This window comes from Chlorocebus sabaeus, chromosome 2, assembly GCF_047675955.1.
Source record: "Chlorocebus sabaeus isolate Y175 chromosome 2, mChlSab1.0.hap1, whole genome shotgun sequence".
Classification (NCBI taxonomy): domain Eukaryota; kingdom Metazoa; phylum Chordata; class Mammalia; order Primates; family Cercopithecidae; genus Chlorocebus; species Chlorocebus sabaeus.
In genome coordinates, this window is record NC_132905.1 from 37,060,660 (window position 1) to 37,349,017 (window position 288,358).

Below are 288,358 nucleotides of genomic sequence, written 5' to 3' on the forward strand. Positions count from 1 at the left end.
GGCACCCCAATCAGACGTAGATTTGGTCTTTTTACATAATCCCATACTTCTTGCAGGCTTTGTTCATTTCTTTTTCTTCTTTTTTCTTTTGGTTTCTCTTCTCACTTCATTTCATTCATTTGATCCTCAATCGCTGATACTCTTTCTTCCAGTTGATCGAGTCAGTTACTGAAGCTTGTGCATTTGTCACGTATTTCTCGTGTCATGGTTTTCATCTCTGTCCATTTGTTTATGACCTTCTCTGCATTAATTACTCTAGCTATCAATTCTTCCACTCTTTTTTCAAGATTTTTAGTTTCTTTGCGCTGGGTACGTAATTCCTCCTTTAGCTCTGAGAAGTTTGATGGACTGAAGCCTTCTTCTCTCATCTCGTCAAAGTCATTCTCTGTCCAGCTTTGATCTGTTGCTGGCGAGCTGTGCTCCTTTGCAGGGGGAGATACGCTCTTATTTTTTGAATTTCCAGCTTTTCTGCCCTGCTTTTTCCCCATCTTTGTGGTTTTATCTGTGTCTGGTCTTTGATGATGGTGATGTACTGATGGGGTTTTGGTGTAGGTGTCCTTCCTGTTTGATAGTTTTCCTTCTAACAGTCAGGACCCTCAGCTGTAGGTCTGTTGGAGATTGCTGGAGGTCCACTCCAGACCCTGTTTGCCTGGGTATCAGCAGCAGAGGCTGCAGAAGATAGAATATTGCTGAACAGCGAGTGTACCTGTCTGATTCTTACTTTGGAAGCTTCCTTTCAGGGGTGTACTCCACCCTGTGAGGTGTGGGGTGTCAGACTGCCCCTAGTGGGGGATGTCTCCCAGTTAGGGTACTCAGGGGTCAGGGACCCACTTGAGCAGGCAGTCTGTCCCTTCTCAGATCTCAACCTCCGTGTTGGGAGATCCACCGCTCTCTTCAAAGCTGTCAGACAGAGTCGTTTGCGTCTGCAGAGGTTTCTGCTGCTTTTTGTTGTTGTTGTTTAGCTGTGCCCTGTCCCCAGAGGTGAAGTCTACAGAGACAGGCAGGTTTCCTTGAGCTGCTGTGAGCTCTAGCCAGTTGGAGCTTCCTAGGGACTTTGTTTACCTACTTAAGCCTCAGCAATGGTGGGCACCCCTCCCCCAGCCTCGCTGCTGCCTTGCGGTTAGATCTCAGACTGCTGTGCTAGCAATGAGGGAGGCTCCGTGGGCGTGGGACCCTCCCGGCCAGGTGTGGGATATAATATCCTGGTGTGCCCGTTTGCTTAAAGCGCAGTATTGGGGTGGGAGTTACCCAATTTTCCAGGTGTTGTGTGTCTCAGTTCCCCTGGCTAGGAAAAGGGATTCCCTTCCCCCTTGCGCTTCCCAGGTGAGGCGATGCCTTGCCCTGCTTCAGCTCTCGCTGGTCGGGCTGCAGCAGCTGACCAGCACAGATTGTCTGGCACTCCCTAGTGAGATGAACCCAGTACCTCAGTTGAAAATGCAGAAGTCACGTGTCTTCTGTGTCGCTGGCGCTGGAAGTTGGAGACTGGAGCTGTTCCTATTCAGCCATCTTGCTCCGCCCCCCTCGAAAGCCTGAAATTTTAAATAGCCTATAGAGGTCAGCATTGCTTTCTCTTCTGGAATTAACAAGCCAAGACAGGAATAAAAGTTAATCTGTTGAATCATAAAATACTTCTCTTTCTACACCACATTGTAGAAAAGCCACATCCACATATGCAACTAAACAAAAGAGACCACTTACTAGTAATGCAAGGATTTTAGCCCACATCTAATATCTGTATAACTCTCTTCTCCAATCATCTATGCAAATGCCCACAACCACTGCACTCCCAAAAATAACAGTGAAAACATTATCTATTGATACTAACCACATGGTCAGTTCCAAACTATCTACAAGATTAGGAACAAGGACAGAAGGAAAGCTGTGAGAAACATTCCCGCGAGCATCATTTTGGGTATATATCAGGTCTTTCAAATAGAACACCAAGAAAGTCAACTCCATATCAGCTACTACAGGAGTTGAAGAGATTTCTCATTGTCGGTAAAGGGAAATAAAAAATCTCTCTGGGATATTGTTTGAATCTCTTTGTCAGTGGCCCTGAAGCACTCATCAAATGTTTCATGCTTGTTATGGCTTTTTTGCATGTATTATACGAACTGATGTCATCTTAAAAAGTTTCCTTCCAATTTGTGGCCACATTAAATAAAATTCTGTATGTAATCCTCTATCTCTTATTACATGTTTCTGCTAGACGCTTTACCTGTTCTGATGGCTTCAACTATCAGCCCATATCAGATGAATCATAACTGATCTCCAGTCCTATCCCTTCTCTGATAAAGCAATTTTACATAGCAACTGGTTGCTGAGCATCTACTTCTGTGCATGACATACACTAAATAACGAACACATTCCAAACAATATACATTATTTTTACTCTGTTTTCTTGCTGTGTGCTTTATTTCAGCTAATAGTGTCACTATCTTTACTAAAACTCAAATCTCTAGTATCTATTTTTTCTTTTATTTTTGAAGATGGAGTCTCACTCTGCTGCCCAGGCTGGAGTGCAGTGGTGTGATCTCAGCTCACTGAAACCTCCACCTCCCGGGTTCAAGCGATTCTCCTGCCTCAGCCTCCTGAGTAGCTGGGATTACAGGAACACACCACCACAACTGGCTAATTTTGTGTTTTTAGTAGACAGAGTTTCACCATGTGGGTCAGGCTGGTCTGGAACTCCTGACCTCATCATCCACCTGCCTCAGCCTCCCAAAGTGCTGAGATAACAGGTGTGAGCCTATCTTTTTATTAATCATATATGTAGTGCCATATAGCAAAGCAATTTATCAACACAATTTTCAAATAGCTCCTTATTTTGTCCTCTGTCTAGTTATCCATTTCCGTCAGATTATTTGTAATTTCATGGCCCTGGCTTCCCATGGAGTTTGTAGAATTAGTGTTTTCACTGGTCTGTCTGTCTCAGATTTCTATCATCTCTGATCTCCTTAAAAGGTGCACTTGATTTAGCTTCTTAAAATTATTAACACCTGCTACCAAAATTCTGTCTTTTTAAAAAATCAGAAACACATATATCTAGGGCCAAAGTCTAGACCAGTATAAATAATGTAACGTTTCTCTAGATAAGTGCCATTTTTGCTTACATATTCTATACCTATTTGCAGTAAACAATATTACATAACCATCTACTTTTTAAAATGAAACAAGATGTTGTCATTTTCTTGTATTAACATTCCCTTACCCTTAACTCAGAGCAGATATGATCAGAAAATATCTGTGAAAGAACATTATTTTGCAAGAATGTAAAGAATGTTATGAGAGAAAAACACTGACTTTCTGAGAGGCACACTGACAGACCTACCTTAAAATGATAGATAAAGAAAATTTATTCCTTGGGTGATCACATTTTCTCCATCTGCTGCATTATATTACAAATCTGCGTAATTTGCTTTTCAAAGGCTAGCTAACAGCTGGTCTAAAGGTTTTCGTATTTCCTTTTTGTGGTCCGAAATTTGTATGTTGCCTTTTAAATGGAATTATCTGTTTGAAATAATAAAAATAAAATCACACAATGCTAAGCTATATTAATAATTATGTACATTATATTGTAAATAGTTGTTAATTTTATATGATTTATCTAGATGAATAAAATTTAAAAATGAGCATATTGTTGTACTTCCATGCAGGCTTTAAATAAACCAGACCAAAAAATATGTAATTGCCATATCACGTGTGTAAATATTTTAAATGTGCCATGATCAAAGTTAATATTATTAATATGTCAAACTTCATAAAGATTTGATAAAAACTTTGTATGAATTCAGAACTTTTTAAGGATTTTTTTCTTCGACAAGAAGATATACAATAAAATAATTCAATGTGTTTTAAAATATGTCTTTGCCTTTTAAAAAACTCTGATCTTAGGCAAAAATGTTAGAAGTGTTTTTCAGATTATATATACAATGTTCATGTGTTATGAATTATAGACAGTTTTTAGAAATGCCTCTTTCAGAAATCCCTTTCCTAGATTTTCTAACATATATAAAGATAATAATTTCATGAAGTATGCTAGTGATTTGTAAGCTGAGCAGATGTTACGATTCTAGGACCTTTCAAAGCTACTTCAGTGAGACATACAGTAGTCAAATATCCCCAATATTAATAATTGCTATAACAGACACTCATATTATGTACCAATAATTTTTATAGCATTTTATAGTAGTTATCATATTTTCTTAAAAATAGTAAGTTTGAATATACATTTGTTAAATACAAAAATAGATGATATAAATTTCACTTCCTGGAAGTTCTAAAAACATCTGTGGTATTGGAAGCCAAATTTGCTTGAATGTTGACTTTTGAACAATTCACTTACTGAATCACTGGCCCTGAAAATGGACTTCTAGGTTCACACCATGTGATGCCAGAAGCTATTGCCCCAGCCCTGGGGACTTTCTAGACTTGAGAAAGAGGATCTGCCATACAGAGGCAATAAAGGTTCAGTTGACATACAGACTAAGGTGGAGTACAGAAACCTCCTCTTGGACATGCTTAGATAAGGTTAAACACAGTTTCTCTATTCGTTTCTCATATAGTATAGATATCTCATTTTCATCCTGAAGTTTCAGCTGCCCTGCATTATTCTTGTTCACAAAGCTGAGCTGGGGTGGTCGCTCTCTTCTAGCAATGCCATTGTGATTAAATGAACAGTATTCTGTTTTTCAAAGTTGAGACTTCACATGTAGAGATTCAACAATTTAAATAAAATTGTTTTTCTCCAATGCTTTCTGTGTAAGGGCTTCTACCAGTTACTTATGAATTCAGGAATAGATTTTTGTATCTCCCTGGGCTACAGTTTTAACCGGCATTTGTGGAGTTTTTTAATCAAATGTTTCTCTCTGCTCCCTTTTGCATTTCCCAGTTCTAGCATTTCAGAGAAGAGATTTAGCCTCAGTTGACAAGCTGTAGAAGTCACTATCTGTAAGTCTTAGATTGACACAAGATCTTAGCTCACCTTTCATAGAATTCTTTTCCACTCAATTGTTATGACAGATAAGGATAGCAATTGGAAGCCTTGCTAAGAAGCTAGGACCGATACAGAGCTGCTATGTAGGCATTTAAAGCATCTAGGTCATCAGGGCATCTGAATTGCATGAATAGGTCACAGAGCTAGTGGCTTCCATTGGCAGAGAAAAAATAAAAACATATTAAGATCAGAAGCTGCATGCACACCAGGTGGAAGGAGTTATTTCTCATCACTGAGGTAACACTGATGTTAGCTTGGTCTTAGGTGAAGATAATTCTGTCTACTCCAAATTTTACTTGTCCTGTTTAGGTAGTTAATGGTCTCAAGACCTGAGATTGTAGGTGCAGGAAAATATGTCACAAGTTAAGTCACTAAAATCATATAGGAGTCAGCCCAAACATCGTATCTTTCAGAAAAAAATGATCTTGTTCTAACAGAGTAGGTTATGTTCCTTTATTATTTGCTTTCATGTCACACTGTGTGTATTATTACTATCTCAATTCTCCATTATTTATTTGTCTGGTATCTGACATTCAATAAAACACATCAGTAAACATGTGTAATATGAAGGCATAAATGATTATACTGGTATCTTAATGTCAAGGAAGGAATAGTTGAAAAAATGAAAAGAATGGATAAAAATGTTTTATGTTGCAAAAAAGCTTGTAGGTTTTGTGAATTAGGAGGCTTTTGCTAACCTTAGTGAAATAATTTTAATGAAGAAAGACACAACCTAAATTTAAATAGTAAAGAAGAGGTGATAAGCTGGAAAAATGAGCATAGACTACTGTTTCCAGAGACACAAATATAAAGAAAAGAAGAAAGTTATGTGATAATTAGGGAAGGATATTTGGTGGATCAAAGAACAAGTTCAGAGAAAGAGAAATGTTAATGAAATAAGCATACTAGGAATTTTATTAATTTTCTGTGTAATACAACAGGGACTATGACACCAAATGCAGGTGGTAGTTGTAATTAGCTTTTACCTGAGGTCAGATTCTCTGGAAGCAAGAAGCTAGGATAAGGATTTATGCACAAGTGATTCAATAAGGAAATGTTGTTAGAGAAACAGTACAGGGAGTAAAAAAAGCAAGACAGGAGAAAAGTCCAACAAGGTTGTGATTTCAAGTGAAGTTGCAGCCTCATCCTAATTCTGCAAGAAACTCAAAAATGAAAATTACACAGCAGAATATCTCTTACCTCTGGAAAGGTGACTGGACTGTCACACTCCTGTAAGTCGTTGGCTAGAGGCTACCCTGAGAAGGCATAAAATCCCAGGAGAGAGCACTTTGAGTAGTCCATGGTTTCAGGGGCCCACGTTAAGAGTAAAGCTTCTGTGGGACAAGAGCACAAAAAGGAAAGGGAATCTGAGAGGATCTTCTGTGCACAAAACTGACAGTAACAGTTACAGCTTTGGATAGAAGTGGGTTGACATTTTTTCCTTTGATATAGAAGACAAAAATAGAGTTTGACATATTAAGTTTCTTAGAATGCAAGAACTTAATGCAGTTATTTTCAGATGGCTTCTGTTTTCTCATGGAGGTAGGATGTGACTTCATCTGCTATAGCAAGGGTGGCTTAAGTATTTTAAGAAGATCGGAGGAAAGGCTCAAACCATAGTAAAATATATAAGAAGCATACCTCCTAATACATACATACATACACACACACACACACCCATAGAGAGAGAGAGAGAGAGAGAGAGAGAGAGAGAGAGAGAGAGAGAGAGAGAGATTCTTTACTAAAATTGCAAAACCCAGGGCTTGCAATAGAAAATTCCTAAACAAGACTTTATTAACACAATAAGGCTGGATCCCCTTCAGAGGGATAGCATACTGAATGCAACTAAAAGAAAAATCCATATGTATCTAGAGTTCTAAGCTGTTTACTTTTAGTAAAAAATATAACTATTACATGGATAACACATCTTTTTGTCATAATGTCTATTGCAATTTTCTCTTGCTTACATATCTTTTGAGGAGGCCAAATTATAATAAAAAAGGCTTAAAGTGGTCAGATGGTTTTGCAGATGGGTTTATAATACTTGAAGAATTTAGTTGGCTATTGCTAATGATTATGGATGAGATTTGCCTTTTGTTCTTCTTTCATGCGTAACCAACCCTTCCCAAATTTCAGGGTATCACACCTTATGACATTTATTAATACATTCAATTACGTTTCACTTAAGTTTAACCCAGCAGGTGACATTCTGCCTCTTTCAGAAGACTTTGAATAACTGTGTTTCTACTCACTAATGTTGGTTTTTGAAGTTTAATTTTCATGGCAATAATTTCAAGAAGAGACTTGTAAAGGGAAACACTAGCATAGCAAAAGAGAATTGATAAAGTAAGATTCTAGCTGCAAAAATTGGAGAAAGAACACAAAATTTGATATCTCACCACCTATTTACATTTGTAAACTATTTCGCAGAAATGATTAATAGTATTTTTAGTACAAAAATTAAAGGCAATGTCATTTGATGAGTGTAGCCAAAATTAATTCAGGGTTGGAATTGTTTTTGTGAGAAATGCAAAGAACAGACTAAAAAATGTGCATGGATAATAAACCGACCAAACTTAAAAACTTTACTCAGGAGTGTGCCTGGAGACATGATTGAGCAAGTTTTGGATGTTGGACAGGGCAAGGGAAATAAGTATGCCTGGAATAAGTCATCTAAAATGTGAAAAACTAGCCAAATAGGCAAATTCATGACTCCAGGAAAATAAAAAATTGATATTGAACAAAATAGTGTTTATGGTGCTAGAATTTGAAGTACAGGTGAAGTTTCCTTGAAACAGAAATAAATAAGAATAGAAAAAAAAACAGCAAAACAAAAAGTTGATGTTTTGAAAAGATCAACAAAATTGGTAAACATCTAGTTAGAGTGACAGCGAAAATCAGAGGACTCAAAGTGCTAAAATCAGGAGTGAAAGAGAGGATATCATACCTACCCTAGAGAAATAAAAGGGATTCTGAGGGAACTCTATGAACAACCACATGCCAGCAGACTAGACAGGAAATGGACAAATTCCTAGAAACACACAAATTACTGAAACAGAATGAAGACATCACAAATCTTAATAGAACTAAAACAAAAAAGAGATTTAATTCATAATTGAAAAATTGTCCACAATCCCAGGTCCAGATGGCTTCCCTGATGAATTTTACCAAACAGTCAAAGAAGAACTAATACCAGTTTTTCCCAAACTCTTCCAAAAATATGAATAGGAAATACTTGCCAAATCACTCTAGGAGGCCAACATTACCCTGATGCCAAAAGCAGAAAGAGATATAAGAAAACTACAGACCAATATTTCTTACAAATATAGATACAAAAAAAAAAAAAAATCCTCAACAAAATGCTGGCAAATCAAATCCAACAACATAGGAAAAAGATTACACACCATGATCAATGGGATTTATCCCAAGAATGTGAGGTTGGTTTCACATTCAAAAATCAATTGATGTAATGCAACGTATTAAGAGAACAAAGGACAAAAACCATCTGATCCTCCAATAGATACATAAAAGTATTTGACAAAATTCACCTGTTCATGATAAAAATGCACAACAAACTAGGAATACAAGGGAGCTTCCCTCACCTGATGAAAGACACAAAAATCATACAGCAAGCATGATATTTGGTGATGAAATATCAGGAACAAGACAGCGGGAGCCATTCTTGCCACTCTGTTGGACATTGTACTGGAGGCCCTAGCCAGGGCAATTAGGCAGGAAAAGAAAAATAGAAGGCATCCAGATCAGAAAAGAAGAAGTAAGAACACCCCTATTTGCCAATAACAGGATCTTGTATATAGGAAATCCTAAGGAATCCATTAAAAAAAAAAAGAAAGCTGGTAGAACTAACAAAATAGTTCAACAAGGTTACAGGATACAAGGTCAATATACAAAAACACACAAAAAAGTATTTCTATATTAGCAATGAACAATCTCAAAGGGAAGTTTTTAAAAATTCTACTTACAATATCATCAACATAATAAAATGCTTAGGAATAAATTTAATTAAAAAGTCCAAAACTTATATTCTAAAACCTAGATTTTTTTTTGAAAGAAATGAAAGAAGACCTAAATAAGTGGAAAGACATCCCATGTTCATGAAACAAAAGACTTACTATTGTTGAAATGACAATATACCCCAAATTGATCTGTAGACCTAACACAATTCCTATCAAAATTGTCAGCTGGTGTTTTTTTTTTTTTTTTTTTTTTTTTTTTTTTTTTGCAGAAATTGAATAGCCGATCCTAAAATTCATATGGAGATTCAAAGGGGCCAAGAATACTCAAAACAATATTGAAAAGGAAAAACAAAGTTGCAGAATTCACATTTCTTGATTCCAAACTTGCTGTTAAAATACTAAGCTACATAATCAAGACAGTGAGGTACTAAATAAGAAAAGACCTGTAGATCAGTGGAATAGAATTGAGAGTCCAGAAATAAGCCCTCATATTTACAGTCAATTAATTTTCAAAACAGGTGCCAAGACAATTCCACAGGGAAAGCCATCGTTTCAACAAATGGTGCGGGGCCAACAGGGTAGCCACATGCAAAAGACTGTGGCTGGATCTGACTTCACGTCATGCACAAAAACTGACTTTCATGGATCCTAGACCTAAGTGTAAAAGGAAAGACTATAAAACTCTTAGAAGAGGCCGGTGTGGTGGCTCACGCCTGTAATTCCAGCACTTTGGGAGACCGAGGCAGGCAGATCACGAGGTCAGGAGGGGAGGGTGTTAGGGGCTCTATTCCGGGGCCAACAGCGGGCGGCAGGTTAGGGGCTCTATCAGCGGCTGCCCTGCTGGTGGCGGCAGAGGTTGCAGCAACAGAATTGGCTTCCAAAGGAGACTTCCTCCTCTCCTCGGACTCCAGACTCTAGAGGGCGACCTGACCTCCTCCTGTTCCTGCTCCAGCGCAGCAAGCGCACAGCGTTTCTGCAGGAATCCTGAGCACTGCAGGACCCCAGTACCCGCCATGGTTCCCGGGGCCTGCTCCCTCTCGCTCTGTGTTGCTGAGACCGCCTGGGATCCCTAGGCACAGCAGACACGGAGTAGTGGATACTACTGGGGGACAGGGCTCTGTGGGTAGAGGCATCAGAGTCGGGAACTGGCACTTGGGTGGGAGCGCTGGCTGGGTCTGAGTTCTTGCCAAGCTGCCTCCGCCATCTGAATATGTTGCAAAGGCAGTGCTGGCCTGGCAACCGGTGACGCTCCACGCCCACCCGGATCCCCACTTCCACCCAAGTAAAGGCAACCCTAGAGACAGATGCCTGGGCGGCAGCGGCTAAGTCTGATACTTGGCCAGGCGGCCAAAGGACAGGAACTGGCAGCTCACCCCATCCCAGTTTCCACAGAGAACTGAGCCACCGTGGCCCCTGCGCTGTTGGCACAGGCCAAAAAGGAACTGACCCTCGGCTGGGCAGGCAGTGCACTTGGAGATCCTGAGGTCATCAGGTACCAGCCCCGCCAATCCCTGTCGGTGCCCAAGCTGCAGCTGCCACCTGCACGTGGGCAGCAACTGCCTGGCCACCCTCAGCATCGCGGATCCTGGGGCCAGATGCCTCAGTGGCAAAGCCAGATGACCGGCTCTGCAATCCATCAGTCAGCCCTATCCGCATCCAGGCAGAGTACTCAGTATCTGGGTCAGGCTTCAGACCAAGTGGAAAAGGAGCGGACCCTCAGGCCTGGTGGGCTGTGCTCTGTGCCCGCAACCCTGACGCCATCCAGCGGAGTTCTGCTTTCCCCCACCAGGCCTCAGCTGTTGCAGAAAACTGCAGAACTGCAAGTTGCACACGGGCAGAGAAGACGGAGCAACCCCCTGACCCTCAGTGCTCCTCACCCTATCTGCACACCTGCCACGCGGACCTGGGGCCACTGCCTGGGCGATCAAGTCAGGCAATCTGCACAGCAGCGGCACCAGGGTGGGAAATTGCTGCTTAATACCATGCCAGTTACCACGAAGAGCCCACCCGGGCAGCCCCTGTGTTGTTGGAGGAGACCAAGTCAGAGCAGACCCTCCAGTGGGCGGGTGATGCACATGACCCTGAGGACATCAGGTACCAGGCCTCCAGCCCCCGCTGGCATACGAGCCACTGCAAGTGACTGGACACCCCAGACCAGGCCCGTGCCCCCAGCAGCGCGGATCCTGAGGCCAGACGCCCAGGCAGCTAAGTCAGGCGATCGGCCCAGCCAGCAGTCGCTCAGTCTCATGCCTGTCGATACAGATTGCTTAGTGCCAGAGCCCAGGATCCGGGGAGATGTCCAAGAGGAGCGGACCCTGAGGCCAGGTAGGCTGTGCACTCGGGGACCCTGAGGCCATCCAAGGGAAGCTCCGCCATCCCGCGCCAGTGCCAGATCTGCAGCTGCAAACCGCGCAGTCGGGCACTGGCAGCGGTGAGGGCGGGTGGAGGAAGGAGCAGCCCCTGACTTTTCCACTACTGGACACTAGCCACACAGACTCCAAGGTCAGAGCCTCAGCCTGAAGCCAGGCTATCTGCGAAGCCACTCCGGTGGCCTCTGAGTGCCCTTGCCAGCACCCGATCTCGCTCCGGAGGAGGAGCGGGGCGGGCCGCAAGGCCATACAAGTCCTCCTCCTCACGCCTGGCTGGCTGCGGGCCTAGGATCCTGGGGCCGCCCGGGAATGCCCAGGAGAACCCGCGAGCCCAGTGGCACCCGCCTGGAGCTGCAGCCCCAACTGCCGGCGCGCGCAGCCAGGGAACGGCTTCCTGTAGCCGGGCGGCCACCGCGGTGCGGGCGCGCGCCCAACGGCTTTGCGAGGCTCACTGGGTCTGAGAGGTCGGAGGCTGCGAGTGTCGCTGCTGAAGGCTGTGGTGGACCCCGCTGGATCTCGGATTTTGGAATACATCAGAGATTTGGGATCGCAGACTGGGGGTTGGATCGTGGATTTGGGGTTGGATCGGGACTTGGGGTTGGATTTGGGGCTGGGTCGTCGGGGCGGGTGGGGGGTGGTGAAAAGGTGACAAGGAGCTGCCCCCACTCAAGAAGCGGTCGGTGGTTGGGGGTCTGAGAAGCCACCACCATGAAGCTGTTCCGCTTCGGGAGCCGCAGGGGCCAGACGGTCCTGGGCTCCATAGACCACCTCTACACGGGTTCCGGGTACCGAATCCGGGACTCCGAACTGCAGAAGATCCACAAGGCGGCTGTCAAGGGCGACGCCGCAAAAGTGGAGCGCTGCCTGGCACGCTGGAGCGGAGACCTGGATGCCCTGGACAAGCAGCACAGGTGATGGGGGGGGCCTCAGTACAGGGTGGGAGGGAGTCCCCAGGCCCGGCTTCCCCGCAGCCCCTGGGACTGGGCCTTGGAGGGCGCCGGGCACCCTCCTAGCGGCGAAGCCAAGCGGACCCTCAGCTGTTTTCCATCCGACATAATTCCCTGGCTGGAGCAATTGGTGGAGAATTTGAGTGATTTAACTCACGAAGTTAAGCATATACGGTGTTGTTATTTTTAAGGAACACCTTTAAAACATGGTTTGTATACATTATAGGAGGTGCCTAATGAGAGAACTAATTCCCCTATCAAAAATACCGTGAGTGATTTTCAGTAGGCGAAAAGTTCTCAGATAAAACTGTCCGTTTTACATCCCTATCCACCTGTGTAGCCAGGTTCCTTACTGAAGGTTCTTAGAGAGCAACTTGGAAGTGGGAGGTGGGTTCTGTGTTCTTGAATGGAAAGGGACATTTTTCTCAAAATGTGAGCTCTTTCTCTGTTTGTCAGTTTTACATAGACCGAATGAAAATACCAAGGTTTTAACATTTTTATATGACACCTGCTGTCTTTCACTATTGTGATGACATTTTTTAAAATTTCATAATGCAGTAAAAAAACACTTGCTCCTCTAGATAGCAAAATGTGCTATTAATTTCTACAATCAATTGTTTGCGAACAGCTGAAAAGACAGATGCATGGAACAGAATAGGAAACCCAGAATCACTGAAATTATGTAAGATATACGTAAGGATTGATGAGCAGGAAAGGATGAATTATTAATGAAAAAGTGCCTGTTGTTGGAAGAAAACTAATGAAATTTTATGTCACAAACATGAGTTCCTGATGGAATACAGACTGAAACTTTTCCATGTGCAAATGAGTAAAGTACCAGAAGAAAATACAAATGCTAATTTTACGGGTACATTTTATGTTGACAAACGCCTTCCTAAGAATGACCTGGTAAGCAGACATTGTGAAGGTTGATTTAGCAAACTAAAAATTAAAACTGTGTTTCAGAAAAAAAGTTAACAAAATAAAAGAGAGCTTACTTGAAAAATATTTAATATATTATATATATATATATTTTCAGATGAAAAGTATGTTTTCATTTTATAGGGAATTCATTATATTCTTTTATTTTTTTTTTTGAATCAGGGTCTCACTTCTTTGCCCAGGCTGGTGTCCAATGGCACAATCCTGGCTCGCTGCAACCTCCACCTCCTGGATTCAAGCAATTCTCCTCCCTCAGCCTCCCAAGTAGCTGGGATTACAGGCAGGTGCCAGCACGCCTGGCTAATTTTTGTATTTTTAGTAGAGAGGGGCTTTCACCATGTTGGCCAGGCTGGTCTCGAACTCCTGACCTCAAGTGATCTGCCTGCCTCGGCCTCCCAAAATGCTGGGATTACAGGTGTGAGCCACTGCACCCAGCCTATATTGTTCATTATATATGATAAGATTTAGATATTACTGATATGTATACCATATATATTCCAGATATAATATGTTATATAGATCAGTTATATATATACATTAGATGAAAAGTTATAATACACATGCGATGAAAAGTACATCTTCATTTTACAGGGAATTCTTTCAAATCAAATCATCAAATACTCTAAAAGTAGGCAAAGTACCTTTCCCCAGATCTACAAGTTACTTATGTATATAGGAAAAAATCCTTCTCATTTCTGGTATAAGAATTTAAAAGAGGAATGAAACAGTTTTCTATCCACAATATTTGTGAGGATGTTTTATACTGCTACTTAAAAGTTTAAGTTGCTGATTACTTTTCAAATAGATAATTTGGTGGTAAGTACTACGTTTAAAAAATGTGCCCTTTACTCATCAATTCCATTATACTAAAATGCCCTTAGGAAATAAAGATACATGCACTTTAGTTTTCACGGAACTTATTTTAAAAAGAACCCAGAGAATGGATCCTATAAATAAATTTCAGTTGCATCCATAGGATGGAATAATATGTGACCATTGAAGGTGGGAATAGGTATAGAAGTAAGTTGATGTGTCAAGATGTTGTATTTTGCTATAGCCAGTGAGGAAAAAAAAATAGTTAAATTATACATACGCAAACATACTATGGTCTTGTTTTAGCAAAAGAAAAAAAAGTACCAATTATGATAAAATTTGTAATTTCTGAGCATTTGCTTTTTTTTTTTTTTTTTTTTGAGATGGAGTCTTGCTGTGTCATCCAGGCTGGAGTGCAATGGCCCAATCTTGGCTCACTGCAAGCTCCCCCTCCCAGGTTCACGCCATTCTCCTGCCTCAGCCTCCCAAGTAGCTGGGAGTACTGACACCTGCCACCACACCCGACTAATTTTTTATATTTTTAGTAGAGACTGGGTTTCACCGTGTTAGCCAGGATCGTCTCGATCTCCTGACCTCATGATCCACCCTTCTCGGCCTCCCAAAGTGGTGGAATTACAGGCGTGAGCCACCGCACCCTGCGAGTATTTGCATTTTAAGTAAAGTTTATTTTTCCTTTTTCTTATCTGTGATTGCTGCAGTGAGCATGTACAAAACTTCTATAAAAGTTTACTATTAATGGAATCATCCTTGGGAAGAGAGAAATATGAATCTTGCACTGATAAAAATAATTTCTTGCTTTCTACTTTTTATCATTATTGTGTGTATTGTTATCTTCTTTGAATGTTTAGAGTCTTCAGAAGTAAGAAGGGAATGGTTTTAGCTGTGTTTTCAGATTTTATTATCTATATATTTTATTATGCACATGTTTTTCTTATATACTCATTCCATTTATTCAAACAATGATAGATTAATAATTTCATTTAAATTGTATTCTTTAAAAATAAAAAATAACACATAAAATAATTACTATTGCAAAAATATTGCTTTATAGGAGTTTATTTAAAAATAGTGAACTCCCCAGCTATATTTATCCATTATTTCATTCCATTTATGCATCAAGCATAACCTGAGTACCTGTTATGTAGCAGACATACTCTACTATCTCTCAGGACCCTTCCATCCTTAAAAACTTCATGTTTACCTGCCCTGCCTGCACAAGCTGAGAGATTTACAATAGGAATATTGGGACTTCATCTCCTTGAAACTTTATCTCCCACCTTTCAAACAAAAGCATTTCTGAAGTTAGAAAATGGTAGAAGATAACCTTGAACTGCCCTTTCAAAAGTTTATCAGTTTTAAATCCTATATTAATCATTGGAAAGTCTTATTTACATATATTCTGTAAGTGTAAGAATTCAATAAAATGAGCCATACAAATTCATTTGACTCATGAGTTTCCTTTGACTTCAAGTTGTTTGAAAATCAAGGAATTAATCTGTTTAAAAAATGCATGATTGTTATTTCGGTGCTCTTTCCCCATAGTCCCTTTAAGAACTGAAATGTATTTCAGTTTCAGTTACATGCCTGGAACTGCCCTAGTGCTGAGTTACCATATTCTACTTAATGTAAGGTCTCATGGATTGTGTGATGCTCCACTATTTTATATATCAATAAGATAATTTTTAAAATGCTACCAGTTAGAGTTATAATAAATCATGAATTATAAGTGGCATTCCAATGTCAGAGCTGTTAAAATGTGACCTACTCGTTAAGCCATCCTGCAAAGTAGGTATAATTGTGTCGTTCTACCTAATTAAAATGCTTTTGTTAAGTAGTAGTAATACTAACAATTATAATATCTGGCTGGGTGCAGTGACTCACACCTGTAATCCCAGAACTTTGGGAGGCTGAGGTGAGAAGATTGTTTGATGCCAGGAGTTTGAGACCAGCCTGGGCGACAAAGTGAGGTTCTTACTCTACATTTTTAAATAAATAGCTGGGCATGCTGGTGCACATCTGTTGTCCCAGCTACTCAGGAGACTGGGGATGGAGGATCACTTGAGCCCAGGAGTTCCAGGTATAGTTACATCATTGCACTCCAGCCTGGGCAAAAGAGTGAGACTTTGTCTCAAAAAACAAAAATCTTACAATTATTGAGCTGTTGTAGGAACTATTCTAAATACTTTACATAGCTTCTCATTTAAGCATCATGATGGTGTCCTATGAGATAGCTACTATTGTTATCTTTATTGATGAAGAAGTTGAGGCACAGAAAGGCTAAGCAATAATTGGTAAGTGACAACGTTTAAAGTAGGACTCAAGCCCTAGTTGAACGGAATCTACAGACTGAGCTCTTTCTATTCAAATAGGCTGCTGTTGTCATTAAGGCAGTGAGCAATAAGAGCTAGTAAGTATTGCACTTTCTTCAAAAAAATTAAGTATTTGTTTTGAAGACAGAGGAAAAACATGCTATTCAATTTTTACAATGACATGAATGATGATATGTTTTGAGATGTTGCACTACCGTTTCCTAAAAAGTCCTCTTGCTCTTGTAGAACTGCTCTACATTTGGCCTGTGCCAGTGGCCATGCAAAAGTGGTAACTCTCCTGATCGACAGAAAGTGCCAGATTGATATCTGTGACAAAGAAAACAGAACGCCCTTGATACAGGTATATTAGAGCCAACTCTTTTAGCCTGACATGGATTTGATTTACATATATAGAATTAAAATGAATTGATCTCATTTAAATATAACTAGTTGGTGAAACCTGTGGAATGTGTATTTTGAATTCTTAGAACTTACAATCTGTTTCTTGGTCTAATACGGACAGGCTATCCGTTGCCAGGAAGAGGCTTGTGCCATTATTTTGCTGAACCATGGTGCCGATCCAAACCTTAAGGATATCTACGGCAACACTGCTCTCCATTATGCTGTGTACAGTGAGAGCACCTCACTGGCAGAAAAACTACTTTCCCATGGTGCAAATATTGAAGCGCTGGACAAGGTATAGATCAATCAACTTTCTTTCAAAAATATTTGTTTTATCATTGACATAGGTAAGGGTCAATTTTTTTATATTTGGAAGCTCAACCATTCCCTGAATGCAAATGTAAATTAAGTTATTTTGAAATAACTTAATTGCATAAGATTTTGTTTTAAATATTGATACTTTTAAAGAAGCATTCAAGGGCACAGCTTTATAAAATGCACTTTGGAAAATATTTGCAAATTTGTTAAAGGGAAAACCTTTTCAACTTTTTTTGTATGCAGGGTTTTTTTTTTTTTTTTTCTTAATTAGTGTAAAACAACACAGGAAAGAAAATATGCCCTGGAAATAGGCTTTATTTTAAAACTCAAACAAAACTAAAGTAACTTACAATAAATGGACATGTTGCTGCAGCTGCTAATTTTCTGAAAAGCTGACGTATCATTTCTCAGGGAAAAATGGGAAGGGAAAAGGAGAGCAATCAGAAATATGCAGGTCACTTGGAAATCAGGTAATGAAGGAAAATGCGAGGAAGAGTTGTTGTTATTGTTGTTGTTTTTAGTTTGTTGTTCTTCTAGTTTATGTGTTGAGACAAGGTGCTCTTTAGCTTTGGGTCTAATAATTTTCGGTTTGAAAAAGAGAGTGAGTGAGTTGAAACTTGCCTAGAGATTAATTTTAGGAGGGCTCTGAGGAAACCAGATTGGCAGTGAATATGTGGTGAGGAAGTGAGAAAAACTTCAGCAGAAGCTGGAACAAATTATTAACTGACTTATTGCCCATCCTGGCAGAAACTGCCACTTAGATAAGAGTCTAAAGACTCCTCTCAAATCTAGAATGTCGTGGTGGAAAAGTGGGAGATAAGGAGCTTATAAATAGCAAAATCAAGTGGGATTTTGAGTTTACTTGTCCCTGTTCTAGCCATACCCAGGAAAATTAACTGGAGTTTTAATAAATGACTGTATCTCTTACCCTTTTATCTTTTTGGTCACATCTCTGACTGATAAACGGCATTAGCCATGTGGGTGAGAGATGTGACTGAAGTGATTGTCTGCTGCACTAATTCTCAGAATCGGGCATTACAGTGACCTGAGGACATTTTGTTAAAAATCTACAACCACAGTCTTTCCCCTGAAGATTTTGATGTAATAGACCTAATAAGGCCTGAACGTGTTTAAAAATGTTTACTTGAAGCTGGGCACAGTGGCATGTTCCTGTAGTTCCAGCTTGAGTCTAAGAGTTTGAATCCAGCTTGAGCAACATAGTGAGACTCTTGTCTCTAACAACAATTGTAGAAAAAGGAAAAAAAAAAAAAAACCCAATAAAAAAAACCTTCAAGGTTCGGATACACTCCTGATTAAGAATCCCAGAATAGATAAGTGCAATATATAAATTTCTGTATCTCAAAAATGTAAGAAATCTCTAGAAGACTTGGCATTTGATAGGTGCCACATCCTTCAAAGTTCTTCTGTTTGATGATATTACCCTGACTTATCTGTCTTTCTCTACATCTGTGACTGGGAAGTGAAAGGAAATATTATTGGCAACATCTCTCAGCTGACAGAATAACACCATTCCTTCCATCCACGAATCATTCACTACCATTCAGAGAGTCTTTAGAAATTTGCTTATGGGTAATCTTTCAATAAGTAGGGGCTGACCATGTCAGGATTTGTTGTCCCTTAGTCACCATGCAGGTGATTATGTGCCAACAAATTTTCATTACAAGTTGGGCTTTCTCAATTAGAATAGTAGCAAATCCTAAACTCTTTTTTTTTAGTTGAAGTTGTATTATGAACTATCTTAATATGTTTGTTAGTTGTATAGAGTTTTATCATAACCAAAATGGCAGTTTTAAACACTGAAATCCATGAAGTTAATAAGAATACAAATAGGAATTCTTTTAATAATTTAGTTTTAACAGTCCTATGAACCAATGATCTATTTGGTTAACAATCTGGGAAAATTATATGCAAACATATTTTAAATGAATAAATGTTAGAAAAATTCTTGAAGCAGGTATTATGAGTCTTTTTAGCAATTTTTATTATATACGAGTGCCTCATATTTTGGTAAAACATATGATACTAGAGAAAGAAAATGCTTTACATGCAAATACTTGGATTATACACAACCATTTCGTAACGCATTTATAGTAAATATAAAAACGCAAGGGCTATATTCTAATGTGGTACACAGATTTGTTTATTTGCCTCTATAAGGTTGAATCAACATGTAAAATTTAGAAGACTTGTGTAGAAATCTGGACTTCAGGCTTATCCTAAAAAGTCAAATCTGGTGTCTCCTGAGTTTCTATCACTGTTTGGTCTGCTGTGCAGAGATTGCCCCTTTATAGAAGGCATGTATTCCCCAGTTTGCTATTGTGCCCACCTCAGTACTTCCCTTACTCTGGTAACCTTCCTTTGTCCTTGTAAGTATTTGAGTTTACACCTCCTATGTTATAGTATATTTTGATAAAGATTTCAAGATTTTGAAGTCAGTGTGTAGATTTGTTTGTAATATATAGTCTATGGAGTATGTAAATCCCTCTGTTATGGAGTTGAATTTTAGAATTTAGAAGTTTTTAAAACTCCTTTTCTTTATATATACCAGAAATAATTATCTGCCCATAAGAATGCCTAGAAGCCTTTTTAGGTTATTGCTGGTTATAGTTGGATAATTTATGAATATTGCAGATATTATATCTTTGTCCTCAGCACCCTCCTTTAAAAATGCAAGTGACTTACTGGTTTTATTATGCCAGAAATAATTCATATGGATCAGTATGAGAACTTTTATTGATAAGCCATTATGCTGTTATTTCAGATTTATATTTTGCCTAAAATGAAAAATAATTTTAAATAGCCATTTAAGTGGAAGCCAATAAAAATGGATTTAAAAAGTAGAGCTGCATTAGTGTCCTGGGATTACCATTATAATTGAGAATAGTATTTCTTACTGAGCTTTGGTTTTTCAAATATTTGTTCTTAAGTTTTTTAAACCTGTCTCTCTTACACAGAACATACTGAGCTTTCTAACAGTAAAGATAAAAATCTATTCTCTTGTATTAGGAAAAAAAACCATGGACTATTTATAAGGCAAATAAGTGCATTTGAAGCCAATCTCTCTTAATTCAGAGTTCATTTCCATAGTGACCCCTTTGGAGCAGGAGTGCCTGACATTGGCGTCTGGCGTCCTGACACCACTGATAGAAGTGAATCAAGCAAGTTTGTACCACCCAGAGGAATCCTCCACCTGTATTGGGAAGCTCTGGCAACTGTTTCTCTGAAACTCTTAATTCCTTAAATGTTAATATTTGCCACAAATAGTATTGTGAAATGGGGATTAGGTAAAATTCAAGAGAATTCTTGATTATTGGATGTCAGATACAATTTTGTAATACTTCGCAAATGCAGAAGGTCATGCATGGAGTCTTTCTCTTGGGGTATTATACTTCTGCTAAAGCAAATATTCTTTGGAATATAGTTTAAGAAACACTGCTTTAGAGAGAATAATTTAGTTCATTAATTTATGTAGAAAACTTAAAATATTTGCTACTATGTCTTAGGGCTTTGGGGCTATAGAGACAAAAGATACAGCCCTTGCCCTCAAGAAGCTCTTGGTTTCAGAGGGAAACAATGAAATGATTACAATGTAGCACGCTAAGTGCTGTGATCAAAGCAAGGATTCTTGGGACTGGTAAATGTTGACAGTGAATTTTGGCAATGACCACAGTTAATCCCGGGAGACAGAGGAGGGTTGTTTGCAAGGCAAAGAGCAGCACATCAGAAAGCACAGAGGAGTGAGAAGGAGGGGACTGCTTTTCATTTACTTCCTTTCTATATTGTATGTTGAAGTTCAAAGAATCCTAGAGAAGATTTTCAGTTCAGTTCATAAATATGTAATTTTGTGAATTATTAATTTTTTCTGCTGTCTTATAGGACAATAATACCCCACATTTATTTGCGATTATTTGCAAGAAAGAGAAAATGGTGGAATTTCTATTGAGAAACAAAGCAAGTGTACATGCCGTTGATGGGCTGAGACGGTACAGTAGTTCTTTTTTTTAAAATAAAAGCCTGCGTATTCTAGAGTGGTAATAGTCTCTCAAGTCAGAAATATTAATAAGATTAGTGTAATTATTTGATTTCTTTTCCTTTCCTTTCTTTCTTTTTTTTCTTTTCTCTTCTTCTCCTTCTTCTTCTCCTCCTGCTTCTCCTTCTTCTTCTTCTTCTTCTTCTTCTTCTTCTTCTTCTTCTTCTTCTTCTTCTTCTTCTTCTTCTTCTTCTTCCTCTTCTTCTTCTCCTTCCTCCTCTTCCTCTTCTCCTTCTCCTCCTTCTCCTCCTTCTCCTCCTTCTCCTCCTTCTCCTCCTTCTCCTCCTTCTCCTCCTTCTTCTTCTTCTTCTTCTTCTTCCTTCTTCTTCTTCTTCTTCTTCTTCTTCTTTTGTAGAGACAAGGTCTCACTTTGTTGCCCTGGCTGGTCTCGAACTCCTGAGCTCAAGTAATCCTCCTGCCTCGGCCTTTCAAAATGCTAGCCACCATGCCTGGCCTGACTTTTCTAATTAGTTATTGGGTCTTGAAATGTCCAATTTAGCAGAAAATCTTGTATTGTCGCCTCGGGCTGTCTCCTGTGTCTTCCTTCTTTGAATTTTCCAAGAAGCTAAGGGGTTCCCTAAGTTCAAGGAAGACAATCTTTCTTTACAAGTCAGAAGAACGGGAAAAAAGGCCGTTCTGATCATTCTGTTGTTTCCATGGACTCGCTTGCTGTTTTGCTGCCATTGTAACCCACCCTGCAATCTGATAATGACTGACCTTTGCCACCAGGATGCCTTCACTGATACAGACCCCCTAGTTTTCATGGTGATTCATATATAGAGTTCAAAGCTATGGTGTTTATTAGTTTATGTACTTATGGTCAGTCGTTGTTCCCAGCACCCTGCTCTGCCAGCTAGGCCTCCTGGCTTTACCCACACAAATACTGAGAAAGTTGATGCTTGCCCTACACTAAAAATCTTCTTTGGAGCCCACCTCTTAGCTAGACTTAGCCTAGGCCTTCATGGTATGTTATCCTTTGAAAGCCATGTTTGTCTTTTCTTTAACCACTATTAGTTGGGATTGTTCTCCACAGTCAGAGATGTTCAAATAATGTTGCAGAGAGATCAGAGTTCCCTTTCCCTTTTGCTATCAGATCTGTACCTTGAGGCTTTTTATATCCTGAGCAGAAGCTTTGGTTAGATAGCAGAAGGTTCCATGTTATCTTTCCAGCAAGTAGTGGGATCAAACTTGCGGTTGACCCCTCTAGCAATGTGTCTCTATAGTCATGAAAATCTCTTGGGCTACTCGCAACTCTTCCTCAAGTTTTCAATATATTTTAAAATTCCACCTCACAAGAAGTCATTCAATAAAATTCTCAGAATCTAAAGTAAGTGAGTTGGATTTACCCGAGCTAAGCCTCATCCATGACTCATGAGTATTTGTGTATCAAACAGAGCTTTGTGCTTGTTTCCACAGCACATATTTTAAAATTGGATCAATACAGAGCAGATAAGCATGGCTGCTGCCTGGGGATGGCACACAGATTCAGAAAGCATTCCATATTTTGTATAGTCCCAGGAAGGTCATTTGACTGTTTGTTGAGTAGCTCCTAGGAAGCAGTGTGAGTGAAACCAAAACAGGATACCCCCCAATATTGAAATTGTGATTATCACTATGAAAATATTGATGTCCAGTGATCTCTGAAAGGAGAACAGAGCTGAGTAATAATTAGGGGATGTTACATGTTGTTAGTACATGTCTTGGAAATGAAAAAATGTCCACTTGTCTTTCCTTCATGGAACCGAAAAACAATCACAGCAGGGTTCTGTCCTGTCTGTTAGTTGGAGAGGACCATGGAGATTCAGCATCCTGGCATGGATCTGCTGGCTCAGAGTTTGAGGAGATAGAGAAGGAGTGGTAGTTGTCCAAGCCGGGTTTTGACACCTATTAGTTTTCTGCCCTTGGTGTGATGGATGAACTCAGTGATGGGAGACAATTAGGTAATCCATTTTAATGAGAATATATATATATATATATAAATTTTGCAGTAAGTTATGAATTAGGTAAGATTCCCTGAATTACAAGCCACAATGAATACAGCTAATAACCAAAATTAGCACTTAATAACATCTTCTGAAAACTGCAACATTTGAATATTAGAACTTAGAGAAAAACATACACCAAGCTTTATTTGGGATTCCAAAATGGTTTCAGGAATCAAGTTCAAGAAGAAATTATTCCATTGCTTTACTATTTTTCTGAACATTTAAACATGTAATCTCATTACATCTTCCTAAGGTAGCAGAGTCCTTATTTTTTAGAAGAAACCATGGAGCCTACAAGAAGCAACTTGTCTGAAAAGAAAATACCTATTGGTTACAGAGCGAGGACGTATTCTGAGTGCAGGACACTTTGCATGATGTCCAGCAAACTAGAGTTAATTTACTGAGCTGTTCTCCCTCCATTTATGAGTACTTCCCTTTCTTTTATTCTTTAATTATAAGCTTAATAAGCTTGTAAGGTTTAAAAATTTGAAGTGTATGGGATATTAAAATTCTGATATTAGGTCTGATATTGCCTTAAATGGTTTTAGAATTTAATATGTTTGGTAAATATTTTTTATTTCAGTGTTAAAATAACAACTTTATTTATTACTTTTGTATACATAGAATTAAACAACAAATTTTGGAACATAAAAAGAAGATACTTAAAAATGACAAACCAGGTAAGACTTCTGATAGTGAATTTCTTATTTTTCTTGGTGGTCCTGCTCTTGATAAGAAAATGAAAAGTAAGATGTAAGATTAAGGTAGTGTTAATCAAAAAAGACCAGTTTAAAAATATGTGTCAATTGAATGTGTATATATGTATATACATATGTAAACTAATTTTTAAAATTTAACTAGTTTGAAATTCAGTTTTATTTAAAAAAGATATTTGTAGCTCATTTATAATCTCAAACATTATAGTCTGAAAAAAGTCATTTATGATCCCTAAAATCCTATATAATGTTTTTGCATGAATAAGAAAAAAGATTTTTAATTTAGTATGTTGTATGTTTCCTCTGTAGTCACATTATAACCAATTGGACTTGTAATACAAATGGATCTTCTATTTCAGTTTTATAAGAAATTGTTTATATTTAGTAAAGAATTACAGTTGACCCATGAATAATGTAGGGGTGAGGGACTCTGATCCCTCTGCAGTTGAAAATCTGAGTATAACTTTTGATTACTTCAACTTAGCTACTAATAGCCCACTAGTGGCTGGAAGCCTTCCTGATAACATAAAACAGTTGATGAACGAACACCTATTTTGTTTTTGCCACATTATTATATTCTGTGTTCAGACAATAAAGTAAGCCAGATAATTGAAGCTGTTAGAAAGAAAATCATCAGGAAAGATATATTGACTTTTCATAAAGCATAAGTAGATGCTGACAACGGTCTTCATGATCTTCAGGTTGATTAGCCTGAGGTGGAAGAGGAGAGGTGGATCTTGCTGTCTCTGGGTTGCAGAGGCAGAAGAAAATCTGCATATAAGTGAATCCCCGCTGTTCAAGGGCAAACTGTATTACATATTGATGTGTGTCACTAAGAAAGTAACTATCTTTAGAACCAGGAACTCAGCAATCTCTTTCTGGTACCATAAATAAATGGCAATAAGAACTGTAGAACTGCCGGGCACGGTGGCTCAGGCCTGTAATCCCAGCACTTTGGGAGGCCGATGTGGGCGGATCACAAGGTCAGGAGATCGAGACCACGGTGAAACCCCGTCTCTACTAAAAATACAAAAAATTAGCCTGGCTAATGATAAAACAGGCGAGTGCCTGTAGTCCCAGCTACTCAGGAGGCTGAGGCAGGAGAATGGCATGAACCCTGGAGGCGGAGCTTGCAGTGAGCCAAGATCGCGCCACTGCACTCCAGCCTGGGCGACAGAGCGAGACTCCCTCTCAAAAAAAAAAAAAAAAAAAAAAGAACTATAGAACTGAACCAGCGTGCACCCATACAAATAGGAGACTATTTTTTGAAGACAGCTACTGTGCACAGAAGACAGAAAAGCAATTCCTTCATGAGAAGTACAAATTATATTACATATTCTTACACAAGCAAAATGGTTTTATCTGTCATAGTTTACACACACACAGTTTATAAGCACATACACACACACGTTCACACGTGTGCACACAAACACAAAGTTAGTCCTGCTAATTCTTAATGACCAAATCCAACTGTTCACAGGGAGCGGTGGATAACACATCCTACAGTTTGGATGCAATTCTTTTGACTTTTTGACTTGTTTTGTGATGAACTGCTTTTAATGGATGATTCATGTTTTCGGTTTTAGGAGAAACACAGAAAAAGATGAGAAGCAAGTAAACAGGAACTCTATGATCAGTAGTAGACTATTATAGTACATTCTCAATAGTACTATGTTTTTCTCCAGTTATAGAATTTACTTGAATGATGCACAATTAATCAATTATTATTATTATAGGAGATGGGGTCTCTCTATGTTACCTTGGCTAGAATACCGTGTCTATTCATTGGTGCATTCATAGCTCACTGTAGCCTTGAACTCCTGGGCTCAACAAGTCCTCCTACCTCATCCTCCTGAGTAGCTGGGACTACAGAATTTTGTGGTTACATCTGGCCTGATACACAATTATTTATTTATTTATTTATGATACACGGTCTCCCTCTGTTGCCGGTACTGGAGTGCAGTGGTGCCATCTTGGCTCACTGCAACTTCTGCTTCATGGCCTTTAGTGATCCTTTCACCTTTTACCTTAGCCTCCCAAGTAGCTGGGACTACAGGCATGTACCACCACACTTGGCTAAATTTCTTTTTAAGGTTCTTTGTTGTTGTTGTTTGTTTATTTGTTTAATAGATGAGGTCTCACTCTATTGCCCAGGCTGGTCTGGAACTTCTGGACTCAAGTGATCCTCCTGCCTCAGCCTCCCAAAATGCTGGGATTTACAAGTGTGAGCCACTGCACCTGGCCTGCACAATTATTATAAAAAGGAATTAAGCCCAGTTGAGTTGCAGAAAATTGACCACCTTTTCATTTTTTTCTAGAAACATTCATATTGTAGAACATATTGTCAATCACCTAGATTCTCTACTTTTTATTCAGTTAAAATAGGATTGCTGCTTATTTCACATTATTTTCTGACATTATCGTTTCATTTATTCCTTTTATGGCTTTATTGAATTGTATAGATATAGAAATATAAGACTTTCCAAGTCAAATATCAAGGGAAAAAAAGAAAAGGAAAACAGATTAGGGAAAGCTATTCTGTGAAATAACCACCTGATTATAGTTACATATATCCTATCAACTTCATAAAAGTCTTACACAATGCATTTGTATCAAGGTTTCCCAAGACCGCCCCCAGGTTTAGTGGTTCACTAGAAAGACTCACAGGACTCAGGAAATAGTCATACTCAGATCTTTACTTGATTACAAGAAAGGGGACAAGCAGAATTAGTAGAGGAAAAAGTTGCATGTGTCAAGTCTGGAGGAAACCAGGCACAAGCTTCCAGGAGTCCTCTCCTGTGGAGTTCCCAGGATCTGCTTAATTCTCCCAGGCTCACATTTTGACAACATTTGTGCAGTGATATCTACCAGTACCAGAGTCTCATTAGAGACTAAGTACCCAAGTGTTTCTATGGAGGTTACTCTCTGTGACATGTACCTAAATTCCAGACTCCTAGAAGGAAAGCAGCTGTTCAGAGTAACCACACTGTTTCTATAAACACTTTAGACACAGTGAGCCACTCTCCTTAGGGAATGGTGGAAACTCTCCCAATTCCAATTTCCTAAACACCAGTCAGGGGCCAGCCTTGCATGCAGGCCTTTCTAAAGATGGCAGTCTCTTGCCTGCTATATGAAATCTTTTCTGCACAACACTTATAGCCCCAACTTAACTTTTGGTGTTGTTTTACATTTTCATTTTAATAACACATAATATTATAAGATAAGGTAAACTGGTAGTAATTTCTTTTGTATGATCCATCTTAAGTTGCAATGCTGGTTACTTTTTTGACTTTTGGTGACAAACAGGTATTTGTATATAAGTTACCATAGCAGTGTTAGGTAATGATAATCTGTCCTTTTTATCTTATTAGCCTTTCAGCAAAATTGTGAAATTAAATAAGCATAAAAATTTCTGAGTTAAAATTAGAATAAAATTGTCTTCTTTCTGGATGACATGGATAATCTAGTTTTCATATTGTGCTAAATCCCTGTTTAGAAGTATGAAAGGAGATAAAATAGTCAATCATTTTAATCAATATCGTCTTGTCTAAGCATGCAATTAACTTATTTTATATACTTTATATACTTCACTTTGAGAAATAATGACCACGTGTTGTTATTTTGATCTTCAATGATCTCTAATTTTTAGGGTCACTAAGTCTTGCTTAAATATATCATAATAACAGGTTCAGTGAATATTTTTCATTTTTTATTATTGATTTATTTTTTTTTGAGACACAGGTTTGCTCTTGCTACCCAGGCTGCCGTGCAATGACACAATCTCAGCTCACTGCAACCTCGACCTCCCAAGTTCAAGCAATTCTCCTGCCTCAGCATCCTAATTACCTGGGACTACAGGCATGCACCACCATGCCTAGCTAATTTTTTGTGTTTAATAGAAATGGGATTTCACCATGTTGGTCAGGGTGGTCTTGAACTCCTGACCTCAAGTGATCCACCCACCTCGGCCTCCCAAAGTGCTGGGATTGCAGGCATGAGCCACTGACCCTGGCCATCTTTTTATTTATTTATTTATTTATTTATTTATTTTAATTTTTGTTCTGGAGATCCTGGGATGCATAGACAGTGAATATCTTTTTTATTTTATTTTTTAATTTTTTTGAGATGGAGTCTCACTCTGTCTTCCAGGCTGGAGTGCAGTGGTGTGATCTCAGTGAACTGAAACCACCGCCTTCTAGGCTCAAGCGATTCTCCTGCCTCAGCCTCCCGAGTAGCTGAAATTACAGGTGCTTGCCATCATGCCCAGCTAATTTTTATATTTTTAGTAGAGACGAGGTTTTGCCATGTTGGTCAGACTGGTCTTGAACTCATTACCTCAGGCTGATCTTGAACTCATGACCTCAGGTGATCCCCCCCACCTTTGCCACCCAAAGTGCTGAGATTACAGGCATGAGCCACTGAGCCCAGTTGTGAATATCTTTTTTAAATCAACAGCTTTATTTCTTAGAGCAGTTTTAGGTTCACAGCAAAATTGAGAGGAAGGTACAGAGATTTCTCATATATTCCTTACCTGCCACATGCATAGCCTCCCCCATGATTAGTATTTTCCACCAGAGTGGTACATTTGTTACAACTGATGAACTTACATTGACACATTATAATCACTCAAAGTTCATATTTACATCAGGCTTCACTCTTGATGCTGTACATTCTGTGAACCTGGACAACTGTATAATGATATGACATGTATCTATTACTGTAATATTATCAACAGAACAGTTTCACTACCCTAAAAATTCTCTATACTATGCCTGTTCTTCTCTCATTTTCTCCCTAGCAACTCCTGGCAACCATTGATCTTTATCTTCATAGTTTTATTATTTTCAGAAGAGTACAGTGGATATCTTTTTGAATAGTTAAAAAATTAAAGCTCCATGGTAATTGAACGTAGTCATTTAAGATGTTCCTTGTCCTTTTTGTTTTTCTTTTGCTTCTTTATCACTGTAAAGAATGATATATGCTGATGAGATGTGCTTTACATACTCAGAAAACATGATTTGTATAGCTATTTGGGACACAATAGAAAGGGTTGAGGGAAAGGACACCATGCCGTGCCACACGGCACAAACTGGAGTATCTTGCTCTATGATGTGGGTCCAAATAGACTCTCTAGCAATGGAAGGGGACAAGCGCAAGGGGTTGGACTTTATAAAAGTGGAATCACTAAGTCTGTCATATTTACATTCGGTTGGAATTAAGACCAGGCAGTGAATGCTATAGGTAAATACATGTGTTCCTCACTGCTCCTCTTCCTTTGAGGGATGAGGTTGACAACAGCCTGTAGTATGATGACATGACTCATCTACAACTAGATTCTGTCATGAGGGATGGTAAGGGAGTTTTGCTTGATGTGAGGTGAAAAAGAATTTTTTTCTCCTACTTGGGAGAAGAGCAAGCTTTGGAACATTCTAGTAGTAAAAGGGCATTGACAGTTTTCTTTCTATATATTTTTCACATCAGATAATACTGACGGGCAGCCTGCCACACCTCCCCAGTGTTTCTTAAGCTTCTCTCTGAATATGGATAAGCTCTTAAAGGAGTGATGTTTCCAGTGGTTCTTTCTGTGGGAGGTAAAATGTCAGGTGAATTTGGGCCTTGTTATACGTAGGGCAGAACAAATAGCTACAACTAAGGAAACCATCCAGCACCTTCCCCAGAAGAGTATTAGCCAGAGTAACACACCGATCTCTCTTCAGCTCTTCTCCACTGGCGGCTGGAAGGTCTTTGCAAGGATTCCTGTTTCTGGTCTGATTCCTATGTTTTGCTGGCTTCTGGTGCTATAGGGTGTTTTATTTTAAACTGAACAGTTTGAGCTGAAGAGCTAGAGAGGCTGTATTGTGCTATAACAAAATAAGTGCAGTAGTTCCCCCTTAACTGTGGGAAATACATTCCAAGACTCCCAGTGGATGCATGGAACCGCGAATAGTACTGAATCACAACTGTTTTTTCCTATGCATACCTATCTATGATAAAGTTTAATTTATAAATTAAATTAAATCTGATTGTGTCAGCAGATAGGGTGTGAGAATTGAATGGTGTCATCAGCAGGAATGATTCTTGCTCATTGGGGGGAAAATCTCTCCACACATTTGGTCATGGAAGCCTTCTTTGTTGATGATTGTTGCTGCGGTGTGAGTGCAGAGAAAACCCTGTCGAGTATGTCTTTTTGCACATATAGTGGATAAAAGGTAATACTATATATTCTGTTTTAATGGCCTCTCATATTTTGGTCCAGAAATCACGCCCTTTGACACTGTTGACTCATCACACCTGTTCTGTTAACAATACCATTTTTGCTCAATCTCATAGCGTTTGGCTAAAATGACTTGTATACTACAATTCACTTGTAGATACTACGTTTTTATAAATTTATTCTTCTTTGCATCTAATAAATACAAAGGGAAGAGTTCTTACTGCATTAATTACTTACCAATAGGTATAATTAATGTTAATTCTAGTAAGGTCCCAGACATGCTCCCAAAGGAATGCTTTGTAAGAAAGCATCAGTCTTATGCTTTAAAAAAACCAAACCAAAACAAAACAAATACAACAACAACAAAAACAGCATCTAAAGCATACACAAAAGTGTGCCCAATTTTTTTATGATGGTAGAGTCTTACTATGTTTCCTGAGTTGGTCTCAAACTTCTGGGTTCCTCAAGTGATCCTCCTGCCTCATCCTCCCAAATACTTTAGAGTACAGGCCTGCAGGCCTGTGCATTCTTATGCTTTTAATATTCTGTACATTTATTATTGATTTAAAATGCATTTTTCCTTTTTCTTTAATAGATGCTGGAAGTTCTGATGAATCTGCAGTCAGGTAGGATTTTATAGATGTAAACATTTATGTTAACTAAGGAAATAGAGATGGAAGAAACTAATATCTGTTGAGTGTTGTATTCTGGGCTAGACATCCTGCTATGTTCTATGCATTTACCATCTCATAAAGCCATCACAACATCTGTGTTCCTATAACCTACTATTTATTCAATTAACAACTATGGTTTAGTGCAGTCGATTCATTGCCTCATGATCCCATAGTTAACAAAGTAGCTGGCCCACAACTTGACCGTCAGCCTGCCTGCCTTCCAAATCCCTTCTCTTGCTCCTCAGCATAGATTGATAGACATCTATGCAGCCATTGGATCAAGGTATAGTTCTGAATCAGTTTAATCAGATTCATTAATTCAATTAATGCCTAAATTAATGAGAGTTTAAATACTTTAAACTGTCATTGAAAGTTATTGTTAGCATGTGGTTAGTCCAAGAGTTTTTCCTAATAAATTTGACAATTTCAGTGGTAACCGGTATCTTATTTTTACCATCAAAGACTTTAGGGCAGAACTTACTTAGCTTTGGCCATAGGACTGGAAGTTTTACAAAAATAAGTTTAGGCAAGTCTTAGAGAGAAATGATTTGACTTCCAAGTTTGGTTTTCTATTTAGGCCTGGAGTTCTGTTGACTTCCATAATACTTTTTTAAGTCTTGTTTCTTTTTCCATGACTTTTCTATAATCTTGTCTTGATTTTTAATGCTTTCCCCTCTCCTTTTTTTGTGTTTCTTTTGTTCTATTATTTTTTCAAATTCTGTTGGCTATGTACTCCCAGTTTTCCTATAGACAGAATCAAGAGGACATAGAATTACAGAATGTTAAGGAATCTTAGAATGAATTAAAATACCTCCCAGTATTTTTACCTGTGTTGAATATTCCGGTCAAGTGATTCTGTAGATAGAGAATGTGAGGCTCAAAGAGATTAGTATGCTTTTTTAGACATAGCAATTGGCAGAAATGAGATTTGAACTCATTTTAAAGCCCAGTACAAACAGGAGTGAGTCTGGTGCACACAGTGGATAGAATGAGAATGGAATTAGCTGGTGAACCCAATGGAAGTAGGTAATAATGGAATGAGCAGGGGAAAGCCACGTTTGAAGACAAACAACACTGGATTGTGTAAGAGTATGAAGTCTTCACTAAGAGATGAAAATATTGGGGTTTATGACAAGTTTGATAAAGATACATTATAAAGATGAAAGACACAAGAAATTTGGGAATTATGTACAAAGGCACATTACAATAGAAGGTTCAAGAGAGCTATAAAAAGTTTGCTTTTTTTTTTTTTATCAAGGACTGACAAACGACAATTTTTACTGAAATATGCTAAAACATTTTGAGACACTGGCAGGAGTGTCTGCAGCAGACAGAAATGTGGTATTATCTACTTCCATCCTGACTTACAGAGGGGTGGCTTAGAGACCCTGGAGTACAAAGAGGCTGGAGACTGCTGAACTACATAGATCTGTGGTACAGGGCAGGTGCCTCCTTACCTCTGCCTCTGTTCCCAATTCACTGATGTCCTTCCCATGTCCAAGTAGGCTGGTCAGGGGCATGATCGTCTGGTAAATCAGTCATGGAGTTCGGTTGGGTAGTTGGCAATGTGTCTGTGCTGGGGGAAGGTGACGGAGACTCCAGTTGGCTTGCTTTTTAGGACGAGGGATATAGAGATCTGTTACTCCTGGTCATTTGAGGCCATCCTTTCCGGAATCTGTGCTTTCATAGACTAAAGAGTTGAAGATTGAAGACTTCTATGGAGCCCTGCAGTAGTGGAATCTGAAAGTGGGTGCCCATAGGAAGAAAGATATTTAGATAGTAGTTAGAGAAATAGAGGTACAACTACCAGGACTCTGTATTTCCTGCAATCTCTCTCCTTGGATGTCTGAGTGCCTATGAAAATTTTTAATGGCTTATTAGCTTATGTGGACCTGAATAAGATAGTACCTATAGAGTGAAAATAATGGGATTTTATAATTATTAGTGTTTTAATCTTTCTGGGAAAAGTATTCTCAATAAGAACATACAGCTTTGTTATTTGACTTTTGTATATTTAGCTTTCATACATTTCAAATATTGCAGGGGATTCCCTATACTGATTTAGGGCAAAGGACAGCAATAGGACCTTCCTCAGTGGGTTCCATGCTGAGGAATCAAGACTGCCATTTTGAAGTGAAGCAGATTAGTCTTTTAAGGAGAGATAGATCAAGGAAAAGGGACAGTGGATCTTTCTACCTTGTTTGAAGTCATAAGCTTTCTTCCAGTTTAGGTAACAACATTTATGTCATCCATTAATTGAATTTTAAGCTCAGCTTCAGGAAAGATAATTTGTGTGTGTAAATTACTGTCAGACTCTGCCAATACATTGACTGTCACTATTTGTTATATAAAGCTCAAGGTCAGTTTTCATTGAATATTTTATAGATTTAGACAGATGGAGGCAGAAATAGGTAACTAAAATCTATTTTTAGAACAGAGGCCATATTTTAATTGTATCAAAAATCATTTAATATATGGATCACTGAACTTTCTCCAGATTATGTCTTTTGTTTGAGGGGGAAGCTGGATATAAATTGGCAGTTATAAAAATTGTAAAGAAATCAACTTGCTCTTTTCATTGTGTGTTTTTGTTCTCAAGCATTTTCCATGAACTGTGTGTGGATTCATTGCCTACATCTGGTGACAAAGACTTGAGTGTTGCTACTAAGGTAAAGTGGTCTCTTGTAAAATTAATTTTCTCACTCTGAATCTAGTTTTGCACAGTATTTACTTTTCAAGTTTAGCAGTGGTTTACCTGTCATTGTTTTATGGTGATAATGGAAAGTTGGTCAGAGAAAAACATACATGTGGCTAGTTGATTCAAAAAATTTGTTTAACTTTGGTAACTAACAAAAATTGACATGTACTGTGACCGGGTAGGAGCTGTGAACTGGAAAATAAGTAGTGACAGGAAAGTTGCATTAGTAAATGCTTTCCCCAATAGAAGAAATATGAAATTTGGTTAAGGTTTATTTGGATAAATAGTAACACTTTGACTTTTAAATCATACTATTGTGACTTTCAGACTTTCATACTATTTATGCCTCTATAAATCTTCAGTGATCAAATGATTTGAAGTAATCCTGGACCCCCTCTGGTACCTTTTAGTTGTGAAAATGTACAGTACATAGCATAGAGCTTTTTCTTCTTGGAAACTTATTATTGTGGTACCATATAGTTTCTAGGAGAGATTGTTTCTATACCTATATTATTGATTCTGTAGTGAGACTAAAATAATATTAAAAATTGTAGAAAAATAGCTGAGTGTGGTGGTGTGTACCTGTGGTCCCTGCTGCTAGGGAGTTTGAGGCAGGAAGATTGCTTGAGCCCAGGAGTTTGAGAACGGCCTGGGCAACATAACAAGAATGTATCTGATTTAAAAATATAAATTGTGTAATGTAGAAATTTAAATTTATGTTCTCAAGATTTGTATCGCAAAGGGATTTTTTTTGTGTGTTTTATGAGATATCCATGAAGAGTTTATATAAAACATTTCATCTAATTTCATCTAATTGAATAACATGTATTTTGCTGCAAATAACCAGTTCTAGAAGCAGAGACTCTTAATACCAATATAGTAAGACTTTAACATCATAATTTTATCGTCGTAGTTTTAAAAAAAATATTTACTTGGCCGGGTTCAGTGGCTCATGCCTGCAATCTCAGCACTTTGAGAGGCTGAGGTGGATAGATCACCTGAGGTCAGAAGTTTAAGATCAGCCTGGCCAAAGTGGTGAAACCTTGTCTCTAAATAAAAACACACAGAAAAATTAGCCGGGCATGATGGCACATGCCTGTGTTTCCAGCTGCTAAGGAGGCAGAGGCAGGAGAATCACTTGAACCCAGGAGACGGATGTTGCAGTGAAACAAGATCACACCATTGCACTCCAGCCTGGCTGACAGAGCTTGACTACATCTTAAAAAAATAAAATAAAATAAGATAAAATAAAATAAAATAACCACTCAAAGTCCTTATAAATAATCATTGGAAGCTTCTGCATACCATGAGCTCCTGGAGATCAATAAACATACTTGTGTGTATCCTGGAGGGCCTAAAATACAGTCTTCTATGTAAGAAGCATTTTAACTCTTGTTTTTTGAGATGGGGTTTCACTCTGTCCCCCAGGCTGGAGGGCACTGGTGAGATCTTGTCTCACTTCGATCTCTCTTTCCTGGGCTCAGGTGATCCTCACACCTCAGACATCCAAGCAGTTGAAATTATAGACCTGTGTCACCACGCTTGGCTGAGTTTTCAAAAGACAGGGTTTTGCCTTGTTGCCCAGGCTGGTCTTTAACCACTGGGCTCAAGTGTTCTGCCCACCTCAGCCTCTCATAGTGCTGATGTTACGGATATGAGACGTTCAGCCTCAATATTTGTTTAGTCTGAATAAAGAGACAAGTGAATTTTTAAATAATAGAATGTTATAAGTAATATACCTAATGTATCTAATAATTGAATATTGTATTTAAAATATTGCTTACATTTGTGTTCTTGTTAATATTTAAAGTTATATAACTTTTGATGTGTTATGTTGAGGAATTATGCCATAAATAACAAGGAAATAAATTAGAAATAGGTCATCAGTAGCAAAGAGGGTTACAATATATTTTCTAGTATTATTCAATTGGAATCTTAACATTGTGATTTTAGATTAACATTTCTTAAATGTTGTATTAGCCCCAACTCATGTTCTATTAAATATACCATTTCAAGCTATACATTACCCTTTAGAGTTCTGGTGACAAATTCTTTTTCTGGGTGGAAAGTTGATGGAAAGTTCCAGGTTTCTCTCTTTTATAATATGTTCTTTCAGGTAGTGGTAGATGACCATATTTAGCTAATTGAAAGTTTTAGAGTAATGAACTTTATCACAGAAGTACTTACTAAAAACTAATTGGTGCATAAATATTAATTAGTATTATTAGGGATATGAAAGAACAAAAGGCTCTGTTACAGATTTATTTCTCCATATACTTTATTGCACTTCATGTTGTTTCTTTTCTTTCTTGACTTAAGCTCATATTTCATTGACCAATTGGGCTTGTTTTTCACTTGTATCTCTCTTTACTCTCACATTTTAAATAGAAATTTTGGGGGAGCCAGGGTCTTGCTCTGTTTCCCAGGCTGGAGTGTAGTGGCATGATCTTGGTTCACTACAGTCTCCACCTCTCAGGCTCAAGTGATCCTCCCACATCAGCCTCCCGAGCAGCTGGGATACAGGCACAGACCATCATGCCTGACTCCTTTTTGTACTTTTGTGTAGAGATGTGTTCTCATTATGTTGCCCAGGCTGGTCCCAAACTCTTGAACTCAAGCAATCCACCCACCTTGGCCTTGCAAAGGGCTGGGATTATAGGTGTGAGCCACCATATCTGGGCAACATTGAGGTTTATTTAAAGGAACTGGTTAGGGCTGTGTGTGCTGGGGCACACTGGTTATCTCAACAGTTTGGGAGGCAGAAGTGGAAGGTTTACTTGAGCCTAGGAGGTTGAGACCAGCCTGGGCAGTATAATGAGGCCTTGTCTCTACAAAACTACCAATAAATACATTAGCCTGTCATGATGGTATGCACCTGTAGTTCCAGCTATTCAGGAAGTTGAGGTGGGAAGATTGCCTGAGGTCGGGAGGTTGAGACCACAGTGAGCCATAATGATGCCACTGCATTCTAGCCCTGGGTTGACAGAATGAGATCCAGTTTCATAAAAAGAGAATGATAAGAAACTCTTGATGCAACTCATTATAATTTTTTAAATGGAAACTAATTCTTGATATTTCCTTAGCAGTGTGTCCCTGAGACATTGTCACAGCCTTTACCTGGGCCTTCCCATGAAGGAGGCAACAGAATAGTCAATGGAAAAGGAGAAGGTGAGAAGTGTATTTTATTTAAAAAGTCATTTGATGGAATGTTCCTTTTAAAACATGAGCACTAATATAGTTTCCTAGCTAAAGAAAATGTCCTATTAACTATAATAAGTAAAGGAGAAGTCAAATGGTGATAAGTTGTATCTCTAACCAAGGGTCAGTAGTTGATTCTATTGGGAACACTACTAAAGGAGCTGAATGTGAGCTCCATTTTAAGATTCTCTAAGACCTGAGGCAACTCAGGAGAGAAGGAAGAGGAAATGAATAAAGAGAAAGAAAGAATGAAGAGGGCAGAGTGTACATGTAATACATAAAAAAAACATATGCGGGCATATGTAATGGAGGGTAGTAAAGTCAAATTGCTCTTTAGAGGAAGGAAGAACAGGGTGTTAGAAATAAGAAAGTAGATAAAGTAAGCTTCCAGTACGAAAATGTGTCAGCGAATTAGAGTAACATTTTCCTACTCTTGCTGTTATCCTCACTACTGGGGAGGCATTAAGGATTGAAGTACTTTACCACACAGACCTGTGTTTTATCTACCATAGATGAATATCACCGTAAATGGTCAGCCATGTATGGCTATAATTTAGTTTTATAGAAAATGGTGTAAATTCATGGGATAGTATCATATAGGCCAAATTAACATAGTTGAAAAGAATAGTGTTGGGTGATTTATGGAGAAGAAATTAAGTAAAGAAGGTGTTGCCTGATTAAAAGTTCTTTAGAAACATTATGACTTACAATGTAGTATTAAATTCAGGGACATAGTAGGGAAGAAATTGACACTAGGCCAAACAGGGCAATTAGGGTAAACCGATATGCAAGCACATCAGTGTGGAAAAGGGCATTCAAATTGTCATGAATTAGTTGAGGAGCTTCTGGAAAGTGCACATTGTGGTTCAGCAGGTATGGGATTCTGTATTTCTCATGAGTACTCAGGTGATGTTGGTGCTGGTCTGTGGACACAGCCCTGAATAACAAGGGAATAGCCTTCCTTTAGAGAAATCTGGAAAAAGAACCATTGAAGAGCAATTTAAAAAATAACAGAATCCAGGGAAAGCATTAATTTCCTTTTATTTCTGAGCATGATTCTAGCCACAGGGGAAGGAGAATGAGATGAAAAGAGAGATTACAGGTGTATACTACTCCTGAACACAGATGACAACAGTGGTCGCAATGATCCATAAAAAGCAGCTTGGAAGGGAAGCATCAGGATGACAGATCTAAAAATCACTTTTTCAAAGGAAGAGGGATTGTGAAAGGACAAGGAGGGAGGAAAGAAAGATATTTGCTGTGTTCTTGGGAGTTAAAGCCAAGTAAACTTGAGATGAGTCACTTCCGGTTGCTTTGGCGTATGGCCAGTCTCACAAGAGAGGTTATTGCTGTGGAGAGTACTGGAGGCAGGAGGGAGTGCTAGACTTGGGGTAAACTGCAGCAGCTCATTTCATTTCATAACTGTCAGGCCTTAGAGAGAGAAGTTTCACTGACATGAGTGAATAAGATGTGATTAAATTGCATATAGATGCTTTGGCTAATTTTTTTTGAGACAGCCAGTTATTTGATATGATAGCTGTTTTATAAATGTCCTTTACAGTGTAAGGTAATATACCAAATTTAGTTAATTTTAGATGCAATTATATTATAAAATTCATTCTGTGAATATCAAATTTCTCATTTTCAATAAATACTGCACTGATTTTGCAATATAAAATGTATTTATATCCAGCAAGTCTGTGGTATTTCAGTGTTTTCTTTTTTGATAAATATTTTGATATTGGAAACTGATTCTACATAGTTTATTTGATGTATTTTATGGACCGCCTTGTATGAGTGGATCAAGGAGCTCTAATTCAAGGCCAAATGAGGGGATAGGAGAAATGTAGGTGCTGCAATAGCCCATGTGGTCATGGGAAAAATGAATATTTTATTTAGCTGTGATTTCATAAGTGTGTATCCCAGCTGATCAATTTAAAACACTGTCTTTGATGAGAGGTGAATTGCATGTTCACCTGAACTGTCATCTGAACTGTGTATTTCCTCAGCGACAGGACATGGGGAATTTATCTGTGGTGTGCTGGCAGCAATGCCTCTGATGTGTTGAGTGAAAATACTCTGTACCTTCACCCTCAGCCTTGACATTGATACCCTCAGGTTTGATTTCCTCATCTGTTTAATGGTCTCTTTTCTCCTCATCAGCCCATGTGTTTACAGTGATAGCCATGCTTTTCTGTTTTAGGTATAGGCATTTGAAACATAATCTCACTACTGAAATGTAAACTGTGAGTTTTAGGAATCCTATATTCCTATTTTCCTCACTATATTTCTGTCATGTTGCTGTCCTACACAAGGAAAAGAAGCACCCAAGAATTACCCTCAAAACCTTAAGTAATTATTTTTATAGTCAGACCTGAGAACTCAGCTTGATAGTAACACTGCCTGAATATTTGGTTGGCCCTGTCATACTTACATATAATTGATGACATATCCCCTTTGCTTTGTAGGGCCTCCTGCACAACATCCTTCCTTGAAGGTAATTAATTATGCATATTTTTGAAGCACTAACTCCATATTGTATAAAATATATATGATTTGTGAATCATTTTCTTTTAAAACCCATTCAGCCTAGCACTAAAATGGAAGATCCTGCTGTGAAAGGGGCAGTCCAAAGAAAGAAAGTACAGACCTTGAGAGCAGGTATGTTATCAATACAAATGGAATGCTGGAAATAAGTACATTAAATGATGGAAGTGCTCACATTATTCTTACTGCTAATCCTATTTGTTCATAATTGAATGGAAGGCATTGACATAAATGTCATTGTTGGTATTCATATTTGAATAAAAACAAATTTAGAAGCCATAAAAATATTTTTAAAATGTAAAGTTTGACTCAGATGTTTCTCTTTTAATATTTTGAATAGCATAAAGTTTTCAATATAACATTTTTGTTCTTGTCAGGGATTCAAAGCAGTGAATTTTGAGACTCTAAGCTATTTCCAGTGAGTTATGTGCTAGTTGGAGTTCTGATCTTTACCTAGAGGAAGGCTTTACTTATTAACGTGTCAGTTTCTGTGTTAACTCTAGATACTTGCTGCTAGTGTTATTACACTGATGATCTGAAACCAATCAGATGTTCCAATGAGCAGACTGTGCGTGCAGGTGTATGCACAGGTGTGTGTATGTGTGAGTTTTGGTGTCTTTGATTATTAAAAATGAGGAAAGTAACGACTCATTTATAACTGGTAGACAGTCTTTTAAAACGGTTATTTTGAGACTTTTTGGTGTTAAGGTTTTTAAAACATGATTGCATAGAGGCTACCGACATCGTAAATTAGTTTTCATTTCAATGCCCTTTTGAAATCTTTGACTATATAGTGATGCTCAGAAGTAATATGCAGAATGTTTTATTTGTGTCCTAAAATGGTATATGAGTGGTTCTACACTTTACATACTTTTCTGCCACTTTCTTTGGTGTATCGTATTTTCCAAATGCATCCACATTGATATGATTATCTCTGGTTTAACTCATTTTACACTTTTCATTGTATTCCCTTTTACCACTTTACCAGTTTCAGTTAGACTCTCCTGTTGCTGATAAATGAAGAAAGAAAGAAAAATAGAAATAATGTCAGATTAAAAGGGCTTTTTAAAATCAGTTTGTGTCTATTAATATTTACTATATGAAAGTTTAAAGCTGAAAAGTTCAGAATACAAGCATGCACCACCATATTTTATACATACTCTTAGAACTATGACTCGTGAGCCTTTAGCCTATGAAGTTAGGACAATTCATTTCTCTGAGGAAGAATGCTGCACTGTTCTCAGAAAAGAAAATTGAAAATAGCAAGTGACATTGTCTTATTTGACCTCGTGGACATCCTTGAATGAATCTGAAACTCCAGGGACGCTCAGATCAAAATTCAGAAATAATGTTTTGAAAAATATATGTAGTCTGTGTAAGTTCAGTGATCATGAACCCTTGATGGCCAAGTGACCTTTCAAGTTTCACTTCTGCATTTTTTGCTCTTTTCCTTGACTTGTCTTAAAAGCTAAAATTCAACAGTTTTGTTGATACAGAAACCGGGAATATAACTTTTAAAATATATTTCTGTCCTATCTCACAGCGTTGTGTACTCTTCAGATCTCGTGTGAACATAGACTTATTTTTATAATGGAAATATTCGGTCTTTTGTTGGTGTTTTTGAGACAAAGTCTTGCTCTATCACCAAGGCTGGAGTGCAGTGGCTAAGTGTTGGCTCATTACAACCTCTGCCTCTTGGGTTCAAGCAATTCTCCTGCCTCAGCCCCTCAATTAGCTGATATTACATCCACGTGCTACCACACCCTGCTAATTTTTCTATTTTAGCAGAGATGGTGTTTCTCCATGTTGGCCAGGCTGCTCTCGAACTCCTGACCTCAGGTGATCTGCCCACCTCAGCTTTCCAATGTGCTGGGATTATAGGCGGGATCCACTGTGTTGGCTACAGATAAGATTGTTAAGGCTATTGTATTTTATATACATCTTTGGTCTATATTTAAGGCTTCACATGTGAATTCTGAAGGTATTCATGCATTGAGGGAAGATCATCTTGGTTAAATGAAGGCAGTTTTTAATTTAATGTATATTCATTATAATTTTTTTGAAGTTTTTGTCTCTAGAACACAAAAACACACAATAATATCATGTGTTTATTCTCAAACTTATTTATTCAAATATTTTCTTATCACTGAAGAATCTTAATTATTAATAAACAAATTCCTCATGGAAAACAACATATATAATAGAGATCATTGAGTGATTCAAAGTAAATTGTAGTAAATCACAGAAGCTTAAAACAAGTTAAATAAACTTGTTTGAGCTAATAGCAATTACAGGACTTGTAAAATACATTAGACCACGAAGGAGTAGTGTGTTTGTGGGGTAAATGACAACATGGTACTGCTTCAGGGAAGAAAGAATCTTTACACTTTATTACAATTTGTATTACTATTTACATTCTAATAAATAAAAACATAATTTTCAGATATTTTAGATTATGTTTCTACTAGTTGAATCATCAATAGTAAGACTTTTCAAAGATTTGGGAAGTTGTGAGTTGATGATAAATGTCTATCACCATCAGTGATGAAAAATCAGACAGCAACTACAGACTTTGGACACACGAACTTCATAGTTAAAGAAAGGATTAATCTTGGAACTGTGTTACTATCAGGGAATTATATTCTTCATTACCTGTGTGAGTCGCAGCTATTAGAGTAGGAAGAGAACAAAGAAGGGAAGGAAGCATAGAACATGTTATTCTCGATTCCCTTGGCTGGCTTCATGCTCCCACAGTTCTGACTTTTCAGAAGTCATTTTGTGGCCAAAAGTCCTTTGTGTTTCCTCCCCTTGTGCAGGCTACACCCAAACAGAATGCTTCTTAGCAAGGCATTTGTATTCTTCCTTTAAGGAAAGCAACATACAAATAACAAAGAGAATAAGGAGAAAGAGTAATTTCATTGAGTTTAGTATTTAACATAAATTTGAGAGTGGTACCATGATTATATTTAGAATTTTGGGGCTGGATTGGAAAAATTGGGGGCTGCTGCAGACGTCTACAGATTTCCTACTCAAAGACAATGTGGCTTTGATTTATTTTTACATCTCTAATTGTGCAATTATTAGTTACAACTGTATGCAATGCCACTAAAAATACCTTCCCAAACCAAATATTAAATAATGCCTATAGCTTTCTGTATTATAGTGTTGATTTCCCCAATATTAATGGGAACCATTGAGCATTTGCCTTATGGTGTCTCCTCAGCTGTACTCACACATTCCTTCACCTTGTCTTAATGGATACTCATGCACTAGGAGTATGGGTGTTCAGAAGAGCTGTATCGTTTAAAGATAACACAGGAGCATCCAATTTAATTCTGCTAGAACACCAAGTCTATTGACTAACTGCAGCTAATATGGGGTCTACTTTACATACAAGTGAAATTCAGTGCTCTTAACCAGTCATATGGTCATGTCAATAGTAATAAATTATGCAATATATTTTCACCCTTATAGTTTTAATTTCTTTTTCCCCTTATGTCTAGAATTAACATTTTGTTTTACAAAACATGATGATAGTCTTCTAGAGTAGTGATGACAAGTTATAATCCAAAGTTTCTGAACTATGCAAATGACTTGTTTGCTTCTATTTTCTCATGAGGTTGGTAAATCCAGGAAGCAGAACTTTTAAAAGAAAATTCCCAATTGTGGCTGGGCGCCGTGGCTCGTGGGTGTAATTCCAGCATTTTCAGAGTCTGAGGCAGGCAGATAACCTGAGGTTGGGAGTTTGAGACCAGCCTGACCAACATAGAGAAACCCATCTCTACTAAAAACACAAAATTAGCTGGGCATGATGGCACATGCCTGTAATTCCAGCAACTTGGGAGGCTGAGGCAGGAGAATCTCTTGAACCTGGGAGGCAGAGGTTGCAGTGAGCTGAGATAGCACCACTGCACTCCAGCCTGGACAGCAAGAGCAAAACTCCATTTCACACAACAACAACAACAACCACCACAAAACCCAAATGCATTTCCTGCACATGGTAAAACTGAAACAGAAAAAGTGTAAAGTAAATAGAAGTAACTGAAACAGTTTATGTAGATTAATTTACTTCTCATTTGATAAAGTTTGTAAAGTAATGAGCAGAGTGTATTGCTCCAGGGACCCAGATATATACATTTATTCATGCAGTAAAAATCCATTCTTATAATGACCACTGATACTTATATCCTAAATATTTCTGAAAACATCTCAGGCCTGTATCATCTTTGCAACATTGCCTTATGTTTTATTTTTGTTCATTTGTTTATGTGTCTCAAAATTTTATGCTCCTCACAGTATTTAGAGTTAATTATCTCTAATGCAAATAGATCCATGAACCACTCCTGAATACCTAATGTCCAAGCATCTTAAAGATATATAAGGATTTCAGAAACTGACTTCTGGGTTGGGCATGGTGGCTCATGTCTGTAATCCCAGCACTTTGGGAGGCTGAAGCAGGTAGATCATTTGAGGTCAGGAGTTCAAGATGATCCTGGTCAAACAGGTAAAACCCCATCTCTAATAAAAATACAAAAATTAGCAGGCGGTAGTGGCATGCACCTGCAATCTCAGCTACTTGGGAGCCTAAGGCAGGAGAACTGCTTGAACCTGGGAAGCCGGGTTGCAGTGAGCCAGGTTCATTCCACTGCACTCCAGTCTGGGAGACAGAGTAAGACCTTGTCTCAAAAAAAGAAAAGAAAAGAAAACTGATTTCTGCCCAAATCTTCATCCATAGCCCGTTCCCCATCTGCCTTTTTCTCTGGAATTACTGAGCTGCTGGCAATGGCCCCCTCACCATTCCTCTTTTGCCGAGAAATACATACACTCTTGGAGGCTTCTCTCCCTTTCTCGTTGCTTCCTGGCATGTGCTCACCCTTTCCCGCCCTCTGCCTCACTTAATCTGGCTAACCTCACTCTCTAAGTCGCAGCTCATGCATGATCTTTAGGAAAGCCATCGCTGACAGCTTTCATTTTCCTTCCTTATACCCCAGTGCTTAACACATAGCAGGAACTCAATAATTATTTAGCAAAGTTAAGACTGTTTATACAAAGATGATTCAAAAGATTGTCCTCTACAACCTAGCAGCAAAGGGGATCAATATGTAAAGACATGATGTGCAGTTTAGGTGGTAAAGTGACACTGGAAAAATTGCCAAAGTACTAAGGGAGGCCCATGAAGCAGACACATCTGTGTGGAGAAAGACAGCTAGAATGAAGGAAGACTTCACACAGGATTCTGAGCCTTTTTTCTCTTTCTTTTTCTGTTGTTGGAGACAAGTTCTTACTCTATGCCCCAGGGTGGAGTGCAATGACGTGATCGAGACTCACTGCAACCTCAAACTCCCGGGCTCAAGGGATCTTCTCACCTGAACTTCTTGAGTAGCTGGGACTGCAGGCACATATCAACATACCTGTCTAATTTTTTGTAGAGTCAAGGTTATCTATGGTTCCCAGGCTGGCCTTAAAACTCTTGGCCTTGAGCAGTTCTCCCATTGTGGCCTTCCAAAGTGCTGGGATTACAGATGTGAGCTATTATGGCCAGCCTACATTCTGAGTCTTAAAAGATGAAAATAAATTTTTCAGAATAGCAAGGGAAAACATTTGTGATGTAAAAAATGGGGTGCACACTAATTAAGGTGTAAACAATGATAATTTTGCAAATTATTAATAACTGCCAACTCAGTGTGTTATTAAAAAGATACTGTTATGAATTATAGTAAAGTGTTACATTGTATATTTTGACTGTATTTCAAAATTTGTTTTGTTTGCAACAGCTTTGTTTATTTATATTGGGTGGAACAATTTGTAAGTGACCCTGAGATTTTGTATGGCTTGAACCTGGTGATACCTAGTGTCTCCCCAAGGGGTTTGTTGAAGTTTTGGATAATGAGAAGTATTTCTTAAAGAAGTAAATATTTCAGTCAACATTAAGCTTCATTTAAACTCTCAAAATATATAATACAAAGAAATTTTATTCTCTATTTTTATAAAGATTATAGTCTTTATCTAACTGTTCTTAGTTTATTTAAACTAAACCAATGAATTTGTCAACAGAACAAGCCTTACTAGTGGCTTCAGAGGAAGAGCAAGAAAGGCGTGAAAGAAGCGAAAAGAAGCAACCACAGGTATATAAAAATTTAAGTTTCTTGTTTAACATTGTTTTCTTTTTTTTTTTTTTTTTGCTTTAGTAACAAAGCATAGACCAAATGACATGACCTTTTAGACTATACCTTTAGAATCCAATGGATCATAATTTTATATTCAATTTTTAAAACATTTTAACCTGTTACAAAACTTAAGATATTCTTACTATCTCTAGTAACTCATAGCTGTCTTTACTCTTGGAATTGAGGCAAGAAATCTTCAGAATTCTCTTGCTCTTTTATTTTTATAACCTTACTCTTGATACAGAAGGTAACATGAAATATTGAGTCTCATTACTAAGAAATCGAAATTATGAACAATTTAACCATGATGGCCACTGAGCTAAACTAGCGCTAAAGGAGTCATCATTGCCAGTGGTTCAAACGTTGCAGTTTTATATTGCTGGTCACCAGTGTCCAGTTTAAAGATTTATTCTGTTTTGTGGTCGCCAGTTGACTTCAGTGTCTGTGTTCGGGTCATAAAAGTCAACCCAGTTGCCTATTAAGAGAATCCTACCTTGCAGAATGGGACCTTTGGTGTCAGGGTACAAACAATAACTTTATTTCAACATAAATACATAGAAAATATTCTTACAATTTAAAAAATCCATCCACTATCACTAGTGGAACTTAAGATATATTAGAAGTGGATATAAGCAGAAAATCTATCTAGATACATAACACTATCATAGTATATCATTTGAATTGGAATTTAAAATTTTGCTTCTCTTTGTTAGTGGTGTTCAGTTTGGCTCTTAATAATTGAGTGTTTGCCTAGTCTCTAGTTAATCTTCAGAAATATACATGCACTGTAGGGGCTCACTCTTTCTGGTATGCTGAGGTAAAATCTTTGTAAGAGAGGAATCTTTTATAATACTACATATCTTTGAATTCATTTCTGGTAGATTTAACACATAATGAATTAAGTTGAGTCCAAACAAACACAGAGAGTTCAGCTTGCCAGTTCGTGTTTCTCTCCTATGTTAAGCCAAGGCACATTATTTTTCATATTTTAGTTACAATCCCATCATATAAAAGTAGTGACACATAGATTAAGTATCAGTTAAATTTTAATTATTTTCGAAGATTTCTTTGTTTGTACTTGATTAAAGCCAATTTTAAAACATGCACTCCAACAGAAAAGACAGTAACTGAGAAACAAAACAAGCAAATTTGTTTTCCATTTTGCACTTGCCAAAAAAAAGGTCTCAAGAACCAGAACTGGGTGAGAATTGTGATAACGGGAATCTATCTGTATATTCAGGACTTTCTTTAATATTCATTGCAAACAAGTTCAAGCTGAATATTGGTGAAAGTTTTGAAAACTCCAAAAGTATTGCTTGCCCTGAGGCAGAGCTTCTACATAGTAACTCTAAAGAGGGATGAACAAAAAAGGAGTGCCCTCTGATCTGATGAGTCATGTCCATGATTGTGAGGAGGAAGATACATCTGGAGGGTCTAACTCTGTGACATTCCAGGCAGCGCCTGAACAGAGGAAGCCCATGAAAAATGTCTTTCATTCCATTCCCACACCAGGTCCCTGAAATATACTTGCCAGTCATCTTCTAAGTTTCATTTAAATGAAAATAAATCAGACTATAAAAATGATAACAAACCAGACACATAGCTTGCTTCTAAAAAAGATGAAGAAAAAATATTTAATGATACAGAAACCAAAAAATTAAGGAACCTAGTAATTATGATTGAAATGAAAGATGATTAAGAGTTTGACATGCAAATAGCAAAAAATATAAACTCGAATACCACTATTTGGAAATTAGACATTAGGTATTGGCCTCAATCTAGAGATCCTGAGAGTCTTTTTGATTTGTGGTTTACCCACCCCAAAGAAATGAAGCTTATGATTCAGATAGAAAGCTATAGTATTTCTGCTGCTACAGATACTTCTAAAAACAGAAAACCAATACAGTGCTTGTTCCAGAAGCCACCATATGACAATCCCAGTGCTAACAACTACAAAAGCAGGAATCTTGAATTATAAAATGTGAGTTATTCTCTGCCACATAGTGAAAAAAAACACCAAAAATATAGCTAGGAGACTTACAGCAAGATATTCCAAGGTTTAAGAATGAGATAGGCATGTTACAAGTAGAGTTCCTGGCTTTAGAGAAAGAGAAAGTCCAACTTCCAAAAGACAGAGGTTCACTTGCTGCTTCTCTTTTTTCTCTTTATCAATTATTTGATTTAGTCAAATTTTCTATTCAAGAAAATCTCATGCGTACAGTTACAGTGGGGTTATCTAAATATGTAATTATGTGTCAAAGTAGATTAGTTCTGCTATCTAAATAATGGTTCTGGAGAATGTTCTCATAATGTTTGTTCATTAATCAACCTAAGTCTCACTCTCAGTCTTCCAAGTGGCATATGGGCTGGGAAACTAATTCATCCATATACCAAGAGACCTTCTGAACCAGATAAACATAAAGAAATTGGTAAAGAAATAAGCTCTAGATTCTAGATTCTTTTTTCTGTATTCATTTAGAGATGAACTACGTTTATTTATTAATAGAATGGAAATACAATGGGAGGGAAGCAATGACTGAGATGAGCCACAAAAACACATCTCACCTTGAGAGTTGCAATGAATATTCCCAGCCAAATGAGTCTGTTTAATGTGTTTTCATGCATGCAAGTTTATCTGCTTAGCTCAAACTGTTTGAACTTATAGTCCCATCATGGTTATTTCAAATACTTTTGAAAACAGATATATACTTCCACATATTTTTAAAAATCACCACTTTCCAATTTTTCTGCTGAATCAGACCTTATGTTGTTTAATAAAGTATAGTAAGTTTTGGCATGTATGATTTTGATCATATAAGAAGCATAATTTATCAGCCAAAAATTTAACCTTTGACTCTTAAGTAGGAAGTTGAGTTCTGTACATTGTGTTCTAAAGATAGAGATTTTATTCTTTCAAAGTAAAAGCACATGAGGCTTTTTGCACCCTCTGAGGCATTAAATTGCTTTGTTCAAGTTAGACTTTTAATATATCTGACTAATTTGATAAATTGATTTTTTATGTAATTCAGCAATATGGAATTGTATCATGTTATTTGGTGCCATGAAATGCTAGTGAATGCCACCTTAGGAGATGTGGATGAAACATTTAATATGTCTTGGTTGGTTTGACTCCCATTATCAGTAGATAATGGGGCTAAAGTTGGTAACTGGACCATATGCTTTCCACCTATCAACTTTTGTGGTAATCGAATGTGAAATCTGGGAAGCATCGCATTTTCCAGAATTCTGCACTAGAAACTCAGTAGTTTCACTCTGCTTCTTGTGTTGTGGCAAACTTTGGTTCCCATCCTTCAGGGAGCACGTTTACTTTTTTGATATCCCAGGATTCAAATGGAAAAAAAAAAAAAAAAGAGAGAGATAAAAGGCAGTGGGGAAAAGAATAGCTTAGTGCAGAAAAGGGAAACTTCTTTACTCTTCCTGAAGCCCCACAAGGTCACATCCTCTTCATCTGGCTATTTCATGTAAAATCCAGGTGGTAAAGACAGAAGACATATGTTACGCCTGTGTCTTTTTATTTCTCTGTTTCTGCCAGTCAGATAGTATAAAAATTTATATCAGGCAGCAAAGAGTGGATGGGAATAAAAGCACAAAATGGAGAAGAGCCTTTTTGAAATTTTGTAAAATTTTTCTGTTCACTCAAACAGAAATAAGCAGACTTGGCAAAAATTTCAATGATAAAATGATGAGTACCTTATAGTTATAATCATTATGTACAATGATAAGATTAAAGTAAACACAAAATACTTTTATGATAAAAATGGTGACATTTAACCTTAATCAAGTGAAAAAATCAGGAAAAAAGTTATTTTTATTGAATAAAATAATAACAATTATTATTCATATTACTTTTATTAAAGGTCAAAGAAGGAAATAATACAAACAAAAGTGAAAAAATACCAGTATCAGAAAATCTATGTGATCGCACAGCTGCTGCTGACAGATTACCCCAACAAAGAAAGACTGGGGAAATGGATCCTCAGCAGTTTCCCAAGAAGCTGAAGGAAGAGCGTGATAGGTAAGCCTAGGACACGGATTTTTTTTTCTTTCTCTTTTTCTTTTTTTGATGGAGTTTCTCTCTTCTTTCCCAAGCTGGAGTACAATGGTGTGATCTCGGCTCACTGCAACCTCTGCCTCCCAAGTTCAAGCAACTCTGCTGCCTCAGCCTCCCTAGTAGCTGGGATTACAGGCATGTGCCTCCATGCCTGGCTAATTTTTTATATTTTTAGTAGAACTGGGGTTTCACCCTGTTAGCCAGGCTGGTCTCGAACTCCTGACCTCAGATATTCTGCCCACCTCGGCCTCCCAGAATGCTGGGTTTACAGGAGTGAGCCACCGTGCCTGGCTGCCTATAGCAGTATTTAACAGGAGGTAATTGTCATTGTGCTATAAACTAATGCAAACTTGGACTAATATTCCTTATGATTAACAAGTTTTATATTTTTACCAGGGATATTTAGTCCTCCCTGGTAATCAGAAAAATGCAAATTAACATAAAATAAGATATATTTTTAAAAGTCATGCTGATATTTAAAAAGTAATTACCAGTGTTGGCGTATGTGAGGAAAAACGCATTCTCGTACATCGTTGGTATATGAAATTGGTAAATTATTTCCGAAGGGCAACTTAGTGCTTTGTATCAAAAATTCAAATAACCTGACATCCCTTTAACTCAACAACTCCATTTCTGGGACTAGATTTCACAGGAAAACATAACTTGTGTAAACATACACACACTTATTAAGGACATTAATTATATATTACACATAATGAACAATAGGTTAATAAATATATAAAATCTATGTAATAACAAGGTGAATTGAAAGTATTTAGAAAGTAATATAAAAAATATGGGGTAACAGATGTTAGACTCTTTAGCCTAGTTTTGGCTGACAGTCATCTGCAGATATAGTTTGTATGAGGGACAGCTGAAGGTGCCATCTTACTCTGTCAATCATTTGGAGAGGTACCTGCAATATTTCATAAAGATGAAAATTTATTTCTAGTGAACTTATACACTTGTCAATAAATAGTAACTTTAAAAATGTAGTTGATCGTAAACAATCTTTTCTGATAAGGGAGTAATTATGATCGTGTGATTTAAAAAGGTAACTTTGAACTTGTAACTTTACTGAATAATCTCCAGTATCCTTTTTTATAATATATACTAGAGTGACTAGTAACAGAAACTTTAGCGGAATATCCTTTCCTTACTACTTTTCAAGTATATGCATTCTTTTGAAGATGTTGAAGTGAGAAATTAAATATCTGAGAGCTGCAAAGGAAAAATAATCCAGAACATGGAAGTTTTATTAGGATGATAAACAACGTCTGCAGAGGTAGATAACAAGATGAGCTCTTTATTTTTTAACAAAATGCATTTTAAGAGAAATGTCTTTATCTGCAGATGCACCTTAAAACAGGAAAATGAAGAAAAAATAAATGTTAATATGCTGTACAAAAAAAATAGAGAAGAATTAGAAAGGAAAGAGAAACAACAAAAGAAAGAAGTTGAAGCAAAACAACATGAACCGACTGTTCAGTCACTAGAGATCAAACCAAAAACTGCAAGAAATACTCCAAATCAGGTAAATCAATCTTTGGTAAAAATTCTATATTTTAAACATTATGTATCAATTTTACTTGATTTAATATCCACTTGATTTAATATATACTATAATAGGTCTAAAACAAATCAGAAGTGTTATCTCACTTTTAAAAATGAATGGTGACACTTACAGGTACAATTATTAATATTTATTATAAGTCTTGGCATCCACATAGGATATTATTTTATTACCAAGTGCTTTTGCAAACAATAACATGCCATAATGTATACTTAGTGATAACCTATTGATAAAAATGTTGTTCCCAGTAAAATTGTTCCTTGTACTTCCCTATTTCATATTGATTACTGTACCTAAAATAAAATAAAGAAGAAACAGAAATTATTGCAATCACAAATAATCTCATGATATTCTAAGAAGAGCTCTATAAATTTTATCTTATTTACCGTTGGTGTTTTAAAATACAAATTTTATTTTGTATTGATATAATTATACCACAGAAGTAACTGTGATCTGTTGGAGAACTAGAAATAGACTCAGAAGGCCTGGGGAAAATCCTGTAGCTTGCTTATATTTTTAACCTTTCTTTTTCAAAATTACAGTAACTAGAGGAGTTCATCAATGAATGTATATAGGAGTGACTAGTATAATGTCTAGATTTATGATTTAGTAAATGTAATTCTTAGAACTGACTATAGAAGTGTTAAAAGAGTCAAATTGCAATAGAATATTATCTGGGAAACAGAACTGTAATAACTTTGGGAAATTTTATCTGTCCAAATACGTGTGAACTAAGGTTCTTACTATAGGGTGGTGTAAGGGTTAGATATCAAAGTGTAAATGCATTTTTTGATATATTTTAATTTAGTCAAATTTGTTAATGCTTTAATTTATGCTTTTGGGTTTGTTGTAATTCAGGCAAAGCCTTTTCCAATTCTGATATTCTTACAAATTCTCTGGTGTGCATGTGTGCGTGTGTGTGTGTTTACTTTTATAAATTCATTGACTTTAAATAAATTTCTGAACTTTTTGGAATTTATGCTCTACAAGGTTCAAAGTTTTGCTTCAACTTTTTCTCCTGTTGGATATCCACTGACAGTAAACTTTTTAGTGTACGGTTGTGCAGGTTATTCTTTAGCTTCAGAGGTAATCATGATATGTTATTATATGGAGTACTAGCTAAAACTGTCTTTTATTTTATTTAGGATTTTCATACTCATGAAGAAACGGAAGATCTGATGGATGAAAAATGCATTTTGAAGAGAGATATGGCTATACTCAGGCAGGAAATACTCACAATGAAAAATGACGACTTGGAAAAAGAAAATGAATATCTTAAGGAGATTAAAATTGTTGAAGAAAGATGTGCTGCCCTTGAAAAGCGTATAAAACTCACTGAGGAAAGAGCAAAAACAGCATTCCAGGATCCACAAGAGTTGAATGATCTCAAAGCTGAGAATAAAAGGCTCAATTCCGAACTGCTGAAGGAAAAAGAAAGCAAGGCAAGACTGGAAGCTGAAATTGAATCTTATCAGTCTGGACTGGCTGCTGTTATAAGTAAGCATAGTGAAAGTGTGAAAACAGAAAGAAACCTAAAACTTGCTTTACAGAACACACAAGACATTTCTGTGCAAGAAAAAATGAGTTCTGATATCTCCGAAGTTGAAGATAAGAATGAGTGTCTCACTGAACAACTTTCTCAAATGCGAATTAAATTCAATACCTTAAAAGATAAGTTCCGTAAGACAAGAGATACTCTCAGAACAAAGTCATTGGCTTTCGAAACTCTACAAAACGACCTAAGCCAAGCCCAGCAGCAAATAAAGGAAATGAAAGAGAGGTATCAAAATGCAGAAGCTAAAGTGAGTAATTCCACTGGAGAGTGGAACTGTGTGGAAGAAAGGAGATGTCAACTCCAGCGTGAAAATCTGGGGCTTGAACAGCTACTAGATGATGTTCATCAGAAAGAGGATCATAAAGAGATAGTAATTAAGATCCAAAGAGGTTCTATTGAGAGTGGAAAGAAAGACCTCCTGCTCGAAGAGAAAAATAAGAAGCTAATGAATGACTGTGATCATTTAAAAGAAAGTCTCTTTCGATATGAGAGAGAGAAAGCAGAAAGAGTAGTAAGTATCAAGGAAGAGAAATATTTTCAAACTTCTAGAAAGAAAATTTAAACATTTGGTTCTGGATACATGTTGAACCTAGTTGAATATAAAAATCAATAGATGAAAAGTGTGTTTACCATATTGTATAATTCCATTTACGTGAAGCATCCAAAAAAGAGAAACGTATAGGGACATAAAGTAGATTAATGTTTGCGAAGGGCTGGGGCTGGAAGCTGGTAATGACTGCTAAAGGGCGTGAGGGATCTTGTAGTGATGGAAATGCTCTAAAGTTGGATTGTAGAGATGGCTGCACAACTTAGTAAATGTACTAAAACTCGTTTAACTTAAGTTAAAACAGATATAGTATGTAAATGATATTTCAACAAAGCTGTTTTAATAAGAAAACAAAAAAGGCAAAATGTGTTTACTCCATCAGCTTAGAAATATACCTTGTTTCTAGGAAATAAAAGGTAGAGGTGAGAGATGATTTACTTTGAGAAAAGACATTGTGTCACCTGCAAAATTGTATTAGGCACAGAGTTATATTTTCAGGTAGATAGTCCTGTACTGGTTAAATAATAATTTTAATGTCTTTATGTTGCCACATGTTAAGACCATGATGAAGGTATAAATGGAAATGTTTACACCTGAAATGAGTCTTTTCAAATTACAATTTAATTAAGTGATTTTCTTTGACACTTAATTCTAGATTTCCCAGATGAACTGCAGTACATTGCTGTGTCTTGTCATACCTTGCTTTAAGTAGCTTTTAATATATTTTAGTTGGTATAGCTTTGTTATTATTCATATTAACAAATCTGAAAATACATCAAATTACATATTTTTATGACCACAAAATGTTTTAAGGGCACCTACTTGTTATAAAATTATAATTTAGGATATGTGGTAAATTTTAGCAAAACCGTATTTGGTTTAGTCTTCCCACTGGTATTTAGAGTTTACTTTGAATATTTTTATTAATAATTATCTCATAATTTTTATTTCAAAGCTCAATGACTATCATTTGAATATAACTTTGTCCAGTACAAAGATACTATAGCTGCCTGTGATTTGTGAGTTAGGCATTAGATCCCCATTTTCAAATGAAAGAGGGGTGGCAGGCTTCACATACAGTGGGAATGGAGTAATTACAGAGGGAGTTGTAGGAGCTTGAAGTCAGAGAGGGAGGTAGAGGCCTGTTTACGTAGGGCCTCAAAGGTCATTGGAATTTTACTTTTATTCTGAGATAGGAATCTGTTAGAAGGATTTGAACAGGTGATTGAATATGTTAGGAACTTTGAGGTTGAGTTGAGCTTCTAAGATGATTGAATGGTGGGATGAGTCTGTTGCGTAAGTAAGAATACGAATTAGGCAGGAAGATAACACATTCTGCATTCCTCACTGAATTCAGTAATAAATAAAAGTGTGTACATGTGATGAAAAGAAGGTGAATTAATGTGTGTGGTGATAATTTTCAAAGTAGGTACGTTAGAGTTCAATAGTATTAACATAATTTAATAATAAGGCAATTAATAAAATCAGTAACAAAAATATTTTATCAGGTGGTTGTGAGACAACTTCAACGAGAAGTAGCTGATTCCCTTAAAAAATTAACTATGTTAGAGTCTCCACTGGAAGGTACATCACGTTGTCACATTAATTTGGATGAGACACAGGCCTCAAAGAAGAAATTATTTCAAGTGGAAAGTCAAGTATGTATGAAATTTAACATGTCGACAGTTATTCTGCAGCTGATTGAATTATATAACATGTTTTAGGATACTAATTTTGGCAGAAGCTTTTGTGTTTTAATTATAATTAATTATTTCCGTTTTACTATGTTTATAATGTACTTTTCTTTTATATTGTGACTTTCATTCTACCATTTTGAAAAACCATTATATACCTTTTCTCTTGCAACACATGCCCTTGGAAAGGTTGAGAATTATACATCATTCCTCACAGAAAATTGACTTTTCTCCTGTTAAACAGTATTTGTAAGTAATTTTTGTGTTGCTCTGATGAGGCACGCCAGATTAAATCAGAGGAGAATGTTTAATGGAATGTTCCAGAAAATTATCTTATTTCTTCACTTTTGTGAATGAACACAGAATCTGTGTCTATTTATTTCACAGATTCTAGATTAACTTGTACAGAAAGGCCACTATACTATTCTTTGAAATGTACTATTTTAGGTTAATTTACAAACTATTTGAAAAGTTAGGCATTTTCTTTATCTTTTATTTAAAATATACTATAAAACTGTAGAAATATTTAGATTTGATATAGTATGTACATCAAAAATTGAGATAAAATTATCTTGGTCCTGCCATTGGATTTTAAAAACAGTTTCACTGATATAATTCACATATCAGACGGTTCAACCATTTAAAATGTGCAACTCAGTATTATTAGTATATTCACAGCATTTTCATCACCCTGAAAAGCAACCCCACATCTCCCAAGCATGACTGCAACCTTCCTCCATGTCTCTTCACCTACCCCTGTTATAGGCAACCACCATCTACTTTTGTCTCCACAGGTTGGCCTGTTCTGTGTATTTCATATATATAGAGTTATACAATCTGTAGTCCTTTGTGACTGGCTTTTTCACTTAGCATAATATTTTCAGAAGTCATGCACGTTTTGGCACACATTGGTAGTTTATTTCTTCTTATAGTTAAATGATATTCTATTGCATGACTATACTGGTTTTCCATTCATTCGTCAGTTGATGGATCTTTAGGTTCGTTTCCACTTTTTAGCGATTATGAAAAATGCTGCTGCGAACATTCACTTACAGGTTATTATGTGGACATGTGTTTTTATTTTCCTGCCATTGAACTTTATCCTCAGAGTTAACTGGGCAGATTTCAGCACTTGTCTTGCTCATGCTATCCTTTCTGCCTTTTCAGTTTCTGTTCATCTAGCCTCATTCATCAGACCTGGCAGACGATTTTTTGTTTCATGAAGCTTTCTATGACTGTTCTGACTCTCATTGACCTTATGTGTTAGCAATTGTTGTCTAGTCTGTGCAGAAAAACTTAGTCCTTAATTTTACATGGCTTTTTTATGGTAGATAATTTTGTCTCATTATAAATGTGCTTAATTGGGGAATAATATATAATATGTATGCCACCTATCCTTGCATAAATTGAAAACATTTTAGCTTAGAAGATTTTAGCATACAATGAAGTACTTTATACCATACCAATTATTTCTTCTTTGAGACTTTGACACAGTAAGGTTTATATTCTAAATGTATTTTTAGCAATTAAATATCAAATCTAAACCAATGAGTCTAATAGAGGAGAATCGTTGAAATCCATGTTTATGTTTTTCTCACTATGAAAAGGAATCTAAATTGGCCTTTTTTCACTCCGCAGCCAGAACTGTATTTCTGGACTGCTACCAGTTTGTCAGCTGACCAGTTCTGGCTGCAGCTTGTCTGAGGAACGATAGCACAGCCCCTCAATCTGAGTGCTCAGCAGACGGCTTGTGAAGGCAGCACCACAGCAACAGTTGCTCAGAGGGAACTGATTCAGGAACCTCGATTTAGCAATAGAGCCTAGGGTTTTCCAGCTCAGTGTCTTTAGCCTGTCTCTGCTGGTCATGTCAGTTACGTACTATTCATTCCAGGAGGCGCTATTTACATGGTAGTACATACATAGTCATTGCCTACTGAGTCATACAGATAGAAAAGTCAGTTATAAATTTTATGCCCCCCATTTGCTGCAGCTCTCAGTGGTGAGAAGAATGATTGAGCGCTGCTATAGGAGACTAGTTCCATTGGCATGCCGCCTGCCTAACATACACAATTTTGTTAAGATATACAGATAGAATTATTATACCAATAGCAAATATTTTATGTAGCTCACTATGTTCCACGTACTCTTCTAAGGGCTTCAAGTTAGTCCCCACTTAAACACCTGGTTGGGGGAGGTGACTCATGCCAATAATCCTAGCATTTTAGAAGGCTGAGGCAGGAGGATCGCTTGAGCCCAGGAGTTTAAGACCAGCCAGAGCAATATAGTGAGACCCTGTCTCAAAAAAAAAAAAAATTTAAACACTTACTGAGGCATGGTGGTGCATGCCTGTAGTCCCAGCTACAATGGGAGGCTGTGGTAGGAGGGTCACTTGAACTTGGAATATTGGGACTGCAGTGAGTGGTGATCAAGCCTCTGCACTCCAGCCTGGGTAACAGAGCGAGACTCTGTCTCATAAGTAAAACGTTCTGTATAGATTCCCATAGAATTGAGTTAGACATCAGGCATAGAATTATTAGCCACTTGATGTCTGCCTTGAGTGTAAAACATGTAATAAGGGGCAGCTTTAAACCATCTCCATCAATACCCTCTAACTTCTCAAGAAGGTTCATATTTCATGAATTTCTAAGTGAGAGGCTACCTGGATTAAGACATTTGGTGGATACCATTTTGAGATGAGGAATCTCAATTGGGAAGCAGGAAGACCTCTACTTGACTGGAGCTGCCAATTATATAGTTGAGTGTCCCCCTGAAAGAAACTTTAGAACAAGACTTTCATCATGCCACATCTCTATGGAAAAGGAAATTCTTTAAAAGAAAACAAAGGCAAACAATTGATAATCTGATTCTCATGGGAAAGTTTTCATTATAAAAGAAAATGAGGACTGGGTGCCATGGTTCATGTCTGTAATCCCAACACTTTGGGAGGCTAAGGTGGGTGGGTTACCTGAGGTCAAGAGTTCAAAAACAGCCTGGCCAACATGGTGAAACCCTGTCTCTACTGAAAATAAAAAAATCAGCCAGGTGTGGTGGTGTGCACCTGTAGTCCCCAGCTGCTTGGGAGGCTGAGGCAGGAGAATCACTTGGACTCAGGAGGTGGAAGTTGCAGAAAGCCAAGATGGCACCACTGCACTCCAGCCTGGATGACACAGCGTGACTTCATGTCAACAAAAAATGAAAAACAAAGAAAAACAGTGTATAGTGGTCCAAAAAAGAAGAAAGGAAGAAAAAAAGGACAAAGTATACTGGTCAGTATCGTAACAGTGAGATAGTCCCTCTTTCAGATTAGAAAATAACAGTATACTCAAAGTAGCATCAATAAGAACCAATGTAAAATAGACAAGATTCACTATCTACAAAAGTCATCTCCACCAAGTAGCAACGTATGAGTGTGTGGTTGAGAATATGGTCTATAATATGTGTACTAGAAGGAAGAGGTCTCAAGAGAAAGGTCAGAGCTGGAAATGTAGATTAGGGAATCTAGGTCAAAGTTTTGAGGTTTTTCAGAGTCCCAAGAGAATTTAAAAAGTGAAATAGCCTCCGGGTGTGGTGTCTCATGCCTGTAATCGCAGCACTTTGGGAGGCCAAGGCAGGCAGATCATGAGGTCAGGAGTTCAAGACCAGTCTAGCCAACATAGTGAAATCTCCTCTCTACTAAAAATACAAAAAATTAGCCAGGTATGGTAGCACATGCCTGTAATCCTAGCTACTAGGGAGGCTGAGGCAGGAGAATCACTTGAACCCAGGAGGTGGAGGCTGCAGTGAGCCGAGATCATGCCACTGCACTCCAGCCTGGGTGACAGTGGGAGAGTCCATCTCAAAACAAAAAACAAAAACTAAACAAAACAAAAACCAGAAAGGAGTAGAGCTGAACAACACAGGTTGCTGCATTTAGAAATGAATTGGGGTCAGAGGAGCACAGGGAGCGTTTGGTCACCGCTCGCAGTTGCTGCTGAGTAAAGCGGAGTAAAGTCCTTGACGACCCTTGGAGTTTTATTGGAATTATTAAAAATCAGATTTCAGTATAAAAAACACAATAAGTGATGAAAAATAGATTTCTGGATGAAACCATGTGTCATAGAGTCCAATGGAAGGGGAGAAACAGGGTAATAGAAAAACCACAAAAAGTAGACAAAGGTTGTGCTTTTGTTCATTATAGAAAAAATAAACTTTATTTAAAGAGAAGTGGTTAAGAGAAAGAGAAAAACTGAAATCTATGGGTGAATACTTAGAATGACAGTATTTAGCTCAGCCTGAAGACAGATGAGGATGAAAAATGTAACAGGAACTAGATAAGAGTTTTCTAAAAATCGTGTTAGTAAGACGTAATTTAAGAAAACTTGGAATATCTTAAATATTAATGACAATATTTCTAGAGTATCTTTAAAAACTAAATGTAAATATATAACTACTCTTTTTTTTTTTTTTTTTTTTTTTTACTAACCCTTAGTATTTTATGTGTAAAAACCCTCATTTGTAACAAAGACTGTTGGCAGTTTAAATTTCGGAAAAGATAACGATGAAAGTATGAATCATTTTTAGCAGTATTAAGAAAAGTGACTATTTTTGAAATCTGCCCTTCCTGGCATCAGGTTTATAAAATGCACTTTATACACCTGCCTAAATAAGTATTACTCATCCATTTATGAGAAATATATTTGAGATAAAAGAGGGTCTCTAGATTTTACAAAAATAATTTTAAACACTTTTTTTTAAGACTGAAGAAGAAAATGAAGAATTAAGAAAACTTTATGAGTTACTATCATCACTGAAATGTCATGCGAATCGAGAAAGAGAGAAAAATCATGAATTAGAACAAGAGGCAACTGGGTAAGTTTTTCATATTGTAGAACATGTTAACCATTTATTAATTGATTTAACTCTAATTTTACTTGACTAAAACCTAGATACAAATTCACGTTATGTCTGTATTTTCATAATTAAACGAATTCTATTTTGAAATCTATTTTACAAGCTCACAACACAACTTTATAGGCATCTGCGTCGTGGGGGCGGGAGTCAGCTGAGCTGCTGGGGCAAGGTGAAAGTTTTTTGGATGCCAAAATATTATACTTATTTTATTTTATTATTATTATTATTTTTTTGATGGGGGACAGAGTCTGGCTCTGTCTCCCAGGTTGGAGTGCAAAGGCCTGATCTCGGCTCACTGTAACCTATGCCTCCAAGCAATTCTCCTGCCTCAGTCTCCTGAGTTGCTGGGATTACAGGTGTGTGCCACCATGCCTGGCTGATTTTTGTATTTTTAGTAGAGACAGGGTTTTTCCAAGTTGGACAGGCTGGTCTCGAACTCCTGACCTCCCCACCGCAGCCTCCCAAAGTGACGTGAGCCACCGCCCCTGGCCACTTACTCTTTAATGATTTTGAAAACAATGACAAAGCCTTGGACATATAATGTCAACTACACTCTTCATTATCTAGCTTGAATTTTGATTTCTGAAGATATTTTTGCTGTGTGTGGTCATTTTTTCTTCCCTTTGTAGTATCCTCTGCTGCATTCAAATTCTTTAAAGACCTATTTGTGTCATTTTTTAACATCAAAATTTATCTTGATATGTAGCTTATATTTTGTTTCTGCTTCTTTCTTTTTCCTTTAGATATAAAACATATCGTGGAAGTTTACTTATTTTACACGGTACCTCCGTTGTATATATGAAGTATACATGTTATAAAACTTCTATTTTACATAAATAAATTTCCTATATATATAAAAATATATGTAAAACTTAAAGAAAAAGTAAAATGAGCATTCACGTTTTGATCACTTGTTTTTTTTTTTTTAATGGAATATGTCTTTGAAGCCCTGAACACAGCTACTTCTCTATTTATTTACTGAGCACTTAAGTTTGTTTTTGAATCTAATCGACATTTTTCTGACATTGCCTTTCTCTACATGGTTTTGTATCTCTTTCATTTTGTTGACATTATGTCAGCAAAGATCTCTAGATCTCTTCTTCAAAGTCTTTAAATCATCCCACATCTCTCTGCCCCTTTCCCTTTTTCTAAAACTGCCTGTTTCCTTTTTCTCCTCAACACAGATACTAAAGATATTTTCTTCTCTTTTTCTACATTGAATGATCCTTGATGCTTTTTGTGTGTACTTTTTTTTCTTCTTATAGACTGCAGTCAATGGGTATCAAAATGTATTTTTGTGTCTTTTTCAAACATATGTGTTTTACTTTTTTATCTTGGTTACTCACCTCTGGGTTATGGCTTATATTTAGTAATAGGTTATTTTACTTAGCATACCAACATGGATAGTTTATTTACAAGAATGGATATGAATATGAATAGTTTATTTACAAGAAGTGTAGTTAGGCCAGGTGTGGTGGCTCACACTTGTAATCCCAGCACTTTGGGAGACCAAGGTGGGTAGATCATTAGAGGTCAGGAGTTCAAGACCAGTCTGACCAGTGAAACCCCATCTCTGCTAAAAATACAAAATGAATCAGGTGTGGTAGTACACGGCTGTGATCCCAGTTACTTGGGAGGCTGAGACAGGTGAATCACTTGAATCTAGGAGGCAGAGGTTGCAGTGAGCCGAGATCACACCATTGCACATCGCCCTGGGCGACAAGAGTGAAATTCCATCTCAAAACAAAACAAAACAAAATGTATGGTTATAATATCACTTTACCTGCCATGCATGCCATACATTGTTCTTCATATTATTTATCTAAGATTGTAATTTCATATAGAATGCTTTCAAACTATGTTCAGTTGAAACTGAAAGGATCATAGTTTATAGATTTGTTTCTCTGATATGCCATAACATAACATCTTTTCAAACAATTATTAAATAGTTACTCTTAAAAATACTTGACTTTCTAACTATGTACATTTTTGCAGATATAAGAAACTCCTGGAAAGGACAATAAATATGTTACAAGTATTTGGAAATGAAGACTTTGGTTTCCATGGAGACTTAAAAACAGACAAACTGAAAATGGATATTCTGATTAAGAAGCTAAACCATAAGGTAATTTTTTTTTAAAAAATTATTTTATCTTAAGGTCTAGATTACCTGAGCAAGGCATGCAGGTTTGTTACATACGTAAACGTGTACCGTGCCATGGTGGTTTGCTGCACCTATCAATCCATCACCTAGATATTAAGCCCCGCAGGCATTAGCTATTGATCTTGATGCTCTCCCTCCTGACCCCAACAGGCCCCAGTGTTTGTTGTTTCCCTCCCCAAGTCCGTGTGTTCTCATTGTTCAGCTCCCACTTAAAAGTGAGAAGATGCAGTGTTTGGTTTTTTGTTCCTGCATTAGTTTGCAGACGATAACAGCTTCAAGTTCATCCATGTCCCTGCAAAGACCATGACCTCATTCGTTTGTATGGCTCCATAGTATTCCATGGTGTATATATACCACATTTTCTTTATCCCGTCTATCACTGATGGACATCTGGGTTGATTCCATGTCTTTACTGTTGTGAATGGTGCTGCAGTGAACATACAAATGCATGTATCTTTATAATAGAGTAATTTATATTCCAACATATGGTAATTTTAAATCGGTTTTGGGATTAAAAATCACATAATTTGGGAAAATATTAATAATGGAAAAACCCAAATTCTGCCAAAATATGTTGAGAAAATAGAGAATAAATATATCTTTTCAGATTTTAAATGCATCAGGCTCTTAGTTAATCTTCCCCAGAACTGGGAAGACCTAGAAGGGTAGAGATTGGGCTACATTAATGAGGGCCATTTCAATCTCTTGGCCCTGCAGCAGCCATTTCAAAATATGTCAAAAAATATATTTAGGGGTTAAATATTTTGATTTCCTTCAGCTGCTTCGCTCTGTGATGCTGGACCAGAATCGGGTTAGAAAGTGAGCCACATTATAAGAGTTAATAAAACCCATCTGATGAGATTTTATAGTTTGAAGCGTGTGATTCCCAGCCCCTTTGGATAGAAATTGGGGCCAAAGAAAACAAGGTCTTATTCCTCAATAGAAATCTCTCAGTGCTTTAAGCAGTGAAAGAAAGATTTTTCATTTAATTTTACTGACTTGATACTAATGAAAAGAATAGTTTTTAAAACAATCTTGGCCGGGCGCGGTGGCTCACGCCTGTAATCCCAGCACTTTGGGAGGCCGAGGCGGGCGGACCACAAGGTCAGGAGATCGAGACCATGGTGAAACACCGTCTCTACTAAAAAATAGAAAAAAAATAGCCGGGCGCAGTGGCGGGCGCCTGTAGTCCCAGCTACTCGGGAGGCTGAGGCAGGAGAATGGCGTGAACCTGGGAGGCGGAGCTTGCAGTGAGCCGAGATTGCGCCACTGCACTCCAGCCTGGGCGACAGAGCGAGACTCCGTCTCAAAAAAAAACAAAAAAAAACAAAAAAAAATCTTTTTTTCTATAAAAAGGACATGCGGTTGATTCTCTTAGGCCTTGACCTCTGGCCAGTGATCTGAAACCAAGCAACATCTGTCTCCAGATCACTAGTACCAAAATCACTAGTACTAAATTAATTTGGGGTGGAGGATAACAGGTTTGTTGAGAAATAATGAGCACACCATGCAATTCACTAATTATAATATACAATTCGTTGACTTTCATCTTTTGAGAGAGTTATGCAGTCCGCGTTACAATCAATTTTAGAAGATTTTCATCACCCTAAAAACAAACCCCACATTATTTAGCCATCTTCACTAGTTTCCCCTTCCTCCCTCAGCCCTAGGGAACCACCCACCTTCTTTGTATAGATTTGCCTATAAGCCTCTGAAATAAAAAGCAAGTGGTCTACAGTGACTGGCTTATTTCACTTAGCATAATTTTTCATGCTGCATCTGTGCTGTAGCAGGTATTGATGCAGGGTTTTTGCTCCTTAGTTTAGCTAAATCTGGGTTCTTCTGTCATGACCAGGAAAAATTAAGCATGAAGACACATTGAAGGGTGAGGAGGACAGAATTTATTAAGTGAAAGGAAAGTGCTCAGCAAAGAGAGGGGTCCTGCAAACAGGTTTCCACCTCACAATTGAATACCAGGAGCACATGAGCTGCAGTGGTCAGGCTCCTCCCCTGTATAAGGCGGGAATTCCTGGTGACTCCTCCCCATCCCCCCAGTGCTTGTAGGCCTCCAGTCCTCTGCCGGCATGTCCAGGCAAGACAAGTCCAGGTTCCCTTATCTGCACATAACATCTGGTGTAAACACTTGTGGGACTGCTTGAAGATTCTCCGGGGACCCTTCCGTAACTGCCTAGGCATTCTGCTGTCTCCTCCTAATACAGTATCAGTACTTAATTTCTTCTTATTGCTGAGTAATACTCCACTGTATGGATACATCAAACATTTTATTTATCCATTCGCCAGGTGATGAACCTTTGGGTTCTTTCCCACCCAAACGTGATGGACGCTTTGGTTGTTTCCACTTTTTGACTCCTACTAATAATGCTGCTGTAAACATTTATGTATGAGTTTTTGTGCTTGCATATGTTTTTATTTTTCTGGAGTATATACTTATGACTGGAATTTCTGGGTCATATGGTGACTTCATGCTTAACCTTTTGAGGAGCTGCCAGTTTGTTTTCCAAAGTGGTTGCACCACTTTACATTCCCAGCAGCATTGGAAAAGGGTTTAAATTTCTTTGCATTTTTTTCCTAACACTTACTTCCTCTTTTTTATTGAACAAAGATTTCATCCTGTCGTGTGAAGTGATACCACATGTGGTTTTGATTTACATTTTCCTAATGACTAATTACATTAAGCATCTATTAATGTGCTTGTTATCCATCTTTATATCTTCTTTGCAGAAATATCTATTCAAAATCTTTGCCCATTTTTAAAATTGGGTTATCTTGTTATTTATAAATTGCAGACATTCTTTATATGTCCTATATATGTAAGTCCCTTATCAGATATATGCTTCTCAAATACTTTCTTCTACGCAGTGTCTTACCTTTTCACTTCTTGATACTGTCTTCTCAGGCACAGCAGTTTTCAATTTTGAAGTCCATTGAATCCATTTTTCCTTAGGAGTCATAGCTAAGAAAACACTGCGAAATGCAGTCACAAAGATTTATGCCAGGGTTTTCTTCTGAGGGTTTTATAGTTTTAGCTGTTACAGTTGACTGTTTTGAGTTAATTTTTAAATAAGATATTTGATCCAGCTTTATTTATTTTTTGCATATGGATACCCAGTTTTCCCAGCACCATTTGTTGAAAAGACTATTCTTTTCCCATTCTGTTCTTTTGTTAACCTTGTATAAGATCAATTGACTGTAAATGTGCGGGTTTATTTTTAGATTATCAACTCTTAGCTTGTTTATTTCTATTCTTATGCCAAGGTAAAATCGAATTTAATGAGGAGTTTTTTTCCATCATATTGCATATTACCAGATGTCTTATGTCATAATAAAAATTAAATTTAGTGGAATATCTTTAACTTCACTTTTTGTGTCTCAAAGACGTCTCTGGCCAGCTTATACCTTACTTACTCTAAGACATGATGGGAAGTCAGGCTTACAAGACATACTCGATTTCTTTTTTTCTCCCTTCCAACCTTTAGTCTCTTTTCCATTGCCTCACTCTATAGTTATATTTGCGGAAAGTTTTGATCACAGGATCGGCTGACATAGTCTAATATTTAGTGCATTATGTTTTGCTAATTCATTGTATTTCATAGAATCTTCCATAGATGTCTACCATCCAGGAAGGAGAAGTTTAAGTCTGAGTCGCCAGCTTTCCTCAGTGGAAATCAAGTGAAGTCATCATCTTTCAGTTCGCAGATCCTCCTTCCACCTAGTAGCTGGTTCTCTTGGGTAACACTGTGGCTAATACTTTTCTTGGTGCCAATCTTGCATTCTCAGAAACCACAGTTCCCTGTATTGACCTCCTTTTGCTGAAACAGAGATGCACAGCTCTGCTTTCTAGCTCAGTAGATGATTCTTGGAATATAAAGTTTAATTCATTCCAAGAAAAAGTCTTAGGAGTGCAGCACTTCAAAATCAGGTAATGTTCAGGCAATTTATCAGAGACACATAGTAGATTAGTATTTTGACTTTCAGAAATTTCAGAGCCAGGTTTTGTGCTATAGAGACACATTGTGGCATAACAGAGAGATGGGATGGTCTTAAATTCTCCATACAGACAAGCTTGAAGTAAGGTGAAGGAGAAATTACATTTGATGTCTTAGCACTCAAAGCGCGCTGTTTATTTTACTTCTTTGAAGACTAAAAATCGTTCCATAATGTTCTCCTTATTTCCTCACTGAGAAAAGGAAAATGAAAATTGAACACTAGATCCATTAATAAATACTCAAAGCTTCTTCTTTTAGAATTTTAGTTCATTGAAATCAGGTAAATGTCTGATTTTGGTTATGTAACCAAGTATTTCTAGTTGTTTCTCAAATCATATGTCTTCTTGCTTCCCAGTCTGGTCTCCTAACTTGAGGGGAAATTGTAAGGAGACACCCTGGCCTTGTTATCAGAGCTCATAATTGAAGGGGGTTTTAGGAAAACTTCCTTCTCAGCAGCTTATGTCTCTCTGCTGGTTATCTGCTGCTTCTCAGGAATGTTTGCCATCAGTGAATAAATGTCAACATTTCTTAGATCCTACTTTAAAGGAGACTCTTTTCTGCTACACAAGTTATGTTTCCTGTTTTCTCTTTTAACCTTTATTTTTCTAACAATTACCCAGAGTTTTGTGACTTACAAGAAAAACATTTCGTTTTTTCATGAACCTGTGGTTTGGAAAAAGCTTGGCCAGGAGAGCTTGTCTCTGCTCCCCTCAGCTTCTCTAGGAACAGCTGATCATTTGGGGAAACGGAATCGTCTGAAGCTTTGCTCACCCACGTGTTTGATGGTTGATACTGGCTATTGGCTGGAACCTTGGTTGGGGCAGGCTGCATGAACACTGACACTGGCACTGCCAGGCTGTCTTTGTGGCCTGATCTCTCTCACAATCTGGGGGCTGCGTTCGAAGGGAACGCAGTCTGAGATAGGGAAGCCACATGGCATCCTTTTTACTGCATTCTATTCATTAGAAGGAAGTCAATAAGGTTGGCCCATATTCTGTTTTTAAATGGGATGAATATAGCCTCGCTTTTGTTTTAATTGACGTGTGTGTATATATATATACACACACATAATTATGGGCCATAGAGTGACATTTTGATACATGTACATAGTGTGTAATGATCAAGCTAACTAGCACATTTACTACTTCAGTCATTTTTCATTTCTTTGATTTATGAACATTCAAAATCTTCTGACTTTTAAAAAACATACTATAAATCATAGCCATATTCACCCCACAATACCACAAAACACCGGAACTCATTCCTCTTATCTAACTGTAATTCTCTATCCATTAACCAGCCTCCCCTCTCCTACTTCTGTGAGCTTTTTTGTTGTTGTTAAGAGACAGGACCTTGCTAGTGTAGTCTGGGCTCTGGGCAACTGTAGTCATCCAGATTGGAGACAGTGGTTTGATCATAGTTCACTCTAGCCTCAAACTCTTGGGCTCACATGATCCTCACACCTCAGCCTCCTGAGCAGCTGGGATTATGGGCATGCAGCACTGCACCTGTCTGATTTTTGACTTTGTAGAGATGTCTCCCTATGTTGTCCAGGGTGCTCTGGAACTTTTGGCCTCAAGTGATTCTCCTGTCTTGGTCTTTTAAAGTGCTAAGAAATAACAGGCATCAGCCATGTTACCCAGCCCTCAGGTTTTCTTCAGCTCCCACACATGAGTGAGAATGTGCAGTATTTATCTGCACTTAGCATAACATCCCTCAGACTGATCCACATGGCCACAAATAACAGGGTTTAATTCCTTTATATGGTGAATAGTATTCCAATGTGTATGTGTACCACAGTATTTTGTCCATTCATTTGGTGATGGACATATAGGTTGATTTGATACATTAGCTGTTGTGAATAGTGCTACAATAAACATGTGAGGACAGGTATCCTTGTGATCTATTGTTTTCTTTTCTGTTTTTCTGAATACCCAGTAGTGGGGTTGCTGGGTCCCTGGGCAGTCCCATTATTAGATTTTTGAGAAAAACTCGTGTTGTTTTCTGTAGTGGCTGCACTAATTTACCTTCCCACCAACAGCATGTAAGAGTTTCCTGTTCTCTGGAGCCTCACCAGCATTGGTTATTTTTATATCTTTTAAATGATAGCAATGTATTCAAATTGAAGCAAGATTATATCACATTGTAGATTTGATTTATATTTCCCTGAGCATTAGTGATACTGAACATTTTAAAATCTATTTATTGGCTATTTGTATTTCTTTTTTCTAAAAACAAGTATAGTTAGATATTTTGTTCAATTTTGAACTCAGATTTTTTTTTTAACGGTCAAGTTGTTTGAGTTTCTTGCACATTTTACATATTAGTCCCTTATCAGATGAATAGTTGACAATATTTTCTCCCACTCTACAGGTTTTCTCTTCACTCAGTTGTTTGCTGGCCAGAAGCTCTTTAGCTCAATGTAGTACCATTGGCCTATCATTTGTTTTTTCCTATGCTTCTGATGTCTTACCCGTAAAAATCTTTGTGCAGACTAATGTCCTCAAGCATTTTCCCTATATTTACTTACAGTAGTTTGATAATTTGGGGCCTTACATTTCAGTCTTCAATTGATTATGAGTTTCTTTTTTATATGGTGTTACAGAGGAAGCTAGTATCATTCTTCCCCATATGGATATTTAGTTTTCCCAGTGCCATTCATTTGAAGAGACTGTCCTTTCCCCAATGTATGTTCTTGGCACCTTAGTCTAAAATCAGTTGGATTTAAATATGTGGATTTATTTCTGGGTGCTGCATTCTATGGCCTTTACCCCAAGAATCATGACTTCTTAAAATGCAATTCAAATTGTCATGAAACATTTGCAGTCTAAGGAAAGGCTTATGGCATCAGAATCCTTATTTACAGGATTCATTATTTTGTGTCTTTTTGAAATATGGTCTTTGTCTGTCATCCAGGCAGAAGTGCAGTGGTGTGGTCATAATTCACTGCAGCCCTGAACTCTGGGTACAAGCCATCCTTTTGCCTCAGTCTCCCAAGTAGCTGGCTCTACATGCATGAGCCACCACACCCAGATAATTTTAAAAATATATATTATATATATATCTATCTCTACACACACACACACAAACACATACACACACGCACAGACACACACACATATATATATGTATAGAGACACGGCAGTATCACTATGTTGCTCTTGCTGATCTCAAATTCCTGGCCTCCAGTGATCTTTCTGCCACAGCCTCCTAAAGTGCTGGGATTACTGGCATGAGGCACCATCCCTAGTATAGCGTATTAAATTATTTTCAAAGTCTTATTCCCAGAGCCATTTATTGACTTTGGCCTAAATCACCCACTATGATATGTCTGACACTGTTTTGACATATTATGGGGAGTGAGGATGAGGGAGGGGGTTAGACACTTTTCACTGAGAGATCACTTAGTGCCATTGAAGGAGGAACAGAAATGTATTATCAGGAAAATAAAAGTCAGATGAAGTGCAAAAGTTCTCTGGAAAGATGATGACAGTAAAGCATATATTTTTGTGACTCATGGTAGCTTTAACTTTGCTCTTAAAATTCAGAGTAATTTAAGGCTTTACATTTGAAGAATCTACTGTGTTACAGATAACATTTTATTGCAAGTAAATACTTTTCAAATTTTGCTATTGGTTTTGTATTAGATTATTGTTAGCCTATATCAAACTATATTATTTTATTCATGCAGTTTGATGATCTTACGGCAGAGAAGGAAGCTGTATCATCAAAATGTGTCAATTTGGTGAAAGACAATCAAGTGCTTTAACAGGAGTTATTATCTATGAGAAAAGTACAACAGGAATGTGAAAAACTTGAGGAGGATAAAAAGATGTTAAAAGAACAAATATTAAATCTTAAGACCCATATGGAAAACAATATGGTAGAACTTGGCAAAGTACAAGAATATAAATCAGAGCTAGATAAAAAGGCAATGCAGACAATAGAAAAATCAGAAGAAATCCATTTACAGGTTAGTTTTGTAAATCAGGTAAGTTTATCTGTAATATGCTTTCATTTATTTCACTGCAAACTGTATTTAGGATATGTATATATTGTGTGTCTTCTGCCTCTCTTGTAGCAACTTGCTTTGTAGAGTTCTAGAAAAAAATGGCATCTACTTTTTCTTTTAAATATTTAAATTTCCATTATTATTATAATAAGATCAATCTTTCAGAGTAATGATTCTCACTATGGAGTCATTTGATGATTAAGACCAGTTGGCATAAGAAAAAATTGTGATTCAGAAATTATGTGATACTTTTGAATTGGTCTTAAGCTACATTGTTCTTTGATCACTTTTTAAAATTATGAATGGATTCTATTACTTCTTGTATGACCAGATTACATTAACAGTAACATAATTATGATTTCAAATTTGTATAAATCAGACTTAATTCTGAATTCAGTTATTAGTTTTTTTGATATTGCTGATAAATATGTTAAGCTCCAGCCTCTTTTTTTTTTAACATATTCAAAATTGCTCTTTGAATCACTGACTCAAAATGAAAGGCAAAAAGCATATGGTAATTAGGTTATAATTGTTTTAAAAATCTATTCTTTTCATTCGTTTTAGACACAAGCACAACATGAAAAACAATTGGAGCAGTTAAGCAAGGATAACATGGCTTCACTAAATAAGAAGGAACTCACACTTCAAGATGTGGAACGTAAATTCTCCGAAATGAAAACTGCTTATGAAGAGGTTACAACCGAATTGGAAGAATATAAGGAAGCCTTTGCAGCAGCATTGAAAGCTAACAATTCCATGTCAAAAAAACTAACGAAGTCAGTCAAAACATACACTCGTAGGAAATGAATTAAGCTCATTAATTTGTTTTGAAAACATAATTTTTAGTGAGATGGCTTCAGGAGATTAGTATGAAGTGAATGCTAGTTTGATAATGTAATTATGGAAAATAATGTTAGTAAATAATCTTACCTTTAAAATATTAGTCAAGGATAATGTCTGTCCCATTTCTTTTTTACTTTTTTTTTTTTTTGATTTTGTATGACTTTTTTCCTCTGAAAAATCTCATGTAGTTAATCTGATCTGTTAGTTTTTGTCACTAAGTATTTTTGAAGCTTTATAATTCATAAAACGATCTTGTTATAAAATTACTTGTCAGAGTTTCCCTGAATGGAAAGGTTAATGAGTTTAATTTATTTTTCAGTAGATCACAACCTACACCCAAAGCTTCGAGTGGTACTGCTACTCTGGGCACAATCGTTTTTAATTGTGATTTTTAGTATTATCAATAGAGGGTGTCTCAAGAAAGACTATTTGTGTAACATTTTCAAGGTGTTACAGAAAGGCATCCTTGTGAAATAGGGAATAATTATCAAGGAATTTAAAGAAGTGTAATTCACAAAGTGGTTAAAAAATAACACCTTGTTCAGCCTGAAGATTGGTGTGGAAGGCAGAAAGAACAAGCCCCCCACTCCAGTGCCTTGGTCACAGTGCTGGGGGCTAATTGCCTTCAGCGCTGCTTTAGCTCTTTTTATCCCCAACCACACCATCTAGTTCTCCCCAAGGAGCTGTTGCTCTGAGTTCTTCCTCAGTGCCAAATGTTTAATTGTTCCCAGATAATGGGTGAAATGTGCAAGGGTGAAACCTAAAATTTCTTTACTAAACACAACTATTCCTAGTTTTTTTTTTGTTCATTTTAGTTTTCTTAACCTACATCAAGGAGTACAACATGATGTTTTGATATAATTATTTCCTGTGAAGTGGTTCTTATACTCAAGCAAATCAACATATTCATTTTCCCGCATAGTTACCCTTTAAATACAAGTATTTCTAATGGAATCTTTAGAATCTCACAAGTGGAGCCATTTTAGAAAGCAGCAAGTTTCACCTGGTGAACCGTGCATCACTGACAGCCGTTTCTCTCCCCTGTCTACTTTGTTTGAACTGCTTGTTCAGTATAAATTACCTTAGAAACACAGGTGCTTCTTTAGAATGGTTTTAAAATTACAATTACTTACAACAGGTATGCTCTCACACATCTTTGGTGTGAAAACACCGTTTAGTGGGTACTTTGGATTACTCTCAGGGCAACGTTTTAAAAACTACAAGTCATTAAGAATTATTTAAGGAAAAACAAAATACTAAGCATTTGTCTTTGCTGTCTTTACAGATCGAATAAGAAAATAGCAATGATCAGCACCAAGCTCGTTATGGAGAAAGAGCGGATGAAATATTTTCTCAGCACTCTTCCTACAAGGCGAGACCCAGAGTCACCTTGTGTTGGAAATCTTACTAGTGGAGGACTCAACAGAAAATATATTCCCCAAATGCCCGTCAGAATTCCTACTTCAAACCCACAGACTTCAAATAACTGCGAGAACTACTTGACTGAGGTTAGTTATATGATCATTTCTCTTTTGGCTTTCATTTCTCTAATATAATTCTTCTTTGTAATTTGGCGAAATACTGAGTTATTCTGTTGACTTATGCATGTTAAGTGAAGATCATAATTAGCTATGTTAACACAAAAAGGAAACGGGAACTTCACATTTTTTAATTCCCTGGAGCTCTCATTTTCAAGAGATACCCATTTGCTAACTTTATTCAATACATGTGACTAAACTGACACATTTAAAATGTCTTTAAAAGCTGCATTTAAGTTAGGTTTTAGAAATTGCTTGTTATTGCCTGATAACTGATGATATACTTTGAGATGCTTTGGCTTACTCTCTAATTAATTCTAGTTTAGTTGTGGTGCATACTACCGCCTTTTTTTTTTTTTTTTTCTTTTTTTTAATACAGTGTCTCACTCTGTTGTCCAGGCTGGAGTGTCGTGGCACCATCTTGGCTCACTACAACCTCCACCTCCCAGGTTCAAGCCATTTTCCTGCCTCAGCCTCCCAAGTAGCTGAGACTACAGGCGCCCACCATTACACCCAGCTAATGGTCGTATTTTTAGTAGAGAAAGGGTTTCACCCTATTGGCCAGGCTGTTCTCAAACTCCTCAGCCTCCCAAAATGCTGGGATTACAGGCATGAGCTACTGCACCCAGCCCATGTCACTTTTAAAGTTTGTTTGCAGACACCACGGTGACTCATGCCTGTAATCCCAGCACTTTTGGAGGCTGAGGCAGGTGTATCACGAGGTCAGGAGTTCAAGACCAGCCTGGCCAAGATGATGAAACCCCATCTCTATTAAAGTACAAAAAAAAATTAGCCGGGTGGGGGGTGGGCCCCTGTATTCCCAGCTACTAGGGAGTCTGAGGCAGAGACTTGCTTAAACCCAGGAGGCAGAGGTTGCAGTGAGTCGAGATCACACCACTGCACTCCAGCCTGGGTGACAGGGCAAGACTCCATTTTGAAAATGAAAACTTTTAGGGCCGGGCGCGGTGGCTCAAGCCTGTAATCCCAGCACTTTGGGAGGTTGAGACGGGTGGATCACGAGGTCAGGAGATCGAGAGCATCCTGGCTAACACGGCGAAACCCCGTCTCTACTAAAAATACAAAAAAAAAAAAAAAACTAGCGGGGCGAAGTGGTGGGCACCTGTAGTCCCAGCTACTCGGGAGGCTGAGGCAGGACAATGGTGTAAACCCAGGAGGCGGAGCTTGCAGTGAGCCGACATCCGGCCACTGCACTCCAGCCTGGGCAACAGAGCGAGACTCTGTCTCAAAAAAAAAAAAAACAAAAAGAAAAGAAAAACTTTTAAAAAAAGTTTATTTGCACCATCTCAACTCTTCCCACCCATAATGACAACTGAATGATTGGCATCCAAACACTTTACCACATATGGATGTTTATTATTTAGTAGAATCCAATTTAATTGCATTTTATGAATTAAACAAAATCCTAAAATGTTAATTTCCTTTTCCATGTTAAAAGCTTTGTGCTTGGCCAGGCACGGTGGCTCAGACTTGTAGTCCCAAGGTCTACAAGTTTGGGAGGCTGAGACAGGTGGAACACCTGAGGTCAGGTGATTGAGACCAGCCTGGCCAACATGATGAAACCCGTCTCTACTAAAAATACAAAAATTAGCAAGGCATGTTGGCAGGCATGTGTAATCTCAGATACTCGGGAGACTGAGGCAGGAGAATCACTTGAACCCAGGAGACAGAGGTTGCAGTAAGCCAAGATCATACCACTGCACTATAGTCTGGGTGATGGAGACTATCTCAAAAAACAAAACAAAGCAAAACAAAAAAAGTTTGTGCCTTTCTTACATAAGAGTACATCCTCTGACTATAAAAATCCTGGAAGAAACCCTAGGAAATGCTCTCCTGGATATCATGCTTGTCAATTAATTTATGGCTAACTCCTCAAAAGCAACTGAAAGAATAACAAAATTGACAAGTGGGATCTAATTAAGCTAAAGGGCTTCTGCACAGCATGAGAAACTATCACTGGATTAAACAGACAGCCTAAATAATGGAAGAAAATATTCACAAACTATGGATACAGCAAATGCTTATTATCCAGAATCCATGAGATCTAAGCAAATCAACAAATGAAAAATAAGTAACACTGTTGAAACTGGGCAAAGGACATGAACAGACACTTCTCAAAATAGCACATGTAAGTGGCCAACAAACACATTAACAAATGCTTACCATTGGTAATCATCAGAGAAATGCCAAACAAAACATCAGTGAGATACCATCTCACACCAGTCAGAATGACTTTTGTTAAAAAGTAAAAACATACACACACACACACACACACACACACACACATATATATATGTTGGGGAGGCTGTGGAGGAAAGGAAACACACACTGTTGGTGGCAATATAAATTAGTTCAGCTTATATGGAGAGCAGTTTGGAAATTAAGTACTAAGAATGACCATTGGATGAAGCAACCCCATTACTACACTAGGGGTATACCTAAAGGACAATAAATCATTGTAACATAAAGATGCATGAACATGTGTGTTCATTGCAGCACTATTCAAAATAGCAAAGACATGGAGTCAATCCAGGTGCATCCAAGGTAGATTGAAAATCCAAGCTAGATTGGAGAATTCCATCTACATATACAATGGATATACAATGGAATACTCTGCAGCCATGAAAAGAACAAAATCAGGTCCTTTGCAGCAACGTGGATACGGCTGGAATCTACTACCCTAATCAAACTAACACAGAAACAGAAACCAGATATCTCCTGCTTTCACTCATGTGGGAGCTACACATTGGGTGCACATTTATCATAAACATGGGAATAATAGACACTGAGAAATAAGAACGGGGAGAGACAGAGTGGCCCAGGGTTGAAAAACTACTTATTGGGTTGTATGCTCATATGACCTGTGTGATGGGTTCAATTGTACTCCAAATCTTGGCATGCCTCAATATACCTTTGGAAAAAACCTCCACAGGTACCACCTTAATTGAGAATACAAACTAGAAAAAAAAAAAAAAAGAAAAAGAAAAAGAAAAATGTATCATAAAAAAGTTTAGTATAAGTAGAGAATAGAAATTTCTTTTTAAGATAAAATTTATTGAAGTAAAAAAATGGATTAAACTTTTATAAAGGGGAGAGTTCTGCTAAAAATTTCAAAGTAATGCATTCATTGTAAAAGATGACTTTAATTTTTTTTTTTTCTTTTTTGAGACAGGGTCTCACTCTGTTGCCAGTCTGGAGTGCAGTGGTACAATATTGGCTCACTGCAACCTCCAACCCCTGGCTTTAAGCAATTTTCCTGCCTTAGCCTCCCAAGTAGCTGGGACTACATGTGTGTGCCACCACACCCAGCTAATTTTTGTATTTTTAGTAGAGACCAGGTTTCCTCATGTTGGCCATGATGGTCTCGATCACCTGACCTCGTGATCTTCCCGCCTTGGCCTCTCCAAGTGCTGGGATTCTAGGCATGAGCCACCACACCTGGCCATTGTTTAACCTTTGTACTAATAAACACCACCTTTCTAAAATTATGTCTATGCAATAGACCAGTATTAACTGTATTTTTGTCTGATTACTCTAAGCAGCATTACACAGATACATCCTCTGTTATCTAAATTAAAATAAGTAGAAAATTTACTTTATGTATGTGATTATTTTTCTTTTGAAGCAAACTTCAAGTTATGTCTAGTCACTAAAAATACTAAAGGCCACAATTTGTAAGTGATATATTATTTTCGTGATAATGTTTCTTGTTTAACTTAAACATTATTATTATTTTCACTTATTTTAGATGGAGCCAGAACGTGTAGAACAAATAATTAGAGAAACAGAGAGAAGTATGTTGCCAAAATTTATTCCTTAAATTTAGGTTTATTTTAGAAATAAAATTTAATAAAAAATGGTATTCCTTCTCATTGCTGGGTTAGTAGATACCACGTTAAGTATTTTTCTCTTCTTACACACATCCAATGAAAGATGTGAAAACAAAAACTTCCACAGAGAAGACTGTCCTTGTGCACCATAAATTCATCACATCCCGTAACTTAAAAAATTCCCAAGAAGTCTATGCATCTCTTTTTCACTGGCTCTACACTTTCTTAAGTTTTGCCATCCTCATGGAACTGTCAGCCAGCACCCTGAAACGATTCTCAGAAAACAAAGGCATCATCAAGTTCTCAGGGTTTTGGTAGGGATTGAAGGCCAACGGACCTCAGTCTCATTCAGAAATACTTAGCTGAGCAATAACCCTTCATAGGCAGTCACTTGACAGTGACATTTTAAATCTCCTGTCATTTACTGTGTCATTGGCTTACGTCTGTTCTCAGGAAAAGTTCCAACTTTTTCACCATGAAATAAAAACACCCACGTCAATGTGATTCCTGTCAAGTTACTCAACCTTGTCTCTCACCACTTACTGCGCCCTGCCCTTTGCTCTAGTGCGAAACTGGAGGGAGCGGAACTCTGCAGGGCTCTTCCTCACCTCAGGCTCTTTGCCTGCACCTCTTGCCTCTCTCTGATGAGCTTTTCCTTGTCCTTCAGGTATCAACCTATAGTATCTCCTCCACCAGAAAGCCCATGATTTTGGCATAAAAGTGTGATAGATGACCCTTCTGTGTGTTCCAGTAGTGCCCTGCTGTATACCTCTCATGTATCCATGACTCTATATGGACATTGTCTTGTCTGTTTTTTTAGGGTATAGCATATGACTGTTGGGAGGTGGACCATACCATCTTCATCTTGAAATTCTAGTGCTGGTTCTAGAATCTTAGCACATGTCTGTTGAGTAGATGAATGAAGAATAAAAAAGCTCTGATATTTAAACACAATTAGAGTTAATGCCATGTGTAAATTATTTAATAGTGATTTTGTATTGTAAATGTACATACATATTTCTCATTCTTATTAACTCTGATAAAGTTCTCAACTCTTTAGTTTTTAAAATCACACTGAGTTAACCGAAGTGTTTTAGGTAAAGAACATAATTATTTGTTTTTCTTTCCAGCTGTTGCTGTGTTGGACACTTTCACCCGTCTACTTTCTTCTATAGAATCCACTGGTAAGCCACATCTAATCAAGAGAATATTTAACCATAAAATCTTAAGGACAAATTTTATGATTTAAAAGATTATAAAACTTTATTACTGGGCTATTTACACAACATTTTAATTGTTTTGTAGGAACCTAGTTTTTAGATTCCTTCCTGGGCAGGGGTCGTCGCGAGAGACCACTCGACACGGAAGTCACAGCGGAGAGATTTATTGCTAGCGCGCTAGGGTCCTATGTCCAAAGTTGGCCACAGGACCCCGAATGCCTAGTACAGACAGTTTATAAAGGCAAAAAACCACAAAAATTCACAAAGCTTGAGGCGCAAGATGATTGGAGCAGGTTATGGCCTGAGCAAGGTGTCTTACTCTGATTGGTTGGTTTGGACCTGGTTTGAACCCGCACGGGGTATTTCCCGGACTTGTTCTTCTGTTTGAGTTCCAGGAATTTGGGTGGGTGTTTTAGATAGCCACACGGACATCGGGCGGGTGCTTTAGATGGCCACCTGGTCATTGGGTGGGTGCTTTAGATGGCCACCTGGTCATTGGGTGGGTGCTTTTAGATGGCCACCTGGTGTGGCTTTTCTAAGCTTCTAAGTTTCTAAGTCTCTAAGTCTCTAAGTTTCTAAGTCTATAAGTTTCTAAGCTTCTAAGTTTCTAAGTCTCTAAGTCTCTAAGTTTCTAAGTCTATAAGTTTCTGAGTCTAAAAGTCTAAAGGTTTCTAAGTTTCTAAGTCTATAGGTCTCTAAGTTTCTAAAGGTTTCTAAGTTTCTAAATCTATAGGTGTCTAAGTTTCTAAAGGTTTCTAAGTTTCTAAATCTATTTTCAGTTTCTCATAAAATATACAACATCACGATCTTTACTGAAGTAGGATATTTTTGTATCATATGGATGAAGATAATGTGTAGGGTATTTTAAGTGATGTTTTTCAGTCTCCTTCAGTTTTAAGTGGATCTTGTAGATGAAAACCAGTAGTATTGAGTTTGACATACTCAAATTGCCCCGATGCCAGCTGTTTAAACAGCCAGACAACCAAGTCATCATTGATTCTTTAGTAAAGGTCATCGAAGACTTATTTGCATGTCACGGTTTTTATTACTTAGGAGACCTAAGGAGTACCTGCCAGGCTTGTCCATGCTAATGTTACGATTTTCTTTTTGTAGTTGAACCGTATTTTGTGTGGAGATGATCTGAGGCTCTGTAAATATCTGGTTACTCCTCAAAACACACTAGATTTGGCATTTCATGGATGACTTGTGTTTGAACAATTATTACTGCAATGGTTGCCAGGTGATTATTTTCTGATTCTTTTCTTTGTTCTACATGGAGAAATAAAACCAATAAATAAGGGAGAAGGGAAAGCTCATGATTCTGGTGCTCCAATTCCCCAAGATTAGGCCAGTGGTAGATATTCCAAGCTGACTTTATGTCTTTTTGATTTGCGCCCGTTACTCCTTCAGCACTTTTTTACTTTCTGGCACAGGGTGTACTAAGATAATCTTGTGTTTTCTCTGCCCCAGCCCTGAAATGAGTGATTTTTCTTAGAAGCAGAGGTGGAGCCACTGAGGAAGCACAGGCGAGCCCTCCCCAGAATGTACTCACTGGTCCCCAACAGAAGAACAGCTGCTGCATCCACTGAGGTACCAAGAAACTAGTACAGGGCCTTCTGGCTGTCTGGGGACAGTCTTCATGTGGTCCCTGGCTCAGCCTCAAGGGTTCTGGGTTAGTCTTCCTGCAGCCTCTGTGCTGTGTCTCTAGATCGGGCTCTGCGGGAAGGGCCCCGGGAGACCCAGCAGCACAGGGTGTCTTGTCTGCCAAATGTCCCTCCCTTCCTCCCACTCTGACACTCAGGAATAGGGTAGATGGGGTTTCCAGGCTGTGCCAGGGCCACCTCACTGTCTCCTTTGAGATGAACCCTGAGGGCCTTGGGGAATGAGTGTGAAGCTGGCTATCTGGAGGCTGAGGCTGACTGTCTCTCCCTGTGTCTTGGAGGAGAGGCTTTGTCCCAAGAAAACCCCCAGGGCCCGACCTCCGGGCATGCATGCAGGGAGGGAGGGTCTGTGGGCTAAGCAGGGGCATGGTAATGAGACTTTAAGCAGCGCTGCTCAGGGGCCAGGTGGGTAGACCGTGGTCAGAAATGACCTGGTCATTAGGACCTAGTCAGTTGGTACCTGATCAGCAGGGGCCTGGTTAGTGGTGTCCTCCTCAGTAAAGTTCTCATCAGTGGGGACCTGGCGACCTAGTCATTGGAACCCTGATCAGTGGGGACCTGGTCAGTGGGGGTCTTATTAGTGGGGCCTGATCGCTTGGAACATAAACAGTGAAAAACTGGTTGGTGGGGCCTATGCAGTACACCAGGGGCCTGGTCAGTGTGGGGCCTTAGTGGCTTGGAGCCTGGTCAGTGAGGGCCTGGTCAGAGGGGACTCGGTCAGCTGGGGACTGATCCATGGAGATTTGTTCAATGAGGGATGGAAGGGGTGGCCATCTGGGAAATTGTAGTCTTGTCAATGGGAACCTGGGCAGTGGGGACCATGTCAGTGGGAAATTGGTCAGTGGGGTCTGGCCCATGAGGCCTATTAAGTGTGAGCCTGGTTAGGAAGACATGGTCAGTTGGGACTTGGTCAGTGGGACCTGGTCAATGGAGAAGTGGTCATTAGGGGCCTCGTCAGTAGGGATCTGGTCAGGGGCGGCTGGTCAGTAGGAACCTGGCCAGCTGGCCACTGTGTGACCTCAGGCAGTGGGTTTGTCTGTGGAGTCTCCTTGCTTCCATCTGCAGGGAAGGTGAGTCAGGGCACCCTGGTGGGCGGCTGGTAGAAGAAGATGAGAAGATGTGTTGAATCCAGCACTGCTTGGCAGACCTACAACTTTACACAGGACCTGTGTTCCACCTAGAGAGGGTGCCAGCCCTCTCTGCTCTACCCGGTGCCCCTCCTTTGTCTGCATCCCCAGGACCCCTATGGGTGGGGAAGGCAGAGATTGGAGAGCACCTGTAGAGGCTCTAATGCTGGCCACGGTCCTTGGTGGTGACAGTGGTGAGACCTGGGTGCTCCCCTGAGTGTAGAAGCTAAGCCTGGCCAGAGAAACAAGATAAACACACACATACGCACACACACACAGGCACACACACATGCACAAACACACTGCATGCACACGTGTCAGTTCAGGGGATAGAGGACACTGACTCTGGGCCCTCTTGACCCAAGCAGGCTCCAGTTGTGCTGGGTTGTGTCACCCCACGATGTCACTGTTGCTGAGCCCCATCGCCTCTGTGTTGTGGAGCAGTTAGAGGCACACAGCAGAGTCCGTGAGTGGCTCTGCGTGAAGGACTGTTTTCTACATGAGAAGCACATCTCAGCACAGCTGACTCATCAGACTCAGGTGAGTGGGACCTGCTCTCTTCTCTTCCTCCTGGCTTGGGGACAGTTGCTATCAGGTGGGTGGTTTTGGCCTCTGGGCAGCTACTGAGGATAAACCCTAAAAACTCACCGGGTGCCTGTTCTGTGCTGACAGTCATCTCATTCATCCTCACAGCAATTCCATTCTGAGTCTCCTCTGGACACCCCCAGGACCACCAGGATAACCCCATCGGGGCCCTATCACCAGGCCCAGTCTGGCTCCATGATAACCAAGACGCAGGTCCAGAGACAAGCGCCCTGCATGGTGCCTGCCTGTGACTCCCCTTGGTGGGTAGTGACCAGCACACCGTGGAAGAAGCCAGGACAGCATGCGGCCAGCTGCCCTGCAGCCCCAGATGACTCCTGGGCCTTGAGAAGTCATTCTTAAAGGCGAAGCTGGTCACTTTGAGGTCCCTGGAAGGAAGGGTGAATGTGTCATCCTAACAGCCCTGGCAGCCAGCAGCATGCCATACATCTTCTCACTCGACCTTTGTGACAGAGGCCACCTTCTGGGGCACAAGTCCCATGCGTAAAGGGTCCTATCTCAGTTGGGCCTCATCCTGAGCCCTGGGATGGGAGAGGCACCATGCACGCCCCTGCAGCAGCCAGGATTACCACCCAGGGGACTCATCCTTCTGTGGTCCTGGCCAGACTTAGAATTTGGCCCAAGACAGGACAAGCTCAGTCAGAGCAGCTTGTCAGTACCCAGGGCCTATGTATGCCAGGTATGGCCAAACTGGCTCAAAGAGCAACCAGCCACCTCTGCAAGGGTGTGCCAGGAGCAGGTGGACCAGCCACCAACCTCACCCACTCAAGAAAACAGGGATGGCCAGGTTCCCACACCCTGAGTGACCACCACCTGACAACTGATGAAGTGGAGGCCTGAGGAAAAGCAGATGGCACTGGGGCCCTGCTTCCAGGGCAGAGTAACTGATTGACCCTGACTGGCAGTGAGTTGGGGACTGGTCCACCTGCTCCTGGCACACCCTTGCAGAGGTGGCTGGTTGCTCTTTGAGCCAGCTTGGCCTTGCCTGACATGCACAGGCCTCAGTGCAACAACTGTGCTGCAAATGGAGCCACATAGAGGATATGAGCAGCAGGCTCAGGAGCAGGCTGTGCGCTGCCTTTGGGGCTCCAGCCCATGCATCAGGGCTCCTACAGCACTGTGGGCTTCTTGGGTGCCATGAGGCAGACCACAGGCCATCCTGAGGAGGACTCTGGTAAGAGCTTCCTTGTGTATGTGGATGATGTCCAGGATGTTGGCCTGGTATCCCTGAGGCAGCACTAACAGGTCCATGACTGGGTCCAGGTCCTGCCTGGGCTGATTGGCGAAGATCTCCCTGGCAGCATTGAAGGCATCGGTGGTGAAGTGGCATCTATGTTCAAGTGCAGAAAGGGCCCAGTCTGGTGGATGAACCACATGGCCAGCTTCTGGGTGTGGGCACGGTGCCACATCCTTTGTCACTTCCTGATGTGCCCCACCAGCACTGAAGAGACAGCCTGGAGACAGGGCAAGAGGAAGGCTGAGAAGGATGAGATGGTGAGTCCCAGATTCTTCCTGTCCCTGAGCCCACCCCGAGTGACCCTCAACCTTTAGGAATGGAAGAGCAAGACTGACAGCTTCAAGTACTTCACCAAGAAGATAGACAACAGGGCACTCAGCTCAACTTCACAGCCAGTGAGTTGACATGCAAGCAGATGATGGTAACAGGCTTTAAGAAAGAGCATCAGATGGCAGGCAGCCAGTACTTCAGGCTCAGCCAGGCATTGGAGTCGGACCAGGCCATCCACTTCACCATAGAGGCCTTCCACACTATCAGTGAGCTCTTTGCCAGTCAACCCAGGCAGGACCTGGACCCAGTCATGGACCTGTTAGTGCTGTCTCAGGGACACCAGACCAACATCCTGGACATCATCCACATGCACAAGGACGCTCTTACCAAAGTCACGGAGAGCCGGCAATCTGTGACAGAAGTGAAGACAGAGGTGCAGAGGCTGTTGACGTCAGAATCACAGGAACAGAATTTCTTTGGCTACTTTGGCTGAAATTCACCACTTTCATCCAATTCGAGTGAGAGACATGGACTCACAGATGCTGCATTTCTTGCAGCGAAAGATACTGTTTTTTCAAAAAGTCACCCAGGAATTGATAGTGTTGAATGACTAGATATTCGATCGTGGACTGTTTCCAGTTCAAGGATTCATTCTACAGAGAAGAATAACACTAGAGGGAAGAGCTAGTGCCCGCTATTGGTGGTAGCACAAGGATGGTTTTGTGATCAACTGAAATCCAGCTGAATACAGAATTGTGTAGGAAACAGTTAATATGATGATACAATAGAAACAGTAGCAAACATGAATTAAATCATGCTATGAATGCCTAAACTACCATTGTAACTTTTGGAAGAATGATAATGCCACTTTACTGCTTTTTGAGGTATGAATATTTTAGTGTATGTGCTATAGGCCTCAAATCCTATAAAGATTTTCCAAGAAGCTGACTGGATAAAGCCTGCTGTGGATGTCTTTATACTCAAAGATTGATGATGTAATTTGCATGTTTGTTCCCACCAAATCTCCTGTTGAATTATATTTCCTATTGTGGAAGGTGGATCCTGGTATAAGGTGATTGAATTATGAAGGCAAATTTCTCATGAATGGTTCAGCACCATCCCCTTGTAGCATCCTCACAATCATGAGCGACTTCTCATGAGATCTAGTCACTGAAAACTCTACGTCGCCTCCCTACTCTCCGTGTTTTCCTCTTGCCATGTGAGACAACTTACTCACTCTTTCTTTGCCTTCCACAATGATTCATAGATGTCTGAGGCCTCCCAGAAGCAGAAGCCACTGTGCTTCCTGTCCACCCTGCAGAACCATGAGTCAATTAAACCTCTTTTTCAAAACAAATCATATAGAAAATGGCAAATGAGGATTGGAGCATTGCTATAAAGATACCCAAGAACGTGGAAGCAGCTTTGGAACCATGTAATGGGCAGAGGTTGGAAGAGTTTGGAGGGCTCAAAAGAAGACAGATAGATGAGAAAACTTTTGGACCATCATAGAGACTGGTTAAGTGGTTGTGACAGAAATCCTGACGGAAACATGGACAGTGAAGGCCAGGCTGAGGAGGTCTCAGAAATAAGAAGATTTCTGGAAAATGTCTTCCTTTTGGATATGGAAAGCTTATACAATGCCTGTACCATCATTGTGCCTTAGAAGCAGTGAATTCCCTTTCTATTTCTGAGGCTCATAGGCAAAAGTGACTGTTGCCTTGACTCAGATGAGACTTTGGACTTTGTAACTTTGAGTTAATGCTGAAATGAATTAATGCTGAAATGAGTTATGCCTCATGCTGGAAAGCCATGATTGTATTTTGCAACGTGAGAAGGACATGAGATTCGTGGGGTCAGGGGCTATTCTGTCCATGTGTCCCTACCAAAACTCATGCAGAATTCTATTCCCTAATGTTAGAGGTGGGGCCTAGGTGGCAAAAGATTTAGTCATAAAAGTGTGGGGGTGGATCATTCATGAATGATGAAGCACCATCCCCTTGATGCTGTCCTGAGAGTGAGTGAGTGCTCATGTGATCTGGTTGTTTACCAGGCTGTGGAACCTCTGCCCTCATTCTGTGTTCCTCCTACTCCTGCCTTAGGAGACATCTCATCTTCCCTTGGCTTTATGATATATTTAGGAGGCTTCCTGATTCCTTCCAGAAACAGAAGACACTAAGCTTCCTTCACAGCCTGCAGAATCATAAGTCAATTAATCCTCTTTTATTTACAATAATACAGAAAAGTAAAACTGCCAAGAGGAGCTGTGAGATGTCTTCAAGGCCTTTTTCCCTTTGTCTTGGCTATTAGCACAGGGCTTTTTTATATGCAAATTTCTGAAGTCTTCTTCAATTTTTCCCCTTAAATTGGGTTTTGCGTTATTACTACATAGCCAACCTGCTATACAGATACCTGAAAAAGTAGAAGCAGGCTCAGTAGTGGCTAGCAAACAAAGATTGGAAGGGTTTGGAGGGATTGGAGCATGACAGAAAGATGAGGGACTGGGAGGGAGTGATTGAATTATGGATGGGCGGGGGATGTGGAAAGAAATAGGGGTGGATAGGGTGGGAAGGAATAGGCTGGCTGTAGGGTGGTTTCGAGGATGGTGGGTAGTAGGCAGGGGTAGTAGCCTGCTGCAGAGGCAGAGCCTCATGGAAAACCCCTACTAGGGCAGTGCACCTGTGGCTTTGCAGGTTTGATCCCCCATTGCCACTGTCAAGGACTCGACTAGTGTTCAGTGCCTGTCGCTTTTCCACGCTGAGGGTGCAAGCTGTTGGTGGGACTATGATTCTGGGGGTTGGAGGGTGGTAGCCACCTGCGTGGGGGCTCCAAGTCCATATTTTCCTTCAGCACTGCCCTAGTAGAAGTTTACCAAGAACCATGCCTCTGCAGCAGGCTTCTGCCTGGAAACAGCAGAGGGTGGGGGTGGCAGGCATATCCTTCACCAATGGTTAAGCACCATCTTCTTGATGCTGTCCTCGTGTTAGTGTGTTCCCATCAGATCTGGTTATATAACAGGGTATGGCACCTCTTTCCTCTCTCAGTCTTGCTTCTACTCCTGCCCTATGTAGCATCTCCTTGCCCCTAGGCCTTCTGGTATGATTGGGAAGTTTACTGAGTCCCCCCAGAAGCAGAAGCCACTATGCTTCCTTTACAGCCTGCTGAACCATGAGCCAGTTAAACCTCTTTTCTTTATGATCATATGGAAAATTAGTGCTGTAAAGTGGAGCCATGAAATGCCTTCAAGACCCTTTCCTCTTTGTCTTGGCAACCAGCACTCAGCTTCTTTTCATGCAAATATTTGAAGCCTTTGTGAATATTCCCCCCAAAAATGGACTTTTCTTCTTTTATTACATTGCCAGGCTGTGACAAAGAGAGCTGACAATGTAGAAGCAGGTTCAGAAGTAGGTAAAAGACAGAGGTCGGGGGAGTTGGGAAAGCTAAGAAGACAGCAAGATGAGGAAAAGTTTGGACAACTGTAGAGAACTGTTAAATACTTGTGATCAGAAGGCTGACAAAAGGATAAACACTGAAGTCCAGACTTAAAAGGTCTCAGAGGAAAATGAGGAATTTCCTGTTAACAGGAGTCAAGGTTACATTTGACTGGCCTTAGCAAAGAACGTGGCTGCGCGGTGACCCTGCCCTGGAGATCTGTGAACTATGAACTTGGGGGTGGGGGGGTGGTGATTCAGGATGTAGCTGGTGGAATGAACATCTAGGGAGCATAGCATAAGAGGTGTCCTGTCTGCATTGAACAGCCTGTGTTCTTATGTGTTACCTAAGAAATGACTTCAAGATGGAACTTCTATTTAAATGAGAAGTGGAGACCTAAAGTTTGGAAAATTTTCAGCCTGGCCAAGTGTTCAAAAAGAAAAGTTGATTTTGAGTGGGAAAATTCAAGAAGCCTCAGGGTATGTGCATAAAAAGGAGCCCAGTGCAAATAGCCAAGACAATGGGAAAAAGGCCTTGAAGGCATCTCAGAGACCTCTGCAGCAGCCCTTGCCATCACAGGCCCTGGGGCCTAGGAGAGAAGAATGGTTTCCTGGAAAAGCTCCATGGCCTTGCTGCTGTGTGCAACCTCAGGACACTGCTGGCTGCATCCCTGCAGCCCCAGCTCCAGCCATGGCTGAAAGATGCACAGGTACAGCTTGGGTCACTGCTGCAGAGGTGGCCTCAAGCCTTGATGGTTTCCATATAATGTGAAGCCAGCAGATGCTTACAGCAAGAATAGAGGCTTGGGAGCCCCCATCTAGACTCTAGAAGATGTACAGAAAATCCTGGATGTCCAGGAAGAAGTTTTTCCATGAGGCAGAGCCTCATGGGAAACCTCTACTAGGGGAGCCAAGAAGGGACATATAAGGTTGAAGACCCCACACAGGGAAGCATCATTCTCCCAACCCCAGATTCATAGACCCACAAACAGCTTGCACCCTCAGTGTGGAAAAGCTACAGGCACTCAACACCAGCCCTATCCATGAGAGCAGCCACAGAGGCTGAACACTGCAAAGCCACAGGTGCAGATCTGCCCAAGGCCTTGGGAGCACAGCCCTCACACCCCTGTGCAATGGATGTGGGACAGGGATTCTAAATGGATGATTTAGGAGCTGTAGGATTGAGTGACTGGCCTGCTGGATTTTGGACATTTATTTATCCTATGAGTCCCATCTGTGTTTTGTGCTTCTTTCGAGAAATTTTGTTTTCTATCGGCTGGGAATGCTTACCCATTGCCTGTGTAATCATTGTACCTTGGAAGTAGTTAACTTGCTTTATAATTCAGTGGCTCATGGGCAGAAGGTACTGCAGACTTGTCTCAGATAAGACTTTGGGCTTTGGACATTTGAGTAAATGCTGGAATGGGTTAAGATTTGGGGGACTATACGGAAGGCATCATTGTATTTTGCAATGTGAGAAAGACATGAGATTCGGGGAACCAGGTGCAGAAAAATATGATTCATCTCTTTGTCTCTCCCAAAACTCACGTGGAATTATAATGGAAAATATTAAAGGTGGGGACTGGTGGAAGGTGATATAATCGTGGTGGAGAGTGGAGTTTGGATGGGGAAGGGTGGGGAGAATTGGGGGGTATTGGGGTGGGGAGTGTTGAGGGGAAGGTGGTGGGGTTATGGGTGAAAGGCAGGGGTGGGGTGGATCCTTCACAAATGGTTAAACACCATGTCCTTGATGCTGTCCTTCTGACAGTGAGTCCTCTTCACGATTTTGGGGCTGTGAGATTGAATGAACACTGGCCTGCTGGGTTTTGGGTGTCCATTGTGCCTGTGGTCCCATTTGTGTTATTTTTCTTGGAAATGTCTTCCCTTTGGATTGAGGAAACTTACCCAATACCTGTACCGTCATTGTACCTTGAAAGAAACGAATGCACTTTTAACTTCAGTGACTCATAGGCAGAAGAGATTGTAGCCTTGTCTCAGATGAGACTTTGAACTTTTTACATTTGAGTTAATGTGGGAATGAGTTAAGGCTTTTGGAAACTTTTGAAAAGGCATGATTGTGTTTTACTCTGTGAGAAGGACATGAGATTTGGGGGGCTCAAGTTCAGCATAATATGATTTGGCTGTGTGCCCCCAGAAATACTCATGTGGAATTGTAATCCCAAATGTTGGAAGTGGGGCCTGGTGGGAGATTATATAATCATGGATGGGAGGGGTGGGGTGGAAGGAAAAAGAGGTGGGTAAGGTGGAGCCTGGCTGTAGGGTGGTGCAAGGGTGGTGGGTGGTAGGAAGGGGAAGTAGTCTGCTGCGGAGGCAGAGGCTGATGGGAAAGCTCTACCAGGGCAGTGCACCTGTGGTTTTTCAGCGTTAGCCCCCATGGCTGCTCTCATGGGCTGGGCTGGTGTTGAGTGCCTGTAGTGTCTCCATACTGAGGGTGGGAATTGTTGGTAGGTCTATGGATCTGGGGTCTAGAGGATGGTGGCCTCCTGCATGGCAACTGAAAGCCCTTATTTTCCTTCTGCACTGCCATATTACAGGATTTCCGAGAGGCTCTGCCTCTGCAGCCAGTTTCTGTCTGGAAGCAGTAGGGGATGGAGGTGTGTTGCAGGGCAGATCCTTCACCATCTTATGGTGCCAAACAGCACCATCTTCTTGATGCAAATGTCCTGATAGTGCGTTCTCATGAGATCTGGTTTTATAACAGGGTGTGGCACCTGTATCCTCTCTCAGGCTTGCTCCTACTCCTGCTGTATGAAACATTTAATTGCTGCTTTCCTTCTGGTATGATTGGGAGGCTTCCTGAGCCCTCCCAGAAGCAGAAGCCACTATGCTTTCTTTACAGCCTGCAGAACCATGAGCCAATTGAACCCCTTTTCATTACGATCACACAGTAAACAAGTACTGCCAAGTGGATCTATGAAATATCTTCAATGACTTTTCCCCATCGTTTTGGCTATTAGCACTGGAATTCTTTTTAACGCAAACATCTGCAGCCTTCTTGAAGTTTCCCCTGAAATGGAACTTCTTTTCTTCTACATTGCCACGCTGCAACAAAGAAAGCTGAACATGTAAAGCAGGTTAAGAAGTGGGTAACAGCCAGAGGTTGGAGAGTTTGGAGAGCTTGAAAGAAGAAAGGAAGATGAGGGAAAATTTGGACCATTGTGGATACTTGTTTATCTGCATAATACCACACCTATTGGTGGGTATATGACTCTGGTGTCTGGGGGATGGTGGTGTCCTGCGTGGAGGCCCCAAGACCATGTTTTCCTTCTGTATTGCACTAGTAGAGGTTTTCCAAGAGGCTCTGCCTCTGCCTCAGGCTTCTGCTTGCAAACAGTGGGAGGTGGATATGGGGTGGTGGGTGGATCCTTCACCAGTAGTTAAGTGCCATCTTCTTGAGGCTGATCTCCTGATAGTGGGTTCTCGTGAGATCTAGTGGTATAACAGGATATAACACCTCTTTCTTCTCTCTATCTTGCTTCTACTCCTGCCATATGAAACATTTCATTGCTCCTTGGTCTTCTGATATGATTGGGAGGCTTCCTGAGTCCTCCTAGTAGCAGAAACCATTATGCTTTCTTTACAGCCTGAAGAACTGTGAGTCAATTAAACTTCTTTTCCTTATGTACATACAGAAAATTAATGCTGAGAAGTGAAGCTATGAAATGGCTTCTAGACCTTTCCCCCAATCTCTTGGTTATTTGCACTGGGCCTCATTTAATGCAAATATTGGAGACCTTCTAGATGTTCCTCCCTGATAATGGACATTTCTTCTTTTACCACATTGCCAGCCTGTGACAAAGATAGCTGACAATGTAGAAGCAGGTTCCGAATAGGGTAATATCCAGAGCTTAGAGAGTTTGGAGCGCTTGGCAGAAGACAGGAAGATGAGGGAAAGTTTGGATCATTGCAGAGACTTGTTCAATAGTTGTGATTAAAAGACTGAGAGAAGCATACACAGTGAAGGCCAGGCTTAGAAGATCTCAGATGAAAAGGAAGAACTTACTGGGAACAGGAGCCAAGATTTTTTATGTTTTGCCTTAGCAAAGTAATTGGCCACACAGTGACCCTGCCTGGGAGATCTGTGAAACTTTGAACTTGAGGGTGATGTATCTGGTGGAATGATCTTCTAAGCAGCAAAGCTCAAGAGTTGTCCTGCCTACATTGAACAGCCCATGCTCTTATGTGTGATCAAAGAAATGACCCTAAGTTGGAAATTATATTTAAATGAGAAACAGAGCTTAAACTTTTGGAAAATTTGCCAACTGGACAAGTGGTCCAAAAGTAAAGCTGATTTTCAGGGGGAAAATCAAGAGGGCTTCACATATTTGCATAAAAAGGGACCCAGTGCTAATAATTCAAGACAATGGGAAAAAGGCCTTGAAGGCATTTCAAAGACCTTTGAAGCAGCCCTTGCTGTCACTGGCCCTGGGGCTTACGTGAAAAGAATGGGTTCCTGGGCCAGCCCCATGGCCCCACTGCTGTGTGCAGCCTCAGGACACTGCTGCCTGCATCCCTGCAGCTCCAGCTCCAGCCATGGCTGAAAGATGCACAGGTACAGCCTGGTTCACTGCTTCAGGGGTGCAAGCTCCAAGCCTTGGTGGCTTCCACATAGTGTTAAGCCAGAAGGTGCACAGAGCACAAGACTAGAGGCTTCAGAGCCTTCATCTACACTACAGAGGATGTATCAGAAAGCCTGGGTGTCCAGCGAGAAGCTTTTCCAAGAGGCAGAGCCTCATGGTAAACCTCTACTTGGGCAGAATGGAAAGAGAGTATAGGGTTGGAGTCAATGCAGAGGGAGGCACCATTTTCCAGACCCCAGTTGCATAGACCCACCAACTGCTTGCACCCTTAGTGTTGAAAATCTACAGGAATTCAACACCAGCCCAGCCCATGAGGGCAGCTATAGGGAAAAGATTCTGCGGTGGCACCGCTGCAGAGCTGCCCAAGACCTTGGGATCCCAGCCATCACACCACCATGTGCTCTGGATGTGGACATAGATTCTGAAAAGATGATTTGGAACTGTAGGATGGAATGACTGGCCTTCTGGGTTTTTGACTTGCATCATGGGATCTGTAAGTTCCATCTGTGTTTTGTCCTTCTTTCTGGCCAATTTCTTCTTTCTGACTTGGAATGCTTACCCAATCCCTGTACAATCATTGTACCTTGGAAGTAATTAACTTGCTTTGTATTTCAGAGGCTGAGGTGCAGAAGGGACTGCAGCCTTGTCTCAGAAGAGACTTTGGGCTTTGGACATTTGAGTAAATGCTGGAATGAGTTAAGACATTGGGGAACTGTAGAGAAGGCATCATTGTATTTTGCAGTATGAGAAGAACATGAGACTGTGGGGCCAAGGGAAGAATAATATGATTTGGCTCTGTGTCCCTACCAAAACTCATGTGGAATTGTAATGGGGAATGTTAAATGTGGGGCTCAGTAGAAGGTGATTTAATCATGATGGACACTGTGGGTGGCAGATCCTTCACAAATGGTTAAATTCTATTTCCTTAATGCAGTCTGTGTGATATTCATGATAAATGAATGCAGTCCTGCTGGGTTTTGGACTCGCATTGGGCCCGTGTCCCAGTTGTGTCATTTTTCTGGGAAAATCTTCCCTTTGGGTTGCGAAAGCTTACCCAGTTCCTGCACTGTCATTGTAACCTGAAAGAAGAGACTTCTCTTTCACATTCCGGGACTTATAGGCAGGAGGGATTGCAGCCTTGTCTTGGATGAGACTTGAACTTATTACATTTAAGTTACTGCTGGATTGATTTAAGACTTTGGGAAACTTTTGAAAATGCATGTTTGTATTTTTCTCTGTGAGGTCATGAGATTTGGGGGTGTCAGGGTCAGAATTACATAGTTTGGCTGAGTTTCCCTAAAAAATTCATGAGGAAGTGTATTCCTGAATGTTGGAGTTGGGGTCTGGTGGGAGGTGATTTAATCATAAACAGGTTAGAAGGGGTGGAAGGAAAAACCAGTGGGTAGGGTGGGGAGGAGCAGGCTGGCAGTAGGGTGGTGAGAGGGTGGTGGGTAGCAGAAAGAGGGAGGAGCCTGCTGCAGAGGCAGAGTCACATGGGAAACCTCTACTAGGGCGGTGCACCTGCGGCTTTGCAGGCTTTAGCCCCATGGCTGCTTTCATGGGCTTTGCTGCTGTTGAGTGTCTGTAGCTCTTCCATACTGAGAGTGCAAGGTTTTGATGGGTCTGTGAATCTGTGGTCTGGAGGATAGTAACCTCCTGCGTGGAGCATCCAAGCACAAATATATATATATATATTTGTATTATATACATATATATTTGTATTATATACATATATATATATATATTTTTCTTTTCCACTGCCCTAGTAGAGGCTTTCCAAGAGACTCTGCCTCTGCCTCAGGCTTCTGCTTGGAATCAGTGAGGGGTGGGGGTGGTAGGGGCAGATCTTTCACCAATGGTTAAGCCACATCTTCTTGATGCTGACCTTATGATAAGGAGTTCTCAGGAAATCTGGTTGTATAACAGGGTGTGGCACCTTTTTCCTCTCTGTCTTGTTCCCACTTCTGCCATATACAACATCCCATTGCAGCTTGGTCTTCTGGTATGACTGGGAGGCTTCCTGAGTCCTCCTAGAAGTGGGAGCCTCTGTGATTTATTTAAAGCTTGCAGAACCATGAGCCAGTTCAACCTCTTTTTCTTCCTGATTATACAGAAAATTATTCCTGGAAAGTGGAGCTATGAAATGCCTTCAAGTCCTTTTCCCTGTTGTCTTAGCAATCAGCACTCAGCATCTTTTCAGGCAAATATCTGAAGCCTGCATTAATTTTTCTCTTGAAATGGACTTTTCTTGTTTTACCACATTGCCAGGCTGCAACAAACATAGCTGAAAATGCAGAAGCAGGTTGAGAAGTGTGTAATGGCCAGAGGTTGGAGAATTTGGAGGTCTTCAAAGAAGACAGGAAGATGTGGAAAAGTTTGGACCAGTGTAGAGACTGCACGATGCCCGTAACCTGGAGACCTGTGAAACTTTGAACTTGAGGGTGATAATTTAGAGTGTATCTGGTGGAGTGAACTTTTAGGCAGCAAAGCTCAAGAGGTTTCCTGTCTGTGTCGACCAGCCTGTGGTCTTATATGTGACCCAAGAAATGACCTAAAAGTAAAACCTATCTAAATGAGAATGAGGGCTTAAAAGTTTGGAAAATTTGCAGGCTGGCCAAGTGGTCAAAAAGAAAAGCTGATTATCAGTGGGAAAATTCAAGAAGGCTTCAGAAGTTTGCGTAAAATGGAGTTCAGTGCTAGTAGCCAATACAGTGTTAAAAAGGCCTTGAAGGCATTTCAGAGACTTTTGCAGCAACCCTTGCTCTCAGGTCACAGGCCATGAGGCCTGGGAGAAAAGAATGGTTTCCTTCTCCAGCTCCATGGCCCTGCTGCTGTGTCCATCCTCAGGACACTGCTGCCTGCATCCCTGCAGCTCCAGCTCCAGCTCCAGCCATGACTGAAAGATGCACAGGTACAGATTGGGTCACTGCTTCAGAGGGTACAAGCTGCAAGCCTTGGTGGCTTCCACATTGTGTTAAGCCAGCAGGTGCACAGAGCACAAGACTGGAGGCTGGAGATCCTTCATCTAGACTCCAGAGTATGTATGGAAAAACCTGGGTGTCCAGGTTGAAACTTTTCCAAGAGGAAGAGCCTCATGGGAATCCTTTACTAGGGCAATACAGAAGGAATATACAGGGTTGTTACCCCCACACAGGGAGGCACCATTCTACAAACACCAGATTCATAGACTCACTAACAGCTTGCACCCTCAGTGTGGAAAAGCTACAGGTACTCAACACCAGCCCAGCCCATGAGGGCAACTGTGGGGGTTAGACCCTGCAAAGCCACAGGTGCAGACCCGCCCAAGTACTTGGGAGCCCAGGCCTCACACCCTTGTGCTCTGGATGTGGGATCTGGATTCACAAAAGATGATTTGGAGCTGTTGGGTTCTATGACTGGTCTGCTGAGTTTTTGACTTGCATGCGGTCTGTAAGTCCTATCTGTGTTTTGTGCTTCTTTCTGGCAAATTTCTTCCTTTTGGCTGGGAATGCTTACCCAATACCTGTACAATCATTGTACCTTGGAAGTAGTTAGCTTGCTTTGTATTTCCGAGGCTCAGGGCCAGAAGAGACAGCAGCCTTGTCTCAGAATAGACTTTGGGCTTTGGACATTTTGGTAAATTCTGGAATGAGTTAAGATATTAGGCAACTGTAGAGAAGTCATCATTGTATTTTGCAGTGTGGGAAGTACATGAGATATGGGGCTTAGGGTCAGAATAATATGATTTGTCTCTGCATCCCTGCCAAACTCATATGCAATTGTAATGGTGAATGTTAAAGTTGGAGCCTAATGGGAGGTGATTGAATCCTGGAGAAGAGTGTGGGTTGGAGGCAGGGGTGTGGGGGGAAGAAGGTAATTTATTTTGTGGGTGGGGGTGAAAGATGAGGGTGGGGGTTGGATCCTTCACAAATGGTTAAACATTATCTCCTTAATGCTATCCACATGATACTGAGTTCTGTTGATGATTCTGGAGCTGTGAGATACAGTGAATACTGTCCTGCTGGGTTTTGGATGTACATTGGGCCTATGGGCCCATTTGTGTTATTTTTCTGGGAAATTCCTTCCCTTTGGAATGAGAAAGCTTACCCAGTTCCCGTACCATCATTGTACCATGAAAGAAAAGAACTCCATTTTAAATTCAGGGACTCATTGGCAGAAGGGACTGTAGCCTCGTCTCAGGTGAGACTGAGTTTTTTACATTTAGAATGACTTGAGACTTTTGGAAACTTTTGAAAAGTCATGATTGCATTTTGCTCTGTGATAAGGACTTGAGATTCTGGGATGTCAGTGTCAGAATGATATGGTTTGACTGTGTGTCCCTATGAATCTCATGTGGAATTGTAATCCCTAATGTTGTAGCAGGTGACTTCATTATGGGTAGGAGGTTGGGGGTGGTGGAAAGTGAAAGGGATGGGTAGAATTGGGAGGAGTGGGTTGGCAGTATGCTAGTGGGAAGGTGGGGAGTAGTAGGAAGGGGGAATAGACTGCTGCAGAGGCAAAGCCTCATGGAAAACCTCTAGTAGGGCAGTGCACCTGTGGCTTTCCAGTGTTTAGCCCCGGCAGCTGCTCTCATGGGTTGGGCTGATGTTGAGTGCCTATAGCTTTTCCACACTGAGGATGTGAGCTGTTGGTGCGTCTGTGACTCTGGGGTCTGGAGGCTGGTGGCCATCTGCATGGGGGCTCCAAGCCCATATTTTCCTTCCACACTTCCCTAGTAGAGGTTTTCCAAGAGGCTATGTCTCTGCAGCAGGCTTCTGTCTGGAAACAGTGGGAGTTGGGGGTGGGGGTGAATCCTTCACCAATGGTTAAGCACCATCTTCTTGATGCTGTCCTTGTGATAGTGAGTTCTCATGAGATCTGCTTGCACAATGGGGCATGGCAGGTTTTTTTTTCTCTCTATCTTGCTCCTACTCCTGCCACAAGAATCATCTCATTGCCCCACGACAATCTCGTGTGATCGGGAGGCTTCCTGAGTCCTCTCAGATGCAGAAGCCACTATGCTTCCTTACAGCCCACAGAATCATGAGCCAAGTCAACCTCTTTTCTTTATGATTATAGGGAAAATAAGTAGTGCAAAGTTGAACCATTAAATGTCTTCAAGGCCTTCTCTATTGTCTTGGCAATCAGCACTCAGCTTCTTTTCGTTGAAGTATCTGAAGCCTTCTTGAATTTTCCCCCTGAAAATGGACTTGTTTTCCTTTACCACGTTGCCAGGCTGCAGCAAAGATAGCTGATAATGTAGAAGCAGTTTCAGAAGAGGGTAGCAGACAGAGGTCGGGAGAGTTTGGAGGGCTTTGAAGACAGGAAGATGAGGGAAGTTTGGATCTTTGTAAAGAATTGTTAAACACTTGTGTTCAGAAGGCTCACAGGAAAATAGACAGTAAAGATCAGACTTACAAGGTGTCAGATGAAAATGAAAAATTTGCTGGGAGCAGGAACCAAGGTTCCTTTTGTTTTGATGTAGCAAAGAACGTGACTCCACAAAAGGAAAAGCTGATTTTCAGTGGAAAACTGAGGAAGGCTTCAGAAATTTGCATAAAAAGGAGCCCAGTGATAAGAGCCAAGACAATAGGGAAAAGGCCTTGAAGACATTTTAGAGACCTTTGCAGTAGCCCTTGCTACCACAGGACCTGCAGCCTAGGAGAGGAGAATGATTTCCTGGGCTAGTTCCATGACCTCCCAACCCCCATCTATGAGTAGCCTCAGGACACTGCTGCCTGCAATCCCTGCAGCTCCAGCTCCAGCTCTGGCCATGGCTGAACGATGCACAAGTACAGCTTGGGTCACTGCTTCAGAGGGTGCAGGCTAGAAGCATTGGTATTTTCCTCATAGTGTTAAGCCACTGGGTGGGTGGAGCATGAGAGTAGAGGCTTGGGAGCCTCTCTGGAGATTTTGGAAGATGTGTGGAAATGCCTGGGTGTCCAGGCAAAAGCATCTCAGAAAGGCATCCCTTCATAAGAAACCTCTACTAGGGCAATGCAGAAGGAAAATTTGGAGTTGGAACCCCCAAGCTGGAGGCCACCATCACGCAGACCCCAGATTGGCAGACCCCCCTGACAACTTGTATCCTCAGTGGGGAAAAGTTACAGGCACTCCACAGCAGCCCAGCCCATGATGGCAGCTGTGGGGCATAAACCCTGCAATGGCACAGGTGCAGAGCTGCACAAGGCCTTGGGAACCCAGCCCTCATACCCCTGTGCTCTGCATGTGGGACAAGGTTTTAAAAAGGGTGATTTTGGAGCTATAGAATTGAATGACTGGCCTTCTCTGTTTGGAGTTTCATGGGGCCCGTAAGTCCTATCTGTGTTTTGTTTTTTTCTGGCAAAATTCTTCCTTCTGGCTGGGAATGGTTACTTAATGCCTGTACAAGCCTTGTACCTTGGAAGTAGTTAACTTGCTTTATATTACAGAGGCTCACGGGCCTAAGGGACTGTAGCCTTGTGTCAGATGAGATTTTAAGCTTTCAACATTTTTATAAATGCTTCAATGATAGAAGATTTTAGGGGGCTGTAGGGAAGGCATCATATTTTGCAACGTGAGAAGGACAGGAGATTTGGGGAGTCAGGGACAGAATAATACAATTTAGCTCTGTGTCCCTACCAAAACTCATGTGGAATTGTAATCAGAATGTTAAAGGTGGGGCCTGGTGGAAGGTGATTTAATCGTGGTGGAGAGTGGGAGTTGGAAGGTTAGGGGGTAGGGAGAATGGGGGAATTGTGGTTGGGGTGAGGGGTGAAAATTGGGAGTGGGGAGCAGATCCTTCACAAATAGTTAAACACCATCTCCTTACTGCTGTGCTTGTAACAGTGAATTCTCTTCATGATTTTAGAGCTCTGAGATTGAACGAATAGTGGCCTCCTGGGTTTTGGACTTGTTTTGCACCTGTGTTCCGATTTGTGTTATTTTCCTGGGAAACTTCTTCCCTTGGGATTGAAAAAGCTTACCCAATGCCTGTACCATTATTGTACCTTGAAAGAAAAGAACATCCTTTTAAATTCAGGCAAAAGGGACTGTAGACTTGTCTCAGATGAGATGTTGAATTTTTTTACGTTTGAGTTAATTTTGGAATGCGTTAAGATTTTGGAAGCTTTTGAAAAGGCATGAATATGTTTTGCTCTGTGAGAAGGATGTGAGACTGCAGGGGATCAGGGTCCGAATAATATGATTTGGCTGTGTTTCTTTACCAGAACTCATATGAATTGTAATCCTTAATTTTGGAAGTGTGGCCTGGCGGGAGGTGATTTAATCATGGATGGGAGAGGGGCAGGAGTGGAAGGAAAAGTGGGGGAGTGGGGAGGGTGAAGAGTAGGTTGTTTAGGGTGGGTGAGAGGGTGGTGGGTAGTAGGAAGGGGGAGTAGTCTGCTGTAGAGGCAGAGGCTCATGGAAAGCCTCTACTAGGGCAGTGCACCTGTGGCTTTGCAGGGTGTAGCCCCATGGCTGCTCTCATGGGCTGGGCTAGTGTTGAGTGCCTGTAGCTTTTCCAACTGAGAGTGCAAGCTCTTGGTGGGTCTATGAATCTTGCAGTCTGGAGGTTGGTGGCCTCCTGAACTGGGGTTCCAAGCCTGTCTTTTCCTTCTGCCCTGCTCTAGTAGAGGTTCTCCAAGAGGCTCTGCCTCTGCAGGAGGCTTCTGCCTGGAAACAGGGGGCGGTGGTGTGGGTAGAAACTTCACCAATGGTTAGTCTTCTTGATGCTGATCTCCTGATAGTGAGTTCTCATGAGATCTGGTTGTATAACAGGGTATGGCACCTCTTTCCTCTCTATCCTCCTCCTACTCCTGCCATATGGAACATCTCATTGTCGCTTGGCTTTCTGGTACGATTGTGAGGCTTCCTGAGTCCTCCCAGAAGCAGAAGCCACTATGCTCCCTTTACAGCCTGCAGAGCCATGAGCCAATTAAACCTCTTTTTAAAATAATTTTACAGAAAATTTGTACTGCAGAGTGGATCTATGAAATGTCCTCTAGGTTTTTTTCCTCTTTCTTTTCTTTTCTTTTCTTTTTTTACTATTATAATTTGACTTCTTTTATATGTATATATCTGAAGCCTTCTTGAATTTTCCCCCTGAAAATGGACTTTTCTTCTTTTACCACATTGCCAGGCTGTGACAAAGATAGCTGAAAAGGTAGAAGGAGGTTCAGAGGTGGGTAACTACCAGACACTGCACAGTTTGGAGGGCTGGGAAGAAGACAGAAAGATGAGGGAAAGTTCAGACTATTGTAGACACATGTTAAATAGTTATAATTAAAAGGGTGACCATAGAGACTTTTAAAATAGTCGCAATTCAAAGGGTGACTGAAGGATGGACAAGGGAAGGCCAGGCTTAGAAGGTCTCAGATGAAAATGAGCAACTTACTGGGAACAGGAGCCAAGGTTACTTTTGTTTTGCCTTAGCAAAGAACTTGGCGGGATAGTGCCTCTGCCCTGGAGACCTGTGAAACTTTGAACTTGAGGGTGGTGATTTAGGATATGTCTGGTGAAATGAAATTTTAGGCAGCAAATCTCAAGACGTGTCCTGTCTGTATCACACAGCCTGTGGTCTTCTGTGTGACTGAATAAATGCCCTCAAATCGAAACATTTTTTAAATGAGAAGCAGAGTTTTAAAGTTTGGAAAATTTGCAGCCTGGCCAAGGGGTCAAAAAGAAAAGCTGATTTTCAGTGGGAACGTTCAAGAAGGCTTCAGAAATCTGCATAAAATGGAACCAAGTGCTGATAGCGAAGGCAATGTTAAAAAGGCCTTGAAGATATTTCAGAGAGCTTTGCAGCAGAGCTTGCTCTCACAGACCTTGAGTTCTATGACCGAAGAATGCTTTCCCGGGTCAGTCCCATGGTCACGCGGTTGTATCCATCCTCAGGACACTGCTGCCTGCATCCCTGCAGCTCCAGCTCCAGCCATGGTTGAAAGATGCACAGGTACAGCTTGGGTCACTGTTTAGGGATGCAGGCTCCAAGCCTTGATGGCTTCCACATAGTGTTAAGCCAGCAGGTGCACAGAGCACAAGACTAGAGGCTTGGGAGGCTTCTAATAGACTCCAGAGTATGTACGGAAAAACTTGGGTGTCCAGGCAGAAGCTTTTCCAAGAGGCAGAGCCTCATGGGAAACCTTTACTAGGGCAGTACAGAAGGAACATATGGGGTTGAAGCCCCCACAACCCCACTTCCCCACACTAATTAACATCAATGAAAACATTCCTACCCTATTAAACCCAATCAAACGCCTCACAACCTGCAGCCTATATGCACCACTTTCCAGACCCCAGATTCATAGTCCCACCAACTGCTTGCAGCCTCAGTGTGGAAAAGCCACAGGCACTCAACACCAGCCCCACCCATGAGGGCAGCTGTAGGAGACAGACCTGCACAGCCACAGATGCTGAGCTGCCCAAGGCCTTGGGAGCCCAGCCATCACACCCCTGTGCTCTAGATGTGGCATGTAAATTCAGAAAAGATGGTTTGGAGCTGTAGGATTCAATGACTGGCCTGCTGGGTTTTTGACTTGCATGGGATCTGTAAGTCCCATCTGTGTTTTGTGTTGTTTTCTGGCAATCATTTTTCCTTTTGCCTGGGAATGCTTCTCCAGTGCCTGTACAATCATTATACCTTGGAAGTTGTTAACTTGCTTTGTATTTCAGAAACTCAGAGGCAGAAGGGACTGCAGCCTTGTCTCAGATGAGACTTTGGGCTTTGGACATTTCAGTAAATTCTGGAATGAGTTAAGACTTTAGGGGACTGTAGAGCAGGCATCACTGTATTTTTCAGTGTGACAAGGATATGAGATTTGGGGGCACCCGGGTCAGAATAATATGATTTGGCCCTGTGTCTCTACCAATACTCTTGTGGAATTGTAATGGGGAATGTTAAAGAGGGGCCTGGTAGGAGGTGATATAATCATGGAGAAGAGTGGGGGGTGGAGGTAGGGGCATGGAGAGGATGGGGGAGGTTATTTTGTGGGCGTGAAAGACTAGGATGGGCGGCGGAATCTTCACAAATGGTTAAACGCTCTCTCCTTAATGCTGTCTGCATGATAGTGAGTTCTCTTGGTGATTATTGAACTTAAAGATTGAGTGCATAGTGTCCTGCTGGTTTTTGTTTTTGTTTTTGTTTTTTCTTGGAGACGGAGTCTCGCTCTGTCGCCCAGGCTAGAGTGCAGTGGCCGGATCTCAGCTCACTGCAAGCTCCGCCTCCCGGGTTTACACAACTCTCCTTCCTCAGCCTCCCGAGTAGCTGGGGCTACAGGCGCCCGCCACCTCGCCCGGCTAGTTTTTTGTATTTTTTAGTAGAGACGGGGTTTCACCGTGTTAGCCAGGACCTGCTGGGTTTTGCACTCACATTTGTGTTATTTTTCTGGGGAATTTCTTCCCTGTGGATTGTGAAACCTTACCCGACGCCCGTCCCATCATCGTACCTTGAAAGAAAAGAAATCCCTTTTAAATTCAGGGACTCATAGCCAGAAGGGCCTGTAGCCTTGTCTCAGATGAGACTTGGACATGTTTACATTCGGAATGAGTTAAGACTTTTGGAAACTTTTAGAAAAGGTATGATTGTGTTTTGCTCTGTGCTAATGACATGAGGTTCTGGGGTATCAGGGTCGGAATTATATGGGATGGCTGTGTGCCCCTATGACACTAATGTGGAATTGGAATCCTGAATGTTGGAGGTGGGGCCAGGTGGGAGGTGATTTAATATTGGACGAGAAGGGATTGGGGTGGAAGGAAAAGGAGGGGTAGGGTGGGAGGTGTAGGTCGTGAGTAGGGTGGTGGGAAGGTGGAGGGTAGTAGGAAGGGGGAGTAACCTACTGCAGAGGCAGAGGCTCATGGGAAACCTCTACTAGGGCAGTGCACCTGTGGCTTTGCAGGCTTCAGCCCCCATGGCTGCTCTCATGGGTTCGGCTGGTGTGGAGTGCCTGTACCTTTTCCATTACTGAGGGTGTGAGCTGTTGGTGGCTTGTGAATCTGGGTTCTGGAGGATGGTGGCCTCCTGTGTGGGGGCTCCAAGCCTATATTTTCCTTCTGCACTGCCATAGTGGAAGTTTCCTAAGAGGCTCTGCCTCTGCAGGAGGTTTCTGACTGGAAACAGTGGGCGGTGGTGTGGGTGGTTCCTTCACCAATGGTTAACCTTCTTGATGCTGATCTCCTGATGTGAGTTCTCATGAGATCTGGTTGTATAACAGGATGTGGCACCTCCTTCCTCTCTCCATCTTGCTCCTACCCCGACATATGAAACATCTCATTGCCGCTTGCCTTCTGGGGTGGTTAGAAGGGGCCTGATCAGTGTGGGCCTGCTCAGTGGAGCTAGTCAGTTAGGACTTGGTCAGTGAGGCGTACTTAGTGGGGGCGTGGTCAGCAGGGGTCTGCTTAGAGTGGGTCTCAGGGGATCTAGGAGTGGGGGTCTTGGTGAGTGGGGACCTACTGGCAGACAAATGTTTGGTGTCTGGTCAGTGCAAAGCTGGGCTGCGGGGCTTGGTCAGTGGAGACCTGGTCAGCTGGGGCTTAGTGGTGGCCTTGTCAGTGTGATCTGGGTCACTGGTGACCAGGTCAAGGGGTGCTATTCAGTGGAAGCCTGGTCACATGGGACTTAAACAGCAGAGGCTCTTGTCAGTGAGTCCCTGGTCAGGGCAGCCTGGTCAGTGGAACCTAATCAGTCGGGGCCTGGTCAGAGAGGTCTTGATCAGTGGTGACTTTTGTAGCCTCGGTCTACGGGGTGACCTGGTCAGCGGGGATCTGAGCAGTGTGTGCCTGTTCAGTGGGGCCTACCCACTGGGTTCCTGGTCAAAGACATCTGGTCACCTCAGGCCTGGTTAGTAGGGGCCTGATAACTGGCAGCCTATTCCCTGGAGGCCTGGTCAGTGGACCTTCATCTGTGGGGCCAGGCAAAGGGGTCATGATCTGTGGAACTTGATTAGTGAGGCCTCGTCAGTAAGGACCTGGTCAGTGAGCCCTTGTCAGTGAGGCCTCGTCAGTAAGGACCTGGTCAGTGAGCCCTTGTCAGTGAGGCCTCGTCAGTAAGGACCTGGTCAGTGAGCCCTTGTCAGTGAGGCCTCGTCAGTAAGGTCTTGGTCAGTGAGGCCTGGTCAGTAAGGTCCTGGTCAGTAAGGTCCTGGTCACTGAGGCCTGGTCAGTAAGGTCCTGGTCAGTAAGGTCCTGGTCAGTGAGGCCTGGTCAGTAAGGTCCTGGTCAGTGAGGCCTGGTCAGTAAGGTCCTGGTCAGTAAGGTCCTGGTCAGTGAGGCCTGGTCAGTAAGGTCCTGGTCAGTAAGGTCCTGGTCAGTGAGGCCTGGTCAGTAAGGTCCTGGTGAGTGAGGCCTTGTCACTGAGGCTTGGTCAGTAAGGTCCTGGTGAGTGAGGCCTGGTGATTATGGGTCTGGCAGCGGGAGGTTGGTTTATGGGAGCTGGTCATGGGGGTCTATTCAGGGAGGGTGTGGTCAGGGAGGAGCTGATGTGTGGGATCTGGTCAGCAGGGATCTGGTAAATGGGGGCTGCTGAGCACTGCTGGGAGAGGTCAGAGGAAATGCACGTTATCAAAGGACCTGTGGACAGCTGGGATGGCCCAGTGGTGTCCAACGGCCCAGTGAAAATGGAAAAAGCAGGTGTTTAGATGGACCTGGGAGATCTTGCTCAGAGATTCTGACAGGACAAAGGTAAAGGAAGGGCCAGAGTGGCCGGTGAGATGGTCGCAGTCTATGGGCTGCACAGGATGGATGGAGGAAGCCAGGGAACAGGCAGGGTGGGCAGCGGGGGTGCAGGGAGAGGGGGGTGCATGCTGGGGGTCAGACCCTGTGAGGACTATTGGGGGTCAGGTGGGGTGGGCTCCAGGTGCACCCTCAGTGCACTGGGCAGGTCTCAGGACAGGCTCCCTGTATCCCACCCGGGTGATGTGGTCACTCCCTGGGGGACTGTTGTCAGGCCCTGGTCACCCATCCTGGGCAGAACAATCCCATCTCCAGACTGGATTTTCTCAGATCCTGCAGAGGGTACAGCATCTGGCCCAAGAGCGGCAGCCCCATGGCGCAGCCTGAGCTCTCCTTGGGCCTGAAGCAGCCCCTGCCAGCCCTGCGCTCCCTGGTCTCCCAGGTCCCGCTTTTCCAGTGTCAGCCGGCAGGGAGGACGTGCCCTCCCTTCCCTATGTGTCTCCTGGGCTGAAATTTGTGGCGCATTGGGACAGATATGGTACTTCCTTCAGGCCCATTTAGGGAGGGGTCTGGCTCCCAGCCTGGCACAGGTCCTCAGCTCTGCCTTGGTTGCCTTAGAATGAGATGGGTCAGTCCGTGCCCTGAAGGTAAAGGTAAGAGGCTGCCCTGCTGTGTGCGAGGCTGGTCTAGGGATGGAGGACTTAACAGGTCCTCCTAGTGTGTCAGGCCTGGGCAGCACTCTCCTGTCTCAGGACTCAGGAAGTCCAGTCTGGAGATGGGATTGTTCTGCCCAGGATGGTTGACCAGGGCCTGACAACAGTCCCCCAGGGAGTGACCACATCACCCGGGTGGGGTCCAGGAAGCCTGTCCTGAGACCTGCCCAGTGCACTGAGGGTGAACCTGGAGCCCACTCCACCTGATGCCCCCACACAGCCCTCGAAGGGTCTGACCTGCCAGCATGCACCTGCCTCTCCCTGCACCCCAGCTGTCCACCCTGCCTGTTCCCTGACTTCCTCCGTCCTCTCCAGCAGGATGCCATGGGCAGAGGGACAGCCTATGTGCACATTTCGTGGCAAGTAGGCGTGACACATCATCCCTGGAAGGGGCCATGTTTCCTGCCAAAGTCAACCCCAGAACTCTGTCCCTGAGGTGTTTTTACCAAACCCAAAACCCACAACTGCAGTTGTGGCTCAAGGGTCAGCACCCGCTAGTGCCAGGACACTACTGGGAGGTTGAGACCTGACCATACCCCATGGTGTCTGTGGCCTGAGGACAGAGTGTCTTGGGGCCATAAGGACAAGCCACCAATGGCCATTGGGTCATAGGGCCTGAGTCCCAGTGTTTGCCTTTCCCTGGCTCCTTCTGGTTCAGTCCCCTCAGGGCCATGGAGCCCAAAACCCAAAGATTCCCTCCAGGAATCCTGGTGGCTCGGCTTACTTTATCGTGTTTCATCTGAGAGCAAAAATGTCAGATCAGATGCACAGAAAAATGGCTCGAAGTGTTTAGTGACTAGAGGAAATCTAGGAGCAGCAAGAAGGTAAAGTGAAGAGGGGAGGACCTCCATGACCAGTGTCTGCAGAGCCAGGGATATAGGCACCAAGTGCTGTGGCCTGGTACCACCTGCCTTTCTAGGGTGGATGGCACACTGTCCTTTGCCGGAGGACAGAAGGCCTGGTCACCAACTTTTCTACCTGGCCCTGTAAGCATCACATTGCTGGAAGAGAATCTCATGCCAGAGTTTGGACCATGGCTTGCTCAGGGGTTAGGGGTTGTCTCTTGGTGACCTAAATGAAAAACTAGTTCCAGATCAGAGTTCTTGATGCTGAGCAATCATCCACTCTTTGAATCATGGGAGGGCAGGCCTGGTACTAGGTAGACCTAACCTCTTTGAGGAACCACAGACCCCAAGGCTGGAAACCTCCAGAATCCTCCAGCCCCTGATCCTCCCCGGGGACCCCTGTGGCCTGTCTCACTGAGCAGTCTTCCATCTGTAGATGTCTCGGCTGCCCTACAAGGGAATCCCCTTTCAGGAGTGGGAACAGGTATGGTCACTGCTGCTGGATGTCTAGAAAGTAGAAACCAAGAACCTAGGGAAATACCAGGCACAGACTTTCCATTGTCATCCAGAGCAGGACAAACAGGTCAGGTGGTCAGGAGCCCAGGTCTCCAGCTGGAGGGAACGTCAACCCTACAGTGGGCGCAGGGGCCCATCGCACATCCTAGAAACAGATGGTAACATAGGCATCGCAGTTAAGCTGGGCTTGGTACACCTCCCTGGCTTCCGAAAGAAGCCAAACAAGGAGCTTTCTGCAGAATGAAACCTCTTTTCCATCCGGAAGCACTGCTGACTGGTGGTTGCTGTTGTGGCAGTGAGCTTTTTGTCCATTCTGAATGTTGGACTGGTTTCTCCTCTTGACCCTGCCCTACAGACCATAAAGGAGAACAGCAAGAGACCCCCAGCAAACATCCGCAGATGGCCCTGGACATCAGCCACATTCTGAGAAACATGTCATGTTCTGGGAGGGCTAAGGCATCAAGTAAGGTCTATGGAGCTAGAGGATCCCAGGGCAGGTAGAGCAATCCAGGGCCGTGGGGGCTTCCGTGGGAATCAGGAGGTCCCATGGTAGAGGCAGGGGCTCTACAGGAGGAGTCACACAGCTGCCAAGGGCTCTCCTGGCCCAGGGAGCAGTCAACACCATGGACTGAACACCCGCTGGGCTCCAAGCCCTGGGCCAGGCTGTGGCATATGGGGCTAGGAGGCAGCTCAGAGTGGGTAGTAGGGAGAGAAGTGTGCCCAGAGGGCACCCATTTCTGGATGTAATGTGGTCCTGAGATTCTGGCTGGGAAGTCTTTCCAGGGTTTCATATGTGTTATGGAACTGCTTCCTCTCCCCAGCCTCACCCTGCAGGAATCCCGGAAAGTATATTGCCACCATCTTGGAGCTGCATAGTGTAACGGCACCAGCAGATCTGCCTGTGCACAGACTTCCTGTATTACCCAGTCCTGAGCGGAGATGCTTCTTCAGGGCCTGTGACCTGGAGCACAACTTTACACACCATCATCCTGGAGCAGCACTGCACCCTCACTAGCCAGGGTGTTGATGACTTCCTCAAAGCCAAGGCCACATTCAAGATTTTTGACTTCAGTGATTCATTTGTGCTGAGCAAGTTGGACTTCTAGGGGTTCTTAATTCAGGAGGTAGAATGCAGCTTGAGATCAAGTGTCTGATCAAAGAATTTGAACTTAATCTGGAGGGCTCTGGGGAGCCATGGAAAGTGCCAGCTAAATGAGGGAGAGTCAGATATGTTTTAGAGATGATTGTGGAAGGCTGCCTGGAAGGGATGAACAAGAGCCAGGAGACCAGGGAGGGAGCTTGTGGGGAGGTCTGGAGATGGCAAGGGAGGGATCCTGCTTGGATAAAAGGTCTTCAGGGACTGTCTCAGGTGCTCTCAGAGCTAGTGTGTTCAGAAGTCTTGTCTCCAGGATGAAAATGGGAAGGAGTTGTCAGACAAGGAAATATAAAAGGAGGCTGGCATGTTTATGAGCACCAATCGTGGTCCCGGTGTGGACTACTGTGGGAACAGGAATCTGTCCATCCAGGGACATGGTGGATGGACCCTACATCTCTCCATGCTGCATTTCCTTTCCCTCCCATTCTCCTGAGGGCCTCAGTGCATGGGCACTGTCCAACCTCTGGTGCTGAAGCAGCCAAGAAGCCCAAGACTGGGTGGCTGCCACTTAGGATATGACAGCACAGCCAGTGGCCTCCACTGCATCCTGTACAACCTCAGAAGACACCCAGACACTGAGAGTGCTGCCACCACGTGGTGGTGCAAGAGTTCTGAGGGATCGCAATCCTGAAGACAATGAATGGAGGGTGCAGGGCCTCATGGCCTGTTCCCCAGCCCCCCTCATTGGCTCTGCTCCAGTTGGTGAAGGGGCATAACGTTTCTGCCAGTTCTGCCATGATTGCCTAGCAGGAAAAGGAGCAGAGTCCAGAAGCAGAGCCCGGTACCCAGCCTGCCTAACAAGGGAGAATTTGTAGGCTTTGTGGACAGAGAGAGCTGGGAGTCCATACCTTCACCCACTAACTTGCTGAGACATTGGTAAAATCAGTTTTCTTTTCTAAACTACATTTCTGTCATCTGTAAATTGAGGGGAATTTCTTCTACCCCATGAGGCTGCTTAGAGAATTAGTGACAGTGTGTGTAGAGCAGGTGCCACCTGCAGGCATTTGGTGTCCAGACCACTCCTCTTCCCCCTTGATTTTCTGCCTAAATGTGCATTTTGTTCTTAAGACATTCACTCCCCTTAATTTTGTTCTTCCCTCTGATTCCTGCCTTATCATCTATCCCATGAAGTCACCAGGATCTAAGTGGCCAACAGTCATGTATGCATGTATGTGTATATACATATGCACTGTGTTGGTGTTGGAGTGTGGTGTGTGAAGGTATGTGTGTGTGTGTTGGAGTCAGTGACTCACTGAAACTCTCCACACCACACTGTGTTCCTGCTCATTGCTGGAGGTGCTGTCAGGGGCACTGCGCTCAACCTCAGGTCTGACCCTTGCAGTGCAGGCAGGACATTCTGCAGGAATCATGACCTTGAAAGGATCCCTGAGGTTTGACTGGTGGGTATCAGTGGATAAATACCCCAGCTCCCTTGCTCTGGGTGAGATGACTCTGAGGCGCGTGTTCTATGCTGTCTCTCGGAGGTACCTGGCAGGGCTCAGTGCTGACTGCCACAGTGGAAACTTTCTTGATGAAGGTCCCGTTAACTGCTGCATTCCTTTCCCGTCTCTGTTCCCCATGGCTCTACCGGTGTTTCCTGAGATTCGCACCCTGAGGAAGGACTGGCAGTCGAATTACTGTCCTAGAGTCATCTCCAAATAAAGTTTTTGTATTTGAATCTTTGCCTCAGGATCTACTTCCAGGAAATTCAAACTAAGACCCACATTTTTCTGTGCACTCCTTCAATCCCCTTAGGCCTGCCATTGTGCTGTTTTTATCAAAAAGGAACATGAGGATCAGAGAGGGAAAGTCACTTGCCCAGAGTCACCCAGCTGAACAATGGTGGAGTTCAATTTTGACCATGAGTTTTCTGGCCCCAATGTGGTTGCTTGCTCCTCTCCCGTGAGACTCCTCCCTTATCAGCATCAAAAGAATGTATGCAGGACATCAAAAATGGGATCTCTGATGCCTATGCCATAGAAAGCCCAGGCTCATGGCTGGTGCCTGTGCACTCACTCTTACCTCATTAAGAGTAGTGAAGAAAAACATGCTCAGTGCTGACTGTGTGGCGGGGGGTGGGGGGTGTTGTAGGCCCTCTCCGCTTACTTTAATTCACTTAATTTTCACAATAACCTTGTTTTTACTTCTAGTCGTTAGATGGAAAAACTGGGGCAAAGAGCAATACAGAGAGTTACGAAAATGCATTCCACTGGTCCAGGTTTGAACCAAGCAGTCTGCACCTGGAGTCCTGGTTTGTAACTACGGCACCCTGGTTCCTCACACATCTCCTCATGGAGGTTCACCTTGTGTCAGGCATGGCACTGAGCAGCTTCTCTTAAGAACATAATTTGTAATTATGTAGATTACTAGTTCTGCTTCAAAATGCCACACAGCCTTGGTGTGATGAAATGAAACAATTGGTGAGTCTGAGCGTTGAGAACAAGCATTCTGTTTTCCACTCCTGACTCCATTCCAACAGCTGGGACAGTGTTTCCTCTGTGCCTGTAGAAACCTCAGCTCCTGTGCCGAGGAGCTTGGTCCCTCTGGGGAATGTGGCAGTCAGGTGCTGGCAAGGACCTTGAAGCCACTGAAGGGTCATTAAGAAAAAGCTGTTTACAAAGGTTTGGGCAGGGCCAAGGGAACAAGGTGGTATGGCACAGGGTCCTGGGGTTAGCATATTCTGGGTGCTGTCACCACTCTCCATTTTGGTGGGGCCACGGAGAAGCTGTTCCAGGAACTCGGAGAATCTACAGCTGAGAGAGGAGGCCGGAGGAGGTATCACTCCTTGTGCCCTTCAACTGTGTCCGGATACCGCCACGACCACACTACAATCTCCTTATTAGACTGGAGAGGCTGCAGGGAGGGGTTCTAAGCCTCGTCTTGTGGCTCACCTCCAACAGTGAGTCAGCACCGGCTCCCGTAACCCCACAGCCCAGGATTCACTTAGCCCCTCTATCCTGCATGGTCCCCTTTCCTGCTGGGAAGCAGATACCCAAATGAGCAGCAGAATCCTGTTTCTCCCTGCAGGCCGCTCTGCTCCATATGAGTGGAGTTTCGTGGGTCTCCTCCCTTGGTTTTGGATGAGAACACCCTTTCCCCTTCCACAGGGGTTGTTTCTGTGGACCTTACCCTAGGTTTTCCCCTGGTCGGGCACCGGGCAGGTGGGGATGGTGGGGCCAACTCTTTAGAACCAGCAATGCCATACAGATCCCGCTCTGGAAGTTCATGCTAAGTGTCATGGGTCCTCTGGAATGTTCTGATAGTTTCCTGTTTGTTTTTTCCCCCTAACCAGCTCATCTTGTCTCCTGGGATCAATACTAAGATGCTGGCACCCCGGCCAGCTGGCCTGACCCTGGACGCACCTTCAGGGGCTGGTTATGCTTCATGACCTGTGTTGTGGTGAGTGGTCAGCAGCACCTGCTTCTACCTTTACTGTTGGGCCAGATTTTATCCCCACCCCCGCTCTGCAGTGTGGCTGCTTCATGCTCCTTCCATGGACGCAGCATGGAATTGCCCCATGTTTCTGTTCTTGCACCACTGAGGAAGGAAGCATGAAGGACGCACAGCTCAGGCCATTCCATTACCCTCCTGCTGCTAAGTCTTTAATCCTGGGGTGGCTGCAGGGGCTGGTATGTCCCCATGGCCCCCTCCACATTTCTCAGGTTTCTGCTCAAAAATCACCTTTTGGAGGGGTCTCCACCTGTCACTGTGTTTGGAACAGCTCCTTCCGTTTCTTTCTAGCTCATCTCACTCTGGTAATGTCTTTCATTACCACTAACATCTGACCTGGTCTTATAACCTATTAGCTTCCTGTATCAGACATGAGCACCAGGGTGGCAGGGACCTCATCTGTCCTGTTCCTCCTGTGACCTGGGTCCTAGCACCATGTCTGGTAGAGTGTAGATGCTCAAGGGAAGTTTACTTTGTAGAACTGTCTACCTGGGAGATGTTACTGTTAGTCTAACCTGTACCATGTTGTAAACCTCCAGCCATGTTGCAGACCCTGGTCAGAGTGAAACGTTCCATGGGAACTTGGGCCATGAGAAACATCCTTCCTGTCTGCCTTACTGCAGAAACATCCGTATCACATCGTCCTGGGCAAAGGCTCCACAGTCTGTCTGCCGGAACATCCTTGCCATATCCTGCTGGGCAACAAGCTCTACCGCCCAGACCCCGCCTTCCCAGTCCCAAGATTACCCCAGCCTGTGAGCGGCAGTTGTGCCAGCACTAAGCTGGTTTAATCCTCCCCAGGGTTTTGCTGGCAATAAAGAGGTTGCTGTTGAAGCTGCCAACTGTCTCTCTGTCTTTCTTTAACCCTCGCCTTGCCTTCAAAACCTAACAATTACTATACCTCTTCTTTTTACCAAGGAGGATATGGGACTCAAGAAGAGTAAGTGATTTACCCAGAATTACACAGCCAGTGAGTCACAGAGCCTGAACTTGAACTCAGTTCAGCTGAATCCAGAACTCCTGTCTTCCTGAGAGTCCAGGGAAGGAAAAGGTGGAACTGCAGCCTGTGGGTGCCCACACACTTCTCCTAGGAGACCACAGGCGGCCTCCTGGGAATTGTGTCCTCATGGGCACAAAAGAACTGCTCACCTGTGCTGCATCAACTAACTGTCCCCATTGTCCCAAATTGTTATTTATTTTCAAAGTTTTGTTTTAATAATTAAATTTCTCACAGCTCAGTGTTGGAAACAAAGCACAGAGGCCTGTAGAAAGTCGTGTGTGTGTTTTTCTCATTTTCTTCCCAGTGACTATATAAATGAGTGTACAAAGAACACAAATATGCTCATACTTTTTATCTAGAGATGAGGCCCTCCCGCACATATTCCTCTGGTACTGTCCTTCCATTTTTCGCATGGGAGGACCACTCTTTCAATACTAGCCCATGGGATTTGGGAGGTGCTGACCCACCCTGGGCAGTCAGATCAGCAGGGTAATTCATTCAGGAGTGGGCGTGTGATCCAAACTGGGCTCATGGAAGTCATCCCTGCACTTTTGATGAAACTGCTGGGAATGAGGTGCTTTCTTTTTACTGGCATAGCATTTTCCAAGGAAGTAAGTGATATGAAATTTATGGGGCCATTTTTTGCTGCCCTCTCAAAATAGCCTGCCTGAAAAGCAGAGCTGACATGGGAAATGAAGGGACAGAATGAGCCTTGGTTGATGTTAGTTGACCCCTGATCCCACTGAGCCAGAAGCCCATCTACTTACTCATGGACATTTTTAGTAATTAGAGCAAATTAATTCAATGTTCTGCTGGATCGAGTTAGGTTTCCATCACATGCGATCAAGAGAGTCCTGCGCAATATCACTTTCTCTTATGCTTAGGTTCCACCTGACAGAGCTTTAGAGCCATAGAAGAGTAAAGTGAACCCAGGCAGTGCTGAGCTCACCAGTCTCCTGGCTAAGTGTGCAAAGGAAGCCTGGAATCACTACCACTTTGTTCTGACAAGCAACTTTGCCTGCTGCTTACTATGAAGCCATAGGGGTATTGCTTCCCTGAGCCCTTAGGCATTATACCTCTTTTTAAAAATGATGTTTATCTAGGAAAATGTTTTGTGGAGATGGTGTCTTCCTATGTTGCCCAGGTTTGTCTTGAACTCCTGGTCTAAAGTGCTAAGATTATAGGCATGAGCCACTTTGCTTGGCCAGCACTATACTTCTGTTAGTTGTCAATGCTTTCTTTGTTCTGTAGTTTCTAGTTTGTGTTTGAGCATGTGCGTGTGTATGTCTGCGTGTGTGAGTGTGTGTTTGAGTTTTTACTTTTCTCTTGCAGGATTATGGCAAGCACCAAGAGGGATCATGTAGACACAGCACTCAGCCCTGTGAATGGAACATACATGGAGTTCTCTCTGTTCTCCTCTTTTCTCCTCATGATTCGGAGAATGACTTAAGGATCTGTGATGTGGGCCAATTTTCAATGCCCTGGATAAGTAATGGGGAGATAATGTTCTATTGCCAGAAATTTGCACTAGTTTTAATTCATTGTATCGGTTTAGCATGAGATATGTTAAAGTCACTGAAAAAATTTATCTCACACGTGTGTGTGTATATATATATATACACACACATACACACACACACATATATATATACACACTCATGCACACACATACATAAGTATGTGTCTTGAGAGCTGACAGGCTTAGTTTTTGCTCCCTGATGCTGCAGTAGAAGCCACTGTGTTCTGATTTCTTGAGTGATGGCTGCAGCCCTCCAAGCATCACAGTAGGTGAGGCATCCATGGGGGTGAGAGCCAAGCATTTGTGGCCAATCAGCATCTGTAAGGCCATTTTGTCTAGTCTCTTTATTTTTGTATTTTGTTTTATTCATTTTTAGGTTTATCATTCAATTTGTTATAAATATCACTCCTAAAATGTTTCCTAGTTCTATTAAGTCTTAGTTTCATCAAACAAGTCCAGAGAGAGTCCCGGGCAGCCATGGATACCCAACATGCCTTTGGGGAGTTAGAAATCTCATATATTGAAGGTTTTGTTGTTGGGACCATCATTCCAAGGGTCTTCAAGTTGCTTAACCTGACTCTGGGCATTTCATCCTATTTCCAGAGAGCAGCGAGCAGAAAGAGCAAAGGGAACTTGGTTAAAAGAAAAGAGTAACAATAACTCTCCCATTTCCAAACAGATTTTCAGAAATCCAAACCAGTGAATTCTGCATTTCACATTGGTCAGGATTATAAGCTCTGCTCACTGCAGTTATGAGAAAAACTGGGAAACTCATTTAAAGACATTAATCAAGGCCAGGCATGGTGGCTCATGTCTGTAATTCCAGCAATTTGGGAGGCCAAGGTGGGAGAATCACTTGAGCCCAGGAATTTGAAACCAGTCCAGGCAACATAAAGGGACTCAGTCTCTACAAAAACAAACAAAAATTTGGCGTGGTGGTGCACACCTGTTATGCCTGCACTCCTACCTTTTCAGGAGTCTGAGCTGGGAGATCACAAGGGCCCAGGAGTTCAAGCCTGTAGTGAGCTCTGATCATACCACTGCACTCCAGCCTGGGAGACAGAGTGAGACCATTTTTCAAAAAAAAAAAAAAAAAGAAAGAAATTAAATTAAATAATAAAATAAGGATAACGGCATAAATAAAGGCATTTCAACAGTGCTCCTTGTAAAAAGTTCTATGTTCCCTTAGTGAAGAAGAAGAGAATAATGGGTATAGCAGGGAAATGGACAGAATTGGCCCCATTACACCAAAATGAAAGTCGTAACAGGTACACCAAATCGGAACCATTAAAACCACATAATGTGACCATAATGTAGTCAAATTGTGACCAATAAAAACAAACTGACAAAAAAAGGTATCATGGAGGAGATGGATTCTAAATCTAAAGTGAATGGAGCTCAGATAGGGCTTCACATTGAGAATGAAACCATGTGTGAGTGAATTGTAACCAAGCTACTACATAGCAACATTAACCTGGCAGAGCAGAAAGGGTGCTAAGACAGATATCTGTCATCTTATACCATTTTGTTAAGAAAGGAAAAACTAGAAACATATGAATTTGGGTTCTACTTGAAGGATAAGACAATGATAATGGCAACGCTGTTAACGTTTTTACAGTGCTTCAGTCCTACTATGCGCTCATTCATGCTCAATAAGTGAAGAGCTGGAACTGAAACTTTCTTATGTTTATTCCCATTGTAGTCTCCCTCCAGGGCATGGAATCTTGTGCAACAGGAGGGATAAGTGTTTAAAGAGGTCTTTTCCACAGTTTTTACTTTCACAAGCAGTCTCTGCAGTGTGAGTTCTTGTATGAATTATGAGTCTGAGGCAACACTGAGGCTTTTTTTCATATTCCTTACTTTCATAGCTTCTCTCCAGTGTGAGAACAAATAGGTACTCAAGATGAATAAATATCAAAGGCTTTCCATAGACTTTACGTTCGGAGGGTTTCTTTTCACGCTTCTATAAGATACGAGAGTTCAGGTAAGACGTTCTCACGCATGTTAACTCATTGAGCTCTCTTCCAGTATGTCCTCCTCTCATATTGAGTATGGTGAAAAAATTAATGATGATTTCCCCGTTTTCACCCACAGGGCTTCTTGTTATTGTAAATCTTAAGATGACTTTTAATTCTGATGACTTTGCAAAGTCTTTTCCACATTTGTCACATCAATAGGGTTTTTTTTGTTGTTGTTGTTTCCAGCGTGGCTCCTTATATGTGCATGTTTTGAGGCTTGCTGAAGACTTTCCCACATTCCTTACATCCATAGGGCTTCTCCAGAATGCTCTTTCTTAAATGTTTATTCAGGTGTAGGGAATATCTAAAGACTTTCTGACTTTTGTTACATTCATACGGTTTTTATCCAGTGTGAATTTTCATATGTCTCATAAGAAATGACTGATATGTACAGGCTTTCCCTCATTTGGGACATGTATGGCTTTTCCCTCCAGTAGTATTACTCCTGTGTGAAGCAGAATTTGGAGCGGGGCAGAGGTTTTTCCACTTTGATGACTCTTGTTCTTAGTCTCTACAGTACAGAACTGCATCTGGACAGCATGGAGTGAGCTATTTCCGAGGATGTTTTCACGTTGAGTAAAATTATATGTTTTCTCCCTAACATGAGTTATGTGTGCCCTACTGCGTACATCCTCACTGCAGGTGCAGGCTATTCCAAATGGACTCTCCTCATGAACGTTTGGCCTCCTATTAATTTTACTATGTATGTGATGGACAATGTTCTGACTGCCTGTCCACGTGTTTGATTTTAGCTGTTTTTCTCCCATATGAAACCCAGCGAATGTTGCACCTCAAGACTATCATATTCATTATTTTCATATATATTACTACATTGAAATAGTTTTGGGAAAACAAGTGGTTTTCCATTACATAGAAAAGTTATTTAGTGGTGATTTCTGAGACCTTGGTGTACCCATTACTCGAGTAGTGTACACTGTACCCAGTGTGTACCTTAACCCCTGAACCTTCTGTCCGAGTCCCCAAAGTCCATTATGTCATTCTTATGCCTTTACACCCTCTTAGCTTAGCTCCCACTTGTAAGTGAGAACATATCACATTTGTTTTTTTATTCGTGAGATACTTCACTTAGAATAATCATCTTTAACTCCATCCAGGTTGCTGCAAATGCCATCATTTGGTTCCTTTTCAGAACTAAGTAGTATTCCATGGTGTATCTATAACACATTTTCTTTGTCTATTCATCGGCTGATAGACATTTAACCTGGTTCCACATTATTGGAACTCCAAATGGTGCTGCTATAAATGTGTGTACATGTGTTTTTCATATGACTTCTTTTCCTGTAGGTAGACACCCGGGAGTGAGCTGATACAAATTTAAATACAGATAATTATAAAATTAAGTAATGACCAAGTGAAAATTACTATTTCTAGTAGTAAAACAAAATACATTTATTGAGTAAAATTTGAACATATTTCTGCTCACATAAAGAACATAAAACTTCTGTATTTTGTATAAATGACATGCTTGATCTCACTAGACTCATCCTGTGGTGAATTGGTGGGGGATGGTTGGAGAAAGTAACATATCTTTAAATTTAACTTTTGACTCACATTTTCTTCAAGTTTCAATTGTTCTTTTAGTTAAATGCCTCCAAGAAGATGTTCACATGCTTTGGGCTTTCTGTGGCCTCAAGGCAAAGGGAAAGTGAATCTGGAGTCGCTTATCGTCTTCATGCTAGTCTCTAGACCTTTGCTTTCTCTGTGGCAGAGGATCTCCCTGGTCTGATCACTGATGCCATTGCATTGCTCTTCTCTGAGATGAAGCTTGTACTCTTGAATCAGAGTACAGTGGAATTCCCTGGCTTTATTAGCCTCCTGTTGGCTTGGATAAGATCTTCAGATCTCTCTGAGTTTCAGCATCCAATTTCTTCTTCCAAAATATATCTGGAATGGTCACATGTGACATTTTGGCAGGATCATTTTGCCCCTTGCTGCAGTGGCCCCATGTTATGTATGTTAGTTTTCAACTCAGTTAAGTTGCTTATTTACCTGTATGACACTTCCACATTGCATAGATTCACAGGTCTAGCAGGAGGTATTTTATATAAATCAAGCTGCCAGGAACAGAAGAATGCTCACACAGTAAATCAGACAAACTACATTTATTACTAACAGAGGAGCAGGAAGAATCAGCAAAAGCCTAAGATCTATGATGACAAGCCTGACCCTTGAGGTCAGAAAAGTTGCCCAGGATTGACAGAGTCTCCTTTGCGCATGCCCCACTGTGTACTGCAGCTGAGGAACCCCTGAGTGCTCCACCCGAGGTTTCACACCCCATGTGCACCTTGGTTCTCGGAGTTTAAGAGTTGCAGGAATATCCTGTTCTAGGAAAAAGAAGGACAGAGTCCAGACTGTCCCAGACAGTTTCTCCCCATCTCAGGATATTGTCTTCTTGGAACATTCTAAAATCATTCTGAGGACTAGGAGGTCCTCAGAACACTGAGTTAGTCAAGGTCATTCAGGTCTTGCCCTCCTGACCACATAAACAAAGTAGACTACAAAACATTAAGCATTGGCAGAAATGATCATATTGCATTATGATAGCCATTCTTCATTATGATAAAAATAATTTACCCACCAAAAAGTTATCTGAATTCTAAATCTGAATGAACCCAAGAAAACATAGATTTGGGCTTGTTGTTCCAGTTTAATAAAAGATATACTAATCCAACAAATTTAATTAAATACAAAAACTTTAGAATAAGTATAACAATCATAAAGACTCATTCCAATAAAAGCTGGCATACAAAGTTATCAGACACATGACAATAATAGAAAATGTTGACACTGCTTAGGGCAAAGTGAATATGATTGATATTCAAATGAACAAAGAAAATAGTAAACTCAATAGAAAAATGGGCCAAAAAATCCGATACATTATTAACAATCTGACAAATGCAATGTGCACAAATAAAATGTGATCTGTATTTTCACCACTTGTTTAGAAAATTTAAGAATCCTAGATAACATTGAGTGATGAGGATTTGAGGAAAACAGCCTTTATGGACAATGGACGGGAAATTAAATGGTTTTAAACATTTCAGAAAATAATATGACAGGACCCGTTTGAAAGTGTGCATACTCTACAGCCTGTCTCAATGATGGGGACATACCCCTGATAGAGATTGGATGTGTGTCTCCTCCAAACCTCATGCTGAAATGTGATCCCCAGTGTTGGAGGTGGGACCCAGTGGGAGGTATTGGATCATGGGGTGGATCCCTTATGAATAGTTTAGCACAGGAATGTCCAACCTTTTGGCTTCCCTGGGCCACAATGGAAGAAGAATTTTCTTCGACCACACATAAAATACACTGAAAATAACTGATGAATTAAGAAAAAAAAAAAAAGAAAAGAAAAGAAAAAAGAAAAAGACACACATACACAGACATGCACACAAAATCGCTGATGATTTAAGAAAGTTGACAAATCTGTTTTGGGTCACATTCAAAGCTGTTCTGACCTGCACTCAGCCCACAAGCTGCGGGTTGGACAAGCTTAGTTTATCACAATCCACTTGAGTGAGTTCTTCACAGTGAGTTCATGAGAGATCTGATTGTTAAAAACAGCATGGGACTGCCCCCTTCTCTCTCTTACTCCCTCTCTGACCATGTGACACACTGGCTCCCCTTCACCTTCTGCCAGGATTGTAAGCTTCTTGATAGACCAGTATACCTGGTCAGGCCCTAAGGGGAGAAGGAGGGCTAAGGCTCCTTAAAACCTACTGAGGGACTGGGCGTGGTGGCTCATGCCTGTTACCCCAACACTTTGGGAGGATGAGGCAGGCAGATCACATGAGGGCAAGAGTTCCAGACCAGCCTGGCCAACATGGTGAAATCCTGTTTCTAACAAAAATACAAAAAATTAGCCAGGCGTGGTGGCACGTGCCTGTAGTCCCAGCTACTCTGGAGGCTGAGGCAGGAGAATCGCTTGAGTGTGGGAGGCTGGTGCAGTGGGGCGAGATCACTCCACTGTGCTTCAGCCTGGGTGACAGAGTGAGACTCCATCTTAAAAAAACACAAACAAACAAAACCCTAGTGAGGGCCACAGGGGTGGGGGAGCTAGGATGGAGAGGGGTTAGGCTTAACCCTGACAACTCAGAATTTCACTACCTTGTACGGGCCTCAGTTTCCTCAGCGGGCCCCAACGTAGGTCTGAGGGTCTGAGGTCTGTTGGTCTGAGGGTCCTAGGGAAATCCAGCCACTCAGAAGCCTGAGATATTTTAGCATCGTGTCTGGGCCCCCTCTCCCAGGGGACTCATTTCCCAGCACCCTCTCCACTGTCTCCGCGCCCTTCCTTGGGAAAAAACAATTTTCTTTTGTTAATACCTCCTGAAGTTTTTGTGGGTACAGAAACCACAAACTGATTGGCTGACAAAAAGGGGAAGAAGAGAGGCCACTGGCAATCTTCTGGGTCTGGTTCCCTCCATGCCCAGGTCTCTTCTCCCCAGCACAGCTCGGTGCACAGCCTGGACATGCCAGCGGGGACCCAGTGACAGAGGATCACAGACTCAGTGGCTTAAAACAACAACAATTTGTTGTCTTGGTTCTGGAAGCTGGAGGTCGAAATGAGGGTGTCTGCATCTGACACTCTGCAGAGGACCCTTCCTTGCTCTTCCAGCTGCTGGTGGCGGCCAGGAATCTTGGCCTTCCTTGGCATGCAACTGCATCACTGTAGTCTCTGTGTCACATGGCCTTATCCAGGTGTTCTTTGTCTCTCTCTTTTTTATTTGTTTATTCATTTTTGAGATGGAGTCTAACTCTGTCGCTCAGGCTGGAGTGCAATGGCACGATCTTGGCTCACTGCAACCTCCGCCTCCTGGGTCCAAGTGATTTTCTTGTCTCAGCCTCCAGAGTAGCTGGGATTACAGGCATCCACCACCATGCCCGGCTAATTTTTGTATTTTTAGTAGAGACGGGGTTTCACCAGGCTGGTCTCAAACTCCTGACCTCAGGTGATCCACCCACCTTGGCCTCCCAAAGTGCTGGGATTACAGATATGTGACACTACGCCCAGCCATGTTCTCCTCTTATAAGGACAGCAGTCAGATTAGATGAGGACCCACACTAATGACCTCACTTTAACCTGATCACACCTGCAAAGACCCCATTTCCAATTAAAATCACATTCTCAGTCCTGGAGTGAGGACTTTCACATATATTTTGTGGGGATCACAATTCAACACCTAACATCATCTCTCCAATCAGCCAACCAACAAACCCACTTCCCAGACTCCTAGGCACCTGCTGCTCACCTCCCATTAATCCAGCCACCCACTTAGTCTTCCATCCACCCATCCACCAGCCCACACATCCCTGTTTCTCCATACATCTGTTCTCCCTTCTACTCACCCACTCCCATCCTCCCATCCATCTGTCCACCTTCCCATCTGTCCATCCATCCTCCATCCACAAAGTAATTTATGCCACAGACATTTATGGAGTCTTCTCCGGTACCAGGCACAGTGCTAGGAGCCCCAGAATGAATGGAGGACATGAATCCTGTCCATAGAAACTTCTCAGCATGGTGGTGGATGGGTGGGAGCGGCCGGTGCCAAGGCATTTCAAGAACAAAGAAGCTTCCTTCTCGCAAGGATGATGGTGATGGGATGACCCACCCATGGCCAGTCCTCTCTGGTTCATTCAGCTGAAATGGCATCCCTGGGCTGAGGGGCTCTCCAAGTCACCTCTCAGTAGGGCATCCCGTCTGGGGGTTATCCAGTCTCTGTGACAAGCAGCTGCCCTTGTGAGCAGCCCTGGGGAAACTGAGGCAGCACAGACCCGGCTGGGGCCTCATTACAGATCCAGCTTTCTTCTCCCTCTCACAGGCTCCACTGTGTATACTTGCATGCTCAACCACTGTGGGGGCACCGAGAGTGGCCTGTCAGCTGCCTGGCACTCAGTCACCAGACCTCCCTGCTGGCCCCTGCCTTTGAAGTTATGGGATGCCTCTATGTGCATGGTGCTGTGACTGTGGCCTGCTCTGTGGACTGATGGTTGTGAACAGGGCGGGATGGACGGGATGGGCTGCCGATGGCAGCTCTGCCATTAGCTGTTGTGCCCACTGTGGTCAGGGCTGGGAGATTAGAGGTCTCACTTCAGGCTAACTGCAGGCTTTGTTCAGGTGGCACTGCTGGAGCTCCCAGTACTCAGTGATTGCATCTTTGCACCTGTCCACTCTGCTGCGTTTTGGAGAGGCTGCAGCGTGGGCATGCTCAGCTCGGTTGCCCAGAACAAAGCGTGCCAACGATAGGCCGTGCCTCCCACTCAGAGCAGTCAGCTCCTTTCTGCCACTGACATGCTTGCTGGAATGACTTCTCAGCCCATGTGACCCCCTAGTCTGAGACTTTGGCAGGCCCTTAGAAGATGTCCGGCTCGGGGCCCACACTGATGCCTGATTGCCCTCTGCAGTCCCTCCATGTCTGCTTCCATGCCCTCCGTGACGGGTAGCTCAGTGCCCTCCGTGATGGGTAGCTCAGTGCCCTCAGTGATGGGTAGCTCAGTACCCTCATGCCTTGTTTGCTTAGCCCCGACTGTTACACAGAGCGAGGACCTGCCTCCTGTCCCTTCGGCTCCCTGATCCTGTCCCTGGGTTCACACAGAAGCCATCTGAGCTCTCGTCCTGTAACCCATCCCCACTAGGGATGAAGAAACAGAGAGGGAAACATTCTCTCCAGGAAGGGGCATTGCCGCCTCTGGGATGGGACTTGCACAGGGGAAGGTGCTGACTGTACAGCTCTCTGTGCTGCCCCCAGGGCAGAGGCACTGTCAGGGGTGAAGGCTCAGCTCATTCAGAAAACCTGGCATCTCCTGGTTCTTGATCTGACTGTGCTGCTGGCAAATGTAGTTGTTTTCTCACTGGGACACGGTCAGTGTCAAGCCCCAGTTTGGGTACTGGGGGAAAGAGGCAAGAGGAGAAAGGGCTCATTAACGATCAGCCCATGACCCGCACCTCAGCAGCAGTCCTTGAGCACCGACTGCGTGTCAGGCTCCGTTTGAGGCAGGGAGGACCCCGCAATGAACCAAACACAGAAGGTTCTGGCCCATGTGGAGTTTATATCTCTGGTGGGAGAAAACAGGATTAAAAAAATAAAAGCAGTAGAAGGTGTAGGATGTTAGATGGGTCAAGAGGAAAAATGACCAGAGGGAGTGGGGTATTGGGGGGCCTCCGGGGTGCTGCCGAAAACAGGGAATAGTGAGGTGAGCCCTTTAGCCTCGAGGCTGGTGGCGGAGATGAGCTGTGAGCATGAGTGAGGGGTCCTGTGGGGTGTGCAGATCTCGCCTACTGCTTCCCTCCTGCCATTGGTGACGTGGAGGCTAAGAGCGCCATGGGCTGAGCCAGAGCGCGTGTGCTTCATGGATCTGTGAGCTCATTCATTCACTAATTTCCTCGACAGTCATTGTGGAGCCTGTACTGTGTGGCAGCGCCAGGGCAGCCAGAGCCGGGAGCAGTTGAAAGAGACTGGTGGGGCTTCAGGGACTCCACAGTGGGCTGTATGTGCAGATGGGTGCAGGAAGGGCCCTGTAACACCTGGAGGGGGACACAAAAGGGGATGGGAAAGAGCTATATGTTAGGGAAGGCCGTGCAATGGCGCTGAGCTTGGATGAGCAAGGCTTCCTGGAGGAGATGGCTAGCCTGAGCTTGGAAGAATGGGTAGGAGCTGCTGGCTACAAGGGTGTGGAGGTGAGAACCAGTGTGACCTGCCCATCACTGGTCCTCTCTGGGTCATTCAGCTGAAATGGCATCCCTGAGCTGAGAGGGGTGATGGCCATAAGGAGCTGGGTATCAGCCCCCAGGAGAGGGGTGGCCCAGGCACAGCCCATAGCCACAGACTTAGTGAGTCTAGCTAGGGAGACAGCAGAGGGGCCAAAATGAAGTCACAGGTCACCAAAATCCTGGCCAGGTCCTGCCACTGCCTGGCTCAGTGACCTGCCTCCCTGAGCCTCAGTTTCCCTTGGCTGGGGAATGAGGACCTTGCTCATCCCCCCTCATAAGGGAAGCTGTCGGGAAAGTGCTTTGAACACTGAGCCATCTCCCAGTGGTGCACAATTAGCTTTCCAGAGGATTCTGGTGGATTCCTAGAGCTGAGGGCTGGAGATTGGCGGTGCTGGTTGCTGGGAAGGTTTGCACTTGGTGGGTGTGGAGTTAGCACAGTGAATCACATCCCCCAGGGCTCTGCAGGTCTTGGGGACACCATTGAACAGGAGAAAACCACAATGTGGGCTACCTACCCACGCTACATCAGATCACCATGAAGTTGAGAGAATGTGATGATTTACATGTGATCAAGGTGGCATACAAAGCAGCTGTCACTCTTAAAAGTAATTTTAAATGATCTTCATTGATCTTTTTATAAGATTACAAAAGGACACATGCTCCTAGGATCCATTCCAATGATACTGAGAAGCACAAAATAAGGTGCACAGCCCACAGCTCCCCACTACCCCCAGTGCCGATGGTGCAAGCCCCCGGGCCACCCTGCCTTCTCTCTGCTCTCTGCCACATCAGCTTTGCAGGCCATGCCTGGACCTGGGCTGACTGGCCTCTGGCCTCAGGACTGGCAAATTGTTTTCAGGAAAGTTGATCATGGATGGTCAGGGACATAGGAGGCCAGGTCCATCAGCTGCCATCTCCCTGGGCACCACACAGCCTCGGTAGCTCCCATGCCCTCCTGGGAGAGGCCTGAGATGGCTGCAGACTGGTGGGGCCACCCAGGAGCCAGGGGCCTGAGAGTCACTGTGTGTGTGTATGTGCGTGTGTGTGTGTGTGTATGTCACAGTGTGTGTGTGTGTGTGTGTGTGTTGGGGGAAGTGAAGTGAGGTGGAGTGTCTGTCTGGCACTGGGCTGAGGACGCCATCCAGAAATGGCCCCAGCCTAGGAGTCAGGAAACCCCTTGAGGACTGGCTTGTCTCTTCGCCCTCATTCTCCATTGTGCTCACAGTGTCAAGAGGAGGAAGGGAGGGAGCAGCCTGGCTGGGGCCTGCCCAGGGTCCTGAGAGGTCTCTCGTCCAAGGGATGCTCCCAATAGCCCTGTGGGGTCAGATCTTGTGGGTCTGCCCCTTTTACAGAGGAGAAAATGGGGGCTCAGAGAGGTGAGAAGTGAGGCTGGTGAACCACAGAACTGCATCGGGGCCAGGCTGGCCTAGGCCTGTGTGTTCCCAAGACACTGTCCTCCCAGGGTGGGGGCATCCCTGTGAGGAGGGTGCAGAGGGGTGGGTGGTAGGGGTTGAGAAGCAGGTCCTTCTCCTAACCCCCATGGCTCAGAGGATACTCTGTGCAGGTCATGGACATGGGGGACCGAGGGAGGGACAGATATGGTCCCTGAGCACTGTGAAGACACAGGCCCCTGAGAGGGAATTTGTTTTCTCAGGCGGGAGACCCTTGGGCCACCTGCTCTGTCCCTGCCTCCCAGGCCCTGACATCCTGCTGTATGTTCAGGGGACGGTGACTACCTGGCCGTGGGCAGGGCCGTGGCCCAGCACAACTGATCTCACATCACCACCATGCTGCAGGGCCAGAAGTTCCGGTGCTGCTCATTGACAGCTCTGAGGACCTGGGTATGCTCACCATCCAGGGCCCAGCCAGGTGAGAGAGGACTAGTAGCCTGCCCCTGGGCACACCTGCTCCCTGGACCCAGGCCCTCCATCTGGCCCTTGGGCAGAACCGTCTGTCCAGAATGGGACATTCTGAAGAGTTAAGCACTGTGGTAAACCAGAGATGCCACTCTGAATAAATAATCTTCAAAGCACTGGAATGCAGATAAGCCCACAGCGTGAGTCAGACTGAACTCTATAGCTGTTCAGTCACCGAGGACCCCAGGATCCCAGAGGGGAGGGCAGTCTGCATCACCAGTGCAGTCTAAGAACTACCGTCCACCGTCCTGAAATGGGCAGAACCAGGTTGGCCCTGCTACGTAGTCAGAATAATACCCTACACCGAGGTGTCCCCAGCTCCTCCCTAAACACCCCCCATGACAAGGTCTCCCCACATGGCTTATCCATGCATTCATTCATTCTGTGAACACCTGCCAGGCTGTTTTCCCCACCCAAGAGAAGCCAGGATCCAGGGAGACCCTGGGATGCTGGCCCATGTGCACAGCCACAGAAGGGTCATATTTTGAGAAATAACATATAAAAATTAGTATACTCATTCCATAAATATCTATATATAAAATATTAATAGTCTGCATATTTTCATATAAAGTATACCTCGACTACTTCAAAGTAATTGTGAGAACCAATACTGTAAGTATAATTACTATGTCAATTTTATATGGATCAAGAAACCAAGGCCAAGAGATTAAGTAAATTATTCATGGTTATAAGTTTGAACCCATTTAATCTTTCAGGTTCATATTCTTAACCATTGAACAATTGATACTACATTTAAATATGATTATAGTATATATCTAGTAAATTATAATATGAATATACATCACTATCAATATTTAGGTATTTTTAAAGTAGTAGTAGTGTTTACTATTTCACGCACAATGTATGTAATAATTAGAGAAATCTGTGTAACTTGCAAAAGATTTATAATTATTTTCAAAATACACATTAGAAACTATAAAAGGTCATCACATAAATATGCAATGAGACCTTCCCAACAGTGCTCTTTCTTAGTTTACAAATAAAAATTAAAGCAAGTTGTATGATTTCTCTGAATCCTGTTGCTGATGTTGAACACTCAGCATTGAGGCACAGATTCATTTAGAAGACATTAATAAAAGTTAACCTTTTATCTTTCGAATTTCTTGTTACATTATCAAAAACAGTTTTAAGCCAACATTAATTTTCATAGGTTTTCTATTTATAGCTAATTGATTATCTAATATTAAGTAGTATGAACCAAGTAGGAAATTAAATCCTATTTTATGTGCCTGAAAGGTCAGTAAACAATGGAATAAATGAAAACATGTGAAAATAACAATTATTGGCTATTTTAATATATATCTTATTGTTCTTATTAAACATTTTAAAAGTTACATATTCTATGATGTATTCTAAAATGTTGTTTTAGATGGATTTCAGTCTAATCCAGTGGTAGCTTGTGCAACAGAATAAAAATTGTACATAGTAATTTAAACAATAGAAATAATCTGTCGTTGGTTATTTTGTATGCGTAGTTCCAGTCTTTTATGATTATAGTTAATATCCTAAGATATAGGACCAAAATTAAGGTATGTAAGTTTAACTTTTGACCTATAGCTTTGAATGTTATATCAAGTCATTATTGAATAAGCATGTTATTATAAGCACTATATAACATGAATTTGGTTTTATATTTAAATTTTACCATGTGAAAATTAAACTTTAGAGTTGAAGAAACTTGAATAAATTGAATGTAGATATTTTTTAAAGCCAATATGAGGCTTAAATCATATGCTAATCTTTTTATATAAAAATTAATTGAGTTTTACATTTATAATTGAAAGTCACCCTATGACCTTAGGCCCTTCAGGTCATGAAAATATTCATTGAATTTTTTTTATTAATCCATCAACAAAACTTAAGATTAATTGGGCTAGAAAATTAAAAAGGTCAGGGAAAGTTGGAAGCATGAAGCAACAATAGAAATCATTGTTATTGTATGCTCAATGCAATTTCCCAGAGTTTGAATGCAGAGAGATGGTGAAAAGTGATCAATTATAATTTAAGTACAAGAAGCATTGGAAATGACAGGCATAAAAAGACACATCTGGGTTTCTACTTTGCTTTCTACAGACAGCTATGTGTATATGAATACCATGAAATACCACTCAGCTATAAAAAGTAACATATTTCTGATGTATGCAACAACCTGGATAAATCTCTACAAAATTATACTGAGTAAAAAATGTCACTAACATAAGATTACGTACTGTATAGTTCCATTTATATGACAGTCTTGAAATGACATAATTATAGAAACAGAAAAGAGAACACTTGTTGCCAGAGGTTAAAGGCAAGAATAATGAACGGAGAGGCTGGAAAGGATGCAGACCTGGCTATAATGCAAATGAAGCATTATTGCTTGAAGATAATTAATATATATGATATTATTTATGATGTATTTCAAAAGTTGCTTTCCTTGGAATTTTGATATATTTCAAAATGATACATTTCAAAGGTTGCTTTCCTTGGAATTTTAAAATCTGTTTCTATAACTTTCCATACCTTAGGTCGGTATTATAGATTGCATAAAAATAATAGAATTGATTTTATTTTTAAGGAAAAAAATTATAACAACAACTAAAATCTTCATGATTGTTATAGCTTTATCCAATCGTGACAAGTATTCAATTAAATCCAACAATATCAGTTATTTAGAAGTTATAATACTCCTCATCTATATAATCCCGAAATAGTGGTACCTCCCGACGTATTTATAACTTCAAGGTAGAGCAGCTGTTTATTTCCTTTGAGCAAGATAAGCACATGCTTGTCTGTCATGGATAAATATATTTACAACTCTAATTACTTTTGAGAAAACCATGTTTAACAACAGAGCAACATTTGGTGGCAAATATTGTTTAGTACTTCTAAGCACAGAAAATGGCTTTTCATCCACCCCTTTAAATTGTAGGGTTTTTATGGACAAACATTTACTTGAATATCACAGAAATCATGTGAGTGAAATAGAAAAATGTGGTAACCTCAGATACTAATTTTGACAAGAGGAAAAGTGTTCCATGACTGTCATCAGAATAAGTGATTGTTTTCAGCAGTAACAGAAATTTCAAGCATCAAAAGTGACTGTAGCAGAAAGCAGAGGATATCCTTAGACTGCCTAAGTTTTTGTATCTGCACTGGACTTTCAACATGGCCAGAGGTAGCATTATATTCTGTCACTTACGGTAGCAGTAGAGGAATTGGAGGGCTCCAAAGGGATCACACTTAGGTTCCCTCTCTAGCAACCAGGAAGAAGCAAAGAGGACCGGTCCTTTGGAACCAGAAAACCACTTTGTGTAAATATTGCACATATGGTGGGGGGAGTTGTAGAGATGCATGATAGAAAAGCTGGTCTTCCTGATTTTCTTGAAGGGTAAAGCTTACCTTTTATTTTGGCACAGTAATGATTGGTTTAAAGAAAATTAAACAAGAACACTTTATGTGTGTGTACACATGTATAGATCAAGTCAGTAGTATACGTGACCATGTATAATGCATATTAACCTATACACACATGTGCATGCTTTTTATAACGTGAATTTCAGTTTAATATACCAATTATTAAAAATGTTTATTATTTTAATGTGATACAACTATTTTATCAAATTTTCCATTTTGATTACCTTATTGAAACTGACTCAAATGTATGGTAATACAGAGGACCAAGATGATGACTCATTTTTTTTTAAGGGTCAAGATACTTTATTTTAAGTACAAAGGCATTTTCATGATCTGTAAATGTGTGTATTTGTGCAGTCATATAAAAATTTCAGCCGGGTGCGGTGGCTCACGCCTGTAATCCCAGCACTTTGGGAGGCCGAGGTGGGTGGATCATGAGATCAGGAGATCGAGACCATCCTGGCTAACACAGTGAAACCCCGTCTTTTTAATTTTATTAAAAAATTAAAAAATATTAGCCAGGCATGACTGGTGCCTGTAGTCCCAACTACTCAGGAGGCTGAGGCAGGAGAATGGCGTGAACCCGGGAGGCGGAGCTTGCAGTGAGCCGAGATTGCGCCACTGCACTCCGGCCTGGGGACAGAGCGAGACTCTGTCTCAAAAAAAAAAAAAAAAGAAAAAGAAAAAAGAAAAATTTCAGAGGTATTCCCATGCCAAATCTCAAAGAGTATATGCATCCATGATAAAGAAAATAAATCTATACTTTTCATCAGATGGTCCTGTAATGTACGTATCAGTCCTCTAATTTCCTTGCAGTTTGATGACTCATTTTACATCATAAGAAACCTGTTAGTATTCTCTAATTATAACACTGTTTTTACTATAATTCTCACTTGTCTCTATCAGTCAGTTTTCTTCATCATTGCAGAGATGGAAATTTCTATGGGGACTAGGGCTGATGTAATCAGATGTCGATGAAATGCCCATAAGACTCTTTTATACAGGCAGCATCATACATCCTTCCTCTTTCACCACGTGTCATTCCCATCGTGAAATGAAACTTCCATAACTGACTTATGTCTCAAACTCTTCTCTGACGTCTGGCCCTCCTTACTTTAAAACAATTCCTTCATTTCGTCACCGACCACCATCAATTATTATTATTATTATTTTGCTGTCCTCTTGCTCTCTTAGCATAGTATGAATTTCTTTGCAGCATCCATGAGCGAAGGATGTTCCTTTATCTATATTTTTCTTATCAAGTAGTAAGACCAAGAAAGTGGTTAGTACGCTTCTAGTTGACCCATGGGTGTTGAAAACCAGTTTTTCAATTACATTTAATTATCTTCAAGCAATAACGTTTCATTTGCATTATAGCCAGGTCCACATCCTTTCCAGCCTCCCCATTCATTATTCTTGCCTTTAACCTCTGAGGGCAAGTGCTCTCTTTTCTGTTTCTATAATTATGTCGTTTCAAGACTGTCATATAAATGGAACTACACAGTATGTAATCTTATGTTAGTGACATTTTTTACTCAGTATAATTTTGTAGAGATTTATCCAGGTTGTTGCATATATCAGAAATATTTTACTTTTTATAGCTGAGTAGTATATCATGGTATTAATATATGCACAGTTTAACATCAACTTTTAAGGAAACAATCATTTTCCTCTTTAATTCATTCAGACAATTACCCGTAACACACAGGCCTAGTCCTGCTTTTAACAACTCTGAAATCTTGAGTTCTAATATCCTTCTCTCTCATCATTATTCCCTATTCATCAACCTCATCCCACCTGTTCTTTCATAAAAACTTCACCTGTACTTCAAATTCTAGCACCATAAATATTATTTTGTTCAATATCGATTTTTTATTTTCCTGGAGTCATGAATTTGCCTATTCGGCTAGTTTTTCACATTTTAGATGACTTATTCCAGGCATACTTATTTCCCTTGCCCTGTCCAACATCCAAAACTTGCTCAATCATGTCTCCAGGCACACTCCTGAGTAAAGTTTTTAAGTTTGGTCAGTTTATTATCCATGCACATTTTTTAGTCTGTTCTTTGCATTTCTCACAAAAACAATTCCAAACCTGAATTAATTTTGGCTACACTCATCAAATGACATTGCCTTTAATTTTCGTACTAAAAATACTATTAATTATTTCTGCGAAATAGTTTACAAATGTAAATAGGTGGTGAGATATCAAATTTTGTGTTCTTTCTCCAATTTTTGCTACTAGAAACTTACTTTATCAATTCTCTTTTGCTATGCTAGTGTTTCCCTTTACAAGTCTCTTCTTGAAATTATTGCCATGAAAATTAAACTTCAAAAACCAACATTAGTGAGTAGAAACACAGTTATTCAAAGTCTTCTGAAAGAGGCAGAATGTCACCTGCTGGGTTAAACTTAAGTGAAACGTAATTGAATGTATTAATAAATGGCATAAGGTGTGATACCCTGAAATTTGGGAAGGGTTGGTTACGCATGAAAGAAGAACAAAAGGCAAATCTCAGCCATAATCGTTAGCAATAGCCAACTAAATTCTTCAAGTATTATAAACCCATCTGCAAAACCATCTGACCACTTTAAGCCCTTTTGATTATAATTTGGCCTCCTCAAAAGATATGTAAGCAAGAGAAAATTGCAATAGACATTATGACAAAAAGATGTGTTATCCATGTAATAGTTATATTTTTACTAAAAGTAAACAGCTTAGAACTCTAGATACATATGGATTTTTCTTTTAGTTGCATTCAGTATGCTATCCCTCTGAAGGGGATCCAGCCTTACTGTGTTAATAAAGTCTTGTTTAGGAATTTTCTATTGCAAGCCCTGGGTTTTGCAATTTTAGTAAAGAATCTCTCTCTCTCTCTCTCTCTCTCTCTCTCTCTCTCTCTCTCTATGGGTGTGTGTGTGTGTATGTATGTATGTATGTATTAGGAGGTATGCTTCTTATATATTTTACTATGGTTTGAGCCTTTCCTCCGATCTTCTTAAAATACTTAAGCCACCCTTGCTATAGCAGATGAAGTCACATCCTACCTCCATGAGAAAACAGAAGCCATCTGAAAATAACTGCATTAAGTTCTTGCATTCTAAGAAACTTAATATGTCAAACTCTATTTTTGTCTTCTATATCAAAGGAAAAAATGTCAACCCACTTCTATCCAAAGCTGTAACTGTTACTGTCAGTTTTGTGCACAGAAGATCCTCTCAGATTCCCTTTCCTTTTTGTGCTCTTGTCCCACAGAAGCTTTACTCTTAACGTGGGCCCCTGAAGTCATGGACTACTCAAAGTGCTCTCTCCTGGGATTTTATGCCTTCTCAGGGTAGCCTCTAGCCAATGACTTACAGGAGTGTGACAGTCCAGTCACCTTTCCAGAGGTAAGAGATATTCTGCTGTGTAATTTTCATTTTTGAGTTTCTTGCAGAATTAGGATGAGGCTGCAACTTCACTTGAAATCACAACCTTGTTGGACTTTTCTCCTGTCTTGCTTTTTTTACTCCCTGTACTGTTTCTCTAACAACATTTCCTTATTGAATCACTTGTGCATAAATCCTTATCCTAGCTTCTTGCTTCCAGAGAATCTGACCTCAGGTAAAAGCTAATTACAACTACCACCTGCATTTGGTGTCATAGTCCCTGTTGTATTACACAGAAAATTAATAAAATTCCTAGTATGCTTATTTCATTAACATTTCTCTTTCTCTGAACTTGTTCTTTGATCCACCAAATATCCTTCCCTAATTATCACATAACTTTCTTCTTTTCTTTATATTTGTGTCTCTGGAAACAGTAGTCTATGCTCATTTTTCCAGCTTATCACCTCTTCTTTACTATTTAAATTTAGGTTGTGTTTTTCTTCATTAAAATTATTTCACTAAGGTTAGCAAAAGCCTCCTAATTCACAAAACCTACAAGCTTTTTTGCAACATAAAACATTTTTATCCATTCTTTTCATTTTTTCAACTATTCCTTCCTTGACATTAAGATACCAGTATAAGCATTTATGCCTTCATATTACACATGTTTACTGATGTGTTTTATTGAATGTCAGATACCAGACAAATAAATAATGGAGAATTGAGATAGTAATAATACACACAGTGTGACATGAAAGCAAGCAATAAAGGAACATAACCTACTCTGTTAGAACAAGATAATTTTTTTCTGAAAGATACAATGTTTGGGCTGACTCCTGTATGATTTTAGTGACTTAACTTGTGACATATTTTCCTACACCTACAATCTCAGGTCTTGAGACCATTAACTACCTAAACAGGACAAGTAAAATTTTGAGTAGACAGAATTATCTTCACCTAAGTCCAAGCTAACATTAGTGTTACCTCAGTGATGAGAAATAACTCCTTCCACCTGGTGTGCATGCAGCTTCTGATCTTAATATGTTTTTATTTTTTCTCTGCCAATGGAAGCCACTAGCTCTGTGACCTATTCATGCAATCCAGATGCCCTGATGACCTAGATGCTTTAAATGCTTACATAGCAGCTCTGTATCGGTCCTAGCTTCTTAGCAAGGCTTCCAATTGCTATCCTTATCTGTCATAACAATTGAGTGGAAAAGAATTCTACGAAAGGTGAGCTAAGATCTTGTGTCAGTCTAAGACTTACAGATAGTGACTTCTACAGCTTGTCAACTGAGGCTAAATCTCTTCTCTGAAATGCTAGAACTGGGAAATGCAAAAGGGAGCAGAGAGAAACATTTGATTAAAAATCTCCACAAATGCAGGTTAAATACAAAAATCTATTCCTGAATTCATAAGTAACTGGTAGAAGCCCTTACACAGAAAGCATTGGAGAAAAACAGTTTTATTTAAATTGTTGAATCTCTATATGTGAAGTCTCAACTTTGAAAAACAGAATACTGTTCATTTAATCATAATGGCATTGCTAGAAGAGAGCAACCACCCCAGCTCAGCTTTGTGAACAAGAATAATGCAGGGCAGCTGAAACTTCAGGATGAAAATGAGATATCTATGCTATATGAGAAACGAATAGAGAAACTGTGTTTAACCTTATCTAAGCATGTCCCAAGAGGAGGTTTCTGTACTCCACCTTACTCTGTATGTCAACTGAACCTTTATTGCCTCTGTATGGCAGATCCTCTTTCTCAAGTCTAGACAGACAAAGTCCCCAGGACTGGGGCAATAGCTTCTGGCATCACATGGTGTGAGCCTAGAAGTCCATTTTCAGGGCCAGTGATTCAGTAAGTGAATTGTTCAAAACTCGAGATTCAAGCAAATTTGGCTTCCAATACCACAGATGTTTTTAGAACTTCCAGGAAGTGAAATTTATATCATCTATTTTTGTATTTAACAAATGCATATTCAAACTTACTATTTTTAAGAAAATATGATAACTACTATAAAATGCTATAAAAATTATTGGTACATAATATGAGTGTCTGTTATAGCAATTATTAATATTGGGGATATTTGACTACTGTATGTCTCACTGAAGTAGCTTTGAAAGGTCCTAGAATCATAACATCTGTTCAGCTTACAAATCACTGGCATACTTCATGAAATTATTAACTTTATATATGTTAGAAAATCTAGGAAAGGGATTTCTGAAAGAGGCATTTCTAAAAACTGTCTATAATTCATAACACATGAACATTTTATATATTATCTGAAAAACACTTTTAACTTTTTTGCCTAAGAAAACACATTGAATTATTTTATTGTATATCTTCTTGTCGAAGAAAAAAATCCTTAAAAAGTTCTAAATTCATACAAAGTTTTTATCAAATGTTTATGAAGTTTGACATATTAATAATAATAACTTTGATCATGGCACATTTAAAATATTTACACACATGATATGGCAATTACATATTTTTTGGTCTGGTTTATTTAAAGCCTGCATGGAAGTACAATAATATGCTCGTTTTTTTAATTTTATTCATCTAGATAAATCATATAAAATTAACACCTATTTACAATATAATGTAAATAATTATTAATATAGCTTAGCATTGTGTGATTTTATTTTTATTATTTCAAACAGATAATTCCATTTAAAAGGCAACATACAAATTTTGGACCACAAAAAGGAAATATGAAAACCTTTAGACCAGCTATTAGCTAGCATTTGAAAAGCAAATTAAGCAGGTTTGTAATATAATGCAGCAGATGGAGAAAATGTGATCACCCAAGGAATAAATTTTCTTTATCTATCATTTTAAGTTAGGTCTTGTCAGTGTGCCTCTCAGAAAGTCAGTGTTTTTCTCTCATAACATTCTTTACATTCTTGCAAAATAATGTTCTTTCCCAGGTATTTTCTGATCATATCTGCTCTGAGTTAAGGGTAAGGGAATGTTAATACAAGAAAATGACAACATTTTGTTTCATTTTAAAAAGTAGGTGGTTACGTAATATTGTTTACTGCAAATAGGTATAGAATATGTGAGCAAAAATGGCACTTATCTAGAAAAATATTAGATTATTTATACTGGTCTAGACTTTGGCCCCAGAGATATGTGTTTCTGATTTTTACAAAAGACAGAATTTTGGTAGCAGGTGTTAATAATTTTAAGAAGCTAAATCAAGTGCACCTTTTAAGGAGATCAGAGATGATAGAAATCTGAGACTGACAGACCAGTGAAAACACTAATTCTACAAACTCCATGGGAAGCCAGGGCCATGAAATTACAAATAATCTGAAGGAAATGGATAACTAGACAGAGGACAAAATAAGGAGCTATTTGAAAATTGTGATGATAAATTGCTTTGCTATATGGCACTATATATATGATTAATAAAAAGTTAGGCTCACACCTGTTATCACAGCACTTTGGGAGGCTGAGGCAGGTGGATGATGAGGTCAGGAGTTCCAGACCAGCCTGACCCACATGGTGAAACTCTGTGTCTACTAAAAATACAAAATTAGCCGGTTGCGGTGGTGTGTTCCTGTAATCCCAGCTACTCAGGAGGCTGAGGCAGGAGAATCACTTGAACCCGGGAGGTGGAGGTTGCAGTGAGCTGAGATCACACCACTGCACTCTAGCCTGGGCAACAGAGCGAGACTCCATCTCCAAAAACAAAAAGAAAAAATAGATAATAGAGATTTGAGTTTTAGTAAAGATAGTGACACTATTAGCTGAAATAAAGCACACAGCAAGAAAACAGAGTAAAAATAATGTATATTGTTTGGAATGTGTTCGTTATTTAGTGTCTGCCATGCACAGAAGTAGATGCTCAGCAACCAGTTGCTATGTAAAATTGCTTTATCAGAGAAGGGATAGGACTGGAGATCAGTTATGATTCATCTGATATGGGCTGATAGTTGAAGCCATCAGAATAGGTAAAGCATCTAACAGAAACATGTAATAAGAGATAGAGGATTCCATACAGAATTTTATTTAACATGGCCACAAATTGGAAGGAAACTTTTTAATATGACATCAGTTCATATAATACATGCAAAAAAACCATAACAAGCATGAAACATTTGATGAGTGCTTCAGGGCCACTGACAAAGAGATTCAAACAATATCCCAGAGAGATTTTTTATTTCCCTTTACCGACAATGAGAAATCTCTTCAAATCCTGTAGTAGCTGATATGGAGTTGACTTTCTTGGTGTTCTATTTGAAAGACCTGATATATACCCAAAATGATGCTCGCGGGAATGTTTCTCACAGCTTTTCTTCTGTCCTTGTTCCTAATCTTGTAGATAGTTTGGAAGAGACCATGTGGTTAGTATCAATAGATAATGCTGTCACTGTTATTTTTGGGAGTGCAGTGGTTGTGGGCATTTGCACAGATGATTGGAGAAGAGAGTTATACAGATATTAGATGTGGGCTAAAATCCTTGCATTACTAGTAAGTGGTCTCTTTTGTTTAGTTGCATATGTGGATGTGGCTTTTCTACAATGTGGTGTAGAAAGAGAAGTATTTTCTGATTCAACAGATTAACTTTTATTCCTGTCTTGGCTTGTTAATTCCAGAAGAGAAAGCAATGTTGACCTCTATAGGCTATTTAAAATTTCAGAAACTTTAAAATATATTTTATTACCTAAAATTTTCTGATTTTCTCATTTACAAGTCTTCCTCAGCCCATTGCTATTACCATAATATTAATACTATTCCACCAATATCACAATATAAAAATATTCCTTCCAAATATCTTCACATCTCCATAATATTCCTGGAGTGACTGAAATCTTTGATATGAAAGAAAATGAATCAGAAAATGTTGAAAAACATTTCATCATAAACTATGATCATGATTTGCTGTTTATGTAATGTTCATCTGTGACTATTTCTGCATGTTCTATGACAATGTTTTTGTGTCTGAATTTTTTTCAAATAAATATTGCATACATGCTGCCAAAAACTGAAGATATAGTAAATGTATTTTGTGCTGTAAATATATGCAAATATATATAAATATAAGCATTTTCTGGGTGATTTAATAAATAAATACTATATTTGTATTAAAAAGTAAAATACACATATTAAAATAATGCAGGCAAATATGAAAACATTATACCTGCCTTTTAATGTGAAATAAAACCTGCAAAGGAAATCTAAATAATGCAAAAAGAAATCTCATTTAACTTGTTTCCCAAACCTATCTGTACCCCTCTGCAAATTGTTTGGAGCACTACAAAGAAGTTAAAAATAAATAAACAAATATAGAGGATTAAACTTGGAGGATATTGTAAACTATTGGTGTTTTTCAAAATAGTGGTATCATTTATATATATAACCAAATCCTTGCTTTTGGCTGTACAGGAAATTTTATCAGTTAAAATTTTTAAAATCATTTCACTTTTCTTATCTTACCATTACATTTTATGAGTAAAAAATACCTCATTCTCAGTTTTACAGCTAAGCTGAGAATGGAATATGCATTTTGAAATGCATTTTACTTTTAGTACCTTACCACTAATTTTTAGTTGATATTTATTTTTGCACTATTTCCAACTTTATTTGTTTACTATTTCCAAATTTTAGCACAACTTTCTGTACTTTATAAAGTGTAAAATTTGTAAGTAAACATTTAATTATATTTTATCAAAACTTCTGTGATTAAATTTTACATGCATGCCAACAAAAAATATTGAAACTCTTCTCAATTCAAAATACTTTTATTCTCAAAGTTAAAACAAAACAAAACAAAATGGCCAGGGTAAGCAATCTGCTATCAAATAAAGCATTCTGCTAGGCCCTCTGAGGATCATGAAAATAAGTAGAATATACACCTCAAGTTTCATAAAACTATATATTTTGGAACAGATATAGTTACATAAAAACACTCTGAAAGAAGATATTATCTGGTCTTTGCTAGAAGATACAAAGAACATAGAAGGTGGAATGGTCGTGTGAGGGAGGAAGAACTGATGGGGATTGCAGTGGGAACTGAAAATAGACAAGTCAAATAATGTCTTCAAAAGATCAGTATATTGTAAAATTCAATCTGTTTTTGTGAAGAAAACAAAACTGTTGAACCAGAAAATATGTCCAAAGAAATCTTGAGTATAATCTGGAGAAAAAAAATGTAATATGTAAAATAAGGTCAGAAACAGAGAGAGAGGTCTCATAGTTATTTATTAGTGTCCAGAAAACTGGAGACAGAAAATGGGACCTGAGCAATCTTTGAAGAGAGTATTGACCAGCATTTTCCAGAAGTGATGAAGAACTTAACTCATAAATATGGGAATCTCAATGTAGTCTGGAAGAATATAAATTTTACCAAATCTAAATAACAGGGACCACATTCAAAATGAAAATCTTAAGAGTAACTAAAGTGAAAGAAATACTACACTCAGAGAGCAGTAATGAAAGTCACCTATGAGTTTTCTACTGCCACAAAGATGACAGTGGAATGAGCTATTTGATATATCAAAAGAATACTCCTATGAGCATCATCATCTACATGCATTAAAAATACCCTTCAAGAATAAGGAAAAAGAAAATTATTGTATGCCAAGGAAATAGCGCTCACTACCAAGAATCAGTAATGAAGAAAATCCAAAGAAATACTTCACTGACTACATGCTTAGCACTGTGCTTGTTTCTTTTAATTCAGTCATAATTAATATTCCCCAAACCAAATCATCATACCTTTATAAATAAATGTGTAACACTTTGAAAAGAAACTATATCTCTGATTTATTTTAGCTCCAAAGTCTGTAATTGCTTGAATGAAGCATGTGTGCCTGCTGTCTACAGAATAGTCTACTCACCATCTTAGTTTTAAATTTCTTTCCTATTCTATTACCCTCCAAACTTCAAGTATGATTATCAGGATTACTTAAACTACATCTTCATCCCTAAGAATGATATTTTATATATGTTGATTTTACTTAGTTTTAATGTGAGTAATCCAGCATTATTTGCTCCATTATTTGCTCCTCTCTATTTATCTATCTAATCTACTATTTGTCTTTCATCTAATTATATTTGTACCCCATAAATCTTCAGAAAGGTGAGTTTCACCTCTGTTAAATTTAAATATTTATAATCCATCACGTTGATGCGGAACTAAATTAAGTATATCAACTGAACACAGAGAGTGGATAGTGTAGTACATAATTAGACAAATGGGTTTTAGTCCCAGACTGCTTTGTGTCTGAGTCTTGGCTCTATTTTTCATTGGCTACACAAGAATAAGCAAGTTAGTTTTACCACATGTAAGGATAACAGGAGGAAAATGGAGAACCTTAGTAATATACTGCATTTAAAATAGGTGTCAGAGTGCCTAGGACATGGAAGGATAGCAGTCAAAAGCAACATAACATAGTGATTAAGAAAACACTGCAGCCAGACTGTTTTTTGGTCTCAGCTCTGCCACTTTCTAATTCCTTGACATTGGGCAAGTTACTTAGTCTCTCATCCATAAAAGAACGATAAGATTAATACCTAATTCAGAGTCAATAGTCATATAGACTAGATCCACGCCTTGTATATATTGGTAATTAATTAAAACATGTTAGCATTGCTGTTATGATATAATCAACTGATTAACAATTTTATAGTTAATAGATTTACTTGATAATACTAACATGGTAGTTATTTCATGGGCTTGCATTGGGTGGTTAAAAGACATATCGGGCCTTGAGAATCACTCTAACTGCTGCATGACAATACAATCATTGGCACCCATGAAAATACTTTATTGCATTCCATATAAGTTATCCTGTTTTATTTTCTCCTACATACTAAATTAATAAATGAATGCATAGTAGAAATAAAGCAGTATAATATATAAACACAAACACACATACACATACGGTGTATTGAAACTATTGCACAAATCCACACACTGAAAAATTGAAGTAGATATTGCAGTTCCAACCCCTATCAATATAGATTTCTGCATTTTCTTTTCTCTATTTGTCATGTAAATTGGTGTATTATAACACACATCGGAAAGCATAACCTAAACGGATTTATGAGGCAAGATAAAACAGGCAGTAACAATAGAATCTGTATTCTCGTTCTTCATTAGTTTTATTCTTTCAATTATTAAGGAATTGTTAACTGAGTCCTTCAGAGCGCACTGTGCCAAGTGATGAACAAGTGTTCAGAGGTGTTCAAAAGAGCATTATTGTTACAATTATTATTGCTTAATAAAAACTGGCATTTTTTCTGCAAATAAATCTTTGAAACCAGTATTTTTTAATTAGTAGAAATTAAGTTAAACATAGATAAAAATAGAAATCTATGTAAAAGTATAGCTTCTCTGAAAGAAACCATTAATAATGAGAGATTTACTTCCAGAATTCTTGAGTAAATTTAGGTTGACTGGCTTTTTCTTTTTTTGAGACAGAGTCTCGCTCTGTCACCCAGGCTGGAGTGCAGTGGCCGGATCTCGGCTCACTGCAAGCTCTGCCTCCCGGGTTTACACCATTCTCTTGCCTCAGTCTCACGAGTAGCTGGGACTACAGGCGCCTGCCACCTCGCCCAGCTAATTCTTTTGTATTTTTTAGTAGAGACGGGGTTTCACCGTGTTAGCCAAGATGGTCTCGATCTCCTGACCTCGTGATCCACCCGCCTTGGCCTCCCAAAGTGCTGGGATTACAGGCTTGAGCCACCGCGCCTGGCCTAGGTTGACTGGCTTTCTAACATGGTTGTGGCTTCACTAAAATAAATCTGCACATAGTATCTATAATATGTTAAAATTACTTTTAGAATGGCGTAAACCCGGGAGGCGGAGCTTGCAGTGAGCTGAGATCCGGCCACTGCACTCCAACCTGGGCGACAGAGCGAGACTCCGTCTCAAAAAAAAAAAAAAAAAAAAAAAAAAAAAAAATTACTTTTTATTATGAAGAAAGCAGTACTCATACTTCCAAACCAAATTGTGAGAAAAAATAGATAAGCTATCCTTCCAAATAATGTATGCTATAACACATACTAAAGTAAAACACTGTTTCTAAAGCAATACTTATTTGGGATATATACTGTGGACAAACTCCTTACTGAACAAATCTAAAATGTGTGAGTGAAGGCATACACTGAAGTAAAAGTGAAAACAGTAATTGTCATAAAACTAGACAGAGTACTTAAACAAAGTTTACATCAGAGGAGAACAAAAGTTAAAATGGGGAGAACAAAATGTTCATTTATGGACTCATGAATCTACTGTAAAATGAGGATGAAAAGTGGAAACACTGAAATTCAAATTTGTAAGTCTTCTTCCTCTCAATTTTTCTTGCTGCATTTAGCAGAAAAACACGGCAGAAGAGTGAAATAGAGGACTCTCTGTAGAACAGAAGGCGTTGACCAATCTGTTGAAATGGGTGGAGGTCGCTGGAAATACCATACAATCTACAGACAGTAAAATAACTGTGTCTATAGACACAATTACTTAAGTTGCCTTTGGTTTCTAAGTTCATTTTCTTTAGGGACATATGCAAATTTATAAACACATTGTTTTGAAGGATATAAACGTATCAAGACTAGCAATTGAGGAGTTCTTTGCTGGGTACAATTAATATTCAAAGTTTTCTGTGTCCAGGCAGCCTCAGCGTCATATGAGAGTTTGTTGGAAAAGTGGAATCACAGTTCTCCACCCTAGATGTACAAATAATGCATTTTCACAAGATTCCTGGGTGATTTGTATGCAAATCACCGTTTAAAAAGGGCTGATCTAGTACATATAGGTTGTTTGACAGATGAAGATGTTCTAAATGCTTTTTATAGTTGCATTTGCAGTGACAGAAGGAAAAAGTTACCGAATGCAGAATAAGTGCAAATAAAAACTATCTTAGCATTTTATCCTCAAAATTCCTGCCATTTTACCTGGAAAAAGTAAGATTCTTATTACAAAGTGAATCACAAAAATTATGTTGTTTCTCTGGAACTTGAAACTCAGTATGAAATCATTTGAGGTTCCATTCAAAATTCTAAAACGTATGAAACGTAGGATATGTTGCATTATCTAATGAGTTTCATTAAAATTTGCATAGGCCTAAGTAAAGAAGAGGTTATGGTGTTATGATACATCTAATATAAAATTTTTCTATAAAAGATAATTTAGTAGCTCCTGAAAAAGCAATCTGATCAAGATAGGACACTGAATTAATTACTTCTTTATAGTGAATACTAAGAAATCTCCTGTTCTTTCTTCTCTACATTAAGGTATTGTGCATTTGCCATTGATGAATAGTGAAGTAGCTCAGAGCTCATGTATGTACCATATTTTGTATCTTTATATAGCGAGTACCTAAGAATTCATGTGCATGTAATTTAGAAAGAAATCATATAAAAATAGGGGACAGTCTTGAAAGTGTCAGAAGTTTACTCTTACTAAAATATTTTGCATCAAATTATCTGTTAGGAAGGCACCATTTTTTCCCAAATAAAATACATCTTGAAATAAAAGTCTAGAAATTTAATAAAACCACATAAAACCAAGAGATCAATATCAAAATGTTTGATGTTTATGGAATATATTCCTTTTTGTGAGGGGGCAAATTGTATTAACATTGCATTTTGATATAAATTAACAGAATAAACATACATAAAGAAAATAAAGCATTAAAGGAAATATGGAGAAAAGCAATAGTGGCTATTTGGGAAACAGATTACTACTATTATTTTATTTATACTTCTCTACTTTTGATAGTCTTTTCAATAGATAAAATACATATAGTACTTGTTAATGAGAAAAATACTTTTAAAATAATAATAGCTGCATTGGTTCTTGATGAAAGCTTATCATCTTAAAGCTATATTAACATTGGAAACCTCAATAAATAAGATAAAAATATAAGTATATGCTAATTTTGTGATGTAGTATGTCTTTCCTTCTCCTATTAAAAATAATTAACATTGACAAATACAATTAAAGAACATATTCTGTAAAATGATTCAAACATCCATAAGGGACATATTTTACATGAGTTGTTTAATCTTTTGATGAAAATAGATGTATTCTTTAAGGTGAAGCATTTAGATAATGTTCCAGTAAGTATGTTTATACAAGATTGTTCTATCTTTTCTGTGTAGTTTTTTTTCTAATTGTATTAGAATTCAAATTTTAGTGGAAATTTGAATACATTGCTATTTAACTGATAATTGATATTATTATATGAAATATCAATCATATTATAAAATACTTATATTTATAGGAGCATATTTGATTAAACAAAAGATATCTACTTATTCTTTATAGTTTTAAAAACCAATGAAATAATTGGATTTGGGAAAATTAATAGGATAATTCAACTTCTACTAAATTATATCAAAATGCTCTTTCCCATTTTTAAGTTGTTTAAAACCTCTCAAACCTACAATCTGGGGACTATTTCTTTCTATTATTGATATAGTGATGTTATCTTCTACCATGCCTATGAAGAAATGTGAGCTTATTTACCTAAAAATTAATATAATTCTTCACAAAATGTCTGTGCTATTACACCACTTGTACTTTTATTTTTCTCAAATCTCACCATTGACAATGTTAAGCATTAATTACAACTGGATTTAGCTATCATAAATGGCAATTGCATCCATTGGGAATCACGATTTTTTCTGATACATTTTTATTTATGAATTTTATTTCCTGAATATAACTGATTATATTGTTTATTTAAATAAAATACACAGTATTAATTTAATATCCTAACAATTACACTACATTATTTTTAAATGCATAAAATGTAGTTTCATAACACTCATCACTAAAGTGTATTTTAAGACAAAAATGGGAAATGGACCACAATAAAGAGCTTTAATAATTTTATTTAAGCAATATTATGTTTGTGGTTGCTATGTTAAAATGTCATTTTAAAATGACCACAGTGCAGTGTTAAAATAATATATCAGAATGTTGATTTTAAATGGTCTTATAAGTTTGCAAAGTGAAGGATTTTATGTAGAACTAACCTAACCAGGAAGCAAAAGTTTAACTGAAATTTACACATAGGTATAATTAGATATAGTCATTTCTAAATGACATATAAATTTTGACATCTACAATATGTATTCTACACATTTTATTGACATATACAATATGTAATCTACAAAGGAATGATTAGCAATATGTATACTGATCAACTGCAACAAAAATCCATAAAAGCGCTAACGTAGAGGATATTTCTTTTTCCACCTAAATAGGAATTATTAATTAATGAAAGATTTCATGTATTGTTCCATAAGTAATATTCTTTTATTTAAATAATTTAAAATTATACTTACAACAGAGCATTTATGCTTATTGTAGTAATAATTTACACAAATGATTATACACAATATCTTCAACCATTATTCAAAAATGGTAACTGTGACATTGCTAATTTTTTCCACAATTTTGCTTTCATTCATTGCAGGCAAGAATTTTCTTAGTCAATGATTAGTGATAAATGGTAAAAATCAACTTTATTACAAGCAAATGTTTATTTTATAACATAGATATTTAAATTAGTAAATCGCACGAGTTCTTTAATGAAAAGTGTTAACTTTATTGAGAAAAATTTAATTGCAGAATGCTTACTACTGTGAATAAGTTTTGCATATGTGTCTACCTACCTGTCTTTTATTGCATCATTAGTTTTAATTGCTTTAATCATATCAAGTTAAATCCATTTGCATATTATCATTGTGTAGAGATATATATTTTAGCACTCAAGTACTTTGAATCACAGACATCCATAATACACAGTCTGCGGGTGATTCTGAAATAGATTTACATATTTATATAGGGAGCCATATTGGGATCACTGGGATAGATTCCTGAAATAGAAGAACTAATTTCCGTGAGGATATTAAGAAGACAGCTGTCATGTAATGCTTCCCAAGTAGTTTAAGGTACATAAACAATATTCTGTAATGAACACTCAGATTAGCATATCAGATGAAAGAGTGGAAATTCATCCTGAATAACTTTTAAAGGAAAGACATTTTGAAAAAATTAAAGAAACAAAGTTTTTTTCCTCTTTGTTCCATACTATTATGTTGTTTTCAATCTAAAGCTTGGGGGTAATTTGCCAGTACAAGTACCTTCTTAAATGTTGTTGAATCCAATTAAAGTTTTCCAGTGAGTTTAGAATAAATGTGAGACCACATTATGATAGTAGATGAATAAGAGAATAAGTAAAAAAAGAATGGCACTAATCTTTTAGTCAAAGTGACCCTCCAGGCAAAAAATAAATAAGTGAAAGAAATCTAAAGGTTTAGGTAGCTGACTATGAGTTTGCTTCATTTACCCTTCTTTTTAAATACAATAAAATTCCAGATACAATTAGTAAAGTGTGTATAATAGCATATATATGTTTTGATGCAAGCCATAAGAAGAATTTTGGGATCATTGGCCATTGAGAAGTGTGATGGAAATTCACTCTCACTGATAAAGGATATCCAGGAGCAAACATCAGATACTAAGGCAATTAGGCAGCAAGACTGGAAGAAGAACAGCAAACAGCTAGGCAGTTTGTACACCATACATACAATTTCAGCAAAGGGAGAAAGAGAAGGCTGAAATTCAGTTTTCCCTCCTTTTATCAATCATTATACCCAAACCACAATTGTTTTGATGTAAAAGAGTGATGATTCATTAATTTATTTACTCAAAAGGCATACATGAATGTATGCAACGGAGTCTGCAGAGGCAAAGCACAGAAGAAGCATTTTTATTCCAATTTCACAATAAGCTAAATCACTGCCTAGAAGTTCTTCTTAGAAGCAGAAATGCCTGTGAGTACTGTAAATCCTCCAACTTAAAATATGGCAGAATTATTCTAACAGAAATTAAACATGTACTAAGAGAAATCAAGGAGAATCTGTGTCATTGTGCATGGTCCCATGCTTTGCATGTGTTGACCTCTCTAACTCTAACTCCAGTGGTTCCATCAAAACCAAACATACCACACTACAATTCTGAATTACAAAAAGACATAGAAAAACTCAAAAACATTTTACTTCAAAAATATTGCTCCACAATTGAAATACTATAATGTGAGGCAAACAAGAGAGAGCCAAATAAAAGTTAAATACTTAGTTCTTCTTTATAAGTAATCACTCAGAATATACCTAAATAACCAAGTGCATTTACATATTTCTTTTTTACTACAGTTAAAATGGAATCTAATGATAAAAACTCTTTTATTGTTTTTAAATTACTGATTTGGCGTCGTATAAATCTACCTTATTAATACTTTAAAGTTCACGATCAAAAAAAATAAGTTCACTATCTTGTAATGAAACTCTGTGCATAAAAATGACAGCTGATCATCATTAAAATTACAGCCACCAAGGCCCAAAAAGTTGTAAGGAACACGTTTCGCTGCTGGAAGTTTCCATTCCCAGGACTATCCAAGCAGAGCAGATGCCAGATGCTCCCATGGCAACAAAACTGAATGCCCTTTGTGGTCACAAATTTTTGACGTGATATTCAGTGAAGGAAAGTTATTTTTTCTTTCTTTTTCTACAATAAATAGAACCAGAAACAGTCATAGAAATAGGAGCTGACTTAACTATTTGCATTATTCAACTATTAAATTCCTAAAATCACAGACAGTTTAAAGAAGATTAGAGTGTATTTGAAAGCAAACTTTCACATTATAATACAATTTAATTTGGTATATAGATAGTGGCAGGAATTTTTTTTTTTTTTTTTTTTTTTTTTTTTTTTAGGTAGAATATAGCTCTGTTACCCAGGCTGGAGTGCAGTGGCACGATCTCAGCTCACTGCAACCTCTGCCTCCTGAGTTCAAGCTATTCTCCTGCCTCGGCTTCCTGAGTAGCTGGGACTACAGGCATGTGCCACCACGCCCAGCTAATTTTTGTATTTTTAGTAGAGACGAGGTTTCACTGTATTAGCCAGGCTGGTCTTGAACCCCTGACCTCATGACCCACCCGCCTTGGCCTCCCAAAATGCTGAGATTACACGTGCCACCACACCCAGACAGGCAAATTATTTTTTTAAATTTACTTAGATATAGGTAATAAGAATTTAGAAGTAGAAATCTGAGGGAGCATATAGGTCAAATACAAGACCTAGATGAGAACACTGTCTGTGAAATGGATCAAGTCAATCCAGGAAGTGACAAGATCAGTCATTAATGTTGCTTTCATTGATAAAAATAATTATCCAATATTCATTGGCATTTGCCAGGGACTGGGGTGAGGGGAATTTGGTGAGATGCTAAAAGGTGTAACATTCTAGTTATGCAAGATAAATAAATCCTAGAAATCTACTGTACAACATGGAGCCTATAGATAATAATACTATATTGTGCTCTTAAAAATTTAAGAGGGTTGATCTCATTTTGTGTTGTTACCACAATAAAAAATGTAATTATAGTTTTTGGATATATATACATTTATCTCACTTCGTTTTGAAGGTATTTTCACACCAAGCATAATGTCCTTCCTTCAAGAATATAAAACATTAAATGTCAATCTAATTTATATAATATTCATATGTATAAAATTATATTATGAATATATAAAACTATGTTAAAGGCCAGCTAAACTTCAGAACATATCATTGGTCAGATGCAATATTCTTAATATATTATATATCACATTCTTCAACTAGCTCATTCTGGTTTTGCTAAAGAGCATAACTTTATTTATATCTGTGCCTATAGAATACTTAGCTTTTCTTTATAAGTAAAGAAAAACTGTCTTTTAAATTATTTCCATGCTAGTGACTGTGCCTACAGATTTTCATTAATATACATCCATCTAGATGAGAGAGTAGTTTATAAGGAAGTAATCAGTTTGTGCGTAATTTAAAGGCTTATTTAAGTTTGAACCAGTGAAAATATATAATCTAATAATCTTTTTCAAATACAAAATGATCCTTAAAAGAAGAACAAGAAAAGTTGTGCACAACATTTTAGGCTAGACTGGGAAAGAAACGACAGTCATAGAACACCGTTTTCCAAAGGCGTTCCCTGAAATGCATGCAACCAGTTACTAACAGAAGAGCAGAATAAAATGCCTCAATGTCAATAGTTATGTTTGATTCCCACATAAAAATCACAAGGATCATAGTGCATATTAGAATTTTAATATTTCTGATGAGCCCTACCATAAAAAGGCTGTTTGACTTTGCTAAATTCAGATATTTTAATGGGCTTGCTTAATTACTAATATCCTTAAGAACTGTGTTCTGTGGAGTAAAGTATAAACTTGAAACATGTTCATTTGTAAAAACACCTTTATTGAGATATAATTCATATGCCATACAACCATCCATTATTTAATCAATAATTTTTAGTATATTCAGAGTTGTACAACCATCGCCATGGTTTTAGAACATTTTCATCACCCTAAAAGACAACCTGTATCCATGAACATTTTCCATTCTCCTTTTCCCCAGCTCTACACAACCATTGTCTACTTTTATTCTCTAAGGATTTGCCTATTTAAGACAATATATATCGAATAATGTTTGCCTATTCAAGAACGTACAAATGGAATCATCCAATATGTGGTTATTTATGTGTAGCTTCTTTCATTTAGCATAAGGTTTTCAAAGTTTATCCATGATTCTAGCACATATCAATTATTCATTTCTTCTTAAGGTAGAATACTTTTCCATTTTACGGGAGTACTATATTTTATTTATGCATTCACCAGTTGATAGCATTTAGGCTGCTTTGACTTTTTGTTACGAATAATACTGCGATGAACATTCATGTATATGCTTTACATTTTATCATTTCCCTTAGCTGCATACCTAAGGGAATTGGTATGCAATTCCAGTGGAGTGCTATATATATGGCAACTTTATGGTCATCTTTTTGAAGTACTGCCAGACTATTTTCTGAATGGCTGCATCATGTTATATTTCTAACAATATATGAGGGTTTTGATTTCTCTACATCCTAATGCATATTATCCTTTAAATTATTTCCATGCTAGTGACTGTGCAGTGGATTTTTATGGTTCTTTTGATTTGAAGTTCCATAATGATATGATTTGATAATGATATTACTTCCATTATTTGAAGTATAATGATATTGAGAGTTTTTTATATGTTTATCGGCCAATTGTATAAACTTTTTTGAAGAAATCTCTTTACATCCTGCCCCACTTTTTAATTGGGTAATTATTAACTTACCAATATTTGTATTGTGGTAAAATGTACATAACATAAAATTTACTCTCTTAACTATTTTTAAATGTCCAGTCCACTCTCATTAAATATATTCATACTATTAGGTAACCATTACTGATCACCTTCCATCTCCAACCTTTTTATCTTAGAAAATTAAAACTCTATGTTCCTAAAGGTTATACCATTCTGCCTTAAATGTACATTAGCTTATCTTCAATAACACACAAAAAATCCGCTCCTTCAACAACTCCATTCCTACCCCTCTTGGTTGTGGATAACATAAAAGGACTTCTTTATACATTGTATTCCCCAAAACATAAACTAGTAATTCTCTTAAATGCATTCTCTTTTAAATTATATAGAAACAAATTCTAGAGCAACAAACCAGAGTTAAAAATTACAATAGCTTTTAAGGCCAAACTTGTTGGCTCACACCTGTAACCTCAGAACTTTGGGAGGCAAAAATAGGAGAACCACTTGAGCCCAGGAGCTCAAGACCAACCTGGGTAACACAATGAGACTCCGTGTCTATAAAATGAAAATAAAACAACACTAACTTTTAGACTAATAACTGTTTTCTTAAAATGTATTTGTTTCTTAAATAATGTAGAAGACAAAAATGTACAGTTACAAGCCCTTGTTATAATATTACTAACATTTATAATTGCCCATATATTTACTTTTACTGAGATTTACATTTCTTCGTATGGATTTGAGTTACTGTCTAGTTTCTTTTCATTTTACCCTGCAGAATTTCCCAGAGCATATTTTTCAGGTCAGCTATAGTGGAACAAACTCCTTCTTTAATTAACTGAAAATGTCGTAATTTCTCACTTTTGTAAGACCTTTTTTTTTTTTTTTTTGAGATGGAGTCTCACTCTGTCGCCCAGGCTGGAGTGCTCACTGCAAGCTCTGCTCCACCTCCCAGGTTCACACCGTTCTCCTGCCTCAGCCTCCCGAGTAGCTGGGACTACAGGAGCCCGCCACCATGCCCGGCTAATTTTTTGTATTTTTGGTAGAGACAGGGTTTCACCGTGTTAGCCAGGATGGTCTCGATCTCCTGACCTCGTGATCTGCCCACTTTGACCTCCCAAAGTGCTGGGATTACAGGAGTGAGCCACTGTGCCCGGTCAAGACTTTTTTTTGGATATCAAATTTCGTTGACAGTTTTTTTTTTTTCCTTAGTATTTTGAATATGTTGGCCCACTGCCTTCTATCCTCCAAAGTTTTTGATGAGAAATCTACTGATAATCTTATTGAAGATCTCTTGTATGTGACAAGTTTCTCTCTTACTGCCTTCAAGATTCTCTCATTGTCTTTGTCTTTCAAATGTATTATAATGTGTCAAGGTGTGGATTGGTCTCTTTGAGTTCATCTTATTTGAAGTTTGTGGAGCATCTTGGATGTTTATATTTATCTTTCATAAAATTTGGAAAATTTCAGTCAGTATTTCTTCAGATAATCTGTCTGCCTCTTTCTCTCTTCTCATTCTGGTACTACCTGCATGTGTATTTCCTCTTGATGATGTCCCACATGTCCCTTAGGCTTTGTTTACTTCTTCAGTATTCTCTTTTCTTGTTGTTCTTCTATCTCAATAATTTTTATTGTAAAATCTTTGATTTTGCTGATTCTTTCCTATACCTGCTTGGATCTGTCTTTGGATCCGTCTTTTCAATTAAAAAAAAAAAAACTAGTTATTGTAACATTCAGCTCCAGAATTTTTTTCAATTATTTTCAGTTTTTTAAAATCTCTTTATTGATAGTTTCATTTTGTCCATGCATCATTTTGTCTTTTTCTACATCTTTCTTTAGTTCTATGAATATCTTTTAACAGTTATTTTAAAGTTTTTATATGATAAATTAGCCTGCAGGACATTTTCAGAAACGGTTTATGTTGATTGATTGTTTTTCTTTCAATGGTCATAATTTTCTGTCTTGTATATTTTTAATTATTTTATTTTGGATTTTTATCTATTTATTTAGACACTGGGTTATGAGACTGGCTAATTTTTGTGTTTTTGGTAAAGACAGGGTTTTGCCATGTTTGCCCAGGCTGGCTTCAAACTCCCGGGCTCAAGTGATCTTCCCACCTCAGCCTCCCAAAGTGCTAGGATTACAGGCATGAGCCAGCATGCCCGGCTCTCTCTTTTAAGTCTTGTAATTTTTTTTGTTGAAAACTGACATTTGAATCTAATAATGTGGTAAGTCTTAAATTTATCTTTCTCTTTCCCCAGAGATTGTTGCTTTCTCTTATTATCTTCATTGTTTTTATTTCTTGATTGTTGTAGGATCTGTATGTCAAATATCAGCCTGTGGTATAAATTTATGCTTCTCAGTTTTTTCTGGGTTCATAGCTTTCCCTGAGCATATGTAGTCACATTCTAATTTCCTTCGTATATTCCATTCCTTTTGAATGTCCTAGTCTTTAACATCTGTCTCTGCACCCCCCACGAGAGAGAGAGAGAGAGAGAGAGAGAGAGAGAGAGAGAGAGAGAGAGAAATGAAGGAAAGAAAAATGATGCTGGTTCTTTAAATCCTCAAGAAGTCACTTCAGCCTGGAGGGGGAGAAACTGTAACAGTGATAAAAGGGGCAATAACAGCGGCTGCCTATCTTCCTGTACCTCTGTGAGATACATACAGCAGCAGTCAAAGATCAGTGCACAGGACCTCAAGATTTGGAGGAGGGAGACAGAATCTTTTTGGTCATCCTGGCTCCTGTAAGTTGTGTGCAGGTTTCTCCAGGAACAAGTGCACAGCTGCCTGTCACAGGGCTGGGGAACTAATACTGTCTGAAGAGCTTAAATTGACCAAAATTGCGTTATTTTGAAGTTGCAAGCCTTTAATAGATTCCAGAATTCCAAAATAGTTACATCAGACAGAATGATTTTGTCCACGCTATTGTGTAGGTGGGAAGACCGATTCCTCATGCTTCCTATCTGCTATTTTCCCAGATTCCCCCTGAGGCATTTTATAACATAAAATTTCAGAACACATGAAGATGATGAGTATTGCAAAGGTATAGAGGTTATCTTTGGTAGCAGAAACCTATGAGGATACTGTATTAATTCACAAATGTAATAGTATTCAATTGAGTCGTATAAAATATTCAATGGAAAACTTTAATGTATGTAATATTTGAAGACCAATTTAGTTACTAAACCATTAAGATATAAAATAGCATCATAACATCTAGAAAAACTGAGAAAATAAGAAAATTACAATTAATAAGAGTTTGGTAAAAAAGAGTTAGTTATAGTCTAAATATATGACAGCAACTTATGTATCCAAGAATAACTAAATATCAAAAAGAATATGAAATTAATGATAGAAAAAATAGAAATACCCTTTACAATGAAATTCTAAAACCTAAGTGTCATAAAACTATAGAACTGTAATGTGAAAAGTGAGCTTTGACTAACCAAAAGCTACACAATAACACCGGTGTGGGGAAAAGGATTTAAACCATCTCCAAATTTTGCTGTTGTCAAACAATGGAATGCAAAATTTAAAGATGATTTTAAAGTTGGTAATGCAATTATAAATTTTATATACAAGATAAAAATAATACTTTTAAAAGAGAAAAAACAGGAAAATATATTTTTAACCAGATATGAAAATATATTTAAGACAAAAATAATTTATACTTAAAAATATACCATGTATTTATCTAAACATAGCAGTATAAAATCTTATGATACTATATATATTATTTAAAATAGTAAAATGAAAATCACTCTTGTGAAAAATGGAAAGATATAAGAATCAAATAGTAAAACAACTATTAAAACTCATATCTATTAGGATAATCGTAACAGCCTATGGTGAAGTGAATTCAGATCCAGTATTAAGTAAAATATAAAAGCAAACAAAACAACAAATATCAACCTAGAAACTTCATAAAATATTTGATTATATTAAATTGCTTAATGGAGTTTTACTTTCAATCACACCAACTGTAGAAATGAGAAAATTAAATATTTAGAAAATGATTTACAACAATTTTCTATTCATCAAAAGATGAAGGGATAAAGTATGGTATATTCATAAAATGGAATACCATTCAGCCACACAAAGAAATGAAGGGTTGATACACGCTACAACTTGGATCAGTCTTTAAGACATTATGCTAAACAAAAAACGCTACTTACAAAAGTTCAAAAATTGTATGAGTCCATTGATAGGAAAGTCCAGAATAGGGTAACCTATGTAGAAATAAAACATATTAGTGAGTGCTTAAACCTGGGAACAAGAGATTGGATGGGATAATAACAGAGAGGTGGAGGGTTTATTCTGAGATAATGAAAATATTCTAATAATAACTATCATGATAACTGTACATATCTGTGAGTATATAAAAGACAATTTAATTGTAGTTATTTCCAGAAAATTCAGTTTTATTTATCTTTTCATACATAATTCTTCTTTTAAATACCTTTAAAATTGACCAATAATAGTTGTGTGTATTTGCTGTGTACAAATGTTTGGAATATATTTACATTGGGGAATGGTTACTCTGAAGTTACATATGGGGTGTGTGTGTGTGTTTGTGTGTATGTGTAGTGAGAGAACTTAAAATCTACTCTCAGAAATATTTGAGAATACAATATATTGTTATTAACTATAGCACCATCTTGTACAATAGCTCTTTTAAATTTATTACTCCCACCTAACTGAAATTTTGTATATTTTGACTAACCTCTCCTCAAACTTTTCACCCCATTATCCCCAAACTCAAGCTCCTGGAAATCACCATTCCACTCTCTGCTTCTATGAGTTCAACATTTTCACATTATGCATATAAGTGAGATTATGCGATATTTGTCTTTCTATGCCTGCTTATTTCACTTAACATGATGTCCTCCCATCCACTGATGGACACTTAGTTTGCATTCATATCTTGGCTATTGTGAATAATGCTGCAATAAACATTGGAGTGCTGCTATTGCTTCTACATACTGCCCCATTTCCTTTGTATGTGTACCCAGTAGTGAGATATTTGGGTCATATTGTAGTTCTATTTTTAATTGTTTTAGGAACTTCCCTGGCTGTACTAATTTGCAATTCTACCAACAGTGTGCAAAGGTTCCCTTTTATCCATATGCTCACTGATGCTTTTTATCTTTTGTCTTTTTAATAACAGCTATTCTAACCAGTGTGAGATAAAATCTCATTTTGGCTTCAATTTCCATTTCTCTGATGATTAGCGATATTGAGCATTTTTTCATATAATAGTTCACTGTGTGTATATATATATGTGTGTAATATATGTACATATATTAATATATGTAATATTTGAAGACTATTTAATATATGTAAATATTTCAATGTTTACTTATTGAATCATGTTAACTTCTTCAAATAAACCTCTGTGTGAAAGAAAAGTCTGACCTTTCGATCTTATCAAGACACTAAACAAATGTCCCACCCCAACCTGGGCTTTCTCACCAAAGCACACTTTCCTGATGATGAACCTCCTAATTTTATCATCTTTTGCATTCTGCACAAGCTGACAATTTTCAAAATTATGAAGTTCAGTTTCCCTTTTTTTTTGTTATCTCAATGTATCTCCTTTCTTTAGTATTAACTATAAGCAGCAAAAAGAAGCAAAGCCACTCCTTCAAAACCTTGTGGGGAAATGTCCTCAGTTGTATATCCAACTTTATCCTTTCCCTTCTATAAAGATAATGGATATGTTAGGAATGGTCACATGAATTGCTGAAGTATTTAAGAAAATATTAGATCATGTTGCTGTCAGAGGACTGAGGAGATCTCCCTGAAAGGAGGCTACATTTAGTTTCTTAACAGAGTTTCCAAAAGACAAATTTCACTATTTATATTCACCATGTGGAACATTATCCCTATGAAAGAAATTATCCCATGAGAAAAGGCAGTACAAAATCTATCCCATGTTAGCTGAAACAATCAGTGACTCTACCTCAGCTGTGGAAGGCGTTCGGTTAGGCTGAATACACTGGGGAGAATACATTCTACTAGATAGTATTTTCCACATGAGGATTTTTTTCAGTCTTTAATGCAGTTTTTAAAAAAATTTTCCTAAATACCGTTAGCACACCTACATTTTTCCATATCAGATTGACTTTGCTATATGTATTACTAAATTATGCGCCATTTGAATAAGATATTGTATAGTTTATCTGTGTAATCTCAAATGTATGACATAATGCATTGTAAAATATGCTCTCAGTAAATCATTTTTAATAAATGTCAGCAAATGAAATTTTGTGTCATATTTTAATTGAAGTTTCAAAAGCTCATTTGGAGATTTTATTGAAGAAAAAGGCAATTGGGAGTCCACTGAAGACTGAGCAGAACATTTATATAGTCAGACATAAAATGTAGTAAGATTAATTTGAAAGAGGTTTTTATATTGCATTGGAGCATGAGATAATTCATTCTGTTAAAAGACTGTTTCAATAATCCAAGTGGTAGATGTGATGGAGCTAATCCTAGGGGGCTGATAGGCATTACAGAAAAGAAGTAAGGCATCACTTGGAAATGCTCCATGGAAACAACAACAAAAAATGAATGTTAAAAGTTCCATGATCATATGGTGAGAAGAAAATAAGGGCTTATTTATTTTTTTAAACTAGAGCTATTATGCCTTTTATTTCTTAAAACAAATGGTTAGTAATCATAGCATAGAAATTAAATATATGATTTAAAAATGGTTAACAATTTACCTCTGTATTAACAGAAAAGTTGTTTAAATCAGTTAATTTTTAAAATTTTTTGTGCATAGGCAACCATAAAATCTTCATTGTAGTATTCACTGAATTTCTTAAAACTAACAAAATAGTCAACAAGAAATATTCTTAATCAATACACAAATGATTTAGTTCTATGGAGTTTTAAAGAAATAGCTATCATTGTACTCTTGATATAAAAGTATAAACCTAATGATAATTTCTGTGGCACATGGCTATTTAAGCAGTATTTAAATGTTGTTTATATTCTGCTACACTTTTATTAGGATAACATTTAACTTGTTTTGTTTTTTTTGTGTTTTTTTTTTTTTTTTTTTTTTGAGATGGAGTCTCACTCTGTCACCCGGGCTGGAGTGCGGTGGCGTGATCTCGGCTCACTGTAACCTCCGCCTCCCAAGCTCAAGCGATTCTCCTTCCTCAGTATCCTGAGGAGCTGGGATTACAGGTACCCACTACCACGCCCGGTTAATTTTTGAATTTTTAGTAGAGAGGGGATTTCACCATGTTGGCCAACCTGATTAATCCATAAGTGTGGGCCGGGTGCGGTGGCTCACGCCTGTAATCCCAGCAGGTGGATTAGGACGAGGCAGGTGGATCAAGAGGTCAGGAGATTGAAACTATCCTGGCTAACACGGTGAAACCCCGTATCTACTAAAAAGACAAAAACTTAGCCGGGTGTGTGGCGGACGCCTGTAGTCCAAGCTACTCGGGAGGCTGAGGCAGGAGAAGAGCCTGAACCCAGGAGGCGGAGCTTGCAGTGAGCCGAGATCGCGCCACCGCACTCCAGCCTGGACGACAGAGCGAGACTTTGTCTCAAAGTAAAATAAAAATAAAAATAAAAAAACTATAAGTGTGATTATCCAAAGAAAATGTTATTGGAAAGACAATTCTTTTCTATATGTGGTACATTCAATGTTTTTAAAAGGTGTTCATGACTGTTACCTTGAAGTTGGCTATGAATTATCTATAAACTCATTGAAATTATATGTATAAGTTTGAGTATGTATTAATATGTTAATATTTACGCAGGTAATTTTTTAACATTCTTTTACTTTTAAACACCTACAAAATGAGAGTTAAGAATCACCATATTTCAATAATGTAGATTCAAAAATAAATATTAGAATTTTTTTTTTAATTTATTTATTATTATTAAACTTCAAGTTGTAGGGTACATGTGCACAACGTGCAGGTTTGCTACATATGTATACTTGTGCCATGTTGGTGTGCTGCACCCATCAACTCGTCATTTACATAAGGTATAACTCCCAATGCAACCCCTCCCCCTCCCCCCCTCCCCATGATAGGCCCCGGTGTGTGATGTTCCCCTTCCCGAGTCCAAGTGATCTCATTGTTCAGTTCCCGCCTATGAGTGAGAACATGCGGTGTTTGGTTTTCTGTTCTTGTGATAGTTTGCTGAGAATGATGGTTTCCAGCTGCATCCATGTCCCTACAAAGGACACAAACTCATCCTTTTTTATGGCTGCATAGTATTCCATGGTGTATATGTGCCACATTTTCTTAATCCAATCTGTCACTGATGGACATTTGGGTTGATTCCAAGTCTTTGCTATTGTGAATAGTGCTGCAATAAACATACGTGTGCACGTGTCTTTATAGCAGCATAGTTTATAATCCTTTGGGTATATACCTAGTAATGGGATGGCTGGGTCATATGGTACATCTAGTTCTAGATCCTTGAGGAATCACCATACTGTTTTCCATAATGTTTGAACTAGTTTACAATCCCACCAACAGTGTAAAAGTGTTCCTATTTCTCCACATCCTCTCCAGCACCTGTTGTTTCCTGACTTTTGAATGATCGCCATTCTAACTGGTGTGAGATGGTATCTCATTGTGGTTTTGATTTGCATTTCTCTGATGGCCAGTGATGATGAGCATTTTTTCATGTGTCTGTTGGCTGTATGAACGTCTTCTTTTGAGAACTGTCTGTTCATATCCTTTGCCCACTTTTTGATGGGGTTGTTTGTTTTTTTCTTGTAAATTTGTTTGAGTTCTTTGTAGGTTCTGGATATTAGCCCTTTGTCAGATGAGTAGATTGCAAAAATTTTCTCCCATTCTGTAGGTTGCCTGTTCACTCTGATGGTAGTTTCTTTTGCTGTGCAGAAGCTCTTTAGTTTGATGAGATCCCATTTGTCAATTTTGGCTTTTGCTGCCGTTGCTTTTGGTGTTTTAGACACGAAGTCTTTGCCCATGCCTATGTCCTGAATGGTACTACCTAGGTTTTCCTCTAGGATTTTTATGGTATTAGGTCTAACATTTAAGTCTCTAATCCATCTTGAATTAATTTTCGTATAAGGAGTAAGGAAAGGATCCAGTTTCAGCTTTCTACTTATGGCTAGCCAATTTTCCCAGCACCATTTATTAAATAGGGAATCCTTTCCCCATTTCTTGTTTCTCTCAGGTTTGTCAAAGATCAGATGGCTGTAGATGTGTGGTATTATTTCTGAGGACTCTGTTCTGTTCCATTGGTCTATAGCTCTGTTTTGGTACCAGTACCATGCTGTTTTGGTTACTGTAGCCTTGTAGTATAGTTTGAAGTCAGGTAGCGTGATGCCTCCAGCTTTGTTCTTTTGACTTAGGATTGTCTTGGAGATGCGGGCTCTTTTTTGGTTCCATATGAACTTTAAAGCAGTTTTTTCCAATTCTGTGAAGAAGCTCATTGGTAGCTTGATGGGGATGGCATTGAATCTATAAATTACCTTGGGCAGTATGGCCATTTTCACGATATTGATTCTTCCTATCCATGAGCATGGTATGTTCTTCCATTTGTTTGTGTCCTCTTTGATTTCACTGAGCAGTGGTTTGTAGTTCTCCTTGAAGAGGTCCCTTACATCCCTTGTAAGTTGGATTCCTAGGTATTTTATTCTCTTTGAAGCAATTGTGAATGGAAGTTCATTCCTGATTTGGCTCTCTGTTTGACTGTCACTGGTGTATAAGAATGCTTGTGATTTTTGCACATTAATTTTGTATCCTGAGACTTTGCTGAAGTTGCTTATCAGCTTAAGGAGATTTTGGGCTGAGACAATGGGGTTTCCTAAATATACAATCATGTCGTCTGCAAACAGGGACAATTTGACTTCTTCTTTTCCTAACTGAATCCCCTTGATTTCTTTCTCTTGCCTGATTGCCCTAGCCAGAACTTCCAACACTATGTTGAATAGGAGTGGTGAGAGAGGGCATCCCTGTCTTGTGCCAGTTTTCAAAGGGAATTTTTCCAGTTTTTGCCCATTCAGTATGATATTGGCTGTGGGTTTGTCATAAATAGCTCTTATTATTTTGAGGTACGTTCCATCAATACCGAATTTATTGAGCGTTTTTAGCATGAAGGGCTGTTGAATTTTGTCAAAAGCCTTTTCTGCATCTATTGAGATAATGATGTGGTTCTTGTCTTTGGTTCTGTTTATATGCTGGATTATGTTTATTGATTTGTGAATGTTGAACCAGCCTTGCATCCCAGGGATGAAGCCCACTTGATCATGGTGGATAAGATTTTTGATGTGCTGCTGAATCCGGTTTGCCAGTATTTTATTGAGGATTTTTGCATCGATGTTCATCAGGGATATTGGTCTAAAATTCTCTTTTTTTGTTGTGTCTCTGCCAGGCTTTGGTATCAGGATGATGTTGGCCTCATCAATGAGTTAGGGAGGATTCCCTCTTTTTCTATTGATTGGAATAGTTTCAGAAGGAATGGTACCAGCTCCTCCTTGTACCTCTGGTAGAATTCAGCTGTGAATCCATCTGGTCCTGGACTTTTTTTGGTTGGTAGGCTATTAATTATTGCCTCAATTTCAGAGCCTACTATTGGTCTATTCAGGGATTCAACTTCTTCCTGGTTTAGTCTTGGAAGAGTGTAAGTGTCCAGGAAATTATCCATTTCTTCTAGATTTTCCAGTTTATTTGCGTAGAGGTGTTTATAGTATTCTCTGATGGTAGTTTGTATTTCTGTGGGGTCGGTGGTGATATCCCCTTTATCATTTTTAATTGCGTCAATTTGATTCTTCTCTCTTTTCTTCTTTATTAGTCTTGCTAGTGGTCTGTCAATTTTGTTGATCTTTTCAAAAAACCAACTCCTGGATTCATTGATTTTTTGGAGGGTTTTTTGTGTCTCTATCTCCTTCAGTTCTGCTCTGATCTTAGTTATTTCTTGCCTTCTGCTAGCTTTCGAATGTGTTTGCTCTTGCTTCTCTAGTTCTTTTAATTGCGATGTTAGAGTGTCAATTTTAGATCTTTCCTGCTTTCTCTTGTGGGCATTTAGTGCTATAAATTTCCCTCTACACACTGCTTTAAATGTGTCCCAGAAATTCTGGTATGTTGTATCTTTGTTCTCATTGGTTTCAAAGAACATCTTTATTTCTGCCTTCATTTCGTTATGTACCCAGTAGTCATTCAGGAGCAGGTTGTTCAGTTTCCATGTAGTTGAGCGGTTTTGATGGAGTTTCTTAGTCCTGAGTTCTAATTTGATTGCACTGTGGTCTGAGAGACAGTTTGTTATAATTTCTGTTCTTGTACATTTGCTGAGGAGTGCTTTACTTCCAATTACGTGGTCAATTTTGGAGTAAGTACGATGTGGTGCTGAGAAGAATGTATATTCTGTTGATTTGGGGTGGAGAGTTCTATAGATGTCTATTAGGTCTGCTTGCTGCAGAGATGAGTTCAATTCCTGGATATCCTTGTTAACTTTCTGTCTCGTTGATCTGTCTAATGTTGACAGTGGAGTGTTGAAGTCTCCCATTATTATTGTATGGGAGTCTAAGTCTCTTTGTAAGTCTCTAAGGACTTGCTTTATGAATCTGGGTGCTCCTGTATTGGGTGCATATATATTTAGGATAGTTAGCTCTTCCTGTTGAATTGATCCCTTTACCATTATGTAATGGCCTTCTTTGTCTCTTTTGATCTTTGATGGTTTAAAGTCTGTTTTATCAGAGACTAGTATTGCAACCCCCGCTTTTTTTTGTTCTCCATTTGCTTGGTAAATCTTCCTCCATCCCTTTATTTTGAGCCTATGTATGTCTCTGCGTGTGAGATGGGACTCCTGAATACAGCAGACTGATGGATCTTGACTCTTTATCCAGTTTGCCAGTCTGTGTCTTTTAATTGGAGCATTTAGTCCATTTACATTTAAGGTTAAGATTGTTATGTGTGAACTTGATCCTGCCATTATGATATTAACTGGTTATTTTGCTCGTTAGTTGATGCAGTTTCTTCCTAGCCTCGATGGTCTTTACATTTTGGCATGTTTTTGCAATGGCTGGTACCGGTTGTTCCTTTCCATGTTTAGTGCTTCCTTCAAGGTCTCTTGTAAAGCAGGCCTAGTGGTGACAAAATCTCTAAGCATTTGCTTATCTGTAAAGGATTTTATTTCTCCTTCACTTATGAAACTTAGTTTGGCTGGATATAAAATTCTGGGTTTAAAATTCTTTTCTTTAAGAATGTTGAATATTGGCCCCCACTCTCTTCTGGCTTGAAGAGTTTCTGCCGAGAGATCTGCTGTTAGTCTGATGGGCTTCCCTTTGTGGGTAACCCGACCTTTCTCTCTGGCTGCCCTTAAGATTTTTTCCTTCATTTCAACTTTGGTGAATCTGGCAATTATGTGTCTTGGAGTTGCTCTTCTCGAGGAGTATCTTTGTGGCATTCTCTGTATTTCCTGGATTTGAATGTTGGCCTGCCCTACTAGGTTGGGGAAGTTCTCCTGGATGATATCCTGAAGAGTGTTTTCCAACTTGGTTCCATTTTCCCCCTCACTTTCAGGTACCCCAATCAGACGTAGATTTGGTCTTTTTACATAATCCCATACTTCTTGCAGGCTTTGTTCATTTCTTTTTCTTCTTTTTTCTTTTGGTTTCTCTTCTCGCTTCATTTCATTCATTTGATCCTCCATCGCTGACATTCTTTCTTCCAGTTGATCGAGTCGGTTACTGAAGGTTGTGCATTTGTCACGTATTTCTCGTGCCATGGTTTTCGTCTCTTTCATTTCGTTTGTGAGCTTCTCTGCATTAATTACTCTAGCCATCAATTCTTCCACTTTTTTTTCAAGATTTTTAGTTTCTTTGCGCTGGGTACGTAATTCCTCCTTTAGCTCTGAGAAATTTGATGGACTGAAGCCTTCTTCTCTCATGTCGTCAAAGTCATTCTCCGTCCAGCTTTGATCCGTTGCTGGCGATGAGCTGCGCTCCTTTGCCGGGGGAGATGCGCTCTTATTTTTTGAATTTCCAGCTTTTCTGCCCTGCTTTTTCCCCATCTTTGTGGTTTTATCTGCCTCTGGTCTTTGATGATGGTGATGTACTGATGGGGTTTTGGTGTAGGTGTCCTTCCTGTTTGATAGCTTTCCTTCTAACAGTCAGGATCCTCAGCTGTAGGTTGTAGCTGTAGGAGATTGCTTGAGGTCCACTCTAGACCCTGTTTGCCTGGGTATCAGCAGCAGAGGCTGCAGAAGATAGAATATTTCTGAACAGCGAGTGTACCTGTCTGATTCTTGCTTTGGAAGCTTCCTCTCAGGGGTGTACTCCACCCTGTGAGGTGTGGGGTGTCAGATTGCCCCTAGTGGGGGATGTCTCCCAGTTAGGCTACTCAGGGGTCAGGGACACACTTGAGCAGGGAGTCTGTCCCTTCTCAGATCTCAACCTCCGTGTTGGGAGATCCACTGCTCTCTTCAAAGCTGTCAGACAGAGTCGTTTGCATCTGCAGAGCTGCTGCGTTTGTTATTGTTTACTGTGCCCTGTCCCCAGAGGTGGAGTCTACAGAGACAGGCAGGTTTCCTTGAGCTGCTGTGAGCTCCACCCAATTCGAGCTTCCCAGCAGCTTTGTTTACCTACTTAAGCCTCAGCAATGGCGGGCGCCCCTCCCCCAGCCTCGCTGCTGCCTTGCCGGTAGATCAGAGACTGCTGTGCTAGCAATGAGGGAGGCTCCGTGGGTGTGGGACCCTCCCGGCCAGGTGTGGGATATGATCTCCTGGTGTGCCTGTTTGCTTAAAGCGCAGTTTTGGGGTGGGAGTTACCCGATTTTCCAGGTGTTGTGTGTCTCAGTTCCCCTGGCTAGGAAAAGGGATTCCCTTCCCCCTTGCACTTTCCAGGTGAGGCAATGCCTCGCCCTGCTTCAGCTCTCGCTGGTCGGGCTGCAGCAGCTGACCAGCACCGATTGTCTGGCACTCCCCAGTGAGATGAACCCAGTACCTCAGTTGAAAATGCAGAAATCACCGGTCTTCTGTGTCGCTCGAGCTGGGAGTTGGAGACTGGAGCTGTTCCTATTCGGCCATCTTGCTCCACCCCCTACCACCTTTTCAAGGCAAATGTAAATTTAAGAGCAGTTACCTCAGAGGTCTCAAGGATCACCTCTCTTTACCTTTGCCATCAGCTTTTATATGGCTTAAGTCTTAGTCAAGGAATTGGTTTTATTATTTACAGTCTTCCTGTGAATGCAAACTTCCCTTATAGGTGACTTGGTGGTGGAGCATCAAATAAAGACCCTAAGTCTGAGCAGTCAGGAGAAATACAAAAAGCCTTCATATTAAAGTTGTATTTCTGAAGCTGGATGTTAAATTAGTAATTATAAATATAAGGATAGGAATGGGTCCTGAGAGCAAGGACAAATTTCTAATAAAACAAACAAATAAAAATAAAATTATACTATTCATATTAGCAGAAGAAAACATGATCTATCCAACAGAAACTAAAAAAATGAGGAATAGATAAGTCACAACTGGAGGGCAGAAAAAAGTCCTTATAATAGATCAGTAGTTATAATACATTTACATAGCTTAAACTCACTGATTAGATGACAAGGTAATAAAATATCACAAAGCAAGTGGAAGCAGGGTGAGATCACAGGACCACCGGATGGGGCGAAATTAAAATTGCTAATGAAGTTTCAGCACGCATTGTTATTGATAACATCTTATCAGGAAACAGGATTTGAGAGCAGACAACCTGTCTGACCAACATTTATTAGGCGGGAATTCTTCTTGTCCTAATAAGCCTGGGAGCACTACAGGAGACTTGGGCTTATTTCATCCCTTCGGCTTCGACCATAAAAGATGGCACGCCTTGAGGGAGCCGTCTATAAACCCACCCTCAGGGCGCATTCTCTTTCTCAGGGATGTTCCTTGCTGAGAAAAAGAATTCAGCAACATGTCTCCTATTTGCTTTTGAAAGAGGAGAAATACGGCTCTGTTCCATCCAGCTCACTGGCGGTGAGAAGTCTTATCTCTGGTGTTCCCTGAACATTGCTATAATAGCAATGTTCTTTTTTCAAGATGCCCAGATTTCATGTTGTTTGAACACTCATGCTCTACAAACAATTTGTGCAGCTGACACAATCATCACAGGGTCCTGAGGTGACATTTATCCTCCTCAGCTTACGAAGAAGATGACAAGATTAAGAGATTGAAGTAAAGACAGGCATAGGAAATCACAAAGGTATTGATTGAGGAAGTGATAAGTGTCCGTGAAACCTTCACAATTTATGTTCTCCTGTGGCGGCTTCAGCTGGTCCCTCCTTTCGGGGTCCCTGACTTCCCACAACAATTTTCAATCTATTTTTCTCTGTTTTTAGGTTGGGTAATTCTATAGATCTGTCTTATCTTTCCTCTGTCATGTTCCATCTACTATTGAGCCTATACAGTGACTTTTTCTTTTTTACTTTGATTACATTTTATAAAGTTATAATTTCCATTTGATTATTTTTTCTTTTTCTTTTTCTTTTTTTTTTGAGATGAAGTCTCACTCTGTTGCCCAGGCTGGAGTGCAGTGGCGCGATCTCAGCTCACTGCAACCTCCGCCTCCCAGGTTCACGCCATCCTCCTGCCTCAGCCTCCCAAGTAGTTGGGACTACAGGCGCCTGTCACCATGCCCAGCTAATTTTTTGTATTTTTTTCAGTAGAGACGGGATTTCACCGTGTTAGCCAGGATGGTCTCGATCTCCTGACCTCGTGATCCACCCGCTTCAGCCTCCCAAAGTGCTGGAAATACAGGCGTGAGCCATCGCGCCCAGCCTGTATCTTCTATTCCTTTGCTGAGATTTTCCTAGTTTGTAGTTTGTTTCAAATGTATCCACAGTCCCACTAATATATTATTTTTGCTTTTGTTGCTTGTGGTTTTGAGGTCATATTCAAGTAACTGTTGCCTAGACCAAAGTCATGAATATATTCCCTTCTGTTTCATTTTAGGAGGTTTACGTTTGCCAGGCTCACATTTAAATCTTTAAATCCATTTTGAGTTTGTGTGTGTGCGTGTGGTGTAAGATAAGGATCCATTTCATTTGTTTTGCCTGTGGAAATCCAGTTTTCCCAACACCATCTGTTGAAGTGACTATCATTTCTGTATTACATATTCTTGGTATTATCATTGAAGATCGTTTGTCGCACAGCAAAGGAAACAGTCAACAGAGTGAGAAGGCAGTTGATGGGATGGGAGGAAAATACTTGCCCACCATATATCACATAAGGTTAATATTAAAAATATGTAAGAAACGTACACAACTCAGTAGCGAAAAACTGATAGCCCACTTGAAAATCGGGCAAAGACCTGAACAGAAATCTTTCTAAAGAAGACGTAAAAGTGGCTAACAATTGTATGGAAAGGTGCTCAACATCACTAATCATCAGGGAAATGCAAATCAAAACCACAATGAGAAATCACTTCACACTTGTTAGGATGACTATTATCACAAAGACAAGAGATCACAAGTATTGGTGAGAATGTAAAGAAAAGGGAACTTTTGCACACTGTTGGTGGAAATGTAAATTAGCACAGCAATTATGTAAAACAGTATGGAGGCTTCTCAAAAAAATAAAAACAGAACTGGTATATGACCCATCAATCCCTCAACTCGGTATATACCAAAAAGAAATGAAATCAGCACCATGTAGAGATATCTGTGCTCAGCATTATTCACAATAGCCAAGATACAAAATCAACCTAAGTTGATAGATGAAGACATTATCGTCTATCAACATCGATAGATGAATACATTAAATAAATTGTATATATACATAATGGCACGTTATTCAGCCTTGAAAAAGGAGATCTTGCCGTTCAAAACAACATGGATGAACCCAGAGGACATTATGCTAAGTGAAATAAGACAGACACAGAAAAAAAGTACAGCATGATCTCACTTATATGTGGAATTTTAAAAGTCAAATACATAGAGGAGTGTAGACCAGTGATTATCAGGGGTAGGGGGGCATAGAGGAAATGGGAAGATGCTGGTCAAAGGGTACGAAGTTGAAGTTGAATAGGATAAAGTCTAGAGAGCTAAAGGGGAGTATGGGGACTCTAGTTAATAACATGGTGTTGCATACTGGAAATTTGCTAAGAGGATGGGTTTCAGGTGCTGTCTCCTTAAAAAAAGATAACTATGTGAAGAGATGGATATGTTAATTTGATTATAGCAATAATTTTACTATGTCTATGTATATCAAAGCATCATGTTGCATATATACCTTAAATATATACAAGTTTTTATTTTAAAAATCTAGGTGGTATTCCCCACTGCAGTTCTATTCTTAAACATTTTGCATGTTAGTTCTGGCTAGTTCCGTGTGTAGTTATCTAGTTTCAGGGGTCTGCCATGCCTTCTTATTCAGTTTTTAAAATTGTGGTAAAAACAACATTATTCAGTTTTAAAGACACCTGTTTTCCTGCACCCTCCTATCCTCTATCCTCACTAACTGGAAGGAGGGCTGATGCCAGCCACGGCCCCCTGGGGATTGAAGTTGAGACCACCCCTTGCTCTTCAATGATAATGAACTGGTTGGGAAGGGAAGTCCGCCTCAGGCCTTTTATACTATTGCAAGGAAGGGCAAGTTCACTCCCCTCAGTTTTCACCGACATGGCACCAGCAGGGAAGGGATTCCTCCCCAGGCCAATTGCTACCACTGGTTGAGGGATGAGAAATCTGAATCCCAGCTAGGTCTCTACTACCACTGCACAGGCAGCGAAGGGGAATGTTGCTCTGGGCTGCTTCACATGACTGCGTGGGAGTTGGATGCTCAGCCTTTCTTCTAGGTCTCCATTACCAACAGAGGGGAGGACTGCCATCTTCACCTCTCTGCAAGCCCTATGTGGGAGGTAAGAGTTCAGACTCTCCTCTTATTTTCCACTGACACCTCAAAGAAAAGAGTGTTCATTGTGTTTAGCTAGGTTAAGGTAAGTATTACGAAAAGTGCCCAGGAATCTTACTCTCATCTCAGGAGAGAAGTCAGACTTTTGAAAGAATATCCAGTTGGGATCGAGTATCAGTGACTGGTGAAATCTAAATCTTGTTTAATTTATAAGGCAAAAATGTATTCAAAACACTAGAGTCTGGGCCAGGTGCGGTGGCTCACACTTGTAATCCTAGCACTTTGGGAGGCCAAGGCGGGCGGATCACAAGGTCAGGAGATCGAGACCATCCTGGCGAACACAGTGAAACTCGGTCTCTACTAAAAATACAAAAAAATTAGCCGGGCGTGGTGGCGGGCACCTGTAGTCCCAGCTTCTAGGGCGGCTGAGGCAGAATGGCGTGAACCTGGGAGGCGGCGGAGCTTGCAGTGAGCAGAGATCGCACCACTGCACTCCAGCCTGGGAGACAGAGCGAGACTCAGTTTCAAAACAAACAAACAAACAAACAAACAAAAAAACACTAGAGTCTGAATGCACACAGACATGCACGTGCATGGTTGACATAGCTATGTAATATGAGTAGAAGTCAGCTTTGAGAATATAGTCAGGATTAGCATGAGATGGGGTAGAGATGTGACCTTGAGAACAAGTAAAATTGCCTTCTAAATATGGTTGTTCTTGTGCAAGATCCTCTTTCTCCCTGAAACTCAGAATTTCCATATTTTATTTTTTAAACATTTCATATTTTAAACTGGAATAACCTGTGTCTTATATGCCTTTTAAAATCTACATTTCTTAGAACTTCATCAGTGCTAGGGATCATGGTGCCCTATATGCAATATCTATTTTAATTTTTAGAGTAATTCTAAGAGGTAGATGCATGGTTATACCTGCCTTGCAAATGAGAAAATTGATATAGAGACCACATGATGTGTAAAATTAGTAAGGAACAAACCTAGATGTAACCCTAGATACATTTTACTCCAGGTTCCTCAGCTTTAATCATGTTGTCATAATTATCACACAATGCTTTTGCTTAAGAAATTGTGTATTAATGTGTTTGGCACATCGCAGTTTCTCATACGATAAAGATTCCTTTTCCCTTGTCCTCCTAATGCCATTAGTCAACTCCAAAGCAGGAAAAGAATATTTGCCACCTAAGTTCCAGCACGGCATGAAGGAGGGGTGAGATACAAGGCAAGAGGAAAGCAGGACACTGTTTCAGGCTGCAGCACTGAGATTATATTCATCGTCTAGAATCAACGTGATAATAGCTCTAAGATGTCTTCAAGGTAGTGATCAAGGTGATAATTGAAAAGAAAGCACAGCAAGTTCTACTAGAAGCCTTTAAAATCTCATCTGGTTGTTCAAATAAATCCCATGACCCTCAACTTTGTTACACTATTCTCAGCCTAATAATGAGTCTTCCCTCAGGTGAAACGTAGGCTATAATCACCCATACTCATGCAAGACAGCAAAGGTCCAGTGGGCAGGGCCCTGGGGAAATGTGCTGTACTGTTTCTTATCCAGGGAACAACCTGTTACAGCTAAATCCCTATGATATGATTGACATTTTAATATATTACTCTCGCAACCCTCAAAGTACCTTGAGTGGGAGTATTTTCTCTGTTCTTCAAATTCAGCAACATAGGCTCAAAAATGGGAAATCATTTGTCTACGGTCCAAGAGTGGATATATGGTGGGATCATGAATGACCTCAGATACATCCAACTCTAAAGTTATATTTTTTTCCTACTATTCTCTTCTGCTGAAGTAACTTGCTTCTATCTTCCGACCTTCTTGTGTGAGTTCATGAGTTCTGCTTACAAAGATAAGCGTAGGTGTAAGAGGCAATGATGTCCTACCACTTGGGACAAGCCACTCCTCAAAACTCCTCTACTATGTAATGACATAGATCATAGATCTTCTAAAGGAGACAGAAGCCTGTTTCTTGGAAAAGATCTAAAATAAATAAAAATGAGATTTCAGTAACATCCAAAGATCTTTCAGGTCTTCGAGAATCCCTCTTACTTATTCAATAAGAATTAATATAGAATCTTGTTAGGGGACGGTAGAAGAAACAGAAGATAAAATGGTTCCTGTTCCTAAATAAAATTTCAAAGTCTAGAAGGGGAGAAGACATAAGCAGATATTCAGAGTGAGGCATGTGACGTGATGACTTAAAATTCTGGATAAGTCATAACAGTGGAGCACAAATGGTGGCAGTAGTGCCATTGTAAGTAGAACAGTGTGGTTATCAAAGTCCTCCAGAAGAAAATAAAGATTTTTTTCCAGGCAGTTAGAAATGGAGACAGAAAAGTATGTACAAAAACTCAAAACCAGAAGCAATCCAGTGAGTTCAAACCAATCACAAAGGGGTACGTGTGGCGGGATAGCAAGATGCCCTGTGAGAGTGCTTTGGAGGTAAAACTGGAAATGCAAGGCAGGTTCTGAACACCAAGAGTGATGAAGGCGGCACCGAAAAGTTGTCTTAGGATGCTATGGGCAAAGATGCCAGAGGGGAGTCTAAAGGTTAGATCTGTGTTTCAGAGAAGTGATTCTGGCTCTCGTTGTGGAGTATAGTTAGGTGTGTGTGTGAAAGGAATGCAGAGCAATCAATGGGAAGGCTATTGCAATGATCCTAGCAGCAGTTGGAGATAGAGGTCATGGTACATATTGGAGGTGGTAGAGTGAACATGAATCTTCACTGGAATCAAGTGAAGAAGGAAAAGGAGTCTGTGATGGCACTCATGGATTTGTGTCTATAGTGGAGAAAACCCTTCCACCAATGTTTACTCCAACTTTTATATCTCTACACTAAATCTCTAGGATCTTATGGGGTCAAAGGTGAAGTTGACCCCACAAAACATAAGCCAATCTTATATTTTCAGAATCAGAAAGATGTACTATGACAGGGGTGGGGAGAAAGATACTGAGTAAAACACTATCATTTCATAAGTGAGCAGACTGAGATGACAAAGACAAACACAGCTACTGTAAGTGTCCAGAAAGTGAAGGCATCGGCATTGCCTATTCTCCCTGTCCAACTATCAGGGAAGTGGACCTGAGGCATGGATGGACGACTATGATACACCCAGTCATATTCTCTTATTGGTGCAGACAGAGCACTAATGTAATGTAATGTAAGGGAAACATTCTATTGCTTGGGATGAGTGCCTGTCCTAACATTCAGGACACTTTATAGAGCTCTTGATCTCCCTTTCATCATATTTAAGTCAGAAGCTATGAATGAGGATTTCCAGGGTGAGAAGAAAATTGGGCAACCTCATGGTGCAGTGACAGAATGCTCTTAGTAGTTAATTTAGTCTGTCCCAGTCTTCTAATGCTTAGAAATCAAGTTTCCTATTCTCTAAAGTGAGGTTATAACACCTACATTCTCAGGTTGTTGTAGGTGGATTCTGTAGCATGATTTTGTGTTACTATCTACTCCAAAACTACATAGGAAATGCAGCCTTTAAGCTGTATGAAATCACATCCACAGTTGGCTTTCAATCCTTTCATATTATAAGCCAATTGTTCTCACAGTGTGGTCCCTGGACCAGCAGCACTAGCATCACCTGGGAACTTGTGAGCAATGCAAATTCTCAAGCTCCCCTGCAGAACTGGAAACTAAAAGTGAGCCCTAGAAATCTGTGCTTTAGCCATATCTCCAGGTGTTTCTGATGTACATGAAGTTTGATAATAATTGGTATGGCAAGCTGTGGGCCTAGAACTGTCTTCAAGGATGACATTGCTGCTATCTATCATTCCTGAGTGGGTGTTTTGGACTAACCCTCACTTGTTCCTGGGCCCTATTTTATTTGCATTTCTACTATAGACATGCTAGTGCAATGAAATTGTGGTGCCCTTCCAGATACTGTTGAATGGAGGGAAAGTGGGAAGGGGACTGTAGAGAGAAGAAGGACACCAGAATAAGCCTCTTTGCTTTAATGAGTCAGGGATCCTAGAGCAGGAGACAGAGGCTGGAATGTTCAAGTAGTGGGAGAAACAGGGGTAGCGGCCATCGTAGTCATCGAAGACATCAAACCATTAGACATCATCAAAGTTGTTGCTGTTGTTGCTGTTGCTGTTACTGTTGAAGTTTTTGTAGTCTTTGAGCGGACACAGAAAGAAGGATAAGCAGAAGGTTTGTCAGCTGGAACACAGCATGCCTTATGTTTGCCGCACATTACCCAACCATGTTCTGAACGCACCTCTTCAGGTTTGCATGTCTTCTTACAAATTCCAACATTGTTTAGACACCTTTTCACATACAAATTACCTGAATAAAGGAATTATATAGATTATTACGCCTAAGTATTTATCACAGGAGGATAAAAAATAGCAATAGTTTTTGAGCACTGTTTATTCAAGTGCCTTTCCAGTTGCTTTAGCATGTTTTTCCTAATCATAAATACCTACTTTGAGGTTTAAGTGAAATTTTATAAATATAAACACACATAGAATTCTTTAGATATGTGTATGTTAGAATACACACACACACACACACACACACACACACACAAAGTGTAGAAAAAGGAAGACATACAAGTATGTGATGTATGTCGATGTATGTCACTAATGTTCCAGAGACAGAGGGAGAAATCAGGCAATTTAAACTCATAGAATTTCAAGGATGCAATAGGTCTAAAACATTTTTCGAGACAACCATGAGAGCATTATAATTTCCTCTTATCCACTATCAATTTGAACATTTCTGCAAATTCTAGGGAATATAAACTACAATCTCTAGAGGTGGGCTATGGAGTTATTATATAACCCTCCACCCATTAGGAAATTATACTAAAGAATGTTAGTTTATTTCATTGTGTCTTATGTAAAAGGTGGGACTGAGTCCAGTGTAAAAAACAAAATCATACATGAAAAACTGTTCTCAAGATGGAGAAGGACTTTCTAAGTTAATGGAAGAATGCAAAGAAAACACCAATAGATTTGACATCATGAAAATGAAAATTAGGTGTCTCAAATAAATAATTCATTTTAGAAGCAACCAATATATTTGAAAATATTTGCAAGAAATATGAAATACAAATGTTAAAAATACAAATACTCCAATAGTAACCATTGGTAATATGTGCCAGTTAACTTAGAAGAAATAATATCCTTGGACCAAGCAATGGAACTTCTAAAATTTACCTATACAAACAGAGAATCTCACAATGATATATTAATAAGGTTGTATAATGTTGTTTACAATACTCACACATTAGAAAAAATAATCCAAATGGCACACAATTAAGGACTCTCCAAGTTAATATTGGTACAAAAATATGACAGAATTATAAGCATCTACTGCAAATTGTATTTTCAAGGAATATTCAAAACCTGTGAAAATTTTCCTGATAGAATCTTAGGTAAAAAAATAAAGCAGGTTATAAACTCATATATCAGTTGGTTACAAGTGAAAAAAAATGCAAGCAGTGATGAAATGTGGCCAATTTATTTCTAAATAACTTTCAGTGTTCTTGTCTTGGTTTTGTAAATATAAGCTACAGAATCAATTAAAAATAAATGCTTACACAAACAGAGCTGAAATCTGATACAGATTTGAAAAAGTTTCCACACAGAGTTTTTTTTTCCTTTTCCATTTTACAGTCCTATACATATATAGAAACAGCCTTCCCTGTTCTGTTAACAACGTGCAAGAACAAACAAACAAACAAAAAATCAGAGACCTTCTCTGTAAGACCAAGAACACTGGGGGAAGTAATATTATGTAATTGTTACCTCAGGAGGGAATATCGACCACAAAAAAAAAAAAAAAAAAAAAAAAAAAAAAAGGGTGAAATGAGGCAGAGCTTGACTGAACTGACCTGAAGTGACAGGATAGAAGTTTGGGATTTCAAGATGATTTCTACCTTTGGAGGCAACTTTATGGGATTTGCCTTACCCTACTCCCCAGCTCCGATCATAGATCCTGCTCTACCCTGAGAGCCTTCAAGTTTCTTAGAACAGCGGTGGTCTGAAGAAGTAGGACAAATCTCAGCCCGGCTCCCAGTGAGAAGCCAGACCCCATTTCCACAGACCACTTAGAAATAAGGACTCCATGTGCAGGACCCTGTTCTAGGCCAGTGTTTCTTCTTCCCCAAGATTCTGTTTACCTGAGACCAATTGGGCCAGGAGCATAAAAACTGCAAGGGTGAACAGTAGGGACTTCATCAGGAGGCAGTGGGTTCTATAGAGTCCAGAAGTCTCTATTCAGTATGACTCTGAACACAGATCTTTATTGTCTTTCTTAAGTGGGGTTGGGCTCAGCCAGTAGATTGGGAGGATGTAGGATATTGTGCCAACACAGCTTCAATCTATTGGCCAGCAACTCTAATGAGGCATCACTGTTCAAGAGTCCTGTGCTAGGCATGCCTTGGGAGAAGGATAAAGACTTAGAAGAGAAGTTGCAAACTCTGCTGAAGTGTATGGCAATTTGGAGAGAAAGAATTACAGGAAGAAATCATGCTGCTCTACCAAGGCTGGGTACTCCTAGCTGTTTTTTCACAGCCTCCAGTGTTAGTTCTATCAGGGTTCATCTTACTGCATGTAGCAGTCTGGTCACCTCTCTGTCTCTCCACCTAAAATACAATGTCTTTCTGATCACTTATGACATATTATTTTTTTATATATATATGTAATTCGTTTCTGTATATTATTCTTTTCAGAGAAGGATAGAAGCAATTGTTTTTTAACTCATCAAATTAATGCTTTGTTGATGATCTGGAAATTTAAAAAGGCTTTTATAAAGAAATAAATAACTGCTCAAAGATATACACACAAAGAAGTCTTGTCACTCTGTAGAGTAGCATAAAATGAAGTGCATCCATATGATTTAATTCTGTGCTTCTGTTAAAAAGAGTGCAGCAGATTTTATCTTATTAAACATGTTTTGAGTAAACAAGCAACATTTTAGAGCAACATGCATAGTAATGATTCCAATTTATGTGAAAAAGTTGTATGTATGTGAATATAAGTAAATGCATGAACTAAAAATGCAAATCACATGTCATTCTAATAAAAGTTGTTTTCTCTGGATGGGATTGAGTTTAAGGTGGCAACCAAAGAGAATTTTATTTCTGTTAAAGTTTTTTTTTTTTGAGTGCCTGACTATATTGTGACTGAAAGCTATAAGGTCCTAGAGGTTTTGTTCTTTGAGAGGAGTTTTTATCTTTTTTCATTTCAAATTACTGACATATAATTGATTAAACTGCATTATTTAGAGTGTATAATTTGATTAACTTGGCAAAAGATGCACTGGTGAAACCATTACCATAATCAACATAATGCTTCTCATTCCTCTTTGGTATCCATTCTTTCCTCTTCCCTTCCCTCCCTCTACCTCCATGATACCCAGACAACAACTGACCTGCTATTTGTTCTTGTAGCTTTCCTGGCATTCTCTTGAATATTACGTAAATGAAGTAATATAGCATGAATACTTTTCTGCTTGGCTTTTTCCATCCAAGGCAATTATTTTGAATCATATATGTTTCATGTACTAATAGTTAATTCCTTTTTATTGCTTGTATTCCTTTTTATGCATACATGATCATTTGTTTATCCATTTACCCCCTAATGAACATTATGATTGTTTTCAGATATTAGCTATTACAAATAAAACTGCCATTGAAAATTTGTGTGCAACTCTTTGTGTAGCCATATGCTTTCATTTCTCTTGGATAAACAGCTAGAATTAGAATGACAGACTCACAGGGTATGTGTATGTTTTACTTATTAAATATGCATATACTATGCTTTTTCCCTTTGAAAATTGCCCTTTCTCTCTGTCCTAAGATGTCTCAGTGTTGTTCTTATCAAACTGATAGTAAACGTTCCATGTTAATTATGGATGTAATAAACCTCTGTGTTCCATAGTTCCTGTAAATATTTTTTTCTGGCATGCAAAAAAAAAAAAAAAAAAAAAAAAAAAGAGAGAGAAAAGAAAAAAAAAAAACAAACTACCAAATTGTTTTCCAAAGTGGTACCATTTTATATTCCCACTAGCAATATTTGAGAGTTCACTTTTTCCCCCACATCTTTACCAATATTTACCATAGTTTTTTGTTTTTGCTTTTTTAGTTTTAGCTATGTGTTTTATTTATTTTTGTTAAATTTTAATTTTTTTATAGATTTAGGAATACAAGGGCAGATTTGTTACATGGATATATTGAGTAGCAGTAAAGTCTGGGCTTTTAGTGTAACCATCATCACAATAGTGTACATTGTACCAATTAGGTAATTTCTCATCCCTCTTAGGTCTAGTAGTATTTGTTTTATGAATCTGGGTGCTCTTGTGTTAGGTGCATATGTATTTAGTAGGATGGTTATATCTTCTTGTTGAATTGATCTTTTTATCATTATATAATGACCTCCTTTGTTTTATTTTACTGTTGTTGATTTAAAGTGTGCTTTATCTAAGTATAGCTACTCCTCCTCTCATTTGATTTCTGTTTGTGTAGAACATCTTTTTCCATACCTTTACCTGAATTCATGTCTTTATTAGTAAGGTGAGTTTCTTGTAAACAGCATATAGTTAGTTCATGTTTTAAAATCTATTTTGCCAATCGATATCTCTTCAGTGGGGGCATTTAATCCCTTTTTATTCAAAGTTAATATTGATATATGAGGATTTGTTCCTGTTGTAATGTTATTTTTTTTTACCTAGTTGTTCTGTAGTCTCAATTAATTGTTTTATAAAACCTGCGAGTTTTATACTTTTGTGTGTACTTATGATGGTGAGTACTGAACTTTAATTTTGACTTTTAGAATTCCTTTGAGCATTTCTTATAGGACTGGTCTAGTGATGATGAGTTATCTTAGCATTTGCTTGTCAGGAAAGACTATTTCTCCTTCATTTATGATGCTTAGTTTAACAGGATATAACATTCATGTTTGACAGGTTATTTTTCTTTAAGAAGTCCAAAAATTAGACCCAATCTCTTCTGGCTCGTAAGGTTTCTGCTGAGAAGTCCACTCTTATTCTGATGGGATTTCCTTTATAGATGACTATATACATTTCTCTTGCCGATTTTAGAATTTTTTTCCTTCATGTTGACTTTAGATGGTCTGATGACTACACATCTTGATGAAGTCTGTCTTGTAATGTATCTTCCTGGCGTTCTTTGAGCCTCTTTTATTTAGATGTCTAAATCTCTAGCAAGACTAAAGAGATTTTCCCCAATTACTTCCTCAAATAGTTTTTCCAAACTTCTCACTTTTTCTTTTTCCCCAGGAATACCTGTGACTCATAGGTTCAGTAGTTACTTTACATAATCTCAAACTTCTTGAAAGTTCTGTTCATTTTTTAAAATTCTTTTTTCTTTATTTTTGTCTGACTGGGTTAATTCAAAAGAGACTTGTCTTCAAGTTCTGAACCTCTTTCTTCTGCTTGGTTTAGTCTATTGTTAGAGCCTTCAACTATATTCTGTAATTTCTTTTTTTCTTTTTCTTTTTTTTTTTTGGAGATGGAGTCTTGCTCTGTTGCCCAGGCTGGATGAATTTTTCATTTACAGAAGTTCATTTTTAAAAAACTATTTAGGCTGGGCACAGTGGTCTCACACCTGTAATCCCAGCATTTTGGGAGGCCAAGGTGGGCAGGTCACTTGAGGTCAGGAGTTTGAAACCAGCCTGGCCAACAGGGTGAAACTTTGTCTCTACTAAAAATTTTAAAAAAATTATCTGGGTGTAGTGGCACACATCTGTAGTTCCAGTTACTCAGTAGGCTGAGGCAGGAGAATCACTTGAACCCTGGAGGCAGAGTTTGCAGTGAGCCAAGATCGCACCACTGCACTCTGGCCTGGGCAACAGAACAAGACTCCATCTCAACAACAACAACAACAACAAAAACAAACAAACAACAACAAAAAAAAACTATTTTAAAAAATCTATCTCTAGTAGATTTTTCATTCATAACCTGAATTGTATTTCTGATTTGTATTGATTTTTTACTTTCTCTTGGACCTCACTGAGATTCTTTAAAATCAATATTTTGAATTCTTCGTTTGGTATTTCAAATATTTCATTTTGGTTAGGGTTCATTGTGGAAGAGTTAGTACAATCCTTTGGGGTGTTGTAACACTGTTTTGTCATACTTCCAGAATTGTTTCTTGGGTTTCTTCTCATTTGGATCAACTATCTGTTCTTATTTTTAAATTTACTTTCATTTGGTCAGGACTTTTTCCCCCTTGAGAATGTGATTATAATATACATTGTGTAGGGTTATTTGGCTTTGGTTCTGGGTGCTTTCAGTGGCAAAGACTCTGTATGAGTTTCTTGATTATAGATAGTCTTTGTGTGGTGGCTTTCTCAAATGCTGGTTGTAGTAGTGATATGCTGGGCTAGGCCACCACCTCCTGCAGGGCCAGAGTGCAGAAGTCTCAGGAAGCTTAACTTGTTTCTCTGTGCTGAGCACTTGTGTTAGCCAGTTTTTTTATTGGGTTTTGCAGTTAGACCTCCAGGCTACTATGTGGTGCTTATGAATAAAATCTGGGCAGAAGCAGGTGGGTATATGCTTGATCTCTGTTTACTGGGAGAAGCTCTCTGTTGCCTCAGGCAAGGGGCAGGTCTATGGAATATACACTAGCCTGAGCTCACTGCTCAGCCCCTAAAGGGGAGGATAAAGCTGGGTGGAGCTAAGCTGTCAAAGCTTCCTTCAAATAGCTGATTGGCAGGCACAAACACCAGCACTTGCGGTAATGACGGGGAGAATAGCATATACTCTGTATGAATTCCTTGGGTATAAATAGCCTTCATGCGGTGACTTTCTCAAATGCCAGTTGTAGTAGCGATGCACTAGGCATGTGATGAGGCTAACAGTTTCCTGCAGATCTTGAGTGGCAAAGGTCTTGAGACGCTTATCTTTTTCTCAAGCACTTTGCACTTGTGTCAACACTTCTATTGGGTTGTGCAGTTTGACCTCCAGGCCAGTAGGTGGCTCTTGCAGTTAAGAGCCAGATGTGGTGATAGCAGGGAGTTTATATTTGATCTTTGTTTACTGGGTGAAACACTATTGTCTCAGGAAATGGTCTGTCTGTGGAATGCACACTGGCATGGGCTCCATTCTCAGCTCCAAAGTGGGGGCAAAGTTGGGCACAGCTTTGCCCTCAGGTTTCCCAGTGGCAACCGCAATCATTAGCCCTGATGGGAGTGTCGAGGAGTTATGTAGACTTTTCATGATTTCCTTGGTTGCTAATAGCTTTGCTGTAGTGGCTCTCTCAAACGCCTGCTATAGTAGTAACGTACTACTTATACTAGTAATGTACTAGTTGACTGGGCTCAGGGTCTCTTGGGTAGCTGGGGCATTGTGGGGAATGGTGGCAGCTGAGGTCATGGAAGCTCATCTCCTACCTGAACGTACTGCCATTGTCTCTTGCTCGCTTTTGGTTTCTGTGTACATGAGATGTCTTTTTCTATCCCTTTATTATCAGTCTATGTGTCTTAACAGGTGAGAGGAGTTTCTTGTAGGCATTATATTATTGGGTCACTTTTTTAAAAAATTCATTCAGACAATCTGTACGTTTTAAATGGAATATTTAGTCCACTTACAGTCAAACTTACTATTTATGTATGAGGACTTTTTCTTGTCGTTTTGGTAATTAGTTTTTGGTTGTTTTCTATAGCTTTTTTTCTTTTTTTTCCTCTCTTATTATTTATAATTATGGTTTAGTGGTTTTCTGCAGTGGTAATATTTGGGTCTTTTCCTCATTTATGCATTTGCTCTACCAGTGAGTTATACTTTGTGTGTTAAAGAAACAAAATCAGAAAAGAAAAAAGGAGACATCACAAATGATATCACAGAATACAAAAGATCATCAGAGACTATAATGAACAACTATACACTAATGGACAGGAAAATCTAGGGGAAAAGGCAAATTCCCACACATATACCAGCCACCAAGATTAAATCAGGAAGAAACAGAAATCCTGAACAGACCAATAATGTGCAATAAGATTGAATTTGTAATTAAAAATCCCTGAAGAAAAGCCCAGGATCAGATGCATTCACTGGTTTACCAAGTTCTACCAAATGTATAAATAACTAACACGAATCCTCCTCAGACTATTCCAAAAAATTGAAAAAGGAATTCTCCCTATAGCATTCTAAAGGCCAGCATTACTCAGATACCAAAACCTGACAAGAACACAACAAAACGAAAGAAGCTACAGGCCAGTATCCCTGATGAAACATAGATGCAGAACTCCTGAACAAAATACCAGTAAGTCAAATACAACAGTACATCAAAAAGGTAATATGTCGTAATCAAGTGGCATTTATCCCAGAGAAGCAAAAATTATTCAACATATGCCAGTTGATAAACATGATACATTAACAAAATGAAGGACATAAACAATATGACCATCTCAATAGTTGCAGGAAAAGGCATTTGATAAAATTCAACATCACTTCATGATAAAAACTCAAAAAATTAGGCACAGAAGGAACATACCTCAACATAATAAAGGTCATATGGCTGCGCGCAGTGGCTCACACCTGTAATCCCAGCACTTTGGGAGGCCGAGGCAGGCGGATCACGAGGTGGGGAGTTCGAGACCGGCCTGACCAACATGGTGAAACCCCGTCTCTATTAAAAATACAAAAAAAAAAAAAAAAAATTAGTTGGGTGTGGTGGTGGGCACCTGTAATCCCAGCTACTTGAGAAGCTGAGGCAGGAGACTCACTTGAAACCAGAAGGCGGAGGTTGCAGTGAGCTGAGGTTGCGCCACCGCACTACACCCTGGGCAACAAGAGTAAAACTCCATCTCAAAAAAATAAAATAAATAAAGGTCATATACAACAAACACACAGCTAACATCATATTGAATGGGGAAATGCTGAAAGCCTTTCCTTTAAGAACTGGAATAAGACAAGATGCCTGCGTTCATAATTCCCATTCAACAACCCATTCAACAGTGCTAGATAGAGCAATTAGACAAAAAAATAAACAAACAGTATCTAAATGGGAAACAGGAAGCTAACTTATCCCTCTTTGCAGATTACATAATTTTATTTAAAGAAACCTGAAGACTCTGCCAAAAAACTCTTAGAACTGATAAACAAATTCAGTAAAGTTGCAGAATGAAAAATCAACACTAAAAAATCAGTAGCATGTTTATATGCCAATAATGAACTAACTAAAAAAGAAATCAAGAAGGCAATTCCATTTACAATAGCTACAAAAAATACCTAAGAATAAATTTAACCAAGGAGGAGAAAGACGTCAACAAGGAATACTCCAAGACATTAATGAAAGAAATGGAAGAGGACACGAACAAATGGAAATGCTTCCCATGCTCATGAAAAGGAAGAATCAATTTTGTTAAAATGACCATATTCCCCAAAAGAATCTACAGATTCAATTCAATTCTTATCAAAATACCAATGACATTTTCCACATAAGTAGAAAAATTAATCCTAAAATGTGTATGAAACCAAAAAAGAGCCAAAATAGCCAAAGCAATTCTGAGACAAAAGAACAAAGCTGTGGCATCACACTACCTGCCTTCATAATACATTACAAGGCTATAGTTCTTATAGCAAAACAACATGGTGTTGGTATAAAAATGAACATATAGATCAATGGAACGGAATAGAGAATCCGGAAATAAATTCATATATTTACAGCCAAGCAATTTTCAACAAAGGCACCAAGAACATCCAGTGGGGAAAGGACACACTCTTCAATAAATGGTGCTGGGAACTGGATATTTATACGGAGAAAAATGAAACTAGACTGCTATCTATCATTATATACAAAAGTCAACTCAAAATGGATTAGAGAGTTAAACCTAAGACCCAAAATCATAAAATTACTAGGAGAAGACATAGAGGAAACACTCCAGGACTTTGGTCTAGGCAAATATTTTAAGACCTTAAAAGCACAGGCAACAAAACCAAGAACAGACAAATGGGACTGTATCAAACTAGAATAAACAAGGGACTCAACTGAAAGCAAAAAAACAGAAATAAAAACAAATGATATCCTTGAAAAATGAGCAAAGAACAAAAATAGACATTCTCAAAAGACATACAAATGGTCAACATATACATGGAAAAATGCTCAGTATCACTAGTCATCAGGGAAATGCAAATCAAAACATTGTTTGACTCTCTGTTTTTAGACACATACACATTAAGGATTGTTATGTCTTCTTGGAGAAATGACCACTTTATTATTATAATAAGGTAAGATTTTTTCCTCCATCTTCTTTCAGCATTTTTTCTTTTTATTTTGTTTCATGGAGCTTGAATATGACGCGATTAGGGTTTTTTGGGGGTTTTTTTTGTTTTTGTTTTTGTTTTTGTTTTTGTTTCATTTATCCTACTTAGTATTCTCTGAGCTTCTTGGATCTGTGGTTTGATGTTTGATATTAATTTGGGGAAAATGTTCTCTTTTTTTCATTTTAGTCTTTTAAGCTTTTTTTCTTTCATTTTACTTTAAGTTCTGGGATACATGTGCAGAACGTACAGGTTTGTTACATAGGTATACATGTGCCATGGTGGTTTGCTGCACCTATCAGCCTGTTATCTAGGTTTTAAACCCCATATGCATTAAGTATTTGTCCTAATGCTCTCCCTCTCACTTCCCCCTACCCTCCAACAGGCCACAGTGTGTTACATTCCCTTCCCTGTGTCCATGTGTTCTCATTGTTCAACTCCCACTTATGAGTGAGAACATGCAGTGTTTGGTTTTCTGTTCCTGTTAGTTTGCTGAGAATGATGGTTTCCAGCTTCATCTATGTCCCTGCAAAGGACATGAACTCATTCTTTTTTATGGCTGCACAGTATTCCATGGTGTATATGTGCCACATTTTCTTTATCCAATCTATCATTGATGGGCATTTGGGTTGGTTCCAAGTCTTTGCTATTATAAATAGTGCTGAAATAAACATATGTGTGCATGTGTCTTTATAGTAGAATTATTTATAATTCTTTGGGCACATACTCAGTAATAAGATTGCTGGGTCAAAGGTATTTCTGGTTCTAGATCCTTGAGGAATCACCACACTGTCTTCCACAATGGTTGAACTAATTATACTCCCACTGAAAATTTTCAATTGTTGTTTTAAATATTTTTTCTGTTCCTTTCTCTTTCTTCTCCTTCTGGTATTCCCATTACATGTAGGTTACAGCTTTTGCAGTTGTCCCACAGTCCTTGGATATTCTTTACCTTTTTTTTGTCTTTATATTCTTTGCTTTTCAGCGAGTAAAGATTTTTCAGGCCAAAAGTGAAAGAAATCGATACAGAGAATAAGTTGGATATACAAGCCACTTTTGATGGCTTTGCTAATTGTGGAGTGATTATATTAATATCTGATGTATTTGACTCCAAGACAAGCAGTATTTACTAGAGATAATGAAGGCCATTTCATAATGATGAAAGGGTCAATTCATTAGAAAGACTTGATGTATCTAATAATAGAACTTAAAAATACATGAAGTAAAGATGGACAAAAGTAACTTGAAAATAAACAAATCTGCAATCAGTTGGAAATTTTATCATTCACTGTTGGTTATCGGTAGCATAACTAGACCAAACATTTAGTAAGAATGTAACAAATGGCTGGACACGGTGGCTCACGCCTGTAATCCCAGCACTTTGGGAGGCCGAGGCAGGCAGATCATGAGGTCAGGAGTTCGAGACCAGCCTGGCCAACATGGTGAAATCCCATCTCTACTAAAATACAAAAAATTAGCCAGGCATGGTGGCGCACACCTGTAGTCCAAGCTACTCGGGAGGCTGAGGCAGGGAACTTGCTTGAACCCGGGAGGCAGAGGTTGCAGTGACCCAAGATCGTGCTACTGCACTCCAGCCTGGTGATAGAGCAAGACTCTGTCTCAAAAAAAAAAAAAAAAAAAAAGGAATGTAGCAAATCTGAATAACCACCTCTCTCTAATTAACATGTATAGAACACTACATCCAATAACTACAGAATACCCATTTTTTTTCACATGCACATGGAGTGCTCACTGAGATGGACAGTGTTGATTCTTTAAAGAAGTCCCTATAAATGTCAAAACACTAAAATATTGCAGAAATAATTGAAAAATAGCAAACAATTAAAAATGTGATATCTAGAAAAACATCAGTATTAAGCTGGAAACCAAAAAAAATAAGATGTTAAGAAACATACCAAATATTTTGAAATTAACTAGCATACTTGTATTATTTAAAAGTATTTAAAATTTAATTAAAAATTTAAAAAGTATTATTTAAAATTATTTAAAAGCCATGTGTTAAAGATAAAATTATAGGAATAATTAATATGTATTTTGAACTGAAAGATAGTAAAATACAACATTTTATAATGTGTAAAATACAGCTCCTGCCTCGCTTAATGGAAAATCCTTAGCTGTAGATGCATATCATCAAAGAAGAAGGGTTTACAAACAAGAATTTTTTTCTTTACCTACTAGGGTTTCTACTGGGAATGCAAGGATATTTTAAAATAAAAAAGCAAATCAATGTATAGAGTTAGTTGGCCGGGCACGGTGGCTCATGCCTGTAATCCCAGCACTTTGGGAGGCCGGGGCGAGCAGATAATGAGGTCAGGAGTTTGAGACCACCCTGGCCAATGTGGTGAAACCCCGTCTTTACTAAAAATACAAAAACTAGCTGGGCATGGTGGCCCACGCCTGTAGTTCCAGCTACTTGGGAGGCTGAGGCAGGAAAATCTCTTGAACCCAGTAGGCAGAGGTTGCAGTGAGCTGAGATTGCACCACTGCACTCCAGCCTGGGCAATAGAGGGAGACTCCGTCTTGGAAAAAAAAAAAAAAGAGTTACTGTATTCCCTTGTTATCATTTTTATTTCCATAGGGTCTTCAGTGATATTCTTTGTTTTATTCCGCATGCTGATAATTTGTGTCTTTCTTTGTCAGTCTTGCTGAAGGTTTGTCAATGTTATTGATCTTTTCAAAGAAGCAGCTTTTTATTTCACTGATTTTCTCTATTGTTTTTCTGTTTCCAATTTCATTGATTTGTGCTGTTATCTTTATTATGTTCTTTCTTCTGCTTACTTTGCATTTAATTTGCTCTTTTTCTAATTCAGGTGAGAGCTAAGATTATTGATTCGACATTTTTCTTCTTTTGTAATATAAGCATTTATTGCTCTAAATTTCTCTCTTGGCACTGCTTTAGCACAAATTATGAATATGTTATAGGTTCATTTTTATTTAATTCTATGTATATTTTATTCTTATTGAGACTTCTCTTTGACTTGGAAGTATGTTGTGTAATTTCCAGGTGTTTGGAGATATTTCTGTTTTATTTCTGGTATTGATTTCTAGTTTGATTTCACTGTGTCAATCATATAGAGAATAAACTTTGTGTGATTTAAATTATTTTTAATTGGTTGAGTATCCTTTTTTCTTTTTTTTTTTTTTTTGCCTAGGATATAGTCTATCTTAGTATACATTCTCTGAGCTCGAAAGGAATATTTATTCTGCTGTAGTTGAGTGGAAATGCTCCTTAAATGCCACGTGGATCCTGTGGTTAATGTTGTTGAGTTCTTCTATTGCTGTTGCTGATGTTCCTTCTTGTTCTATCAATGCTGAGAAGAAGTGGGTGGTGATACCCCGATTGTGTTTTGTTTATTTCTCTCTCTAACTCTCTCAGTTATTGCTTCACATATTTTGCAGCTTTGTATTTTGGAGCATACAAATTTAGGTTTGCCGTATCTTTTTGGTGGATTGGACCTTTTGTCACTTTTTTCATCGTAATTTTTTTTGATGTTCTGAAGTCTACTTTATCTGGCATGAATATGGTCACTCCTGCAAACCTTTTATTAATGTTTGTATGGTATATCTTTTTCCATTCTTTTACTTATAACCTATTTATGTCATTATATTTGATGTGAGTTTCTTAATTGTTGGGTCATCTAAAAACATACTTTGCCAATATTTATCTTTAAATTTTCACGTTTAGATCATTTAAATTTAATTAAATTATTGATATATTAATGCTTAAATCTTTCATTTTTTTGTTTCCTTTTTGCTTCTTTGTCTTGTTTTTCCTGCCATTTTGTGAGATATTTTTCCATGATTTAGAATTCCATTTTCATTTATCTACAATGTTTTCAAGTGTACCTCTTTGTATAGCTTTTGTAGTGATTGTTGTGTGTGCTACATTATATATCCATAACTTATTACAGTCTACTGGTACATCATTTAACCACATCAGATAAAATTTAGAGATTTTATCTCCCTTTATGTCTCTACGATAACTCCCCATTTCTAATATAATTGACTTAAATATTTTTTCTACCTATGCTGAAAATCACAATAGAGGGATAATTTTTGCTGTTACTGTCAAAAATAATTTAGAAAACTAAAAAGTAGGTAAAAAGTTTATTGCATTTCTGATGTTTTTGTCTTTTCTCTTCTTTTTTCCTTATGTTCCAAGATTCCTTTTTAAAAAAAAAAAAGAAACAAAAAACTTTCTTTCACTGTGGAGGACTTCCTTTAGCTATTCTTTTAGGTATATCTACTAGTGTTCCCCCCCGCCCCGCTTTTTTTTTTTTCCAGTTTTCCTTCATTTGAGAATGTGTTTATTTGGTCCTCATTCTTAAAGGATATTTTCTTGGACATAGATATCTGGATTGAGACTTACTATTCTTGACGCACTTTAAAAATATTGTGCCACTTCCTCTTGCCCTTCGAGGTTTCTTATGAGAAATCTTTGAATTGCTTTTCTTCTCTTCTGGAATTCTAATAAAGGTATTTTGGTTCATCTATTGTTAAACTGGTGTTTCCATGTGGAAATGAGATCTGGGACTTCCTATTCTACCATCTTGCTGATGTCACCCACTGTTTTTATTTTTCTGGAAATAGCTCAGCATCATTTGTGTCATTGTTCCTCCTTAGATAACATGTCCTTTTCCTCTGGCTACTTTTAAGATTTGTTCTCTGTCTTTGGTTTTCAGCAGTTTGAAATCCACTGTGTCTAGAAATTTTCTTTGAATTTGTCCTAATTAAACCTTGCTGAAGTTCTTGGATCAATTTTGCTATGTAGGAGGCTATTAGCTCTTATTTCTTCTGCTTCATTCTCTCCTTCCCTTCTTCTGGGGACCCAATTAAACCCATGTTGAATTATTCGATAATATCTCACATATCTCTGATGTTGTATTCAATTTTTCTTTACTTTTTTTCTCTTTGTGTTCATTTGAGAAACTTCTATTCAAATGTTCATTAGAGTTTCAAGTGAAGTGATTGTTTTCTTTGCTTCTCCCAGTTTGCTGTTCAGTCCATTGAATGAATTATCCATTTCTGATATTGAATTTTTAATTTGTATTGCTTTGTTTTGGCTCATGGGTAAAATTCTCTATCTTATCAGTAAACACCAGTACTATTTACTTTCCCACCATATTATTTAGCATATTTCTATCACAGTTATCTTGAGTTTCTGGTTGATAATTCCATTGACTGGGTGTTGATCATTTCCTCTCTGGACAATAAGTTATATTTTCTTTCTTTATAAAAATATGTCATAACCTTTATTGTATGCCAGACATATAAAAGTTCAGTACAGTTTTCAATAAATAATAATTACCTCCAAAAAATAATTAATATTCTGTCTAGTATTGTTCTTCTGTCAAGTTGCTAGAATAGTGAGTCACTCTGATTTGTTTCTGAGCTGGTTGTAGCTTTAGCTAAAGTCACCTTACCAGAGACTTCAAATATTTTAAGGTTGAATCAACAATATCTCTTCAGCAGAGCCCGGAACCTGGGCATTTTACCAAAGTAATTTACCTTACTAATTCTCTTGGTTCTTAAATGGGTTTATGTTTTCTTTTTAACTCCTAATCCACCTAAAACTAAATTTGAGCAAAGGTATGGGATGACTTTATGAGGAAAAAGTGTTCAAACTGAAATTGGATGACCACTTTTGTTTCACAGAGGCAATCATATATGAATTAAGAATTTTCCATTTCTTTTTTTCAGCTGCTACTTTGTTCATGAGGTTTCTGTTATTTATTATATTCTAATAGCAAAAGTGAAACTTGTTTGGTAAAGAAAAATAAAGCAGGAAAACAAGCTAAAAGAAAATCAGTAACTTCCTCCACCAAAGCAATGTTTATATTATCATGTAAAACTTCACAGATGTGTTGGTGCACATGTGTTTGTGTGTTTGTGTAAGTAATAAAGGATATATTCATTTATTATATTTATTCATTTCATAATTATTTATTGTGCATCTTCTCTCTGCCTGTTCTGATCAAGGAGCTAGGGATAAAGCAGTGAGAAAAACAATAGTCCATGGTCTTAGGAAGTTTATGCACAAGTCAACAATACTCCAAATCTGTGACTTCAGGAAATATTTTCAGGATAGACTACAGGTATATAATTTATGCTTTTGTTTGTTTTTAAAATTATAATGATATTCTTTATAGAACTATTAAGCTACTTTCCTCCTACTCAATAAGACAATGTAAACTTCCAGCTAAAAGTCTCTTAGTGTCTCTTTTCATATCCTCTGAAATGAACTGGAGGCAGTAAGAGAAGGAACAAGAGAGAATAAAACTACACATTTTAAACTTAAGAGAGTTTAATCCTAGATCACATTCTATCCATAATCCACGATGTGCCAGGTAGAAAGTATAATAGACTGTACTGTGAAACAGAAAAACATGAAAAAGGTGTTTTGTTCGTTTATTACAAATTCAGGTTTTATTTTCTTATATAACATAAAGTCCAGAAATTATATAACAGCTTCACCAGGCTAGTCAGCCTCTACTCTTCTGTTCACATACTGTTACCCAGTGTTTTTACTTCATTGTTATAGATGGCAGCATTACCTCCAGCATTATGACTATGTTCCAAACAGGAGGAAGTGGAAGGCCAAAGTCAAGTGGGTGTCTACCACTTGAATATTTGGATCACTCCACCCCTCCCTTGAGTAATTTTTTCCCAGAGACCCCACCAAAAACACATATCCTGTTTAAATATCATTGCCAATAATTGTGTCACATTCCACAACTGTGCATTTAGGAACTTTGGAACAGTTGCTTACGTGAGCATACTGTTGAACCCAAACCATCATTCTGACACAATACAGTGTAATAAGGAGCAAATAAACAGCAATGCCAAGAGCACATTCATGCCTCAGCAGATTGCATGCGGAACACCCAGTTCTCCAAGAAAGGTGGCACATTGTGCAGGGCCAAACTAATGATCCCTTTCTTGGAACATGAAGATCTGATTGTGCTGGCAGCCTGCAGGCATATCCCATGATTTGTGGAATATCATAGATATTTAGGAGAGAAACTTCATGTTCGTGCCACCATCCATTAGATGAGTAGGCTAAAAAAGTGGAGGATAGAAGAACTTTGTTGACTGGTGATAAATGCCACTACTTCTGATTTAAGTTAGCTGAAGAATTTTGACAGCTGAAGAATATCAACCTATATCTCCTGGAGCATATAGGGGCTGCTTAATAACTCTGCCATCCTAGGACACAATATATTAATAGTTTAATCCTAAATGGATTAAATATACAGGCAGGACACACTGTTAATGTTAATGAGAAAGTATTCAGAGTTAATAATATTTTCATGCAAGCTACCTATTGCTCTGATTATTCCGCTGGTCCCTGTTCCAACAAGGCTTTTTTGTTGTTGTTATTTAGCTTTGTTTTAGTAAATAAGTGACACAAATAGGCTAACTCCCTTCAAAAGTGTACAATCTGAGTATAACTATTTTAGTGTTTATGTAAGGATAATATAAGATAAATGGTAGATATATGTGTGATAAACAGAAGATGATCAAATAATGCTCCTCTAAAATAATGCCATAAAATAGAATATTAAATTATTTATTATTTAATAGTAGTATGCTGCTACATTTGTGTGCTTTAGACTTCAGCTTTTTTATACTACAATAGATGAGGTTGTATCATAACTATATTTTGTCTCTGGAACATTCATTCTTCCTTCTATAATGTGAACTGGTTGCTTCCTATGTAGGCTATAAGAGCTGTCATCTTAGAATTTTGTTTTACTATCACTTGAGTTGGCACAGATATTCCTGGAAATTATGTTTTCATTTTTTTCAGTTACTTTCTTTTTCTGCCTAGGTGATGACTTCTAAAGAAAGACTATGAGAAGTAAACTTCAGTATTATGCATTCCAGCAAACGTGTTTTTTCTATCTTCACAGTTCAAGCATTTTAAAACAAAAGTTGTGGACAAGTTTGCACACATAAAATGGCTCAGTATATATGTAAAATATGAATAAACAATCTAGGCTGGCTATCTATTTGAGAAAATCTTTAATATGACTGAAAAATAAATGAAGAAAGGCACATTAGAATAACTATTATTTAGCGGCTGGAGAGAGTTTCAAGAGTGTATTCCATCCATAAAGCAATAATATCATGCTATGTAAGGAAAAGTAGTAAACTCTTGGAAATTAGAAAAATGATCAACAGGCATATTTGAAGATAAAGTGAGAAAATCTTTGAAATCTAAAAACAGGTGGAAAGTATGAGCAAAATACGTAAGACACAGAGTGTCAATCCGGGAGAGCCAATATCTGATTAATAAGATTTTCAAAGAGAAGGAGAAAGAAAATTAAAGAAAAAGAATTACAAAAAGCTAAATAAATTTGAAAAGATAATAAATCTTCTTTTTCTCCAGAAATAATCTAAGAAACACTAGTCCAGAAAATAAGTAAGAATTGTCATCTAGATAAAATGACAAAGAGAAAAGTGGGAAACAGTCAGAGGGTAAAACAGAAACCATAATTTTGATAGAGTAATTGTTACACTGGCAGGTGATTTTTCACCACAAACAATAGAAGCCATAATCCAATGGACTGAGGTCTTCAACATATTTTTTCAAAGTAAGTGTCATCCTAGAAATCCATATCCACAAAAATATTTTAAGAAGAAAATATGAATACAACCTTTTCAGATATAGACATCAGCAGATCTCATGAAAGGAAATTCTAAAGGATGGTCTTTATTTTAAAAAAATGACCACATATGAAAAGTACTTGTGATGAAGAAGCAACAAAAAAAGGGATAAAAGCGGATTAAACTGGCGGAATTAAATAAAAATGTTTTATAAGATTAAAAACATAATTAAATATCAAATTCTGAAAATAGAATCACTTGGGAGAGTTAAATAGAATTAAAGTGGTCTATGTTCCATATATTATTCAGAGATTGGTAAATTTATGGATTAACTCTAGTTGCTAGACTGGATGAAAAATTAGATGCTATTCATAACAGATAAATGTAAAAACAAGATGCAGAGAAGATTGAAAGTGGAAATACAGGAAAAATCTTAACATGCAAATACCAACAAAAGGAAGTTATTCTACTTCTTAGTATTGAACTAAATAGTATTTAAGGCGAAAATTATCTTAGAGGAATATGGGTTACTTTATAATGATAACTTGTTGGATTCACCCGGAAAATAGAACTACCTATAATTGTCATGCATGCAATAATATTGTCTTAGTATTATAATATGTGAAAGTAAAATAAAGCAATAGAATATAAACTGGAGGCAGGTAAAATGGAGTTGTATTCCATGAATTGTCTGAGGAGAAATACATGTTTTTGGTTAATATAAGATATTGATAGGTTAAGAATGTATGTCTTCATTTCTAGAGTGATGATGAATAGAAAAGGAGAATACATTAAAAACTAGTGGGGAGGAAAATGAAATTAAAGAACATCTAGTTTATACAGAAAGGTTAAAAGAAAGGAAAAAAAGAGAAATATAGAAAACTTAGGAAAATATAAATCACGTTAAACAATGGCCAATTTAAAGCCAAACACAACAGCAATTAAGTTAAGATTAAATGGGCCTGAGAAGTTCTGTTCTTGGGGAGAAATCAGTAAATCACAGAAAAACAATGCCTTTGATACAAAACCTAGAAAAGCTTGATTTTTATTAAAATAATATTTCCAAGGCATTAGAGAACCAGAGAAATTACTGGTACTAGAAGTGTTGATATTCTACAGAGAGAACAGAACAGGCTTTCTGTTTCTGGAGTAGATCAGTAATTGCCAACCATTTCCCCACTGGTTGCCTTTGTCAGTTTGGGACAGACTGGAAATCAGGCTTGGCCCAGAAAGAAAGGCTGTCTGGGAGGTAACTGAATCAGCAGAACTAGCAGAGATTCTATGAATTACAAATTGGAATTTCAGGTGCCCCAAATTTTAGTTCCCCCAATGGAGCGTCGGAAGACTAGAGCTTTGTGAGAGGTTGGAAAGCTCAGCTGAAACTTCCGAAAGGCAGTAAGAGATTTCTTGTACTCTTGTAGTGCTTAGGAAACAGATGAGATAGTGATATGGAGCCTACCTCAAGCACACAGATAGTCTGCCCCTTAAGACATTACAGAAGTGCCTGAATTAGAAGGCTGAAGAGCAATGTTTGAAAACTATAAAGAACAGAACTAGAATTCCCTCATTGTTTTTTTTGGGCTGAAGATTTTGAGACAAAACAGATCCTGAAGAAAAAGCCTGGAGGGCTATTCCTGAGAAACAGGAACAAACTAGATGTGGTTGGAATCATTACTAATACTGAAACCCAGCCCTGAACCAGCTTAATGCCTTGTTATATTGAATAGTCATGTCCTTATCTCTTTGCTCTCTGGAGAAAGGGAGGACCTTTTATGTTTGAAGATAACATCACCTGGAGTCTCCAAAACCCATTTACCCAGTGTTTGGCATACGATAAAAATAATGTACCTTAAAATGAAACTTATAAGCAATGGGGGAAAAAAAACCCAGATAAAATTAGTGTAGTAGCCATTACATGTGAGATGGGTCTCTTGAACACAACAGAAGGATGGGTCTTATTTTATGATCCAACTTGCCACTCTGTGCTTTAAGTGGGGTGTTAAGACCATTTACATTCAAGGTTAATGTTGATATGTGAGATTTTGATCCTGTCATGAAATTGTAAGCTGGTTGCTTTATAGTTCCTCCTGTGTAATAGCTTAAAAGGGTCTATGAGCTATGTACTTAGGTATAGTTTTGTGGTGGCAGATACTATTCTTTCATCTTTATGTCTAGAACTCCAACTCCCTTAAGGATCTCTTGTAAGGCTGGATCCTTACAAGAGATCTTTAAGGGATCTGAAAAAGATCTGGATCTGAAAAAGATCTTATGTCTCCTTCACTTATAAAGCTTAGTTTGGTAGGGTATGAAATTCTTGCTTGGAGTTTCTTTTCTTTGAGAATTCTTTAAATAGGCCTCCAGTCTCTTCAGGATTGTAGGGTTTCTGCTGATAAGGCGACTGTTTGCCACACGGGCTTCCCTTTGTATCTCATCCGACACTTTTATCTAGCTGCCTTCAAGATTTTTTCTTTAGAATTGGCCTTGGACAGTCTGATGACCCTATGCCTTGATGATGTTCACTTTGTATAGCGTCTTGCAGGTGTTCTGTGAATTTATTGTATCTGGATGTCTACTTCCCTAGCAAGATAAAGGAAATTGTCTTGAATTATTCCCTCAAATATGTCTTCTAGGTTGTTTACTTTTTCTTTGTCTTTTTCTCTCTTGAGAATGCCAGTAATTCATAGGTTTGATCACTTTACATAATCCTATATTTCTTGAAGACTTGGTTCATTTTTAAAAATAACTTTTTCTTTATTTTGTCTGACTGGGTTAGTTTAAAAGACTAATCTTCAGGCTCTGAAATTCTTTCTTCTGCTACATCTACTCTATTGATAAAACTTTACATTTAATTTTGGAATGCCTTAAGTGAGTTTTCCACTTGCAGTAGCTCTGATGGATTTATTTTTAAGATGTTTACCTCTTCCTTTATTCTCTGGATTTCTTTACAGGTTTCTTTGTGTTGATTTTCAACCTTATCTTGAAAATCAAAGAATTTCCCTGCAGTCTATGCTTTGAATTCTCCATCTGTCATCTCTCAGCTTCTATTTTGGCTAGGACCATTCCTGGAGAGTGAGAGTGAAGCTTGTTGGTGTAATACATTCAGATTTTTCATGACGGCAGAATTCTTATACTAGTTCCTTCTTATCTGGAGGGGATTGTGTTGGTAGGGCTTTTGGCTTTGCTTCTACAGTCCTACACACTTCTACCAGCAGGTTTTTTGATGGGCTGTCCAGTTTGACCTAAAGACCAGTAGATGACATTTGCATGTAACAGACAGTTGTCTCACAAACAGATGGGTATAGATCTGATGTTTGTTTACTATTACGGGCTCTCAGTTGTTTCAGGTGAAGGGCTGGACAGTGGGGGTGCCTCATGTACTGAGCTTCTTTTTCTGTGGGGATGGTGGGACAGGGCTGAGAAGAGCTGGTGCCCCTGGCTTGCCCATTAGTATAACAATGGCAAGCACAGGCACCAGCTCTGATGAGGGTGGCTGGGAGGAACTCCTGGTGAAGTGCACTGAGGTCTCTGTAGGGGCTTGTGGGCAAGAAGACTGCACCAGCTCCCCACCCTGGGTAGGTAGAAATGTGATCCGTTTCCTTATCACACCCTGTTTCAGGGCTCATGACTCCTGGTTCAGATGCACACTGTAGTCTATCTCTGCACTGCAAAGTGGTTGAGGGCCACAGGGAACACTTGTTTTATGATTCTCCATGAGAGTGGTTCAAGGCATAACCTCATCACTCAACCTGATACAGATAGCTTTAAGGCTCGCTTATTCTACGATGGGGCATCACTGCTGCTTTTTGAGAAGGAAGGTCTCCACCTTTGGGCCTGTGCAGGTCAGTGTTGGTCATGGTGGTGTTGGCTGGTTGGGGAGGCCCAACCACAGGCCCTGAGGGAAGTGGTCAGGTGCCAACAGCATTGGAAGGGTATTGATAGTTTCTCAGCTGACAGGCCTCCAGACGGCCTGCTGGACAGTGTGCATGGTCCTGAAGGGGCTGGACTGGGGTTCTCTATCCGAGATTTCAGGTGCTGACTGTAATGGGGTAGGGGTGGGGTTCAGGCTGGGCCCTGGGTCAACAGCCAAACTCTCAGGCAGGGGCAGGTGGGATTCTTGAGTGGTGGGAACCCAAAGGAATATCACAGGCCTGTGGTGGCTGGGTTTGCAGAAAGGCTCTGGGTCGCAGATGAAATGTTCAAGCAGGGGCAGGACAGTTGTGCTGTGGGCCTTTAACTGGAGAGCATGCGATCCCTTAGCTGGGGCAATGGAGACTGACAGCTATGGAATGCCTCGCATGCGCGCACTTCCCTCCTACCCAATAATGTTGAACTTCACTATTAGCAACATACAAAGGTGCCAGGCATTATCTGTTACCTCTATGAGTTTTGCCCCAGAGGAATGGAAAGCTGCAACCTACTACAATGTTCAGGTAGGGACAGAGGCTCTGTGTTGGAAGCCCAAACCAGCTAGCCTTGCCTGGCTTGGAGCAGCAGGGGAATGGGAGTCACACGATCTGCCATCTGAGTGGTTCCCAGGGGAGTGCAGAGCTGTGCCCACATGCAGAGTTCAGGTGGAGGCAGGCTGGTGCACTGGAAGCCAAAGTTGAGCCTTACCTGGTGAGGAGGAGCAGGGCAGTCTGACCACTCCTCAGCACCATGACTGCAGCCCCTATCAGGACTATGGCAGCTGGCACCAGGTTGATCAGGGATCCAGGGCCTGTGGGCCTTAGCAGTTCCTCTACAAAAACTCCAGGATATTGTGTCGATCTAGAGGCCTATAGGGGCCAAGGGGTTCTCCTGTGCACAGGATTGCAAAGATCCATGTGGATCCCCTGAGGACTCTCACTTACTCACCCTTTCCCCATGTTAGGAAATTTCTCTTGCTCTGCACTGGTGCTGAGTGAGCGGCTGCCAGGCTTTGCTCTCTGCTCTCTGAGGATTCCCTCATTTCCTTGGTGAATCCTGATGTGGTCTCCCAGATGATCCACTTGAAAAGCCACTATTTACTCCCTACTTTGTTTCCTCTCCGTGAGAGTAGCACACACTAGCTGCTTCTAGTCAGCCATATTGAAACTGCCATCAAGATATTTTTAACTACACACAGATTATTCTGTAATTTATATGGAAAGGCAAAATAGCTAGAATGGATGAGTCAATCTTGAAAAAAAAGAATAAAGTGGGAGAAATTAATTCTACCCAATTATGAAAGCTACTGTATAGCTTCAGTAACCAAGATTTGTATTAACAGAGGAATGGACACATATATGAATGGAAAAGAACACAGAATCCAGAAGTAGAAGCATACTAGTATAGTCAATTGATTTTTTTACAAAGGTATAAAGCCAATTAAATGAAGGAAGAATAATCTTTTAAAATATAGGTGATAGAACAGTTGCATATCCACAGGTTAAAAAAATATTAACTTACCTAAACACCCCACATACATGAAAAAAAAGCCCTCAAAATTGGTCATAGAATCGCATGTAAGATGTAAAACCATAAAGCTTTCAAAAGAAAACATAGGAGAAAATCTATGGAGCTTAAGGCTTGGTTATGAGGTTTTAGACATGACACAAGAAGCCCAATCCATACAAAAAAAGTTGACAAATTTAACTTCATCAAAGTCTTAAAATTTGCTCCGCAAAAGACCCTGTCAAGAAAATAAAAAGACAAGCAATAACCTTACAGAATGTATTTCCAGACTACACATCTAATAAATAAAATATAAAACTCTGAAAATTAACAGTAAAAGAAAAAAAATTATCCCTGTTTATAGACAACATAATCTTGTATTTAGAAAAACCTAGACTCCACCGAAAGCTGTTAGAATTGGAGATCCTAGCCAGAGCAATCAGGCAAAACAACGAAATAAAAGTGTCTAAATAGGAAAAGAGAAAGTCAAATTATCTCTCTAAGCTGACAATGTGATTCTATGCCTAGAAAACCCTAATGATTCCACCAAAAGACTTCCAGATTTAATAAACAACTTCAGTAAAGTCTCAAAACACAATCCCATTCATGATAGCCACATGAAAAATAAAATACTTTGCAATATATTTAGCCAAGGAGGTGAAAGATTTCTACCGGGAGAACTACAAAACACTGCTAAAAGAAATAATAAATAATATAAGCAAATGAAAAAATATCCCATGCTCATGGATTGGAAGAATCAATATCATTTAAATGACCAAACTGCCTAATGCAGTCTATAGATTCAACACTATTTCTATCAAACTGCCATTGTCATTTTTCACAGAATTAGAAAATCTATTCTACAATTCATAAGAAACCAAAAAAAGAGCCCCAACAGTCAAAGCAAACTTAAGCAAAAAGGAACAAAGCTGCAGGCATCACATGACCTAACTTCAAACTATAAGCCAACAGTAACCAAAACAGCATGATACTGGTACAAAAACAGACTCATACACCAATGGAACAGAATGGAGAACCCAGAAATAAAGCCACAAACCTGCAGCGATTTGATCTTCAACACAGACAACAAAAATTATCATGGGGAAAGGACTCCCTATTCAATAATTCTATTCAATAATTCAATTCAATAATTCAATAATGGTGCTTGGATAGCTGGCTAGACATATGCAGAAGAATGAAAGGGACCCCTGCCCTTCACCATATATAAAAATTGACTCAAGTTGGATTAGAGATTTAAGTGTAAGATCCAAAACTTTAAGAATCCTAGAGGAGCTGGGCGCGGTGGCTTAAACCTGTAATCCCAGCACTTTTGGAGGCCGAGGCTGGCAGATCCCGAGGTCAGGAGTTTGAGACCAGCCTGACCAACATGGTGAAACCCCATCTCTAGTAAAAATACAAAAATTAGCCGAGCGTGGTGGCATGCACCTGTAATCCCAGCTACTCAGGAGGCTGAGGCAGGAGGACAGCTTGAACCCAGAGGGCGTAGGTTGCAGTGATCTGAGATCGTGCCACTTCACTCCAGCCTGGGCGACAGAGTGAGACTCCATCTCAAAAAAAGAAAAAGAAAAAAAGAAGAAAGAAAAAAAGAACCGTAGAAGAAAACCTAGAAAACACCACTTTCAACATCACCTTGGAAAATAATTTATGACTAAGTTCTCAAAAGCAATTGGAAAAAACAAAAAACCAAAAATTGGAAAGTGGGACTTAATTAAACTTCTACACAGCAAAACTCTCAACAGAGTGAATAGATAACCTATAAAATGGGAGAAAATATTAACAAACTATACATCAAACAAAGATCTAATATCCAGAATCTATAAGGCAATTAAACAATTCAATAAAATAACTCATAAAAAAATGGGCAAAGGACATACACAGACACTTCTCAAAGGAAGACATATAAGCTCTCAACAAACATATGAAAAAATGCTCATCATTACTAGTCATCAGAGCAATGCAAATCAAAACCATGACTGGATACCATTTCGCAACAGTCAGAATGACAATTATTCAAACGTGAAAAACAAACAAACAAAAAGCAGATGCTGGTGAGATTGCAGAGAAAAGTGAACATTTATACATTCTTGGTGGGAATGTAAATTAGTTCAGCCAGTTTGAAAGCAGTTTGGAGATTTCTTAAGGAACTTAATAATAGAGCTACCATTCAGCCCAGCAATCTCATTACTGGGTATCTGTGCAAAAGAAAACAAATCATTCCACCAAGAAGACAGATGCAGTTATATGCTCATCACAGCACTATTCACAATAGCAAAGACATGAAATCAACCTATATGCCCATCAATGGTGGACTGGATAAAGAAAATGTGTTATATATACACCATCAAATACTATGCAGCCATAATAAAGAATGAAATTATGCCCTTTGCAGCAACATGGATGCAGCTGGATGTCATAATACTAAGTGAATTAACACAGGAACAGAAAACCAAACACCATATATTCTCTTATAAGTGGAGGCTAAACATTGAGTACTGATGGACATAAAGATGAAAACAACAGACACTGGGTACTACTGGGTGGGCAGTGGACAAGGTTTGATAAACGTATTACCGGGTACTATGCTCAGACCTGTGTGACAGAATCATTCATGTCCCAAACTTCAGCATCATGCAATGCACCCGGGTAACAAACTTGCACATGTATCCTCTGAATCTAAAATGAAAGTTGAAAAAAGAGAGAAAGGCAATTAATACGTGTTGGGATTAAAGCAGTAGCCATTACATGGTGACTTGAATTCCCCTGGGGTAATGGCCCCACCCTGAGACAAAAAAGATTATGAAAGGCATTAAAACATACTAAAAACTAAATTAGATCTAGTTTGACCACAATTCATCTAACCTATATATGAAGAACCCGCATTTGGGATAAAACCCACATATCCTAACTGCACTCGGGCCATAAGTATACAATGCCAACAACATGCATGGTGAATTAAACTACATAGGTGCATAAGACAGACTTTTTAGGGGCATTAGGTGTTAGTGCAGGCATCATGGAACAAGCTGAATTCCCTTTTAGTGAAGCCTCTAGAGGAAATATTAGTGGACTAAAATGAGCAGATTGGAGAGAATTCTTTTCTAGGAGGAAGGCAAAAGATGAGGGTCATCCTGAGAAAGCGATGAGGCTTTATTAAAATGAAACAAGTAGACTCAAAAATAATGCTCGATAATGCTAAGATCCAACGTTGGGAAAAGGCTTGTACCCTGATCCACCAGTGCCTTTTGACTATTTTAATTACAGATGAAGGTCAAAGTAACCATGGGGAAATAGCACTACACTCTAGTTGCTGAGGAAAAAGGGGCACACTTATGGGAATCTCATGGGCCTTCAAACTTATGAAAGATCTCTCAGGGCATTTGTAAATGTGCGTTGATGCACTATGAACTATTCTTGCCCCATTAGAGCTTCGGAATAAGACATATTCTGCAGTACAGTTAGCAGGGATTGAAGCTATCGGAATATCACCTGTGACCTCCCACAGGAGGGTGGGGAGGTCTTACTATATAAAATCACACAATGGAAACCAGTCGCTGTCCAAGGTTTGAAAACTAAAAGCCGGTGGCTGTCTTTGTCCTCCGCTGACATGGAAGCCAGAAATAATCAAATCATTCTAACAATTATAACAATGCTTGTCCATAAGAATATGTTGTATATAAGCAAGGACTGTTTCTGTTGGAGAGGCATAGCAAAACTTATGTAAGTTTAACTAATTTGTTCTATGAATGAAACTAAATTGTTCCATGACCATATTGCTATACAGTGTGACACTATTATTGTTGGTAAGATTCAACCACCTTATTAAATAAGTCATAGGATGGTACTGATACTGATGATCAAATGTGTTGAGAGATTGCATTAAGCCTCCTCAGGATGTATTACCAATGGAAAATGACTAGCCTAAGGAAGAATTGGATTTAGTTAACCATAAACTAATTTCTAGGCTAAATAATTCTGCAGCTGTAAGATTGAAGTGGTAGATCAAGGGGAGAAACAAGTAACAAATCAGTACAAAAACATGAAAATGCATGTAATGGCTTTATGAAATAGATTAGTTGTTTTTTAAATCTTTATCCCTACCCCACACTAGGTTCTCCAAATGTGTTTGAGCATAGCACAACCATAGTATATTGGGCCTTCCACTGCTATATTTTATCTACTATAACTAGAGATCTTTCTTCATACTATTTCTAGTTCTGTTATATAAATGCTATACTAAATGTAGATGCTCAGAAATATAGAACTGTTTTGCTGAAAGACAGCCTAGGCCAAGGGGCGTGGAGTGGACTGTGTAATAGAGGGTTAACTCAGAAGATTTGGGGTTGTCCTAACCCTGCATATTTCAAAGGTCCTGGCAGATAATCTCTGAGCCCTTTAATTATCCTGCCTGATAAAATGTCTTTGTATACCTGAGAGTTGGCCCAAGCCAAATAGTTTATGCTAACAATGTGATTTATGGTGAATAAATCACATGTTTTTCTATGACTGGGGCTTCAGGCCAAGCTGTATTAGCTTGACTACTAAGGTCAGGGACTGAAGATTGAGTAGCTAAATTCATTCTTGGGGATGCTTCATGCTTATGTGATTGACTCCCACTGAAAATGACTGGCACCATTTTGCACTTATTGTCATACCTTATGGTTGGAAGAATTGAGTTCTATTCATGTGATTCTGGAGGGAGAGTACAACTGAAAGCTCATACCTGTTTTTTCCTAGACATCACCCTGTGCACTTTCTACCTTTGCTGACTTTAATCTGTATCTCCTAACTGTATTAAGCTGTAACCATGAGTATAATTGTTTTTATAGGTCTGGTGAGTTTTTCTAGTGAGTTATCAAACCTGAGAGTGATCTTGGAAACCCCTCAATACAGCTAAACGTATATAACAATGGAGTAGAATTGTGAGGCAAGAAATGAACTCTAACACTTATTTTTCTTTATAACTTCAACTTTTATTTTAGATACATGGGATATAGGTACAGGTTTGTTACATGGGTATATTGTGTGATGCTGTAATTTGGGTTATGTTTCCTGTCAGTCGGGTAGTAAGCATAGTACCCAATAGTTTATCAACCCATGCCCCCGCTTCCTCCCTCCTCCCTCTAGTAATCCACATTGTCTATTGTTTCCATCTTTATGTCCATGCCTACACAATGTTTTGCTCCTACTTTTAAGTGAGAGCATACAGCATTTGGTTTTCTGTTCTGGCATTAATTTCCTTAGAGTTGTGGTCTCCAGCTACAGAAAACATGATTTCATTCTTTTTTATGGATGCATAGTATTTCATGCTGTATATATAACACATTGTCTTTATCCAATCCACCGTTGATGATTGACGAGCACATATGTTGATTTCATGCTTTACTATTGGGAATAGCACTGCAATGAACATATAGGTGCACTTGTCTTTTTGGTAGAATGATTTGTTTTCTTTTGCATAGATACCCACTAACGAGATTGCTGGATCAAATGGTAGCTCTATTTTTAAGTTCCTTAAGAAATCTCCAAACTGCTTTCCAAACTAGCAGAACTAATTTTTGTTCCCACCAAGAGTGTATGTGTTTCATTTTCTCTACAGACTCACTAGCATCTGTTATTATTTGACTTTTGAATAATGACCATTCTGACTGGTATGAGATGGTATCTAATTGTTTTGATTTGCCTTTCTTTGATGATTAGTGATGATGAGAATTCTTCATGTTTTTTGGCCACTTGTATGTCTTTTGAGAAGTGTCTGTTTATAACTTTTGCCCATTTTTAATGGGATACTGTTTTTTGCTTATCGAATTAATTTCCTTATAGATTCTGGATATTAGACCTTTATTGGATGTATAGTTTGTGAATATTTTCTCCCATTCTGTAGGTTGTCTGTTTACTCTGTTGAGAGTTTGTTTTGTTGTGCAGAAGCTCTTTAGCTTAATTAGGTCCCACTTGCCAATTTTTGTTTTTGTTGCAATTGTTTTTGGAGACTTAGCCAAGAATTCTTTACCAATGTGGATGTCGAGAAGGGTATTTCTAGGTTTTCTTCCAGGATTCTTATAGTTTAAGATCTTACATTTAAATATTTAATCCTTGTGGGGTTAATTTTTATATTTGGTGAAGGGCAGGGTTCCACTTTCATTCTTCTACATATGGTTAGCCAGCTACCCAAGCATCATTTATTGAATAGGGGGTCTTTTCCCTGTGCTTATTTTTGTTGTCTTTGTCAAAGATCAGATGTCTGTAGGTGTGTGGCTTCATTTCTGGGTTGTCTATTCTGTTCCATTAGTGATATGTCTATTTTTGTACCAGTATCAGCTGTTTTGGTTACTGTGGGTTTATAATATAGTTTGAAGTCGGGTAATGTGATGCCTCTGGCTTTGTTCCTTTTATTTAAGATTGCTTTGGTGATTTGGGTACTCTTTGGATTCCATGTGAATTGTAGAATAGTTTTTTTATAATTCTGTGAAAAATAGTTTTTGTACTTTGATGGAAATAGCATTGAATCTGTAGATTGCTTTGGACGGTAAAGGCATTTAAATGGCATTGATCTTTTTGATACATGAGTATGGAATTGTTTATATTTATTTGTATCATCTCTGATTTCTTGCAGAATTATTTTGTAGCTCTCCTTGTGGAGACCTTTCACTTCCTTGGTTAGCTGTATTCCTAGGGATTTTCATTTTTTAATGGCTATTATAAATGGGATTGTGTTCTTGATTGGACTCTTAGGTTGAAGGTTATTGGTGCATAGAAATGTACATTGATATTGTATCCTGAGACTTTACAGAAGTTGTTTATCAGTATTATCAGCCTCTTGTCAGAGAATTTAGGGCTTTCTAGGTGTAGAATCATATCATGAGCAATGAGGGATAGTTTGACCTCTTCTTTTCCTATTTGGATGCCTTTTATTTCTTTCTCTTGCCTGATTGCTCTAGTAGCACTTCCAGTACTATGTTGAATAGGCATGGTGAGAGTGGGCATCCTTGTCTTGTTGCAGTTCTGAAAGGGAATGGTTCTGGCTTTTACCAGTTCAGAATGATCATGGCTATGGGTTTTTCATAGATGCTCATTATTTTATGGTATGTTCCTTCAGTGCCTAGTCTGTTGTGGGTTTTTATCATTAAGGTATGTTGGATTGTTTTCAAATCCTTTTCTGCATCTATTGAGATGATCATATTTTTTTGCTTTTAATTCTGATTATGTGGTGAATCACATTTATTGATTTGCATATATTGAGCCAGCCTTCCATCCCGGGAATAAAGCCTACTTGATTCTGATGTATTAATTTTGATGTGTTGCTGGGATTGATTTCCTAGTATTTTGTTGAAAATTTTTGCATCTATGTTAATCAGGCATATTGGTCTCAAGTTTTCTTTTTTTGTGTCTCTGACAGATTTTGGTATCTGGCTGATGCTGATTTCATAGACTAAGTTAGGGAAGAACCTCTCTTCCTAGATTTTTTGGGAATAGTTTCCGTAGAATCGATACCAGTTCTTTTTTTTATGTCTGGTAGAATTAGGCTGTGAATCCATCTGTTCCAGGGCTTTTTTGGGTTGGTAGGTTTTTATTATTGATTCAATTTAGAAACTTGTTATTGATGTGTTCAGGTTTTCATGCTCCTTTGGCTTTAATATTGGGAGTTTTTATGTTTCCAGGAATTTATCCATTTCCTCTAGATTTTCTAATTTGTGTGCATAGAGTTGTTCAAAATAATCTCTGAGTATCTTTTGTATTTCTGTGGGATTCACTGTAATGTCATCTTCTTCATTTTTTATTGTATTTATTTGGATCTTCTTTTTTCTTCATGGTTATGTAGCTAGCAGTCTATCAACCTTTTTATTCTTTCAAAAAACCACCTTTTGGTTTTATTGGTCCTTTCTATGGAATTTTGCATCTCAATTTTGTTCAGTTCTTTTCTAATTTTAGTAATTTTGTTTTCTCCTGCTAGCTTTGGGGTTGGTTTGTTCTTTTCCTTCTAGTTCTTCTAAGTGCAAACTTTGATAGTTAATCCGAGATCTTTCTAACTTCTTGATGACATTTAGCACTATAAATTTCCCTCTTAACACTGCTTTGGCTGTATCACAGATATTTTGGTAAATTGTGTCCCTATTTATATAAATTTCAGACAATTTTTAAATTTTTGCCTTAATTTGATGTTTACCCAGGTATCAGGAGCATTTCGATGTATTTGTGTAATTTTAAGAGATCTTGATATTCATTTCTATTTTTATTGAACTGTGGCCTGAGAATGTGCTTAGTATGACTTTTTCTAATTTATTGAAACTTGCTTTATGACTGAGCATGGAGTCAATCTCGGAATATGTTCCATGTGCCAAAGAGAAGAATGAGGTTATATTCTGTTGTTGTTGGGTGGAATATTTCGTAGGTGTCTATTAGGTCTAGTTGGTCAAATGTTGAGTTGAAGTTCAGGATTTTTTGGTTAATTTTCTGCCTCAGTGATTTGTCTAACACTCTCAGTGAGGTGTTGAAGTCTCCCACTATTATTGCATGACTATCTACATCTTTTTATAGGTTAAGAAGAACTTGTTTTATGAATCTGGGTGTCCCAATGTTAGGGACATATATGTTTAGAATATAAACATATTCAGGTGGAGCAAAGCACTCAGGCTTGGCAGTGGAGGCTGCACTGTGCACATGCTTCTGCAGGGTGGCTAGGCAGGGGCCCTTGGAGGGGCTTGAGGGTAGGAGGGCCTGTAGAACAGACGCACCCCAGTCCCATGGCAAAGGTGGCCCCAGTCTCTCCAGGCCCAGCAGTTAAGTCTTCTCACTGAATTGTATCCTTTATTATTATGTAATGCCTTTCTTTGTCCCTCTTCATAGTTGTTGATTTAAAGTCTGTTTTATATGATGTAAGAATAACAACTCATATTCCTTTTTGTTTTCCATTTGTGTGATAGATCTTTCTTTATTCCTTTACTCTGAGCCTGTGGGTGTAGTTACATGTGAGGTGAGTCTCTTAAAGACAGCAGGCAATTGGGTCTTGTCTTTTTAACAATCTTGCTACACTATATCCCTTAAGTGGGGTGTTTAGTCCATTTACATTCATGGTTAGTATTGATATGTGAGATTTTTATGCTGTCATTTTGTTGTTAGCTGGTTATTATGTAGACTTGATAGTGTAGTTGCTTTATAGTATCTTTGAGTTGTATGGGTAAGTATTTTTTTTTTTTTTTTTTTTTTTTTTGTAGCAGATGTTGTTCTTTTGATTGTAAGTTTAGAGCTTCCTTAAGAATCTCTTGTAAGGCATGTCTAGTTGTGATGAATTTCCTCAGCATTTGCTTGTCTGAGAAATATTTTATTTCCTCTTTGTTTATTAAGCTTAGTTTGATGCGATTTGAATTTCTCGGTTAGAAATTCTTTTCTTTAAGGATTCTGAAAAAGGCCCCTAATCTCTTCTGGTTTGTCAGGTTTCTGCTGAGAGGTCTGGTGTTAGCCTGATGGGATTCTCTTTATATATGAAGTGACCCTTCTTTCTAGCTGCCTTTAAGATTTTTTTCCTTCATGCTGACCTTGGCAGATCTGATGACTATGTTTCTTGGGATGGTCATGTTGTATTTTATCTAGCTGGGGTTCTCTATATTTCTTGAATTTGCATGTCAACCTCTCTAGTGAGATTAGGGAAATTTTCATGGAGCATATCCTCAAATGTATTTTCCAAGTTGTTCACTCTCTTTCCCTCCTCTCAGGAATGCCAGTGTGTCAGAAGTTTTGTTTCTGTACATAATCTCATATTTCTTCGTGGTTTTGTTCAATTTTAAAGATATTTCCTTTCTGACTTTGTTCATTTGGAGGAGTAGCCTTTGAGTTTTGAGATTCTTTCCTCAGCTTGGTCTATTCTGTTAATACTGTTATGCTGTCATATTATGAAATTATTGTAGTAAAATTTTCAGTTCTGGAAGTTTAGTTTGGTTCTTTCCTAAAGTGGCTATTTCATCTTTCAGTTATTGAATCATTTTTACTGGATTCCTTGGATTGGATTTTAACTTTCTACTGAATCTCAATGAGCTTCTTGCCATTTGGATTCTGAATTCTATGTCTGTCATTTCAGTCTGGTTAAGGACCACTGCTGGGGAGATATGTGGGCTCATTTTGGGGTAAGGGGACACTCTGGCTTTTTGAACTGCTAGGGTTCTTGCATTGATTCTTTCTCTTCTGGTGGGAGGGGGCTGGTTTTCTTTTAACTGTGGTGTAAGTTGAGTATAGTCAGTTGAGTTCATTTCTGGATGTTTTCAGAGGGCCATGGCTCTGTACAGAATCTTTATGTATGGGCAAATTCTTGCACTTGGTTTCACAGGGGTGTATATTAGCAGAATCATCTTTGGTGTTGTAGTTGGGTCTGAGATCTAGTCATTGATGCTTAAGTAGCGACTTGTACATAGGCTTTTATTCAGCTCTTCTGCATGTCCTTCCATTCGCAGGCATGTTCTATGGTAAGTGGAGCAGGAGAGATAACTCCTCACCAGGTCTGCTCTTGGGCCTTTAGGGACCCCACTCTGATCACTGGCATCATTTCTATGTTTCTTTTGTTAGGTGTTCCAGGCTGTGGGGCTTTCTTGGGCAGAGGCCATGGCAGGGAGATGGGCCACACCCTTTCCAGACCAACCCTTCAAAGGGAGGCACACCTTGCTCCCAAGCTGGCCTATGAACCCACACATCTTGCCCCCTCAATGCTCTGAGATTGGGGGCTTCTCCTTTACTTGCCTGTCAGCCACAGATCTCAGCTGCATGCTCCTAAGCTGTGTGCTGCAGCCCTGGGGCACTGGGATGATCTGTGGCTTGGGGTCAAGCTCTAGCTGCACTTCAGGGGGATCTGAAGCGCTCCCAGGAATGTATTCAGGTGGAGCAAAGCACTCAGGCTTAGCAGTGGAGGCTGCACTGTGCACATGCTCCTGCGGGGTGGCTAAGCAGGGGCCATGGGAGGGGCTGGCAGTCAGGAGAGCCTGCAGAACAGATGCACCCCAGTCCCACGGCAGAGCTGGCCCCACTCTCTCCAGGTCCAGCAGTCAGCTGGGGCTACAGCCTCTCAGAAGGAGATGGGGAGCGCTTGGGGATGGGCACCTGTGGTCATGCTCTGCAAGAGCTACCCCACGCACAAAAGCTCCTGGGCTTCACACTGGCTGAAGCCCTGTCTCTGCCTGCTCCCTGGGTAGATCCCCCTGCTAGCCTACAAATCTATGAGGGACATAGGGTCCCCTGTAGCTATGATCCCAGAGGTCCATGGCAAAAGCAGGATGTTCCTTAGTCCCCTTACTTACCCCTTCCTCAGGAGCCACTCAGGGCCAGGAACTAGCTCTAATGTTCAGGCAGCTCATGCAGAGTTTCCAGTTTCCTCTCTCTTCAGCTTTGGTGTCAGTGTTGCCTCTCCATCCACTCTTGGTGTTTTCTCTCAAAAGATCTGCCCAAATTATCACATGTATTATTAATTGATTTTCTATAAGGGTGCCTAGACAATTCAGTGGGTACATAATAGTCTTTTTATCAAATAGTGTTGGAGAAACTGGAGAACCACCTGCAAAAGAATTTGGACCCCTACCTTATATCATACAAAAAACTAAATTAAAAAGAACCATATAGCTAACTGTGAAAGCTAAAACCCTTAGAAGAAAATACAAGAATAAATCTTTATGACCTTAAATTAGGGAAAGATTTCTTAGATATGACACCAAAAAGAAAAGTGTTTTTAAAAAAGAGAACTTCATCAAAATTAAAAACTGCTCTACTTCAAAAGACACCATTGACAAAATAAAAAAAACAACCCAGAGAAAGGGGGAAATATATGTCACATGTCTAACTTATCAAATCATATACCTAATACAGGCAGCATAGATAAAGAGGTAGAGAATTTCAGACTTGAGCTGGAAACTATATAAGAATGTAGCAAAATGCAAATACTAAACACACACAACACACACACACACACACACACACACACAAAACATATAAAGTCAGTAATTTGGAGGTCAGTCCCATATAGGGAAGTGATAGATTACTGAGCCTACAGGAGATCCTAAAGGGCAATGATATAAATGAAGTAGAAGTTATGCCACAAAGCCCACATTCATGGAAAAGGAAAATGCAGGAATCATAGAAAAACAGAATGATCACAGCAGTAGAAGAATCATCATCAGTTTATACCAGATAGTGTTTGAAGCCTCTGTTCATTCTAGGAGTATGAACAGTTTAAAAATAAAATTTATAGTGGGAGTATTAGGCCGTGAGGTTTTCAAACCTCTTTGAATTTTGGAAAACGTGTTTTCATTATCCGAAGTGAATGTTTTCATTATCTGAAGTGAAATAACTCAGAAACAGAAAGTCAAATACTACATGTTCTCACAAGTGGAAACTAAGTATACATATGGAGATAAGGAGTGGGTAATAGACACTGGAAACTTGGAAGGGTAGAAGGGGGCTAAGAAATGAGAAATTACTTAATGGGTACAATGTACACTATTTGGGTGATGGCTAAACTAAAAGCCCAGACTTCACCACTATGTAACATATGCATATAAGAAAACAACACCTGTACCTTCTAAATCGATCTATAAAAGTATACATATTATACAATTACATGTGTGTATGTATGTGTGTGTGTGTGTGTGTGTGTATATGTATATATAAAACCAGTGCAAAGTGAGAGTAGATACCCTCTTCTGAGAGTCAACTGTTAAGTTATTCTATTCATTTTATCTTTGATTTATGGTAACTTTCTCATTCATCAGAAATAATCCTAACCACAGTCTTCAGGAGACAGAGACCAAGCAATTCTGAATGACTATAAAGCGAATAGCTCATGTCAAAGATGATTTCTTTGATTTAAAACACATTTGCAGGACAGATTTTGAAACTGTACTCACTTGTTTATTTTCTCTTTTATAATTTCCCTTTTCTTTTGTAGGTTGGCAATCAAAACCAACATCCAGACAGCACCAACGTTGATGCTTGATGAAGTGGTTAAGAGCATTCCTGGGCCGGGCGCGGTGGCTCACGCCTGTAATCCCAGAATTTTGGGAGGCCGAGGCGGGCGGATCACGAAGTCAGGAGATCGAGACCATCCTGGCTAACACGGTAAAACCCCGTCTCTACTTTAAAAAATACAAAAATATCAGCGTGGCGTGGTGGTGGGCGCCTGTAGTCCCAGCTGCTGGTGAGGCTGAGGCAGGAGAATGGCGTGAACCCGGGAGGCGGAGCTTGCAGTGAGCCAAGATCGCGCCACTGCACTGCTGCCTGGGAGACAGAGACTCCGTCTCAAAAAAAAAAAAAAAAAAAATCCTAAAAGTCACACATATACTAATTGCAAATTGCAAAGCTCTCTTCCAATTAGAAGGAACAAAAAGTCTATGCTCGGCATAAAAATAAAGTGTGTATTTTCACAATACAATTTAAAATTGGGAAATAAGCTATTTCATCTTAAATTTTAATCATAAAAAGACAATTAATAGCATATTACAAATATTGACATGTAACAACTAAATACCAAATACATCCAATGGAATATGAATGCATGACAATTTGCTAATCACAATAATTCATTTAATAAATATGCAAAGAAGCTCTTTTTTAGCAATTGGGAATATTATATCTTTTTTTCTTTTTAAACCTTTAGTTTTTATTCAACCTTCTCTACAAAATTTGATCCTAATGTACTATATTTCTGTGTTTGCAAGTCTTTTATTAATCTTTCTATCACATTTCTCTATGACAAAACATAGACATACATTGTAGCTTATTATTGTGAAATCTCTTTGAACATAAGACTCTAATGTTTACACAGTTCTTTTAACCTCTTCCAAGTTATATGCTAACAATTTCATAGTAGGCTATTATTAAAGTTTATCTTTAAGGATCTATTTAATATTAACCATCAACTTGATTGACACCCCCATCATTGCTTTTGTAAATAAAAAAATTTTAAAACACTTTTATTTCCAAAGGATTTGTTATGCAAAGTCTATGATTATTCACTTTCTGAATACCAGTACCAGTATTTCAGTTGTCCACTGGAGGTTTGTTCACTCAGGGCAATCCATGATTGTCCGATAAAGGGTGGGTGAGAGGTAAGTTTTCTTTTCAGAGTGGGAGAAGGAAAATTGAGAACTTGGAGTTATAAAAGAAGAGCCTGTTAAGAATGCTCCAAAACATCATAAGAAATTTGGAAGTTGAGGGTCTGAAATTTTATTCCTTTAAATGATCAATATGTATAGCTTGAAAAATCTTTTTGCAACCAGTATTGCAGTTTGAAGACTACTGTTTTATATTCTATAACCTTCTCATATATATTAAGATAACTGCCTGAATAATTTGTTCGCAAACTTTTATTGAGCATTTCCCATGTGTGATGCACTGTTCTTGCAGTTTGGATCACAGATGTCAACAAGACCAAGAGATGAGGACTATATGTACATTATAGCAGGGGTGTTAGGCCATAAGTTAGTAAAAAAAAATCTGAAAGAAAGTAAATACTCAAAATGATTTCAGAGTTCAAATGATGGGAAGAAAATAATACAAAGTAGAGTGGGAGGTGCTCTGCATGGTCAAGGAGTATGTTTCAGGAAATGACAGTTGAGGCAGAAATATGGAAAAAGAGCACCCTAGACTGTTTCTGTGAAAAGCCAATGTATGACCTATGTGATGAGGTATAACCATGAAAAATGGAAAAAGAGTTTGTTAGACAGAAGTACACTGAAGTGAGGGTGATCAACTTGTCCCAATTTACTCTGGATTTCCTTCATTTTAGCTCTCTAATTCCCATGTTCTGGGAAGCCCCTCTGTCCCAATCAAATCTGAATGATGGACACCCTAATTGGTGGTCTAAGACCTATTAGAATATGAGGTCTGCTGAAAGGTCAGTGGTCTGATAGTCAACATCCAAACTACAGCCATAGTCACTGGCAGCTTGGCTTGGATCACATAAAAAATAATTAGTGGAATAAATCTTTTTGATTTTGAGACATTCTGGTGTCTGATATTGTGGCTTTCAGTAGCACCCAAGCATCAGCCCAATTTATTAATAACTAATCAGTTCTTTTACATTTCCTGAGGAGTGTTTTACTTCCAATTATGTGGTCGATTTTAGAATAAGTGTCATGTGGCACTGAGAAGAATGTATATTCTGTTGATTTGGAGTGGAGAGTTCTGTAGATGTCTATTAGGTCCACTTGATCCAGAGCTGAGTTCAATTCCTGGATATCCTTGTTAATTTTGCCTCATTGAGCTGTCTAATATTGGCAGTGAGTGTTAAAATCTCCCACTATTATTGTGTGGGAGTCTAAGTCTCTTTGTAGGTCTCTAAGAACTTGTTTTATGAATCTGAGTCCTCCTGTATTGGGTGCACATATATTAGGATAGTTAGCTCTTCTTGTTGAATTGATCACTTTACCATTATGTATTGCCCTTCTTTGTCTTTTTTGGTCTTTGGTGGTTTAAAGTCTGTTTTGACAGAGACTGGGATTGCAACCCCTGCTATTTTGTGCTTTCTATCTTCTTGGTAAATTTTCCTCCATTCCTTTATTTTGAGCCTATGTGTGTCTTTGCACGTGCAGTGAGTCTCCTGAATACAGCACACCGATGGGTCTTGACTCTATCCAATTTGCAGTCGGTGTCTTTTAATTGGGGCATTTAGCCCATTTACATTTAAGGTTAACAGTGTCATGTGTGAATTTACTCATATTTAATAAATGGTGCTGAGAAAACTGGCTAGCCATATGCGGAAAACTGAAACTGGACCCCTTCTTTACACCTTATACAAAAATTAACTCAAGATGGATTAAAGACTTAAAGGTAATACCCAAAACCATAAAAACCCTAGAAGAAAACCTAGGCAATACCATTGAGGACATAGGCATGGGCAAAGACTTCATGACAAAAATGCCAAAAGCGATTGCAACGAAAGCCAAAATTGTCAAATGGGATCTAATTAAATGAAAGAGCTTCTGCACAGCAAAAGAAACTATCATGAGTGAACATGCAGCCTGCAGAATGGGAGGAATGTTTTGCAATCTACCCAGCTACCACAGGTCTGATATCCAGAATCTACAAGGAGCTTAAACAAATTTACAAGAAAAAAAAAAAAAAAAACATCAAAAAGTGGGCAAAGGATATGAACAGACACTTCTCAAAAGAAGACATTTATGCAGTCAACAAACATATGAAAGAAAGCTCAACATCACTGTTCATTAGAGAAATGCAAATCAAAACCACAATGAGATACTATCTCATGCCAGTCAGAATGGCGATTATTAAAAAGTCAAGAAACAATAGATGCTGGCAAGGCTGTGGAGAAATAAGAATGTTTTTACACTGTTGATAGGAATGTAGATTAGTTCAACCATTGTGGAAGAAAGTGTGGCGGTTCCTCAAGGATCTAGAACCAGAAATACCATTTGACCCATCTATCCCTTTACTGGGCATACATCCAAAGGAATACAAATCATTCTATTATAAAGACACATGCACACACATATTTACTGCAGCACTATTTGCAATAGCAAAGACATGGAACCAACCCAAATGCCCATCAATGATAGACTGGATTTAAAAAATGTGATACATATACACCATGGAATACTATGCAGTCATAAAAAGGAATGAGATCATGCTCTTTGCAGGGACATGGATGAAGCTCGAAGCCATCATCTTCAGCAAACTAACACAGGAACAGAAAACCAAACACCAGTGTTCTTGCTCATAAGTGGGAACTGAAGAATGAGAACACATGGAGGGGAATATGACACATGGGGGCCAGTCAGGGTGTGTGGGGAAGGGTAGGCAGAACATTAAGACAAATAGCTAATGCATGTGGGACTTAAAACCTAGATGATGGGTTGATGGGTGCAGCAAACCACCATGGCACATATATACCTATGTAACAAACCTACATGTTCTGCACTTCTATCCCAGAACTTAAAGTTAAAAAATAATAATAATAGTCAGCTGGGCACAGTATCTCATGCCTATAATCCCAGCATTTTGGGAGGCCAAGGCAGGTGGATCACGAGGTCAGGAGATCGAGACCATCCTGGCTAACATGATGAAAACCCATCTCTACTAAAAATAACAAAAAATTAGCCAGGCGTGGTGGCAGGTGCCTGTAGTCCCAGTTACTCAGGAGACTAAGGCAGGAGAATGACGTGAACCCAGGAGGCAGAGCTTGCAGTGAACTGAGATCGTGCCACTGCACTCCAGCTTGGGCGACAGAGCAAGACTGTGTCTCAAAAAAAAAAAAAAAAAAAAAACCTAATCAACTTTATAGTTATAACCGCTTCTCTGTAGTATCAGAAAACACTCACTGACCCATCTGTTGCCATACAAACAGCAGTCACATGCGTACAGCCATACAAAGCATAGAAACACTGCACACAACTAACATTCATGGACAAAACAGAGACCTGAGGAGGCATGTTATGAGGCTGCCATAGATGGAAGTTGGACTTCTAAGTGGAAAGAAGATTGGAAAGATAAGTAGAATTTGAGATGCAGCTTTTAATTTAATATGATGTACTCTCAAGGCAAGTCCCACTTTTATCTTTATCCAGTGAGATCAGTGCTTGTGCTGAATGAAAGAATTAGCTTCTAACTAACTGTTAGTTACCAGCTAGAACCTTAAACAAAATTTGACGTCATGACACACAGAAGTATTGTAAGTTCTTACAATAAAAGGTGGAGGGTAGAGAAGGGAACATTTGTCTGGAACCGTCTTTCTATATGCTTTTATATGTTCTCCTATATATGATAGCAGTGGGCCAGGCACTGTTAAAGTAAAAATTCTTGTCTTAGACATAATAGGCAGCTCCAAACAATGGTCTTCGTTTTTGTTTTTGGCATGGAAAAATACATAGACATACAAATGTTCACTTAAGACAAAAATTAGCTCACATATTTTAGTACATCAGAGGAAGACAGATAAAGACTTAAAGTCCAATTAAGAGAATCCTTGTATCTTCTATACGTTTCTGTCTACATGTTTCTAATTGCAAGGCAACTATCTCGGCTGTTGTCTTAGTAGTAGCAATTATGTCCATCCCCATGCTCATCCAATCCCTGATGGAATTTTCCGGGTGAAATTGGATTGGTAGAATCAGCTCTTTGGCTATTATTTCCAGCAGTATTTCTAGTTGTTCCATACCAGAAGTAAATGTTAATTAATTATGAGTAAGAGCCATCTGAGAAGGTGGTGGCATAGTAGTCTTGGAAGTAGTGGTCTCGGATGATGGCATAGTAGTCTTGGAAGTAATGGTCTCGGATGGTGGCATAGAAGTCTCGGGAGTATTGGTCTTGGGGGTCATCGTTTCTCCACGTGTGTCAAATGTTACCAGATCACTCAACTTAGATACTGGGGAACCAGTAAAAGAGCCCATATCACTATAATCAAATGTTATATCCTCTAGGTGAATCACACGAAATGGTGGTCGTCGAGTGTATTCATATGATATTATTATAGAAATGCAGCATGATAGCTTGTTCCTACAAAGAAGTATGTACCTTTCAGTATCTAAACATCGTCTTCTGCAATATCCTATATTATTCTTCCAACATTTTTGGGGTTCAAAGCTACCTGTAGAGAATAAAATATAGGTCAAATTTTTAACTCTGGCATCAACATAACAACTTTTCATTCATTCAAAAGTTTATACTGACTGACATCTAGACTAATATTATGTCAAATACAAAAAGCCATTGAAAGAGACAAACAGGACAACAAAAAGTGTATATTAAAATTGTGCCATGTGCCATTAAAGAAGTTATGTGGAGAAAAGGAGGAAGGTAGAAAAAGAGAGACAGGGACAGAGAGAGAGAGAGAGCATATTTAGACTGATACGAAACCTGGATAGAAAGGATGAAAATGAAAGCCCAGGACCAGACGGATTCACAGCTGAATTCTACCAGATATACAAAGAAGAGCTGGTATCATTCCTACTGAAACTATTCCCCCAAAATTGAGAAGGCAGGACTCCACTTTAACTTATTCTATGAGGCCAGCATCATCCTGAGTCCAAAATCTAGCAGAGACACAAGAAAAAAATTTCAGGCCAGTATCCTTGATGAACATCAGTGCAAAAATCCTGAACAAAATAGTAGCAAACTGAATCCAGCAGCACATCAAAAAGCTTACCCACTACAATCAAGTAGCCTTTATCCTTGGGAAGCAAGGTTGGTTCGACATATGCAAATCAATAAATGTGATGCTTACGGATAGCATTTAAAGTACAGAAATTGATAAACCATGGTGGGTTGAAATAATATGAGAGAAAAAGAGGAATAGAATTAAATTCTAGTGAGTTTCAATATTAAGAGATCAGATAAGATAAGAGATCAGATAAGAGGAAACGACTTAAAAGGACCAATAAGATAAGTCAGATCAGAACGGGAGAATAAGACACTAGAGTCTTAAAGCAGACCCCCAGCAAAGCAGAGCTCCAGCAAAGATTTGAGTATAATAGTTTAGTTGAGAGAAAATTCCTCCCTCAAAAAAATCAGTGGAGAAATGTAGAAATCAGGAAAGCAAGAAATCCAATAAAAGGTGAGTTATAACCTGTTATTATCATGAGATCATCTATCAACTGCTGGCCAGCAGCATGGCTGTGTTCTGTTTTCTCAGAGGACAATCCCACAGGGAAGCCCAGCAGCCAGGCTACAAATAAGCCTCAGACTCATGGATGAGCCTGGGAGACATGTTACATTCTGTTAAGTGAAATAGACACAAAAAAATAAATACCACGTGTTCTCATTCATAATTAGGAGCTAAAAAAGTTGAGTTCATAGAAGTAGACTGTAGAATAGTGATTACTAGAGGCTGGGAAGGGAATTGAGGATAGAGAGAGGTTGGTTAACAGATAGAAAATTACACCTAGATAGGAGGAAAAGGTTCCAGTGTCCTATAGCAGGGGTCCCCAACCCCCAGGCAGCCAATGGGTACTGCTCCATGGCCTGTTAGGAACCAGGCCGCACAGCAAAAGGTGAACAGCAGATATGTCAGCATCACCGCCTGAGCTCCACCTCTTGTCAGGTCAGCCAAGGCATTAGATTCTCATAACAGCATGAACCCTATTGTGAACTGTGTGCATGTGAGGGATCTAGGATGTGTGTTCCTTGTGAGACTCTAACTAATGCCTGATGACCTGAGGTGGAACAGTTTTATCCTGAAACCATCCCCACCACCATCTTCACCCCATTGGAAAAACTACCTTCCATGAAACTGGTCCCTGGTGCCAAAAGGGGTCTGCTGTTCTGTAGCACTGTAGGGTGACGGTAGTTAACAATCATTTATTGTATATTTTCAAATAGCTAGAAGAGAGGATTCTGAATATTCCCAAATAAAAAAATGACAAATGTTTGAGGTGATAGATATGCTAATTACCTTGATTTGATCAGTACACATTGTACACATATATCAAAATATCACTCTGCATCTTCTAAGTATGAACAATTATTACATGTCAACTAAAAGTAAAAGCAAAAATAGCATTTAGTTTTTATTTTTAAAAAAAGACCAAACAACTTAAAAAAATGTTTAATTGGGCATCAGGTCCCAATGGTGCAGTGTTACAGAAAAACCTCGAAGAATGAAACGGTGCATAGTTACAGTAAAAACCTTGAAGAACTAAAATCATTTGTTTTCTTCCCATAATAGCCTTGAACTGCAAATAAGGGAATTACCACAGGAAAAAAAAAAATATTACCAAGCCCCGAAGTTATTCTACATGAGGCTCAAAGGACCTGGACTATTTATCCAGCTTCCCCCATAGTTAATAGATGATCCCGGAGACAGTTGATAATTTTCTGGCATTTCTGGATTGCCATATACAGGGGTATTTCACAAGCAGTTGTTGAAAGACTGGGAGACTCTGACAGTTGCAGGTTGGGCTGATATGCATGAAAACAGAAAATGCATAAAGGTTATAGGGAAAGTTGTATCTGATGCGACTACATTAAGCAGGAGAGGAGACTGTTTCTTAAAGAACAGAGTGGTCATTTTGTGGTCAAATACAGCTGAGAGGTTAAAAAAAAAAGATGAAGGCAGGAAAGTGTCCATGCTTTTAGCAGTATGAAGGTCACTTCATACTGAGGAGAGCAGCCTCCGAGTGGTATGAGAAAAGAAACTAAATTGCAGTTGGTCAAAATGTGAATGAGAGAGAAGTGAATGCAGGATCTGTAAATGAAACTCTTAAGAAGTTTAGCTACAGGCCGGCGCGGTGGCTCAAGCCTGTAATCCCAGCACTTTGGGAGGCCGAGACGGGCGGATCACGAGGTCAGGAGATCCAAGACCATCCTGGCTAACATGGTGAAACCCCGTCTCTACTAAAAAATACAAAAAACTAGCCAGGCGAGGCTGCGGGCGCCTGTAGTCCCAGCTACTCGGGAGGCTGAGGCAGGAGAATGGCGTAAACCTGGGAAGCGGAGCTTGCAGTGAGCTGAGATCCGGCCACTGCACTCCAGCCTGGGTGACAGAGCGAGACTCCGTCTCAAAAAAAAAAAAAAAAAAAAAAAAAAAGAAGTTTAACTCCAAAGAAAAGCAGAGAAATAAATAACTTGTTAGAGGGCAATGTAAGGTTAAGGGAGGGCTTTCAGGTTTGTTTTGAAGAATGAAATGGTGTTTGCAAGCAATGAGAAAAGAAACAAGCAGGCTGGGTGTGGTGGTTCACACATGTAAACCCAGCACTTTGGGAGACCGAGGCGGGCAGATCACCTGAGTTCAGCAGTTCGAGACCAGACTGGCCATGGTGAAACCCTGTTTCTACTAAAAATACAAAATTAGCTGGATGTGGTGGTACGTGCCTGTGATCCCAGATACTCTGGAGGCTGAGGCAGGAGAATCACTTGAACCAGGGAGTCGGAGGTTGCAGTGAGCCGAGATCAGGCCACTGCGATCCAACCTGGTGACAGAGCAAGACTCTGTCTCAAAATAAGAAAGAAAAAGAGGGAAGGTTCATTTACAAGAGAAATGCAGTAGGATTTCCAAGCAGTGTGACTACTCATTTGAGGGGTGAAGATATAAATCTAAAGGGAAACTAGTGTGCTGCATTGTATGTTCATTTATCAAGCAGTAAACTGCCTGATCATCTTTCTCAAGACAATTGCCCAAGGAGTACCTAGATAAGTATATTCTAGGCAGAGGAAGCAGCTAGAGATAAGGATCTATGGAGGAGGAAGCCTGGCATATGTACAGAAGAGCAAGTAATTTTCTAAACAACTTTGCTTGAATTTAATGTGATAATATATATAAAGCATATATAGATGTATGTATATATGTATGTGTTAGGCTCACAATAACTTGGTTCATATTTTATCCTCTGGGAAATATTGGCTCTAGTCCAACTTCACCGATTATTTATTTTACCTTCGCTTTTCTAGAGTCATTTATTCTATCTTTGTTATTTTACTGGCTCCATTTTACTTTGTACTTCGTGGAATTTTCTATAAGTTTCAAGTCTAGACCTTCCACTTATTTTGTGCCAGACAAACTCTAACCTTGCTTCTTCATTCCTCACATCTACAAAGATTTATATCTTAATTTTTTTTCTCCAGCATTATCCATACTTGAAATATGTCATCTTGGCTCTCTTCTTCCCCTTTGTCTTTGAATCCCCTTGTTCTGTCAATTATTCTTCAAAATTGTTTCTCACTTACATTCCTTCCTACTGCTTTTATGTTATCCCCTCCATTATTAAATTAGGCTATAATCACACAGTCATCAAAATTTTGGGCCCCTTCCATGGTGCAGGCACCATCCTGGACCCTTGAGGTACATCTGTGAACTAAACAGACAAAAATCACATGGAGCTGACTTTCTAGCAGAGGGAGATAGACAATAAAAAGCAAGTGCACTCCCTGCTAGACTGTATGGTTTACAGACTTAAATCTAAGACCTGAAACTATGAAACTACCTGAAGAAAACATTAGGGAAACACTTCAGGACACTGGTCTTGGCAAAGGTTTCTTGGGTAAGACCGCAAAAGCACAGGCAACCAAAGCAAAAATAGACAATTAGGATTACATCAAACTAAAAAGCTTGGGCACAGCAAAGGAAATAATCAACAAAGTGAAGATATAGCCCACAGAGTGGGAGAAAATATTTGAAAACTATACGTCTGATGAGGAATTAACAACCAAAAATATATTAATATAAGGAACTCAAACAACTCCATAGCGAACAAAAACAAAAACAAATAATCTGATTTTAAAATGAGTAAAAGATTCGAGTAGACATTTCTCAACAGAAGATATCCAAATGGCCAACAGGTATACATGAAAATATGGTAAAAACATGGTAAGGATGGTAATTTATATATGTATATTTTACCTCAATAAAAAACAAAGTACATTTTGTAGATGAAAAGGTGATAAATGGTTTGCAGAAAGAAGGGAGAATAGATGTAAGGGTAATAGAAGATTCTTAAACAGGAGTTGCACAGGCCTGTGTAACAAGGTGATGATTAAACAGCTTGAAGGAGGTAAAGGAATTAGTCACACCAGCAAGTGCATTCTAGGCAGAGGAAACAAACAGAGCTCTATGGGTTGTGTAAGTCTGCTATTTTTGGGGAAGAGCACTGGGGCCTGTGTGGCTGTAGTGGAGTGAACAAGGACTATAATAGTAGGAGATGAGGTGAGAAAGGTCATAAGGGCCAGATCCTGCAGGGCCAGGTGAGCCATTGTATGGACTCTGGTTACTGCTCTGAGTATAGAGGGGGCCATAGCAGAGTTTTGAGCAAAAGTACATGATCTGACTTCCAGTGTAAGCGGATTATGCATTATGTGTACTTCACAAGAGGGTGGAAGGGAAGAGCAGAAGGACAGAGATCCTGAGGAAGCTATGGCAGTAACACAGGTGAGAGATGATGATGACTAGAATCAGAGTGGCAACAATGGAGGTGACGAGAATAATTGCATTCTGGATATAATTTGCAGGCAGATGTAATAGACTTCCTAATAGATATGAATGTCATAGGATATAGAAAAATCAAAGATAATTCCAAGAATTTGGTTTAAGCAGTAGAATGATGGCAATTGAGAATAATTCATAATTTTTTTTCTAGAGTGACAATAGTCATTTTATTCAAAGAACTTCAGTCTGGAACTATTATGTTGTTAGGACATGTGATCTTCATCAAGCTGTATCTCAAAATTCTAAAATTAGAAATATGACTAGCAATTGCATGTTTCTAAGCAGGGGAGCCATGTAGCCAAAACATTATCCCATGTGTGGAATTCTTACCACACATACCAGATATAAAATCAGCTAGCAACAACTTAAAATATATCTATTGAGAGCAGTCCACTGATAGCTTGGCTTGGTAAAAAAGTTGCTTCACAAGCCATCAGGGGCTATCTCACTTGAAAACACGTAATATAAAGCCCAGAGAGACTAAATAGTTAAATTTCAAAACCAAACCTGTAAGAGAACACAAAAATGAAAATCTCTACATCAAAAGAAATGAAAACCAATCTCTCCACAATAAAAGAGAAAAAGAAGCATAGACAATTTGTGGAAAAGTTAAATATACATTAAGCATGTATTTGGAGTTTGACTTCCCCATTACTCACAGACATAAATAAAAATTAACTAAATATAATCTTTCATTTTTAGGACTTGGCAAGTATTCAAAAATTGATAATACATGAAGCAGACAGAAAAAACTACATCTCCAGGAATTTTATGCTGAATGATTTATGTATAAGAAAGGTTATGCTAGCCATCCTTGTCTATAAAATGTAAATGCACTTATTTATGCAAAAAAAAATTTGGCTAAGTAATTTAAACAGTATCCATTCTATAAAATTTTATGCAGTCATTGGAAATAGTTTTTGAAAAATATTTAGTAAGCGGGAAAATACTAATAGTTTAATAGAAAATTTATAAGTATGCTATACATTTTTATTCAAACAAGAAAACTGAGGAAGAAAAACTGATCAAAAATATTTTGTCTCTTTTAACTTCTTTACAATTTTTTTAACTCTTTACAATTTCAAAATTTCCAATTTTTCAACAAATACAGCAGTTTATAATCAGAAGTGAAAGTAGATATTAATTCTGTAACTCATATTACATCAACATGTGAATCAAGACATAACAGATCATAGGCACAGTTTTAACCATTTAATAGACATGAATAGCATCTTTCTAGGCAACATGTAACACCTCTGAATTTAACAAAAGCCAAATTTCTTAGTATATAAAGATAAGAAAGTTTAGAAATCTAATGGACTGGATGTTCAAACTCATTTATAACTGAAGTGTCATGAATTCATTCTTTTCCCTCATTCAGAAATACAAATAAGAAATGAAATATTGAGAGAGAGGAAACATTTTTAAAGGAGAGGGGAGAGAGAAAGAGAGAGAGGAGAGAGGCCCAATGTAACATCATTTTCACACATTAGACTGTAAAACTTGGAAGAATGTAGTAGAAAAAACAAAAAGGACTGATGAGCGTATGGGAAGCTGACACTCTTGCAGCTGGTGATAGGAGAGAAGAGTAGTTCAGCTTTTCTGGTAGGTGATTTGTGTATGTGTGTGTGTGTGTCCATGTGTCCAGTCATAAATGGAAAGACATACATTTGCTTACAAATTTTTCTTGCTGAATTGTTTTTGATAATTAAAGACCTATTTTTCATCAGTAGCAGAGTAATTAATGTGAGGAGATTCATCTGCTCCTCCTCAAAGTTTTACTTATTGATTAAAAATAATGAACTAGGTTTATGTATGGATAAGATGACTCTAATATATTGCTAGTACATTGCAGAACAATTCACATGGTGCATTTGCAATTGCATTTTTTTAAAATCTAAAAAGTATACACAGGCAAATAAGTATATTTGTATTTGCTAGGATATATAAGACATTGGTAACATTGATTGATTCTGAAGGGGAAGACTGAAGAACTGGTATTCTTGGACAGGCAAATCCTTTTCTTTTCCTTAAACCCTATAAATCTATCAATTTCTTGATACACAAGTCAATTGCAAGTATTATTTTTTAATAAAAAGTTAACAATTTTCAAAAGTAGCATTATTAAATAGTGGAAACAGACTGTTCCTATTCATCTAAAATTAGAAGCTCCCCATTGGTCACTAGTCTTTCTATCCTGTCTTCACTCCACTTATTTCCACTTCTACCCCAAACATATATATTGTCTCTTCCATATGATAGTGCTACAGAATCTACAAACTGTCAATGGACTTGTTCACCATATCTAAGAACATGAAAATGAGGGCCTCCCTCTGAAGGTACTCTCTGGGCAAAGAAGAATTCAAGATGGTAGGAGAGATAGTGTATGCAAGATGGCCGAATAGGAACAGCTCCAGTCTCCAACTCCCAGCGTGAGCGACACAGAAGACCGGTGATTTCTGCATTTTCAACTGAGGTACTGGGTTCATCTCACTGGGGAGTGCCAGATGATCGGTGCTGGTCAGCTGCTGCAGCCCGACCAGCGAGAGCTGAAGCAGGGCGAGGCATTGCCTCACCTGGAAAGCGCAAGGGGGAAGGGAATCCCTTTTCCTAGCCAGGGGAACTGAGACACACAACACCTGGAAATTCGGGTAACTCCCACCCCAATACTGCGCTTTAAGCAAACCGGCACACCAGGAGATCATATCCCACACCTGGCCGGGAGGGTCCCACACCCACGGAGCCTCCCTCATTGCTAGCACAGCAGTCTGTGATCTACCGGCAAGGCAGCAGCGAGGCTGGGGGAGGGGCGCCCGCCATTGCTGAGGCTTAAGTAGGTAAACAAAGCTGCTGGGAAGCTCGAACTGGGTGGAGCTCACAGCAGCTCAAGGAAACTTGCCTGTCCCTGTAGACTCCACCTCTGGGGACAGGGCACAGTAAACAATAACAAACGCAGCAGCTCTGCAGACGCAAACGACTCTGTCTGACACCTTTGAAGAGAGCAGTGGATCTCCCAACACGGAGGTTGAGATCTGAGAAGGGACAGACTCCCTGCTCAAGTGTGTCCCTGACCCCTGAGTAGCCTAACTGGGAGACATCCCCCACTAGGGGCAGTCTGACACCCCACATCTCACAGGGTGGAGTACATCCCTGAGAGGAAGCTTCCAAAGCAAGAATCAGACAGGTACACTTGCTGTTCAGAAATATTCTATCTTCTGCAACCTCTGCTGCTGATACCCAGGCAAACAGGGTCTGGAGTGGACCTCAAGCAATCTCCTACAGCTACAACCTACAGCTGAGGATCCTGACTCTTAGAAGGAAAGCTATCAAACAGGAAGGACACCTACACCAAAACCCCATCAGTACATCACCATCATCAAAGACCAGAGGCAGATAAAACCACAAAGATGGGGAAAAAGCAGGGCAGAAAAGCTGGAAATTCAAAAAATAAGAGCGCATCTCCCCCGGCAAAGGAGCGCTGCTCATCGCCAGCAACGGATCAAAGCTGGATGGAGAATGACTTCGACGAGATGAGAGAAGAAGGCTTCAGTCCATCAAATTTCTCAGAGCTAAAGGAGGAATTACGTACCCAGCGCAAAGAAACTAAAAATCTTGAAAAAAAAGTGGAAGAATTGATGGCTAGAGTAATTAATGCAGAGAAGTTCACAAACGAAATGAAAGAGACGAAAACCATGGCACGAGAAATACGTGACAAATGCACAACCTTCAGTAACCGACTCGATCAACTGGAAGAAAGAATGTCAGCGATGGAGGATCAAATGAATGAAATGAAGCGAGAAGAGAAACCAAAAGAAAAAAGAAGAAAAAGAAATGAACAAAGCCTGCAAGAAGTATGGGATTATGTAAAAAGACCAAATCTACGTCTGATTGGGGTACCTGAAAGTGAGGGGGAAAATGGAACCAAGCTGGAAAACACTCTTCAGGATATCATCCAGGAGAACTTCCCCAACCTAGTAGGGCAGGCCAACATTCAAATCCAGGAAATACAGAGAACACCACAAAGATACTCCTCGAGAAGAGCAACTCCAAGACACATAATTGCCAGATTCACCAAAGTTGAAATGAAGGAAAAAATCTTAAGGGCAGCCAGAGAGAAAGGTCGGGTTACCCACAAAGGGAAGCCCATCAGACTAACAGCAGATCTCTCGGCAGAAACTCTTCAAGCCAGAAGAGAGTGGGGGCCAATATTCAACATTCTTAAAGAAAAGAATTTTAAACCCAGAATTTTATATCCACCCAAACTAAGTTTCATAAGTGAAGGAGAAATAAAATCCTTTACAGATAAGCAAATGCTTAGAGATTTTGTCACCACTAGGCCTGCCTTACAAGAAACCCTGAAGGAAGCACTAAACATGGAAAGGAACAACCGGTACCAGCCATTGCAAAAACATGCCAAAATGTAAAGACCATCGAGGCTAGGAAGAAACTGCATCAACTAACGAGCAAAATAACCAGTTAATATCATAATGGCAGGATCAAGTTCACACATAACAATCTTAACCTTAAATGTAAATGGACTAAATGCTCCAATTAAAAGACACAGACTGGCAAACTGGATAAAGAGTCAAGACCCATCAGTCTGCTGTATTCAGGAGACCCATCTCACACGCAGAGACATACATAGGCTCAAAATAAAGGGATGGAGGAAGATTTACCAAGCAAATGGAGAACAAAAAAAAGCGGGGGTTGCAATACTAGTCTCTGATAAAACAGACTTTAAACCATCAAAGATCAAAAGAGACAAAGAAGGCCATTACATAATGGTAAAGGGATCAATTCAACGGGAAGAGCTAACTATCCTAAATATATATGCACCCAATACAGGAGCACCCAGATTCATAAAGCAAGTCCTTAGAGACTTACAAAGAGACTTAGACTCCCATACAATAATAATGGGAGACTTCAACACTCCACTGTCAACATTAGACAGATCAACAAGACAGAAAGTTAACAAGGATATCCAGGAATTGAACTCATCTCTGCAGCAAGCAGACCTAATAGACATCTATAGAACTCTCCACCCCAAATCAACAGAATATACATTCTTCTCAGCACCACATCGTACTTACTCCAAAATTGACCACGTAATTGGAAGTAAAGCACTCCTCAGCAAATGTACAAGAACAGAAATTATAACAAACTGTCTCTCAGACCACAGTGCAATCAAATTAGAACTCAGGACTAAGAAACTCCATCAAAACCGCTCAACTACATGGAAACTGAACAACCTGCTCCTGAATGACTACTGGGTACATAACGAAATGAAGGCAGAAATAAAGATGTTCTTTGAAACCAATGAGAACAAAGATACAACATACCAGAATCTCTGGGACACATTTAAAGCAGTGTGTAGAGGGAAATTTATAGCACTAAATGCCCACAAGAGAAAGCAGGAAAGATCTAAAATTGACACTCTAACATCGCAATTAAAAGAACTAGAGAAGCAAGAGCAAACACATTCGAAAGCTAGCAGAAGGCAAGAAATAACTAAGATCAGAGCAGAACTGAAGGAGATAGAGACACAAAAAACCCTCCAAAAAATCAATGAATCCAGGAGTTGGTTTTTTGAAAAGATCAACAAAATTGACAGACCACTAGCAAGACTAATAAAGAAGAAAAGAGAGAAGAATCAAATCGACGCAATTAAAAATGATAAAGGGGATATCACCACCGACCCCACAGAAATACAAACTACCATCAGAGAATACTATAAACACCTCTACGCAAATAAACTAGAAAATCTAGAAGAAATGGATAATTTCCTGGACACTTACACTCTTCCAAGACTAAACCAGGAAGAAGTTGAATCCCTGAATAGACCAATAGTAGGCTCTGAAATTGAGGCAATAATTAATAGCCTACCAACCAAAAAAAGTCCAGGACCAGATGGATTCACAGCTGAATTCTACCAGAGGTACAAGGAGGAGCTGGTACCATTCCTTCTGAAACTATTCCAATCAATAGAAAAAGAGGGAATCCTCCCTAACTCATTTTATGAGGCCAACATCATCCTGATACCAAAGCCTGGCAGAGATACAACAAAAAAAGAGAATTTTAGACCAATATCCCTGATGAACATCGATGCAAAAATCCTCAATAAAATACTGGCAAACCGGATTCAGCAGCACATCAAAAAGCTTATCCACCATGATCAAGTGGGCTTCATCCCTGGGATGCAAGGCTGGTTCAACATTCGCAAATCAATAAACATAATCCAGCATATAAACAGAACCAAAGACAAGAACCACATCATTATCTCAATAGATGCAGAAAAGGCTTTTGACAAAATGCAACAGCCCTTCATGCTAAAAACGCTCAATAAATTCGGTATTGATGGAACGTACCTCAAAATAATAAGAGCTATTTATGACAAACCCACAGCCAATATCATACTGAATGGGCAAAAACTGGAAAAATTCCCTTTGAAAACTGGCACAAGACAGGGATGCCCTCTCTCACCACTCCTATTCAACATAGTGTTGGAAGTTCTGGCTAGGGCAATCAGGCAAGACAAAGAAATCAAGGCGATTCAGTTAGGAAAAGAAGAAGTCAAATTGTCCCTGTTTGCAGACGACATGATTGTATATTTAGGAAACCCCATTGTCTCAGCCCAAAATCTCCTTAAGCTGATAAGCAACTTCAGCAAAGTCTCAGGATACAAAATTAATGTGCAAAAATCACAAGCATTCTTATACACCAGTGACAGTCAAACAGAGAGCCAAATCAGGAATGAACTTCCATTCACAATTGCTTCAAAGAGAATAAAATACCTAGGAATCCAACTTACAAGGGATGTAAAGGACCTCTTCAAGGAGAACTACAAACCACTGCTCAGTGAAATAAAAGAGGACACAAACAAATGGAAGAACATACCATGCTCATGGATAGGAAGAATCAATATCGTGAAAATGGCCATACTGCCCAAGGTAATTTATAGATTCAATGCCATCCCCATCAAGCTACCAATGAGTTTCTTCACAGAATTGGAAAAAACTGCTTTAAAGTTCATATGGAACCAAAAAAGACCCCGCATCTCCAAGACAATCCTAAGTCAAAAGAACAAAGCTGGAGGCATCACGCTACCTGACTTCAAACTATACTACAAGGCTACAGTAACCAAAACAGCATGGTACTGGTACCAAAACAGAGATATAGACCAATGGAACAGAACAGAGTCCTCAGAAATAATACCACACATCTACAGCCATCTGATCTTTGACAAACCTGAGAGAAACAAGAAATGGGGAAATGATTCCCTATTTAATAAATGGTGCTGGGAAAATTGGCTAGCCATAAGTAGAAAGCTGAAACTAGATCCTTTCCTTACTCCTTATACGAAAATTAATTCAAGATGGATTAGAGACTTAAATGTTAGACCTAATACCATAAAAATCCTAGAGGAAAACCTAGGTAGTACCATTCAGGACATAGGCATGGGCAAAGACTTCATGTCTAAAACACCAAAAGCAACGGCAGCAATAGCCAAAATTGACAAATGGGATCTCATTAAACTAAAGAGCTTCTGCACAGCAAAAGAAACTACCATCAGAGTGAACAGGCAACCTACAGAATGGGAGAAAATTTTTGCAATCTACTCATCTGACAAAGGGCTAATATCCAGAACCTACAAAGAACTCAAACAAATTTACAAGAAAAAAACAACCCCATCAAAAAGTGGGCAAAGGATATGAACAGACAGTTCTCAAAAGAAGACATTCATACAGCCAACAGACACATGAAAAAATGCTCATCATCACTGGCCATCAGAGAAATGCAAATCAAAACCACAATGAGATACCATCTCACACCAGTTAGAATGGCGATCATTCAAAAGTCAGGAAACAACAGGTGCTGGAGAGGATGGGGAGAAATAGGAACACTTTTACACTGTTGGTGGGATTGTAAACTAGTTCAACCATTATGGAAAACAGTATGGCGATTCCTCAAGGATCTAGAACTAGATGTACCATATGACCCAGCCATCCCATTACTAGGTATATACCTAAAGGATTATAAATTATGCTGCTATAAAGTCACATGCACACGTATGTTTATTGCAGCACTATTCACAATAGCAAAGACTTGGAATCAACCCAAATGTCCATCAGTGACAGATTGGATTAAGAAAATGTGGCACATATACACCATGGAATACTATGCAGCCATAAAAAAGGATGAGTTTGTGTCCTTTGTAGGGACATGGATGCAGCTGGAAACCATCATTCTCAGCAAACTATCACAAGAACAGAAAACCAAACACCGCATGTTCTCACTCATAGGCGGGAACTGAACAATGAGATCACTTGGACTCGGGAAGGGGAACATCACACACCGGGGCCTATCATGGGGAGGGGGGAGGGGGGAGCGATTGCATTGGGAGTTATACCTGATGTAAATGACGAGTTGATGGGTGCAGCACACCAACTTGGCACAAGTATACATATGTAGCAAACCTGCACGTTGTGCACATGTACCCTACAACTTGAAGTTTAATCATAATAAATAAATTAAAAAAAAAAAAAAAACAAGATGGTAGGAGATCTAATAGGACACAACAATGAAATAGATACAACAGAATAATCAAAATAGAAGTGAAGTGAGGCTTAGCTAACATTGGATAGTTATGTAGAGAGACAGATAGGGTGGCTCAGAGCATTAAGGAAATTCTTGTCTTTGGAGAAATGCCTCAGAGGACATCCCAGCTTGCTAGATGTCCCTAACAGAAAGATTCTCAGAGACTAGGGGCATGGAGCTGCCAAAATAAGAGCATTTCTGCTGCTCTTTATTGGCCCAGATTTTTCCTGTAGATTCCTTCTCTTCCCATCATGATACCAGGGGAGCCCAAGGGCAACAACTCATCCTAGTTCCATCATCTCTGCTTTATAGGGTTCCATTACCTTTGGTCACCTGAGTTAGCAACCCACAGATAATGAAGGTCAGTATCAGGAGATTCATGGCTCCTGGGAGAGAAGAAGCTCTGTGTCCTGAGGAATACAGAACACTGCACAGCAAGGAATTTAAGTGATCACCTTTACTGTTCTATCATGGGTGATGAACCAGAGAAGGGGAAAATGCCATGCCACCCAGATCACCAGACCATTAATTTGCAACACTGACTGTGCATGACACAATAACGTCTGCTTCTAGAAATTATTAAAGAAAGCTCAGGCCTTATGAGATACGCTATTATCCCATAGAACAAATAAGAAATGAAATATTGAGAGAGAGGAAACATTTTTAAAGGAGAGGGGAGAGAGAAAGAGAGAGAGGAGAGAGGCCCAATGTAACATTGTGCCTCCCCATCCCCACTACCAAAGGAGAATAATATAGGAGATATTTGTGAAATTGCCCAGTAGGGGTGATCAGCACTTTGTCTCCTGGAAGAGTTTGGTGAGCTGTATTTCTCCCACATATGTTTAATACCACCGGATGCCAAGAAAATCAGGAAAATTTTTTACTGTTTAGAAAAAAAAAAGTGCAGCTCACTGCCTGTGTTCATTTAATTTTACATTAACACCCTCTTGAGGCTGACTGATTTTCAGTGTGAAAATAAAATATACAAACTGTTCTTGGAATTATTTTTGAACAGAACTAACATCAGTATCATCTGAATCATCAGAATCATCTATTTTGGAAAAAACTGGATTCATTAAATGACTCTTTGGCCAAAAACTGTTTGAGAACAATATTAACATAGGAATGCTATGCTTTCTAGAATTTGGCATTTTCAGCGATCAAGAATTTCTATATTTTGTAAATGGAAATTTACATTGCTAAAAACAAGATGCTACAAATAGAATGATAACTTGTGTTTTCAAAGTCAATATATTAGAAAGATGTGAAAATAATAATAAAGGTGACATATTTCATGGCAAAGTTATCTCAGGGTAAACCCTGGCACTGCAAGTGCCACCAGCGAGTACTCTGGGTGAAAATGGGAAAAGGGTTAAAAATGCAGGATGGCCAAAGCCATCCTAAGCAACAAGAACAACTCTGGAGAAATCACATTACCTGACTTTAAATTATACCACAGAGCTATAGTAACCAAAACAGCATGGTTGTAAAATTAGCATAAAAACAGACACATAGAGCAATGGAAAAGAATAGAGAACCCAGAAACAAGCTCACACATCTACAGTAAACTCATTTTTGACAAAGGTGCCAAGAATATACACTGGCATGACTGGCAAGAACATAAACTGTTGTTTATTAAAAGCAACAGTCTTTTTAATAAATGGTGCTGGGAAAACTGGATATCCATATGCAGAATAATGAAACTAGACCTCTGTCTCTTACCATATACAAAACATCAATCAAAAATCAAATGGATTACAGAATTAAATCTAAGACCTCAAACTATGAAACTACTATAAGAAAACTGGGGAAACTCTCCAGGATGTTTGTCTGGGCAAATATTGAGTAATAACCCACAAACACAGACAATCAAAGCAAAATGGACAAAGGGGATCACATCGAGTTAAAAAGCTTCTGCACAGCAAAGCACACAATCAACAAAGTGAAAAGAAAACCCACAGAATGGGAGGAAATATTTGTAAATGACCTGTCTGACAAGGGATTAATAACAGGAAATATAAAGAGCTCAAAAAATTCTATAGGGAAAAAAATCTAATGATCCAATTTAAAAATGGGCAAAATAACGGCAGGGCATGGTGGCTCAAGCCTGTAATCCCAGCACTTTAGGAGGCCAAGGCAGGTGGATCACAAGATCAGGAGATCAAGACCATCCTGGCTAACACGGTGAAACTCCGTCTGTACTAAAAATGCAAAAAAATTAGCCAAGTGTAGTGCTGGGCGCCTGTAGTTCCAGATACTAGGGAGGCTGAGGCAGGAGAATGGCATGAACCCGGGAGGCGGAGCTTGCAGTGAGCCGAGATGGTACCACTGCAGTCCAGCCTGGGTGACTGAGGGAGACTCTGTCTCAAAACAAACAAAACAAAACAAACAAACAAACAAAAAGGCAAAATATCTGAATAGATACTCTAAAAAGAAGACATACAAATGGCAAACAGGCAGATGAAAAGGTGCTCAAAATCACTGATCATCAGAGAAATACAAATCAAACTACAGTGAAATATCATCTCACTACAGTTAAAATGGCTTTTATCCAAAAGAATAGGCAATAATAAATGCTGGCAAGGATGTGAAGAAAAGGAAACCCTCGTACACAACTGGTGGGAATGTAAGTACAATCACTATGGAGAACAGTTTGGAGGTTCCTCAAAAAACTAAAAATAGAGTTACCATACAATCCAGCAATCCCACTGCTGGGTATATACCCCCCCTCCAAAAGGAAATAAGTATATTGAATAGATATCTGCACACCTGTGCTTGTTGCAGTACTATTCGCTATAGCCAAGATTTAGAAGCAACCTAAGTGTCCATCAACAGATGAGTGCATAGAGAAAATGTGGAACTTATACTCAATGGAGTACTATTCAGCCATAAAAAAGAATGAGATGCTGTCATTTGCAACAACATGGATGGAACTGGAGGCCATTATGCTAAGTGAAATAAGCCAGGCACAGAAAGACAAACATTGCATGTTCTCACTTATTTGTGAAATCTAAAAATCAAAAGTATTGAACTCAATGGAGATAGAGAGTAGAAAGATGGTTATCAGAGGCTGGGAAGGGTAGTGGGCATGTGTGGGAGGTGAGGATGGTTATTGGGTACAAAAAAATAGATCGCTTCTCGGCCTTTTGGCTAAGATCAAGTGTAAAAAAATAGTTAGAAAGAATGAATAAGACCTGGTATTTAATAGCATAACGAGATGACTATAGTCAAAAATAATTTAATTGTACATTTTAAAGTAATAAAAAAGTATAATTAGATTATTTGTAACACAAAGAGTAAATGCTTGAGGGGATGGATACCCCATTTTGCATGATGTGGTTATTATGTATTGCATGCTTGTATCAAAACATCTCATGTATCCCACAAATATATACACCTACTATGTACCCACAAAAGTTAAAAATTTTAAAAAATGCAGGGTGATATATTTTGGCAAGAGATAATACAGACTTCCCCTTAGTATATTTATAGTTTTGCTGAGTTTTGTTTTGTTTTTGAAAAACAAGGAATCTCTAATGTTCTCATCTGTCAGAGATGCAGTGGTGAAGTTGGAGAAGTTAGTTTAAAAAGTAGAAGCTATAAGGGAAAACCAGGAGCTTGATTAAGAATTTTCTGTGGAGATAAGAAAAGTGACCCTCCAATTGAGAGATGCAGGATGATCTGCCAAAACCAGAGATCATAAAGAGGTTGTCAGAAAAATGCATAGCAGTATGTGGGTGCTCTTGGGTCATTCAAGCACCATCTAGTGGAGAATACCACCAACCTGTGAGCATGACTTCCAAGGACAATGGCCACAGGAAGGAAGGAAGGCTCTGTGCCTTCCTTCCTTAGACTAGCTCAGCCAAGTGAGAGATGGATACCCCACCTCTGTGCATCTGGTTTTGTTAGTGCACATATTCTCTACTCTGCCATGGGTAGATACTCTGCCATTGGAGTATTTGGGGTAGGGTAAGGTGACATGAGGATAAGGGGAGATAGAGGGAGAAGGTCTATATAGTGCTTTTTAGATTCTGTGTCACTAAGAAAATAATTATCAGTGATTTTAGTAATCTCTCTGAAAAATCAATAGAATTAACTATTTGAAAACCAATGGAAATAGAATCTCAGGACCAAGAAAATTAGATTCAGCTACAAAATAGATTTCATGCTTGCACAGTTTGCATCAATTTTGCTATCACTGCACTTCTCCCTTTTTGAAATTTCTGTATTTTAAATGAATTTTTAAAATCTTACCACCCTTGGCCGGTCGCAGTGGCTCACACCTGTAATCCTAGCACTTTGGGAGGCTGAGGTGGGTGGATCACCTGAGGTCAGGAGTTCGAAAACAGTCTGGACAACACGGGGAAATCCCATCTCTACTAAAAAATACAAAAATTAGCCAGGCATGGTGGTGGGTGCCTCCAATCCCAGCTACTCAGGAGGCTGAGGCAGGAGAATCACTTGAACCCGGGAAGCAAAGGTTGCAGTGAGCCAAGACTGCACCATTGCACTCCAACCTGGGTGACAAGAGCGAAACTCCATCTCAAAAAAAAAAAATCTTATCACCTTTCTTCATTAGCCTGTATTGTCTATATTTCCCTGTGGGCTGTAGTCAGATCAGAGGCACACACTAAATGTTAAAAGTTGCTTTTATCCTGAGTTGTATATTTATATAGATGTATCTCACCAGTGTCTTGGAAAGGACCTTCTAGATAATCTTAGATTGGATTTCAAATATAGAGAATGGATATCAAATGCACAGCATGGCATAAAATCTTCACAAAGGCACAGCATACATGGTTGACCTGCCCATTTCTGTTGCTGAGGTGGGCATCCCTGTTTAATCACAGAACTCCTCCTTAACTGAGGCTGAGCCTAAGTTCAGAATCCTTTCCAAGAAAGTTGGTGTCTTTATCATCTATAATCTAAGCCCAACCTCTACTTTACAGATGGAGAAATTGAGGCCAACATAAAGGTCTCAATGTGATCCTCTAATGTGATCCAGGTTGTCAACATGAGCCATGTCCAGAGAGACAATCTAATCTTAACTGCTCATTTTATAAAAGAGCACATTTGGTCCTCAAGAAGGAAAATGGTTTGCCCCAAAGTAAAGTAATATGCCCAAGGTCACACAGTTAAAGAGCATGAAGCAAGACTTTTTCATTCCAATGGAGAAAATTATCTGCCCAGATAAGGGGGGAAAAAAACCCCAGAAAGAAGCAGCAATTATAACAGCAGAGAATGTCCAGAAGTTACCACAATGTTCTGAGAAAGGATCACACCAGTGACTTTTGTGCGTGCATAGTGGTGGTAGCATTCGTAATCATGATCGTGTTCTCATCTCTAGAATGCATCTGCCCTCCAGGAAGACCATTAAGGAGCTGATATTACCAAATGTTTGAGTATAAGCTATTCGAAATCTGAAGATTGGGTGGTGTCTGAATCTGAGACAGCCTCAGATAAAAATGTTTCTTTCTTTTGCTTTTTTAATTTAAAAAAATGTTTTTAATCAGTGTGGGGTTGTGGAACACTTCTTATACATGGAACAAAGATAAGAAGGATAGAAGGCATCCTCACAAATAAGGCAATATGAAAGACACTGGAATGAAATTGTTAATATAAAAAAGGGGAAAAACTTGTAATTTAGAATTTTTATGCCCAGTGAGAATATATGTCAAATATGAATACAAAATAAAGATATTTTCAGACAATAAAAGCAGAGAATGTTCATCACATACCTTCGCTGCGAGAAATGTTGATGAAAGTTCTTTTTTTTTAACTTTTATTTTAGGTTCAGGGGATACACATGCAGGTTTGTTACATGGGTAAATTGCTTGTCACTGGGTTTGGTGTAAAAATGATTTTGTCACCTAGGTAGTGAGCATAGTACCTGATAGTTTTTGTTTGTTTGTTTGTGATGGAGTCTTTTTAGAAGAGACAGGGTTTTGCCATGTTGCCTAGGCTGGTCTCAAACTCTTGATCTCAAGCAATCCTCCTGCCTGAGCCTCCCAAAATGCTGGTATTACAGGTGTGAGCAACCATGCCCAGCCTATTTCTCCTTCTTATATGAAGCTTAGTTTTGCAGGATATCGAATTCTTCATTGAAATTTCTTCTCTTTAAGGATGCTAAAAATAGGCCCCTAATCTTGCCTGGTTTGTAAGGTTTCTGCTAAGAAGTCTGCTGTTAGTCTGATGAGGTTCCCTTCGTAAGTGACCACAGGTTTTTCTCCAGCTGCCCTTAAGATTTTTTTCTTTCACGTTGACCTTGGAGAATCTTATGACTATGTGTCTTGGGGATAGTCATCTTGCAGTTATCTCACAGGGGTTATTTGCATTTCTTGAATTTGCATGTCTGCCTCTCTAGGGAGATTGGGGAAATTTTCATGGACTATCCTCACATATGTTTTCCAAGTTACTTATTCTTTCTCCTTTTTCAGGAATGCCAATAAGTTGTAAGTTTGATATCTTTACATAATTCCACATTTTTTAGAGATTTTTATTTTTAAATTTTTTTCTTTAGTTTTGTCTGTGTTGATTCAAAGGACTGATCTTTGAGCTCTGAGATTCCTCAACTTGATCTATTCTGTTGTTAATACTTTTGAATGTATTACAAAATTCCTATAATGAATTTGACAATTGCAGGAGTTCCATTTGGTTCTTTCTTAAAATGGCTATGTTATCTCTGTACTCTTGGATTGCTTTAATGGCTTCCTTGGACTGGGTTTCAACTTTCTCCTGAATGTCTTTGAGCTTCCTTACCTTCCAGATAATGAATTCTATGTCTGTCATTTCAGTCATTTCAATCTGATGAGAGCTAGTATGATTGTTTGGAGGTAAGGAGACATTCTGACTTTTTGAACTGCCAGAGTTTGTGCTGATTCTTTCTCACCGAAGACAGCTGGTGTTCCTTTATTTTTTTGAAGTTACTATCATTTGGTTTTGATTTTTTGTTTTATTCTTCATTATTTTCCTTGATATTTTGACTGTGATGTATGTTGACTATGGTTGACTTTTTTCTGGGTGTTTTCAGAGGGCCAAGACTCTATGCCAGGTCTTTATTTTTTACTATGTTCCTGCATTGGGTTTCACTGGTAATGTGTGCTGAAACAGTATCTGTTTGGTGGTGTAATTCAGGGGCAATCCAGTGGTCGGTGCTTAATAGTAAAGGCCAGCGGATAGGCTCTTAGCCACACTTAGCTTAAGATTAGGTCACCAGGAGACCTGCAGCTCCCCTGGGGCCCACTGGTCCTGTGTGCATGGCAGAGTCAGCGTGGGTTGTGAAGTGTATCTGCAGGTGGTCTGCTGATTCAGGATCAAGGGCAGAGGATCCTGGTCATGGCAGTGTTGCTGTGGGTGTGCAGCTGGTCTAGCACCTGCGACCTAGGGTTTCTTGCCAAGCAGATGACTGTGGGGACCACTCAGCTCAGGCTCCCCTGCCCAGGTTTCTTTCCAGCATCTGCCCCATAGCTGGCCCAACCAGCTAGTTTTGTCTCAAGCCTTCTGCACCCAGATCACTGGTCTGTCAGTTTTACCCAGACACAAGGCTCCCTCAGGAAGATGTTGTGGCTGACAAACAGGTTACACCTTTCCCTCACCAGTCTTGTAGAGAGAAGCACACCAAGTTCCTGTACCAGCCCAGAAACCCATGCCTTACTTTTCTCAGTGTTCTGAGAGTGGGAGCTACTCCCCTACTCAGACTCTGGCCACAGATCTCAGCCCAATATTCCAACTTGTCTGTTCAAACATTTGGGAGTTGGGACCACACCCATGGCTTTGTTCTCTGGCCCCTCGTGGTCCAGCACCAGCTGTGCGAGGGGGGACAAAGTGGTCCCAGGCCACTGGCAAAGTACTCAGGTGTAGCAGTAGAGGCTGTGCTGTGTGCACACAAGAGTGGCCAGGGAGGAGCCTCGGGATCAGTTGGAGGATAGTGGTGTGCACAGATCAGACACACCCAGGTCCCATGAGGAAGACAGCTCTGCTCTCTCCCTGCCCAGCAGTCAGCAAGGGCTAGAGCCACTCCAAGCAAGTTGAAGAGGCTGCCTTGGTGGATGGGCACCTATGGTTGTGTTTTGCTGCAACTGTCCCACTCACAAAATCTGGGTTCCACATAGGCTTGAGCTCTGCATCTGCCTACTCTCCAGGCATCTCCCCCTGTCAATTCAAAGGTTTATGTGGGTGATGGGATCTCTTTTTTTTGTTTGTTTGTTTGTTTGTTTTAAATTTATTTATTATGATTAAACTTCAAGTTGTAGGGTACATGTGCACAACGTGCAGGTTTGCTACATATGTATACTTGTGCCATGTTGGTGTGCTGCACCCATCAACTCGTCATTTACATCAGGTATAACTCCCAATGCAATCCCTCCCCCCTCCCCCCTCCCCATGATAGGCCCCGGTGTGTGATGTTCCCCTTCCCGAGTCCAAGTGATCTCATTGTTCAGTTCCCGCCTATGAGTGAGAACATGCGGTGTTTGGTTTTCTGTTCTTGTGATAGTTTGCTGAGAATGATGGTTTCCAGCTGCATCCATGTCCCTACAAAGGACACAAACTCATCCTTTTTTATGGCTGCATAGTATTCCATGGTGTATATGTGCCACATTTTCTTAATCCAATCTGTCACTGATGGACATTTGGGTTGATTCCAAGTCTTTGCTATTGTGAATAGTGCAGCAATAAACATACGTGTGCATGTGTCTTTATAGCAGCATAATTTATAATCCTTTGGGTATATACCCAGTAGTGGGATGGCTGGGTCATATGGTACATCTAGTTCTAGATCCTTGAGGAATCGCCATACTGTTTTCCATAATGGTTGAACTAGTTTACAATCCCACCAACAGTGTAAAAGTGTTCCTATTTCTCCACATCCTCTCCAGCACCTGTTGTTTCCTGACTTTTGAATGATCGCCATTCTAACTGGTGTGAGATGGTATCTCATTGTGGTTTTGATTTGCATTTCTCTGATGGCCAGTGATGATGAGCATTTTTTCATGTGTCTGTTGGCTGTATGAATGTCTTCTTTTGAGAAATGTCTGTTCATATCCTTTGCCCACTTTTTGATGGGGTTGTTTGTTTTTTTCTTGTAAATTTGTTTGAGTTCTTTGTAGATTTTGGATATTAGCCCTTTGTCAGATGAGTAGATTGCAAAAATTTTCTCCCATTCTGTAGGTTGCCTGTTCACTCTGATGGTAGTTTCTTTTGCTGTGCAGAAGCTCTTTAGTTTAATGAGATCCCATTTGTCAATTTTGGCTTTTGCTGCCGTTGCTTTTGGTGTTTTAGACATAAAGTCTTTGCCCATGCCTATGTCCTGAATGGTACTACCTAGGTTTTCCTCTAGGATTTTTATGGTATTAGGTCTAACATTTAAGTCTCTAATCCATCTTGAATTAATTTTCGTATAAGGAGTAAGGAAAGGATCCAGTTTCAGCTTTCTACTTATGGCTAGCCAATTTTCCCAGCACCATTTATTAAATAGGGAATCATTTCCCCATTTCTTGTTTCTCTCAGGTTTGTCAAAGATCAGATGGCTGTAGATGTGTGGTATTATTTCTGAGGACTCTGTTCTGTTCCATTGGTCTATATCTCTGTTTTGGTACCAGTACCATGCTGTTTTGGTTACTGTAGCCTTGTAGTATAGTTTGAAGTCAGGTAGCGTGATGTCTCCGGCTTTGTTCTTTTGACTTAGGATTGTCTTGGAGATGTGGGCTTTTTTTTGGTTCCATATGAACTTTAAAGCAGTTTTTTCCAATTCTGTGAAGAAACTCATTGGTAGCTTGATGGGGATGGCATTGAATCTATAAATTACCTTGGGCAGTATGGCCATTTTCACAATATTGATTCTTCCTATCCATGAGCATGGTATGTTCTTCCATTTGTTTGTGTCCTCTTTTATTTCACTGAGCAGTGGTTTGTAGTTCTCCTTGAAGAGGTCCTTTACATCCCTTGTAAGTTGGATTCCTAGGTATTTTATTCTCTTTGAAGCAATTGTGAATGGAAGTTCATTCCTGATTTGGCTCTCTGTTTGACTGTCACTGGTGTATAAGAATGCTTGTGATTTTTGCACATTAATTTTGTATCCTGAGACTTTGCTGAAGTTGCTTATCAGCATAAGGAGATTTTGGGCTAAGACAATGGGGTTTTCTAAATATACAATCATGTCATCTGCAAACAGGGACAATTTGACTTCTTCTTTTCCTAACTGAATCCCCTTGATTTCTTTCTCTTGCCTGATTGCCCTAGCCAGAACTTCCAACACTATGTTGAATAGGAGTGGTGAGAGAGGGCATCCCTGTCTTGTGCCAGTTTTCAAAGGGAATTTTTCCAGTTTTTGCCCATTCAGTATGATATTGGCTGTGGGTTTGTCATAAATAGCTCTTATTATTTTGAGGTACGTTCCATCAATACCGAATTTATTGAGTGTTTTTAGCATGAAGGGCTGTTGCATTTTGTCAAAAGCCTTTTCTGCATCTATTGAGATAATCATGTGGTTCTTGTCTTTGGTTCTGTTTATATGCTGGATTATGTTTATTGATTTGCGAATGTTGAACCAGCCTTGCATCCCAGGGATGAAGCCCACTTGATCATGGTGGATAAGCTTTTTGATGTGCTGCTGAATCCGGTTTGCCAGTATTTTATTGAGGATTTTTGCATCGATGTTCATCAGGGATATTGGTCTAAAATTCTCTTTTTTTGTTGTGTCTCTGCCAGGCTTTGGTATCAGGATGATGTTGGCCTCATAAAATGAGTTAGGGAGGATTCCCTCTTTTTCTATTGATTGGAATAGTTTCAGAAGGAATGGTACCAGCTCCTCCTTGTACCTCTGGTAGAATTCAGCTGTGAATCCATCTGGTCCTGGACTTTTTTTGGTTGGTAGGCTATTAATTATTGCCTCAATTTCAGAGCCTACTATTGGTCTATTCAGGGATTCAACTTCTTCCTGGTTTAGTCTTGGAAGAGTGTAAGTGTCCAGGAAATTATCCATTTCTTCTAGATTTTCCAGTTTATTTGCGTAGAGGTGTTTATAGTATTCTCTGATGGTAGTTTGTATTTCTGTGGGGTCGGTGGTGATATCCCCTTTATCATTTTTAATTGCGTCGATTTGATTCTTCTCTCTTTTCTTCTTTATTAGTCTTGCTAGTGGTCTGTCAATTTTGTTGATCTTTTCAAAAAACCAACTCCTGGATTCATTGATTTTTTGGAGGGTTTTTTGTGTCTCTATCTCCTTCAGTTCTGCTCTGATCTTAGTTATTTCTTGCCTTCTGCTAGCTTTCGAATGTGTTTGCTCTTGCTTCTCTAGTTCTTTTCATTGCGATGTTAGAGTGTCAATTTTAGATCTTTCCTGCTTTCTCTTGTGGGCATTTAGTGCTATAAATTTCCCTCTACACACTGCTTTAAATGTGTCCCAGAGATTCTGGTATGCTGTATCTTTGTTCTCATTGGTTTCAAAGAACATCTTTATTTCTGCCTTCATTTCGTTATGTACCCAGTAGTCATTCAGGAGCAGGTTGTTCAGTTTCCATGTAATTGAGCGGTTTTGATGGAGTTTCTTAGTCCTGAGTTCTAATTTGATTGCACTGTGATCTGAGAGACAGTTTGTTATAATTTCTGTTCTTGTACATTTGCTGAGGAGTGCTTTACTTCCAATTACGTGGTCAATTTTGGAGTAAGTACGATGTGGTGCTGAGAAGAATGTATATTCTGTTGATTTGGGGTGGAGAGTTCTATAGATGTCTATTAGGTCTGCTTGCTGCAGAGATGAGTTCAATTCCTGGATATCCTTGTTAACTTTCTGTCTCGTTGATCTGTCTAATGTTGACAGTGGAGTGTTGAAGTCTCCCATTATTATTGTATGGGAGTCTAAGTCTCTTTGTAAGTCTCTAAGGACTTGCTTTATGAATCTGGGTGCTCCTGTATTGGGTGCATATATATTTAGGATAGTTAGCTCTTCCTGTTGAATTGATCCCTTTACCATTATGTAATGGCCTTCTTTGTCTCTTTTGATCTTTGATGGTTTAAAGTCTGTTTTATCAGAGACTAGTATTGCAACCCCCGCTTTTTTTTTGTTCTCCATTTGCTTGGTAAATCTTCCTCCATCCCTTTATTTTGAGCCTATGTATGTCTCTGCGTGTGAGATGGGTCTCCTGAATACAGCAGACTGATGGGTCTTGACTCTTTATCCAGTTTGCCAGTCTGTGTCTTTTAATTGGAGCATTTAGTCCATTTACATTTAAGGTTAAGATTGTTATGTGTGAACTTGATCCTGCCATTATGATATTAACTGGTTATTTTGCTCGTTAGTTGATGCAGTTTCTTCCTAGCCTCGATGGTCTTTACATTTTGGCATGTTTTTGCAATGGCTGGTACCGGTTGTTCCTTTCCATGTTTAGTGCTTCCTTCAGGGTCTCTTGTAAGGCAGGCCTAGTGGTGACAAAATCTCTAAGCATTTGCTTATCTGTAAAGGATTTTATTTCTCCTTCACTTATGAAACTTAGTTTGGCTGGATATAAAATTCTGGGTTTAAAATTCTTTTCTTTAAGAATGTTGAATATTGGCCCCCACTCTCTTCTGGCTTGAAGAGTTTCTGCCGAGAGATCTGCTGTTAGTCTGATGGGCTTCCCTTTGTGGGTAACCCGACCTTTCTCTCTGGCTGCCCTTAAGATTTTTTCCTTCATTTCAACTTTTTTGAATCTGGCAATTATGTGTCTTGGAGTTGCTCTTCTCAAGGAGTATCTTTGTGGCGTTCTCTGTATTTCCTGGATTTGAATGTTGGCCTGCCCTACTAGGTTGGGGAAGTTCTCCTGGATGATATCCTGAAGAGTGTTTTCCAACTTGGTTCCATTTTCCCCCTCACTTTCAGGCACCCCAATCAGACGCAGATTTGGTCTTTTTACATAATCCCATACTTCTTGCAGGCTTTGTTCATTTCTTTTTCTTCTTTTTTCTTTTGGTTTCTCTTCTCGCTTCATTTCATTCATTTGATCCTCCATCGCTGACATTCTTTCTTCCAGTTGATTGAGTCGGTTACTGAAGCTTGTGCATTTGTCACGTATTTCTCGTGCCATGGTTTTCATCTCTTTCATTTCGTTTGTGAGCTTCTCTGCATTAATTACTCTAGCCATCAATTCTTCCACTTTTTTTTTCAAGATTTTTAGTTTCTTTGCGCTGGGTACGTAATTCCTCCTTTAGCTCTGAGAAATTTGATGGACTGAAGCCTTCCTCTCTCATGTCGTCAAAGTCATTCTCCGTCCAGCTTTGATCCATTGCTGGCGATGAGCTGCGCTCCTTTGTCGGGGGAGACGCGCTCTTATTTTTTGAATTTCCAGCTTTTCTGCCCTGCTTTTTCCCCATCTTTGTGGTTTTATCTGCCTGTGGTCTTTGAAAATGGTGATGTACTGATGGGGTTTTGGTGTAGGTGTCCTTCCTGTTTGATAGTTTTCCTTCTAACAGTCAGGACCCTTAGCTGTAGGTCTGTTGGAGATTGCTTGAGGTCCACTCCAGACCCTGTTTGCCTGGGTATCAGCAGCAGAGGCTGCAGAAGATAGAATATTTCTGAACAGCGAGTGTACCTGTCTGATTCTTGCTTTGGAAGCTTCCTCTCAGGGGTGTACTCCACCCTGTGAGGTGTGGGGTGTCAGACTGCCCCTAGTGGGGGATGTCTCCCAGTTAGGCTACTCAGGGGTCAGGGACACACTTGAGCAGGGAGTCTGTCCCTTCTCAGATCTCAACCTCCGTGTTGGGAGATCCACTGCTCTCTTCAAAGCTGTCAGACAGAGTCGTTTGCGTCTGCAGAGGTTTCTGCTTCGTTTGTTATTGTTTACTGTGCCCTCTCCCCAGAGGTGGAGTCTACAGAGACAGGCAGGTTTCCTTGAGCTGCTGTGAGCTCCACCCAGTTCGAGCTTCCCAGCAGCTTTGTTTACCTACTTAAGCCTCAGCAATGGCGGGCGCCCCTCCCCAGCCTCGCTGCTGCCTTGCCGGTAGATCACAGACTGCTGTGCTAGCAATGAGGGAGGCTCCGTGGGTGTGGGACCCTCCCAGCCAGGTGTGGGATATGATCTCCTGGTGTGCCTGTTTGCTTAAAGCGCAGTTTTGGGGTGGGAGTTACCCGATTTTCCAGGTGTTGTGTGTCTCAGTTCCCCTGGCTAGGAAAAGGGATTCCCTTCCCCCTTGCGCTTCCCAGGGGAGGCAATGCCTCGCCCTGCTTCAGCTTTCGCTGGTCGGGCTGCAGCAGCTGACCAGCACCGATTGTCCGGCACTCCCCAGTGAGATGAACCCAGTACCTCAGTTGAAAATGCAGAAATCACCGGTCTTCTGTGTCGCTTGCGCTGGGAGTTGGAGACTGGAGCTGTTCCTATCCTTAGGCCTTTCTTTGATGGTAAACCTTTTATTACTGCTTCAATCTCCTTAATTGTTATCAATCTGTTCAGATTTTCTGTTTCTTTATGATTCTGTCTTGATGGTTGTATGTTTCTAGGAGTTCATTGTTTTCTTCTAGGTTATCCAATTTGTTGGTGTACAATTGTTTATTGTAGCCTCTTAAGATCTTTGTATTTCCATGGTACTGGTTGTAATGTGTCCATTTCAATTCTGATTTTATTTGAGTCTTCTCTCTTTTATCTTAGTCTGGCTAAAGGTTTGTCAATTTTACCAATTTTAGTTTCTAACTAAAAAGTTAGAAACTTAATACTTAATTTGTTGATCTTTTCTATTGTTCTTCTAGTGTTTATTTCATTTATTTCTGTTCTGATCTTTGTTATTTCCTTCCTTCTACTAACTTTGGGCTTAGTTTGTTCTTTTTTTAGTTCCTTGATGTGTAAAGCAGGTTTGTTATTGAGATTTCTTTTTTTTGATGAAGGAATTTGTTGATATAAACTTTCTTCTTAAAACTGCTTTTGCTACACCCCATTAGTTTTGGTATGTTGGGTCTCTATTTTTGTGTGTCAGTGGATACTTTTAAATTTTCTTTGTAGTTTTATTCTATGATGCATTAGTTGTTCAGGAGAATGTTGTTTAATTTCTACATATATGTAATTTTCACAATATTTCTACAATCATTAATTTCTAGTTTCATATCAATGTGGTCAGAAAAAAATACTTGATATGATTTCAGTCTTCTTATTTGTTGAGACTTGTTTTGTGGCCTAACATATGACTTACGCTGGATAATGATTCATGCACAGTTCAGAAAAAACGTGTATTCTGCTGTATTTAGATCCACTGTTCTACGTCTGGTTAGGTCCATTTGGTCTAAAGTCTAAAGTGTAGTTTAACTCCATTGTTCTCTTTCTGATTTTCTGCCTGGATGATCTGTTCATTGTTGAACATGGCATATTGACATCCCCTACTACTATTGTATTCCCATCTATTTCTCCCTTCAGATCTATTGATATTTACTTTCTGTATTTAATTGTTCTGATGTTGTATGCATAAATATTTTCAATTGGCATGTATTCTTGATAAATTGACACCTTGTCATTATATAATAACCTTCTTTGTATCTTTATATAATTTGTGGCTTAATATCTATTTTATCTGATGTAAGTATACCTACCCATGCTCTCTTTTGATGTCCATTTGCATGGAATATTTTTCCATCTCCTCACTTTCAACCTATGTGTGCCTTTCAAGGTGAAGTGAGTCTTTTGTAGGAGAATATAGTTGGGTCTTTGAAAAAAATTCATTTAGCCACTCTATGTGATTTTATTGGAGAATTTAATCCATTTACATTTAATGTAATTATTGATAGATAAGGACTACTACAGCATTGTTAATTGTTTTCTAGTTGTTTTGTAGATCATTTGTTCCTTTCTTGCTATTTTTCTACCTTCCTTTGTAGTTTGGTGATATCCATAGTGGCATAATTTAAAACCTTGGGGTTTTTTTTGTTTTTTTGAAACACGGTTTCACTGTTGTTGCCCAGGCTGGAGCGCAATGGCACAATTTCAGCTCACTGCAACCTCTGCCTCCCGGGTTCAAGCGATTCTCCTGCCTCAGACTCCTGAATAGCTGGGATCGTGCCCAGTTAATTTTTGTATTTTTTAGTAGAGACAGGATTTCACCATGTTGGCCAGACTGGTCTCAAACTCCTGACCTCAGGTGATCCACCTGCCTTGGCCTCCCAAAGTGCTGGGATTTCAGGCATGAGCCACCATGCCTGGCCTAAAACCTTTTTTTAAAACATCTTTTCTGTAATTAATATAAATTTTGCTTGTGGTTACTATGAGGCTTATATAAAATACACTTGTAACAGGTTATTTTAAACTGATAGCAACTTAATTCTGACCACATTAAAGACTCTATTATCTTATTTCACCCCCAGTTTTTATGTTTCTGATGTCACAATTTGCATCTGTTTATATTGTATGTTCCTTAACAAATTATTGTAACTATAATTATTTTTAATAGTTTTAGTTTTTAGCCTTCATACTAAGTGTATGTGATTTGCGTACCACCATTTCAGTATTAGAATATTTTGAATTTGGCTATGTACTTACTCTTACCAATGAGTTTTATACTTTCACATGTTTTCATGTTAATAATTAGCATCCTGTTCTTTCAGCTTACCATTTCTTGTAAGGCAGGTCTAGTGGTGATGAACTTCCTCTGCTTTTTCTTATCTGAGAAAATCCTTCTTCTCCTTCATTTCTGAAGTATGGCTTTGCCAGGCAATGTATTCTTGATCGGTAGTTTTTTTTTTTTCTTTCAGCACTTTGAACAAAATAAAAATGCTACTTTTTCTTGGTGTGCAAGGTTTCTGCTGAGAAATCTAGTAATAACCTTATTTAAATCCCCCTATATTTGAAATTTGATATGCTTCTTTCTTCTTGCTGGTTTCAGGAAACTGTCTTTGATTTCTCTTCCCCCTTTGATTTTTGACAGTTTGATTATGTCAGTGTAGTTTGATTGAATCTGAGTGGAGACCTTGGACCTTATTGTACCTGAATATTTATATCTTTCCCCAGATTTGGAAAGTTTTCTGCTATTATTTTTTTAAATAATTTTTCTTCTCCTTTTGGAATCTTATAATTTGAGTATTTGCTCTTTTGATGCTGTCCCACAAATTCCATAAGCTTTCTTCATTCCTTTTCATTTTTCCCCTCTGTATATTTTTAATTAAACTATAAGTTCACAGATCCTTTCTTCTGTTTGAATAACTCTGCTGTTGATACTCTGTATTGTATTTTCCATTTCATTCATTGTACTCTTCAGCTCAAATATTTCTTCTTTTAATGACTTCAATGTCTCTGTTGAATTTCTAATTTTATTTGATTATTGTTTTCCTGATTTTTTATTGCATTGTTTGTATTTTCTTGAAGTCATTCAGTTTCTTTGTCATGCCGTTCATATATCTCCATTTCTTTGTGGTCAGCTACAGTAAATTATTGTAATCTTTTGATGGTGATATGTCTCCTTGTTTTTTTATGTTTCTTGCTTCCTTATGTGATATTTGAGCATTTAATGAAATAGTCACCCCCTTGCAGATTTTATAGGCTGGATTTGCTTTGGGAAGTCCTTCCTTTGTGGGTGTGATGTTACTTGCTGGGTGAGGTGCTATGATTCTGACAACAGTGATGGTGCAACTATGTCAGCTAAGTTCAGTGTTGATGGTAATTGCAAGTGCCCTCAGCAGTCAATACTGTGTATATCTGTGGTGGCAACAAGGGCTGTTTGAGTCTTCAGTGATAATGGCTGCTCCTGATCTCTTTCTCTCCCACCAGGAAATTGTCACTGAGGGGTTCTCTCACAGCACTGGTCTAGCTCATGGTAGAAGTGACATCATTGTGTAATAAGTGGTGCTTGTGGAGTAACTTCAGAGCTGAGGCTTGAAGCATGGACACACATGGAAGGGATAAGGCTCTGAATTCCAGAGCAGTAATAGCACTGATGGCTGGGGTGCTGGCATTCTGACTGCTGCATTGGTAATGCTATGTGAGGTGCAAGTGTTTGTAATGAAGCCAGGCAACTGAGGATAGGAGCACAGAATATGTAGAGTTACAACGGCTCCAGGGTCTGCAGTGATAGCCACAGTTTCATTGCTGATATTGGTGATTTGAGAATTTTTCAATATCATTGATTTCTAAAGAATCAGCTTTTTGTTTTACATTTTTATTGTTTTCTTGTTCTTCTTGTTTTATTTGTTTCTGCTCTTATCTTTATTATTTTATTTCTTCTGCTTGCTTTGGGTTATTTTGCTCTTTTTTTCTAGTTTTGAGATAGGATCTTAGATTATTGGAATTTTTTTATTATAAGTGTTTAGTGATATAAATTTTCTTCTAATTACCTCTTTAGCTGTAGCCCACATACTTTAGTAGATTCTATTTTATTTTTTATTAGGTTCAAATATATTTTTACTTTCTTTGAGACCTCCTATTTGTCCCATGGATTATGTAGAAGTGTGTTTTATGATTTCCCAAGAGTTTGGAGAATTCCTGTTTATAGTGTTGTTCAGTTTTTCTGTATTCTTGCTGTGTACTACTTCTGTCAACTGTTGAGAGTTGGATGTTAAAATCCTAAATATAATTGTGAATGTTTTCTATTTCTACTTTCAATTCTGGACATTTTTGTTTTATGATTTTTGTTTTGAGATGGAGTCTCACTTTGTCACTCAGGTTGTAGTGCAGTGGCCCAATCTCAGCTCACTGCAACCTCTGCCCCCTGGGTTCAAGCAATTTTCCTACTTCCATCTCCCTAGTAGCCGAGACTACAGCACGTGCTACCACACCTGGCTAATCTTTTGTATTTTTAGTAGAGATGGGGTTTTACCATGTTGGCCAGGCTGGTCTTGAACTCCTGACCTCAGGTGATCCACCTGCCTCAGCCTCCCAAAGGGCTGGGATTATAAGCATGAGCCACCATGCCTGGTCTCAATTCTGGACATTTTTCTTTTGTGTTTTTTTGTGGCTATAATGTTTGGTAATACTCATTTATGATTATTATGTCTTCCTGATGGATTAACTTTTTAAACTCATTATGTGAGTCCTTCTGTGCCTCTAGTCATGTTCTTTGCTTCAAAATTTATTTATCTCGTATTAATATAGCCACTCCTGATTTTTGTATAAAGTTTGCAAGTATCTTTTTTCATCCTGTTACTTTTATTTTTTTATCCTTTTAATTTACGTATGTCCTTGTATTTGAAATGAGTTTTTGTAGATAATATGTTTTTGTACCATGCTTTTATTTTTCATTTATTTCAGTATCTTTCTTAAAATTGGTGAATTTTGGTCATACACATCTGAGGTAATTATTGTTTTTTCAGGGCTTAAACCTGCCAATTTATTATTTGTCTAGACTTAGGCTAGATTTATTTCCATTGATTTTGAGTATATCACTTTGTATAGTTTTTTTTAGTGTTAGCTCTAGGTATTATAACATACTTACCATCATCTACTGACATAGACATTTCAGCACTTCAGGTGAACTGTAGAAACTTTTCTACAATTATGTCTCTTACCTCTCCACCTTTAAAGTACATTTATTTTAAATATTTCCTGTACACACATTGAACACCTCATTACTTGGTATTATAATGTTTGCTTCAACCATCATATATTATGTAAGAAACACATAGGAAGTATAGTATATTGTAGTAACTTTATTTTTCACTATGCTGATCTTCTGTCTGAAGATGTAGACACCTTTATCCTTATTATTACCTGTCTTATTAGAGAACTTTATTTATCCATTCCTTAATGATAGATTTGTTGGCAACAAATTCTTCATTTTACTTTTTATAAGAATGTCTTTATTTTTCCTTCATTCCTGAAAGATTCTGTCACCAGATATAGAATTTACAGTTAAGTTTTCCTTTTTTTTTTTTTTAACTTTTATTTTAAGTTCAGTGGTACAAGTGCAGGCTTGTTACTATCATAGGCAAACTTGTGTCACGGGGGTTTGTTGTACAGAATATTTCATCACCCAGGTAGTAAGCCTAGTACGAGTTGTTTTTCCTGATTCTCTCCCTCTTCCCACCTTCCACCCTCCGAAAGGCCCCAGTGTGTGTTGTTTCCCACTATGTGTCCAAGTTTTCTCATCTCTTAGCTGCCACTTGTAAATAAGAACATGCAGTATTTGGTTTTCTGTTCCTGTGTTGGCTTGATAAGAATAATGGCCTCCAGCTCCATCAATGTCCCTGCAAAGGACATGATCTTGTTCTTTTTAATGGCTGCATAACTTTCCATGGTGTGTATGTAATACATTTTCTTTATCCAGTCTATGATTGATGAGCATTTAGATTGATTCCATGTCTTTGCTATTGTGAATAATGCTGCAATGAACATATGCATGCATGTATCTTTACAATAGAATGATTTATAATCCTTTGGTTATATACCCAGTGATAGGATTGCTGAGTCAAATGGTATTTCTGTATTTAGGTCTTTGAGGAACCACCACACTGTCTTCCACAATGGTTGAACTAATTTACACTCCCACCAACTAATAACAACCATTCTGACTGGTGTTAGGTCATATCTCATTGTGGTTTTGATTTGCATTTCTCTAATGATCAGTGATATTGAGGTTTTTTCATATGATTGTTGGTCACGTATATGTCTTCTTTTGAAAAGTGTCTGTTCATGTATTTTGCCCACTTTTTCATGGGGTTTGTTTTTTCTTGTAAATTAGTTTAAGTTCCTTATAGATGCTAAATATTAGACCTTTGTTGGATGCATAGTTTGCAAAAGTTTACTCCCATCTATAGGTTGTCAGTTTACTCTGTTGATAGTTTCCTTTGCTGTGCAGAGGCTTTTTACTTTAGCTTAATTAGTTTAATTTAGCTTTTCAGTTTAATTAGATCCCATTTGTCCATTTTTGCTTTTGTTGCAATTGCTTTTGGTGTTTTCATCATGAATTCTTTGCCCATGCCTATGTACTGAATGCTATTGCCTAAGTTGTCTTCCAGCATTTTTATATTTTTGGGTTTTACATTTAAGTCTTAAATCCATCTTGAGTTAATATTTGTATATGGTGTAAGAAAGGGATTCAGTTTCAATATACTGCATATAGCTGGCCAGTTATCCCAGCAGCATTTATTGAATAAGGAGTCTTTTCTCCATTGCTTCTTTTTTGTTACCTTCGTTGAAGATTCGATAGTTGTAGGTGTGTGGTCTTATTTCTGGGTTCTGTACTCTGTTCCATTGGTCTATATATCTGTTTCTGTACCATTACCATACTGTTTTGGTTACTGTAGCCCTATAGTATAGTTTGAAGTTGGGTAGCATAGTGCCTCCAGTTTTGTTCTTTCTGTTTAGGATTGCCTTGCCTATTCGGGCTCTTTTTGGTTCCATATGAATTTTAAAATAGTTTTTTTCTAGTTCTGTGAAGAATGTGAATGGTAGTTTAATAGGAATAGCATTGAATCTGTAAATTGCTTTTGGCAGTCCGGCCATTTTCATTACATTGATTCTAGGAAGAATCAATCCATTCTAGGAAGAATTCATGAGCATGGAATCTTTTTCCATTGGTCTTTGTCATCTCTGATTTTTTTGAGCAGTGGTTTGTAGTTCTCCCTGTAGAGATCTTTCACCTCCCTAGTTAGGTGTATTCTTAGGTATTTTATTCTTTTTGTGGCAATTGTGAATGAGAATTTCTGATTTGGCTCTTGGCTTAACTGTTGGTGTATAGGAATGTAGTGATTTTCACTCATTGATTTTGTATCCCGAGACTTTGCTGAAGTTGTTTATCAGCTTAAGAAGCTTTTGAGCTGAGACTATGGGGTTTTCTAGACATAGGATCATGTGATCTGCAAACAGGGATAGTTTGACTTCCTGTCTTCTCATCTGGATGAGTTTTATTTCTTTCTTTTGCCTGATTGCCCTGGCCAGAACTTCCAATACTGTGTTGAATAAAAGTGGTGAATGAGAGCATCCTTTTCTTGTGCTGGTTTTCAAGGGGAATGCTTCAGCTTTTGTCCATTCAGTATAATGTTGGCTGTGGGTTTGTCATATCTCTAATAACTTGATAAATGTTGTGCAACAATAGTTTTGGTCTATATGGTTTCAGAGGCAAAATCCACTGTCATTTAAATTGGCATTCCCTTATAAGTAATGTGTTGTTTCCCTCTGCTTCCTTTAAAACTTTTTTCTTTGTCTTTAGGTTCCAGTAGTTTATTAGGCTGTGTCTTGGCATACATTTCTTTGAATTTTCCTATTTGGATTTGCTCATCTTGAATCTGTCGGTTTATGTCTTTTGCTACATTTGGGACTACTTCAGCTGACATTCTTTTCAAATACTTTTTATGCCCAACCCTCTCTACCCCCTCCCCCTGGACTGGGATAATTTCAATATAAGCACTTTTGATATTGTGACATGGGGCAACAGACACAGAAGGATGCTTCTTTTCTGTTCTGCATTGGAATATTTGTAGCACCTGCCCTGCATATATGCGAGACAATAAGGAAACCCAGAGAACTGAGACCATGGAGTTCCTTAAGTCTTGAGGACTGTAAGTAGTCCACTGTATTCTTTCCACCTTTCAAAGTATTCCTGTGCTTGTTTATTGTATTATGTTCAGGATTTTTGAGAGGTAAAAGAGAGGACTTAGGAAAAATACCCTATTTCAACTTAGTGGATCTGGAAGTCAATTTTATTTGCTTTGTTGTTGTTTTTCTTTTTCCTCTCACACTCTTAGTGGACATCTTCAATTTGAGAACTTATTTTTTTTTATTTCTGTAAATTTTTCTTCCTTGTTTCTTTAGTATTTCTTCCACTCCATTCTATCATTTTATCCTCTTTACTCTCCTATTTAATTGATTTAGAAAGTTCTTGATCTGTTCCTCATACTTCTTAACAATTTTTCATACTTTCTATCCTATTTCCTCCTTTTTATCTGCGTTTTCCCATCCAGCTTTCCGTAACGAATAAGTTACTCTCTAGCTGGCTTTATTACAAAATTAACATACATATTAAAGTTTATACTTTAACACTTATGTTTGTAATCACTAATATCTCAATATTGGTCCTTTTCATGAGCACCTGGTTTATTTCATGGATGCACTAGCTTCTTATTCTTTTGAATATATTAATTACATGCTTAATTAGTGAGGGAGAGAGTGGCAGCTGTTGTTCTCTTATATTTTGCACTGTTTTTAGTAAGAGGAAGTTAGACATAAAGGCTGCTTAGTGATGTTACTTGGGACCTGTTCTGGGCATGTCAGCCATCCAAGCTGCACCACTGCTTCTTTTTGGAGACAGACGCTACTTTCCCTCTTTCTCTATTGCAGTGTCTCATGGAGAGGGCTTTATATGCTCATTTCAAACTGTGGCATACTACTGCAGTATTCCAGTTCATTTCCTTGCTGGCTGTCCTACAGCATCTCCTCCTCCAAACATTTGTAATCTCTGTGGATAGAGCACCTTCTCTATTTCCTACAGTTGCACTCTGTCATAATCCTCCTAGGCTTCAGAATATCTTTTCAATCTGATCTCATCAGTATCATGTTTTCAAAAACATTTTCTGCTTCAATGAGATTCCTATCATATATGTTTAAGCATGGCTTTATGTTAATTTACTTGTTTTTATGTTTTCTGTTTGTTTTTTATAAAAAGAGACAGGTTCTTGCTATGTTGACCAGGTGGATCTTGGACTCTTGGCCTCAAGCAACGCTCCTGCCTTGGCCAACAAAAGTGCTAGGATTACAGGCATAAGCCACTATGCCCAGCCTGTTTTTATAGTTTCATTGTCATTTCTAGAATACTTGAGTGAAAGATAAGACTTCAGTGCATGTACAGTCCACTATTACCTGCCACCTTTTCTAGATTTTTATTAAAGGAAGTGTTTACTTTTTATATTAATGTTACACCCAGAAATCTTACCAAATTACTTTATTCTAATATCTTCTCATTTATATTTTGGATCTTCAACTGCTTTATTATTTACATTTAACTCTTAGTCAACCTAAAATTAATTTTGGTAAAAGGAGGAAGGAATTAAAGTGCTGAAACTGAAAGTGGATGACTATTATAATCTTCTCATACAGGATTAATAATACATGTAATAATCACCTAAGTTTTCCAGTTTCTTCCAATTTATTGTTACTTTAATTATGAAGTTTCTTTTATTAATTTTATTCTGACAGAAATAAACCTCATTCAATTTAAAAAAAATCTGAAAAGACAGGCAAGCTCAAAGAAATTGAGTAACTTCCCCCAAAGTATTGTTTACACCCGAATATAGAGTATTATAGATGTATGTGTGTGTGTGTATGCGTGCACATAGATAATAACTATACACTCACGTTTTTATTCTTTCAACAAGTACTTATTGAGTACTTGCTTCTACCTATTCTGGTCAAGGAGCTAGAGATAAAGTAGTCATAAAAACAGAAATAGTTGATGAAGTTTAACACACAAGAAAATAAAACCTCAGATCTGTTACCTCAAGAAATATGCACAGAATAGACTCTAGATATCTACTTTTTGGTTTTAATTTGCTTTCAAAATTGAAATAATACTCTTTCTAAAGTTACCAAGTTACATTTCTTCACTTAATATATCACAACCTTTCACATAAAGGTGCCCTGAAATAATTGCTAGCCCCTCATATTTAACTGAAGACACTAAAGAAAATGAAAACGAAGACAGAAAACACCACTTTTATAACTTTAAGAAAAGACCATATTTCTTTTTTTAGCTTTTAAGTTCAGGGGTACATGTACAGGTTTGTTACATAGCTAAACTTGTGTCATGGGGGTTTGTTCAGATTATCTCATCACCCAGGTATTAAGCCTGGTACCCATTGTTTATTTTTCCTGATCCTCTATGCAAGCGTATGTTCATTGCAGCACTGTTCCCAATAGCAAAGACAGAATCAACCTAAATGCCCATCAATGATAGATTGGAGAAAGGGCTATATTTCTAAATCACATTTGATCTCTAACACATAATCTATTAGCAAGCACAACAGGCTGTCATGTAAAACATGAAAAATGTTGTCTTTTATAAATTAGAGGTTTTTTCTTCTTATATAACAGAAAATCAAGGAATGCTATAATAGCTTCACAATGATATCAAGTATGAGGCAATTTCTAGTCTTCTTTTAATACATTCCTAGACTGTGCTTTTGCTCAATGTTTGCAAGATGGCTGCATTGACTCTAACATTATGACCATGCTTCATGCAGAAGAAAGCAGAAAGGCAAAGACTAACGGATAATGCCTCTTAACTACTTTTTTCCTCTCTTAAGGTTCTTACCAGATGCCCCACCAAAAATATTATGCTTAATATCATTGACCATAACTGCATCACATTTCACCACTGTGGATTTGCAGGGTTTGGAAAAGTGGTTTACATGGACATATTGCTTCACCCAAACTGTCATTCTGACACAATACAATGTAATAAGGAGCAAATAAATGGAAATGCCAAGAACCCAATCATGCCTCAGTAAATCTCAAATTGTACACTGAGTTGTCCAAGAAACGTGGCACATCCTGCAGGGCCAAATTAATTATCTCTTTCTTGGAACATCATGCTCTGATTATGCTAATACCTGCACTTGGATTCCAAGCTTTGCGTGGCATCACACTGGGGGTCAAGAGAGAAACTGCATGTTCTTACCACATCCTAACTGGAAACAACAGTTTAGAAATGTGGCAAATAGAAGAGCTTGTTATCAGGTGATCAATGACATTAGGGCTGATTTAAGTTAGCTGCAGGATGTTGGCAGGTGATATCAATCTGGAGCCTCTGAAATACACAGGAACTTCTCAAAAAATTTGCCATACTAAGACAATATATGGCTGTTAGTGTTGGTGAGAAAGTTTTCAGAGTTAAAATATTTTCGTGCAAGCTGCCTAATGCCCCAAACACTGCTTTTGTCCCAGTTACCTACGCAACACATTTTATTTTTTATTTAGAAAATAATTAAAATAGATTGGTGAACTCCAAAATTTAACAATCAGAAAGTGACTTATTCACTATAGTGATATCAGCAAGATGGTGGAATAGGGAGTCTCAGCTCTCATTCCCTCACACAAACAGAGATCTGACAATGATATAAGTAACAAAATATCTTTATGAGAAGTCCAGAATCTCGTTAAGGATTTTCAGAATATCAGCAAAATGGCCAAGCAGGAGCTGCTGGCTAACTAAAGTAGAGCACAGGAGAATAGCAAAGAAGCAGCAGAAATCCTGTAGACCATAGCAACACAGAATGGCCACAGACAAAAGGGAAGGAAACACCTTGCCTCCACCACACCCTTTCCCCAGTTGGGATCAGCTCTGTGCTGTGATAGAAAAGTTAAGCAAGAGGACCCCAGCAACCTTCATCACTGTTACAAACACTTCTGCAGTCCTCAAAGGCTCTGACTCCAGTTGAGGGAAGTCCCTAGACTCCATATGCTGAGCTACCCCCAGAGAAGGAGCCCACACTGTGCTCCACCCGACCCACTCCTGGTTTGTGCTGCTACCACCTTGTGCCATCTTGAAACTAGAACCACAGCTGGAGTGTTTCCTACTCTGGGAGTGAGTAGCATTTGCATCCCTCCATCCCTGAGGTTCAGTCGCCACTGTACCATGGCCACCTGGTAGTGTGCCATCCTCGAGCAGAGCTGCTGCTATGACCTACCCCCTAGGGCCAAGCTATCAGTTAGTCACTTATCTCCCACATCCAAATCTCTGGTGCACCCTCACCTTAGGGCCAGCTCCTTGAGCTCTGGGTCCCTGGGGGTAAGGCACCACTTCACTCCAAGAATACTACCCAGCCAAGCTGCCTTCAGAAATGAAAGAGAAATAAAGTCTTTCGTTAGACAAGCAAAAGCTGAAGGAATTCATTACCACTAGATCTGTCTTACAAGAAGTGCTTAAGAGAGTTCTTTAACTGGAAACAAAAGAACAATAATTACTATCATAAATACATATGAAAGTATAAAACTCATTGGTAGAGGTAAATACATAGTCAAATCTAGAATACTCCAATACTGCAGTGGTGGTGGGTGAATCATACGTGACACTAGTATGAAGATTAAAAGTAAAACTGGTCAAAAATAATGTCAAGGGATAAAATTTCAATACATTTTGAGATTTAATTGGCTTTATTGCAATTCTAGCATCAAATAACACTTCGTTTCATAAAATAGAATAAGTGTGCTGATGAACTGAGCAGAAAGGGTTGGCTTTACAGAGAGAGAAGAGCTGAAGAAAGCAGAAGCAAAGTCCAGGTGCGGTGGCTGAAGCCTGTAATCCCAGCACTTTGGGAGGCCGAGGCAGGCGAATCACCTGAGGTTAGGAGTTCGAGAACAGCCTGGCCAACATAACAAACCCCGTCTCTATGAAAAAATACGAAAGTTGGCAGGGTATAGTGGCGCACGTCTGTAATCCCATCTACTCAGGAGGCTGAGGCAGAAGAATCGCTTGAACCCGGGAGGTGGAGGTTGCAGTGAGCCAGGATCATGGCCATTGCACTCCAGACTGGGCAACAAGAGCGAGACTCAGTCTCAAAAAATCAAAACAAAACAAAACAAAAAACAGAAGAAAAGAACAGAGTTGCTTCTAAGTTATGTATTAGTTGCCTCAAAGCTATGTTTCTTGTAGGATGTGGACAGGGAGATAGAACAGTAGAAGAATAACTGATTAATTAACACCAGGTTACTTCAGACTACCTTTTGTTGTGTAACAAATAAAGCAGAGGGAACTTCACTACCATGCTGATTGTAGATTTAAATTGGCCTGTTTGGGAAATTGGCTGTTACATCTTTCTTCTGGAAGGTCGAATAACAGAGTAGTTTGGGTTTGGCGACATGAAACTTTAGCATGGGTGACTCCATTTTGATTTTTAGTCTGATCTCTTGGGGCCTAGTACAGAAACTTAGTCCAAAACAATAGCCTCTTATAATTTTTATTTAACAATTGCCCTCTTTTGGTCATGCTTACCTAAGTGAGAGTGTGACCAAAATCTAGGACATCAACATTACTCTATTACCATTATTTTGGGTTTCCAGCCTCAGCATGCCATTTGTAGATTATAGTGTTCATAGGTTACGGTGTTCTAGGAAAATCCAGGTTCTTGTCACATGACCAGGAAAGATTATGCTCACAGACACTTTGAAGGGTGACGGGGAACAGAATTTATTGGGTGAAAAGGAAAAAGGGAAAACATCTCAGCAAAGTGAGATGGAATCCAGTTAACAGGCTCTGCACCTCACCTATTGAATCCCAGGTTACCACGCAGGAACAGGTGAGGCCAGGCTCCTCCCCCCTGCAAATGGTGTGAACTTCCGAGGCTCCACCCCGCCCTCCCAGTTCACAGACTGGTTAGAGATTCTCCCTTCTCCCTTACCTGTCTCCTGCATCCATCAGTGGCCTTCTTATTATGCATTTCTTTGAGATTTGGTTGTTCCAGCTAGAGAGAGATCATTTGAGATTTGACAGATGGCTGTATGAAAAATTTAAAACTTTAAGAGGATAAAATGCACCGGGGTACTAATATTATGACTATTAAGAGGGTAACACTGGGCTAGGCACCATGGCTCACGCCTGTAATCCCAGCACTTTGGGAGGCCGAGGCGGGTGAATCACGAGGTCAGGAGATCAAGATCATCCTGGCCAACATGGTGAAACCCTCTCTCTACTAAAAATACAAAAATTAGCTGGGCGTGGTGGTCAGTACCACTGTAGTCCCAGATACTCGGGAGGCTGAGGTAGGAGAATCGCTTGAACCTGGGAGGTGGAGGTTGCAGTGAACCAAGATCACGCCACTGCACTCCAGCCTGGGCAACAGGGTGAGACTCCATCTCAAAAATAGTAATAATAATAATAATAATAATAATAATAAATATAAATAAAAGATCATAACACCAAGAGTTTGGAGTATGCTTCTTAGCCAGGGTCCCCATGACCTACACCAACCAACATCAAATACACAAACTAGGAGTCTACCCATTTTAACCAAGGTGTCTGCTCTACAAAACCTGGTGTATTTATGCGCAACAAGAAATGTCATCAACTGCAGATTCCTCCCTATTGAGTTAGTAAGTAATCTAACATCCCATGATTGGATCAAATGAAATCGGGGAGTGCAGGTTACCCACAGAAGCTACTGATTGTAAAATTTTAACTACACTATTATCCTGCCAAGTGAAAGAGCTAGGCATAAGTAAGAAAAAATGAAGATAGGTAAGAACTTTATTATGGTAGACAGCTTTGTTCCAATGGTCTTGGGAAAACCTGTCCACAGCATGAAGTTGGCAACTTCAAATCCTGGTTTGCAGTTTTAATGTCTCTGGTTGTAGCATCAGCATTCTGATGAATTATCTGTGACCCATGCATCAGGCATGAGAGGTGTTACTTGAAATTTATATCGAATTGTCCAGCTTTAGTCTATAGGGTTTCAGGTACTGAGCAGTTCTCATTCTTTGTTGCAGAATTGTAGCCAAGTATTATAGAAAACTGGAAGAAACCAGAATCCAGTCAGTCTACAGGTAAATAATCAAAACTCAAAATAATGAACAGGGCTACAATCTAATAATAGGTGTAATATAGTTTTCTTTTGAAATGTAATTTTTCTTTTTACAGTCTTCTCCATTTCTACCAAAAATAATTACCATGGTAAGACGAATTTGTTTGCAAAGTAAGGTTAGTCTCAAACTTGGCCTGGTTATTAACATGATGAAGCAAGAATAACTACATAGGCTTCTTTTAAAGTTGTTCTGCTGGAAACTTTGACAAGGAATCTCAGATTAGACTTTTAAAAACCTCTCAATGCTAGGAAGCCAAACCAAGTCAGTCATTGAATTTTACCTGCTATATCTAATATCTTGAGGTTTCTGGGTCTACCCGGAAGTGAAAACTTACTCATTCACTCTAAGGTTGGGAACCTTGAAGCCAAGAAGTCTATGCACATTTGTAAATATGACATTCCAGGCAAAGCCTTGGAAATATAATTTGTGTTTTCAGTTGTATCCTATTATAAAGAGAACTGAGTCTTATTGAACTTATGCAAATAGCCATAAGGCCATAAGAATAAGAATACTCACAAATGGTTTCCAAATTCTGGAGGGATTATACATGGAGGAAAATCAAATGTCTCGAGTTTTGTTTACAAAAGTATGTTTCACCAAATTGCTATAAACTATAAAGAGGTTAAAAGAAAAAACTTTCCTTAAATCTGAAAAATAAAACATTAAAGAACCAGCAACATTTTAAATAAGAAGGCTTAAAAACCCATAATTCTTCCTTATCAATTCATCTATTCTCATGTAATTAATTCTTTCTCTGTTTATCTTGGTTAGCAGTTCACAAACCTATCAGTTTCTTCATTAGAGTTCTGGAAGTTCAGTCCAAGATATGAACTCAAAGCTATTAGAAACTTGTACTTGTCAGAGTTATTTTTATTCTTCCCAGATATCTTTCTGAAGACACAGCAGTTTAGGATTATAATTGCTTGCAATGAGCTCTCAGAAAAAGTATTAGCGAGAAACAATTAACTGTGAATAACAAGAACAGCATTAGAGACAAACAATTAGAAGAAAAAGTAATACAGAGAAACAATTAACTGTGAATAACAAGACTTAAAATGACCATGGTTAAAGATCTGATGAAAAGTATGCAATTGGCAAGGAATTTTGATCATTTCTGCACACACAACAATTTAAAATTACCAAAATTGTGACTGGTAGCATTTATACCAGGACATATCAGATTTCTAGGACCCTATATAATTTTGGAACACACATTAATAACATTCATATACACATAATTCAAAGAAGGTTAACCATCATATCTTATTTTGACAATGCTTCTCATATAATTTAATATATAAGATAAGCCTAATTAGTCCAATATCTCTCCTTTTCAGATCATTTGAGAAGTTCCATGGATCTCTGAAACATCCCAAAGTTAGTGTGAGGTCAAAAATACTTCATTTTTATTTTTGAGAAGTTTTTCAATTATTAAGGGTTTAAAACATTTTATCTAAATATGATCATAAGCCGGTGGCAGTGGCTCACAGCTGTAATCCCAGCATTTTGAGATGCCAAGGCAGGTGGATCACTTAAGGTCTGGAGTTCGAGACCAGCCTGGCCAACATGGCGAAACCCTGTCTCTACTAAAAATACAAAAATTAGCTGGGTGTGGTGGTGCACACCTGCAATCCCAGCTACTTGGGAGGCTGAGGCAGGAGGATCACTTGAATCCAGGAGGCAGAGGTTGCTATGGACCAAGATATGTCACTGCACTCCATCCTGGGCAACAGAGCGAGACTCTGTCTCAAAAATAAATAAATAAATAAGTAAAAAAATAAATAGGATCATAGGTCAATATGAAATAAAACCAAGTGACAAAAGATTTCAAAGGCACAAAGTGTTGTACGTAGTCAGGCATGAGTAGGGCAGGAGAGAACTCCCTTGCCACAACCAGGAGTGTCAGGTAACCATCAGGTGATGGTTCAGCAGTTGTCACGCTGCCTCCCTAAAAATGATAATTTACCTTATGGTCTACAGCTGTCCTACTGAGGTGCTAATTGATCGCAGGCACCAGGGAGAAGCAATTTCCCAAACAGATGAAAACACTTGAGATTGGTAATAGGCTTCCAATAAAATCTCAGGAATTGGGCAAGTGAGCTCGGGCATGCACATTGAGAGACTAAGTGGCGGCTTATGACCTCCCGGGGACATTCCACCGGAAAAGAGAAGAAAGCCTTAGATGAGCAAACCCACAACTTCCTAAACGTACTGCACATGCCCACTTCCCAACAGTAAGGAGGGCACTGCACATGTGGGTGGCTCACCCTTGGGGAAGAATGAGGGGAAAGGGGCGCAAGAAGCTAGAAGTGGGTGTGGGCCAGCATATAAAGTCCTAGGATCAAGGTTAAATGCCATCCTAGTCCTTCAGGTCGCCTGCTTGGGTCTCTTCCAAGTGTACTTTCCTTTCTTTACTGTTCTAAAGCTTTTTTTTTTTTTTTTTTTTTTTTGAGACAGTCTCACTCTGTCACCCAAGCTGGAGTGCAGTGGCGCCATCTCCGCTCACCGCAAGCTCCACCTCCCGGGTTGGCGCCATTCTCCTGCCTCAGCCTCCCGAGTAGCTGGGAGTACAGGCACCCGCCACCACGCCCGGCTAATTCTTTGTATTTTTAGTACAGACGGGGTTTCACCATGTTAACCAGGACGGTCTCGATCTCCTGACCTTGTGATCCGCCCACCTTGGCCTCACAAAGTGCTGGGATTACAGGCGTGAGCCACTGCGCCCAGCCTGCTCTAAAGTTTTTTAGGAAGCTTTCACTCCTGCTCTGAAACTTGACTTGCTCTCTTTTTCTGCCTTCCGCCCCTCAGTTGAATTCTTTCTTCTGAGGAGGCAAGAACTGAGGTTGCCGTAGACCCGTACGGATTCGTCACATACAACGTGGCTACTTTCTACCCCTAACAAAAGCACCAGCAATTATCTTGTTGAAACGTGGAACCTCTATTTCCTAGGCCAGTTACCAAAAAAGTAAAGAAATATGCTCACAATTTTCTATTAAGAATAGATCAGGCCGGGCGCGTTGGCTCACGCCTGTAATTCCAGTGCTTTAGGAGGCCTAGGCGGGCAGATCACAAGGTCAAGAGATCGAGACCATCCTGGCCAACATGGTGAAACCCCATCTCTACTAAAAATACAAAAATTAGCCAGGCACGGTGGCCCGTGCCTGTAGTCCCAGCTACTTGGAGGCTGAGGCAGGAGAACTGCTCGAATCCAGGAGATGGAGGTTGCAGTGAGCCAAGACCGCACCACTGTACTCCAGCTTGGCAACAGAGCCAGACTCCGTCTCAAAAAAAAAAAAAAAAAAAAAAAATCAGTGCTTTGAGAAAACCCTATTATTCCAACATGGGGACCCAAACTCCAGCCTTGCATCAGTATAGTTTTGGTATTAATGCTCTATTTTTAGAAAAACTTGTAAACAGTTCCCTTCTAATTTTAGCCAACTTGCTCACATGTAAAATTTCTTTCACAAGATTTGTCTTTTATAAACCTTCTACAGCCTGTTTAAACCTTCAGTTTTGTCCTACACTTTCTTCTTTTTATACTGGCATTTTATCTTAGGACAAAAATTTACTTTTCTTTCTCCTTATCATTTTGACTAAAGCTCTCTCTTATGCAAAAGAAAAAATTCCTCTTTCCTTTTAACTTTCTTTACCCAAAATACACTTTCATAACTTTTTTTTTTTTTTACATCTTTCTTACTTCCTGGTTTCTTCCTACCTCATTCCTATTTCCTTCCTAAATCCATATTTTAAAATGACCTTAAATACCTTTAAATTAGATAAAATTGCTCTTGTTAATGCAAAATGTATCCTCGTGTCTTCTTACAATTTTTCTCACCAAAAACACATCTTACTTTTCTTGTACACTTTGCATATAGAATTTTTTCTTTTTCTGATAGTTTTGATTACATATATTAATTAGAATTTTAAAATTCTCAATAACCTTAACTTTTGTGAATAGCGAGGAAGTAAGTTATTTGAGCTATTTGTGACATACCAACATTTTATGACTATATATTTCACAATTTTTAGACATTGTGAAAAAAGTTATTCTTGAAAAAACAAGTTTTTTGTTCCTCAGACAAGTTTTTTTTTAATTTATTAACAGAGATACAAATATATTTAGTTTGTCTACAGCATACAAAAACAAAATGCCAAAGTATACGAACTTTAAGTTTACGCATAATAATTAATGTTTTCGTATTTTAACTTATTTAGCAATGACCAAGACATTTAATTGGTATATATTACCTAATTCCACTTTAAGATTTCAAGTTACCAAAAACATTTTTGAAACTATGAGGAGTTTATTTGTAAACATTTATGCCTAATTTACTTATTTTTGAGAATCATGTTTGAACTGTTTATAAAACTTCTGTAAGACATTGAACAAAACTCTCCATCATCTCAAGTTATTTCTCTGCTAACCATTTCTACAGCATGCAAATGATAGACAAGAACTCTAAAGTTAAATACATGAGTATTTTTGCTGATCAGAAGACACGGCTGCTTTTCAAATACATTGACTCTTGAACAGCATGGGTTTGAACTGCACAGATCCACTTATATGTGTATTTTCTTCTGCCTCTGCCACCCTGACACAGGAAGACTAACCCCTCCTTTTTCTCCTCCTCAGCCTAGTCAATGTGAAGTCAATGAGGATAAAGACCTTTATGATGATCCACTTCCATTTAGTGAATAGTAAATATATATTTTCTCTTCCTTATAATTTTCTTAATAACATTTTATTTTGTCTAGCTTACTTCATTGTAAGAATATTGTATATACTACATTTAAGATACAAAATACGTGTTAATTGACTGTGGCTTCCAGTCAATAATAGGCTGTCAACTTAAATAACAGAGAGAGGCTCTCTAAATATATATATATATATATATATTTTAGGAATAAAGCATTACAATGGAAATACACATGCCACAGTAAACTATGTGCATATTCAGGGAAGTCAAGGATGACAAGGGCTTTTAAATGAAAAAATGAGGAGGATGACATAATTATTTTGAAATAATTATCCTTGATTACAAAGATCAATAATAAGAGTGATGCCAGTCTGAGGTTCAACAGGTAGTTGCTAGGCAGATGTCCTTTTAGAAGTATTTTTTTACATAAGGTTGCAGTGGCCTTTGTGTAAAGTTGTGGCTTTTGCAGTCTGTGATCATTTTTGTTATCTGGCACACAAACATAAGAACCCTCTCTTCATGACCTTCCCTGGCTCTATTTGTCCAGATTTTCTTAACCCATTTTGATTTTGACAACTTTCACAAGGCTATTAGTAGTTAAGTTTTTGGGAAACTGTCGCAGGTGAGTGGCAACTACCTGGGCCAGTGGCACAGGGGTAAAATAATTTACTACAACAGGTGTAGGTAAAGAAAGGCAGATTTATCAGAGAAAGTATGAAAATATGTTGCAAAGAAGCAATGGACAGAATCAGCAAGAGATGAGCTGACTGCAAGGAAACAAAAGCTTGCTGGAGATTTTAGAGAATGGTTCTTGGGCTGCAGAGTGCTGGGAGCAGTACTCATTACCCCAAAGTTGCAGTGAGCTAACTTGCAAGTGTCTGCTGATAGCTGGGCTCAGGAAGATTATGAGTTATTTACACAGGAGGGTTATGTGTCCTGGACCATGAATGTCATCAACATATTAATGACATTCTTTACAGAAATAGAAAAAACAAGGATTTTTTTTTATTGAACTGCAAAAGACCTTTAATAACCAAAGCAATCTAGAGCAAAAACAACAAATCTAAAGGTATCACACCACCTGATTTTAAAATATACTACAAAGATCTAGTGACCAAAATAGGATGATATTGGCAAAAAATCAGACACATAGACTAATGGAACAGAATAGAAAACCCAGAAACAAATCTGCACATCTATAGCCAACTGATTTTTAAAAAAAGTTTCCAAGGACACACATTGGGAAAAGGACAGTCTCTTCAATAAATTGTACTAGGGAATTGGATAGCCACATGCACAAAAATGAAACTAGACCCTTATCTTTCACCATATTCAAAAATCAACTAAAAATGATTGAAAGACTTGAATGTAAGACTTGAAACTATGGAACTAGTAGAAGAAAACATTGGTGAAATACTTCATGACATTAAACTGGGGAAAAGATTTTTTGTTACTTTTTTTATTTTTAAAAATAAATTATTATGTTCACAGGAGGATGGGTGAGAAGGAAAGACTTTTTGGCTATGACTCTACAAGCATAGGCAACAAAAGCGAAAACAGACAAATGGAATTAAATCAAGCTAAAAACTCTACAGCAAAGGAAACATTCAGAGTGAACAGACACCTATAGAATGGGAGAAATATTTGCAAACTATATATATGACAAGTGGTTAATATCCAGAATATATAAGAAACTGAAACAACTCAAGAGAAAAGAAAAAGACCACCAAATAACCTGATTTAAAAATTAGCAAATGATCTGAAGAGACACTCCTCAAAATAAGACAAATAGCCAACAGTTATATGAAGAAATGCTCAACAGCACTAATAAACAGGGAAAAGCAAGTCAAAACCAAAATGAGATATCTCCTTATTCCAGTTAGAATGGCTATTGTCAAAGAGACAAAAGATAACAATGCTGGCAAAAAATGTGGGGAAAAAAGAACATTTACACACTGTTGATGGAGATTTAAATTAGTGCAGCCATTATGGAAAACAGTGTGGAGGTTTCTCAAAAAATTAAAAATAAAACTACCATGTTATTCAGCAACCCTATTACTGGGTATATATCCAAAGGAAAGGAAATCAGTATGTCAAGGAGATGTCTGCACTCCTGTGTTTACTGCAGCAGTATTCTCAGTAGCCAAGATACAGAATCAGCCAAAGTGCCCATGAACAGATGACTGAATAGAGAAAATTTAGTATATATACATAATGAAATACTATTCAGCCACAAAAATGAATGAAATCCTGTCATTTGTGGCAACATGGATGAACTTGGAGGATATAGTTAAGTGAAATAAGGCAGACCCTAAAAACGAATACCATATGATCTCACTCATATGAGGCAGCTAAAAAGTTGACCTCATAGAAGTAGAAAATAGAATAGTGGTTACCAGACATTCATCCAGAAAAATGAAAACACATTCACAGAAAAAACTGTGTATAAATATTCATACCAGCTTTATTTATAATAATGTAAAACTGGAAATAATCAAAATATTCTACAATAGGTTATCAGTTAAATAAACGGTGGTACATCCACACCGTGAAACACTACTCAGCAATGAAATGAACAAACTATTGGTAGATACAATCCCAAAAGACTATATACTATATAATTCCATTTATATAACCTTCTTAAAATGACAACAGTAGGCCAGGCATGGTGGCTCATGCCTGTAATCCCAGCACGTTGGGAGGCCAAGGCAGGCAGATCATCTGAGGTCAGGAGTCTGAGACAAGCCTGGGCAACATTGTGAAACCCCATATCTACTAAAAATACAAAACTTAGCCAGGCATAGTGGCGCACACTTGTAATCCAAACTACTTGGAAGGCTGAGGCAGGAGAATCACTTGAACCCGGGAGACGGAGGTTGGAGTCAGCCGAGATAGCACTCCAGCCTGGGTGATGGAGTGTGACTCCATCTAAAAAAAAAAAAAAAAAAGACAAGAGTATAGAGATGGAGAACAAATGAGGAATCTCCAGAGTTTAGGGATGGAGGGTGTAGGGGTTGAGTGTGACTATAAGGCAGTAGCACAAGGGAGATCTTTGCAGTGACTGAAGAGTTTTGCATATTGATTGCTAATCTATACCTGTGATCAAATGACATAGAACTATACGAAGACATTGTGCCAGTGTCAGTTTACTGGTTTTGATATTGTACTACTGTTATGCAAAACGTAACATTTAGGGGAAACTAGGTAAAAGGCACATAGGATTTCTTTACTATCTCTGCAATTTCCTGTTAATTTATATTTCAAAATAAAAAGTTAATAAATAATCAAAGAAAGACATAAAGTCAGAGACTTATGTGTTTGGTGAGACAGTGTTGCCTGATGCAAGGAGCAATGGATTTGGAGTCAGATGAACCAAGACCCAGTTTCTGCTTCCCATGGCTTACCAGCTGTGTGCCCTTAAGAAAGTCAGTTAACCTTTCTGAGTTTCAGTTTTCTACTTCATAGAATGGTCCTTATCAATTTTCTAGCTACTAACATTAGCTATTTGTATACTGCCTAATAAACATTTTTTGCCATATCCTCTATAGCCTGTTATATTGCATACTTAATATTTCTTTTTTTTTTTTTTTTTTTTTTTTTTTTGAGACAGAGTCTCGCTCTGTTGCCCAGGCTGAGTGCAGTGGCCGGATCTCAGCTCACTGCAAGCTCCGCCTCCTGGGTTTACTCCATTCTCCTGCCTCAGCCTCCCGAGTAGCTGGGACTACAGGCGTCTGCCACCTTGCCCGGCTAGTTTTTTGTATTTTTTAGTAGAGACAGGGTTTCACCGTGTTAGCCAGGATGGTCTGGATCTCCTGACCTCGTGATCCGCTCGTCTCGGCCTCCCAAAGTGCTGGGATTACAGGCTTGAGCCACCGCGCCTGGCCTACTTAATATTTCTTACAGAGGCCAGGCACGATGACTCACACCTGTAATCCCAGCACTTTAGGAAGCCAAGACGGGAGGATCACATGAGGTCAGGAGTTCGAGACCAGCCTAACCAACATGGTGAAACCCCATCTCTACTAAAAATACAAAAATTAGCCAGGTGTGGTGGCACATGACTATAATCCCAGCTACTTGGGAGGCTGAGGCAGGAGAATTGCTTAAACCCAGGAGGCGGAGGTTGTAGTGAGCCCAGATTGCCCACTGCACTCCAGCCTGGGCAACAGAGCAAGACTCCGTCTCATTAAAAAAAAGAAAAAACATATATATATATGGAATATATAATATATATATATATTCCTTATAGAGATCAACACAGTCCATTTACTTAAATCCATACCAAGCCCAAATCCTGAGTGATGTTATATATAAAACCACGACATCAAGGACTAGTGAATTTTTTCTCAGATGAGCATTAAAGTAAATAACCATCAAAAACATGTACTTTTTTGTGTTGCCTAAATGATCACACATACTATCAATGGTATGGACCACATATTTCAGGAAACATTAGCCCAAATACTTTACTTTTTAGATAGAGAACATGATGTCTCATATACAGAAATAAACCTTCAGATTTCAAAGATCACTTAAAATGTCAACCACAATTTCTCATCACATTTTAAATAAATTCCAAAGTCCTTAACGAGGCCCTATTGGATCTAATAGGATGTAGCTATGCCTGCCTCTATGATTTCAGCTTCTTTTATCCGTTCTCTTGCTCCCATTACTCCAACCACACTTGACCTCTTGCTCTTCCTAGCATACCAAACACTTTTTTGCCTCAGGGGCTTTGCTCTTGCTGTTCTCTCTGCCTGGAAGATTCTAGATATCTATGTGGTTCAATTCCTAGTACATTCAGGTTCTGCTCTGTGCCACTTCCTCAATGAGTCCTTACTTGACTCTCCTCAAAATAGCCACACATGCGCATATCATATTTTTCTCTATTCCCCTTACTGTGCACTCAATCCTGTGTACCTTACATACACACACACACTCTCTCACACATACACATGTATATTATATTACTCTCTATTCCCCTTTCTCTGCACTCAATCCTGTGTGCCTTACATACACACACACACATACTCTCTCACACACATACACATGTATATTACTCTCTATTCCCCTTTCTCTGCACTCAATCCTGTGTGCCTTACATACACACACACACATACTCTCTCTCACACATACACATGTATATTATATTACTCTCTATTCCCCTTTCTCTGCACTCAATCCTGTGTGCCTTACATACACACACACACACACACACATATCATATTATTCTCTATTCCCCTTACTCTACACTCAATCCTGTGTGTCACACACACATTCACACATACATGTATATGACATTATCTATTCCCCTTATGCTGCACTCAATCCTATGTGCCTTACACACACACACACACACACATACACGTGTGTATCATTATTCTCTGTTCCTCTTACTCTACACTCAATCCTATGTGCCTTTCACACACACACTCACACACACATATTCTCATACACACACACACAAGTATATTATTCTGTATTCTCCTTTCCCTGTTTTTCTTTATAGCACTTACCACGAACTGACATTATATGTTTCTTGTCCCTCTCCCTAATTAGAATGGCTGGACTTTGCTTTCTTCTCTTAAGCTCAGTGCCTAGAATTGTGCCAGTGCACAGACCCACACGCAGCCAATTCAGCCATCCTCCCTGCAGAATCTGAGGGGAGTGGTCATGTTGCCTCAGTTTGCAACTTTAGAACAGCAGGAGCCACCAGCTCCTCCAGGCAGTCTAACCATTTTTCCAGATGGTTCCCATCTTCAGAGGTCTTTCTGATGAGTTTCAACTTGTGTGCCTGCAGTCTCCACTCAGGCCTATTAGTTCTGGGTTGTGGGCCTACACAGAACATGCCTTTCAGATACTTGAAGACAGCAACTATGACTCTCTCCAGCTGTTTACTGCTTTTCAAGTTAAACAGATCTCCCCTTCCATCATTGCTTAGGCGTAATCCTCTGGGATGACAGAAAGAATATGTTCTCTGGGGACAGGTAACACAGATCTGAATCCAGACCTCACTCACAGGCACTGTGTAACCCTGAGCACATCACGCCTGCCTATCAGGGCTCCTGTGAGGATTCCAGGGGGTCATATATATAAAGTGCTTAGCACAGTTGCTGCCCGACAGTGGAAGTTCAATGGATGACACTGATGTTCATTGCTTTCCTGAAGAAAGTTCTGCCCAAATCCTAACAGCAAAACAAATTTCCTGAACCACATCAGGTCATCTCCGCTGCCCGCCTGTAGAAAAAAGAGAGTAGAACCGATGTGCACTGGACTCACCCAAAGGTGGAAAAGGACCAGGAACCCAAAAAGGAAGATCCAGTGGACCCACAGGCAGCCCTTCCAATGGAGCCTGGGCAGTGCCCTCTTCTTTTTGTTGGAAAAACTGCAATAAATATTTTTTGCTTTGTTGTTTGAGGCTGGAGTCCAAGAAAGACCCAGAAACGGTTGATATGCAGGATTTGGAGTAGAAAAATAGGATAAAAATTCAAAGTAAAGAGCTGGACAATGACTTGGGTTATGAGGGCTTCCACCCCAGTCTGTTTCTTTCTTGCTCGTGGTGGGACCCTAGACAATTCCTTTCCACTCTCAGCCTGCATTTTCTTAGCTGGGAAATGCCAATTCTAAGAGCTACCGGGATACAAGTATGTGCCATACGTACGTTCACTCACTCAATGCTTTTCAACACATGTTCACTGCATACTCTGGGTGTAACAAAATGACAGTCTGTTCCTAACCTCAGGGGTCTGTCTATTAAAAGCTTCCCCTAGGGTATCATTCTGAAAGGGAGGAGGAACTAGAAAAACACTTAGTTCCAGTGTGTCATGATAAACAAATAGAGGAAAAGAAAACAGCAGCTGTGAGAATGTAGGGAAGGGGGATAAACTATGAAGGAGAGGGATAGGAAAGGCTTCTTGGAGAAGGGATCTGTTCTCTGCCCAGTGCAACAGCCTTGTGGAGGACTTGTACCTCCTCTGCTAGTGCCTTTCACCCTCCCCAAGGATATCTAGAGCAGGACCCTGAACACAGGATGATCAGTTTATACTGCTGAGTGGCAGGCTGATGTTCTGGTGGTGTAACATTCTGCCCTTCTCTAACTTATTGTCTGTGATTCAGCCTTACCTAGGTCAATAAAATGCTGAGTGCACACCCAGTTTCCCCAGCACATTCAGAATGCTGCCAGATCATTTCTCACCCCTCTCAGTAGACATTAAACTCTTTGTCCTGGCCTTAGATGTCCTTGTGGTCCTGGCTCAGACTGCCCCAGGTAAACAGAACCATGGAGAGCAGGGAAAAGGGAGTGAGGATGGGATCCTAACCACAGAATCATTGGAAAATTGAACATGTGTGGAAGCGAGGAGAGCCCATGGGGATGGCGGAGATCTGATGAAGGGCTTATAACGAATTTTCTCCCATAAGAAGGGCAGCCTGTCAGCCCTGACCATGATGGTGCTTCTCATTAGGGAACCTGGAGAATATCTGCAGAGGCCAAGGTGTTTTATATGACGCCCCTTCCATATGCAGAAGCAACCCCAACATCTCTAGTATCCTGAACGCCTCTGGCCCATATGTCAACAGTCTCATCCTGTGAGTCTCTCACTTCAACCCCACTTTCAGTTGATACTACCTCTTGTAATAATCAGTCTCATTACTTCACTTCTCCACTGTTGTTGGGCGTTGGGTGCTCCTTTAAAGCAGGCAGAGGAGGCAACTTGCTCTTGTCTTGGGATATATGGTGAAAAAGTTGTAAGTTGATATTGGTTTATAAAAATAGGTTCACAGTGTGGAGCTGGGGTTAGAGCAGATTTTGGCTTTCAAGTTGAACATGCTCAAAGCTCTCTAACAGTATAAACAGGCGTCTTGGCCAGGTGGTGAATAACTTTCTAACGGAAATGTTTTCCCCTTAGGCTTCTCAGGGGCTCTAAAGTTGATGATTTTTAATTCTGTGATTTCCTTTGGGTCATTGCTGTTGGAAGTCACATCCTTTCTTGGAGCAGCTATTCAAGCTGAAAGCCCTTGCCAATCACTCAGTTGTTCTAGAAGCAAAAGAAGGTTATTCTGGGCTAACCCTGAGTTGGTTTGAGCATGCCTTATATTCCAGTGAGGGCAAGTAGGATAGAGGGAGTTGCAGACGCAAGACACATTTTGGAGAAAGAATCTACATATTGACTTATGAAATACTGGAAGAGAAAAGTGAGAGTGAATGCGACTGATTTTTTTTCAGTCTGAACCTTCTGGTAAAAGAGAGAGAATTAGGAATTATCTCCCAGAAGAAGAGTTTGGGGAAAAGTCAAGTGGAAAGAATCTGTAGTTTAGACTAAGATACAATGATCTCTCAACTGAATCCAATGTGCTGGGAAACTGGGTTTGCCGTCTGCCCTGACTTAGAGCCACAGAAAATAAATCAGAGAAGGGCACAGTGTTAAACCCTCCCTGCACCCGCCTCTCCCTCCCACAACACACACACACAACATCAGCCACAGCTCAGAATGTAAATTGATCATCCATTGTTCAGGGTCTTGCTTTAAACAACCCCTGGGGCAAGCACCCCTAGAATAAACAATGCCTGGCACATAGTAGATGCTCAACAAATTGTGATTAGATGAATAAAGAATGGAGAGAGAAAAAACAGATAATTGAAGGTAGTCCCACTCCCTAGCAAGCAGCTAGATATAGAGAGGAAGTAGAACCAGATTTAGTGAGACAGTGAAAAATGGCAGAGATGAAAGTATCATAAGCATAGGAATAAAATTCAATTAGAGCTGGTTAGAGGAAGGAAGATAACTACTCCTATCTACTGCATGTCAAGACCAGCAGTGGTCATTAAACATGCACAAATTTATAACCTTCCCATGAATGTCATTAGGTGTCAAAATCAATGTTTCACTCTAACCATTATTACTATTACCAACATCCTTCGTTTAATAGTATTTACTTTTTAAATGTATTTATATATTCATGTATTTGCTTATTTTGATAGATGGATGGATCAGAACGTGCTGTTATGGAATTGGCAGATGCAGGAAATCATGCAAAGAAATTGAGAGGAAGAAAGAAAAATGTGGGGCAAAATATATTTGCTGTGTCCCTAAAGAAAAGGATAAAGTATCACACATTCATGACCAAAAAGAGACAAGCGAGCTATCTATCTAGTTGCGACTTCTGAATTCAGAATTTTAATAGTCATTATAATGAGTCAGTGAAATGGCTAGCGGGGGCACCTGCATTGTCCTAGATCTCTGTTAAGTCTACACAGGGCCCGTTAGAAAAACACACTCATTCCTGCTATCAATATATCTCTCTAGTCTACTGTAGCCCAACAACGCTCTAAGCCATCCCTGGATATGACTGATAATAGTAGTTTTCATAGTAAGAAAATTTTATAGGATCTAGATCTTGAATTCCCGAACCTCTGCCCAGGTCCCTGAATGTAGAAGTTTACCAGGTTAACGCAAATTGGACCTTAGCTCCGAATTCTTATCTAATGTCTCACCCTGGAGAGTTGCAATAAAACAGTGTAATCCAGAAAGTGTCCTTTTCTGTCTTAAGCTCAAAATTTAGCTCAAGGCTCTGCCATATGGTCTTACTCTTGGAACTTATCCCTTACCCCAAGTTCCTAAGCACCTTTGGCTGTCCAAAGATTGTCATGCCCTCTGACCAGGAGGCAACTACTCCTGCCCCCAAGCAAATGGAAGTGGAAAATAAAAGGCGCAACATTTAGTGAGAACTTATTATGTGCAAGGTCTTGTCCTAAGCACTTTACTTCATTTTGTCCCAACAACAGCTCCAGGAGATAGGAACTAGTGTGCTCCTTGCCAGAAGAGGAAACTAAGTCACAGAGAGTTTAAGTGACTTGCCCTAAATGGCACAGATAGCTAGTTCAGTAACAGGACTTTGAACCTGCAATGCCTGGGTTCAGGCACTGTGCTTTCTCCAAGTGGAACGAGATTGCTGCGTTACGAAAAGTTTCACTGTACTCTTCCCACACAGAACCAACCTCTTTAATAGGGAAGGTGTGGTGAAGAAAGAGCTTTGTGTGCCCTCTTGTGGCTAAAATGTGTAATGAACCCAGTCCTAGCAGATTCAGGTTCAAATAAAGGTTATCCTGGATTGCACTTGAGGGAGAAATGGCTCTGGCTTTGCAGAGAGTTGCAGCTCAGGGGCCAATGCCAATCACATCTGAAGTTGAAAAGTATCCTTACCTTCTGTTGACACAATTATCTGGAGGATACAGTCCAAAGGCAAGGTACAGCAATCATCACAATAACAGCAGCCCAGTTCTCAAAGTACTTCCTGTCAGTTATCTCATTTCCCCCGACTAGAATACTATGAGGCATCTTCAAAATGGAAGCATTGGTCTGGACTATAAACCCCATATGCCTTTCAACCTTTAAGGCCTTCCTCATTCTTTACATTATGGTGAGAATTATGCACTCTCTACCTATGATTGCAGAAGACGCCACCTTAGAGAGCAAAGGCATGGAGGATGAAGAGAGAGACAGAAATAGGAAATGTATACCTCAATCTGGGCACTCAAACCATAAAATACACCTTCTGTTCCTCCTTGCTTCCCCATACACATATATCATGTTACCCACAGAGACTTTCCAAGTCTGCTTCTATAGCACCTGCTCTTCATCTCTGCCTCTAGTCTTCCAGTTCAGCCATCATCTTTCCTTGTCCATTGCTATGGAATGAATTTTGGCCCCACTCCCTAAAAATTGTGTGTTGTGTGTCAGAACCTCCAGTGCCTCAAAATGTGACTGCATTTGGAGATAGAGTCTTGGAAGAGGTGATTAAGTTTAAATGAATTCATTAGGACAGATACAAATTCAATCGGACTACTGTTCTTATAAGAAGAGATTAGGACAAAATTATTCTACAAATAATTATGACCCAGAACAAGAAGACCACGTTAAGCTCCAGGGAGATCATGACCATCTACAAGTCAAAGAGAGAAGACTCAGAAGAAACCAACCCTACTGACACCTTGGTCTCAGATTTTTAGCTTCCTGAATTGTGAGAAAATAAATTTGTATTGTTTAAGTCACCTGATCTGTGATACTTTGTTGTGACAGCCCTGGCAGACTGATACAGACGTACTGTAACATCAGCATCCTAGCCATCTCTTTTTCTCTCATTAGGACTTCGACTCACTCCAGGCTTTTCATACAGTTGCCAGAAGAACATCTCTACAATCCAAATGTGAAACTTTTTTCTTTCCAAATTTTCCAAAAGCTGCATAACCCTTTCAGGAATCAATTCTCAACTCCCTTTATGATAATCCCTGCCTGCCTCAGGAGTTTTATATCTAGTTCCTCCTCCCTTTCAATTCCCACCATGGACCTCCCAAACAACCTTATTCCTGGAAATTAATTAATCTAATTTCTTGCCCTTTTTTTTATAGACTGCCACTTCTGCCTGAAAGGTTCTTATTGCAAACCAGATTATTCCATCCCCCTCTGAAAAGAGGTTAAGTAGTGAGGAAAAGTCATCCTAAGAATATTTATTAATTTAAAAACTCATTGGTGAAATAAGTCACTCAAACATCCCAATTTCTTAGAACCTGTGCCTCTCCCAAACCCAGCAGGTCAATATCTTCCATGGACTAATTGTGAAAATGCAAAAATGCATGGCAAATTGTTGTAGAGTGACATTTAAACCTTCTTGAATATGCAGGATTTTCTCTAGATAATGATAGTCGTGTTATAAAATTACACCGTTAATATGCAAAGCCATTAATAAATGAGGATCAGTAACGAAAATTAAAGAGAATATTGACGAGAAGGATGATATAAGAAGTAACTTTTTAAAACACTGCTTAACTAACAAAGCAGAAGGAAAAGTCCAGAGAAAAACTGATTGGAACCTAAAATATTTTTGCAAATAACTGTGATTGTGCTACATTTTTAAAAAGGCAAACCTACAGTAAAGTATTTCTTTATTTTCATGCTTTTAACTAGAATTATTTTCATTTTGGTCAAAAAACTCCATTTGTAAAGAACATTATAAGTGATAACTATTTGGTAAATCTAAATGAATATTGACTATAAAAACCAATTATAATAATGTCTTAGGGCATCATAATATTTATAGAATTAATATGCATAACAATAATAGCATAAAAGGTTGAACAGAGGTTAATGGACAGCTAATATTTTGTTGATTTCCAGACACATTGTATAAAATATTGTAGAGCTTCAAATGATATTATCTTCATCCAGAGAGGGTTCACCCTTTCCCTTGGTAGGCTGATAGAGTAGAATTTAGTTGCTACAATTTAATCATAAAGGAAACTGATTCAAAGTTAGCTTGTAGTTGGGATAAGGCATTGTCTACCTCTTGATATTTTGTCTGTGTAGCCATGCCTTCTACATATAGAACCAGCTTATACTCATTTAGGAAGCATTAACTCTCTCGCATTGAATATCTCATAAAACTCATACTTATCCAATAAGTTTTTAGATGCAATATGTGGTTGTACTTAAGAGCCTATTCTTTGGAGCCAGAAACTTTTTTATTATTATTATACTTTAACTTCTAGGGTACATGTGCACAATGTGCAGGTTTGTTACATATGTATACATGTGCCATGTTGGTGTGCTGCACCTATTAACTTGTCATTTACATTAGGTATTTCTCCTAATGCTCTCCCTCCCCCCTCCCCCACCCCATGACAGGCCCCAGTGTGTGATGTTCCCTACCCTGTGTCCAAGTGTTCTCATTGTTCAGTTCCCACCTATGAGTGAGAACATGTGGTGTTTGGTTTTCTGTCCTTGCGATAGTTTGCTCAGAATGATGGTTTCCAGCTGCATCCATGTCCCTACAAAGGACATGAGCCCATCCTTTTTGTGGCTGCATAGTATTCCATGATATATATGTGCCACATTTTCTTAATCCAGTCTATCATTGATGGACATTTGGGTTGGTTCCAAGTCTTTGCTATTGTGAATAGTGCCGCAATAAACATATGTGTGCATGTGTCTTTATAGTAGCATGATTTATCATCCTTTAGGTATATACCCAATAATGGGATCGCTGGGTCAAATGGTATTTTGAGTTTTAGAACTTTGAGGAATCGCCACACTGCCTTCTACAATGGTTGAACTAGTTTACAGTCCCACTAACTATGTAAAAGTGTTCATATTTCTCCACATCCTCTCCAGCACCTGTTGTTTCCTGAGTTTTTAATGATCGCCATTCTAACGGGTGTGAAATGGCATCTCATTGTGGTTTTGATTTGCATTTCTCTCATGGCCAATGATGATGAGCATTTTTTCATGTGTCTGTTGGCTGCATAAATGTCTTCTTTTGAGAAGTGTCTGTTCATATCCTTTACCCACTTCTTGATGGGGTTGATTTTTTTTTTCTTGTAAATTTAAGTTCTTTGTAGATTTTGGATATTAGCCCTTTGTCAGATGGGTAGATTGCAAAAATATTCTCCCATTCTGTAAGTTTCGTGTTCACTCTGATGGTAGTTTCTTTTGCTGTGCAGAAGCTCTTTAGTTTAATGAGATCCCATTTGTCTATTTTAGCTTTTGCTGCCATTGCTTTTGGTGTTTTAGTCATGAAGTCCTTGCCCATGCCTATGTCCTGAATGATATTGCCTAGGTTTTCTTCTAGGATTTTTTATAGTTTTGGGTCTAACATTTAAGTCTTTAATCCATCTTGAATTAATTTTTGTATAAGGTGTAAGGATGGGATCCAGTTTCAGCTGTCTACATATGGTTAGCCAGTTTTCCCAGCACCATTTATTAAATAGGGAATCCTTTCCCCATTTCTTGTTTTTGTCAGGTTTGTCAAAGATCAGATGGTTGTAGATGTGTGGTATTATTTATGAGGGCTCTGTTCTGTTCCATTAGTCTATATATCTGTTTTGGTACCAGTACCATGCTGTTTTGGTTACTGTAGCCTTGTAGTATAGTTTGAAGTCAGGTAGCGTGATGCCTCCAGCTTTGTTCTTTTGGCTTAGGATTGTCTTGACAATGAGGGCTCTTTTTTGGTTCCATATGAACTTTAAAGTAGTTTTTTCCAATTCTGTGAAGAAAGTCATTGATAGCTTGATGGAGATGGCATTGAATCTATAAATTACCTTGGACAGTATGGCCACTTTCACAATATTGATTCTTTCTATCCATGAGCATGGAATGTTCTTCCATTTGTTTGTGTCCTCTTTTATTTCGCTGAGCTGTGGTTTGTAGTTCTCCTTGAAGAGGTCCTTCACATCCCTTGTAAGTTGGATTCCTAGGTATTTTATTCTCTTTGAAGCAATTGTAAATGGGAGTTCACTCATGATTTGGCTCTCTGTTTGTCTGTTATTGGTGTATAGGAATGCTTGTGATTTTTGCACATTGATTTTATATCCTGAGACTTTGCTGAAGTTGCTTATCAGCTTAAGGAGATTTGGGGCTGCGACAATAGGATTTTCTAAATATACAATCATGTCATCTGCAAACAGGGACAATTTGACTTCCTCTTTTCCTAACTGAATGCCCTATATTTCTTTCTCCTGCCTGATTGCCCTGGCCAGAACTTCCAACACTATGTTGAATAGGAGTGGTGAGAGACGACATCCCTGCCAGTTTTCAAAGGGAGTTGCTTCCAGTTTTTGCTTGTTCAGCATGATATTGGCTATGGGTTTGTCATAAATAGCTTTTATTATTTTGAGATATGTCCCATGGATACCTAGTTTATTGAGAGTTTTTAGCATGAAAGGCTGTTGAATTTTGTCAAAGGCTTTTTCTGCATCTATTGAGATAATCATGTGGTTTTTGTCTTTGGTTCTATGATGGATTACGTTTATTGATTTGCATATGTTGAACCAGCCTTGCATCCCAGGGATGAAGCCAACTTGATCGTGGTGGATAAGCTTTTTGATGTGCTGCTGGATTCTGTTTGCCAGTATTTTATTGAGGATTTTTGCATCGATGTTCATCAGGGATATTGGTCTAAAATTCTCTTTTTTTGTTGCGTTTCTGCCAAGCTTTGGTATCAGGATGATGCTAGCCTCCTAAAATGAGTTAGGGAGGATTTCTTCTTTTTCTATTGATTGGAATAGTTTCAGAAGGAATGGTACCAGCTCCTCTTTGTACCTCTGGTAGAATTTGGCTGTGAATCTGTCTGGTCCTGGATTTTTTTTGGTTGGTAGGCTATTAATTATTGCCTGAATTTCAGAGCCTGTTATTGGTCTATTCAGGGATTCAACTTCTTCCTGGTTTAGTCTTGGGAGGGTGTATGTGTCCAGGGATTTATCCATTTCTTCTAGATTTTCTACTTTATTCACGCAGAGGTATTTATGGTATTCTCTGATGGTAGTTTGTATTTCTGTGGGGTCGGTGGTGATATATATGATTTATCATTTTTTATTGCATCCATTTGATTCTTCTCTCTTTTCTTCTTTATTAGACTTGCTAGTGGTCTATTTTGTTGATCTTTTCAAAAAACCAGCTCCTGAATTCATTGATTTTTTGAAGGTTTTTTGTGTGTGTGTGTCTTTATCTCCTTCAGTTCTGCTCTGATCTAAGTTATTTCTTGCCTTCTGCTAGCCTTTGAATGCGTTTGCTCAAAGAGAAATATGGAGAGTTCTGTAGATGTCTACTAGGTCTGCATGGTGCAGAGCTGAGTTCAAGTCCTGGATATCCTTGTTAACTCCGTCTTGTTGATCTGTCTAATGTTGACAGTGAGGTGTTAATGCCTCCCATTATTATTGTGTGGGAGTCTAAGTCTCTTTGTAGGTCTCTAAGGACTTGCTTTATGAATCTGGGTGCTCCTGTATTGGGTGCATATATATTTAGGATAGTTAGCTCTTCTTGTTGAATTGATCCCTTTACCATCATGTAATGGCCTTCTTTGTCTCTTTTGATCTTTGTTGGCTTAAAGTCTGTTTTATCAGAGACTAGGATTGCAACCCCTGCTGTTTTTGTTTTTCATTTGCTTGGTAGATCTTCCTCCATCTCTTTATTTTGAGCCTATGTGTGTCTGCACGTGTGATGGGTCTCCTGAATACAGCACAGATGGATCTTGACTCTATCCAATTTGCCAGTCTGTGTCTTTTAACTGGAGAATTTAGTCCATTTACATTTAAGGGTAATATTGTTATGTGTGAATTTGATCCTGTCATTATGATGTTAGCTGCTTATTTTGCTCATTAGTTGATGCAGTTTCTTCCTAGCATCGATGGTTTTTACAATTTGGCATGGTTTTGCAGTGGCTGGTACCAGTTGTTCCTTTCCATGTTTACTGCTTCCTTCAGGAGCTCTTGTAAGGCAGGCCTGGTGGTGACAAAATCTCTCAGCATTTACTTGTTTGTAATGGATTTTATTTCTCCACTTATAAGCTTAGTTTGGCTGGATATGAAATTCTGGGTTGAAAATTCTTTTCTTTAAGAATGTTGAATATTGTTCCCACTCTCTTCTGGCTTGTAGAGTTTCTGCTGAGAGTTCCGCTGTTAGTCTGATGGGCTTCCCTTTGTGGGTAACCCAGCCTTTCTCTCTGACTGCCCTTAACATTATTTCCCTCATTTCAACCTTGGTGAATCTGACAATTATGTGTCTTGGGGTTGCTCTTCTCGAGGAGTATCTTTGTGGTGTTTTCCATATTTCCTGAATTTGAATGTTGGCCTGCCTTGCTAGGTTGGGGAAGTTCTCCTGGATAATATCCTGAAGAGTGTTTTCCAACTTGGTTCCATTCTCCCATCACTTTCAGGTACACCAATCAAATGTAGATTTGGTCTTTTCACATAGTACCATATTTCTTGGAGGCTTTGTTCATTTCTTTTTACTCTTTTTTCTCCAAACTTCTCTTCTAGCTTCATTTCATTCATTTGATCTTCAATCACTGATACCCTTTCTTCCACTTGATCGAATGGGCTACTGAAGCTTGTGCATGCATCACGTAGTTCTCATGCCACGGTTTTCAGCTCCATCAGGTAATTTAAGGTCTTCCCTATGCTGTTTATTCTAATTAGCCATTCATCTAATCTTTTTTCAAGGTTTTTAGCTTCCTTGATGGGTTCGAACATCCTCCTTTAGCTCGGAGAAGTTTGTTATTACTGACCTTCTGAAGCCTACTTCTGTCAACTCGTCAAAGTAATTCTCCATCCAGCTTTGTTCCACTGCTGGTGAGGAGCTGCATTCCTTTGGAGAAGAGGCACTCTGGTTTTCAGAATATTTAGCTTTTCTGCTTTGGTTTCTCCCCATCTTTGTGGTTTTATCTACCTTTGGTCTTTGATGATGGTGACCTACAGATGGGGTTTTGGTGTGGATGTCCTTTTTGTTGATGTTGACGCTATTCCTTTCTGTTTGTTTGTTTTCCTTTAACAGTCAGGACCCTCAGCTGCAGGTCTGTTGGAGTTTGCTGGAGGTTCCCTCCAGACTCCATTGGCCTAGGTGTCACCAGTGAAGGCTGAAGAACAGCAAATATTGCAGAAGAGCAAATGTTGCTGCCTGATCCTTCCTCTGGAAGCTTCTTCTCAGAGGGGCACCCAGCTGTATGAGGTGTCAGTTGGCCCCTACTGGGAGGTGTCTCCCAGTTAGGCTACTCGGGAATCAGGGACCCACTTGAGGAGGCAGTCTGTCCATTCTCAGATCTCAAACTCTGTGCTGGGAGAACCACTGCTGTCTTCAAAGCTTAGTTGGAAATGCAGAAATCACCTGTCTTCTGCGTCACTCATGCTGGGAGCTGTAGACTCGAGCTGTTGCTATTAGTACATCTTGGAATGATCCCCTGGAGCCAGAAAATTTTATTCTACTTCCCTGTTCTGCCACTCCTTTGGGGAAGACATCAAAACTTTCTGAACATCAGATTCCTTTTCCATAAAGTGGATATTATTTAATACTACCTTTCTCAGTATATTGTAAGGTCAAAATAAGATAATGTACACAACCATTTACTATGTTACCATGTTCATTGCATGTAACATATGTAAATAAGTTATTGTGTTTATAAGAATAAGAATAGGAGATACAATGAAATTTGAGGACTTAAGGGGAAGGGTGAGAAGGGGCAAGGGTTAAAACACTACACATAGTGTGCAGGGTATACTGCTCAGGTGATTGGTGCACCAAAATCTCACAAAACACCACTAAAGAACTTACTCATGAAACCAAATATCACCTGTACTCCAATAGCCTATGGGGAAAAAAAAAAAAAAAAGACCAAGAATAGGAGACACCAGCCTTCATATCCCTACCAAAAAAGATCTCTCTCTCTCTTTCTCTATCTAGCCAGCTAGCTATCCTCAAAATCAAAATAGCCCTGAGATAGCAGGCCCATTAAACATTTTAAAATATGTAGCAACACAGTGGAGCAAAAACAAACAAACAAAATGGAGAACATCCACAAAGAAAGGATTGCTAGTGAAGTCAGCATATCTGAGACTATAGGAAATGGTTAGGAACAAAGAAGAAAGGCAGAGTATCAGTTATGCAGTGGAAACCACTATGGTCCCAGTGGCCTACTCTGAAGAAGACAACAGCATCATTTGCCACAAAGGTTAACAATAGTCATTCCCACTGGGGAACCTTTGAGAGAGAGATGCAGCTGCACAACCCTCCTCCCTCTGAGAAGCACTACTGCTGAACTGCTTTGAGAAAGGAGCCACCATCACTCTCAACCCCCATGTGCACTGATCCCCATGAGAACTTGGGCTCTGGTGCTGCACCTCACACACACACATCTCAGACTCTGAAGCCATCACCATAGCAAGCTAGTTTGTACTCCAGGCCCTGAAGCTAAGGTCTCTCCAGACACCAGTTCAACTGCCACAGAGAGCTAGTTCCACTGCAAGCCCAGAGCCCCTGTAACCCTGCCTATGCTCTCCTTCTTGGTCCCCTGACTGCTTCACAAGTATCATACTTCACATTCTGTTACCAATGAGGCAGTTGGGGTGCCTGTGCCCTGGGTGCCAGTGTCATTACCACTCCAGATCCCAGAGCCATAGTCTCTCCATACATACCTGTGCTGCAGGCCTCAGCTCCATGGCCACTCCATGGGTGCCACTCATCAAACACCAGTGCCACCACCACTACAAGCAAGCCACAAGACAGACTCAGTGTCAAGAGGGATTCATGCAGCCACAATTTCCCTAGTGGGAGAAAAAGAGATCCAGAAGACCTTAGCAGCCAACACCACCAGAGACCCCAGCAATCCTCACTGCCACTGCTGGCATCCACAGTATTCATCACTAAGGATTCCTGCAATTTTAATCAACACCAGCATCAGTTGACAGAGCTGCACAGAAACTATACCACTGTACCTTCAGTGATACCAGAACAGTTACCCTTCACTCAGAAAGCACCCTTGCACTCCCCTCCCTCCATAAGGGCAGGTCTTTCCACACGAGAATTAACCTGTAAAGTCCGAAAAAGGTGATTGCTCCATCAAATATGATGACATTAACATAAGAAAACAAGAAACATTTAAAAACCAAGGAAACATAACAATAACAAAGAATACAATAATTTCCTAGTATCTGGTCCCCCAAAGAAATGGATATATACAAACTGTGTGACAAAGAAATCAAAATAATTGTTTTAAAGAAGGTCAGCAGGCTGGGCACAGTAGCTCACACCTGTAATCCCAGCACTTTGGGAGGCCACGGTGGGTGGATCACCTGAGGTCAGGAGTTCAAGACCAGCCTAGCCAATGTGGTGAAGCCCTGTCTCTACTAAAAATACAAAAATCAGCTGGGCATGGTGGCAGGCACCTGTAGTCCCAGCTACTCAGGAGGCTGAGGCAGGAGAATCACTTGAACCTGGAAGGTGGAGTTTGCAGTGAGCTGAGATCGTACTGCTGCACTCCAGCTTGGGTGATAGAATGAGACTCTGTCTCAAAAAAAATAATAAAAATAATAATAAATAAATAAATAAAGCAGCTCAGCAGACTCCAAGAAAATACAGAGAAGCAATTCAGTAAAATCAGGAAAACAATAAATGACAAAATGAGAAATTTAATAGAAATTGAAATTGTTTTAAATTATAGAGCTGAAATACACAATGAATAAAATAAAAAATACAATAAAAAGCATCAACAGCAAAATTGATCAAACAGAAGAAAGAATCTGTGAAATTGAAAACATACAATCAAATGAGAAAAAATAAATAAAAAGAATGAAAAAACATTACAGGATTTATGGGACAGCACCAAAAGAACAAATATTCAAATTATAAGTTTCTGAAGAAGAAGAGAGAGCCAAAGGAGCAGAAAGATTATTTAAAGAAATAAGAGTAAAAAACTTCCCAAATCTGGAAAAAGATATAAATATACAGATACAAGAAGGTTAAAGGTTTTGAATCAGATTATATTCAAAAAGACCATATGAAGACATATATTCAGCAGTCAAAAATCAAAGACAAACGGAGCATCTTGAAAGCCGCAAGAGAAAATACGCAAAAAACTTGTAATGGAGTTCCAATAAGGCTAGCAACAGATTTCTCAGTACAAACCTTGCAGACCAGAATGCAATGATATATTCAAAGTATTGAAGAAAAAAAACTGCCAGCCAAGAATACTTTATGCAGGAAATCTGCACTCCACCAGTGAAGGAAAAATAAAGCTTTCCTAGACACAGAAAAGCTGAGGGAGTTTATCAGCACAAGGCTTGCCTTACAAGAAAGGCTAAAAGGAATTCTTTCCAATGAAATAAAAGGATGCTACTTAGTAAGACTATAACATTTGAAAGTACAAAACCCACTGGTAAATATAGATAATGCTGGCTGACTAAAAGCATCCAGAACTTACCACCTTTACAGAGAAGGACTAAACAGTATTAGGTTGGTGCAAAAGTAAATGTAGTTTGAGGCATTAAAAGTAATGATGGAAAACTGCAATTACTTATGAACCAACCTAATAGATAATCACATATCAAATAAAGTGTCTAGAAGATAATGCTGGAATCCAGCAGGGAAGCAACAGGGACTCTGAGGCACAAAAGCTCAAGATAGCAGCATAGAGAAAGAATCAAGGTAGCCAGGTGAATCAACTCAGAGTCAGGAGGAACTCCCCATTGTGGGGAAAGAGGTAACTGAAAGATCCATATTAGTCCACCCTCCCACCAGAAATGCCTGAAGTTCTAACTGCAGAAAAGCTCCTAGACACTCACATGTCCTAAGCCTAGTCTGGAAAGCTGCCTGGAATCCACATGACTGCATTTGTTCCAGGGAGAGAATTTGCACAGGGGCCCACCCCTGGAACCCAGGCTGCTACAGTATGGTGCCATTTGGAGAGTAAATACAACAACAGACTATATCCTGCCATGGAGACCAATAGCTCCTGCATCTCCACAACACTGAGACCCCACCAATATCCCCCAACACCCACTCAAAGGGCTGCACCATCATAGTGCTGGCTAGGCCCAGTGGCACAACCGCACTGCCAGCATCTAAGACCACACAACATCCCACACCCCAGGGAACACATGGTTGAACACGACAGGTATACTGGCTCAAGGACATAGAGAACCAAAGTGTGAGCTTCCCAGAGCCTGAGAGCAACCTTCCTGGACCTGCTGCCACCAACAGTAACCTCACTCCCCTCCAGCATTGGGGCCATGAAACACCATACATACCACCCAAGGGCCCAGAGACTGACCTGCCCAACCCACTGAAGAAACCACCAGCTCCCAGCTACCCCACTCAGGAAACGAAACCAGTCCACTCACCCAACTACAGATATTGCCAGCACTTGTGTGCCCACCTGGGGGCCCAAGGAGGAACTGCTCAGCCAGCATTTACACTCTGCTTGAGTGACCAAGGACCATCCCACTCAGGGCATTACATTGCCACTGCTGGTGCCTGTGCATCCAACCTGGGGCCCAAAGACCAGCCCACATGAAGCACGTAACCATCACCACCAGTGCCTGCACATTCAACCTAGGAACCTATGAACCAGCCCACTTGGAATATATGAAACTGCCAAAGCCTCGCCATAGCTTCCACAAATAACTACTCCCTAAGATGCCAAGGAGCTCACATATATAACTAATGTTAATGACAGCCAAAGTAATCATATAGAGACCACACTACAGTGTCCGCCCAAAATCAAAGCCAAAGCACCCTACCCAACTTACATTATAGATACTTCTACAGGGAAACATTTTTCCTTACTAAAGCTACTCCATAAAATTGAAAGAAATGTTAGTTACACCATATGTACAGATATCAATGTAAGGACACAAGAAACATGAAAAAGCAAGGAAATACAACACCTCCAAAGGAATGAAATAATTCTCCAGTAACAGACCCCCCATAAAAAGAAATATATGAAATGCCTGGAAAGTAATTCAAAATAATGATTGTAAGGAAACACAGAGATACAAGAGAACACAAATAAACATTACAAATCAAGAAAACAACTCAGTATCTGAATGAGAAATTCAACAAAGAGATGCATATCATAAAAAAAAGAAGCAAACAGAAATCCTGGAACTGAATAACACAATGAATAAAAGCAAAACTACAATGAAGAGCTTCTAAGATAAACTAGATTAAGCAGAAGAAAATTTCTGAACTTGAAAACTGAGCTTTTGAAGTAACCCAGTCAGACAAAAAAAAAGGAAGAAAAGAAAAAAGAATGAAGATATATAAGATACCAAAGCAAAAAAAAAAAATTTCAAAATTTTAGAGTTCCAGAAGGATGAAAAAGTCAAAGAAAAATTAATGAAATATTAACTGAAAACTTCCCAATTCTTGCCAGAGATACAGACATTCAGATACAGGAAACTCAACTATCCCTAAACACAGTCAATCCATAAATGTCCTCTCTGAGGCGGATTATAGTCAAACTGTCAAAAGTTAAAATCAAAGAGAGAATTCTAAACATAGGAAAAGTGTCAAGTCACATATAAGAAAATCCTCATTAGAATAACAGCAGATTGCACCAGGCAGAGTGGCTCATGCCTGTAATCCCAGCACTTTGGGAGGCTGAGGCAGGTGGATCACTTGAGGTCAGGAGTTCAAGACCAGCCTGGCCAACATGGTGAAAACCCGTTTCTACTAAAAATACAAAAATTAGCCAGGTGTGGTGGTGCACACCTGTAATCCCAGCTACTAGGGATTCTGAGGCAGGAGAATTGCTTGAACCTGGGTGGCGGAGGTTCCAGTGAGCTGAGATTGGGCCAAATAGTCCGTGGGCGGCCGGAAGTCCTGGAGTGCGGTGATCTAGCATAAGGGCGGAGCCCAGAAAGGGTGTGAGATGGGAGAAACCTCCTCCCCTGCCCCCACAATGCGGCATCCGCTGGTCCTGCTGCTGCTCCTCTCTGCCCTGGTGACTCCCTCCACTGCAGCCTCTATCCACGACGCTGATGCCCAAGAGAGCTCCTTGGGTCTTACAGGCCTCCAGAGCCTACTCCAAGGCTTCAGCCGACTTTTCCTGAAAAATGACCTGCTTCGGGGCATAGACAGCTTCTTCTCTGCCCCCATGGATTTCCGGGGCCTCCCTAGGAACTACTACCAAGAGGAGAACCAGGAGCACCAGCTGGGAAACAACACCTTCTCCAGCCACCTCCAGATTGACAAGGTGACCAACAACAAGACAGGAGAGGTGCTGATCTCCGAGAAGGTGGTGGCATCCATCCAGCTGGCGGAGGGGAGCTTCCAGGGTAACTGGAAGATACCCAGGATGGAGGAGAAGGAGGCCCTGGTGTCCATCCGGAAGGCCATGGACAGCTTCCACACAGAGCTCCACCCCCGGGTGCCCTTCTGGATCATGACGCTGCCACGGCGGAGGTCCCACCACAATGTCCTGGAGGGCGGCCGCTGGCTCAGTGAGAAGCCACACCACCTGCAGGCCGTCCAGGATGGGCTTAGTGAGGGGACCCACGAGGGCTTCCTAAAAGAGGGGACCCAGGGCTCCTCCCACTCCTGGCTGTCCCCCTGAAAGACCCACTTACTGTACATCCCGGCAGCTATAGGGGTGGGGACCGGGAAGCATCTGACTGTAGCCCCCATCAGACCCCACCCGAAGCACCATATGGAAATAAAGTTCTTTCTTACATCTACAAAATTTTTAAAAATAAAACAATTGCCCCAACAGTTTATGCCTCACTGCCTGATTAGAAAGAGAGAAATGTATTTTATTACCTGCCTTTTATATAATTAAATAGTATCTCCTTTAGACAGCAGGGGGAAAAAGTGTAGAAGCTTTTTAGTTTTACATAATCCCATTTGTCTATTTTCGCTTTTGTTACTTGTACTTTGAAGTCATATCAAAAAATCATTTACTCACCAAGGTCATGAAGTTTTTCCCCTGTTTTCTTCTGATTCTTTTAGTTTCAGGTCTCACGTTTAAGTTTTTAATCCATTTTGAGTTGATTTTGAATGTGGTGTGAGATAAGCATCTAATTTCATTCTTCTGTATGTGCGTGTCCACTTCTCCCAATAACAGACCACATTTACTCATTGTGTGCTCTTTGTATCTTTATCAAAAAACAATTAACCTTAAATGTGTAAGTTTCTTTCTGGGCTCTTAAGTCTGTCCTATTATTCTATGTGTCTATTTTATGCCAGTATCATGCTATTATGATTATTATAGCTTTGTAATGTGTTTTGAAGTCTGTGTTTTGATGCCTCTGGCTTTGATCTTTTGCTTAAGTCTGCTTTGGCTATTCAGGGTCTCTTGTGGCTCCATACAAATATTTAAATTGTTTTTTCTATTTCTGTGAAAAACGTCACTGGAATTTTGATAGGGATTGCATTGAATCTGTAGATCACTTTGGATAGTATAAACATTTTAACAATATTAAATCTTCCAATTCATAAACACAGGTATCTTTTATTTGTGTCTTCTTCCATTTATTTTATCAATGTTTTATAGTTTTCAGTGTACAAATCTTTCACTTCCTTGATTAAATTTATTCTTAAGAATTTTATTTTGGTACCCACTAGTTTTCTTTTTTTTCTGCAAAGTTTGTTGTTAAGGTGTAGAAACACTACGAATTTGTGTATGTTGATTTTGTATCCTGTCACTTTAATAAATTTGTTTATTACTTGTAATTTTTGTGCATAGTTTTTAGAGTTTTCTGTATGTAAGATCATATCATATGCAAACAGTGACCATTTTACTTCTTTCTTTCTGCTTTGGATACTTCTCATTTCCTTTTCTAGCCTAATTGCTCTAGCTACGACTTTCAGGACTATAGTGGATAGAAGTGGCAAGAACGGGCATTCTTGTTTTGTTCTCGATCTTAGAGGAAAAGTATTCAACTTTTCACCATTGAGTATGATGTAAGCTGCGGTTTATCATATAAGGCCTTTATTGTGTTGAGGTACATTCCTTCTATACCTAGTTTGTTGACAGTTTTTAATCATGAAAGGATGATTAATTTTATCAAATGCTGTCTCTGCCTCTATTAAGATGATCTTACGGTTTGTGTCCTGTATGCTTTTAATGTGGCATATCACATTTATTGATTTGCACATATTAAACCATTATTGCATTCTTGGAAAAAAAATCTCATTTGGTCATGGTAAATAATACTTTTAATGTGCTGCTGAATTCATATTGCTAGTATTTTGTTGAGGATATTTGCATCAATGTTCGTAAGAAATATTGACCTGTAGTTTTCTTTTACTGCAATGTTCTACTATTTCTTTAAATAAGAATATTACCCCTTTGACTCCTTCTCCTTATTTATATTCTTTAGCTTGAATATTTGCTCTTTTAATGTTGTCCCATAAATCCCATTAGCTTTCTTCATTCCTTTTTTTTTTCTTTTTTTCATTTTTCTCCTCTGCCTATATATTTTGATATAATCTGTTTTTGACTCCACAAATTCTTTTTTCTCTTTAATCAATTTTGCTGTTGATGCTCTCTGTTGCATTTGTTCATTACATACATTATACTTTTAAGCTCTAGAATTTCTATTTGATTTTTAAAATAATTTCAATTTCTCTGTTAAATTTCTAATTTGGATCATTTATTGGTTTTCTGATACCAGCCAAATATTTCTTTATATTTTCTTGATGTTCACTGAGCTTCCCTAAATAAAACAATAATTTATAAATAATTATAAATTCTTTGTGAGGCATTTTGTATATCTCCTTATTTGGGGTCAGCTACTGGAAGATTACTGTGTTTTTTTTTTGGTGACATTATGTATATCTCCTTGGTTTTTCATGTTTTTTAATGTTCCTTACATTAATGTCTGTATACAAGACATTCTGGTCATGGTGTCTGGAATGGTCCATGAATGGGCTTGCATTGAAGTCCTCAGGCAAGGTGGGTTGGTGTTTGGGTCAGCGTATCAAAGGGCCTGGCACGTGGACCCACAGGGTTGGGCCTGGAGCCTGGATCCACTGGGATAGACTTGTTGATTGGGTTCATGGAGGTGGGCCTGGAACCTGGGTCCCCAAGGCTGAGACTGGAGTCTGTATCCTTGGGGCTGGCCAGAAGCCTAGGTCCTAAGGGGTTGATCTAGTACTGGGGTGGGCCTTGAGCCTGGGTCTGCAGGAGCCAGCCAGTTTCTGTGATGGGCCAGTCACATGGGTCCACTGGGATGGGCCTGGGGCCTGAGTTCATGTTGGTTTGCCTGCTGTGGTTTCAGTGATGTTGTCCCCACCAAGATTTATGTTAAAACTTAATACCCAATGCTACAGGATTAAGGGGTGCCACCATTGAGATATTATTAAGTCATGAGGGTGGAGCCCTCATGAATGGGATTAGCAACCTTATAAAGGGGTTTGTGACTGAAGATAATTCTCTATTGCTCTTTGGCTTCTTCTGGCATTTGAAGGTACAGTATTTCTCCCCTGCAGAGGAGGTAGCACTGAGAGATCATCTTGAAAGCAGAGCAGCCCTCTCTAGACCCCAAATTAGCCAATGCCTCGATCTTGAATTTCCCAGCCTCTAGACCATGATAAATAAATTTCTTTTGTACATAAATTACCCAGTCTGTAATATTTTATCTTAGCAGCACAAACTAAGATAGGGTCTGGGTCCTAGATCTACAAGGGTAGACTTGCAGCCTCAGTCCATAGAGGCCAGTCTGCTACTGAGGTCTACTGGGACGGACCAGAACTAGACCTTGGGTCTGCTGGAGTGTGGACCACAGGGGCTAGTTAGGAGTATGTGTGGGGCCACAGAGACAGGGCTGTCACTTGGCAGGCCTGAGGATAGTGTCCATGTTTGCTGGCCTGGTGCCTGAGGCCAGGGTTGCCAGTCCAGCACCAGGATGGGCCCAAAGCCTGGGAGGGTGTGGGCCAATCTTGTTCAGGGTTGGTCTGAAACCTGGGACAGTCCTGGAGTCGGGGGCTGCAGGAGCTGACCTGTCACTGGTTAGGCCTAGAGCCTGTATCCACAGGGACCGATCTGATCAGTAGGGCTGCTGGGGCCAGCCTGGTGCTGTGGCAATTATGAAGCCTGGGGTAGTGGGGGCCAGCCCAGTGCTATGGGAAGTACAGAGTCTGGTCTGCTGAGGTCATCCTGGTACTGGGGTGACTAACTCCACTGGGCAGTCTTGGAGTCTGGGGCTGCAAGCACCAACCTGGAGCTTGAGTCTGTGGGAGCTGGCCAGTCACTGAGGCAGGCCTGATGCTCAGGGTCATTAAGTTAGCCCAGCCCTGGGGTTGGCCTGGAGGTTGCACTGCTGGGGTCAGCCTAGTAGTGGGAAGGCCTGGAGACCAAGTCTGGAGGGGCTGTGGGATTCCATGTGGTGCTGGGAAAGAACTAGAGGCTTAGTCCATAGGTACCAGCCAGGAGTCAGGGTCTGTAGGGGCCTGCCCTGCACTGGGTTTTATTGAGGTGGGCCTTGTTGCGGGAAGTCAGGGACCCCAAACGGAGGGACCAGCTGGAGCCATGGCAGAGGAACATAAATTGTGAAGATTTCATTTTAGTATGGACATTTATCAGTTCCCAAATAATACTTTCATAATTTCTTATGCCTGTCTTTACT

At 39.4% G+C, this 288,358-nt stretch overlaps 4 protein-coding genes and 1 non-coding gene across 7 annotated transcripts; all 5 read left to right on the plus strand.

Moving 5' to 3' along the window:
* The first annotated feature begins 11,957 nt into the window (after nucleotides 1-11,957).
* LOC140709270 (putative ankyrin repeat domain-containing protein 20A2) lies at nucleotides 11,958-54,034 on the plus strand. Of its 2 annotated transcripts, none has more exons than XM_073007643.1 (14): nucleotides 11,958-12,253; nucleotides 16,621-16,735; nucleotides 16,898-17,071; nucleotides 20,992-21,098; nucleotides 23,755-23,810; nucleotides 30,656-30,686; nucleotides 33,334-33,403; nucleotides 36,516-36,600; nucleotides 39,099-39,127; nucleotides 39,219-39,291; nucleotides 45,232-45,302; nucleotides 49,223-49,380; nucleotides 50,770-50,950; nucleotides 52,135-54,034. In XM_073007643.1, the coding sequence occupies exons 1-14, from the start codon at nucleotides 12,051-12,053 to the stop codon at nucleotides 53,104-53,106; spliced, it is 2,325 nt and encodes a 774-aa protein (XP_072863744.1). In that variant the 5' UTR covers nucleotides 11,958-12,050; the 3' UTR covers nucleotides 53,107-54,034. The 2 variants fall into 2 exon arrangements, with proteins under 2 accessions (XP_072863744.1, XP_072863748.1); XM_073007647.1 differs by having other exon boundaries at nucleotides 36,519-36,600.
* LOC140710527 (U6 spliceosomal RNA) lies at nucleotides 22,546-22,652 on the plus strand. The gene has a single exon (XR_012091599.1). It is a non-coding gene; the product is annotated as a U6 spliceosomal RNA (small nuclear RNA).
* A 7,656-nt stretch (nucleotides 54,035-61,690) lies between the features above and the next one.
* LOC140709271 (ankyrin repeat domain-containing protein 18B-like) lies at nucleotides 61,691-107,769 on the plus strand. Its single transcript, XM_073007650.1, has 12 exons — nucleotides 61,691-61,800; nucleotides 69,538-69,819; nucleotides 70,423-70,634; nucleotides 71,987-72,209; nucleotides 76,653-76,754; nucleotides 77,218-77,271; nucleotides 77,393-77,710; nucleotides 78,421-78,547; nucleotides 78,778-78,897; nucleotides 80,464-80,635; nucleotides 80,789-86,346; nucleotides 105,757-107,769. Exons 2-6 carry the CDS (start codon nucleotides 69,631-69,633, stop codon nucleotides 77,260-77,262), a joined length of 771 nt encoding a protein of 256 aa, XP_072863751.1. The 5' UTR covers nucleotides 61,691-61,800; nucleotides 69,538-69,630; the 3' UTR covers nucleotides 77,263-77,271; nucleotides 77,393-77,710; nucleotides 78,421-78,547; nucleotides 78,778-78,897; nucleotides 80,464-80,635; nucleotides 80,789-86,346; nucleotides 105,757-107,769.
* A 159,876-nt stretch (nucleotides 107,770-267,645) lies between these two features.
* On the plus strand, nucleotides 267,646-269,625 carry DEFB115 (defensin beta 115). Its single transcript, XM_037982274.2, has 2 exons — nucleotides 267,646-267,739; nucleotides 269,453-269,625. Exons 1-2 carry the CDS (start codon nucleotides 267,646-267,648, stop codon nucleotides 269,623-269,625), a joined length of 267 nt encoding a protein of 88 aa, XP_037838202.2.
* Nucleotides 269,626-283,485: 13,860 nt separating this feature from the next.
* LOC103247860 (dickkopf-like protein 1) lies at nucleotides 283,486-284,346 on the plus strand. Of its 2 annotated transcripts, XM_037982272.2 has the most exons (2): nucleotides 283,486-283,986; nucleotides 284,080-284,346. In XM_037982272.2, exons 1-2 carry the CDS (start codon nucleotides 283,663-283,665, stop codon nucleotides 284,344-284,346), a joined length of 591 nt encoding a protein of 196 aa, XP_037838200.2. In that variant the 5' UTR covers nucleotides 283,486-283,662. The 2 variants fall into 2 exon arrangements, with proteins under 2 accessions (XP_037838200.2, XP_037838199.2); XM_037982271.2 differs by having other exon boundaries at nucleotides 283,486-284,346.
* Nucleotides 284,347-288,358: the final 4,012 nt, after the last annotated feature.

What these genes read in the sequence shown, in the direction of transcription:
- DEFB115 (XM_037982274.2), top strand. Translation starts at nt 267,646, where the DNA reads ATGCTGCCAGATCATTTCTCACCCCTCTCAGTAGACATTAAACTCTTT. An exon ending in CCTGGCTCAGACTGCCCCAG is followed by an intron (nt 267,740 to 269,452) that starts GTAAACAGAACC and finishes TTATTTTGATAG; the next exon opens with ATGGATGGATCAGAACGTGC.
- LOC140709270 (XM_073007643.1), top strand. Translation starts at nt 12,051, where the DNA reads ATGAAGCTGTTCCGCTTCGGGAGCCGCAGGGGCCAGACGGTCCTGGGC. An exon ending in ACAGAACGCCCTTGATACAG is followed by an intron (nt 16,736 to 16,897) that starts GTATATTAGAGC and finishes TAATACGGACAG; the next exon opens with GCTATCCGTTGCCAGGAAGA. An exon ending in AGTCAATGGAAAAGGAGAAG is followed by an intron (nt 36,601 to 39,098) that starts GTGAGAAGTGTA and finishes TTTGCTTTGTAG; the next exon opens with GGCCTCCTGCACAACATCCT.
- LOC140709271 (XM_073007650.1), top strand. Translation starts at nt 69,631, where the DNA reads ATGAGAAAAGTACAACAGGAATGTGAAAAACTTGAGGAGGATAAAAAG. An exon ending in CAGAAGAAATCCATTTACAG is followed by an intron (nt 69,820 to 70,422) that starts GTTAGTTTTGTA and finishes CATTCGTTTTAG; the next exon opens with ACACAAGCACAACATGAAAA. An exon ending in AGCTTTTCCTTGTCCTTCAG is followed by an intron (nt 76,755 to 77,217) that starts GTATCAACCTAT and finishes TTTTCTTTCCAG; the next exon opens with CTGTTGCTGTGTTGGACACT.
- LOC103247860 (XM_037982271.2), top strand. Translation starts at nt 283,663, where the DNA reads ATGGGAGAAACCTCCTCCCCTGCCCCCACAATGCGGCATCCGCTGGTC.